Source organism: Aotus nancymaae, unplaced genomic scaffold, assembly GCF_030222135.1.
Source record: "Aotus nancymaae isolate 86718 unplaced genomic scaffold, 86718_ANA_hifiasm-v0.15.2.pri h1tg000155l, whole genome shotgun sequence".
Taxonomy (NCBI): Eukaryota; Metazoa; Chordata; class Mammalia; order Primates; family Aotidae; genus Aotus; species Aotus nancymaae.
In genome coordinates, this window is record NW_026988570.1 from 3306408 (window position 1) to 3591117 (window position 284710).

The following is a 284710-nucleotide window of genomic DNA, read 5'->3' on the forward strand; positions in this document are numbered from 1 at the left end:
CCCACCACAGCCCAGAGGAGAGTCTGGCACCTCACTCAGGGTGTGCCTTTCACATGGAAACCACAGGGCAATACCATGTGAGTATAACCAGCCTGTGGAGGATGGGGCAGCAGGCCTTCTTGCGTCTCCACTAGAAATGTGGTACACGTGGATGCACATTTAGCAAGAAGATATTTCTGGAAAAAAGGCAGCCCAGTCTAGTTTTGCCAATGCCAGTGTCTAAGACATGGGGGCTCACCAAATACCATGCCAGCCCTCCATTTCCCAGCCTGGTGCAGCTGGGCCAGGTCGCTGCATCCCCCATGGAAGTGAGGGAAGCACTGGTTACTGCAAGAGAGCCTCAGGACCAAGAGTGCAGAGAAGGGGCCCCTGCCTTGCATCAGGCTGGATATGAATGACAACTAAACATTTACTGTACACAGAGACATGGGGAAGTTAATTGATATTGGAGCAGGATTACGTCTATTCTGACAAATACACCCAGCAAGTCTAGCTTATGAGAACTGGAGGCCAAGCTTTGAAAGATCAGTTAAGTCCACTTAGAGCACGTAGGGGTGGCTGGGGACACAAACGAAGTGTCTCTAACCAGAAAGAGGTGGAAAGACACAAACTATCTGCTAGTATTGTGCACCACCAGTCTGGTTATTCACAGGTTGGCGTGTCTGCACATAAAAACAACGTCTTCCCTGGATATGAATGTGTTGGTGTGGTTCTGTTCAAAGCATTTCCATGCGAATTGTTTCATTACAGTGGCAAGTGTATATATCCATCCACATGCAAAAATCCATTTAGACTTGAGAACAAACTGCATGCTACCTCTAATGAAGACTTCATTAAGGTGGTGACAGGTATGTTGGTGACTCCACCCTTTCACTGCCTCCAGCTCACTTCATGGGGACCACCTTGGGAACTAATGAAATCCTACTGATGCTGAAAGCTAGAAAGTGACCCTCAATATCAGTCACATGGAAATCCTTCTGCAGTTAGGTTGGATCGATCCTGCCAAAGAAACATTCTGGACTTCTGAATTGGAGGCTCCTCTCTTGTAGCTGTAAGCAACATCGCCATAATAATACGCAGTTACATGCCTGGTATTACATGAGCATGCTCTCTAACTTGCAAGAACCCTCTGAGGTAGATGGCATTATCTTTATTTTATAGATGAGAAAACCAAGACTCAGAAACAGCAAGTAGTGATATAAACGGTGAGGTTCACTCATCTCCATGAGAGCAAGAGGGTGGTGGGAATGTGGTTGGAAGTCCCATTCGGACCCCTGAGCCCTGGGTGGCCATACTGCCCCCTTTCTCCTCTGTCCCCAGCAAAAGCCTTTCTTTACATAAGTTTCTGGAGAGATGGTCACCTCTTTCATCACTCAATGTCAGGATGCCAGAGCCCCCACCATACAGAAGCCCACTGAGCTGGGGACCTGAACAAGCCAGAGCAACAGGAGCTTCCCTGGAGAGCGAGGTAGGCCTTCCACAGCCCATTTTACCTCCATCTTCAGCTGGTGACTCAATGTGCACAGATAGCAGAGAAAATAATGCACCTGCCTTTTTTTTCACTTGTTAGTGTCCTGTACAAAAATGATAACATCTACTTCTGAAAGCTTTCTAAGGCAAATGCTGAGAAGATCAATGCAAAAGCCTACCAGGACGAAGTCTCCCTCACTAAGGTGTCTGAGGGATACATTAGTTTTAAAACAGTTTCCAAGTATCTCTTTAGAACTTTATGTTGCCCTAACGGTTATAGTTTTTTAAGACCATTTAAAAATAGCATGAAAGGAATTAGAAGACTTCTAAACAGATGATGAAAGTGAGTTAACTGAATGTGGTTCCTGTTCATTTAGACTCAAAGAGGAGAGAAAACTAACATTGATTTGTAGGGGGAAGGCCACCATGAACAAGAACTGTGCTGTTCATTCTATGCGCATGAGCTGATGAAACCATGCTGAGTGTTAGCCATTATCGCCCCCATGCTACAGACGGGAATCGAAGCCGCCTTACAGGTGGTGGAGCCGGTATTGGAATCCAAAGGCAGGCACTATGGTTTACCAAGAAGCAATTCAGCTGCAGCCCCTTTCACAGCAAAATGCCAGGAGGTGTCATGCAAGCCTGAGTTGTGACTGCCCTTCATGAGTGTATCTCAGACCAAGAGCAAAAGAGCCATGTGAGGAATCAAGGTCTTCCTGGCTCCCTGTGCTGCACGCGGGTTCAGAGGAGAGCGGGGCTGTGTCACTGTGATATTCAGGAGGCTGCTGCATGGGAACAAGTAGAGGCAACAGGCAGATGGACACCTTGTCCCCTCCGGAAGCCCAGGTGGAAGCCTGTGGGCAGGCAGGGGATCAGGGCGCCCTGAAGTGTTCTGGGCTCATTCTGAGGACAGGTGCTTTCTTCAAGAGGAAGATAACACACACAAGTGTTAGATGTGACATTTTCACATTTGCATTCTTGCTCAGGGCACATGCTAGCTGAGAGGAGCAGGAGCCCAGGACCCCCACGTTCTGTGGATGCCTTCTCTCCATTGCCAGGTCTGCTGCCATTGCCTTTTCTATGCCAGAGAAGTCTTTCCATGGCTCCTTGGAAAGCAAAATCTGAGCTGACCCGACGTGAGGCTATTTCTCATTTTCACTGACCCCACTGGAAGTGAACATGTACACATTTCCCTGAAGCATATTCCTGAGTTTGGGGATGGGTGCCAGCCCTCTGCCAGGGTGTCATGTAATATGCCACGTGAAGCTGCTACTCTTCCAGAACTGCGATGTTCTCGATTCTGAAAATGCTTAATGCTTTGGGTAAAAGCTTGTGAACCTGGATGGGAAAGAGGTACCTAAGGCCCCCATTTCACACCCCAGGAAACAACTTCCAGCAAGCTCTTTACTGAGGAAAATCAGGGTCCCTGGCTAGAAAGCTGGCTCTGGCTGGCTCCCTCTCAATGGTGCTGCATCCTCTGAACCTTAGTTTCTAACTTAGAGATGGGGACCTGGGCTCTGAGAAGGGTGGGAAGTTTGCTCAGTGTCTCCGGAGAGACTGCGGCAGAAGCAGCCCTAGAACCTGGGTCCTAGCTGGCAACCACGGCTCCTCCCAATCAGGTGGATTCCTTTCCATGTCTGGGGTTTTCTTTCAAGATGCTGAGATGTGAATTTGTCCTTGTCTTCACAAAATGCTGAGTTTGTGGCCTGAAGTCAGTCCTCTCCACTCCCTCTCAGGCATCCACCAGGAGCTTGGCAGATGTCCTATATTTTCAATTCCCTGGGTTGTCACACAGCCTTCGCCCTGCACAAAACGACATGCCCCAAACAAAGGAACAACCCCTCTAGTCTCTCTAGAGACCCCTGGGCAGGGCTCTAAAGAAAGTGAGCCCTAATAAAGGAGGATGTGGGACATTAAACTGGATTGTGAGGTGTCCCCATCAGGGCACAGGGCTGCAAGCAGGCTATACCTTCTCAGCCCAGTGGTTAGTGGGCAGTGTGCAGTGGGCAATTCGGAGGCCCCAGGTTCCTGTTTCTCATTTGTCTGGCCTTAGTGGGCACTGTAATTATTAACAAAGGTGGTAATTCCAGAATTGCTTTTAATGACAAGAGGAAATTTGAAACAACCCTAGTGACCTTCAAGAGGACACAGTGAAATGCATCATGAGACACCCATGAAATGGGAAATGAAGCAGCTATGAAAACAAACTGTGACATTAATTATACCTATGGCTTGTAGAGCAGTATGTATCAAATGAGTCCCCCAGGTCTGGAAGCGGGTGGGAGTCTTCCAGGCTTGCAGACCATTCTCCCTCTGTGCTCCCTAAAATCCTCCATCTTTGAAGCTGGAACCACTAGAATTCATGATTAGATCTCTTTGCAGCCATCGAATTCCTACCCTAAGGTCATTAGCTCCCTTTTCCTGTACATTTGAGCTCCTGGCCAACTCTATCCATGCTTGGAATCCTTCTACAATCTGGTCTTTCAGTTTTTGACCTTTCCTCCTGAATGTAAGTTCTCCTCCCCACCTCAGCTCATAGTCAATGATGACATTACCAAAAACTGCAATGCTATTTTGAGTCTTAATTTGGGGTGTTCCATTCTTCAGTGACCCCAGCTTATCTTTCCCATGCACTCCTCTCTTTCTCTGATTCCATTAACTTTTTAATCCCTTTCAAACGTATAACCCACGCACACCTTCCCCCATTTAGATATCCCTTCTAACCCATATTCCCACCATCTTTTCTCCTGCTCCTCAGCCTCACTTCTCTCTTCCCCGGTGCAGATGGGCCATGGTGCCAATCATTTTCCCTTTCTTTCGTTAGCCTCAATCCCTTTGTCTCTTTTTCACTTTGTCTCATTCAGCTAAATCCCAACCCTGCTTAAATCTGACCTCCCACCTCCTCTGTACCTGAGCTCACAAGGTTAAATTCACTGGTCTCTGCCTCTGCCTTGCCTTCCTGCAGTCTGTGGTCACCTGCAGGCACAGTGATCCTGTTAAAGCTGAAGTCAGATCATGTTGTTTCTCTGCTTTGTATTTCCCAGTGGTGCTCCATCTCTCTCAGAGTGAAATACAAGGCTCTTCAAACGCCTCCCCTTTCCTGCCACCCAACACCCTCTGACTCTCTCTTCCTGTTCCTTCCCCTCTGCCTTCTCTGCTCCAGGCACACCATCGTTAATGGTCCTTGAACTCACCAGATGTGTTTCTGCCCCAGGACATTTGCACCTATAGTTCCTGCTGCCTGGAATGATCTTTTCCCTGGGCATTTACCTGGTTTGTGCCTTCAGGCCATTGCTCAAATGTTACCTTCTTAGTGCTGCCTTTCATAATCATTCTATTCAAAACTAGTCTGCTCTCACTCTGCCTTTCCTTCTCCCTCTCCCTGCTTAATTTCCCCAGAACACTTAGTTCCTTCTAATAGCTTACATAATTTTTCATTTATTAGGCTCGTTGCTTTTCTCTCCATAAAAGTATGTAAGCTCCATAATGTCTGATTCTTTTGCGATTATATCCCCAGTGTAAGTAAATATCTGCTAAATGAATATTTCAGAATTATATAAACATATATGCATACACACACATAGAAAAAAAGGCTAGAATATTATACTCTCATGTAAGGATTTATACTTTATATATGTCAACAAACGTAATATTTCTATGGTCTAAAAAAATCAAGAAAATCAAAAACAAATATTTTCATGGGCTATGCCAGCTCCCTTGTTCCCTGCAGTGTGAGTAGGGGCTTCCCAAAAGAATGTGGACTCCCACAGGTTGTCTTAACAGAGACCTTCCTCCCCATACAGGCCTGGGACCTCTGGCCTGCCTAGATCCGCAGAGAAGCCCCTGGCTCCTTGTCTGAAGGGTTTGACCTGGAGAGGGAGGGGGCGGTTGAATCCAGGATGAGGTCTCCGGGCATGAACAAACCCCAGAAAGAACCCTCATGTTCCTCTCTGGAGAGCTGAATGAAGAACAGAACTTCTTCAGCACCCATGCCTTGGGAAGAGTTTTTTTTTTTTTTTTTTTTTCTTTTTTTTTTGAGACTGAGTCTCTGTCACCCAGGCTGGTGTGATGTGGGCTAACTGCAACTTCTTCCTCCCAGGTTCAGGTGATTCTCATGTCTCATGCCTCAGCCTCCCCAGTTGCTGAGACTACAGGCATACCCCACCACAACCTGCTATTTTTTTGTATTTTTAGGATAGACGGGGTTTCACCATGTCGGCCAGGCTGGTCTCAAACTCCTGAACTCAGGTGAACCTCCCACCTCGGCCTCCCAAAGTGCTGGGATTACAGACATGAGCCACCATGCCCAGCCAGGAAGACTCTTATGGTGCATGTTCCCACATAACACTTTGATACAGGACTAGCCAGTACTTTTGTACTCAAAAGTGAAAAGAACACACAGTGGTGCCACTATCAGGACGGCTCCCTCCAACAATAAGTTGATCCCAAATTAAATTCAGAAGCACAAATCAGACTGCAGAGTTGGGGGTGTGCTGCTGTAATGGTAGAAAATTAGGTATCTATCAAGGTAGGCCTCCCCGCCATGTAAAGTCCACAGAGAGCATTGTCCTCTGGCAATAAAGTGGAGACAATAGCTTACGGGTATATTTAAAAGGTGAATTGCTACATTAAAATTATGTGTATAGCATTCACAGGAGGAAGCTGCCCAGCCCCTTGATATTAACAGTGGATCTGTCTGAGACAAGCTCTGAGCAGACTCGAGGACCTGGTGGAGGCCTGCTTTGCGGGGCTTGACGGTAAGAGCAGGTGTCCGCAATTAGCATGATTGCCACCTGGCCCCTAAGGACCCCCACTTTCCCTGGTGTCTTTTCGTGTCACCGCCCATGCTGTACCAGTGATGGCATGTCACTTCTGAGTTTAGGTTACAGAACACACTCTGTTTCTGTCTTGCTCTCACTCTCCCCTGCTCCTTGGAATACCCTCTCTGAAGGACATCAGCTTCCATTTCATGCTTAGCCCTATAGAGAAGGCTGCGTGGCAAGGAAGTGAAGCCTCCTACCAGCAACCACATGGTCCCCAGCCCCAGCCAAGCACGCAGATGCTGCAGCCCCAGCTGATAGCTTGATTGCAATCTTACCAGAGACCCTGACCGGTACCACCCACCAGATTCCTGACTCAGAAACCTTGTAACAGAAACATTTGTTATCTCTAGCTGCTCTGTGTTGAGGTTACTCAGCAATACTAATCCTCATGTTGGTGTGTGGAAGTAGGGCACTTCTGCAACACATGTCTAAAACGTGAGTGTCTTTTGAACCAGGCAGTGGGCAGTAGTTGGGGGGGCCTTATGGAAAGCATTCATGAAAGTCTACATTGCTTGGGACAGGCTGTCGGTAGCATTTGAGGCTACTGGTGGCGGGGGCAGGGCATAAAGAAAAGTGAGGAAAATTTGATTACATGCGAGAAAAAATGGGATCTTTGTTATGCAGTGGTAGAAAGGTGAGCGACACTACTGCACGCAGTAATTCAAGAGTTAGGAGACGATTTAATAAACTAGGTGATCTAGCCAAGGACGTTGTTGAAGGCAGAGTTGAAGGTGCCGCCTGGTGTCTTCTTGTTGCTTATAGCAAAAATATGGGAGAAGAGAGAGATACACTGAAAGAAAAGGAGCCAAAATTTGCTGTTTTTGAAGATTCCCAGCCCCTTCAGATGGCAACTGATGCTAAAATTAAAAAACAGCTTCTGAGCAAAGATCAAACACAGGAAACTCTCAGAAGAGCGTAGTTCAGAGATGAAGCCAAGTGTGTGACTAAAAAATCCTTTGTTAAGACCTCAGAAAGATCAAAGATGGTGCCTCTGAATATCATTAAGCCAGACAAAAGGGCCTCTACATTTTTAAATGTATGTTTCCCAGATCCTCTTCACCACACAAGAGAGCTTTTACAATGTTTAAGGGGGCTGTTCCTCAGCAGAAATCCAAAATAGAGAAGGACTTACATTGAAGAGAACTGTGGGTGTCACTTTTGTCTAATGGAGTAAACCCCAGTGAGATTCACATGAGACCCACAATGTTAAGAGAATTGCATCAGCAGAAACACCTGTAGCTTGAACTGATACAGATAGTTCACAAAGAAGAGAGAACTTTGGACCCCTACTTTCTTGTTAAGAAGAAGCTGAGAAAACCATACATAGTACCTATCATGAAAAAAGTAGATGACTCAGAGGGGGATCCAAGAGCCCAGAAAATGGAATTAAGAGCTACGGAGCTATTTCTGGGCAGTGTAGGACTGAGTCCTGAGCACAGGACTCCCACCATTGCCTAGAGGGACTGCTATGGACCATGACTCCCTTGTGCTCCCATGTTCCTTCTTTCGAAACAAGAAAGTTTGTACAGTTATTCTCTGCCTGTTACACCAATGTCGGGCATGTGCAGGACAGATAGACATCTTGTCTCTTTATGTCACAGGTCTTCAGATTGAGAATTCTGTCTAAGGAACTACATCTGAGGAACTTCTTCCACACTTGGATCTGATTTTGAGAGTGAGATTCTGGACTTTGAGCTGATTCTGTGATGGGGATAAGATTTGCCTGGGGGAGGAAGGGGAAGATTTGAGGAGGGTTGGGTGTGTTTATCATGCAGGGGATCACGAATTGCTGGTGGCCAAGGCATGGGCTGTGGATGACCCCTCCCACATGTCAGGGTCAGTCTGTGTGACCAGGAGAAGACAACAGAAGTGATGGAATGTTACTTCTTCTTCTTCTTCTTTTTTTTTGAGGCTGAGTCTCGCTCTGTCACCCAGGCTGGAGTGCAGTGGCACGATCTCAGCTCATTGCAACCTCTGCCTCCTGAGTTCAAGCGATTCTCCTGCCTCAGCCTCCCAAGTAGCTGTGACTACAGGCATGCACCACCATGCCTGGCTAATTTTTATATTTTTGTAGAGATGGAATTTCACTATATTGGCCAGGCTGGTCTCAAACTTCTGACCTCAAGTGATCTGCCCACCTCAGCCTCCCAAAGTGGATAGCATGTTACTGAGAATAGGCTATGGTTTATAAAGATAGTGAGGCTTCTGACTGGATTGGGCCAGCCCTGCTCCCACAATCACTCATTCTGGGGGAAGCCAGCTGCTGTGCTGTGACAGCCATACAGAAATGTCCACAAAGTAAGAAACTGCTGTCCGTCTACAAGCCCCTCCCCAGTGGGTCCATCATTCCAGGATAAAGCTGTGTCCATCAGACAATTGGCCTGACTCCTCTGCCTCCTCCTGGAAGTCGCAAGTACTCTCCCCAACTTCTCTTAAACTCACTCACATCCCCGAAGTTGAAGAGTAAGCCTATATAAACCCAACATACCTTTTACTTTCATTAGGCATCTTTTTCCTAACACCACTATTTAACGCAGTCACCTCTACTACTTAAACCACACCTCAGAAAGTCTCTGTTTCTATTATTTTCTGTCTAACGGTGCTGAAATTCACTGTACTCATTGAGTTTTACAGGCCCTGTTTTTGTTTACACTGACAGTTTACACTTTTCCTTCAGGCAATTACATCCAATATTTCGTGGTTTTATCCCCAGGCTGCCACCCTCAACTTTCTTTTAGAGTAGTTAGATTGGTCCTCAGTGGCAAGGAACTTGCCAATTCTTCCACCCCAATGAAGTCCTGTTCTTTTCTTTTCTACTCACTCTTAATCTCGCTCTCGTTCTCTGCTCATACCCAATCTTGTTAATGAAAGTGAGTGGTTACTTAGAGATACCACACACTTCCTCATACATGATGAAAACAAAAGCTCTCCCTCCGCACAGTTTGGTAAAACCCCGCTGCAAACTTTAACCACCACAGCCCTTGCTGGTTCCCTTGGCATTTGGGTCCAAAGCCTCAACCCGCTCAGAATACTTTCTCACCTTTTCAGTTTACACTTCCAGTTCTGTCTAAGCCAAGGACTTTTTTCCTCTGTGGTTCCTCTTACATCTGCCTTCCTACCAACGGGACAGGCACTTGTACCCTAGTTTTCCTTTCTCCCAAAATTCAGTTTCCAATAGGGATGAAAGCCTCCCTGATCCCCTTGTGGTCCTGACATGACACAAGCAGGTCATTCCATTGATCCCTTTACTTGTAGGGTTAGGAATTACTACTGCACTCGGCACAGACATAGCAGCCCTTACCACTTCAATCATCACCTTCCATAGCCTCTCTAGTGATTTCTCTGCTAGCATTGCAGAATTAACTCAATCACTATTGCTTCTTCAAGCTCAAGTAAATTCCCTAGCTGCAGTTGTCCTCCAAAACTACAGAGGACTTGATTTACTGACTGTTGAAAAAGGAGGTCTTTGCCTATTCCTAAATGAAGAATGTTTTTATGTAAACCAATGCCATCAATAAATGAACAGAAAGGGCCCGAAATCTCGCTAATCAGGCAAATGGTTATTCTGGATTTGGCTGGACTGGCTCGACACTCTCTAACTGGGAGTAATGGCTTCTTCCAATCCTTAGTCCTCTGATACCTGTCTTTCTCTTATTTGGACCCTGTGTTATCTGACTAATCTCTCAATTCCTACAAAATCATATACAAGCGATGACCAATCAGTCAATAAGACAAATGCTCCTTCTAACAACCCCACAATATCACCCCTTGCCCTGAGATCTCCCAGCAGTCTAAATTCTTTCCCATTTTAGGTTTCCGTGCCACCCCCAATCGTGCTTGAAGAAACACCACCCCATCACCCCTCTGTGCCAGCCTTCCTAATATTCCACTGCCCTCCACTTTTCATTTATTTTTCTTTTATATTACTAACATAAAAAGACAGGAATATAAGGCTGACTGATGGCCCCATGGACACCATGTTAACCTCTATGACCTGCATGGACACTCCAGATGAGTTCCTGGAAAATCTAAAGTAACTGAGAGACCATGAAAAGAGGAAGAAATGATCAACCCCTGCAGCACCTACTTAACTTTAAGACATCTCTGTTGCTCCTTGTTCCCACCCCAATCAATAAGGCCATTGGACTTTGTAACCAACCTTGGTCAACCTCATGACTTCACACCTTATGGCAACCTCCCAGCTTGCAAACCTACTACCCCCTCTCAGTTTGCAAAAAACCACCCTAAACTGTAACTTCTGTAACTTTCCACTGCCCACTCCAAACCTATAAAACCAACTCCTATCCCACCGCCCTTTGCTGACTCCCTTTTTGGCCTCATCCCACCTGCACCTGAGTGAATTGCTCACACAAAGCGTGTTTGGGGGGTCTCTTTATTCAGAGCATGCATTTTAACAGATTCAAGGAATGACTTTATGGTAGGCACTCAGGTGCATGCATTGTTTTCCTGATTTATGCTCAGACTGGCGGCATCTGATCATTTTAGCTACCTCTCCACCCAGCTCTGCACCTTGCCCTTAACTAATTTCCAGTGTTTCAGGAAGATCTATTTTCTTTCTTCTTTCTCTCTCTCTCTCTCTTTCTTCCTTCCTTCCTTCTTTTCTTTCTTTCTTTCTCTTTCTTTCTTTTCTTTCTTTCCTTCTTTCCTTCTTTCTTTCTTCTTCTTTTTTTTAATTTAGAGGTATTATTCCTGGGGAAAACCTACCCACTAGCCTTATGAACTGAATTACAGGTCACACTTGGTGGCAATTTAAATTATGCCTGGCACTTGCTAGCTTTTCCTGTGTTTGCTGAATGAGAAGATGAATAAATAAATGGATCATGTAAACAAATGACTCAGTTTGCTTCAGATGGTTTGATTGGTTGCTTACTAACCCATATCTAGAAGTAATCACTCATCTGGCCAATTTCAGCATTTATTCAGGTTTCACTACTGAATTGGTGAGTAGTGAAGTAAGACCTAACAGTTGGGTATCTTGCTGTCTAAGGTAATTCTTCTTCTTGTATAATAAAGAATTTTATATTTGTCCTGGGTTTCTGGGAGGGAGTGTCTAAACCCTTAGAATTTCCCAGATGATAGGGTGTCTTTGTTATTCCTGGTAAGGCCCTGGGATCACAGCTAAGTTTATGCTAATGAGATGACCCAGGGTAGGGGCTGGTCATGCTAGAAGACCAAGTGTGTAGTTACAGGGTTAGGTTTTGTACCACGTGATAACAACCTGACCTGCAGGGAAGGGACAGGGGCTGGAGATGGAGTTCAGCCACATAACCAGTGAATCAGTCAATTATGTCTACTTAATAAAACCACAATAAAAACTCTGGACACTGAAGCCCTGTAGACCTTCCTGAACACATCAATGTGCCAGGAGGGTAGGATACCTTGAATTCACAGAAGGACATGGAAGCTTCATGTTTGGTATCCTCCCAGACCTCATCTTATTAGGTGGTCCTAATTTGTATCCTTTATATTAAATTACAATTAATCCTAAGTATAGTGCTTTCCTGAGTTCTGTGAGTTGTTCTAGTGAATCATCACACTTAAAGAGGTCAGGAGAACTTTCTGGAGTTGTGGCTAATTGATCAGAAGTATGGATGACCTGAGAACCACAGAACTTGTGGCTGGTGTCTAAAGTGAGGGAGTCTTTCTGGGAACTGTTTCGTTAGACGTGTGCAGTCTGTGCTAGCTGTGGTTGGTCAGTATCAGAATTGCATTACAGTATTGCATGTCTTCTAAAATCACCTGCCTCCATTGTACCTCTCTTGGGGCAGAGCATGTATATGCAATTTTTCAAATGCAATATTCAAAAGAAAAACATGCTAGCAGTGAATTTATCCGGTCAATCAAAGGTATCCCAATGCAGGGCTACAGAAATCCAGACAAAGTCACACTGTAGATAAAGATGTAGACAAGCTGACATCAATAACATGTGATTATAAAGTGCATACTGGTATATAGAAAATGCTAGCTAACTTAAAGTTCTGGTAAATTAATTTGTGCTTAATTAAAATTTTACAGTATTGGAATCCCTAAGCCAAATTATTTTTTTCCAGTTTATTTGCTGCTTACTTATTTGCTTATTATTTAAGTCATTTAAAATATTCAAGAAGTTATCAAGTTAAATAAGGTTTAAAAATCACAAACAAAAATCGTCAATCAGCCAGGTGCTGGTGGCTCATGCCTTTAACCCCAGTACTTTGGGAGGCCAAGGTGGGCAGGGATCACTTGAGGAGTCTGGCCAATATGGTGAAACTCCAACTCTAATAAAAATACAAAAATAAGCTGGGCATGGTGCCACATGCTTATAATCCCTAATACCTGGGAAGCTGAGGCATGAAAATCACTTGAACCTGAGAGGCAGAGGTTGCAGTGAGCCAAGATTGTGTCACTGCACTCCAGCCTGGGCAACAGAGTGAGACTCCATCTTAAAAAAAAAAAAAAAGTCAATCAGTCATCATCTGATAGTCTGTTATCCTTGGAGATTTGGAAAGTCTTCATCATTTACTATTAGTGCCCTAGTTTTTCAGGCATCAGTTTGATTTTCCCGGACTTGACTGAGCAGGGGAACTTCTGTGGAAAAGACTGGTCCAAGATCCAGGTATGCCCCCTTTAGTCAAGGGGAGCCCAGGTATTGGAGTGGCCTGGCCTTCTTGAGGGCCCATGCTTCCAGGTTGAGTGGCTCCTGCGCTCTCTCATAGGAAAGACATAGGAGAAATTCAGCCTCACAGTCTCCAGTTGTTTTGTGTGATTTATAGTGTTGCCAGGTGAAATCTCGACCCTGTAATTCATCCATACATGTTAGCCAAGAACAATTTTACACGGAAAGGGCCCAGATGACTGAATTAACAAACATCATGTGACCCACATGGTATACTGTAGAGTTATTTCTGCAGTTTGAGTTTGCTTTTGCTTTTTAGTAACACGGCAGGGAACAAAAGGAACCTCTTCAAAGGACCAGCAAAAAGCCTTTTTAGCTTTGTAAATAATTTGTCAATGGAACTACAGGTGGGAAAATATATTTTGCCTTGCTTAAGTGCCTTGCAAATTGAGAACTTGTGTGTGTGGAGGCTTTGAACTCTCCAGGAGATGGTGGGAGAGCAGCATTGTCTCATTTTCAAGGCCCTTTAGAGCAGAAAATGCAATTGCCCTGCTCCGTGCCCTCCATCTGTCAGGTGAGGAGATTTTCAATCCTGCCTTCCTGGAATCTATGGCTCAGCCTTCCCCAGTCTTTGACCTTACCCTCCGCACCCTGCCTGCCATCTTCCCATCACCGAGAATGACAGTTACAAGGGAAAAGGCGAGTTTTCCAGCCATGCTGAGGTTGTGGCAGGTCTTAGGCGTGCTCATGCATCCTGAGCCAAATGCTGGCTCGCTCCTGAGGGCATCTCCTTTCACCTTTCCCAGCCTGTCAGCTCACACATGTCGAACGCATTTCATTGTTCTGTTTTCCACCAGTTCCTTGCATATGCCTTAGATTTGGGCCAGCCATAAATTCCCACTGACTCTGAAACTCACGTCCATTCTTCTTTGGCCAATCAAGTATCATGAAGGTTAGCATGCTTCTTACACCCAGCGCACAACACCCCAGCTGTTCATGCCAAAGAAGTGTAGCTATAGCAAGGCCCTTGGAAAATAATACATATTTCCCCAAATGTAGTAGTGTATTTACTCAAAGCAATAAAGACTGATTTGCTACTGCATTTTTGTAAGTGTGATACAGTAAGATATTCAACTCCATTGTTCACAAACCATTTTTCTCATTATCACTTTTTAGGGTCTCTTCCATGCTGGGCACTGGGAAGGGAAAGGTGAATAACAAGAATACCAGGCCCTCGGGGTCTAATGCTGCCAGAGAGGAGTCTCTGAGGGAGCACACAGCAGGCAGGGTAGCTGAGGTCCTGAGTGAGAAGCCAGTGCAGTGGGCATGGGGGGTCCTCTGTCACAGTCTGAGGGAGGAATCAGGGATGAATTTCTGATACGGAGGTAGGAACAAGTTGGGAGAAAGGGTCAGGAATAGGGAAGGAACTTCAGGCAGAGCTCAAGGAACCTCTAGTAGTTTCAAGAGGTGATGGCTCAGAGTGACAAGGATGGTGGTGAGCTAGGGTTTGGTCCCTCAACCATAACCTTGGCTGCTGTGCTAGACAGCTTGGAAATGGCACGCTCTGACAAAGAAGGCATGTTTCAGGGGCCCTGGGCATCTCTGGGTGTATTTGGAGGTAGGTGCATCTTCTCCTTCCTTTCAGCATTCTCTTCTCCCTTTTTGTCTCATGTTTGCTCTCTCTATTGAAAGAAACCTGTGTCCTCAGACTGGCCACCCACCCTCGAATCCCACCCCAGCTACTCAAAACCAGCACCATCATGAGGCAGTGGGTCACACTCACCAGTGTCCTCACCACAAACTTGTGGGCCAGTGCCCTTGTATCTTCCTTCAGAACAAGTTCCCTTGAGCTGTGACATGAGCTGTCACAGCAGAAGACCAGTTAACTCATTCGTATGACAGTGATACAGTAGCTAAAAAGAAATTATTTAGGCTGTTAGTGAGGAACAAAAAGCACCCCCCAAATCATTTCTTTTCTAACAAAGAGCAGCCTATAAAATTGAGCTGCAGACATAGATAAGCAAGCTGGAAGCTTGCACGGGTGAATGGTGACAACTATTCCAACAGGAAAAGGCTACCTGGAAGCCAGATATGTTCAACATAGAGGCTCGATCTTCCCTCTTCTTTGTCACTACGTGTACAGTAAAAAAAAAAAAGCAGTCAACATGGCACCAGCCAGGTAAAGAACCCATCTGCATAATGAAAGATTAGCTTGGGGCGGCCAGCTTCTTCTACGCTATTTAAAGGGAACACTTGGTCTAATCAATCTTTTGGATCCTATGTAAATCAGACACCGCCTCTTCAAGCTCATCTGTAAAATCCCATGCATTTCACCATAGAACCGGAAGACCCATTCGGGAGCCCCTCTTTCTCTGCAGGAGAGAGAGCTTTTCTGTTTCTTTCTCTTATTCAAACCTCTGCTTTTTTTTTTTTAAATGTTTATTTTTTTAAAGAAAAATGGCAATAGCCAATTGGAAACCTACTTATTCTTCAACTCCAATTTTGTTTTCTTTAAATTTAGAAGTGACTTACTGATTTACTATTTTAAACAAACCCCACCTTTCCCCTTTAAATGTTTACCATCTACTCGTGCTGAATCCTTCCAAGGAGATTGCTCCAGCGTTTATCTCCAGGTCCTCGCTTTGTTCCTTTTACCAAAAAATGCAAAACACAATTCCATCGTGCATCTTAAGGGCTCCAATCATCAAAAATAGGAAAAAAAAATCTTTGGAATAGCCAATTAAGTTGAATAAAAAAATCCACACAAATGCGGTTTGGTTGGGGCAGGAATCCACTCCTATGTTCCTGGTAATCTGATCCCGCTCCACGAATCCTGGTAATTCACCCTCCCTATCCTATTCACATTATGACTTGAATCCAATGATCCAGCTCCAAGGATTGAGATCCAGTGAGCCCTCTCCAATCCAAACCTTTATAGCCAGCAAAACCAAAAAAGAGGAGGCAAAACGTTAGATACTCTAATCAAAAAAGGTTTCTGGGGAATGATGAGTTAAGTCAGTCATCAGTTTAACAGATGCGCATCAGTAACTATCAAATTCCCCAAAGCAAGTTTCTGAATGGTGTTCAGATAAATTTTAGGAACTTAATCATCATAGAGACTAATTGGAAGAAGCATCTTATATTTACAGTTCAACTGATAATGCCAACACTTGTTACTGTACAGCGTATTACAGGTTTCATGGTTGCAAGAAGTTATGTAATTTAAGTTTACTGGCATTGCTACCCACCTAAGTCTAAAACTAAATCCAATGCTCCCATTTGCAATTTAATTTGTAAATTAAAGTGTTTTAAACATATGAATCAATTATGAATATTAAAGGGGAAGGTGAGACCTAAGTATCCCCAACTAGATCATCTACACCAATACATTGGAACTCTATTATTTTGCTTTCATTTTGTCTTAAAAAAATGAAATAGCAACGCTCTTTCAGTCACACAGAGGACATGCAGATTTAGCAGTATTGATATTATACTCTATCTTGTTGGATTTAAAGACACCCTGTACCCACATGTACACCAACAGTAGGTCACACATTAACAGTTGTAACTAAGCACTGTGACAAATTAGCCAGTTCTTCCCACATTAGTCCCTATTACAATTTGGCCACAATTGCCAAGGTTTAAAGAGCAAAGCAATTGTAGCTAAAGATAACTGAATAAAACATTCAAGTCTTTTAAGGAAAATGTATATAATCATTTTTACCCCCTGCCTTTTAGTATAAGGTCAATACTGCCAATTTCATCTGTGACAATAGCACTTGGAGTCATACCATTACCTCCATTATTGATCTGATCCTCCTCAATCCTCCTTTTGACAATCCTAAAATGATTGAAATGTGCTCCACAATCCTTAATCCAAAGCATTCTTAATCCATCTTTTCAGAGATGTCTACAGAAAGACACATGAAAAGCAAGATAAACATAAGAACTTCCCCAGGTAAGATAACCACAAACACCCCCAACATCCCAGTTCACACGAATCAGGGCAGAATAGACATTTACACAATATCACAGTCTAAAGAGTATGGAGTTAACTAAATTTAAACAATCCTGTCTATGACATCACTTAAAATACAATTTATCAAAGACACGAGGGGAATGTAGATGTTAGGAGCAAAGGGATATTACAAGAATGCAATTCAACACTTTAGCCCATTCTGAACAAAACAGTTTGAATTAAAAAATGAAAAGATTGTACTAAATAAAGGAAAACTGTATACAACATGGGTTCTACAAAATGTGTCACCAATCATCTTATGTACGAGAGCGAGATCTGCTATGACGGGGAGAATAGCGTGGTGATCCTCTGCTTCTCCTTGGGGAGTAACTGCGACTCCTGCTGTTGCTTCTGCTATGGCTTCTGCTATGACTACGGCTTCGAGATTGAGATCTTCCATAACTTGGACTTCTGGGCCCATCAACTTTAACCCGGATGTAGGCAATTTCTCCCTCATGGGATACAAACTTAGTGTTATCCAGTTTTCAAACTGCATAGGTCATATCTTCTTTCCGTACAAACTCCACGACACCAGTGCCATCTCGGTAAACATCAGCATAACATACATCACCTGCTTCACGCATGTGATCCTTTAAATCCTGCCAACTTCCACTTGGAGGCAGTCCAGAGACAACCACTCTGTTTTCAGACCGCCTGAATGGGGGGCCATAGCGACCTCGGGGAGCTCCGCCACCTCCACCCCCGCCGCCTCCTCGGCCTGTTCCATGGCCGCTTCGAGGAAACTCCACCCGCAGACGCTATCCATCGTAATCGTAGCCGTCGCGACCATACACCGCGTCTTCTGCATCCCGCGGGTCCTCGAACTCAACGAAGGCGAAGGGCAGTCCCCCGCCCCCCGCGGCGATTCTTGAGGTTGATGTCGCGGATAGCACCGTATTTGTAGAACACGTCCTCGATGTCCTTGGTTCGGATGTCTGGAGGTAAGTTACCCACGTGGATGCGGCAATCGTTGTTCCCTGCAGGGCCATGAATCACACCGCCTCCCGACATGGCGGCGACGAAAAGCGCGGACTCAAACCTCAAACCTCTGCTTTTAACGTCACTCCTTGTGTGTCAGCATTCTTGTTTTCCTTGGTGTGAGACATCAAACCTCAGGTATTATCCCAGACAAAGGACACCACTTCAACAGTAGTAAAAACCATGTAACTTAATGTATTTACATTTTCACATTGGGAAAGTGTTGAACTGAAAAATAAGTCTCTAGAGGTGAACTTTCATAAGAATTTGGCAATCCGACCACTCCTCTACAATTAAACTCTGAACATAAGATCACTTCTGCCGGTCGGTCACAGTGGCTCACGCCTGTAATCCCAGCCAGCACTTTGGGAGGCCGAGGCGGGTGGATCACAAGGTCCAGAGATTAGTGAAACCCTGTCTCTATTAAAAATACAAGAAAAAAAAATAATAAAAAATAAAAATAAAAATAGGCAGGGTGCAGTGGCTCACGCCTGTAATCCCAGCACTTTGGGAGGCCGAGGCGGGTGGATCACAAGGTCAGGAAATCGGTGAAACCCTGTCTCTATTAAAAACACAAAAAAAAATTAGCTGGGCATGGTGGCATGCACTTGTAGTTTCAGCTACTCAGGAGGCTGAAGCAGGAAAATCACTTGAACCTGGGAGTCAGAGGTTGCAGTGAGCTGAGATTGCGCCACTGCACTCCAGGCTGGGTGACAAAGTGAGACTCCATCTGAAAAAAAAAAATCACTTCTGTCTGTAACTGACTGGATAGTTTTTTAAAAATCTTTAAAAAAAAAATTCCTGGCACTATTTTTTATTATAATCTGCTTTCTTTTACCAGCAATAGATGGCAGGAAAAAAAATTTATTTTGTTTTTGAAAGTCCCAGTTTGTGAGTCTCTGGCTAAGAGAGGTTAGCTGTACCAAACATCATACTGGCAATACACATCTTACAAGCAGTTCTGTGCCTGGGCTGCACAGAGACACCCTTCTCCAAGAAGCTTAGGAGAGATACATGTACAGGAGTTTTTATTGAAGCCTTGTCCTAGGCTCCTGGAGATAAGGTGGGGAGGCTAGCAGAGGTAATCATCTAGTTTTTAGGGGTTAACATTGGAACAGTGGCTGGTGGAGACAAGACTAATGGTTTGAACCCAGTTGTGGACACCAGTCTGTTGGGGCACTTGGTGCTGTGCTGTGTCTGTGGGCAGCTGTGCCTCCAATGTGGCCTGATGAGTTGAGGAGTAGGCTGGCACCAGCTTTAGCAATATATCATCAGCTTGCAGAGAAGAATAGGAACCTGCTACATGCTAATGGAAATTTATGGCCAATGAAATCTGGAAAATATATAAAACAACCCAGCATCATGAAGCCAAAATACTTCCTGTGGGATTAAATCTAATCCTCGACACCTGGTCAGAGAGGTCTAGTTTATTACAAGTTACCTCTGGTATGTGGCATCCTAGCACCAGAAACCCCAGTTAACTAGCAGTTCATACAGATAGGCTTAGAAGTCTGAAGGATTTTGAAGTGGCTCCAAAATCAGTGGACAGAAAGAGGCAGAATAGAGCACAAGACAAACGTGGAATTTGTTCTGTGTTATTTTTTAAATTCTCTGTTTTTAGGCTTTTCAATGGTGTACTAACATTTGAGTTGATGATATGTACTATGCACTGCTCTGTACTGTAAGGAAAAAGCTTGTTTTTATATCCCCACTGCCTAGCACCGTGTATGGACACACCAGAGGCTCAGTATTTAGACCCTCCAAGACCAAAAGAGTATAAAATCCATAGTACATCCATACATTCACTTTGGCTTTTCTTTTTAACAATTCAGTAAATTTTTATTATTTATTCATTTATTTTTTGAGACAGAGTCTCACTCTGTCACCCAGGCTGAAGTGTGGTGGTGTGATCTTGGCTCACTGCAACCTCCATATCCCGGGCTCAAGCAATTCTCCTGCCTCAGCCTCCCGAGTAGCTGGGATTACAGGTGCTCACCCCTACACCCAGGCAATTTTCATATCTTTAGTAGAGACGGGGTTTCACCATGTTTGCCAGGCTAGTCTTGAACTCCTGACCTCAGGTGATCTGCCCACCTAGGCCTCCCAAAGTGCTGGGATTACAGGTCTGAGACATTGCACCAGGCCAGACAAATTTTAATATATGTATAGAGTTGTGCAAATATAATCACAATCCATTTTAAAATATTTTCATCACCCCCCAAAGAATTTGCATAACATTAGTAATCACTCCCTGTCAGACATGGTGGCTCACGCCTGTAATCCCAGCACTTTGGGAGGCCAAGGCTGGTCCCAGCTACTCAAGAGGCTGAGGTGGGAAGATCACTTGAGCTTGGGAGGCAGAGGTTGCAAAGAGCCAAGATCATGCCATTGAACTCCAGCCTGGGTGACAGAGTGAGACCCCACCTCAAAAAAATTAAAAAATTTTGAGTAATCACTTTCCATTTCACCACAGTTTTTCCTGCCTCCCTCTGTTCTCACCCCCTATCCCATCGTTCCCCAGCCCTAGGCAACCACTAATCTGCTTTCAGTCTCTACGAATTTTTCTATGCTGAAATTCAATACAAATGAAAGAATACCCTGTGTGGTGTTTTGTAGTTGGCTTCTTTCACTCAGCATGATGTTTTCAAATTTCACTCATTGTAGCATGTGTCAGCAGCACAGGCTTCTTCTTATTGCTGAATAATATTCCATTGTGTAGATATGCCTCATTTTACTTAGCCATTCATTAGTTGATGAGCATTTGGGTTGTTTCCACTCTTTGTTATGATTAATGCTTCTAGAAATATTCATGTATGAGTTTCTGTGTGGACATATGTTTTCATTTCTTTCTTGTATATTTGGGGAGTGGGAAGACTTCAGATAGTGAACTTGCTGGGGTTCATGTGGTGACTCTATGTTTAACTACTAGACTGTTTTCCAAAGTGGCTGTACTGTTTTATATTCCTATCAGCAGTGTATGAGTGCTATGATTTCTCCACAGCCTTGCCAACACTGGTTAGATCTGTCCTTTCGACCATAGCCATTGCAGCATGTATGAAGTAGTATTTACGTGTGTTTAGATTTGTAGGTCCCTGAAGGCTAATGATGTTCAGCCTCTTTTCTTGTGTGTATCAGCCGTTTGTGTATCTTTTCTGGAGAAATGTCTATCTCAATTCTTTATCCTTTAAAAAAATAGTTATTTTTCTTTTACCAATTTTTTTGTTATATTTTCTATTTTTTCCCCTATTCTGTGTGTTGTCCTTTTACTTTCTCAATGGTATTCATTGAAGTACAAAAACTTTAAATTTTGAGAAAGGCCAATTTATCTAGTTTTTCTTTTGTCACTCATCTTTTTGGTATCATATCTAAGAAGGCTTTGCCTATCACAAGGTCATGAAGATTTGCTCTTATATTTTCTCCTAAGGGTTTTGTAGTTTTAACTTTTGCATTTAGATTAACAATCCATTTTGAGTCTTTTTTATGTGTGTATGAAGTGAAGAAGGGGACCAACTTCATTTGCTGGTATGTGGATATCCAGCTGTCCCTTTACCATTTGTTGAAAATATTATGCTTTCTTTATTGAACTGCCTTAGCATACTTGTTGCAAATCAATCAACCATAAACGTGCAGGTTTATTTCCAGATTCCACATTCTATTCCATTGATCTATGTTTCTGCTAGTACATATAAGATATTGATTATGACAGTTTTATAATAGGTTTTACAGATGTCATGAGTCCTCCAACATTTTTCTCCTTTTTCAAAATTCCGTTGGTTATACAGGGTCCCTGAATTTCCACATGAATTTTAGAACCAGCTTGCCAATTTCTGCAAATAAGACAACTGAGATTTTCTTCTTCTTTTTTTTTTTTGAGATGGAGTTTTGCTCTTGTTGCCCAGGCTGGAGTGCAATAGTACGATCTTGGCTCACTGCAACCTCCACCTCCCAGACTCAAGTGATTCTCTTGCCTCAGCCTCCAAGTAGCTGGGATTACAGGCACCTACCACCACACCTGGCTAAATTTTTTGTTTTATTTTTAGTAGAGACAGGTTTTCACCATGTTGGCCAGGCTTGTCTTGAACACCTGACCTCAGGTGATCCACCTGCCTTGGCCTCTTAAAGGGCTGGGATTACAGGAGAGAACCACTGCACCTGGCCAACAACTGAGCTTTTGATAGAGCTTGCATAGAATCTGTAGATTAATTTGGGGGAGTACTGCCATCTCAACAATAGTAAATCTTCCAGTCCATGAACATGAGGTGTAGTGTCCTTCCATTTATTTAGGTCTTCTTTAGTTTCTTTCAACACTGTTTCATAGTTTTCAGTGTGCAAGTGTTACCCTTTTTTCTTTACATTTATTCTTAAGTATTTTATTCTTTTTGATGTTGTTGTAAATAAAATTGCTTTCTTAATTTTATTTTGAAATTGTTAATTGTTAGTGCATAGAAATATTATTAATTTTTATAGACTGATCTATCCAGCAGTCTTGCTGAAGTTGCTTATTAGCTCTAATAATTTATCAGTCATTTCCTTAAAAATTTCTATATGCAAGATAAAGTCATCTGAAAATAGTGATAGTTTTACTTCTTCCTTTCCAATCTGGATACCCTTTATTTCTTTTTCTTGCTTAATTGTCTTGCCTTGAAATTTTTTTTTTTTTACTGTGAATATATTTTTTATTTGGTCATTCTGTTTACAATTGAAACTCCGCCTGTGAGTTTCTTATAGACACCAAAAAAAGTTTCAACCTTGTGTTCCACATTGTTCTGCTGTGCTTTGTTCAAATGAATCTTTATGAGCTGGCTGCTGTCCAGTTTGACATGGATTCTCTTGCCCACAATTTCTCTTGGGAAGACCAGGCCCTCAAGGATTGCATCGTGCACAGCTGTCGGTATACGGCTCCTGGGACGCTTTTGCTTTTTTTTTGTACGACATTTTCGAGTTGGCTTAGGCAGAATTCTCTTCTGAGCGATAAAGACAAAATGCTTCGCACTGAACTTTTTCTCCAATTTGGGTACTAGCCAGACTTGGATTTTCTGGAAAAATTTAGTTGAGGAAGAGGAACAAAGATTATGATAGCTTTCTGGCCACCACCAACTTCAGTTTCCTTGGCTGCCATAATATTCAGCTCCCTGAGCTGAGCCTTGAGGTCCGAGTTCATCTCCAGCTCCAGAAGAGCCTGGAAGATGCCAGACTTGAACTTATCTGGCTTCTCTCCATTGGGCTTCATGATCTTGGCGCTCGAACTGAACATGGCTTTTCCTTGGTGAGTGCTGACTTAGGAAAAGACCCAAATTTTGCCTTGAATTTTCAATGCAATGTTGAACAGAAGTAGTGGTGGACATTCTCGCCTTGTTCCCAATCTTAGGGATTAAGTCCTTCTTTCACTATGAAGTTTATTGTTAGCTGTGGCCTTTTGAAGATGCTCTTTATTAGGTTAAAGAGATTATTGGCTGGGCGCAGTGGCTCAGGCCTGTAATCCTAGCACTTTGGGAGGCTGACATGGGTGGATCATGAGGTCAGGAGATGAGGCCATGGTGGCCAACATGGTGAAACCCCATCTCTACTAAAAATACAAAAATTAGCTGGGTGTAGTGGCACATGCCTGTAGTCCCAGCTACTTGGGAGGCTGAATCAGGAGAATCACTTGAACCAGGGAGTCAGAGGTTGCAGTGAGCCGTGATGGCATCACTGCACTCCAGCCTGGCAACAGGAACAAAAAAAAAAAAAAGAGAGATTCTCTTCTACTGCTGGTTTGGTGGGAGTTTTTTTTTTTTTTTTTTTATCATGAATAAGTACTAAATTTTGTTAGAGGATTTTTCTACATCTATTTTGATCTTACATTTTCTTTTCTTTTTTCTATTAATGTGGTGCATTAATTAAGTGTTTTTCAAATGTTAAATAAATCTTGTATTTCTGGGATAAAATCCACTTAATTGCTTTATATAATCCTTTTACTATGCTGCTGGATTCAGTTTACTAAATTTTAAAAATAATTTTGCATCTATATCCATGAGGAACAGAATATGTAGTTGTCTTGCCTTGTTATATCTTTGTCTGGCTTAATACAGTCATCATAAAATGAAGCAGGAAATATTCCCTCCTTCTCTATTTCCTGAAAGAGTTTATGTAGGATTGATATTATTTCTTCCTTAAATGTTTAGTAGAATTTACCAGTGAAGCTATCTGGACTTGAGCTTTTTTTGTGGAAGATTTTAAATTTCTAACTCAAATCGTAGAAGAAATCTAATAATTTAAAAACTTTTTGTAAGTTTTCTGTCTTTCTAGGAATTTTTCTTTTTTATAAAAATGGTCTAATATGTAAACATCAAGTTATTCATACTCATCTCTTCTAATCTTTTTAATTACCATAAGGTCCGTAGTGATGTTTCCTCGATCATTCTTGATTTGGTCAGTTCATGTCTTTCTTTTTGTTGCTCAGGTTAGCTCGGGGTTAGCTAACTATGACCCATGAGCCTAATCTGGCTTGCAGCTTGGGAGTTAAAATTGTTTTAGATTTTTAAAGAGTTGTAAAAAACAAACAAGCAAACAAAAGGCACAAAGAAGAATATGTGATAGAGACCATTCATGGCCTGCAGAGCCAGTAGTATTTACTATTTGGCCCTTTAAAAAAAAAAAAAAAAAAAAAAAAAAAAAAAAAAAAAAAAAAAATCTGCCAACTCCTAGTTAATCCCATGTGCATTTGAGAAGAATTTGTATACTCTTCTGTTCAGTGGAGCAGTATAATGTGCCAGTTGGTCAGTTTGTTTTTCAGTGTTGTTATATACTTACTTATTTTTCTGTTTAAATGTTTTATCAATTATTGAGAGGGGAGTATTAGAATCTCCAATATAAGTGTTGAATTTATTCTTTCTTCAATTATTTAGATTTTGCTTAGTATAATTTCAGACTCTTTTGTTAAGTGCATACACATTGGTCATTGTTATATTCTTTTGATGCCTTGACTCTTTTATCATAATGAAATGTTCCTTTTTTCCTCTAAAAATATGCCTTTGCTTTAATTTGATTTTGTCTGATATTAATATAGCCATTTCAGCTCTCTAATGATGACTGTTTCCATGGGATACCTTTTTCTATCCTGTGTTTAAATATAAAATGTGCCTCTTGAAGAGAGCATATCATTGGATCTTCATTGTTTATTCATTCTGACAATCTTTGTCTTTTGATAAGAGTGCTTAGTCTATGCACAGTAAATATTTTAATGGTGAGATAGGATTTATCCTTATTATTTTATTTGTTCTCCATATAGCTCATGTCAGTTTTGCTTCTCTGCTTCCCCTCTGCTGAGGGATCTGTGTGTAGATTGAAGAATGCCTCATAATTTGTGTCCATATCTTAAGTGTTCCTAGGCTTTCACTTTTTGTCAAGCTTTCTGGAGTCTCTCTCCTCCATGCTGAATAGTTTTCCAGTTGCCCAGGGCCATGTAAAGGGGTTATCTTAGTTCTTCTGTGGCTGTCTTATTTCTAAGATTTTCTTGTTAAATTGCTAATTGGCTCATTGCTTGCTTTAATCAGGTTCCCAGTCTCAGGCTAGTGAAACTGCAGACTTTCCTTTGTAAAAGAAGCCAGAGCTGGACATTAACCCAAGCAGTAAAACAGATTTTATTCAGGAACTATTGCAACAGGGGACAAGAGACCTCAGTATAGAATATGCTCAATTCCAAATACAGCAAAGAGAATTGAGAATTTGTAGCCAAGGAGGGGGATGTTGTACAGATGTGGTTGATGAAAAATTGCTAAGAGGAGACATCAAGATAATGAAAATTCTTACTTGCTAAAGGTAGGTTATATGGTTTGGCTGTGTCCTCACCCAAATCTCATCTTGAATTGCAGCTCCCATAATTCCCACTTGTTGTGGGAGGAACCTGATGGGAGGAAATTGAATCATGGGAGTGAGTCTTTCCTGTGCTGTTCTCATGATACTGAATAAGTCTAATGAGATCTGATGGTTTTATAAAGGGCAGTTTCCCATGCACACACTCTCTTGCCTGTTGCCATAGTAAGATGTGCTTTTGCTCCTCCTTCGCTTCCACCATGATTGGGCGGCCTCCCCAGTCATGTGCAACTGTGAGTCAGTTAAACCTCTTTCCTAAATTACCCAGTCTCAGGTTTGTCTTTATTAGTAGTGTGAGAACAGATTAATACAGTAAATTGGTACCGGTACAGTGGGGTGCTGCTGTAAAGATACCCAAAAATGTGGAAGCGATTTTGGGACTGCAAAACAGACAGAGCTTGGAACAGTTTGGAAGGTTCAGGAAAAGATGGGAAGATGTGAGAAAATTTGGAACTTCCTAGAGACTTGTTGAATAGTTTTGCCCAAAATGCTAATAGCAATATGGACAATAAGATCTAGGCTGAGGTGGTCACAGATGGAGATGAAGAACTTGCTGAGAAATGAAGTAAAGGCCACACTTGCTGTGCTTCAGCAAAGAGACAGGAGGCATTTTGCCCTTTCCCTGTAGATCTGTGGAACTTTGAACGCGCGCGAGAGATGATTTAGGGTATCTTGTGGAAAAAAATTTCTAAGTAGTAAAGTGTTCAAGAGGAAGTAGAACATAAAAGTTTGGAAAATTTGCAGCCTGACAATGCAGTAGAAAAGAAAATCTCATTTTCTGGGGAGAAATTCAAGCCTGCTGCAGAATTTTCCATAAGTAACAAGAAACCGAATGTTAATCACTAAGACAATGGGGAAAGTGTCTCCAGGACATGTCAGATACATTTGTGCTGGGCCTCTCATCAAAGGTCTAGAGGCCTAGGAGGAAAAAATGGTTTTGTGGGCCAGACCTAGGCCCCCCAATGTGTGTCATCTAGGGACTTGATGCCCTGTGTCTCAGCTGTTCCAGCCATGACCAAAAGGGGCCAAGGTATAGCTCAGACTGTGGCTGGCTGCTTTGGCTCCACAAGCCCCAGGCCTTGGCAACTTCCACACAGTATTGATCCTGTGGGTGCACATAAGTCAAGAATTGAGGTTTTGGAACCTCTGCCTAGATTTCAGAGGATGCATAGAAACACCTGGATGTCCAGGCAGAAGTTTGCTGCAGGGGTGGGGACCTCATGGAGACCCTCTGCTAGGGCAGTGCAGAAGGGAAATGGGTTGAAGCCCCCACACAGAGTCCCTACTGGGGCACTGCCTAGTGGAGCTGTGAGAAGAGAGCCACCATCCTCCAGACCCAAGTATGGTAGATCCACCAACAGCTTCTACCATGCACTCAGAAAAGCCACAGAGACTCAATACCAGCTGGTGAAAGCAGCCTGGGGGAAGGATGTACCATGCAAAGCCAGAGGGGCAGAGCTCCCTGAGGCCAAGGGAGCCCATCTCTTGCATCAGCATGACCTGGGTGTGAGATATGGAATCAAAGGAGATCATTTCAAAGCTTTAAGATTTGGCTGCCCTGCTGGACTTCAAACTTGCATAGGGCCCTACATTTTGGCTACTTTATCCCATTTGGAATGGGTCTATTTACCCAATGCCTGTACCCTCACTGTATCTAGGAAGTAACCAACTTGCTTTTTGATTTTACAGGCTCATAGGTGGAAGGGACTTGCCTTGTCTTGGATGAGAATTTGGATTGTGAACTTTGGAGTTAATGCTGAAATGAGTTAAGACTTTGGGGGACTGTTGGGAAGGCATTATTGGTTTTGAAATGTGAGGACCTGAAATTTGGGAGGGGGCAGGGGCAGAATGATGGTTTGGCTGTGTCACCACCAAATCTCATCTTAAGTTGTAGCATTCATAATTCCCATGTGTTGTGAGAAGGACCCAGTGGGAGGTAATTGAATAATGAAAGCAGGTCTTTCCCATGTTGTTCTCATGAAAGTGAATAAATCTCACAAGATTTGATGGTTTCATAAAGGGGAGTTCTTCTGGAGATGCTCTTTTGCCTGCCACCATGTAAGATGTGCCGTTGCTCCTCATTTGCTCCCACCATGATTGTGAGACCTCCCCAGCCATGTGGAAATGTGAATCAGTTAAAGCTCTTTCCTTTATAAATTACTCAGTTTGGGGTATGTCTTTATTAAAAGTGTGAGAACAGACTAATACAGCAGGCCAGAGGGATCATACATCGAAATGACATAGGATTGTCACTGGTAGAGGGTTGTGACTGAAACTTGTCCAGGTTCTTGGCATTTTAACAAGGATTGTCACTGGTAGAGGGTTGTGACTGAAACTTGTCCAGGTTCTTGACATTTTTAACAAAGAATTGGAGAAAACACCCAGCAAATTAAGCAACAACAGAATGAAAGTAGCGATTTATTGAAAATGAAAATACACTCCACAGTGTGGGAGTAGACCCAAGCAGTGGCTGAAGGGCCCAGATACAGAATCTTCTTGGGTCCAAACATCCACTGGAAGTTTCCCATTGGCCACTTCTTGCTCACCTCATTTAAGTGAAGTGGTAGCCTGCAATCAGTCTGATCAGTTGCAAAAAGCAACCAGAGGCTAGGGTAAAGTTACAAAGTTGCAAAGAAAGACTCCATCTGCAATCAGTCTGATGTGTTATGGATGGTCAGTTTCCCATCTGCCCCACAGAAAAGGTCAAAGGGAGTAGCCTCTGGTCCTTTTGTTACTTAGGCATGGAAAGCTAGGGGGTTTCCTTTCAATTTAGTCCTTGGAAGTTGGCATGAAACAGCCTTAGGTTCCCCGCCTCCAGACTCTATTCTCCTGCCTCAGGTTGAGGAATTTGATCAGATATTAAGAGTGATCAGATACTGAGGTGGGGAATTCTTGCTAAACCAATTTAGTAGGCTTCTCACTAAAATGGAGTTGTGCAGGCAGGAGGAGAAGGAACAACGAGGGCTAGATGAGGCATAGAAGAGTTGACTAAAGTTTGGTGAGAGAGTCTTTGTCACCTTCTTTCTCAATCAAGTTTATCACTCTTTGCCAAAAAATCATAGGCAGTTTTCACCCCAACTCTAGCTCCCAGAAGGAATATTTATTCTGGCAACAAAGCTGCTAATTTTTGCAGCCACTTTTGCTAACAAAGCTATGGACAAGGGGCTGGGAAGCAGCCCCAGGCAACAAGGCTGTAAGGCTGGTTGCATCGCGGAGACCTCGGACACACCCCCTTCCCTCGCGGGGAGCTCGGACACACCCCCTTCCCTCGTGGGGAGCTCGGACACACCCCCTTCCCTCATGGGGAGCTCGGACGCACCCCCCTTCCTCGGGGGGAGCTCGGATGCTCCCCCTTCCCTGGTGGAGAGCTCGGACGCTCCCCCCCTCCCTCACGGAGAGCTTGGAGGCTCCTCCCTCTCTCGCAGAGAGCTCGGACACACCCCCTTCCCTCTCGGGAGCTCGGACGCTGCCCCCCCCTCACGGAGAGCTCGGGCACACCTCCTTCCCTTGCCTGGAGCTCGGACACACACCCCGCCCCCCCGGGGCCCCCCCCGGCCCCCCCGGATCCCCCCACTGGGAGCCTGGGAAAAAAGCCCTGCCAGGACCTACCTGATAGCATTTTGTCCCATCCAGGCCCCACTCCCCACCATTTTGTCCTATCTGGGCCCCACTCCCTGCCTACCATTTTGTCCTATCTGGGCCCCACTCCCTGCCTACCATTTTGTCCTATCTGGGCCCCACTCCCTGCCTACCATTTTGTCCTATCTGGGCCCCACTCCCTGCCATTTTGTTCCATCTGGGCCCCACTCTCTGCCATTTTGCCCCACTCACCTTGGGCACAACCAATCAAACTCCTTCACTCCCTATAAAACCCCACATCCTAAGAGGAGTCCGCAGGACTTCTCCGGCCCCTCCTGTCAGACCGCAAAACCTCACCCGGGAACCTGAATATATTACTTCGCATTGGATCTTTTCGTGGTGGCCTCAGTTTCTTCATCTTACACTCGGCGAGAACAGACCTTACAAAAGCCACAGACTCTCACACAAACTCTAGTGCTTTTATTAAGAATGTATCTTCAGGCTGGGCACAGTGGATCACACCTGTAATCCCAGCACTTTGGGAGAATGAGGCAGGTGGATCATTTGAGGTCAGGAGTTCGAGACCAACCTGGCCAACTTGGAGAAATCCCCTCTCTACTAAAATACAAACAATTAGCTGGGCGTGGGCATGCACCTGTAATCCCAACTATCCGGGAGACTGAGGCAGGAGAATTGCTTGAACCCAGAAGGCAGAGGTTGCAGCGGGCCAAGGCCATGCCACTGCCATCTAGCCTGGGTGGTAGAGTAAGACTCCGTCTCAAAAAAAGAATGAGTCTTCATTCCACCTTTGTTTCACTTTTAGTACCCTGAGGTTGTTATTTCAGACAATCCTGTGCAGTATTATATGCATTTTTCCAGACAGGGATTGCTGACCTCTTCATGCTGCCATGATTATTGGAAGACCCTCTAAAGGCTCTTAGACTCTTTTTCATATCAAAGCATGTTGTGAATAACCAAGTGGGCAACACAGAATTCAGTGTTTTTTAATTTAACCTCTTTGTCAGTGGAACTCTGCCCTTCCCCCTCTTTTTTTCCAGGAGCATCTGATTTATTTCTTAAAGTTTAATGCAGAAGACTTACAGGGAGAGGTTAGTAAATGTAGATTACTGAGCTCCTACACCAGAGGTTCAGGTTGTGTAGATCTGGGGTGCATACACATGACTTAGACAGGTTGTCTGAAGACCACACCTTGCCCTTTGTTCTGTAGAGTGCATCTGTTTATAAGGTCCCAGACTTCTCAATAAAAAGGCATTACTTCTTTTCACTTAGTATTTTAAAATGCTGATATAGAAAAGACAGTGCTATACGTTCACGAAGTCTGTTTTATATTCTTCCTTGATGGGAACATGTAAAACTACACTTATTCGTCCCTTGTAGCTGACTGGGACCACATGACTAGATCTGGCCAAAGATATGTGAATGAGACAGCCACGTGTAAAGGGGTTCCTGGAAAAATGTCAAGTGGCCTGCACACTGGGAGGAGTGTGCACTGGGGTGGAGCCACAGAAGTTCCACCATTTGCAGTGGAGAGGAGTCTGGCCCCTCCTCTTCCGGAGGGAACTTGGAATTCAATCTGCAAGGCAGAGAGCATGTACTAGCAGTACTCTTGCTCTGTTGAGAGTTTCTGTTTCCCTTTTTCACCTTTTTGCCCATTAAATCCCATTTTTCTCACCCTTCAAATTGTCCGAGAGTCTAATTTTTCATGGTCATTTGACAAGCACCTCGTCTTTAGCTGAACTAAGGAAAACTCTTACAACATGAGCAGGAGGAATAAGTGGATCACTTCCCAGCCATGGCAATGAGGAGCCCGTGTGCAGTTCTTCAAACTCTTGCTTTCTATTTGGTGTCAAGTGGCCTCATCATATAAAGATGGCAGAGCTACAGATTTGATGAAAGTCTAGATCCTGAAGACTCATATAGTCAACAGCTGCCTGTGGAGGATAAAGAGCTTTGGGGGAGCAAGAAATAAGCTTTTAGTGCTAAGCCATTGAGATTTGGAGTTGTGTGTTACCACATCATGAATCTAGCCTATTTTGAGTTAGAGGTTATAGAAAGGGCAACAGTGAAATTACCTTCTGAAGCAGCTCAAAGGGTTGAGGGAAGAAAATGTGATTAACAGGAAACCTAGGATCTCAAAAATGAAAGCTTGGCATATCCCAGCGTCATTTGATCCCGCTCCTTCCACGGGTGAGGTAATAGTCGCAATCCACAGGCTTTTCCTGCAGTTGTTAAGGTCTGAACTTTTAAGTGGAAAACAATGCCTTAGGCCTAATCTAAAGGACAGATGCAAAAAAATATTTCATTAACTCAGCCCATCTATCCAGAACCTGCATTTTTAAATGGTTTTATTTTCAAGATAAAGATAAAACAAGAGTCTTTCTTTCCATTTTAATCTTCAGTTAACCAGCATATTTTGTTAATTATAATCTATAGCCTCATATGCAATGATTTTAACAATAAATAAATGCCAAGGAGGGAGAAAATAAGTGGGGTACTTCATAATACAAAAAATAAATAAACAAAATTAGTAAAATTGCTTTCAGCAGGGAAACATTTTAAGCTCTCTTTCTGTCTAGGAAAAACATTAGTTCAATTAAATATAGCAGGCTGTATTTTGTGTTTAAACAGTGAATGTGAATCAAAGATTCATGGCTTCCTCAAGCTTGCTTCACACTACTTGCCCGTCCCCCACCCGCATCGAGCACCGGTCTGTCCTTGGCCCACCCAGCAGAAAAGAAGTGTGATGTGTGTGTGTTTCATCATGGAATTAATCAGCAGAGAGCATGTCCAGGTTAGGCTGGAGAAAATTAAAGGCACACTCGCAGCTCATAGAAAATACTGTGAACCCATTTGATGAGAGTAACAAACATGCTATGAAAGTCCAATGGCCAACCTTTCCTTCCTTTGCCTTTATTAACTTTGATATTTGCATGAAAATTGAATCCTGGTTTCCTGGGGGCTCATCTGCTCCTGCAGCTTCCCCTTACCTGAAGGTTTAATCTTCTGTTGGTGACATGATAATCAGTTCTCCAGTAAGCAATTCTGATGTCACAAAGAGGCAATTATCACTTCAGGTGGTAAAATAAACAGCCCACACAGATGGTGGCTTGAAATCTTTACGATCATCTTAATGTAATTTTTCTTTTAAAAGATTTCATATGAGAAAATGACTATAAGCCTAGATAAAGAACCCACAAGGCAATGGTAGAAGTGTTCGTTCTAGGCCCGAAGTCAAATGTTAGTACATGTTTCCCAAATCCTTACTGAACATTTCTAGGGTGGCTTCTCCCTTCCTCCACCCTGCTTGTCCCCTGCAAACTGTGGCCTGTGACTTCCATGGAGACCCATCTGTTGGTCCTCAATGCCCTTCCTCTTTCAAAGCAAAGTAAACAAAAGTTGACCTAACTGAAATAATATCATGGAATGCTATCGTTAATTAGGAGAGAAAAAGATTCCATTGCACAAAAGTTGGTGAATGTATACAAGTAAAAAGAAATAATTAAAAATTGTTTATAATTCTACAACCCAGAGAAAACCATAGTATCTTAGTTCCAGTCTTTTCTTTCTTCAGTGTGTTGGGGTGTGTGTGTGCATGTGGTTTGTTTCATAATAATTAAATCCCAAAGTACACCCTGTTTTGTCATCTGTTTTTTCATTTGACCATTTGTTGTGAACACCTTTGCATCATACTATTATGTTTTAAATAAAGGAAAACAGTAGTCTTAGGATAAGAAGCTTTCTAGGCAGGCCATTTCTTTTTCTTTTTAAAAAATTTATTATTTAATTAATTTTTTCAGCTTTACAGAGGTCATTGACGAGTAAAAATTGTCAATTATCTCCATAAAAATTGATGTAGGTATACATTGTGAAATGATTATCACAATCTAGCTAATTAGAATATGCATCATCTCACACAGTTACTTTTGTGCGTATGGTGAGAATGTCGGAAGTGTTTGAACCAGAGCAACTTCATCTTGAATAGAGGCTAGGTAAAATAAGGCTGAGACCTACTAGGCTGCATTCCCAGGAGGTTAGGCATTCTTAGTCACAGGATGAGACAGGAGGCTGGCACGAGATACAGTACACAAAGACCTAGCTGATAAAACAGCAAGCGGCAAGGGAGCCAGCCAAAACCCATCAAAACCAAGATGGTGATAAGAGTGACCTCTGGTTATCCTCACTGCTCATTCTACTCTAATTATAATGCATTTGTTATTAGAGTCCAATAGTACTGAATATTAATAAAGAGATCTTCTAAACAGGCTTTGTGTGAGCAACATGGCTGTTTATTAACCTGGGTGCAGGTGGGCTGAGGCTGAAAAGGGCATCAGCGAAGGGCGGTGGGATGGGGTTGGTTTTATAGGTTTGGGGTGGGTAGTAGAAAGTTACAGAGTAAGATCAGTTACAGTGGTGGGGGTAGGGGCAAGGAGTATACATTACCATAAGTTCCAGTACAATGGTGGGTGGAGTAAGGCGTAAGAGTAGTTAAGATGGTAGGGTGGAGCAGAGGGATATTCACAGAGCAAGAACAGTTAAGATGGCAGGGTAGGAAGAGAAGCTTTATGTCCTGGGGAAGCTCTGCTGGGCAATAAGGGATAATGGTGAACACAGGTGATGGGGGGGTGGGGGGAGTAGTGGTAGCGGGTAGGGGTCCATCAGCAGAGACAGGCAGGACTTCGGACTTTCTGGGTCCATTCTTGCACATGGAGGCCTGACAGCATTAGCATATTAAAAGACACTCCCACCAGTGCCACAACAGTTTACGAATGCCATGGCAATGTTATCCTATGTGGTATAAAAATGAAAGAAACTCTCAGTTCTGGGAAATCCCCACCCCTTTCCCAGAAAACTCATGAATAATCCACCCCTTGTTTAGCATATAATCAGGAAATAACTATAAGTATACTCAGGTGAGCAGCTCATGCTGCTGCCTGCCTATGGAGTAACCATTTTTTTGTTTTGTTTTGTTTTGTTTTTGAGACAGAGCATTGCTCTGCCACCCAAGCTGAAGTGCAGTGGTGCAATCTCGGCTCACTGCAGCCTCTGCCTCTTGGGTTGATGTGATTCTCCTGCCTCAGCCTCCCTAGTAGCTGGGATTACAGGCACCCGCACAACACCTGGCTAATTTTTGTATTTTTAGTAGTGATGGAGTTTTGCCATATTGTCCAGACTGGTCTCAAACCCCTGGCTTTATGTGATCCACCCATGTAGCCTCCCAAAGTGCTGGGATTACAGGCATGCACCACTGTGCCCAGCCAGATTAGCTATTCTTTTATTCCTTTACTTTCTTATAAACTTGCTGTCACTTTATGGACTTCTCCTGAATTCTTTCAGTGTGAGCCCCAAGAACCCTCTCTTGTGGTCTAGATAGGGACCCCTTTCTGGCAAGAAGAATACTTGAGATCTATTCTCTTAGCATATTTCTAGTATTCAATATGTTACTGTTAGCTATGGTTACCATGCTGTACATTAGGTCTCCAAAATCATTCATAACTGCACGTTTGCACCCTGTGACTGAAATCTCCCCATTTCCTCTCACTTCCTGGACCCTGGTAATACGCTTCTACTCTCTGCTTCTGTGCTTTCAGCTTTTATAGATTCCACATATGAGTGAGATCATACAGTGTTTTTCTTCTTGTGTTCTTGTGCCTGGCTTGTTTCACTTAGCATGAGGTCCTCCAGGTTCATTCATGTTGTCACAAATGGCAGGCTCTCCTTGGTACTCTGTTGTGTGTGTATATATATGGTGCATATGTATATATGTGTGGTATGATTATATATCTAATCAGAATTTCTTTACTAAAATACCTGTCAGTGGACTCTTAGGTCATCTCCATTCTTGACCACTGTGAATAATGCTGCAGTGAACATGGAAGCACGGATTAGCAAGGCCATTTTCAGTGTGGCTAAAGAGACAGTGTTATTTGGCTAATGACTGGCAATTGTGTCAAGGCAGAGGTATCCAATGGTGAATACCTATTAAGAAGGACAGAATTAGAGTAAACAGAGCCACTTAGGCCAATAGTGATAGTGCTGTGACTTTGACCATTGCAGTCCCAGCAGTAAGTTCTGTCACTCAGTTCTCATGAGCACAGGTTCCTGTCCTCCATGAGTGCTGTATTTTCTAATACACGATCATGATGTTTTCATTGTTAACGTTTTTTTTCCTTTTTTTGTTTTCTGAGATGAAGTCTTGCTCTGTTGCCCAGGTGGGAGTGCAGTGGCACGATCTCAGTTCACTGCAATCTCCGCCTCCCGGGTTGAAACAGTTCTCCTGCATCAGGCTCCCGAGCAACTGAGACTACAGTTGTGCCACCACACCCAGCTAATCTTCGTATTTTTAGTACAGACGGGGTCTCACCATATTGGCCAGGCTGGTCTCGAATCCTGACCTCATGATCCACCCACTTCGACTCCCCAAAGTGCTGGGATTACAGGCATGAGCCACCGCACCCGGCCTAATTGTTAACCTTAAAAAGGCTTCTATCCATGTTGTCTTCCCTTTAGAATATAAATACTGTAAAGAAAAGAGACTCCTCTGCAAAACTATCTACAGATTCTCAAGAGTTAGTGTAAAGAAGTAGAGACTCTTGCCTATAAGGGATTATCCTGTTGGCTCTTCCTGAGCTTTTTACCCTCCAAAGCTACCTGACACAGTGGAATTAGAGAAGAAGAAGTCTCAGTACCAACTATAGGCAGGACTATGAGACACAGAAGGAGGAGGAAAGAGAAGAGCCCACTAGGCCTGGTTTCTGAGAGAGCCAGTCATAGGACATTATGGTGAAATACTTAGGAAGTGAGAAACCATGGGGCAGCTTCAGGTATCCAGGGGGCAGGAAAACTGCAGAAGAAAGGAAATTTATAAAATTGCTGTAGTGCAGAATAAGTTGTGTCACTTAAAATTTTTTTTTTGAGGAAGCAAGGGAAAACTGAAATTACTTTTAATATATGCTAGGTCCAAAGTATTTCTTTAAATCTAATGCTCAGAGGAGACTGGGCCATGTGGGACCTTGGTTTATATCTAGGCTTCTTGAATAGAGAAACAAATGCCAAATTGCTAAAATGGGTCACTACATGCACATCATGGTTCTATACAGCATATTTCAAATTTTCTTATTTTCTCACAATTTTATTACTTCCACTCAACATTAACCTTTTCTAAAACAAGGCCTTTTTTGTTACTAATGAACCCCTCTTCCTTTCCCCATTAAGCACCTGTATTAATTAGGATAGTTCAGTTGGCTGGAATAAGGACTCCCCAAAATGCAGTGTGTTAAACAAGTTGGAAGTTTGTTTCGTTTTCACATATTTGTGAGGAGGAAGGCAGTCCAGGGATGGTTGGGTGGCCCTGCGATGCTCAAAATAGAGTTCTCTCTGGGTCCAAAGTAGTTATTTCGGCTCTTACCATCACATACATATCTGAGCCAGCAGGAAGAAGAAAAAGTTGTGTCCTTACTTTAAGGCACTCCACTTCCAGCATACGCTCCCTTACTCTAGCTAGCTCTATTTCACATGTAAGGTTTTCATCCCTAACTTCTGTGTTGTCATTGTATATCATAACTTGCTTTAAAGTCCCTAATATCATTTACTGTATCATTGTCTCTTTTGGTCTCTGTCAGTACCTAGCACCATGCTCAGTACCTAGCACCGTGCTCTGTACCCACGGCACACAAAAGGTACTTGCTGACTGAGATATTGGGCTATTTGCAGAATGTCTATACAACATAGAGTTCTTGGAAGAAACTGGTTGAATCACAAATGATCCTGGCTTAACAATGGTTCCAGTTTCCAATGGTGCAAAAGCAGTATGCATTCGGTAGAAACCATACTTCTTTTGGATTTTGAATTTTGATCTTGTCCTGGGCTAGTGATACGTGGCACAATACTCTTATATGAGATACCCAGCACTTTACTATAAAACAGTCTTTGTGTTAGATGAGTTTGCCCAGCTGTAGGCTAATGTATGTGTTCTGACGTGTTGAGGGTAGGCTAGGTTGAGCTATGATGTTCAGTAGGATAGGTGTATGAAGTGCTTTTTCAACTTAATGATATTTTCCACTTACAATAGGCTTATTGGGTGGGATGCAGCCCCATCATCATCAGGTGAGGAGCATCTGCCCACTCAGACATTTATGTTCTGTGTTTTTCCGTCTTCTCTGAGGTGGTGCCTTTTTGGCTCAGTTGAAGATGTGGCACTTTGGATTTAAGGCATGTGTTCTATGGTAATTGTTTTAGCTCTGGGAATGATATCTGGTGGTCAGACATTAAGAGACTAATCCAATTATGTTTCCGGATATGAAGATATGTACCTGCCCGTGTAATACTTGCCACAAGCATTAGCTACTTATTTTTCCTAATAGATAAACTCTGGGGCAGACCTTTCCAAATTTAGGTTTTGTATTATGGGGCCACAAGGAAATTATTTTTACATGTGTTTTATTCTTTAAAAGCAGAGAAGAAATACACCACTCTGATTTTTTCAGATCTCCTGCATAAGCCTGTTCTATATTTAGGGAGAGTTTCTGTTGAGTGGATGGTATCTCCTTTCCAATAATCCATTTGAAATGATAATGTTCTTTTCTTTCTTTCTTTTCTTTCTTTTTTCTTTCTTTTCTTCCTTCCTTCCTCCTTCCTTCCTTTCCCACCCTCCCTCCCTCCTTCCCTTCTTTCTTTCCTTCCTTCTTTTCTTTCCTTACTTTTTTTTTTTTTTGCTTTCATGACCAAAAAAAATATTTTTTTACTTTTTCCATGTTTTTTTTTTTTAAGTAATTACAGAGCAGGTAGTCGTTGACACAAACCTCCCTTCAGTATCAAAAATGTCTGTGGGGAGGGTGGGGCTGGGGTGGGTGGAGGCTGCCACCCCCACCCCGCCGATGACAGGGACTGCCGGCCAGGAGGGACAGGCCAGGGTGCAGGAGCTCTGGCGACACGTCCGTCTCTTCAGTTTCGAAGGGCGGAGGAGTGGGAGGGAGGGACGGGCGTCAAACTGCAAAAACTGAACCGTAAAAGGAGAGTGTCTGGGGCTGAGGGGAAAGGGCACTCCTGGAAAAACTCCTCTCTCCCTTGGAAGGCAGCGGACCGGGAACAGTTGGGAGAGCCAGGAGGAAGTGAGGAGAACTCGGGCCACTTCTGGATCCCATGTCCCCTCCTGTCACCAGATGGGGCTGGAAGCAACCTCTCCCCAATTCCCTGCGTGGTTCCAGAAGGTGGGCTGGGCTGTGGGAAGGAGGGGTCCCGGTGGGGCTGGGACCAGGGTGGGGGGCTCCGTGCCCCTTGCCCGTCCGGTCCCTCAGCCTCAGATCTGCATCTCTTGCACGTTCTCCTTGGAGCCGCTCTTGAAGAGCAGAGGTTCGTGGATGGAGTTGAGGCCGGGCGGGCCCTTTCCCCCGCAGCCCCCGCCACTGGGGTTGCTGCTGTAGTGCGCCTTGGAGGAGGCAGCCACATAGTGGTGGTGGTTGAGGTGGTCTCGCTCCAGGGCGGGCAGGGCCAGGTGGCTGTCCCCGCCCATGCCACCCCTACTGGCCACGGCGGCCTCGGCGGCCACAGACACAGCTGAGGCGGCAGGCAGCTCGTCCTCCACGTTGATGATGTCCACGGTGCACGTGGGCCCGTGGTGCTTGTGGAGCTGGTGCTGCTTGTGCAGCTTGTAGAAGGCCACGAGCATCACCGCAGCCATGAATGTGATGGCCACGAAGCAGCCGATGATGATCTTGGTGGTCTTCATGACGTCGTCCAGGTCCCTGAGGGCGTTCTCCGTCACATCCGTGATGGGCACCGTGAATGCCTTCTCCGTGGGCCGCGAGGAGTGCGGGGCCGGTGCCGTGGTGGACGACGAGGCCGGGCCCGCCGCGTCCCCGGGCCGGCTCCCGCCCCAGACACCATCCGTCGTGGGCCCCGGCGGTTCCTTCTCAGTCCCCTGCGGCTGCAGGGCCTCCTCTCCGGGCTGCATCTCCAGGGTCTCCACGGTCACTGTGGTGAAGTAGATGTAGCCGCCACTGCCTCCTCCGACACCACCACCGTCCCCAGGGCTGCCTCCGCCGGTGACCCCGGCTGCCACGGGGTCCACGGCCGAGACGTTGAGTGTGGCCGAGGCGGTGGTGTTGCCGGCCAAGTTCGTCACCATGCACGTGTACTGGCCCGTGTCCTGCACGGTGAAGTTGGTGAAGTTGAGCGTGCCATCACGCAGGACGGAGATGTGCACGTAGTAGGAGCCGTGGGTCGTGAGGGTGCCATTGGGCATCAGCCAGTTGACGGAGGTCATGGAGGTGCCCGTGCGGCATTTGAGCTCGGCGGCCATGCCCTCAGTGACGTTGAGGTCCGTGGGCGGCTCCACGATGACGGGCGCATAGCAGGTGAAGTGCGACTGGTCCATCTCCCCGATGTAGCAGCCCTTGAGGCCAGCGGGTGCGTGGCAGCGTGCACAGCACGTGGTGTTGCTGGGCACCGTCTCCTTGAGCCACCAACTCAGCCAGAGCACGTCGCAGTTGCAGTGCCAGGGGTTGTGGTTGAGGTGCACGCACTCGGGACGGTGCAGGGGCGTGAAGAGGTCGTGGGGCAGCGACATCAGATTGTTGTGGGACAGGTTGAGCTCCTCCAACGAGAGGTCGAAGGTGGCCCCGGGCCAGTGACTTCTCTCTCTCCTGAAAACTCCAGAGGAGTCCTGCCGGGCTCAGGGAGGGTTGTGAGGGTCAAAAGAAATGCTGGGCAGCAGGTTTTAGGTGAGATATTGTTAGAATCGAGAGGAGGCGGATCTGCCTGGTGCAAGGAGAAGGTACGAGTGTGAATCCTTTTATAACTCCTTGCAAAACAATTCTAAAAATAAGACGTAGATTCATTCCCAAACTGCACCAGGACTGCAGGCACATTCTAAATTATACCAGTTATACAGACAGGACTCTTGCAGTGCAAATTTGCAATTAAAGGGCATTTGCATGGAATGAGATCTTAGGGGTTTTTTTTTTTTTGGTCAGTGCTGTTCAAAGAGGATCCTTTAGTTGTATTCTTAATTTGTGCAGTCACTTTCCCCTTTAAGATGGTCTGTGCACTTCTCACATTTGAGAGGCACTGGCTGGAAGATACTGCAGCAGCCCAGACCTGATTTCAGCCGAAGTTTCTCAGGGCCTCCACACGGGGCATGGCTGGGAAATTGCCTTTTGGGATCTCTGCCGGGACCCCCGGGAAATGGGAGCAGTAATACTCCAGTGTAGATGTGGCTGTTCAGTGACCCAGGGTATCCGAAATAAGCAGAGAGAAAGAGCCCTCATTTCTCTTCCAAGTGAGGCCGTGTTGTTTGCACTCGGCTCTGTAATTAGGAGCTACTGGCGAGTTGCTTTTTGGAAGTGAGTGAGCCATTTCAATTTGGCCATTTGTGGTCCTGAATTACAGCTGACTGGAAATTAAAGCTGTAAGCGCAGCCTCAAACCACAGGGAATGGGGCTGAGGGCCTACCGGCCACCTGGCACAGTTCTGGAATGCTTACAGCGCTTGATAACGCTTGCTAGGGGCAAGACAAGGGCAATAAAATGTGAATTAGATGGAGATGAACATGCCATCGGGGGCAGGAAGAAATCCTCAAGCAGATGTGTGTGGAAATTAATGGTGTGGTGATAACAAATGTGGAAGCACTGCACAGTAACCATACTAGGGAATCAGCCCCCTGACAACAGTTTGTTTTACGAAGGGCGGGGCCTCCTGTGAATGGAAGGAAAATGTAGGAGGTAAAGGCTCTTGAATTTGGTGCACTTAATGCATATTAAGGAGATCTTTCAGTCTGTTTCAGGATTGCATTTCAATCTGTGCTGCCAAAATCTTTGTTAGCCAGGGTCAATATTCAGGTTTTTTTTAAAGGCTCATTCTCTTTCCCCTTTTTTCATTTGCTCCTTCTCCAGATGAAGAACGAGGGTAACTAATGCAGAGCATAAATAACCACCCTCAACCAGGAGGCCACGCTGCAGAAGGATCCATCTCTCTGCGTTGTCTCCTGACCTTAGGCTGGGTCTGGACGTTCAGAGCAGGGTTTTAGCAGGCATGCTTTGGAGCTCAAGAACAGGGGTCCCCAGTCCAGGCTGCAGATTGGTACCAAGCTGTGGCCTGTTAGGAACTGGGATGTGTAGCAAGAGGTGAGTGGCAGGCGAGTGAGTGGGCATTACTGCCTGAGCCCTGCCTCCTATCAGATCAGCCCAGCATTTGATTCTTAAAGGAGCGTGAACTCGATTGTGAACTGCACATGTGAGGGATCTAGGTTGCACACTCCTTAAGAGAATCTAATGCCTGATGATCTGAGCTGGAACAGTTTCATCCCAAAATCACCCTTCTGCATCCCCATACTCCCCCTAACCCACATCCGTGGAAAAATTGTCTTCCATGAAACTGGTCCCTGGTGCCAAAAAGGATGGGGAATGCTACTCAAGAACGTAAGAGAAGCTCAGACCCTAATCCTGGATGCTCGGGTAGGCTGGGGATGGGCTTTTCAAAAGCTTTATTTCTATTAAAGGAGAAGAAAATAAAATAAGAAAGCTACCACTTTGATGACTGCAACAAAATTCTAATGTTTAAAAGTGATACCAAAATACAGATTCTGTAAATTAGGGAGCAGATTTCATGGTGGGAAAAACAGGGCAGTGAAGTAGAAATAATCGCTGCATTTGACATCTGAAGACCTGGGTTTGGCTCCTAGCTGGGCTGGTTTTTGGTGGTCACCATGATCCTTGAGTAATACAAGGCTCACCTTACACTTTTCCTGTTCAACACCCAAATCAGCTGTTTACCAAGGAATCCTGGTTTCTTTTGATAGAGAGTGATACTCAGATTGGGGTGAAAGAAACCAGGATCTGGGGACTAGATGTGCTTATTGCTACGAGGGAATCAGTGTGTCTCCCTTTTAGTGGAAAGAGCTAAGGAGTATATTTTTGGAATCATGGATTTATACTAATACCTTCAATTCAAAGACAATTCAAAACAAATACACTGCCGAGTTCTTCCTCAGTATCCTCTAAACTGTATTTGTATCTCTCTTCTTCCTTACTCATCCCTTTATTCTAGGACAAAATTCAAACTATTCCAGAATCACGACATCAATACCAGTACTGACAGCAAAACTTCTAAGATCAAGATCTTTGTACCCTTAGAACAAGTCCCACCATATGTGTATGCTTGGAGCTCTGCTTTTAAGATACTTAATTCTTTTTTTCTATGTACTTAACGTTACCGGTTTGGTAGATGGTATGATCATTCCGTTGTGTTTATCCAAGTTTAGACTGTTTCTAAAAAACTTTTTGATTTAATTTCATTTTTGAAGATGTAAAACACATAATTCAAAAGTCAAAACTGGTCAGGCACAGTGGCTCGCGCCTGTAATCCCAGCATTTCGGGAGGCCATAGCAGGAAGATTGCTTGAGTTCAGTGTTTGAGACCAGCCTGAGAAACATGGCACAACCCCATCTCTACAAAAAACATAAAAATTAGACCAGTGTGGTGGCGCATGCCTATAGTCCTAGCTACTCAGGAGGCTGAGGTGTGAGGAAAAGATTGCTTGAGCCCAGGAGACTCAGGCTGCAGTGAGCTGTGAGCGGACCACTGTGCTTCAGCCTGGGCAACAGAGCAAGACCCTGTCTCAAAAGAAAAAAAAAAGTCAAATCTACATAAAAAGTGGTAGTCATTCCTGTCCTTTATCCCTTACATTCTGAGCCTATCTCACCCCCTAAATTTCACTGGTTTATGATTTAATCTTTCTGCATCAGTGGGCTAGAATCACGGTGTTAGCAGTAATGTCTTCCTTCCAGGGGATGATCCGTTTCCTCACCTCTTCCAGCTTCTAGAGGCCACCTGCATTCCTTAGCTCTGGCCCCTTCTTCCACCTTCAGAGCCAGGAAGGTCAGGCTGAATCCTCTTCATGATGCGTTTCCCTGGTTCTCTCTCTTCTGCTTCCCTCTTCCATGTATAAATACCCTTGCAACTATATTGGGCCCACCTGCATATCCAAGACAGTCAGCTGATTAGCTGTCTTAATTCCATCTGCAACCTTGATAGCCCTTTGACACGTAGCCTAATATATTCACAGGTTCTAGGGATTAGGATATGAACACCTTTGGGGACCGTTATTCCACCTGCCGTAGATTTCTGCCATCACATTGGCTAACTACTATTTTGCTTCTTGCAACTACACCAGTGGAGGCAGGAAACACTCCCAGAGAAAGTTTGAGTATTCTTCCTAGCCCCAGGAACTGGTATCAGGAAGGTTTTTGCTCACTCTTAGTATCTCTGATGAAGCCTGAAATCCTACAGGACTTAACTGGTCTTGGAAGAAAAATGGCCCCGTCGTCAGTGCTGGAAGACTCTTTGTGCCTGAGCCAGCATCTGAGCAGCTGCAAGCATCCTTGTTGCACACTATTCCCCTTGAAGAATGAGGACAAGGCAGCACCTGCAGGTGTCCTCATTCGAAGCTGGGTTATTCTTTTACCCAGCTCAACTCACTCAAGTTGCAAATCTGTGATTGCAAACTTGGAATCGTGATTTAAATTATGATTTTCAATGAACATGAGGTTGCTCTTTCCTTTCCAAAATTTAAAACCTGCCTGCATTCCTGGCTAGAATAAAACTTTAGACATTTTTCTGCAAGGTAAAATGTAGCTGTAAGAAGTGTGTGAGGAGATGTGTTCCCCCCTACCCTCCGCCTACACCAGCAGCTCAAGGAGTCCCCTGGGTTCGTTTGCCTCAATCCCTGCCCTGGGCTGTTCTGCACCTCAGGCAGGGTCTTGGGGTCTGTGAAATCAGAGGCCCTAGGAGCATCTAGCAGGTGGCCTGGCTGAGGGTGTGGAGTCAAGAGGGACTTGTTGGTGAAGGTTGGCTCATGGAACCCTAATTTAGCTCATAATGGTCCTTCACTAAGCTCTTCTGAGTTGACGGTCTATTTCTAGATGTATCCTTCCCTTTCTGTATTCTCTGTCTCTTTCTGGGACGTGGGCTGAGATGGGGGTATTAGTACAGACACTATGGCGGGAAAGATCTTTCTTACTTTTTTAATTATGTTCTCTGTCTGTCTCCCTCTCTCTCTGTCTCTTTCTCTCTCTGTCTCTCTTTCCTCTGTCTCTTTCTCCTTCTCTCTCGCCTTTCATGTCTTTATCTCTTTCTTCTCCTCTCTGTCTCTCTCTCCATTTGCTGTCCCTCTCTGCCTCTTTCTCAGTCTTTATCTCTCTCTGCTTCTCTCTCTCCTCTTTTCTTGTTTTCTTTCTTTCTCAACCTCTTCTGGCTACAAATGAGATCTCAGCCATTTTAAATCCTGCCTTTAACTTTGTGATAAACCACTATTCGCTGCTTTGAATTTCCAATAATTGGAAATACTGAGCATATGTCCCCCTAGGCACCAGGGAAAAGCATTTTCTTGTTCACAGAGGTGTCACCTCTTTTTCCTTGTAAAATTCTGCCCTGGAGCAGATCTCATGTGTGGGCCTGAACAGAAATGTGACTAGTAAGTAATAATGTGGTCGACTTTTTTTTCCCTAAGAAATGAGTGTGGGTTCCTTCGGAAAGGTGCTCTGAGAGCCTGAGCATTTATTTCAGTCCACTCCTTTTGGGACATTGAGTTTAGGTTCTGCCTCACATTTTGGGGGCCAAGTCCCAATATTCACAAATAATCGTCCTTGGGAATCTTGAATCTTTTTATTTTTGGAACCAAACAAAAGCTCTTTAGAGCCCTGATAAAGGTGGGTGATCCAGCAGGACTATGGCACATTTGGGTCAGAAAGATGAAGATGTGACTCTAGTGCTTCTCAGCGGAGGCCACACCCTGCAGGTGGAGGCAGGATGCGGAGGAGGATGTACCATATTCTAACTTTATATTTGAAAAAAATGCCTCTTGGAAATTTGGAATAGCATTAAAAGGAGGCATACAAATTTTAGGTATGTGAAAAGGGGAATATCAGTTTTAAATGTCTGAGAAACTGCTTTAAGACAATAAAGGAAATATTTCTGTGTAGCCAGAAAAAGAACTGTGGATGAGAGTTTCTGCAAGGGCTCAAGTGCATGGTAGCAGCAGGTGGTGGTGAAGCTGTCCCCACTCTGAAGCCTGGTATCAGACACATAGGGTCAGGCATGCTGGAAATACCAGGACTGCCCACATCCCATCACACGAGGTCTCATCAGGCCTGAGTCCCACCAGGAATTTTTTTTTTTTTTAAGACTAGTCAAGTGCAGTAGTGAGAATCGGGGAAAGAGTAGAACAAGGAGTTCGATCTGTAACTGACTGTGAACAATCAATTGAGATAACTCACTACCTTCTGACCAGCCTCCCACCAGGAATTTGAATGGAGCTCGTTAGCTAACCATAGATGCCCTGGAGGAGGCCAACCTGCAATGGAGAAGAATCTGGAAACCTTCTCATCTGTGGAAGAACCGAACACATTCACAATGTGTGTCTTCAGGATAGAAGGCCCATGGGATATTGGCCAGCTGCCTTCAAATATTTGACGGGCTGATGGGGAAAAAGAGCTTTGACTTCTTCTGTGTATCTTGTGGAGGCATTTTCTTTCTTTTTCTTTTCCTTTAACTTGTTTTATTTCAAAAAGTATCAACAGCAACTTACAAAGATTGATATGACCCAATAAGACAAAACAAAATCCCAGCATCTAGGTAATAAAATCAGGGTAAAGAGAAAAGAAAGGCTGGAAAAAGATATGAAAGAGAAAGGCAATTAAGACACAGAAGGATGTGGTTAAGTGGGTACAGGCGGGGCTCTAATGTTTTATGATGGCAGAACTAAGTCAACGACTTAAAGAGGGTTGGGCTTGGGGATAAAACTAGGAGAAATTTCCAAATTATTTTGTCTAGCCATGGGAGAGGTCACCCTAGGTGTGGAAAGGTCCTCAACATTGGAAGAGGACCTGACTGAGCCTCAAATTGTGACTATCAGCACATTGGGTGGGGAATCCCGCCCTGGAAGGAAGAGGCGATGGGCGACATGAACTCCCAAGTTCCACAAAAATCATTGGTTTAGGAATCGGTCTCATTGCTGTGTACATTGCGATGGGTTCACAGCCACAGTCAGCTTACCATACATGGGTCATTTGAGTGCTGTTGAGGCAGAAATGATGTTGTATTTCTCAGAGGACCTCTCCTCATTTCCTTTCTGAAACCCATAATCCCCAAAGCCAAGTACTTTAATTCCCTGAAGAGAGATAAGGATGAAATGCCAGACCTAGGGACTCACAACACATTTTTGAAAGTTACAATAAGTTGGAAGTAACTGACACTTTTACTTTCCGAAGAGCAGAGGCCATGGGAAATGGAAGAGGCACGTGGCTGCTGGGCATCAAAGGAAAATCCTTCAGAGGTGTTCCACTTTGAACTCCCATGCCACCAGGATACTTCTCGTACCTGATCATGGGGCCCCTGTTTTTATTTATTTATTGTTAGAAACAAGGTCTCACTATGTTGCCCAGGCTGGAGTGCAGTGGGTATTCACAGGTGTGATCCCACTACAGATCAGCACGGGAGTTTTGACCTGCTCTGCTTCCAACCTGGGCCGGTTCACCCCTTCTTAGGCAACCTGGTGGTCCCCCGCTCCCGGGAGGTCACCATATTGATGCTGAAGTTAGTGCAGACACCTGATCGGCATAGCACACTACAGCCCAAAACTCCTAGACTCAAGAGATCCTCCAGCCTCAGCCTCCCGAGTAGCTGGGACTACAGGCACATGTTACTGTGCCCAGCATGGGGACCCTGTTTTTATATGAGAAAACATATTTCCCACAGTATGGAGATTCCCCAAAGAACTAAAAATAGAACTACCATTCAATCCAGCAATCCCATTACTAGGTAACTGCCCAAAGGAAAAGATATTATACCAAAAAGACACCTGCAATCATACATTCATTGCAGTACTATTCACAACAACAAACCATGGAACCAACCTAAGCATCTGACAGTGGATGACCACATAAAGAAAATGTGGCATAGGCCAGGCACAGTGGTTCACGCCTGTAATCCCAGCACTTTGGGAGGTTGAGGTGGGCAGATCACCTGAGGTCAGGAGTTGGAGACCAGCCTGGCCAACATAGTGAAACCCCATCTCTACTAAAAATACAAAAAATAGCTGGGTGTGGTGGCACATGCGTGTAGTCCCAGTTACTCGGGAGGCTGAAGCAGGAATATCGCTTGAACCTAGGAGATGGAGGTGGCAATGAGCTGAGACCCCAACTTTGCACTCCAGCCTGGGCCACAGAGCAAGACTTTGTCTCAAAAAACAAAACAAAACCAAACAAATCAAAAAAAAAAAAAAAAAGAAAAAGAAAATTTGATATTTATACACCACAGAATACTATGTAACCATAAAAAGAATAAAATCTTGTCTTTTGCAGCAACATGAATGGAGCCAAAGCCCATTATCCTAAGTAAAATAACTCAGAGACAGAAAATCAAATTCTTCATGGTCTCACTTATAAGTGGGGGCTAAACAATGGTACACATGGATACACAGAATGGAATAAGAGGCACTGGAGACTCCAAAAGTGGGGAGGGTCAGTGGGGTGAGGGTTAAAAACCACCCACTGACTACAATGTTCACTATTTGGAGGATGGGTACACTAGAAGTTCAAACCTCAGCATCACATAATATATTCATAACAAAACTGCACTTGTACTCCCTGAATCTTGTTAAAATAAAAATAAATAAATAAATACACATTTTTTAAAAAGAAAATATGTTTTTAGTGTTTCAGAGACCAAAGTATATGCCCCATGGGTCACTGGATGTGACTAGCGTTTCTTTATTTAATGTACTACCCAGGAAGGCTAAACATGGCCACCTTCACCATCTGGATCTCTCCAACAACACAGTGCAAGGTTCCTTCCTTGTCTGTCCTGGTCTAAAGAGGAGGCATGGCTCTCCTTGAAGGTGTGGCTTGGACCTCGGCTCCCACCATTTTTTGTGACTCCATTGTTACATGGTCTCTAGGCTTGCCAGACAAGAGGACAGAAGGCATGAGACCCTGTGGCCACACGTCTGCTCGCACATCTGTGATCTATTTCCTGCCATAAAAGTTATTATCTCACTAGCTGGCTCCAGCCTTCTTGGAGAACCAACTCTCCTGGTTAACTGCTAAGGGAAGGTGAGGTACGGAGGGAGTGGGTGTTGGCAGGAGACAAGGCAGACACAGAGGTGGCCCCAGCGCTCTGGCTGGAGACAATGAGAGATTTTGCCTTGCTCTGAAAGAGAGGCAATGGAGAAAGGAACTGGCCTGATCTGGTGAGTCTGAGGAGGGTGCATAATGGAGGCAAAGTGCCTGGTGGAGCTTCCAAAGGGGTTTGAGGACACGGACATCTCAGGTTCGATGGAAACTTGCTTGTCTGCCTTGATGTGATATAAGCAATCCTGTTTCCTCCAAATCTTCATTAGGGTTTATTACACACAAAATTACCACCATCCTGCCAGGTTCCAAGTTGTAAGCAACAGAAACCTATTCTGGTTAGTTGAGGAGCAAATGCATTTGGTAAAGGATATTAGCTGGCTCAAATAACCCCTGGGGACCAGAGAACTGGGCTGGAGACCTTCTGGTAAAGGGTCATGCCCAGAGCACCCCAGAATAGGCCCACTGGGGCCAACACTATGATCATTTCTGGCATAGATGCCACAGTATGCACCACCATCTCCTCGGAAGTGGGCCTCCAAGGCCACCTCCATGGCTGCCTGGTCTCCCACCAACACCCATGTCCTCCATACCTCACCTTCCCTTAGCAGTTAACCAGGTGAGCTACTTCTCTAAGATGTCCAGAGCCAGCTGCTGAGATAACCTTTATGGCAGGAAATAGGCCACCTTGTCTAGGGACCTGCTACTGCTGTCTCTGAAACCTGCATGTAGCTGCCACCACCTTTGCCAGTGTCACTAACTCCAGTTCAGGGTCTCTGGTGAGTTCATCTCTCTGTTTCCCTGGGAGACTTGCCTGAGCCCTGGAGGCAAGAGAGGCTGGCACAGCAAACCAGCTCCACAGAGCCTCCCAGGTGTTGGAGGATTCAAATCTAGGAAGGCTGGATTAAAGTGCATGATAAATATTCACTCTGTGACTCCATGTGGAAATCAAGAAAGAAGCTGTTTTCTTTTTTCTTTTGGAACTGGAAAGAACAGACATTAGAGACCTTACAGTATGTGAAAAGGAGAAGGAGTAAATCCTGACACACCCCACCACTCCAGTTTTCTTAGCAAAAATCTTGGTCAGGATGTGGACATTCACAGATTGTAGAATTGGGTGTTTAGCATACTCTGACCTACATTGGATGGAATAGATGGGTCCAGGGGTTGTAATCTGATCAACCCCTTCCAATAAGAAAATGCCTTAAAACTTCCCTTGAATATAAGAAAACTACCTATATAGAAGAAATTGTCCCAGCCATAGGCAAATAGGCAGTATATTCTGTTGCCTCTTATCAGTGTCTGGCCCTAACTGGCTGTGTGTCTGCAGGCAAGCCATTTAGCCTCCCTGGCCTTCTGTTCAGTGGAGCGTTCTAGGGGATTTCTATCTGTTATTTTGTACTCAGTGTTCACAGTTTAGTTCATTCACTTCAGGGAAACTTTTTCCTCTACTTTTTTGAGATATAATTTATATGAAGTGCACAATGTAGTATACAGCTTGACTTTTAGGCACACATAACACATACACACACACAAACACACACAGACACCCCTCATGTAACCACAACCCTGATCAAGATATGAAACACGGCCGGGCACGGTGGCTCACGCCTGTAATCCCAGCACTTTGGGAGGCCGAGGAGAGGGTGGATCACAAGGTCAAGAGATCGAGACCATCCTGGTCAACATGGTGAAACCCCGTCTGGGCATGGTGGCACGTGCCTGTAATCCCAGCTACTCAGGAGGCTGAGGCAGGAGAATAGCCTGAACCCAGGAGGCAGAGGTTGCGGTGAGCTGAGATCGCGCCATTGCACTCCAGCCTGGGTAACGAGAGAAACTCCGTCTCAAAAAAAAAAAAAAAAAAAAAGATATGAAACATTTCCTACATCCAGAATGTGCCTTTGTGTTTCTTCCAGCCAATACCCCACACTCCAGGTTTAACCACTGTTCTGACTTCTATCACCATGGCTTAGTTTTGTCTGTTCTTGAACTTCATATAAAATAGAACCATACAGTGTACTTTTGAACATCTGATTTCTTTCGTATAACATGATACTGTGAGATCCATCCATGCCATTTTAGGTAGATTTTAAAAACTGGAATTGAAAATTCTGGAACAGAAAATTATTCCCGGCTTTTAAAAATAGACACACCATGTACAGGAGAGGACGGGGAGATTTTCTAGGTCAGTAGAGGGTGCAGCGGTGTCTCCTCCGAGACGAGAGATCTTGATTCAAGCTGCAGAATGTGATTCTGTGGCTGATCCAAAGATTTTATGAACAGTGAGTAAGGGAAGGAGGAAGGGGAGAGGGAAAAGAGTGGGAAGAAGAGGGTGGGCGAGGAAGAAGGCAGGGGTGCTGGAAAGCTGCGGGAGCTCACGCTTCCTTTTCTGGCATCTACCGTTCTCTCAGATGAAGTACAGTTGTGTAAACAGATCTGTGCCTGGAATGTAAGGAAGGAGGGAGGGGAGCCAAGTAAGTCAGGACTGCTGGAAAACAGGAAGAACTTGCGTGAAATAGACTAGCTCGTGCCTTCAGGATGGGACTCCTGGAGAAGCCATCAGGCCTGAGAATCAGGCACAGCACAGTGGAAGCAGTGCCTGGCACTGTGCTGTCCGGGCCTAGGGTGTCACTGTCCCTGTCCTGGCCTCCGTGCTAAATAGTTGAGTATTAACCAGCTGGTGGAGCAACTAGCCAAGCAGAGGCCCCCATAGCTTAGAGGCTTGTCCTTACTCAGCAAAGTCAGTGTGGGTTGGCGGGGGCCGTCCCTTCTGATCCCCACTGGTCTTCCCCTCCCACTGCACCCCCAGCCAGCTGCTCTCAGCATCAGGGCATTGAAAACTTGTATCACACTGCAGGGAGCGTTGTATTCATTAAATAGTTCATGAGAGATGGAGGGTAGACTTTTACCTTTGAATCTTTGTTCACAAACAAATGGTGCTGTACCTGTAAGGCTGGTTGCGTGCCGAGACCTCGGACACACCCCTTTCCCTCGCGGGGAGCTCAGACACACCCGCTTCCCTCTCCAGGGGCTCAGACGCTCCCTCCGCCTCACGGAGAGCTCGGACACACCCCCTTCCTTCTCAGGAGCTCAGACACTCCCCACTCCCTCGCGGAGGGCTCGGACACACCTCCTTCCCTTGCCGGGAGCTCAGACACGCAGCTTCTCCCCCCACCACTGGGAGCCCGGGAAAAAAGCCCCACCAGGACCTACCTGATAGCATTTTGTCCCATCCAGGGCCCACTCCCTGCCTACTATTTTGTCCTATCTGGGCCCCACTCCCTGCCTCCCATTTTGTCCTATCTGGGCCCCAGTCCCTGCCATTTTATTCCATCCGGGCCCCACTCCCTGCCATTTTGCCCCACTCACCTTGGGCACAGCCAATCAAACGACTCCACTCCCTATAAAACCCCATGTCTTAGAGGAGTCCGCGTGACTTCTCCGGCCCCTCCTGTCGGACCGCAAAGCCTCGTCAGGGAGCCTGAATAAATTCCTTTGCGTCAGATCTTCTTGTACTGGCCTCAGTTTCTTCTCTTTAAACTCGGTGAGAACAGACCTTACTGTACCCAGTGGAAATTCCACACCATCTCCCAACGCATCCCATCAGCAACAGGTTTTTGCCTCTTTATTTGAATTTCTCTCAACTGTGATTATCATTTTTTTGAGATAGAGTCTCACTCTGTCACCCAGGCTACAGTGCAATGGCATGATCTCGGCTCACTGTAGCCTCTCCCTCCCGGGCGCAAACGATACTCCTGCCTGAGCCTCCTAGGTAGCTGGAATGACAGGTATGTGCCAGCATGCCCCGCTAATTTTTGTATTTTTTGTAGAGACAGGGTTTCATCACGTCCAGGGTGGTCTGAAACTCCTGGGCTCAAACAATCCACTTGCCTCAGCCTCCCAAAGTGCTAGGATTACAGGCATGAGCCCCTGTGCTCAGCCTACTTATTTTAATGAAGTATTAAAAAATTATTTTTTGCTCTGACCAGAGCTGATCTTGTGTTCTCCGTTCACTTTATTATTTCCTTGCAGGCCATAGGCAAGCAGACACTCTGTTTACATACTAATAAAGTCCACAGGTTCAGGTACACTGAGGAATCGGTTGCTGCTGTTTCCATGAAGAATTTTGGCCTTGAAAAAATACCTTAAAAACTAATTTAGACTTTTATTTTAAATCGAGGGATATATGTACAGGTGGTTACATGGATGTACATGTGATCCCATCATCCAGGTACTGAGCATAGTACCCAATAGTTTTTCAGCCCTTGCTCCCTCACTTCCTGCCCCAGTTTCTATTGTTGCCGTCTTTATACCTATGACTACCCAAGGTTTAGCTCCCACTTAGAATTAAGAACGTGTGGTGTTTGACTTTCTGTTCCTGCGTTAATTCACTTAGGATAATGGCCTCCAGCTGCATCCATGTTGTTGCAAAGAACACGTAAAATCTTACCTTTAAAAAAACAATGTTGGCCAGGCATGCTGGTTCACTTCTGTAATCCCAGCACTTTGGGAGGCAGAGGCAGGTGGATCACCTGAGGTTAGGAGTTCGAGACTAGCCTGGCCAACATGGTGAAACCCCACCTCTACTAAAAATACAAAAAATTAGCCAGGCATTGTGGCGGACACCTGTAATCCCAGCTACTCGGGAGTCTGAGGCAAGAGAATTGCTTGAGCCCGGGAGGCAGAGGTTGCAGTGAGCTGAGATTACGTGCCACTGCACTCCAGCCTGGACGACAAGAGTGAAACTCCATCTCAAAAATAAATAAATAAATAAATAAATAAATAAATAAATAAATAACAACAACGTCAAATCCAGGACCAGTGTAAAATTATTTCCAAATTGGCCATGCTCCAATGTGGAGTTTTAAAAGTGGAATGAACAACAATGGGACACAAATATACACATATTAGAATGGCAAAAATCCAAAAAGCTGACAGTAGCAATTTCTGGTGAGGATGTGAGGCAACAGGAAGTCTCAGTCACTGCTGGTGGGAGAGCAAAATGGTACAGCCACTTTAGAAGACAGTCTGACAGTTTCTACAAAGCTAAGCATACTCTCACTATATAATGCAGCAATTGCACTCGAAGGTATTTACCCAACTGATGTGAAAACTTAGGTATACACAACAACTTGCACTCAAATGTTTATAGCAGCTTTATCGATAATTACCAAACCATGGAAGCAACTGAGAGGTCCTTTAATAGATGGATGAATAAACAATCTATGGTATATCCATACAATGGAATATTATTTAACAATTAAAAAGGAGTGGACCCTCAGTCCAAGCAACAACATGGATGAATCTTGAATGCATATTGCTAAGTGAAAGGAGGCAGCATGAAAAGACTGCATACTGTATGGTGTCATTTTATGATATTCTGGTGAACAAAGAATTATAAAGATAGAAAGCAGATTCATGTTCATCAGGGAATTGGGGAAGAAGAGAGGAGGAATAGGGAAAGCACACAGAATTGTTGTAGGGCCATGAAATTATTTTATAAGACACTGTAGTGGTGGAGACATGACACTATGGATTTGCCAGTTAGGAGACTGGTAATCCCAGGATGGAATCCAGCCTGTGGCAAAAGAATCTAACTGCATTACAAACACATGGCATAACCTCATTGAGGGAAGCAGGAGGAAAGGTGCCAACTTAAGTTACTTTGGAAATGAGTGGAGTCTGCAGGACTAAAGATAAAAGAAACCATACAGAAGTACTGTACTCCAGCTGATAAAGTTGTTTCTGATGTGCTGCAAGTTAACAATGTCGATACTTCTCTACATGTATATGTGGATTAAGATTATTAGTAAAAGATGATGGATGGTGGGAGGCAGGTTTCTCTCCATTGGAGTAAGTGGTTACAGAAAGCTGAGGGAATGCCTATAATGAACCATGTGGTGCTCTGTGAGAGGCAGTATGAGACATTAGTCTAGACTCATGTTTAGCTTAACATCGATGCAGATGAATAATTGTGGAAATAATTCTGGATATGTGTACACACACAGGTAGACGCACTCTCACATATTTCAGAACTCTGTCTGCTGAGAGGGCCTAGAATCAGTGAACCCTGGTAGCAACAAGCACACTCAGCACCCTGATTTTGGTTTCTAATGCCATTAAAGGAACAGAGCTCCTTGGAGAAATGGCTGAGTTTAAGGCTGAGGTGGGAAATACACCTGGAGAAGACCCTGGAACTTCTTATAATGCCAGAAGATAAGAAGGAACTCAGAAAACAAAAGCATGTGACCGGGTGCAGTGGCTCGGGCCTGTAATCCCAGCACTTTGAGAGGCCAAGGCAGGCAGATCACTTAAGGTCAAGAGTTCAAGACCAGCCTGACCAACCTTATGAAACCCCATCTCTACTAAATACAAAACAATTAGCCAGGTGTGGTGGCAGGTGCCTTAATCACAGCTACATGGGAGGCTGAGGTGGGAGAATCTCTTGAGCCTGAAAGGTGGAGGTTGCTGAGATGAGCTGAGATCGTGCCATTGCAAAAAGAAAAAAAAAAAAAACCAACAAAACAAAAAAAACACAAAAGCATGGGATTACATCATCAAAAGAACACAGGAGCCGACAGAAAGGGCTCCAAATGGCCAAACCCAGAACAATGTGAGCAACAAAGTAAATAATGTAATTTGGATTATATCCCAAAGTATAAAATAATAACCGTGTGTCTATAGTTAGATAAATCAGTGATTAAATAGCTAAATACACAGGGTAGAATAGACAAATCTTCTTTTCAGAATTTCAAATAATTTATGTAGATACTTGCTTCTCCAAGAGGTGGGACATAACTCCCCACAAGTAAGCGTAGGCTGTGCCGAGTGACTTCCTTCCAATGAGTACTGTGTGGAAAATGTTGGGGTGGGGACGGAGACTGCCTCCGCCAGGTTATGAAGGCCAGCATCAACAGTGATGTGATGGGGCAGGAATGACATGTTACTTCTGAGATCTTCCTCCCAAAATCCTAACCCCAGTCTACCTGTAAGAAACATGTCAGACAAAAGTAAATTGAAGGACCTTCTGCAAAATACCTGACCAGCACTCTTTAAAACTGGAGAGGTCACCAAATACAAGCAAAGCCTAAGAAACTGTCAGAGCCAAGAGGAGCTGAAGGAGACACAGCGACTTAATATAATATATCTTGGATGGGATCCTGGGACAGAAGACAGACATTACATAAAAATGAAGGGGGCTGGGTGCGGTGGCACACGCCTATAATCCCAGCACTTTGGGAGGCTGAAGTGGGCAGATCACTTGAGGTCAGGTGGCCAACATGGTGAAACTCTGTCTCTACTAAAAATACAAAAGTTAGCTGGGCGTGCTGTTAGGCACCTGTAATCCCAGCTATTTGGGAGGCTGAGGCAGGAGAACTGCTTGAACGCAGGAGGTGGAGGTTGCTGTGAGCTAAGATCATACCATTGCACTTCAGCCTGGGCAACAGAGCAAGACTGTCGAAAAAAATATATAAGAAGGGAATCTGAGTAAAGCCTGGACTTAATTAATAATAACTACACATCAGTGTTAGTTCATTAATTGTGATAAATGTGCCATAGGAATGTAAGATATTAACAACAGGAGAAACCAAGTGTGGGGCTATAAAAACTTTGTGTTTCCTTTGCAACTTCCTGTACATCTAAAATGATTCTAAAATATAAAGTTTATTCAAAGTGGAATGGATAAATACAGCTAACATTTATACCAAGGTAAAGAAAAATTTTGTTCACCAGAAATTCTCTGAATTGTATCAAAAATCTAACAATGAATTTAGAAGATGTGCTTTGATGAGTGCTTCTGGAATCCACGCTGAGCCTCCATGCTCCCTACTACAAAAGGCAAATCCTTAGACAGGAGATAAGAAGAGGGATGTGTTTTGTACAAGGATAAGTTTTGCTAGCAAGAGGAATGCAAATAAGAAGTGGGAGAGGGAAGGCCCAGGAAGTCAAGGGGAGAGTGGTAAGAAAATTGTGATGAGATGTAAGAAAGCTTTCTTCAGCAAAGCCTCCTTAATCAATCACATTCTTGGTGGGTGTGCATTTTTAAAATTTTAGTAGAAAACTGACGAAGAGGCTGAGTTTTGCATTGGGGTAAAGAAAGAGGAATCTAAGAAGTCAAAGCTTTTAAGCCATTTTATTTAATAAAGACCTACAAGGTTCGAAGTTCTTTGGGAATTAACAGGAATCCTCAGTAGGGCAACTCAATCCCAATCCTGGGATGGAGGATTTCAAGGCAATGGGACCTACCTGTCAAAGGGCGGAGAGGACCTCCAGATGACGTCTGGATAGATGATTTCAACTGTTGGCTCGAGCTGAAAATGATCTTAATAATGAAAAGTTGAATGCTGTCTTACAACACTGGAGGGTTATTCACTAAATCAACAGTATCATGCAGAATCACCGTTACTGCTTCTCTCCTTCTTCCCCTGTCCCCTGAAACCAGGGTCAGGCACTGGCAAAGTTGTCAAGCAGACTAGGGCCACTTCTAGTTTTCTTTCCCCAGCCCACCTATTTTCAACGTCCTTCTCCCTTCACTTCCCCCTCAAGCTCCAGCTCTACAAGGTTTCTTACATCTTTAAGTCATGAAAACCATAATATCAATAGCTAAGTTCCAATGGCATTTGCCCTAAAAAGCAAAACCAGGGGAAAGAAGCAAATCAAGTAATTTCTAAGGCTTTTAGGCTCTGTGGTTTTAACTTGGGCTGGGAAAGGTATTCCGAGTAGGCTGTTGATACTAAAATCATGCATGATGTTCTCACTCATAAGTGGGAGTTGAACAATGAGAACACATGGACATCACCACCGGGGCCTGTCAGGGAGTGGAGCTCTAGGGGAGGGATAGCATTAGGAGAAATACCTAACGTAGATGACGGGTTGATGGGTACAGTAAACCACCAAGGCATATGTATACCTATGTAACAAACCTGCACGTTCTGCACATGTACCCGAGAACTTAAAGTATAAAAAAAAAAAATCATGTATGAATGCGATGTCCCTCTAAGTGTGGCTTCTGGACCAAAAGCATCAGCATCACCCCGAAACGTGTTATAAATGCCAAGTCTCAGGCCCTACCCCAGACCAACTACATGAGTGACTCGGGGTGGGCCTCGGAATCTGTATCTGAAACTTTCCAGGTGATTCTGATGCTGGCCTAAGTTTAAGAAACACTGATTTAGTGAGTCCCAATTCTTCCCGACAAGGCCGAAGAGTGGGGTGGGGGTTGTGCACCGTGAGTGGTTCTGAAAGCTGATTGCAGCTAAGAATCACCTGGGAACTTTAAAAAAAAAAGCCTTTCCTTGCCTGGGCCCCATCCCCAGATGCTCTGATTCATGCACTACTTTTCAAAAGCGCCCACCACCAGTTGTTAGACTCTGCAGCCAGCACTGAGAACCTCTGCTCCAGAATCCAATCCCAAGCCTTATCTTTTCCTCTAGGGACCCTTGCTCAAACTTGAGCTACGAAGGGCCAGCATCAGAATCCCCTGAGGCCTTTTTAAACCACCTCTGAATCTCTGATCCAGGAGACTGGGTGGAGTCCAAAATTCTGCATTTCTAACAAGTTCCCAGGGAATGCCGAGGTTGTCAGTCCAGTGACTCCACTTTGGGAAGCATTGGTGTAAGGTTCAGACCTGAGAGTCTGGCTGTCAGCCCCACTGCTGTCTAGCCTGCCCCAACATATACACAGAGGGACTTTGAATGAGCATCAGTTGGATTTGCTTGGAAATATGAAAAAGCTGGAAGGGCCTCCGTGCACTTCCTTATGAACACAGGAGCCTGTCCCCTTCCAATCTCCACATTGGCTCCTCCCATCACTTCTCCCGTGTTGCAGTGCATGCATGGCAGGGTTGGCTAAATAATGGTCCCCAGAGGTGCATGTTCTAGTCCCTGGATCCTGTGAATGTGCCATTATATGGCAAAAGAGACTGCAGACGTGATTCAGGATCTTGAGATGGGGAGAGGATCTTGGATTATTTGGGGCCCCCTAAGTGCAATTACAAGGGTCCTTATAAGAGGGAGGCAGAGGGACATTTGACATAGAAGGTGACCATATCACCACTGACGCAGGATGCTCCACTGCTGGGTTAGAGGAGGGAGGCTGAGCCATGGGCTTCTTTGTCTAGAAGCTGGAAAAGACACAGAGCAGGCTCTCCCAGTCTCCTGAGGGAGCACAGCTGGGCCCACTCCTTGATTTCAGCTCAGGAAACTTATTCAGACTCCTGACCTTCAGAACTGTGTAAAGAGATGTTTTATGCTACTAAGTTTGTGGTAATTTGTTAGCAGACACAGGAAGCTCTCTCTCTTTCTCTCTCTCTCTCTCACACACACACACACACCCCTATCCATATACCCACACACACGCATACTCTCTCACGCACACAGCAAAAGAAGCCAGAGGCCATGGGAGAAATCAGAAATCATATGAGTTTGTCCAACATGTTTTCCTATATCTCACTTTCTCTCTACAATCCTGTTAAATAAGCAAGGAAGTAGTAGTAGTAGTAGACCCATTTTACAGATGAGGAAGCAGTTTTGGCCACTGTCCATTGCTAGCGGGTAGGCAATTTGGGACTCAAACCCAGAATCTGAGGTCCTGTCTCCTGTTTTCTCAAGCTCCGCCCCTCTGCTGTCTTAGCATATCCCAGAATCCATTTCCTTTGCTGAGAATAACAATTCACTCTCTGCTGCACACCTGTGAGGAATTACTCCAGTGCCTCCCTCGCTAACCTGTTGTTCATCACTCCATCAGTTGGCAGGAATTAAATCACTGCTACTCAGAAATTGCCAGGGCATCTGCTTACCATCACTGTCCGCAGGGAGACAGGCTCTCTGACATTGCAGCCACCTCTGTCTTTAGCCAGGGCCCTGGATTACCTTTGAAGACATTTAGAAAAGGAGTTGGAACAGAAGCATAATGCTAGATGAAACCGCCTTTCAGAAGACTTCGCCATTCAAGCCTGTTGAACCTAAGGGTTTCAAACACGTCTCCCCCACTCGCCAGTCATTGCTTGTCCTGATTCAGAGAGACTTGAGTCTATCCAAGGAGTTGGATAGAGAGCAACTTGTCGTGGGTCAGACATGGTCTTTTTTGCAGGCCAGGCACTGGGAGAGAAGCCCACAAGCAAACTGATCTCAAAGGTAAAGTAGTAACGTGGGTTTCCTAGGGGGATATGTGTCTCCAACACTGACAGAGTTGCCCACATTCTGCAAAGCAGAGGACAAAATCCATTTGCCACAACTGACTGTTAGAGGTGTTGGTTGAGTCACCTGGACTCACCCACCTTGCAGATGGAGGCTTTTAACCTGATTATGGGAACTTGGCCTGTTAAGAGTCTAACCAGATCTGGCCGGGCGTGGTGGTTCACGCCTGTAATCCTAGCACTTTGGGAGGCCAAGGCGGGTGGATCACAAGGTCAGGAGTTCGAGACAAGCCTGACCAACATGGTGAAACCTCATCTCTACTAAAAATACAAAAATTAGCTGGGCTTGGTGGCACATGCCTGTAATCCCAGCTACTCAGGAGGCTGAGGCAGGAGAATTGGCTGAACCTGGGAGGCGGAGGTTGCAGTGAGCCAGGATCGTGCCACTGCACTCCAGCCTGGGCGACAGAGTGAGACTCCATCTCAAAAAAAAAAAAGAGTCTAACAAGATCTAAGTGATTGGAGAACCATCTTAAGAGCAAGAAAGGCAAAAACAGCTTCTTGGGATGGGAGTGAGGGCAAGACTGCTTCACGGCACATCTTGGAGAATGTTTGCTTGTGGGTGGCCCTGTGCCCAGCTCTGGCTTCTTTCTGAGGAGCAGCAAGGGGAATAGCATTAGGAATTGTCTATTAGAAGGGAAATAGAAAAGTTCTTGCAGTTAAAGTTCATATTTAGGCAGCATTTCTGTTTAAATAATGTGGTACTTTATAGGCTCTATGCTATGCAGTCAACGTTTGAAACAGGTCCTAGAACGTCATGGCTCCTGCACCTGGGGAAGAGAAGTGTGAAAGAGAAGGATGTGTATCTATTCTAGTGCACTTTGGGATTGGATGAACACAGTTGTGCTGTGTGCACCAGCCTTGCTTTAATCATAGAAAACTCTGATCACAGGTCACCCTCACCAGCAGCAGACATAGATGTGAAATCAACATCACATCTGTCACTTCATGTGATCTCACAGCAACTCCATGAGGAAGGCCAATTTCCCTCATTTTGTGAAAGAAGAAACAGTTTTTAAGAAACTTGCCCAAGGCCAGCAGCTAGAAAATGGCAGAGCTGGGATTTGAACCCAAAGCCTTGGCCAGAGCTCCCATCTACTCTAACATACACATCCGTAACAAGCACAGGCTTCCCTCTCGCTCTCTTCTGATCTTTACTATCTCCATCTGAGAGTCAGGGAAGGAATCTACACTCTCTGCCCTCAGCCCCACCACTCACATTCCACTTTATTTTCATCAGAAGCCATTTGACCCTTAGAAAAAGTGAAAGAGATGAAGCAATGAAAAGTTGCAGAACTCACCCAACGCCATCCAACTACACAGACTCCAGTGGTTTGGCTCCAAGGCCCAGATTCAACTGTTATGCTAAATTAGGGATACAAATAGATCTACTATTTGGGTTATTTTTAACTTTTAATGAGGAAAATGTATTCCAGGTTTAACGCCTGCCACATAATAGGCTGTCAATAAACACTATCTATTATTATTGCTACCATTAAACATCAATGAACAGAAGATTGCCATGCTGACCACTATTGGGTTTTTCCTCTTTTCTATTTCTTTTATAACATGTCACTTTTTATTGCTTTCTCTGTGTTCATACATTTTAAGATTTTACTGTATTTTACACACAATTCAAAGGCCTCATAGAGGAGACATGTCTTGAGTTGTCTGCCGCAGGCCATGTTTGTACCTGGTAACCCAGTGTACTAGGACTAGGGGTTGACCCATGACTCAGTCACAAAGCAGGTTGAGCTAATCAGATTCTCTTTCTCAGGAGTTTGGAATCGAGAGTATGAGATACTGAGAGAAGATGGTTGCTTGACCTGAGGTCTTCTAGAACTGGGTAAATCAAAGCCATCTTTACACCAGAGCTACAGTGGAGCAGAGAACCCACCACTTTGCCAGGAGAGATGTAGAAGAATGAAGCAGATGTGGGCAGAGAAGAGAAGCCATGTGATTTCATTCAAGGTGAGGGAGTAGCTTCAATCTCAGAGTTCAGTTCCAGCCTACGGATGGCCTAGTTTTCATGTCCCTGTATTCTGAGAGCTTGCCTCGAGTAAACTTCGCCTAACTTCTATTTCGCTTGTGCTAGTTTGAGTTTGAGTGCATCCTTGCAATAAACTTGAGATTAGCTCTGCCTCTCCTGCAGAGTAAACTCCTGGAGCCCCATGAGGGCTCTTTGACAGGATCTTGGCACTTTAAGTTGGGAGGATATCTAGTGCAGTGGTCCTCACAGAAAGATCTACAGCCCCCCACAGAGATGCACAGACACTTGGAGAGCTGCAAAAACTGAGCTTATCTTATACTAATACTAAGCACGATGGTACCAAATCGTGAGTGGATAAAAGATCTATTCAAAGTGTGAGGGGGGTTTATGGATTTAATATGACATGTGAAAATCTATTGATACAATTTGAAATTTCTCATTCCAATTAACATTTAAGAAATTATCACTTTTAAGCTTTGGCGTAGTATTAGAAAATATCCACAATTATCTGGAAAGGAGTATCTAAAATACTTCTCCCAATACCAACTACATAGCTAGCGAGGATGGATCTTTTTCATGCACATCAGCTAAAACAACAGGTGGAATGCGGAAAAAGATGTGAGAATCCACTTGGCTTCTGTTGAACCAGATGTTCAAGATACTTTATTGCTTTAAATGAATTCACAAAAACTTTAATAATATCTCTGTTTTGGGCTGGGCATGGTGGCTCATGCCTATAATCCCAGCACTTTGGGAGGCCAAGGTGGGTGGGTCACATAAAGCCAGGAGTTCAAGACCAGTCTGGCCAAGATGGTGAAACCCTGTCTCTACTAAAAATACAAAAACTAGCTGGATGAGGTGGCACATGGCTATAATCCCAGCTACTCAGGAGGCTGAGGTATGATAATCACTTGAACCCAAGAGGCAGAGGTTCTAATGAGCCAAGATCACACTATTGCACTCCAGCCTGAGTGACAAAGAGCAAGACTCTTTCTCAAAAAAAAAAACAAAAAAAACCTCAGTTTTAATTTTGAATATGGTAAGTTTAGATAGATAAAAGGTTCTTTGGGTTTCTCGAAAATTAAGACACTAAAGAGGTCAGCAAACCAAAAATTTTAATAATGACTGATCGGTTCAGGAGAACCTTCTGCAGCATTCCAGAGAGTGGTCACCTAGTCTCAGTGCAATCTTTTTCTGGAATAGGAAGTTCATTATTTTTCCAGTGATTCCATTTTATACATTGACATGAAGTCTGCGTCCTTGTGACCGTCTCCTAGTAGTCCCACTTCTAGCCACAGAAATTGGGCATAGTGATGTCTTCCAGGCATCTTCACCTGTTGTAAGGCAGCCATCTGGCCTCCCCTTTTTAGAGAAAGCTGCCCAGCTCCTTTGGCCTCTCTCCTCTAACTTGGTTAGTGAATCCTTCATCATCCACTTGCCCATATTTGTACTAATTCCAGGTTTTCAGGTCCAAGCGCCTTTCTTTTTTATTTCTTCCAAGGTTAAGGGTATTTTTTAGATAGCGATGTTTTTATAAACCTGGCCTGAGAAGGGTTGAGAGCCTCCGCAGTAAATGTTAACCAGATTTAGCCATGCAGTTCTGGGTTTTGTTACTTCTTGGTATACCTCCATGCGCTTCTGTGAGCACCCTCCCGTTTCCTGCAATAATACACTTGTGACCTCCTGCTTTCCCCTCCCTTGCCTCTCCTGGGAAGGGGAAGACTTCTCCAGACCCACATGAGGCAGGCCTGTACTTGCCAATGAAGCCCATGACAGGTGAGTGAGGCCCCCCGCCAGGGTTTCAGGATTAGCAGCCCACTGGTTGCCCCCACCCCTCTTCTACAACTTTGCATTTCTCTGTAACGAGGATATTTTGATCTCCGTATGTCTGTTTCCTATGTCCATCTCCCGTGCCATCTCGTACCCAGACAAGGAAAGGGATGTTACTTATTGGTTTCTCTGAAATTCTGATTTTCTTTCTTAAATTATTTCTTAAATAATTTCCTTAAATTATAGGCTTAAAATACTAATCTGAATCTTGGAATTAGCAAACTTTGAATGATCATAAACTCACAAAGACATACTCTGGCATCAGCCTTGACCACTGATAGACTCCTTGGGACAGATGTTAGGGAGTTAGTTCTCGTGGAAATGAGAGCACTTTAAAAAGAAAATGCATTTGGTAAGATGAGAAGCAAGCTGTCCTGAGAGTCGGGGAGAGGGAGCTGGGGGCGGAGGACGAGAGCTCTCCCTGCTCGCTGAGAACAAGGCCTGTGACACATGTCCACATAGAGACAGCCATCTGGAGGCAGCTGAATATAAGCTCTCTATTACTTGACATTCAGTCCTGCCTTCTTTACGCTGAGAGACTGCCTTTTTACCTTCTAAAACTTCCATCCCCGATATGCTGCAAGGGTGATTTTATGATTCTTTTTTGTTGTCATTTTTTTTTTAACTTTTATGATTCCTGAGATTATAGCAGCCACTTGAATCTCCTATGCTGAGGCCGAGCCATCTAAGCTTGATCCAAGATACTGACCTGGAAACAGCCCGGACCTTGGATACAGAGACAGAGGGCAGATTCATGAATATCGGGCACTTTAAAAAGCATGAATATGTAAAATCACAGGTTGTCTCGCAAGACTGAAAAGGAAGAGTGAGAAGAGAGGGCAGTCAGGACAAACCCTATTGTACAAAAATCAAGTGAGGCGGAAACAAGGAGATGAAAGTCGATTGTGGCAACAATAACCGCAAATAAATAGGAAGGGAGAATATAAAGGGAATCCAGCCCATACCAGGAAATCTCTTATTCCCATTTATCATCTGAGGAGATTCCAGGGGCACTCAGTTAATGACGTTTTGCAATTTGTGCTCTATCTTGATTTAAACTGATTTTCTAGAAACCCTTGGTAGACTAGCATATCATTTGCTGTCAAATGAGTCTTCCAGAACAAACGCAGCTCCAGCCAGCGTTCTGTACAATCTACTAAAGATAGTTGTGTGACTCTTTGAGAGGCACACATGGCCCTCCAGCAGTCACGGGGGCTTTCCATGGAAAAACTGCAAAAATGATTTAGCACGGTGTTAGCAGTAGCTTGACATTTTCCTCACCAGCGATTGCAATGTGACCTTTTGGGAGGCTGTGCTTGCCTGAGGGAGGGAAGTCTCCTGGGAGTTCACATAGATTGCAATAGATTGATTATTGTTGGGGACAGTGATGCTCGCCTCATAATAAACTTATTAATCTCCCCCCATCTCCACTGTACTTCCCTGGTATAATTGCCTTCCAGGCTTCAGGAAGGTATTAAAAAGGTTTATTGTAATTCAGAGTAGGTTCAAAAGTATTTTAAAGTTCAAACGGAACTATTTGAAAGCAAAATTCCTTATGCAGCAGTGGAAAAATGCAGGTTTGGTGTTGGAAGGCCTGGTGGTCATTTATATGCATCCCCTACTGTGGGGCTCTGGGACAAAGGCCCTTCCTGGGTCAAACAGAAATAATCACGCCTGCTTCACATAATGACCATAGAAAGTAAACTAGAGAATATGGTTTTGCATGCCTGGGACAGGCTGGGCACTTAGAAGACCCTCAGTTCTTTTGTCCCCCTCTCTCATGCCTTCTCCCTCCCTCTGGCTCACTGATGATCCAACGAATTATGCAGCCAGAATAAGCTGATCCTTCATTTAATCAAACAAATGTTTGGCATCTCTGCTTTACACAAAGTATCGTAATAACAACAACTAATGTTTATATCCTGCCGTGTACTTTAGGATATGCCTTCAAATACATGATCTGTGACTGAGCATTTTGCCTACACTAAACAAGCTAAAGCTTAGTGCCATCGCACGTCACACCTCCTCTTAGAAACTCAGATATGTGTAATGAAGCCATCCCTAATTTTGCCAGCTCATCTTGTCAATGCGACTTAGCTGGTGTGAATGCCAAACATGCCAATAAAGGAGGAGTGTGGCTTATCTGGGAGTTAGCCCATTTGACAATGCGGTGTCTTCCTGGCACAGTGTTGAATTACGGTTGCTGACTCTGGCCGCAGGACAGCAAGATTGGAATCTGTCTCTGGGGTCCTCCTCACGCTACTCCTTCATGGAGCTCTCCATTTTAGTAATTACGGTGTTCATGCTTTTTCCTCTCAGGAAAACAGAGTGATAGACACTTTTATACTGAAGACTTAGAAACTTAATGATTCATCCTTCCCAGGACTCGAACCAAGCCCTCTTCAACTTCATCCCATTTCTAGGGTTCCATAAATGTCAATGTTTGTCTAGATTCTGTTCTAGACACAAGACTTGCCACCATCTCCCCGGGGAACATCCCCACATCTGGAGTCGGAGATCTCCTCAGATCACCTCTGGCCAACTCTTTGTCCCAGGCTTCAGGCCTACCAGGAGATATCCAACTGCCTGCAGCTCCTCTTGGGTGTCACTAGCCCTGCAAATTCATTGAGTCATCACATCTAGCTCCACTCCTGTCACTTTCTGCTGTATGAATGTGGCACCATCCACCCAGATGCTAAACCAGAAACCTAGACACCATCTCACTCCACCCTCTGTCCCATTTTCTACAGCCAGTCACCAAGTCTTGTCCATTCCACCTCCTGAGTGTCTTTTGAGCTCTGTTCACATCTCTCCATCCCTGCCAACACCCTACTCAAACTTCCATCTTCTCTCCCTGGAATATTACAGTGACTTCCAGTTAATCTCATTGCTTCCTGTCCAGGCAACTCAAAACAAAATTGGAGCGGGGCGTGGTGGCTCACACCTATAATCTCAGCATTTTGGCAGGGTGATGGTGGATCGCTTGAGCTCAGGAGTTCAAGACCAGCCTGAGCGAAATGGTGAAATCCCGTCTCTATAAAAAGTACAAAAATTAGCCAGGCTTAGTGGTGCATGCCTCTAGTCCCAGCTACTGGGGGTGCTGAGGTGAAAGGATTCCTTGAGGAGATCACAGCTGCAGTGAGCCCTGTTTGCACCACTGCACTCCAGTCTTGGGGACAGAATGAGACCCTGTCTCAAATAATAATCATCATCATAGTAATAATGATAATAACCACAGTGATTCCCCTTGCCCCATACCTTTTATCTCTTTACCCCTTTGTACTACATTTTGAGAAGCTTCCTTGGCCTGACTCTCTAGCACATGAATTTACTACTCAGCAGTTTATTTCCAATAAATCGAATTAGTTCTTATTTGAAACCTTCCTTTATTACTCTGAGGATATAAATTGTATTTATTTGAAAGCACTGTTCTATTTGTTCTATTAACTCAGTTTCCCTAGGTGTACGTTTTTTGTTAAGTTTGCTGTCTCTCATTGTGACAGTCCCTTTCAAATTGTTTATGATTCTTGGTTGTGGGCTCAACTTTACCCTTGGAAGTCCCTGCTAGATTGGGCACCCCTCTGTGCCCAGCAGGGAGGGGAGGCAGAGGAATCTGCTGGGGTTTATGCTACACACTGTTTTCAGGGAGAGCAGAAGAAAGCCAGGCCAGGTCATTGGGCTAGAGTGACTTATTCCTTGCAGTCTATTTCAGACACCGGGTACTGCCTCATCTCCCTGACCCAGGCAATGCTGGAGGTGGTAACAAACACTCTTTGCCAAAGCCTAGCTCATGTCAGGGTGTGTGATGTTGGAGTGGACCCATTTGGCAGTTCTGGCTGCGGAACCCCACAGACTCTCCCCGGGCCTCCTCCTGGCTTCTACCGGTCTAGACCACTGGTGTGGCTTCTGCATTCTGTGTTTATATTTTTCTGTGGCAGCCAGTGCTGTCTTAATGCAATATCCTTCACTCCTAATCTTGGAGCCTTTTTGATATCTTAATATCTTTTGAGGAATAGGCGTTTTTATTTCAATGGAATTCAGTATGTCATTATTTTTACTCTTATGGTTAATGCTTTTTGTCTCCCAAGAAATATTTTTCCTGCCCAGAAGTCCTGAAGATTTTCTCCTACTTTTATTTCTAAAAAATTTAAATTTTTTTCTTTTTAATTTAAGCTCTTATCCAATTCGAGATAACTTTTGTGCTGATTGTTTTCCCATCTGAATAACTAGTTTTTGTAAAACCGATGGTTGAAAAATGATTCTTTCCCCTACTAAATTATCTTGGCATCTTTGTTGAAATCTACATCTATGTATTGGTTTATTTCCAGACACTCATTCTGTTCCATTGATCAACATGTCTATTCTTACAGCAGTACCACACCATCTTGCTTATAGAGATTTGTAATGCATCCTGAACTCAGCTAGGAGTTCCAACTTCCTTCTTTGTTGCCCAGCTAGAGTGCAGTGGCACTATCTCGGCTCACTGCAACCTTCAGCTCCCAGGTTCAAGTGATTCTCGGGCCTCACCCTCCTAAGTAGCTGGGACTACAGGCACATGCCATCACAGCCAGCTAATTTTTGTATTTTTAGTGGAGAGATGGGGTTTTACCATGTTGGCCAGGCAGGTCTCAAACTCCTGACTTCAGGTGATCCACCCACCTCGGCCTCCCAAAGTGCTGGAATTACAGACACGAGCCACCACACCCAGACCATCTTCTTCTTTTTTGAATTTTATTGGTTATTCTGGATTAGTTGCATTATGTTATCAAGTTTAGAATTATGTTGTCAGTCTGTACATAAAACTTACAAACTTGCAGAGTTTTGATTGGGATGGTGCTGACTCTATTCACCACTTCACAAGGAGTATGAGACTCTTTCAACAATACACTTTCATTTCCCCTCTTACTGTTTGCACCATGGTTGTCAAACATTTTATTTCTACATGTAAGCCCTATGATATCGTTATTTTCCTATTAAACTGAACATTTTCCTGTGAGAAAGTTTTCTAAAGAGAAAAAAAGCACATCTACCATTTCTGCTGCTTTCCATTCCTTTTTAATAATCTGAGTTTCCAGCTGCAATCATTTTTTAATAACCCTGAAGAACTTATTTTAATATTGCTTATAGTATTCTTTCCTGCTGGCAAAGAATTATCTCAGTTTTTGTTGGCTGTGTTGTTGAATGTCTGGGTTTTGTTGTCTTCCTTTGAAGAGCATTGAGTTCTGTTTTGGCAAGCAGTTAAGTTACTTGCAGATCTGTTTGACAAAAGAATCCTCAAAACAAAGTCTTGTTTTTAAGGATTGTTACTGTGAGTCTAGAGTGGCCTTTATGCAAGTTTAGTTCTACTAACTGCCCTGACCAATCTGGGTCACTGTTGTATGTTCCTAATATTCAGTGATTTCTCCATTTTGACTGACCAGAGCAGATGTTTCTAAGCCTTGTGCAAAGTTTGGGTGTATCTCAGCTAATATCTCCCTGGTGGCTCTCTGCACAGCCCCATGGAGGCTCACCTTCCATGTGCATTCTCAGTTTTCAGCAACAGAGTCAAGGGGACTCCTATGCAGCATTCTTGAAATCTTTCATTCTGTAGCTTCCTCTTCTGCAGTCCTTGGTTCCGAAAACCCTAACTACTTCATCCTCCCCAAACTCCAAGCTCTGTCTTTTCATGTCAGTGAGACTGCTGCCCTCTTTTTGGGTTCCCTTCCCTGGTCCGCAGTCTGAAAAATGCCTCCAAGCAGCAGATGAGAGGGATGTGGGGCTCCCTCATTTGTTTCCTTTCTGTCAGGGGAGCAGTCCCACACTGATCATTGTCCAGTGTCTGGAAACAGTTGTCTTCCATGTTATGTCCAGTTTTCTAGTTCTTTATGACAGAAGAGCTTGTCTGGTACCAGTTACTTCGTCATGCCTGGAAGCAGAGGTACCTGTACTGTTACTATCTCACATAAGCGCCATAGCTTGAACAGTATCCGCAGCTCTATGATCTGATTCCTAAAGACAGGGAAATACTTGAGATCCTACCCCCTGCAAAGCACAATGCCATTCTCCATGGAGGCATTAAATATTGTGAATTAGTTGTAATGTATTAACACATAAATGTGCAAAATAATTTGGCTGTTATAATTTTATTAAAATCTTTAAGACATGATGGGATGTGATCATCTCTACGTTATAGTTAGAGCTACTTCCCAACACTATAGTTTTAATTTCCATCACATAAGCTTTTCTCATTAATGTTTTGTCATTGATTTGTATGTGTGTGTGTTTGCTTATAATAGAATTTTGATTGTGTGCCAGTGCAGTACACTTTCTACACAAAATCTGCACAATAATGGGTTGGGTGTGGTGGCTCACACCTGTAATACCAGCGCTTTGGGAGGCAGACGCAGGCAGATGACCTGACATCAGGAGTTTGAGACCAGCCTGGCCAACATGGGGAAAACTTGTCTCTACTAAAAATACAAAAATTAGCCAGGTGTGGTGGTGCACACCTGTAGTCCCAGCTACTTGGGAGGCTGAGGCAGGAAATTTGCTTGAACCTGGGAGGCAGAGGTTGTAGTGGCCTAAGATTGCGCCACTACACTCCAGCCTGGGTGACAGAGTGAGATTCTGTCTCAAAAAAAAAAAGAAGAAGAAATTCACACAATGAGATTCTGGCCGAGGTTGATTACCCGCCCTCACCATACTGGGACCTGTGCCCATGCAGGGGATGTCAGCGTGTTTACCATCCAGTTCTGGTTCTTTTCATAACTGAGAGTTGGATGACCTGCCTCTTGCCACCTCATGCTTATTTCTTATTTACTGATTAAATTTCTGTCCCACATTTTCCTTCCATTGGGCTTCTGCTTTGGTTTTTGGGGGTTTTGTTGTTTTTGTTTTTGGTTTTTTGCTTGTTTGGCTGGTTGGATTTTTTGGTTGTGCCTTTTGGCTCCCAATACTACCTGGTTCCATCACACTTTCTCTAGTTTAAAACTGATGAGGGTTGGGGTTGGCTGTATTTACTTACTTGTTTTTCAAAATATTAATTTATTTATTTTAGAGGGAGGATCTCTGTTGCTCAGGCTGGAGGGCAGTGGTGCAATTATAGCTCACTGCAGCCTTAGCCTCTTTAGTAGATGGGACTACAGGCATATGCCACCATGCCCAGCTAATTTTTTTAAAAAAATTTGTAGACACAGATCACTATGTTGCTCAGGCTGGTCTCAAGCAATCCTCCTGCCTCGGCTTCCTAAGGTGCTGGGATTGCAGGCATGAGGCATCGCACCTGGCTTGATGTTTATTTGTTTATTGATCTTCACCTGCATCTTCTTGTTCTTCAGCTGCATCTCACCAGGGCTGGTCCTGGAGAGAAGAAAAGAGCAGGTGGTGCCCTCCCCCACACTCATCTCAGCCTTCTTCCTCTGATAATCTTCTTTCGGTATTACCCTGTTGCCAGGATCCAGCTCCCCAGTTCTACACAGAGGGTCAGACCTCCCAACACGGCTTATAACAGCCTGGCAATGTCCTTTCTTTCCAACCTTTCTCATCTCCTCTTCAGCAAAACTGAGCTATTCTCTATGCCAGTTGTTCCCAGCTGCAGCCTCACCCTTAGAAAACTGGACTGATCTTAAGGATAATTGACTGATAGTGGGCCCCCAGCACACTTAGTTCCTTAGGGGAGGAGAAACCCAATGAAATGGCTTCCTGTCAGCATGTCAGGCACAGGAATGAAGAAGCTAAGAAAGTCATTCTGGGGACTGCCCTTCATGGGAGCTTCTCTGTTCCCATCTCCATCTCTGCCCCTTTCAGCTTGGTACCGAATTCAGAGAATAGAACCACTGAATTTACCACAGAGTTTACCGAAAGACACACACCCTCTATGAATGAAGGTGGCAACTCTAACAGTACATTTGAAGGCTCAAAATCATAGTCCTGGAAACGCTATAGATTTTGCCATTCCTGTTTGATATGGAAGTTGATTATATCAATAAACAAGCTTTAAATTCACTCTTTTCTAGAAGCACGGAGCTGGGGTAAGGGATTTGTCTATACAACATAGCCTGGATAGCTTTAATAACTGATGTTTAAATAATCTCCCAACTATTTGAATGTCTAGTGTCTGTGGGGAAATTGAAAGGCCTTGTTTTGTTGGCAGTAATAATAATTGAATGTGCAGCAACAGGGTATGAATGACTAAAGTCTACTCTGGACTCTGCATTTTTGCCATCATCAGGAATTTTGATGAAAAAACAAAAGCTGATCTGGAAAAACAATTTGTACCAAAGCTTTATATAAATGATTGATTTCACCCGAATTCATAGTCAGTGGTATTTAATCAGTCCTTTTCATCAAGATGTTTGACAATTAATCTTGGGCCAACTAAACATTCAATTGATTTAGATGTTAGACTTTCATGAAACTGAAGCCGATTCTTTCAAACAGAGCAAATTCTAGCCAATGTCTTCTTCTCTAAAATTGTCCCAAAGATATTTATTTTAAGTTTCTCTCAATACCAGAGGCAGGAGTGACTAATTGAGCTACTTGGGCTTGTAAAGAAGCGTTTATCCTCTGGGATTTTATTCTATTCTCATGGAGTATCTAAATGCTTATGGCTCTTTTTCATGCTGTGTAAAATATGACTTGCTCCATATAAAGCTCACATATGGAATCAAAATGCTTGGTGTAATCAACCGGAGCTGCTTAGATGTAAGCTCTTGAAGGATACAGCACTTCTTGTTGGATCCAAGTCTGATCTCGAGTTTGACAATGCAGGTCTGGGCGTGGTGAGGAGTGGGAGGATAGTTGGTGGAAGGAGAGCCCCTTGATGTGGACAAAGTGCCTTAATGTTAAGATTAGCCAGAGTCCCAGGCCATTTAATGAGGAGGCTTATTGCTTCTTCTTGATGGAAATGAGTGCTCTTACTTCTCCCAGTCATGTTCCAGCATTGCTGTCCATGTGCCATTTGAAGTATCTGAACCCTCCCAGATGCCAGTCTCTGTGGGTGTAAGACAGGAAATGTAAAATGGGTTTGGCCTAAGTACAAAAATGTGAACTGTAACAGAGAAAGCTCTGTGGGATGGCCCCTATTATTTTTATACTGTTTCAGGCTAAGTGTGGTATGGTGAGTAGCCCAGCTCTGGAAATTTTGGAGCGTCAGGCCACTTTGGGTCTTAAGTGACAAAGTCCTAATTTAAAGACTAAAATTGAACTAATTTGTGCAACTGATTTAAGCAAGCAACTAATTTAATTCATTGGGAAGATTATGGGATATCTCACACAAGATCATGAAAGGCACAAGCAGGGCCCAACAGGTCCCTAAGATGCCCACTCTCATCTCTCCGCTTCCTCTGTGACTTCATCCTTCTCCATTCCTGCAGACTGCGTTCTCCGCAATATACCACCAGCAGCCCCTGGACTTTCCTTGCACAGCTTCAGCTACATTGAGTGATGCTCTCACTGGCATGGGTCCGAGTGTCCCCAGGAAAGGACTTGGATAAGCTATGCACTCCTGGGTGGTTCCATGGAGGCTGGAGAGCGGGTCATCTGGGAGGGAGAAGCACAAGCTGGAAGAGAAGGGAGTCTCTGGTGGAAGCAGATAGGAAGGGGAGTAACAGTAGGCATGTGCAAGGCAGACAAAATAGCCCTCCAACACACAGGGCAAGATGGGCACTTATCTCACTCCAGGCCGTTAATCCAGTTGTGATTGGCCACAGGTTTTCTACGGTCTTTTAACCAATATCACTCTGACATGGTTGTCATTTAATGGTTTAAAACTAAAAAACAGCAAGCAATGTCCTAACCCACCTATAACTTTCCATAATACAACCATGGAAAGAGACAGAATTTGGTGGTTTGGTTATACGGTTGTGCATCATAGTGTAAAGCAAAGACATAGCAAAACACATAATTAAAATAGACTATACATTTGTTGAGGGCAGGGAGCATGTCTTATTCATCTTGGATTCTCTAACAGTGCTTCAAACACATAAACACTCTATAAACACATACGAAATTAAATTTTGAGGGGGAAATGCTCTAGCAATATTGAGGCAGGAAAGCAAAAGCAATGGCTATGGACACAGTGTTCTTATTAGAAATAGAAACAAGCAGTTCAATGCTAGAATAAAGCCAGATTAACCAAAGCACCCCCATAACATAACAACATGGAGTTCACCGTGCGGAAGGACCAGAGCGCCTCAGGCAGGGAGGAGCCTGATGGCATTTCTTTTAGGGGCTGATCATTGTGACTTTCCTAGGAGTCTGCAGCCACCAGCATGCCCAGATGACCAGGCCTCCTGTAGGAGGCCAGAATGTGTTTGAGGTTTGACGTACTGTGCGACTTCTGGAGTTTTATTGAGTTCCTTTGGTTTGAAATCCTCATGACACTACATCAAACTACACATCATCACAAAAAAAGTTTTAAAATACACTGAGATTACTATAAAGGTAAGATGTTACCCTTATGGCAAAATTTTCCCTATCCTGGAAGCTAAAAGTGCATGTTAACCTGTGTTGTCCAGTTTCACATATTGTAAAAATCCCGCCATCAGTACTGAAGCATGGATTGCTGCACTCTGCTGCAGGTCACAGCTGAGGCTTCCCCTAGTGTGGCCATTCTGCTCTTGGTGCATTCCTGTCCATATGGCCCACACAGGCCTGGGGCCTTAATTCATTCAGCAAACACTTTTCCCTCTTGCTGCTTTTCTTCCCCATCCCCCTGCTTAGTAGCCTCTTTTCTCTCCAGGGGTCTTCTCAGACTCATCCCTGCCCCCCTCCCTGGTCCTCCGTGTGTCTGCTTCCCAGGACTCTGCCTCACAGATCTCCTGAGCCCCCTGCCCCCAGGGCCCAGACACTGCTTAGCCCTATGGTGGTGCTCAGATTAGAAAAGACTGCTGCTGTTGGGTCACTTACTGCATAACGAACCACCCAAACCAGTGGCTTGACAACAACAACTCATTATTTCTCACAATTTCTGTGAGTTGGGCAGCTCAGCTGGAGGACTGTGCAGCTGGTCTCTCCTGGACTCAGTCAGAGCTAAGAAGGGGCTCTGAGGATCATGGGCTTGGTGGAGAAGGTTAGGCTTACTCCAGACAGCACTGTCAGCTGCGAGTGACATTAGCCCACTCTGGGGAAAAGCTTCCTTCCAGTAACAGAGCAGTGCCCTGGTGGGGATGGCTTCCTGTGGCGTGGTGAGTCTCTGACATCAGGAGCGCACACGCGGAGGAAGGATGACTCCTGCTCTGAGAAGCCTGAATGACGTGGGTTCTAAGAACCCATTCCGCTCACTCTCTGCCCCATCAGGAGTTGGCACTCTTTTCTGTGAAATGGGCTCCCTGCTAACTGTCAGCCCCTTGAAGGCAGACATGAATTGGCTTTGAGTTCCTCGTGCCTTACTTGGCACAAGTTGCTCAGTGCACACTCAGGCAATGAATTGGTGGTCTTGCACATTCTCATTATCTCGATGGAGGTTAAACAATGTAGATCCACACAAACTACCACACTGCTCGACTATCATCCTCCCACGGACCTACCAAAGAGACAAGAAAATGTACCCACACAAAGACATGGATACAAATGTTTATAGCAGCTTTATTTGCAATGCCCCCCCCACCAAGTGGAGACAGCACACATATACATAAATTGGTAAGTACATCAATAAATGGCCTATGATGGGACGGGATAGTTCCCTCGACGCCCTTCACGACAGGAAATAGAGTGGTTCATTTCAGTCAGCCCACAGAGGGCCACTCCTTGTGGGAGGGAGCATGGGGGCCAGTGAGTGCAGGAACCAGAGCAAATGAACTCTGCAAAGGGCCTGTTGCTCCTTTCCGGTGGGAGCAGGCTCTTTGCAGGCCCCACAACAGTGTCCAAGCATGTTACAACCCATGATTTTTCAGCTCTGCTATCTGGGGATGGCTAAGTGCCAACCAGCTCAGTGGAGGGTCAGCGTGGCAGCCCCTATCCTCTTGGCACCCAGGTTCTTGTCTGGCATCCAGGAAGAATCAGGTAACATGATCTCTTTGAAAGATGATGAATGTGGAAGACTTTATTGAGCCATGGGTGGCTATCAGCAGAAAGGGAGGCTGGAAAGGGAGGTGATCTTTCCCTGATACCAGAGCGGGCTCCTCTTGGAAGCCACATCAGATGAAGTTAGCTGTGTCTATCCGTAGTGTGGACGCCAAGTTGCTTCTCTGCTTGCGGCTCAGCAAGCCGTATCCTCAACGCTCAGTTGCTTGTGTTGCTCTCCCAGCTGAAGTCTTTTGTGGGCACAGGATAGGAGTGGGGCAGGCCAAAAAGGCAACATCTGGGCACTGTTTTCACTTAGGGCTGCGGTTCCAGGCTTAAGGGTGGAGTTTAGCCGGGAGCCCAGTCCTTCTGTATCAAACAATGAAACCATCAATAAAACTCATTAATAAAAGAAATACCCTTCTGATACACACAGCAATGTGAATTTAAAAACACTGCGCTAAGTGAAAGAAGCCAGATATAAAAAAGCTCATTCTTATGATTTCATCCATATGAAATTCTGGAAAAGTCAAAACTACAGTTGGTAGAGAAAGTAAGACAGTGGTTGCCAGAGCCTGAGGGGATGGAGAAGGGAATGACTACAAAGGGAAGGGAGGAACATTTTGAGGTGATGGAAGTGCCAGGTTTGTGTGGTAGTTATGCAACTGCAGACATTTGTTAAAACTTGTCGAATGACAGAATTTAAATATGAGCGATTTATTGTGCTTCAATTATACCTTAATCAAGTCACTAGAAATGTGATTAGACTCAGTTTTCAAGCTTGAGAAATTTGGGAAAAGTCATATTTAAGCACCTCGGCAGACTGCATGATGGGAAGTGGGGCCCCGATCAATTCTCTTTAGGGCTGGGGTCCCCAGACTGTGTTTCCAGGGACTGGTGCCCAGGGTCCATCAGATGGAGGGAAGAAGGATGACAGCACCCACCACAATGGCGGCCGGGGGATGGGATGTGGCTGTGCCTCGGCATCTGTCATTCCAGCCTCGAGGCAGGAGCTTCCTCACTCCTCAGACCCTTAAAGTGAGACAAGACTAATGGAAAGGCTCTGCAAGAGACACCTCTGTGACAAACCCCTCCACCACTGCTCCTGGCACCTCTCCAGCAACCAGGGCTACTCCACCCCTTCCTGCACCACCAGGCAACTCTCCAATGATGAAACACACCCGTCAGGTGGTAAACAATGACTCAGGACTGTATACCCAAAGCCAGAGGCTCTAACTAATGCAGTATGAAAAATGACTTAGAAATACCTGCCCCGCAACACACTCAGGGGGAACAGAGCAAAGACTAACTCTCACAAATGAAATACCCCAATTATTTCACACTAATATGCTACTATGATACAAATGGCATTATGACCACCAAACAGGAAAGAAATCCTGGAGCAGAATCTCAAGCCAAAGAGGCACGTTTAGGTGGAGGAATGACCTCATCCCAGAACTCTGAGTTTGAGATAATGAACTCTCTGTGTAAGGTATTTTGTAACCCGTCAATCACTTGTATGAATCTTTATCATTCTTGTTTCTGATAATACTAACCTTGATTGATTTTGGTCCTTAAAAATACCAGTTCTGCAATGAGAACACATGGACACAGGGAGGTGAACATCACACACTGGGGCCTGCCGGGGGGTGGGGGGTAAGGGAGGGATAGCATTAGGAGAAATACCTAATGTAGATGACGGGTTGATGGGTGCAGCAAACCATCCTGGCACGTGTATACCTATGTAGCAAACCTGCACGTTCTGCACATGTATCCCAGAACTTAAAGTATAAATGTATATGTATATATACTTTATATATATATATAATACCAGTTCTGAGACAGCTTTCAAACAGCTTGCAAAATCGAATTACAGTCACCGATGCTCATCATGTTAGTTTGTGTGCTGTCTGCCCAACTAAACAGACAGCTTCCTGAGGGCTGGGATTTGGCCTTACAACCTCCCAGGCACAGCACCCAGCACGGCTTGTCCTCTGGAAGCCCCAAAGATGCAGACTGGATGGCTGGAGTAGAGGTTAAGAGCCCAGAACTGAAAGTCAGAAAACTTAGACGTTGGTGCACACTGCTGACTGGCAATCGCATCTCCTGGACCTCGGGTTCTTTATCTGTAAATGGAGGCTCTATTCCTGCCCACTCTGCAGGACCCAGGCAGGTCAATCTGGAAATCATAAAATATCATTTATACCAGAGGCTTTAGATGAGCGGGTGGAGTCATCATATCTCATGGGTGCCTAGACAATTGTTGGATAAGATGCTTAATATAGATAAGGTTGCCTTTGCTGCTTTCTCCTTTTTGCAATGACTGGTGGCTGTTTTATTGTTACTACCTTATCAAGCTTTCATATAAACAAAGTGTCTTGGTGATATAATGTCTTAACAGAAGGACTGAATCTCTAATGCTGACGTGGGCTTGCAGGGAGCTGGCTGTAACTGCATGTTCACCGGAACACAGGATCACTATACATTCACACTTGCATTTAAAGTTGGATTTACATCGGCAGCCTAATCCTGTGCACAATAGGCATAAATATGTAAATAAACAACATAAACAAACTAAACATGTCACAAAACAATACCCAGAAAGAGAACATTTTTAAAAGGATGGAAAACAAACAAAATCTATCTGGGGGAGGCTCTGTGGCTTGTTGTGGGTGTAGTCTGCACTTAGTTGGAGAACTAGCTCTAATGACTTGGCCCTGCATAGAGCTGAAAAGGGCCCCAGAAATGATTCTCCAAGACCGTCAGGAGAAGTGCACCTCTTTCCTACTACTTGGGGATTCAAGAAGGGACTGGTTTGGTCATTCAATAGGCAAGAAATCACTTAGGTGGCCAGGCGCGGTGGCTAACGCCTGTAATCCCAGCACTTTGGGAGGCCGAGGCAGGTGGATCACAAGGTCAGGAGTTTGAGACCAGCCTGACCAACATGGTGAAACCCCATCTTGACTAAAAATACAAAATTATCCGGGCATGGTGGTGCGTGCCTATAATCCCAGGTACTCAGGAGGCTGAGGCAGGAGAATTGCTTGAACCCGAGAGGTGGAGGTTGCAGTGAGCCGAGATTGCACCACTGCACTCTAGCCTAGGTGACAGAGCAAGATTCCGTCTCAGAAAAAAAAAAATGAAAAAGAAAAAGAAATCACTTAGGTGACCCATATGGGGTCTTTTGCCCTCTGCCTGCTCCACTGGTGCCAGGTTGCAGGCTGATCTTGCCCAGCTCCTGGCTAACCAGACTGCAGGCTGGTGAATCATGGGACCCATCTTTGATATCTGGCTTTTGGTCTTGGTACCCAAAGGCTGATGCCCACCACTCATGGAGCTACAAGCTCCTGCTGTGAACCTATGATTTGTGTCCAATTGGTTGAATGATGCTCTGAGTTTTAGATGAAGGAGTCCACCATGGGCCTCTACCCCACGAGGCAAAGGAAATCAGGAAATGTATGTGGGGAGTCTCTTAATGAGGCAATCCATGCTACCGTTCAACCATGGCAGGCTGGATAATGTCTTCCTAGTCTCCTCAGATTTTCAGTAGCTTTTTGGTTAAAAGGCTGAAAATTAAAGTTTGAAAGAGACGGGAAACTGGCCTCATTCCATGTGTTAATCTGTTTGAATAATGTCGTCTCATTTGACCAGAGGTTCCTTACAGATGCAGTGGCCATCCATCTCACAACTTCTTTGGCGGTGTCCAGGTCCTCTGGCTGGTAATTTACGTTCATACTCACTCACAGGCCACGCCTCCCCATGAGGTCCCGGGCACAGTCACTCAGAGGCCACGTCTACCGGTGGGGTCCTGGGCATCTCTTTGCCAACCCTACTCACAGAACCCTTCTGTGAACTAGAGCCTTGCATAATAAGAACTTTGTGCTGCTCAATTTTTTTTTAAAACTGAAAGGAAACTTTCCCCTTTTCCCTGACTTTGGCTTCAGTTAGTTATTTCAAATGGCAAAAGTTATTAAAATTCCAACATGGAAACTTGCTTAATAAACAGGAAAGGAGTTTTGAGGACCCACCACTGAGCATGAATGTTAACCTTGTGGTTACCGGTCCGTAGTTTAGGCAGTTTTCAGGCTGGCCTTGGGCAGGGCTCTCCCTCCGTGGTAGGCCTTCCTTGCCACTGTTCCTGGCTGCTGCTGTGAGCTGTTGTTATATGTACTACACACTTTTCTAATATCAAACTTAAGAAAACAAGAGCAGGGTCATATGAAATGATCTCACTTATACATGATCTGTGTAATCATAGATCCATTTTTAGATGACATTTATTCTCTCATCAACTAAATACAGGGTGTTTGGTTCAATGAGGTAATTCAAAAAGAGAACAAACAAATTGAGGAGCCAAAACATTAAAATCCAAGGAAGAAAAGAGAAATAAGTCACCCAAACACATCTAAGGTAGAATAGGGAAACATTCAGGGGGAGCAGAAGGTTTCTGGGTCAGAGCCACACTTTCTTTTGGAAGAGGAAAGAAAAGAAAGAAAGAAAGAGAAAGAAAGAAAAAAGAGAGAGAAAGAAAGAGAGAAAGGAGAGAGAGAGAAAGAAGAAAGAGAAAGAAAAAGGAAAGAAGAAAGAAAGAGAAAATGTGAAAATGTGGTCTGGGCTCAAACGGAGAAGCAGGGAAAGCCCCTGAAGGAGTTAAGCATCAGAGCTTGGCCTTAGAAGGTGGGTAAATGTGGCAGATGAATGATGTGCATAAATCCTTTGATGTCCTCCTCTTGAGAAATAGGATCTATACCCCTCCTCCTGAATGCCTGTGGGTTTTGTGATTGCTTTGATCAATAGAATACAATGGCATTGATTTGTGTCAGTTACCAGGCCAAGACCTAAAGATACTGGCAGCTTCCTCTTCTTATCTTTTGGAATACCTGATCTTGGAATACTCTCTCTGGGATCCTAAGCCATCATGCTGGAGAGACCACATGGAGGCACTTCAGTTGACAATCTCAGCTGAGTCAAGCCTTCCAGCCATCCTGCCCAAGGTGCCACACAGGTGAGTGGAGCTGTCTGGGACTCCCCAGTCCAGCCCATTTGCCAGCTGAGTATCATTGATGATCTCCATCAATACCACATGGGGATGAAGAACCGCTCACTTGAACCCTTCTTAAATTCCTGATCTCCGGGATTGCGTGCATAATAGAATGGTGATTGTTCTTTAAGCCTCTAATCTGGGGTCAGTTTTGAAGCAGTGATTGGTAACTGGAATAGTTGGGTTTTGACTAGCAGCGATAAGGACCCAATGGCATCCCAGAGAATGTTGTAAGTAAAGCAATGATGCTGTAAAGATGCAGAGAATAAATACATGTGTTTTGAGTTTTGGGAGATTGGGAAAACTATAGGAAGCATAAGAAAAAAATCACTATTGCACATGTTTAAGGGTTAAATAGAGAGTCTGAAGGTCTCTGTGTACGTTATGTATTCCTACTTACGTATAGTTAATAAAGTGCCACTAAGATTCTATAGGGCTTTATTATGAAAATGTATAAACATATACAAACAGAGAATAGCACAATAGTCCCCTGTTGTTTCAGTCTGTTCGGGCTTCTATAACAAAATGCCATGATAAGGTGCCTTATAAACAACAGAAATGAATCTCCCACAATTGTGGAGACTGGAAGTCCAAGCTGGAGGCACCAGCAGAATCGGCGTCTGGTGGGGGCTCACTTCCTGGTTCATAGATGGCACCTTCTCGCTGTGTTCTCCCATGTTGGAAGGAATGAGGGAGCTCTCTAGGGGACCTTTTTAAAATGGCACTAATCCCATTCACGAAGCCTCTGCCCTCATGACCTTATCACTTCCCAAACACCCCACCTCTAACACCATCACCTTGGGGCTAGGATTTCAACATACGAATTTTGGGAGGACAGAAACTTTCAGACCATAGCTCCTGAACATATCATAATTGGGGGTCAAGGACTGCATAAGCAGTTTCCTGGCAAAAGAATGAGCTCTGTTTTCCACTTTGTTCTGAACTATTTTAAGTGAAATCCCATACCTTGTATCATTTTACCCATAAATACTTCAGTATATAGTTCTAACAGACAGGGCTTTAAAATTATAAGTACAATACCATTTTCACACCTAAAACATTTAGCAATGTTAAAATGAAGCCAACTCAAATGTCGAGTCTCTCTTACTGCTGGCTCCTTGGAGGCAGGGTCAAGCTGGACCTGACCCTGCTGTGGTTGGTCACTCTGAGGTCTCTCATAATCAGAGGCAGCTCTGTCTTAGACCCTGCCCTCTTCCCCAGTATGCATTCGGCTCATGGCACACTCGCAGGGTGATGGCACTTCCCATGATCCTCTATCCACTATTGCCAGATAACTGTGAACTAGAAGCCACTGAGGGAGGACCACTGAGGCCCCTGAGGCACATGGAAGGGGGAGGGAGGGGCTGTGTCTGGACTGTGTTTGAGAAGGTCAGTCTGACAATGTGTGACAATATGTGGAGTGGATTGGGATCATCCAAAATGAGAGCTCCAGGCCAGGGGAAGGGAGGAGCACAGAGGTGGAGAGAGGTGGAAGAGCACTGGGTAGGGAGCTCAGAGGCAGAGGGAATTTTGGTACTAACAATAATACATTTGCTGAGTGTTTACTGTACTCCAGGCTCTGTGCATATGATCTCTTAATCCAGTGTGATAGATAATTTTGCCCCCGTACTACCTCTGGTTTAGAGACAACAGGTGATTTACTTACACAGTTTGTGCACAGTGCAGAAAGAACTGGAACCCAAAGCCCGTGTCCTTAGCTACTGTGTCACATGGCAGAAACAAAGGCTCTGGGGTTCATTTGGATGGTATATCACGGAAGAGAAAATGTGCACTATTAAACTGAATGAGGCCAGATGGAGACTTTGGGAAGCAGCTGAGTTTTGGTGGAGAGCTGAATGAGCTGAGTTACTCAAAGTGCAGTCTGAGAACTAATATCAGCATCCTCTAGGAACCATTACAAACAAAATGGAGACACCTGGGCCCCGCCCAAGGCCTACAGAATTCCAGGGGATGTGACCCAGAAATCTGCACTAACAAGCCACTTGAGATTTTTCAGACTAAGTTTGAGAAACACTGGAATAAAAAATCAGACCAGCTTTAGCAGAGGGAGAAAGGAGGGTCTCGTACATAAGAGGGATGACAAATTTAAGTGACTAGGAAGAAAAGGACTTTTCATAGTGTCTCATGTAATTAGCATTTTATAAATGCTAAAAACCGAGTGTTTGTGTCTCCCATAAATTCATACAATAAATCCTAACTCCTAAAAGTGAGGAGTTAGGAGGTGGGGCCTTTGGGAGATGATCAGGTAATGAGGATGGATCCCTCATGAGTGGGATTAGTGACCTCATAAAAGAGGCCCCAGAGAGCTCCCTCACCCCTTCTACCATATCAGGACACAGCAGGAAGATGCAATCTAGGAACAAGGAAGCAGGGCCTTGTCAGACACCAAATCTGCTGGGGCCTTCATCTTGGACTTCCAGCCTCCTTAACTGTGGGAAAGCCATTTCTATTGTTTATAAGCTACCCAGTTTACAGTATTTTGTTTAGCAGCCCAAATAGACTAAGACAATAAGTAAATATTGTTGAACAAATAGACAAATGAAAAGGAACTTAGATATCAGCTCAAGAACTGACATAGTGTTTTCAGGCTGAACATAGGAGTTTAGCGGCCCCTCTGAAGGCAGAGTGAGAGGCTCCCTGCTACAGAACACTCTCTGATCATATCCCGATTAAGTGAAGATAATATATTTTTTTTTGAGATGGTGTCTTGCTTTGCAGAGATGGAGTTTCATCCTGTTGGCCAGGCTGGTCTCGAACACCTGAGCTCAAGTGATCTGCCCACCTCAGCCTCCCAAGGTACTGGGATTATAGGCATGAGCCACCGCACCCCACCTTAAGTGAAGAGAATTTAAATGTCATATTAGAACCAGATATTGGTAGCAATTTGGGGTAAGGAGGATGATCTCTGCAAGATAAATAAGAGAGTACAGCCATTATGTTTAATGCATGTTCTAAACCAATCCAAACAGAATATTGGCTTTTTATGTGCTTTGTTTTTTCTTTGTAACGATAAATTTCTTGTCCCGGCACATGCCTAGTTACTTTTAAAACTCCTATCCCCTATTCTACACTTTTCTCAAGGGTTTAGAAGCATTTCCCCAAGATAATCGATGTGTAACATTATCCGACATCCTGGGCAGTACTGTTATTTAACTCTCAGACCCACTTCGCACTTGTTTCTTTGGTCTGCCACCATCTGCCTTTGCTAACTCAATGTTAGAAGACTTCTTTCTCCTGCCTGCTGGAGAAATTCAACTGCATTGCATGGAGAGCTAATTATATGGAAGGATGGTAAGTGGTTACCACTGGAAAGTATAAAAAGAACCAGCTGGGCACAGTGGCTCACACCTGTAATCCCAACACTTTGGGAGGCTGAGGCGAGTGGATCACCTGAGGTCAGGAGTTCGAGACCAGCCTGGCCAACTTGGTGAAACTCCATCTCTACTAAAAATACAAAATTAGCTGGGCTCCATGGCACATGCCTGTAATCCCAGCTACTCAGGAGGCTGAGGCAGGAGAATCGCTTGAGCCTAGGAGACGGAGGTTGCAGTGACCCGAGATCACACCAATGCACTCCAGCCTAGGCGACAGAGTGAGACTAATCTAAAAGGAAAAAAAAGTGAGAACCTTGATGAAGGAAAGAGGTAATCAACTCAGTTCAGGGCAGATCTGAGATGGGAAGACAGGAAAGGTAATCTCACATCACCATCCTTTTGTAGCCCAGGCCTAGAGAGAGTAATAGGTGACCCACTCAGAGTCAGTTGGGATAAGGTAGTTCTAGTTTCTGTTCATCACCCCGCCTTTCACGTGTCCTCTACATTTGAACAGGCCGGTTACTGGGATGCAGTTCTGCGTTTCCCTTGGGCCTCAACTTATCGCTGAAGTGTGCCGGATTACACCGCTAGCAACAGGAAGCAGTGGTTTTGCTCACAGCTGTGGCCCATCAGGTTCCTGGTTTCTCAAAGCCTTTTCTATTGGAGAAGTTTGGGTGAGACGATTTCCTGGACTGCAGTTCTATACCCGGACTGTGGAGTCTTTCAAAATATTCCAAAACACAGCACCGCCTAAGGCGTCCTTAAGAACAGCTCTGAACTAAGGAAATTCCAAAGCCCACTTTATAAACCAGGCAGAAGCAAGGCCCCCAAGCAGGGAGGGAGGGAGATGGGGAAGGAAGGGGCGAGGTTTCAGGGGCGAGTAGGGGGAACAGAGGCGCAGCTGGAGTGTGCAGAGAAAGTGGGGGAACCAGGGAGAGACCCTGGCGCTGGGATCCGGCAAGTCCTCCCTCTGAGTGACCAGGGGCCCTCGTCCCTTCTCCGGATGCCTTCTCCCCTTCCCTGGGTCTCTGGAACCCAGCTTCTCCTCACCGCTTACCGCTTTCGCTGCGGGCAGCGCTGACCACGCGGCATCCCGCGGCCAGTGGTTCTCCGCGGCCGCGCCCCGCGAGCATCCCTGACCGTGGAGCCCGGGGGCCGCGTTCCTTGTGGGGCGGAGTCTGGAGAGGGGACCTCGGCAGTGCTCTCCCTGGCGCCGGGCGCAGCCGCTTGGCCCGCAGCCCTTTGGCGCGGCGCCGACCCGCCAGGTCCCGCCCAGGCAGCGACGCAGGAATAACCCGCAGCCGCGCTGGCCCGCTCGCACCCGTCTCCCGCGCCCAGTACTCCCGCGCAGCAGCTCCAAGTGCGCCCCTCGCCCTGCTGCTCGCGCGCCACCGCCATGGCCTTCTCCCCCGCGCGGCCCGCGGTCCTGGCCCTGACTGGGCTGGCGCTGCTCCTGCTCCTGTGCTGGGGCCCAGGTGAGCGGGACGATGCCAGGCTGATTGATAGCGGCACCAGGGATTCGTCCCGCGTGGCGCTTCCAGGGTGCCTGGGGAGAGCGATAGGTGATGGGGTGGCGGTGTAGGGACCCATCCTTAGCCCAGGCAGGGCCAAGGGGGTGGTAGGGGCACCGGGTCTAGTGTAAGGGTTCTTGGGTTCTTGCCAAGTTTAAAATGAAGAAACTGAGGCCAGCACAAGAAGATCCAATACGAATTTATTAGGCGCCCGGGCGAGGTTCTGAGGTCAGACAGGACGGGCCGAAGAAGTCGCCCGGACTTCGCTCAGACGTGGGATTTTATAGGGAGTGGAGGCGTTTGATTGGTTGTGCCCAAGGTGAGTGGAGCCCGGATGGGACAAAATGCTAGGCGGGGAGTGGGGCCCCGATAGGACAAAATGCTATCGGGTAGGTCCTGGCGGGGCTTCTTTTCCGAGCTCCCGGCGAGGGAGGGGGGTGTGTCCGAGCTCCAGGTGAGGGAGTGGGGTGTGTCCGAGCGCTCGGTGAGGCGACTGGCCTTACTTCTAGGGTTTTGCACTTGCACGAGTACGAGTGCGGGCGGAGAGAGTACCGGGGTCAAGGGCGGAGCGGAGGGGGCTTTCAGATCTGCGGGGCAACCTTGGGAAAGGAGGGCCAGGCTTCCGAAGGGTGGGCAGGTAGTGTTTCGGGCTTAACGTAAAGAGCAAAGGGGTTGCGGGGGGCTTTACGCAGCCCGTAACCCAGGGGAGGGAAATGGAACGATCAACGGGATTCTCTTCCAGGCAGTCGCTTGGCAACAAGAGTTGACTTGAGCTTCCCGGCTGGGTCAAGTTGCAGTTTGCAAAGCTGGGCACAGGCCTCACACCCCAGACAGGGGAAAGGCTCTTAAAGGAGTCATGCTTAATCTATTCTGTTTCGTGGGGCTCCCGACGAATCCGTTGAAAACTGAAAATTCCTCGCTGGCTCTCTGTAAAACGTCCATTCACACGCACACCCAGAATGATGGGTGCTCCAACACCTGAACGCTGGGGTCCACAGGCCCCACTTTAGGAACCATAATCTGAAACCGTGGTTTGTCCTGAGTTACCACCTTCAGTGGGTAAGAGGAGCCTTTATGGTTCACAAGTGGCCTCAAGGACACATGACTGCCTTTGAAGCTTACACCTTGTGGAGGCAGGGATTGTGGCCTCAGAGTTACTAGCGTGTGAAGTGGCTTGCCCAAGATCCTGAGCCTGGCGCTGTCCCGCTGCAAAGCAGCTGGGCACTGCCTAATGTAAAAGGAAGGCTCACTCGATTGCTTAGTTTCTGTATTTTGCTCATTCAGAACAGGTATGAAAACTGAACTCCAGGTGAGAAGAGGCAGGGGACATTCAATAGGAGCCCTGGGGTGGAGCCCCAGGGTTGCTAGAACAGCAAAGGAGGTGGCGAGGTCTGTCCAGGCAGGGAAGATTACTGTTATTTGAACCACCAGCGAAGCTAGTCAGTATTTCCCACTGTATAGTTTACCTGCCCCCAACTCTTCGTTCTTGGCATTTTAAGAAGCACATCTGGGCCAGGCACGGTGGCTTACCCCTGTAATCCTAGCACTTTGGGAAGGCGGATCACCTGAGGTCGGGAGTTCGAGACCAGCCTGATCAACATGGAGAAACCCCTATCTCTACTAAAAATTCAAAATTAGCTAGGCGTGGTGGCACATGCCTGTAATCTCAGCTACTCGGGAGGCTAGGGCAGGAGAATCCCTTGAACCCGGGAGGCGGAAGTTGCAATGAGCTGAGATGGTGCTATTGCATTCCAGCCTAGGCAACAAGAATGAAACTCCGTTTCAAAAAAAAAAAAAAAAAAAAAAAAATGGAGAAGAAGAAGCACATCTGAATAAGTCGAGTAAGCACTGGCTGGCATTTTATTTAGTTTTTATCAATAACTCAGTGATAGAAGTCAGTTAAAATCTCATCATTGACCTGGGATGTGAAAGTTATTATGCAAAGAAAATCTTGATGTAGAATCCCAAAGATGACTCTTTATGCTACCTATAAACTTTTTTTTTTTTTTTTTTTGAGACAGATTCTCACTCTATTGCCCAGGCAGGAGTGCAGTTGTGCTGTCATAGCTCACTGCAGCCTAGCCTTGATCTTCAGGGCTCAAGCAATCCTCCCACCTCAGCCTCCCAAGTAGCTAGGACTACAGGTGCATGCCACCACGCCTGACTACCTTTTTTTTTTCTTTTTAGTAGAAATGAGGTCTCACTATGTAGCCCAAGTTGGTCTCAAACTCCTGAGCTCAAGTGATCCTTATGCCTCGGCTTCCCAAAATCCTGGGATTATAGGCTTGAACCACCACTCCCTTTCTCACAAACATTTAATAAAGAAAATGACCGTGGCCCCTACTTGATCAATTTATTAATATTTAGCACCTCCAAAGGAACAACTTGCAGTTCTGAATTTGCTGGGAGAGCTAATACTAGGTAATTAGATTGGATAAATTCAGAAGTGATTATTACAGCAGCCTAGAATGAACAGCTGATGATTGTTAGGTGAAAAATCCATAATACAGAAAAAAAAATCACAGCCATTCTATTGTTCCTTATTCTTTTCTTCAAACAAATTTAATGTAGTGTCCAATTATATGTACTGATATGTAGTTCAGCGTGTAGTACCTGGCACAGTAGCAACATTCATAATTCATAATTTGGGACTTATTTGTGCTTTTCAGTCTATAGCTAAGGTTTGGTGAAGTTCTCGTTTCTGGAGTAATAGTGACATACATTTGCTGCAAGAAATTGCAGCCTCATTGCAAATGCCTATACTCAATGTCTATTTCAACATCAGACCACATTTCATTCATTAATTGTTAAGCACTTTTACAGAAGGCAAACAGATGGAGGGGCCATACTTGATTCTGTATGCACTACCCTGTGAGCTAGTAGAGACTGACAAATGTTAAGACATTAATGAATGCTATTATTAGTGCCAAGGAACATATCTGTCTGCCTTGGCAAATATTTTCATAGATTTCTTCATTGAACTTAAGTTTGGAAGGGAAGTAGAATGTTTAACAGTAGTCCCACCCACATCTAACTAGAAAATCCCCTCTACATTAGCCTGGTCAAGTGCTCACCTTTGTTTATGCTCAGACACCTCCAGCAACTCTTAATCTCAACTCCTCCATCCCCCAGGGCCATTTGTCCTATCTTGGGTGGCTGTCCGTCTGGGTGTTGGAAATTTTACTTCATGCCCTAACCCACGGCCCAGTGGTCCCTCAAAGCTGTTGTTTTCCTCCCACAAGCTTCTTTTTTTCCCTCCCTCCTTTCCTCCCTTCTTCCTTCCTTCTTTCTTTCTTTCTCTTCTTTTCTTTCTTTTTCTTTCTTTCTTCTTTCTTTCTTTCTCTTTCTCTCTTTCTTTCTTTCTCTTTCTCTCTTTCTTTTTCTTTCTCTCGCTCTATCACCCAGCATGGAGTGCAGTAATGCTATCTTGGCTCACTGTAACTTCTGCCTCCCGGGTTCAAGTGGTTCTCCTGCCTCAGCCTCCTGAGTAGCTGGGAGTACAAGAATGTGCTACCACATCAGCTAATTTTTTGCATTTTTAGTAGAGTCAGGGTTTCACAAAGTTGACCAGGCTGGTCTCGAACTCCTGACCTTAGGCGATCCACCCGCCTCAGCCTCCCAAAGTGCTGGGATTATAGGCTTGAGTCACTGCACCCAGCCCCAGAAGTTTTATTTCTCTAAGTTAAACACCTAAATTCGTTTAATTTCTTCTCATATAACACATGTTTAGGCCCTAGTCCTCCCTGGACACTCCTTTGACCACGACTCCAGATTTTCTATGATCTTCTTCAAGTCAGACGATGTGAACTGAACTAAATAGTAGAGAAGAGGTCTGCTCAGAGCTGTGATGGTACAGAGACAGGACAGTTACTTTCTTTTTTTAAGTATCCTTTACTAAACAGCCTAAGATTGCAATTCCTTTTTAAACAACGACGTCACCGTAGACCAACCTGAGCACAGGCAACAAAAACCACTGCAGCTCTCCCACGGGCTGCTGTGCACTATGCTGATATCTTAGCTTGCTGCCCGGCAGACTCCCAGCCCTCCTATGGAAGGTGCAAGGGCAACCACCTCTCTTTCCTGGCCCTTCAGGGTATCCCTAGAGATCTTACGAAGCCATTTCCATGCCATTAAACCTCGAAAAATTGGGTGGCCATGTAATTATTATTCAAGCTGAAACACTTTTGAGAGCAAAATTAATTTACAAAGACAGCAGTATGTACTGGGGCTCTCCCTGAACAGCTAGAAAGTGTGTCCACCATACCTGTGAATTACAAAGGAGGCACTTAGCAGGGAATAGACTTAGTAAGTTTTAGCAGGTTCCCTGTCCTGTCCCAGAAGACAGGCCAGCAGGCTCCCTGGATGGCCCAATGACTCTGCAGGCAGGTAGGTAGCACCTTAATTTAGATGCTACAGGAGGCTAGTAGGTTAGGTGGCTGCTTACGGACCATGGATGTGCTGAGTGACTTGGCTCAGAGGTCTTCAAATTCAAAATCTGTAAACATGGGGTATGCTAATAAAATGCATCCCACGTAGGGCAGCCAGTTTGTAATTCTTAGCTGTGGATATTTTTTCTCCCCAACTCCATAGTAAATTCTTCATGCAGAGGTTCTCTTTTAAAACATTTATTTCTTTTCTCCCAGCTTTATTGATGTAATTCACAAACAAAGCAGGGGTTTTTAATTTTATTGGGGTCACAGATACTTTTGAGAGAGAGTCTGGCAAAACTATGGTTCCTATTCCCAGAAAATTGTGCCTTTGCAGATGCAAACACAATTTTCCATACCATTCTAGACCCCCTGGAGCCTGTCCACGGAAGGAGAGGCTAAGAACCCTGCTGAGAAAGTGGTCACCATTACCTCCAATCTGGGGCCCAACTCCGGTTCCTTACACCTGAGGATGCTCTACTCACTACTTACGAAGTCAGCATGTCTGCATGCAACAGTTAAGGGTCAGAGGCTTCTATAGGTCTGCAAGCCAGTTCACTGGCTGGAGGGGTGTGTTCTATCAGGGCAGACAAGGTATTTTCTGTTAAAAATGATTGAACTGATCAGAAATACTTTTAAAATTGAATACAAATAACAGCAAGTGGTATAAATCATGCTTGGTTTTAGGGTGATGGGCAAGCTACAAAACTGAGCTGCACTTTTAGAGAGCGAAAGCAGGTTCTCCAGTATGTGGGAGCCCGACTCCCATTTCTGCCTGCCTCTGTCTTCACATGGGTGACCTCTCTGGATCCTCTCTTCTTATAAGAACACTAGCCTTTCGGCCGGAACCGCCATCTTCAGTAATTCGCCAAAATGACGAACACAAAGGGAAAGAGGAGAGGCACTCGATACATGTTCTCTAGGCCTTTTAGAAAACATGGAGTTGTTCCTTTGGCCACGTCTATGCGAATCTATAAGAAAGGTGATATTGTAGACATCAAGGGAATGGGTACTCTTCAAAAAGGAATGCCCCACAAATGTTATCATGGCAAAACTGGAAGAGTCTACAATGTTACCCAGCATGCTGTTGGCATTGTTGTAAACAAACAAGTTAAGGGCAAGATTCTTGCCAAGAGAATTAATGTGCGTATTGAGCACATCAAGCACTCTAAGAGCCGAGATAGCTTCCTAAACGTGTGAAGGAAAATGATCAGAAAAAGAAAGAGGCCAAAGAGAAAGGTACCTGGGTCCAACTGAAGCGCCAGCCTGCTCCACCCAGAGAAGCACACTTTGTGAGAACCAATGGGAAGGAGCCTGAGCTGCTGGAACCTATTCCCTATGAATTCATGGCATAATAGGTGTTAAAAAAAAAAAAAAAGACCTCTGGACTGTAAAAAAAAAAACAAAACAAACAAACAAACAAAAAGAACACTAGTCACTGGATTTCTGTTCGTCTAAATCCCGTATAACAACTTGAGACTCTCTCAGTGATGAGTCAGGCTGTTAAAAAAATTTTATTTTAAAGAAAAATCTTGAGATCCTTAAATGGATTATATCTGAAAAGACCTCATTTCCAAATAAGCTCACATTCAGGGGTTTCTGGTGGTTAGGAATTTTGGGAGAACACTATTCAATGTATTACACCATGAAGCGAAAGTTTGCAGGAAGATATGCATGACAGATGGTTGCCCCTCATAGTAAGACACAGGACTAAAAGAACAGCATCACTCTGACTAGCTCAAATCATAATGCCCTTGGTCAGCTGTGGTCATTATCACCAATATTAGCCATGGGCCCCCTGAATTGTTTGTCCTGCTGGACAGGGCAGGGAACACTACAAGCATTAAATACTGTGATATTACCCAGTTGCCAAATCAGGGTAGGGGCCTGCAGTTCTTTTTTTCCCACTCTGATTTCTGCATTTGATAAATTGAAGGGTACAGTGTAACTCTGATATGGATTTCAATTTTCATTCCTTTAGGTGGCATAAGTGGAAATAAACTCAAGCTGATGCTTCAAAAACGAGAAGGTAAATATTCCCCAAATGGATAAGGGATGGATTCTTAACTGGATGGAAATGAAATGGCAATATGGAATGTGCTCACTGGAGTCTTGTATTTGGAAAATCAAAAGTGTTTACTCCATAGAAGGTTAGCAGATATGAAGGGCTTATTCTGTGGATATGTGGTGTAGTCTTTTATTAGATAAATATTAGTGCCAGTAAATGTCTGAAGGTTGTTTTTCTGAAAGCTGTCAGTGTGGACTCAAAAATAAAAGAAACAGTGGTACAGTGTTAATTGCATGCTATTTATTTTAGAACCATGAAGCACTTTAGAGACTATCTTTGGAACACATAAGCCTCGGTTGGTGGGGCAGGCATGGAACGGCATTGTTACGGTAGTCCCTGTATCCAATGAGCTCTTGGGGAAAGGTTGCAAACAGGAAAGGCTTTCTTGTTGTTAGCCTCTGTTTTGAAAAATGTATTTAAGATAAATGTGACAGCAGCAAAATGTCATAGAAATTGGAGAGTCTGGGGGTCACAACACACAGGTTCTGGACCTGCTGTAATTAGATCAGGTGGATCAGTTGTGGGGTCTTGTGAATGTCATTTTTCCTCTCCCAGCTTTCATCTCCATCTGTAAAATTGAGAATCCTTTAGAAATGAAAAAGTGTTACCACATTTCTGATGTGACCATTTAGTCACTTATTGTTTCCTTCCTAGTTTACGGGGGATTCTAGCAGGCTGAACTTCCTCCCTGAAGTGGGGTCCTAGTCATTCTTCCCGTACTCTCTAGTTGCTGCTCAGGGACCCCCCAGCAAATGGCTAGAGAACAGGCGGACCCTCTTGAGGGCAAGGAGTTCCTTGGAGGTGGTCCCAGCATCTTTCCCTGGGTTTCCAGTCACCCGTGAAACCCTGGTCCATCCCCAGTCTCTGACGCAGCTCAGAGGGTCCCCCCCTGTGCTGTGGGGTTGCGGGAGCCTCTCGTCACGGATGCCCAGAGATGAACAACGTCCTCACAGAGCCAGCCTGTCATAGGTGAGCAAGCTGCTGAGACAGCCGCAACTCCTACATGTGCATCCCGCAGCCTTTACTCAGTTCAGACCAAGAAACACATATTGAGCACCTACTGTGTACAAAACAGTGTAACAGTCCCTGAAGGGATTGTAGAAAACAAACAAACAAACAAAAAAACCTGCTGCTACTTATCCATATGACCAACAAACACATCAGGCCTGCATTTCCATAATCCTGTGCATTTTTCCTAATGTCATCAAGAGGAACTGTCCATCTGCTTTTATAGATAAAGGGACAGAGGCTCAAAGGATAACAGCAGGGGCAGAACACCTAATGGCACAGTGGCTTCCTCGAGCACAACTGCAGAAGTGGTTCCATTTCAACAGTTGAGACTGTGATAGAAAAATGTTAGCAGCAGCAGTGTGAGGGTGCGGGTCAGTACCCTGCATCAATGGTCAGACTGTGAGGCACAGAGAGGCAATGACTTAAGGGGACTTTGTGTCCCAGGAGCCCGGTAAGAGAATCAGCTCTACTGTTGGGCAGGGACTGGTACCTGCTCACCCGGGGCTCATCATTCCAGTTCCTTTTTCTTACATAATCTCCTGAGCCAAGCACAACCCTCTTGTGTTTGCATATGCAATGGACATGCCCGTATACCTGTGTGGCACCAGATATCCAGTCTGTTTCCTGAATGCGTAGCCTGAGGGGTGGGCCACTTGCGCCTGGGAAAGGCCTGGGTCCCGGACATGAGAGGGCTGCAGGGGATGAGCTGAATTTCATTTCTACCCTGAGGACCTAGAGGCTGAAGTTTAGTTCATGCCCCTTATAGGGCTGTAACAAATAGAATTTACAGGAAGCGTGGTGACTGATGCTACCAGGTTGTGTCACATTGTCACATGCAAGTAAGAATGAAATTGAGAGTCAAAACCATGGTGGTGTGGAATGGGATGTATAACAGGATTCACTGCGAGTGAGGAAGGTAATAATCATTCTTTGTGTTTGGGGGATGGGGAATTGATGATTTCAGCACCTGTTCCAACTAAGACTAACGTGGCCGTTGATGAGAACAAAGCCAAAGAATTTCTCGGCAGCCCGAAGCGCCAGAAGCGGCAGCTGTGGGACCGGACTCGGCCCGAGGTGCAGCAGTGGTACCAGCAGTTTCTCTACATGGGCTTTGATGAAGCGGTGGGTGTTGCCTCTGTCTGCAGGCCTGGCTTCCACAGGGCAGAGTGGAGGGAGGAGGCCTGCTCAGGGAAGTAGGAAGCAGAAAATTCAGCTTTGCTGTTCATTCCTAAAATAAGAGCACTGATGCTGAGTGCTGTCAGGCACTGGATCACATTACCTATGGTGTAAGGGTGATGGCCGGAAGTTTCCACCAGGGCACGTTCAGGAGGCAGAACCCAGGTTAGTCATGGACCAAAATGGCTGACGTAGATTCATTGGGAATCTGAGTTTCCTGGGAACCCTTTTAACTTGTCTGAACAGTTTTGTCTGGGTATTCTTAAAATAACTCACAATCCCCCAAAACCTTTTCACTTTTACCTTGAAGACTGTCAGAAACAACAGGGATGACAGATCTATGATGATAAGAAAAAGAGATGAAAAAGAACTTGTAAAGAGAGGATGGGTCTTTGTAGATGTTTTGGGGAAAATTTGACAATGCGCTTATAGGAAAAGATGGTTTACAGTTCATGCACCTAGATGGCATTGGGATGTATGCATTGAAAGAAGTACAAAGAGTTTATAATCTCAGGCTCGCAGCTGGGGTGCATGCACAGGTGAGACGGCAGCCCGTGGAAGTCACAGATGCGGCCGCGTGGGCATCCATTCACAGTGACTGAGGAGGCTGAGCTCTTTGTGTGAGATGTAGAGGGAGGACCCATGGCCTGTGCAGCCCCACCAGGGAGCAAATAGGCTTTTCATGGGCAGCACCTCCAACTGGGCAGTTGGAAGTGTTTTTCAAAACGGGCACATGATTCATTTAGACGGTGTATACACAATACTGCAGGAGGCTAAAAAAAACTAAGCCCCTTAGACATATCATTTTTAATGGCTGCATAAAATGAAATCATGTGGCATTTCCAGCCATTGGACATATGACTTGTTCCCGAAGTGTCTTTTTGCTTTTTTTCCTTTTCTGTGCAAACAGCTAAACATGTACAGCCAAACTCTGAGCCAGGCATGATTCTAAGTATTCAGAGGTATGAACTTACTTCACATTCACAACAACCCAAAAGGCAGGTGCTGTTATTTGCATCTCTGTGGAGTTTGCCCTTTACTTAGACCACATTCTTCCCAGTGAGGTTCCTGGGGCAAGGGTGGAATCACGTTTAACCGTCTCCGAGTATTTGCAAATTGCACATTCCTGTGAGTCACATGTAAGAGCAACAGTTTCCTAGACTCTTCAGCAATATCTGGTGTTCTCATTGAAAATTAAAAATATATGTTTACTTATTTGAAGGATGAAAATGCTATATCCTCTTTTAGTAATTTGCATTTCTTTGATGACCATGATTAAAATGGGCATTAAGAGTTTAACATGCAGGGCCGGGCACAATGCTCATGCCTGTAATCCTATCACTTTGGGAGGCCAAAGCAAGCAGATCACCTGAGGTCAGGAGTTTGAGACTAGCCTGCTCAGCAGGGTGAAACCCCATCTCTACTAAAAATACAAAAAATTAGCCAGATGTGGTGGCTCATGCCTGTAGTCTCAGCTACTCAGGGGGATTACACAGGAGAATCTCTTGAATTCAGGAGGTGGAGGTTGCTGTGAGCTGAGATTGCGCCACTGCACTCCAGCCTGGATGACAGAGTGAGACTCCATCTCAAAAAAAAAAAAAAAATAGTTTAGCATGCAGAAACTGCTCAAATAATCTCTGGTGACAAAACCAGAATAAAGATTAGGATCCAATAAGATTACAATAAATCAACATGCATTAAAAAGACTACAATGAATACATCCAAGTCTCACTAGTGGTGGGTTCTGACAAAGGAACATGATCTTCTTTTTCTATGCTCTTCTCTTACATACCGATTTTAAAATCTGAGTCTACAATTATTTCTGTATTCATCAGACGTTTTTAAAATTTTTTGAAAATACATATTTAAGCTAAAACCTCAAATTTATAAAATGAGCGGCCGGGCATGGTGGCTCACACCTGTAATCCTAGCATTTTGGGAGGCCAAGGTGGGTGGATCACCTGAAGTCAAGAGTTAGAGACCAGCTTAGCTAACATGGTGAAACCCTGTCTCTACTAAAAACACAAAAAACATTAGCCAGGCATGGTGGCAGATGGCTACAACCCCAGCTATTTGGGAGGCTGAGGCAGGAGAATGGCTTGGACCTGGGTGGGGGCAAAGGTTGCAGTGAGCAAAATTGCACCACTTCTCCAGCCTGGGTGAAAGAGTAAAACTCCCTCTTAAAAAATAAAATAAAATGGGAAAACTCAAGAAGCAAGATTGTTTCACTGTGGCCAAAAATGTTGTATAATGGGAGAAGCAAAACCAGAGATGGAGCCAAAGAAGTCAGTGTCCTCCTTCCCAAGGCAGAGGCTGAGGTGTGCTCAGATGATTCAGACCCCAGGTGTAGAGAATGGCAGCGAGACATTGGAATCATGCTCTTTAGCCCAGCACTAGTTGGCCCACTAGCCACCAAGAGTGGATGACCACTCAGCCCCAGAGACCACAGTCATGGGCTAGGTTGGGGATTTCAGCCTCACAAAGTTCTCAAATATTAATTAATGTTCACTGGCAATCTTGTTAAAATAAAAACAGGTTGCAGAGACCCAGACATCAGAAAGTTCCATGCAGGAGGCATGGAGCAGCTGGTGCCTGACAACCTGCTTGTGTGATTTGGATGTAGGGGGTGCATGGGCCACGCATGGAGAAAAACTCCCCTGTACCCCAAACTGCATGACCCGTTCACCCAGCCCATCTGTCGTCTCCCTGCCTTTTTGCTCTCACACGAAATCTCTTGCCACGTCCTGAGCATCAACACATGTGAGTCCTAGTCTAAATTAATCTTGCACCTTCACCACCACCAAAGAAAATTTAGCCTCTCCTTTAAAAAAAAACTGTATGGGGCTGGGCGCGGTGGCTCACGCCTGTAATCTCAGCACTTTGGGAGGCCGAGGCGGGTGGATCACGAGGTCAAGAGATCGAGACCATCCTGGTCAACATGGTGAAACCCCGTCACTACTAAAAATACAAAAAATTAGCTGGGCATGGTGGTGCATGCGTGTAATCCCAGCTACTCAGGAGGCTGAGGCAGGAGAATTGCCTGAACCCAGGAGGCGGAGGTTGCGGTGAGCCGAGATCACGCCATTGCACTCCAGCCTGGGTAACAAAAGCGAAATTCCGTCTCAAAAAAAAAAAAAAAGAGACTGTATGAATAGCAAAGATCAGTTGCCCAAACCAAAAACCTGAACATCACTCTACACTTCTTACTCAGCTTTAGCTTCTCCATCCCTTTTATTAGCTGCAACTGTCTCTTCTCGTATCTGTCTCTCAGGAACAGTAGGCTTTTTGAAGGCAGAGACCCTGTTTTTGGCAATCCCCCCAGTGTCCAGCACAGGGCTGGGCCTGACACACGGTGCCCATCTCATAGTGTCTGTGGAATGAATAAGTACATCTGTGTACACTCTAACCAACAACATAGGTATAAGAGTCACCATCAAATACACTCCCAGTCCTCTGCCCTGGTACGATAATAGGCCAGTGCAGTGGTTGATCTAACTTGGGCAACATTTATTAAGCATCTACTACATGCAGTATAAAGACCCAGGCCCAGGAATGGGGTAGGAAGATAAAACAGTATTTGCCACAGTGAGATGTGGCCTGAGGGTCAGGCCAGGTTGTTACTGTATTTGGGCAGCTGTCCATTTGATTTACCAAGAAAGAAAAAAAAAGTCTGGAGTATATTTAGCAAATATTTTACAAAACGTTGCAAAGGTATGGGCCTGCACTCCTTTGGGAAAAGATAGCTTTTATCAGAGTGAATACTGCTGGCTGTGTTGGCCACTGAGCACAAGAATATGGTAATGGGGAGTTATTCTTTTTTTTTTTTTTTTTTTTTTTGAGACGGAGTTTCGCTCTTGTTGCCCAGGCTGGAGTGCAATGGCGCGATCTCGGCTCACCACAACCTCCGCCTCCTGGGTTCAGGCAATTCTCCTGCCTCAGCCTCCTGAGTAGCTGGGATTACAGGCACGCGCCACCATGCCCAGCTAATTTTTTGTATTTTTAGTAGTGACGGGGTTTCACCATGTTGACCAGGATGGTCTCCATCTCTTGACCTCGTGATCCACCCGCCTCGGCCTCCCAAAGTGCTGGGATTACAGGCGTGAGCCACCGCGCCCGGCCGAGTTATTCTTACTAAGGGTTGTTAATTATTGAAGAAAAACCATCATGGAGAAAAGCATAGGTAAGATTAGGTCTTAGGGGACTGTGTGTGCTTAAATCCATTCTCTATCATTCTCTCTCTTTTTCTCCAGAAATTTGAAGATGACATCACCTATTGGCTTAACAGAGATCGAAATGGACATGAGTACTATGGCGATTACTACCAGCGTCACTATGATGAAGACTCTGCAATTGGTCCCCGGAGCCCCTACAGTTTTAGGCATGGAGCCAGCGTCAACTATGACGACTACTAACCATGACCTGCCACACGCTGTACAAGAAGCCAATAGTGATTCTCTTCATGTATCTCCTAATGCCTTACACTACTTCGTTTCTGGTTTGTTCTATTTCAGTAGATCTTTTCTACCTACTTTGTGTGATCAAAAAAGAAGAGTTAAAACAACACATGTAAATGCCTTTTGATATTTCATGGAAATGCCTGACAATGTATCTCATTTAAAAATAGAAATAAAGCATTTTGTTAAAAAGAAAAGTCTCAGAATTCATTTGGGTGCAAATTAAGCTGGTGACATTTCTCGTTCCCTTGATGGTTTGAAGTTGCATTTGAGAGGCATCTCTCTGTTATCACCCTGAGATTCTTCACTGCCACCCAGGCAGACCACGGGCCTGGTGAGAGGTCTTAATTTGTTAAAATGCAGCCTATGTGAAATGCAAGACATACGATCAGCAAGAAAGGCTAGTTGAAAATGATTTGTGGTTACAGAACATGGTTTGGAGGATTCCAGTCATTTGTCAGAGAACCTTTCTGGTTCTGAGCTAGAGCTGGACCTGTTTAATATTACCATCCAGGAAATGAAAGGCAATAGAAAAAAACCCTGAAATTTGGTTGATTTCAGAGCCACGGTTATCTAAAAAATAAAAAATAAAACCTTGTTCCAGGAATTCAAGCATATTTAAGAATATTCTTTGCATTGTAAACAACCTGAGTGAATGAAAGAAAAGGTGGCATTTGGGTGAGAAGAGGGAGAAGAGGAAGTGGGGGGGTTGGGGGGTGGTTAAGTGAAGGATCTGAGCCTTTGCTGATAGGAGGGGGTCTGGTCTCAGCCTATGCAGAATTGCAGGGAATGAGATGGGGGAGGAGATAAACAGCATGAGAGGGGCCACTCAGAATGGGTCTTAGACTTTTGTGTGTCACAGACTCCTCTGACAGTCTGATGAATGCTTTATGCTCTTTTCCGCAGAAAAATTACACACAATTTTGCAGATAGCCTCTGAAACACCCTCCCATTCACAAACCCTGTGTAATCAATAATCCTGAGCCCAGTAGGAAGCACTGGATTGAGAGCAGCAGTGTTTACAGACAATCATAAACAAAGGCCATTCTTTTTTTCCTTGAGGATCCAAGCAAATTAAAATTGTAGTAAAATACACATAAAAGTTACCATTTTAAGCATTTTTAGGTGTACAATTCAGTGGCTAAGTATATTCACATTGTTGTGCAACAATCACCAGCGTCCATCTCTGGAACTTTTTTATCTTCCGAAACTGATACTGTATCTGTTAAACACTAACTGCTCATTCCTACCCCCAACCCCTAGCAACCCCCATTCTACTATCTGTCTCTCTAGGAGAGATGCTCTAGGAGAGACACTGAATGTCCACGCTAGGACTTCATATAAGTAGTGTAATACAGTATTTGTCTTTTTGTGTCTGGCTTATTTAACTTAGCATAATGACCTCAAGGTTCATCACCGTTGTAGCATGTGTCAGAATTTCCTTCCTTTTTAAGGCAGAATAATATTCCATTGTATGGACTGACCACTTTTGCTTGTCCATTCAACCACCAATGGATACCTGGGCTGCTTCTTGGCTACTGTGAATAATGCTGCTATGAATGAGGGTGTGCTGGTATCTTTTTGTGTCCCTGCTTTAAATTATCTTTGGGAATGCTGGATCATATATTAATTCTATGTTTAATTTTTGAGGAATCGGGCCAGGCACGGTGGCTTACGCTTGTAATCCCAGCACTTTGGAAGGCCAAGGTGGACTAAAATACAAAAATTGGCTGGGCGTGGTGGCTGGCACCTGTAATCCCAGCTGCCAGGGAGGTTGAGGCAGGAGAATCGCTTGAACCCAGGAAGTGGAGGCTGCAGTAAGCCAAGATCATGCCACTGCACTCCAGCCTGGGCAACAGAGTGAGACTTTCTGTCTCGGAAAAAAAAAAAAAAAAAAATTGAGGAACCCTCCATACTGTTTTCTACAGCAGTGTACCATTTTACATTTCCACCTTTAAAATTTTTGTTTCTTTCTTTTTTTTTTTTTTTGACTATACTGAGCTGGCTCAAATCCCAAATCAATCTTAAAGAGGAGTGAAGTGGATGATGGAGGACATCTTTGCTTCATTCCTTATCTTTTTTTTTTTTTGAGACGGAGTTTCGCTCTTGTTGCCCAGGCTGGAGTGCAATGGCGCGATCTCGGCTCACCGCAACCTCCGCCTCCTGGGTTCAGGCAATTCTCCTGCCTCAGCCTCCTGAGTAGCTGGGATTACAGGCACGCGCCACCGTGCCCAGCTAATTTTTTGCATTTTTGGTAGAGACGGGGTTTCATCATGTTGACCAGGATGGTTTCGATCTCTTGACCTCATGATCCACCCGCCTCGGCCTCCCACAGTGCTGGGATTACAAGTGTGAGCCACCGCGCCCGGCCTCATTCCTTATCTTAAAGGGACTGCTTTCTATGTTTCTCCTTAATTTCCTTAACTATGCTTGCTGGATTTTTTTTTTTTTTATTGTAGTTGTCCTTTTTCAAGTTAAAAGAATTTCCTTCTAAAAATATGCTAAAACTTTTAAAAATGTCATACAGTATATGGATATTTAATTCTATTTTTTTTCTTTATTGAGATGTTTTCCTTTTAAATCTGTTACTAAGGTCAATTTTATTGATAACAATTCCAATAGTAGTCAAGTCGCTGGAATAAACCTAACTCGATCATGATGTATCATCTCTTATTATTCATTGCTGGATCTGGGTTGGTAACTTTTGTTCAGAATTTTGCATCTTCATCTTCATAAAGATTGAATTGGCCTGTCCTCTTTCTGATTGTGTTCTTACAGTTTGGCTGTCAAGGTTATATTGGCCTCATAAATGAATTGAGAGTGTTTTGTTTTCTTTCTTTCTTTTTTTTTTTTTTTTTGAGACGGAGTTTCGCTCTTGTTAACCAGGCTGGAGTGCAACAGCGCGATCTCGGCTCACCGCAACCTCCACCTCCTGGGTTCAGGCAATTCTCCTGCCTCAGCCTCCTGAGTAGCTGGGATTACAGGCATGCGCCACCATGCCCAGCTAATTTTTTTTTGTATTTTTAGTAGAGATGGGGTTTCACCATGTTGACCAGGATGGTCTCGATCTCTTGACCTCGTGATCCACCCGCCTCGGCCTCCCAAAGTGCTGGGATTACAGGCGTGAGCCACCGTGCCCGGCCCCCCCCCTTTTTTTTTTTTTTTTAATGAATCATGCCTTTTCAAATACATAGTTGTCTTTTGTTTTGTTTTGTTGATCTCTTCTTTTGTGTTTATTTCACTAATTTCTGTCCTTTTAATTTCCTTCCTTCTACTTCTGTGGGTCTTTGATTCGATTAGATCTTAGCTCCATTTTGAGCTTTTTTTTCTTTTTCTTTTTTTTTTTTAAGGCAGACACTTAATGCTCTACATTTCCTTCCATGTATTGTATTCCACGTGGCTGATGTAAAAAACTAGATGGTGAAATCTTTTAATTTCAATTCTGATTTCTCCTTTGACCCATCCATTGATGTGTTATTAAATTTCCAAGTGAGTGAACTTTTCTAATTATCTTACATGCTTTGTTTCCCAACTTAATTGCATTGCAGTAAGAAATGTGGTCAGGAGTATTTCAATCCTTTGAAGTGTATTGGTCAAGCCTTATGATTAGGGTGTGTCAATCCCAGCAACGGTTCCATGTGTGCTTGAAAGAAGCATGTCTTTTCCAAATGTCAGAGGTAGTAAAAGCCCATTAATTCAAGCTCTGTAGTGTTACCGTTCACATTTTCTACTTTTTACTGATTTTTGGTCTGTTTGATCTACTAAAAACTGAGATGTGTGTTAAAATCTTCTATGATGATGGATTTAAAATTTTTCCTTTTAATTCTGTCAGTCTAGCCTTATGTATCATGAGGCTATACACACTTCATATATACGTACATTTAGAATCAAAACCTTTTCCTAGTAAGTGGAATTATCATTATGTAGGAAATTTCTTGTAATACTTTTTGCCTAAATTATCCTTTACTATTAATATGACTATACTTACCTGCTCTGGGTTAATATTTTCCTGGTTTATCTTTTCCATTGTTTGACTTTTAATCTTTCTGTACTTCAGGTGTTTCTGTTTAATAAGCACATAGCTGAATTTTGTTTTGTTTCTAAAATACAACAAAACCTTAACTGGAGAATTTAGTCCACTTATGCTTATTGTGATTAGTGATTTGGTTTTATTCATAACATCACATTTTGAACATTTGATTTGCTCTAGTTTACTTGTTTTTTTCCCTTCTCTTCCTTCATTTGGACTCTTTTATTTTCTTTTGCTTATTGACTCTTTTCTCTCTACTTCCACTGAAGGTATACACTGAATCTATCCTATTAGTGTTTGCCTTATTTCATTGCCTTATTAACATATTAAGAAGTTAATATTGGGCCTTCCATTCCCCCTTCAAACTTAAATGTGACTGCAACTTGGCATTTTACATCTAGCCTGCTTTATTTTCCCCCACAAATTATCTTTATTTCATAATCAATGGTTTATTTAGATTGTCACATAATTATCTTAGTTCACTGTTTCTCCTTAAAACTCAGACCATCACCTGTAATCCCAGCACTTTGGGAGGCTGAGGCGGGTGGATCACGAGGTCAAGAGATCGAGACCATCCTGGTCAACATGGTGAAACCCCATCTCTACTAAATAATACAAAAAATTAGCTGGGCACGGTGGCCCGTGCCTGTAATCCCAGCTACTCAGGAGGCTGAGGTAGGAGAATTGCCTGAACCCAGGAGGCGGAGGTTGCAGTGAGCCGAGATCGCGCCATTGCACTCCAGCCTGGGTAACAAGAGTGAAACTCCATCTCAAAAAAAAAAAAAAAAAAAAAAAAACTCAGACCATGCGTCTGAGATTATTTTCCTTTGGTCTGAATCATATCCTTCAGAATCCACTTAGTGAAGGCCATTTAGTGGTAAATTCTCAAGTTTGTTTGGCACTTCCCCTTGTTTTACTTGGCATAGAATTCTTCGTTATTTAATCAATACTTTGAATTTATTTTACTGTCTCTGGTTTCCATTGCTGATGTTAAGAATTTCATTATTGGCCGGGCGTGGTGGCTCACGCCTGTAATCCCAGCACTTTGGGAGGCCGAGGCGGGTGGATCACGAGGTCAAGAGATCGAGACCATCCTGGTCAACATAGTGAAACCCCGTCTCTACTAAAGATATAAAAAAAAAATTAGCTGGGCGTGGTGGTGCATGCCTGTAATCCCAGCTACTCAGGAGGCTGAGGCAGGAGAATTGCCTGAACCCAGGAGGCGGAGGTTGCAGTGAGCCGAGATCATGCCATTGCACTCCAGCCTGGGTAACGAGAGCGAAACTCTGTCTCAAAAAAAAAAAAAAAAAAAAAAAATTTCATTATTCATTTAATAGCCATTCTTCTGTAAGTGATACTGTCCTCTCCAATGGTTTTGATAGGTACTTTTTTCTTTGTTATCTATATCTACATCTATGTGTATAAATATTAGTATGTTTGAGGTTTGTTGGGCTTAATCTGAAGATTGGTGTCATTCAAACAATTTGGAAAATTCTCCATTTTTTCTTTGAATGGTGTCTCTTCCTCATTCTATGAATTCTTTCTGGAATATTTTATTCAAATATGTAAATTTCAATTATATTTTTCCTTTCTTATTCAAATATGCTTGATTCTATCTCTTGTTCCCTGTACAGATTCTCAAGTTTCTCTCTTTTTAAAAATGTATAAAATACTTTTATATTTTTGTCACTTCCAGGATCTGAGGTCTTTGTGAATCTCTTTCAGCCTACCATCCATTGTTTCTCTCTCGCAGTGATTGTCTCCTTGATTTTATGTAATTCCTAACGATGACTTGCTCATTCTCTTTGGAATGTTGTTAAGAAACACTTGAAGGCTGAATTAAGTTGAATTTCTCCTGACAGCAGTTGCATTTTCTTTTGCTAGTGGCTTGGGGTGCAATGGGTCTACCTAACTGGGACCACCTTAAATTCTGTGCTTGTGGATTTACAGACCACACCTTTTTTTACAGGACACCTTATACTTAGGGTTCTCAGTTCACTCCCACCAAACTGAAATGTGAAAGAAAGCATCCTCACTGCCCCCTTCTGTGGGATGGATTTATTTCTCATCGGCCCCTACACCAAGGTAGAGCCTTTTGGGAGGTCAGTGTGTTGTAGAGTAATCTGACCTAAACTTTATTTCCTGTGCTGAGCCCTCTGCAGCCTTCAAAGATTCGCAAGCTCTACATGATTCTGCAGACATTTTCAAGCAATAGCTGGTTTTCCCTTCCTTTTGGGACTCTGCAGATTCTTTATCATCTAAGGAAAGTGTATATAAAATCATATCCAGCATTTCATTTGCTCTCATTAGGGGATTTATTTACATTAATCTGTCATACTGCTGGAGATGAAACTCCTATTTGGTCATTTATTTCAAATCAAACATTCTTTACCTTTTTTGTCTCTGTTAAGAATAACATTTTTAAATGCATAAAATCAAGTACACAGGATTAGAAAGGAAATCAATTATACTGAAAAAGTTTCCAACCTTTTAAAAGACAAATGTATGAGATAGTAATAAATATGTTTCTTCATGCTGTAAGTAACAAGACTTACTGGTAGGTCTACAGCGATTGTGATTTCAAAATAAATGACATTTTGAGACATCTATAACAACTATAATGTGATGATATATCTGATTTCTATATGTGGCAGAATCACAGCTAAGAGCTGTTTCCATCACAGTTTGTTGCCTACATTTATAATTGAAGAAAAGGCTAAATTTGAGTTAGGGTTAGCAGAAACAAATAGGTCCATTTTTTCCCCCTATTTAAGTTCATGAGATCTCTTATTTAAAGGGATTTCCACTCCAGTTCCTGTAATATATCCAGAGTGAAAGTTTCCAGTTATTCTTAGGATTAAGATGAAAACCCTTCATGTGTTTTACGAGACCTGGCCCGCTCCCTACCTCTTAATATTCCTGTTTTCAATCTCCCTTGCTCTGCACTTAAGCCAACCCTGCTAGACTGTGAACCCCAGGAAAAGCTCACACCTGTTTTTGCTCACTATAAAACCTTCAGAGCCTAGCACAGAGCCTGTCAGAGTGAGTGCACTTTAATACATGTTGAATGGATCCTGACTACACAAAGGTAGGGAAAAATGGATCTCGTCTTATTTTTACATATGAAAAAGATGATGGCCAGAGAGGTTGAATGACAAACATCTCCTGGGATACAGGGTGAGTTAGGAACACAGCAGGGATCATGACTCAGCTGTGGAGGTCTTTCCCACACGACATCATTCCTCTCCCTTGTCCCCACCACCCATTAGCTTATTTATGCCCCATCACAGCAGGGTCTCAGCTCCTCCCTCCAAAGTATGCCTCTAGGACCTGGAGTTTCTTGAGCCTATACTAGGCTTGGCAACAGCAAATTAACATTCTCCCACTCAACCACTGCCCTTGCAGCTAGCTGCCTGAGAACAGGAGTAAGCTGTGACCGCAGGATAGATTTCAAGCCTGTCAGGTGTGAAGCTTGTTTTTGTTTCTTTTTGGTTTTTTTTTTTTTGACAGAGTGTCACTCTGTCACACAGGCTGAACAGACTGAAGTGCAGTGGTGCAATCATGGTTCACTGGAGGCTCAAACGCCTGGGCTCAAGCCATCCTCCCATCTCAGTCTCCTGAGCAGCTGAGACTACAGGTGTGTGCCACCATGCGCAGATAATTTATTTTTTGTAGAGACGGGATCTAGCTATGTTGATCAGCCTGGTCTTGGACTACTGGTCTCAAGTGATCCTCCTGCCTCAACCTCCAAAGTACTGGGATCACAGGTGTGAGCCATGGTGAACGGCAGTAGTTTAAGCTTGGCCAGAAACCCTTGGCCATCAGCTTTTCAAATTTTATCACCTGCTCCCCTAAGGGCCTATTTTTAACAAGCAGCACTATCTTATTCTGTGGATCAGAATTACTCTCCAGGAGTTTATAAACTAGACATTTTATATAAAGCTGATTCTTCAACAGAGGACAAAAACTCCTACTGTAATATACTGACCAAGAGCTACAGATTAAAGACAGAAGGATGGTGTGTGAACAGGCATTGCTATCCCTACCCCCATCTTTTTAAAGAGAAGACTGAGTCCCGGGGAACCCATGCTGGGGACGTCAAGACTAGAAGAGCAGAGTCCAAGGACTGGCCTGACTGCTCATCTTCAAACATCTGAAGGGCTGTCAAGAGGAAAGTCTTTGTGTCGTGCTTGGAGAGCCCCAAGGGCACAACCAGGCCCCATGAGTGGCTGCTCAGTGAAGCCAATTTTTGCTCAGAATTCCGAAAACGGAATGCGCGACTTCACAAAGCTAAGTGCTTCCAGCAGGGTGAGTGAACAGTTGTAAAAACTGTTTATAGAAATTCCTGCATTTGAAGATGAAAGTTTCTTAAAGTCTGAAGTCATGGGATACCCAACGGTGATTTTCAAGTACAACAGCAACTCACTTCTCCATCCCTGCTGAGCCTTTATGAAGAGATCTAACCCCCGATTCCTCTGAAACTTTCACTACAATAAAACTGGTAGTGTACAAACATAAGGAGTGGTGGCTATAAGGTCTGTTCTCGCCGAGTATAAGATGAAGAAACTGAGGCCGGCACGAACATAATCCAATGCAAGGGAATTTATTTAGGCTCCCGGATGAGGTTCTGCTGTCCAACACGAGGGGCTGGAGAAGTTGCGCGGACTCCTCTCAGGCACGGGGTTTTATAGGGAGTGGAGGCGTTTGATTGGCTGTGCCCAAGGTGAGACAAAATGGTGGGGAGTGGGGCCCGGATGGAACAAAATGGCAGGGAGTGGGGCCCAGATAGGACAAAATGGTAGGCAGGGAGTGGGGCCCAGATAGGACAAAATGGTAAGCAGGAAGACAAAGTGGCTGGCACGGAGTGGGGCCTGGATAGGACAAAATGCTATCAGGTAGGTCCTGACGGGGCTTTTTTCCCCCGGGCTCCCAGGGAGCAGGGCGGGGAGGTGTGTCCAAGCTCCCGGCAAGGGAAGGGGGCGTGTCCGAGGTCCCCGCGAGGGAGGGGGGTGTGTCTGAGGTCCCCGCGAGGGGAGGGCGTGTGTCCGAGCTCCCCGCGAGGGGAGGGGGTGTGTCTGAGCTCTCAGCCACGCAACCAGCCTTACAGTGGCAAGGCTAGATACAGGAAGATCCACCACCCCCCTCAGGTTACAGACAAGTAAACGAAAGCTCGGGGAAGGCAGCTGACTTGCCTGTAAACCAGGCCAACACTTTCCTAGCAGTTTCCTGATATGCCCTGCTTCTCCTGTCAGGTTACTGCGACAAACAGGGAAACAGGTACGTATAATTGGGAAATGGGATTTATAAAGAGTGTGTCTTTCCAATGAAGTGCATTTTTTTCTGCCTGTGCCTAACACACCTAAGATGACCTAGAGAGAGAAAAACACAATACTATGTCATTGCACCTCCATCAGGGTTAAAATGGAATAAGGCGAAGCAGATGTAGCATCTATGAAGGAAGTGTGGCGCAGACTCCACCGCAGATGACGTGTCATACCTTTGATGTGATTTGAGGCTTTGCTACTTACTGCTTCTGTTGTTTTTAAACTGAGTTCTCTCATTTTACTCTTCTCTTTTCAAGTTCCTTTTCTCTTCTTGCTGAGAAACAAATTTTGTGAAAATAAACTGGGACACGGTAAGCATCTGTTATTGAAGAAGCCCAAATGCAGACAGGAACACCATTGAGTGGGTCCTTCCTGCACAGACAACAGATGGATTTTACCTCTTGTCGTTGTGGGAATAAAGAGCTTGATTAACTGTCCAGGGTGGGTGACTTCTCCAGCTGCCAAGCATGCTCAGACACAGTTGTTCTGAGAAATAGTGAAGAAACATCAAATCATCATTTCTGCCCCACATTTGCATTTCACATCACTGCAACCTATCACCTTTCAAAGGGGGAAAGTCAGGTGTTCTCACCTTTACCCATATATATATTTGCATTTTCAATGACAAGCTTTTATTTCATTAACACTTAATGAACAAAATTCCATTTTTAATGATTACTGATTCCTTAGTCCTTTTCAATGCCTTTTTTTTTTGAGACGGAGTTTCGCTCTTGTTACCCAGGCTGGTTCAATGCCTTTTAAGTTTTCCTCCTTTTATTTAAACAAAATCTTTCAAATTCAAGCTTTGTCAGATAGACAACAGGTATAAAGCACAGACCGTGATATAGGTGAAATAGTTAACGTGATTTGATTTTTCAGCATCCTTTGCTATGATCATGAGTTTTTTTTCTTTAGCCTATTAAATGGTGGATTATACTGATAAATGTTTTCAAATATTAAGCTAGTCTTTGCATCCCTTGAATAGTCCCCACTTGGTAATAATATATAATTATTTTTACATATTGCTGTATTCAATTTGCTAACTTATTAAAACTTTTTGCATCTGTATGAATTTGGGATACTGGGTGGCTACAGTAGAGCCATCTCTGTTGCCCAGGCTGGAGTGCAGTGACCTGGTCTTGGCTCACTGCAACCTCCACCTCCCAGGTTCAAGTGATTCTCCTGCCTCAGGCTCCTGAGTAGCTTGGATTACAAGCACCTGCCAGCACGCTCAGCTAATTTTTGTATTTTTAGTAGAGACGGGGTTTCACCATGTTGGCCAGGCTAGTTTTGAACTCCTGACCTCGTGATTCGCCCGGCTTGGCCTCCCAAAGTGTTGGGATTATAGGTATGAGCCACCAAACCCGGCAAATTTTGACATGTTTATTCAGTACAATATATTTTCAACAATTATTATTCTTGAGACTCCCTCTTTGGCTCATGGCTTATTTAGAAGTGTGTTGCACTATTTCCAAGTGTTAGGAGATCTTCCTGTTATCTTTCTGTTACTGATTTCTAGTTTGACCCCATGGTGGCCCCTTAGTATTATTCCAGTTCTTTTAAATGTGTTGAAGTTTGTTTTATGGCCAGAATATAGTCTACCTTGGTATGTGTTCAGTGTGCACTTCGCAAAGGTATTCTGCTACTGTTCTGTGAGGTGTTTGTTCTATCAATGCAAATTAGATCTTGGTGGTGGATGTTGAGTTCCATGTCCTTGCTGATTTTCTGTCTACTTACCCTATACATTGTTGAAAATGGTGCTTAAGTCTCCAAATATAATTTTGGATTATCTATTTCTCTTCTAAGGTCTAACAGTTTTGCAGCTGTGTTACTTTCTGCATGCACCTTTATGATTGCTGGGTCTTTTTGGTGGACTGATCCTTTCATTATAATGTCATGTTCCTCTCTGACCTTCGCAATGTTTTTCTTTTTGCTTATTTATCTTTTTTAATATTAGTCACTCCTGCTTTCCTCTAATTTTTGCATAGTATATTTTTTTCTATCCTTTTACTTTCAACCTACATACATTGTTTTAATGAAGTTTCTCAGAGACAGCATATAGTTGGACCATTTAAAAAATATACTCTGCCAATCTCTCTCTCTCTTTTTTTTTTTTTGGAGACAGAGTTTTGCTCTTGTTGCCCAGCCTGGAGTAGTGCAATGGCACAATCTTGGCTCACTGTAACCTCCGCCTCCCGGGTTCAAGTAATTCTCCCACCTAAGCCTCTCGAGTAGCTGGGATTATAGGCATGCACCACCACGCTCGGCTAATTTTGTATTTTTAGTAGAGACAGGGTTTCTCCATGTTGGTCAGGGTGGTCTCGAACTCCCAACCTCAGGTGATCTGCCTGCCTCAGCCTCCTAAAGTGTTGGGATTACAGGCGTAAGACACTGCGCCTGGCCCTCTGCCAATCTCTTAATCAGTGCTGAGATCATTTACATTTAATGCAATTATTGTTAAGTTTAAATCTGCCATTTTACTTTGTTTTATATTTTTTTATTTCTTCTTCCCTGCCTTCCTGCAGGTTATACTTTTTTTTTTTAATCATTCTGTGCATTTGAATACACTTCTTTCTATAGCTTTTTGGTGGTTGCTCTAGGTATTACATTACATATAACTTATCAAAAATCTACTGTGTCAACTTTTGCCCATTTGGGTGAGGTGCAGAAATGTCACCTCCCTTTAACTTCTGGTACTTATAATATAGTTGACTATTTCCTCTACATAGTCACATGAGAATGTTACAATTTTTTGCTTCAACATCAAACATAATTTGGAAAACTTACAAGGAGAAGGAAAGCCTATTGCATTTGATATTTTCATTCCATGTTCTTTCCTCCTGCTTGATGCTACAAGATTCCTTTATTGTTTCCTATTTAGATAATTGTCATTATTTTAGAGGTCTGCTCATTTAAATTCTCATAATTTTCCTCCATCTGAGAATGCCTTGATTTCCTCTTCATTCTTGAAGGACATTTTTGCTGGATATAGAATTCTGAATTGAGAGTTTTCTTTTAGCACTTGTGTCACTTATTTCTGGTCTCTGTGGTTTCCACTGAGAAACCTGCTACCACTCTGATTGCTTTGCCTCTAGGGGTAAGGTGTCATTCTTCTCTGGCTGCCTTAGGTACCATGTCTTTGCCTTTAATTTTCAGTTTAACCATGATACATCTTGGTGTAGATTTCTTTGGGTTTATCTTATTTGGTGTTTACTCAGCACTTTGATTTCTTTCTTCTTCTTTTTTTTTTTTTTTTTGTCAAATTTGGGAGATTGTTAGCCCTTCTTCCTTAAATTTTCTTCAACTTCACCTTCTTTCTTCTTTCAAAGACCCCAATGAACAGGACAGTTGCTTTGCTTCACATATATCCAAGGCTCTGTTCATTTTCTTTGTCAATGTGTTTTCTATTTGTTAGACTGGGTAATTTTGATTGTTCTATTTTCTGTTCTGTCCACTCTGCTGTTGAACTCATCCAGAGCTTTATTTTTTCAGTTCTAAAGATTCCATTTAGTTCTTCATATGCTCTCTTTGCTGAAATTTTCTATTTTTTCATGTTTCAAACATGTTTATAATTGCAAATTGAAGTATTTTTACAATGGCTGCTTTAAAACTTAATTTGTCTGATAATTCTAATGTCTATGTGATCTTGGTGCTGGCATCTGTTGATTACCTTTTCTTATTTACCTTGAGATCTTCTTGGTTTCTGGTGTGATGCATAATTTTTTATTTAAACCTCATCAGTTTTGAGTGCTTTAAGACTCTGGGTCTGATTTAAATCTTGCATTTTAGCAGGCCTACTCTGACTGCTCCAGGGATTGAAGTGGGGAGCCTGCCTTCTTACTACTAGGTAGCAGGTGGAAGCCCAGGTTTCCCTCCAGGCCTCCACCGGTAACATTCAGGCTGTGGAGGGTGGGGAGCTTGTTACTGATCCCCATGTAGCCTCCGCTGAGGTTGCCTTATTATTGCTGATTATTTTAAGTGCTGAAAGCCCTGACTCTCCACTAGGCAGCTGATGCCATGGGGGTGGGGTCATTACTACCCAGTGGAGATGCAAATCTCAGCTCAGGCTTTCTAGTACCAGTTCCCTACAGGCCTTTGCTGACAGCACCAGAGCAAAGAGTGGGGCTTCGGGGCGGAGACCGAGGTATCTTGTTAAAGTTAGGTGAGGGTGGAGCTCCAGGCCTCACTTGGTCTTTGCTGGAAGAGGTGGGGTGAGGCTGTAGCATTTTTCATGTGGTGTTTGGCTAGAGCCATTTCTGTTTAAAAGAAGTTTTCCTTTTTACTAGGTTGCCCATTCCCTGGTATGCTGGCAACAGCGAATAGGTTTCTGTTGGGTTTTTGACTGACTGTTGGCACTCTTCGGTTAATGGCTTATTCAGCTCCAAGGCTGGTGTATAGAAGGCAAAAAGAAAACCCAGGGAACTCACTGTTTGTATTAGTTTTCTAGGAGTGCCGTGACAAAATACCAGAGAGTGGGTGGCTTAAACAACAGAAATTCCTTTTTCTCACAGTTCTGGAAGCTAGAAGTCCAAGATCAATAGGTGTCGACAGGTTTGGTTTCTCTGGCGGCCTCTCTTGTGGGCTAGGAGATGGCTGTTTTCTTGCTGTGTTCTCACATGGTCTCTCTGTGCATGCATACCTCTGGTGTCTTAATTTCCTCTTCTTATAAGGACACCAGTCAGACTGGATTAGGGCTTACCCTAAAAATCTTCTTTTAACATAGTCACCTTCAGAGGCCTAATCTCTACAGTTACATTCTGATGTCCTGTGGGTTAAGACGTCAACATAAATTTTAAGGCGACACGGTTCAGCCCGTATCAGCACTGCATTCTTCCTCAGGTCCTGAGGTCCCTGGCTGATCTATTTTTTTCTATCTACTTTTAGCATCTTATGCTTGTTTTATATATAACGTCCAGAATTTTTTATTGTACTTAATAGGAAGAAGAGGGAAAGTATGTCTATTCCATCTTCTAAAAATGGTAATCTCTTCCTTGCATTTTTCTTTATATTTATTGAAAAACTGACCTTCCCTCATTAGGACATGGTAGAGCCCCTATATTGACTCTTACATCTTGAAATTCTATACCACATCACATTAGTTTAACTTCAAGTAAAATGTATATAAGATACAGACAATACTGCTAGGATTTCTCTTTAAAATTCAGCAGCACCAAAATAACAAGACTTTTTAAAAACAGTGATGTTCTTGATAATAACATCTTTACTTTTCTCCTTCCCACAACACAGCTGTAGATAAAAATGACTCTTGTTCTCCAAAGTGGCCAAGGTACAAGCAGCACACAATCAGGCAAGGCTTTTTAATACAGAGAAAACATGTGGGTTAACCCTGGTGATTAGAACCAAGTGTTGCTGCTATCTCTGAAGCACAGTGCATTACAACCCAGATACTGTGGCATCAGTTCTCAGGGTAATACAGCCTTTTAATTTCCTATCAAAGGTAACAACCAACTGCTGAGAAAATCTGCATAAACAAATCACTTTAAACAGATGAACTGAAATGTTAAAACTCACAACTCTTCTGCCTTAGGAAACTGCTGAGGATGTTCTAGATTTCCCAGTCTTAAGATACCAAACTATAGCTTCACAGTTATCACCAGGTCAGCATTTCACTCAATACACCTTTTAGGTTGAAAACAAAGTCACATAACTAAGAACCATGAACCAGAACAGTGGCCCAGGCAGCACCAGAGCTGTCGTCAGAAACGCCGTCAGGGCTGGAGCAGAGGCAATGCCACAAGTCACAAGAGTCTACCTGGGCCAGTGGGCTGGGCTCAGTATCTAAGAGGGTGTAGTGGAAATCCAGTGTATTCACTCTCTAGTTTGCACCTTGCTTAAGCCCACTATGACTGTCACTGAAGTTCATGAAAGCAGTTGTACCAGTCTCAACCCTGCAAGCAATAGCAGTGACGCCTCAACCGGGAGCCAATCCTGAGATGCAGGAGCACCACTGTGTTAGTCCGTTCAGGCTACTGTAACAAAATACTTCAGATTGGGCAATTTATAAACAACAGATGTTTATTGCTGACAATTCTGGAAGCTGATAAGTCCAGGATGTAGGTACTGGCAGGTTTAGTGTCTGGTGAGGGCATGTTCCTCACAGATGGCACATTCTTGCTGTGTCCTTACATGGCAGAAAATGCAAAAAAGCTCCCTTGGGCCCCATTTGTAGGCATTAAAGGGCTCTGCCCTCATGGCCTAATCCTCTTAAACACCCCACCTCTTAATGCTATTGCATTGGGAATTAGGTTTTAACTCATGAATTATGGGAGGACACAAACATTCAGACCACAGTAACCATGCTCTGTCTACCCATTCATCCTTTCCAGGCCCCTCAACTCCACTTCCCTCTCTTCCCAGGACATTCATGGGAATTAACCTTACACTATATCCTTGACACATTACTTCTTTCTTTAGGGTGAATTAGATATAACTCCTCTTTCCCTTCCCCCTCCCTCCTCTGAAAATATTTTATGAAAATCACAGGGAAGAAAACCAAAAGAATGAATCCCATGGAAGAATTCCACATACTAACCAGCAAGTAACAAGGTAAGAGAATTCTGGACCCTGGAGGCTTTAGGTGCTCCCAAATTGCACTGCACAGCCTAGCCCCCCAAGATTCCCAGCTTTTCCAGTCTACACTCATTCTTTGACACCTTGGCCACCATTAGCAGTTCCCAAATAAGCTTCCCAGCTTTGTTCATCCTATCTCAGTAAATGGCATATCACTTACTTCTGGCCAAAATAATTAAAATTATAAATAAGAAACTATCTTTGATTTCTCTTTCTCTCTCACACCACATCCAATCTAGCACTGGCCCTAGTTCCAGAATCTTCTGGAGAATTTAGCATGACAAAGAAACAAAACCACATCATCTTCTGCCCTGCCCAAGACTGAGATTCCAAAAATATGTCTAAATAAGAAGAATCCCAAGGTGGGGATTCACAACTGTGAAGGACAAGCAAATCTAGCTTACACTGGTCAGGTATCTTAGGATCTCTCATTTGATACATAGAAACCTTTATCCTCTCAGTGCCTGCTCAGGTTTGCGCTGCTCTCAGGCAGAGCCAATCTACTTGGAAAACATGGAGCTTTAACTTACCGTATTGTCCTTCCGACTTATTAAGAAGAAAAACAAAATGCTAACACTAAACCTTGAAAGGGTTCTTATTGAAAACAAAAGCTCTCAAAAGTTTTCACTCAAGAAGCCTAGTTCACAAATCTCTCCAGAGAAGACAGTTTGCATCTCTTTTTCTCCATCTGGTCTATGTTGTCAAAGGACACAAAAATGATTCTAACCCTGGCTAAGATCTGAAAACTTCACATGGCAGTTTATACTGTATGCATACACTCAAGCCCAAGTAGCATAAAAATGTTTTCAATAGCCACATATCAAATTACATAGTGCACAAACCTGGATGTTTTCAGAATTTTCTTTTAAACAAAATTCCCCAATATTTTCCTCAGAAATCCAACAAGTCCTATGCAAAGCAGAAAGACAACCTTTAAAACTGAAAGTCCATGACTGGTGAGTTTCAATATTTTATTAAAATAGCATATTTAACCATGGTTAACCAAGAATATGTTAACTTTGTCCCCCCCCCACCTCCCCACCTGCCCCAAATACGCAGCACAACACAGTAGTGATTTCAAATATCCTTGATCATGATAACCAACAGAAATATTTCAAAGTCAAGTTTGCAACTAAAAAGTAGACCTTGGAAAAACTCTGAATTAAAAGAGAAACATAAAGCTCTCAAACAGAATTCTTTTATCTGCCCTAAAATCAATGCCGGTGCACCACCTACCTGACAATACTGCTGGGATTTCTCTTTATGCATAGTATAACGACTCATTTATTAAGTACCCACTTTTATAAATAAAATCACCATTTTTCGTCCCGTTTAATGTTCCTTTTCAGCTTCACAAAGAAACCAGTAGATAAAACTGTCAACGACAGTCACAACATATGCTCTCACAGCAAGATAAAAAACTTGAAAATACGCAGAGATGCATCTACGCTATTTTACATAAAAAGAGAGATTCAAAAAGTGCAAGGCAAAATCTGCAGTTTTTTGAGGGGAGCTTTTAGGCACATCCATTTCATTAAAGCAAGCTTCAGAATGAAATTCCAGTTTGTTCTTCATGACACCTGTTAAAAGTCTTTCTTTAAACAACAACAAAAAAAGCCAGAAATACATCCCATCAAGTGTACAATGGTAGTCTTGTGTCCTGAAAGTGAGGAGTTCAGTTGTGGCGAGTCCGTCCTTTCTTTATTCTGGCAGGCTTTGGTTTGGGGATGTACTGATTATTTGCCTGGTACTCGAGTTCTTTACGGAAGTAGTGAATTGCTTTGTTTAAACCTTCCTCCAGCGGGACCTGTTTAAAGGGAAGGCGAGAAAGAGACAAGGTCACACTGACAGAAGGGCATCGCAGGAAGGAAGTGCCAACTTGCAGCCAGTCAGGGGTCTCCTTCAGAGGAACACTCACAGAACCACGTTTTGGTTGTGACAGAATCCAGCATCACCACCCATCGAGAGAAGCCACAGAAGTCTTTTAGGGCTGCTTTCAGAATGTGCTGTGCGACTTAATCAAGGGTGACTCTAACTGACGTAAAGTGAGCTTCACCCCACAAAAGACCCCAACTATCTCGTGCTGGTACAATGTCTACTCTAGTTTGAATCGACTGACAAGATTGTTTTTCAGATAATGACCATGTGCCCCATTCTTTCAGAAGAAATCCACCTTGGAGTGGAGGGAAGATGCTTTGGGAAGGTGATCTGCATCTGATCAACAGGACTGATTCTCCCACGTGACATCAACCCTTTGCACTGCCCAGCGGATCATGGCCCACTTGCACCCCCACCATCCTAAGAGGCTGAGTCTGGGAGGGGACCCACCACAGCCCACACCACAGAAAGCAACCTTCATCTGAAGCTGCCTTGCAGCTAACAGGAAACAAGTCAGATCAACTGTTGATTAAGAGCAGACAGAGCAAAGGTGAAGGGAGGCACTGCCAAGGCATGCTGGGGAACGCTGGGGGAGAAGGTCTGTCTGTCAGCTTGACTGTGGCGATGGTTTCACAGGTGTCAAAACAGATGAAAGCTTATCAAACTGTATCTTCTAAATACGGGCAGTTTGCAGTATGCCAATTATATCTCAACAAGCTGTTAAACACACACACTTGGGACAATTAAGATGGATAATGCCTGTAAGTTTCTTTGGATCATATCTCTCAAAATGTATTATAAATTAAAACTACTACTAGAAGAGAAACCAGTGGTAGATGGCTCACATTCCAAGAATGTGAGAATATTGTAGGTCAAAATTCCAGAAAAATAAAGATACTGAGCATACACACACCTCACATAAAAAGCAATAGTTAATACACAGTGAATGCACATTTAACTCTTCAAAAAATATTTTGTTTAAAATACAGGTTCTCCTTACAAAGGGACCAACAGCCCCCTACAAAGCTTCAAAAAACAAGAAACTACCTATGCTGCTATAACTTGTTTTACACAGCTTGTGATTATTAGATTTTGTGAAGCCTGGGTCTAACTGTATTTTAACTTCATTCAACAAATTTCTGTGGCTTTTTAGCAGATCACTTAGACTTGTACATCATAGAATAAAGTAAGGATCAGGCGGGAACTCTCATGTTCTTTTAAAGTTCAATATTCGAGGATCCTACTCAGCTCTTACTATGCACATTTCTTAAAGATAACTGAGCTCTCCACTGCATCCCTGCCTCTCTGACTGCGCCACAACCCACAGGTCATGCCAAGATGCTCCTACATTTGTTGAGCACCCAGTGTGTGTCAGGCTTGACAGCCGCCGGGCTCCTGCTGTAAACAGGGACACACGTTGTGCCTGAGGGGAGCCTGAGTTTCAGCGGCACACATGAGGGTGGGAAAAGACGGAACGGCCAGGCAGAGCAGACAGTAAATGAGGTGGGCTTGCTTCTGTAGATGCAGCCGGCCCAGCCAACCTCCCTGCACAGGTGGTCTTTAAAGCACACAGATAGCCCTGGGAGTGAGTGTTCTCCAGCAGGGAGGAGCATACAGTCACCTGAGGCAGGAAGGGCGCAGCAGGCGCAGGTGGGGTTCAGGCTCAGCCCCAGGGACAGTGAGGCAGCCCCGCCCCTGCACAGGCCAGGCCAGAGTCTTAGTCTACCACAACAGGAAGGAAGGCATGCAGTTTCCCTTCCTCCACACCCTTCAGTCTCACACACTTCCAACCAGGGGCTCTACTGCAGGACTGATGTGAACCACTCGCCCCTGACTTGGCCCCACACACTCAAGAGGCAGGCAGCTGGGGCTACGCAGGGTTGTGAGCATGTGCTGCCAGTGCCCTCGGCACAGCGTTCACAGAGTCAGCTGTGTGTGTGTGTGTGTGTGTGTGTGTGTATGTGAGGAAGTGTATGTATATGGGAGCAGGAGTGTATGTGTGAATGTGTGGTGTGTGAGTTTGAGTGTACATGTTAGAGTGTGTATGTGAGAATGTGTATGATAGTGTGCATATGACTGTGTGAGTGTGAGAGACTGTGTGTGTATGAGTGTTTGTATGACAGTGTACGTGTATGAGAGAGTGTAAGAATGTGTGTGACACGAGATTTTACAAAACCAGAGCCCAGAGCAGGGGCTTCCAGCTGCTTCCCAGGTAACATTCTTTGAGCTTCCTGACACAGGAGAAGCTATTTACTGCTTGGAGAAACCCCTCTATTTGCCTGGATGCCAAGCCTGCCTTGCTTCCCTGAGAACTACCTGACAAGGGTCAGTGCCTACAGGACAGCAGACAAGGGACACGGGAGACCCTGCCCCACGAGGCAGCATTAACTCCCCACACTTACCACGGGCTCCCACCCCAGCATCAGCTTCGCTTTTTTGATGTCTGGTTTTCTTTTCTGTGGGTCATCCTGGGCTTCAGAGAGAAACTGAATTTCACTTCCGCTACCTGAGATGTTTAAAGAAAAAAAAGGTAGGAGAATCACAAAGCACAGGGAAGCATGGCCTTACCATCCACATCAAAGTCAAACCCATCTGCCATGTGAATAGTTTGCAGGCAGTGGAAAGGCAGCTCCCGAGAAGCCCCGGAGCTCCTGAGGGACTCTCCTGTGTGCAAGTACAGGAGCACTCCTGCAACTGCTTGGTGGGGGGTACGTTACTCTGTCTCAACAGGCCTGAGTTACCGCCCCAGGCAGTAACTGTACCTGACTACTGCTCCCAGGCAGCCCACCCACACCAGGTAACAAGTACAGACGTCCCCACCAAGCAAGATCCCAGTGTGAGACCACAAACATATTATGGGGCTGTCCCAGAGGTGGATGCCCCAAGTAGGCCACACCTGGGTGCACGGAGCCTAGAGAGCCCCGAGACCCAAGATGTGCAGCCACTCAGCTGGAGGGACCTCTCGGAGGACGGCAAAGCCTGGCCTGTTCTGCATCCTTGCTGGGCCCAGGCCCCACTGGCCAGCAAAATACAGCCTCACCTGCGAATGTGGGCCAGATTGGCAGAAGAAAGCCCTTGGAGGCTTTCCCTGCCTCCCTGTCACTGAGACCACATCACAGACTCTGCAGTGAATCACCACCATGGATGGCTCAGGATGCTGTGTCACAAAGCTAGACACAGAAGCACAGCATGGAAGCTGCGCCCCCGCTTAGGTTTCAAATGAGTTTCTCATGCGTCAGCATGCATAGATCACCTAAAGAGCCTGTCAACATGCAGCCCCTGATGTGGGGGACTGGTCTAGGGTGTGAGAGTATGAATTTCTAACACATGTCCTGATGATGCTGCCACGCTGGCCCACGCGCTTCACTCTGGGCAGTGAGGATGTAAGGAGTAGATCTCACAGAACTGTGATCTAAGCCTGCCCCTTCCTCACACGGGAGGAACACAGATTCAGGATGGGAAAGCTGGGAAGTGCATTGAAGTGGCTACGGGAGCCACAGATGCTGAAGGCTACATTTGAGGAAGACTACCGCCTCTACTGCCACAAGCAACGAGAGGATTCCAGCCATCAGTTATTAGACCAACGCCAGTAAATGGCAGCCTGATGCCAGGAATTAACCCAGCCAAGTGGGGTCTGAATGGTCACCTCAGGACACACCGTGGCAATGTTCCTCCCTGGCCTAGCCCTCCAGTCCAGTCAGGATGTGTCTTCACTCCAATTTCTGGATCAACCCCAGACAACAGACATCCTCCAAGAGCCTGACGCCTCAGAGTGCCAGGATGAGGCCAAGGGCTCACCCACTCTATGTCTGCAATCCAGGGCTGGTCTAGAAGACCTGACCTTCTCATGGCCTAAGAGTCCACCTTGATGGGGTGCTTCCAATGCTACACTGCCCCCAGTGGCTGGCAGCCAGGATGGCCAGAACTACAAACAGAATTTCAAACTTGCCTAAAGCACACAGCTGGTGGTGGTTGCTGCCTCTCGCTGTCTGAAATTCTATGCTTGACATGCATGACCAATTTGGAAATCCAATAGCTGTCACCTGTGTAGGATGATCTAACACAATCGTGCCTCAAATACTGGAACAAATCTCCTCCTCCCTCCCACTCCATGCAAACCTACAATGAAAACTGAACAAAACCAGTCTTGCCCTCCTTTATCTTTCCATTACTTAAAGAATTAGAAAACACTTAAGTGTTCCTGATAAAAAGTTCTGCTTTGATCCAATTCAATTAGCTTAGATTAATTACCCACTTTCTAGTTAAGGTATTATCAACAGATAGGACAGGCATAGCCGATTCCACTCAAGAAGTGATTTATACTACTTACCAACAAGGTTTTTAATTAATTGAGCAAATTCTAGGATTGTGTGTTCTTCTGGGTTCCCCTAAGGAAGAAATGGTTTCAGTTATAAGCGTCATGACAACAGCAGCGACCCGCCACGCAGACCACATGCCTGTCTGCAGAGACGTCTGCTGGCCAAGTCTCACCTCCCTGCACTGCTTCAGCAGAGCTCCGTGTGCCAGCAGGTACTCTACTTCCAAGATGCCAGTTACTCACCTGGAAGTGCTAAACTGCACCATCTATGCCTTCAGCTTCTAGGCTGCTGTGTACAAGGCTGGGCTTTGGCTAGGTCAAGAGTCTCGGATGAAGGCACACATTCACTCACTGAGTATCAGGCAATTTCCATATCTAACCTAACTTCAATGTCACTTTTATAAAAGCTTGGGTTTACAGAATTAGCTCTTGTAACACCATCTATTTCCCTCTGGGTGCGCTGTGTTAACCATGTCAACGATGAAGGACTTGCAATCTCACATCTGAAAGCTAAGGCAGAAATGAGTACGCTCACAGGCGAGTGTCCTGGGCAAGCCAGAGGACAAACTCGATGCATTTCATGAAGTGAGAATATGTGGGGGACTTTAAGGAAAACCACTTGCTCTTTTTCTCCCTTCCATCACACATCAGAGCGCCCGTTACTCTTAATCTGCCGCCACTGCCCCCAAACATAAGAGACCACCATAAAGTCTGATAATTCTATATCCTAAAGCCTCTTCATATCCAGGTCTGAAGTTAGATGGTAAATGTGAAGGGAGGGACCCTGGAACTCACTTGAGGACAGAAGGGACTGACTAGCAAAGTGGAGTGATGAGAATTTGGAAGAAAAGTGATTCTGCTTTTACTGGGGCTCCTGGCAGACACACGATTCCAATTTTAGGAACTGTCCCTGTGCAAAGGCCCTCCACAAAGATGGTATCTTCAGAGAAGAGCCTGGCTGCCCAGGGAAGTCACAGACAACACCCCTGCTAAAGGGCCTGCAGCAAAAACAGAGAGAAGGGGCGGCTCCCGCCTCTCCAGCTTACGCAGGAAAATGCTGCAGGCAAAGTGAGGCTTACAGTGCGAGGCACGTTCTGGTCTGTTTTAACTGAATGTTTTTTCAAAAGTGGCACACTGTATCTCTGAAGTAGCAACAGTCCCAGGATGGAGTCAGCACTCCAGGGCCCATTCTTTCCTATGTGATGAGACCTCCCTCTCACCCCAGGGAAAAATGCATGGTCTCCAGTGTACTTGAGATGGCTGGTTACAAAGACATTCATAAGCAAAAGTGACAAGGTTTGCAAGACATAGGTCACATGGCCAACATTTTAGAGTTCCTCGAACTTTAAAATGTTGTGTAGAAAGCAGGAGAGGTAGTTTGAGAGGAGCACCTGAAATGACCCCAAGGCTTCATCAAGGTGGGTTTATGGGAGCTCTCTAGTGAGCTAAGGGGTTCTTGTGTCCACTACCATTGACAGAAGCAGAACATCTTGAATGCTGGACAGTCTACATTGGACACCCTACATTTTAAATGAGATGGAACAAAACCGCTCACAAAATCACTCAGTGATAGAAAGGGTAAGAGATCCTAGCATAACCCAGCCAAGGAGGAGAAGGCTTTGGTGGGGGGTAGGACCATATCCTTCAAATCCTTGGAGAGTTACCACAAAGTAGAGGCATCACACTAGCCATGAATGGCCCCCAGGTGGAGAAGTGAGGTCAGTGGGTAGGCGTGCAGAAAGTGAGATTTTTGGTCCAATATAAGGAAGTGCTTTCTGCCAGCCAGAACTGTCCAAAGACAGAATGAACTGCTCTGAGCAAACGCAAGTTCACCAGCACTGAAACTGCTCAAGGCTGGATGATCCCTCCAACTGGGAGGTTCTGGGGCTGTGGGCAGGCATGCAGGGAAGGCAAGAAGCCATGAAGGTGGTCTGTCCAGCTAAATGGCAGACTTCATCAGCAACTAGAAAACTTTCTCTCTGAACAACCTCCATCTTCTAAAAACTCAATCAGGTCTTAAATGAGGACCTGCCCGTTAAATAGAGAACAAGATACATACACATGTCCACCTACTACCATAAAAAGACTTCACACATTTTTAGTCCTGGGCCCTTCAGAGGGTGGAGGGGCTGATCACATCACTCATCCATGCCTTGCAGATGCTTTACTTCTTTGTATACTTTTACTTTGTGTGTGTGCGGTTTTTCCTGAAGTATTTAGCAAGCAACAAACACGAATGCCTTAAGTGTGCTGATAGCAAATGAAGCAAAGCCTGGTGCTGCTCATGGTTTCACAAATGAACAAAAGTCTGAGCTGTCCTGCAGAGTGGAAGGAGAGGAACACTCACCAGGTTGACCGGGCTGCTGACGTTGCTGTTCATGAGAGCCACGAGGCCGTTCACCAGATCACTGGAAAAAAAGGGGAGGCAGGTGAGGCTCTGCCTGCTGGAACATGCCAGTGCCACGTGCCACACAGAAGCCCTCCCAGAAGAAAAATTACCACCCCCAGAAGAAAATAAAAACCCAAATGGAAAACTGAATGTCAAAATAAAATCCTACAAACTAAGATGGTGTTTATAATGTGAAAGTATTTATGGATGAAATGATATATTTGACGTCTGGGATTTGCTTTTTGTGGGTGTGGTGGAGATGATTAAATAGGATGGAAGCTGAGAGATGGGGTTGAGTTCGGCACGGTATTTCTGAAGTCCTTTAACAAGTAAAAACTAAGCATAAGTTAAAACAGGCACACACTCAAAAAAGATGGAGTTTACATAAGTTTCCAAAGAAAATTCATGTTTAATGTGAACCCAGTAGTTGACCTGTACGAAAGCACATGATTACTTTTAAAAACAAGATCCACAGAAATGAACGAACTCCAGTATGTGATCCCCATACTGGCAAATCACAGATAAAGCCAAACAATACTGAGGGTTAAAATAAACGGAAACGTCACTCCCTACTCCCCCAAGCTGGAATTCACCACCCCGAAAAACACCTCATATGAAACGGTCAGGGATATTTGGATGTTTCAAATGGATTGTGATCAGCTGGGCCATGAAGGTGAAGATAAGTAAGCAAACTTCCGCTTACCAAGGTTTGGTTCTTATTTTCAGAAGCTTTAAAGTGTGGCTCTGTTAAAAAAAAGTTACTTCGTAAAAATGACACCTCACTGCTAAGCACAAGCACTTTTTCTAAGCTGATTTTTCATGAGCTATAATTCTTAGAAGACTTTTAAAGCTCTGACCCTCCTCCTCCTCCTCTGTCAATACCAGTGAGAAGCAGGTCACTCTGGGTCAGGATAAACTTCCAAAAGAAAACCCCAGATAGGTTTTGCTTTCCTTTCAATTGAAAAAAACTGTTGGGGGTAGGGTATTTAGTTAATAAGATATTTCTGCGTTTTCCTTTACAACAAATGGATATTTCATATGAACATGCTTAAAATGTTCTATTCTTAAGGATCAAGCACAAATGCAAATCCCTGCTGACCTTGGATGATTTCTCTTTTATATAAACTGGCGAAAAGTCACTTCATCACTATGGCAGTATAGTTACAATTGTGCACTCATGACATACATCTGTGCATGTTTATAGAAAGACATTAAAAGCTGCCATTCCATTGCATCCGCAATAGGTTTTAATATTGAAACTGGGGGGTGGGGTCTATTTGAGTTGGAAAAAGGCTGACTCTCAAGCAGTCATCCTCAGTGGGGCAGGTAGGAGTGCCATGCGCCTTTTACATGACAAACTGGCAACTTTTAAGGTCAAAATTGCATAGATCACACTCATTTAACCTGAAGCTCTTTAAGAGTGTCATTTTGACAAAGTGACTTTTAAAGAAAATATAGCATGCCTTTGTTATGTAAATGAGGACAAAACCCAGCCATGAGAATATTAAACACAGTCATGCCAAAATGTCGATGCGGATGGCCACCTAGACCTCAGAATCTCTGCAATGTTGTTTTCAGGCAATCGTGGGTTTGGGGAGCAGTTAATTTGGTTCAGTAATGATGGACCCAGACATTGTGCATTACTAAAAGATGCTCAGTTCCTAAAAAATTGCTTCAGTAAAACATCAAATGAACGTCAATGAACTCAGCTGAGTCCCCAACAATGAAAATGTTTAAGTCGGGAAACCCTTGCCCAAGTGTGGCAAAGTCCCTGAAGCCTTGTCATCTGATTCCACTAACGTGAAACCAGAGAGGATCACCAGAATGGGGAGTAAATACTACAGAAGTGTTACAAAACAGGGTTTTCTAAAAGGGTTAACAACCATGCGCCTAGGGGAACTGCTCGAGTCCTCTTTCCAAGTAGTCAAGTGGCATGGGAGAGGATGATGCATGTGATGGCAGCTAGGCGCGTGAGCCACGATAAGCAAAGGAAGCATGGGACAGTGACCAGGGCATGGAGAGAGTGATGGGGCAGAGACCCTCGCCCATCAGAGCGGGCCAGGCACCCTGGGCACATTTTGTCCTGGGACAGCACATAGCACAGGTATCATCGAATGCTCAAAATATTTTAGTCCCTAGCAAAAAGAAAAGTCTCTGAGGCTATGTAAAATGAATTTTGCAAGCAATGCCCTTGAGATAATCACAGCAGGAAGAAGAGTGGGCTCTGCCTGGTTTCCTTTTCACCGCACAACATCTCATTGATATTCCATGTGGTGTGGGGCTGGAGAAGCCTGGGGGTCACTGGTGAGGCAGCGCAAGGCAGGCCCACATAACCCAGGACAGCAAGCCTTCCTTGGGAAAGGGCACAGCTGGGTGGGTGGAGGATGAAATGAGAGCGAGTCACTATGGAAAGATGGTACTCAATCCACGGGAGGCCCACAATTTGGTCCCCATACAGAAGTGTGCCATGACGGTTTCCCCCGGGACATGGTGCCTATGTTAAGTGCTTTGAAATGAACACAGTCCTGAAGTGGGGGCAGCTGCCATTTCCCTGTTAAATCGCTTTTTAGAATACGCATGCCTATTTGGGCAACAATGTTGGCTATAGTACACTTCTGGGCTTTTTGCCCCTTGTGGTTAAGATATTAATGGATGGGGAGGGAAAAAAAAACACCGACTGTATAAATGTTTACTCACAGCTTTCTTTTAGAGTAAATGAAAATTCACAAATACTTTCAGCAAAAATCTCTAGTGGTTGTTTTGGATTCTTTTTAAAATTTTATTTTACTACCAGTTCCATTTCTCCAAGGGACTCCAACTCTTACCTAAGGGTCCTGGGTAGACAGAAGTTGATGTGGTTGCTTTGGCTGAAGTGGGACTGCGGGTTTCCCTGACCTGCACCACAACAGCCACCATCTCACCCTAGTGCCCCTGGGATGGCCCCAAGACAGCAGGAACAGCACTTCCTGACTGACAGGCATACTGGGGTCTTTGCAATGAAGAGTGAAAATATATGGGTTCAAAATCGAGAACTGGAGGATACCAGAAACTTTCAGAAAATTTATAATAGCCACATACTGGTAGATAAACTTTGGCATATGCAACTGCTTCTATCCTAACTACTCTCAGAACCCATACTGCCTTCTAAAATTAGTCACTGATGGAATGGAACAACAGAACAGTGTATTTATAAGGATTGCCAAGAAAACAATAAATATCACCCCGTGAATCTATTAAAAAATATATTTTTAATCTGCATTTAGTTTCAGCATGAAATTCAACATGAGAATACTATCTACCTTGTGACCTTCACAAGGGCTATCTCCTCCACCCCATAAGCCATGCTTGCAATGGGTCAGATTCTGGCATTTGCAGGTTTGCTGGATGCATATGGCCATCTCAACTCAGCAGGTTTGCTGGATGCATATGGCCATCTCAACTCAGCCTGCACTGAAGTCACCCAAGTCACCCTCAGAGCTGGGCAACTTCACCCACACAACACTAGGTGGCAGTAAAAGATTAGCACATGAGTCACAACAGTCATGGAGATGAATGCAAATTTTAACTTTTAAACAGAGAACAGCAAGTTTTCCCATCATAAAATTAAAATTTTTTAATCAATATATAGTGTTCGTGTTGTGGAAATGGTTAACATATACAAGACACTGAACTGTCTGTCAAGTCTGCATGACCCTACTCCAAAGCACTACAAAGGTTGGGGCCAGGCAGGACAGTCTTACCTGACGTACTGGAATGCCCTTGTCTGAGATCCGGATCCGTACACCTGGAAGAAAACCAACAGTTAGGCCTCCTGAGAAAACCACACCAGAACTGGGTAGGTAGGTGTCCTTGAAATTACGGGGGACACAGACCAATCTTGAAACTGATCCCGGAGGCAGTGGCGCTGACTCAAAGCATCTAGTGCCACATCCCACACTCTATTTCGAGACCATGCCCTGACAGTGAGTCAGTGGCAGCAATACCTAAAGCGTGCACCTGGAATACATGTGTGAAGCTTTCCCTCAAAAGACAGTGCCTGAAGGAATTCATTTCTGCTAGAGTCGTATGATGTGTCAGGCATCATGTGAGGCTCTGGGGACTGTGACCTCAGAATCCAGCTGGGTGACTGATCTACACATAAACAGTGATGCATGTATTTAACTTGGGTTCCCCACTCTGACTGCCCAACAGCAGAGCTGGGAATGCAGCCCAGGCTGGTCCACAGACTCTTTGGGATGAGGCTGGTATTGTTACAGCTAGCTCCCCCAGGAGATTCTAATGTAAGGCCAAGGTTGAGAATCATGCAGGAGACTGAAAGTGACGCAGAGGTGGCAGGAGGGAGGGAGTGTCACGCTCCCCTTTCTGTCCACTGCGCATCTGCTCCACACTTTCATAGCTTGGCTTGTGTTCTTTGCTCTGCTGGCCAAGACCCTCTTGTCTACTTTCCACCTGGCAGAGGGCTACTCATCCTTTAGGAACAAGTTCTGACGCTGTCTCCTGAGGAAGCTTCGTCTGGCTCAGTCCCCAGAGAAAGCCCTTTGCCAACTCCTCCCAACTGTGAACCCCCCAGAAGGACTGGTGTCCAGCCCTCCGTGGCCCTGCTGGAGCCCATCACGATGCATGGTGCAATACTAGTGTAGGATGAGCATCTGCTGAACAACCTGCGGAGTGCCACGGATCATGCCACTCACCGAGGAGGAGATGGCAACAGAGGTGCTTGAGGAGATGCCCTTGGAGGTTTTGTTTGCTTGGGTGCCTCCCTGTGGTGGAAAGCAGGCAGCTGGGAGGAAGGGACTCCTTTTGGGAAGGAATAAGCCTGATTATAACAATCCTGGGGCCTCCTCCCACCTGACAGCAAAAAGAAGCCCCTGCCAGCAGCTCTGTGAACAGCCCCAACGGCCCCAGACACTCAGCATGGATTCCCTGAAGCTCTTCCCACCAGTTCTGAAAAGGAAAAGGGGAAGGAGCAGGTAGGGAAAAAAAACACATGCTTCAAACCCCCCAAATGCCTTTTTTTAAAGCAGGTTCAAAGGCTATCTCTGTTTTCTTAATAAGCATTTACATATGCCAATTTCACAGGTATATCAGTTCCAACTACGTAAGTTCTGTTCTTGGAGGGAAGGCCTTCCACTGTGAAAAGGCTGGGGATACTGAGGAATCGAAATTTTTGTCAACAAAGAAACTACAGCTGTAACAAATCTCAGTAAAGTAACATTAAGGAAAGATGGGAGTGGGCCTCTTGGAAGCACAGGGCAGTTCCTTGACAGTTTTGCCTGAACCAGATTCTCTGGCCTGGCTGATACTTCTGATACATGTGAGGAAGACAGGAAGCATTGGGCCTGATTTGGTAGGAAAGGAAGTCCACTCATGGCCAGCTCCGTCAGCCTGGAAACTCCCCTCCACTCTAGTGCTATAGGTACAACTCTGTTTTTTGTTTTTGTTTTCTTTAAACAACCTTATTTTGGAGATGAGGTGATAGGTCAAACCGCTGGAGTGACCTGCACCCAGCAGAGTGAAATTTATCTTGACTCCAAGTTCAGGATTCTTTTTCCCACCCTATTGTGTTCATAATTTCAGAACTGCATATAGTTTTTGCACCCCCAAACTGTGGCTCTCAGACTGGCACCAGACCATTCTCCAGTCTTGCTGTAGTGAGTACTGGATTTAGGCAAGTTCCGCATCACAGGCGCTCTTCCACAGGTGGGTTTGGGGCTGTGCTGCTGTCCTGCCTGTTGCCTCTGCCTGCATCCGGGGCTCTGCCCTCAAAGCTAAGCACACAGACGCACCTCTACTACTTGTTTTGCACCTTCCCACCGCACTCAGTCAGGGTCACTGTGATGGTGGGCTCACCGGTCTGCTGGTGCATTCCAGCCACATTCACAAAAATCCCACCACTGTGCAGAGTGGCAATGGCCTTCAACAAGCTGGCTGAAGCCAGTCTTCAGTGATCTAAAGCCCAGGCTTGCCCATCAGAGCTGTGATCTCTCAGAGAGGAGCCATGGAAACGTGCAGAGGCAGCTTTTGATTCCACCCAAACATGCTGACCCCAAGCCCTGGAGGGAACACAATCCAGGGCACTGCATGCTGGGTGAGTCCCCAGACCCGGACGGGTTAATCCAGGCTGCCAGCATCAGGATGTGAAGAACCACGCCAAGCACCCGCTCTACCAAACTACAAGGGACTTATTATGATGGAGACATTCAGCAGCTTGAATGTCACTTAAGCCCGAAGGGAACCTTAGGGCTGCAGTCTGGGAAGTCCAAAAAGGCTCCTGAAATAACCTGCAGTCTGCTGGGAACTTCCCACTGTTGCCTCATTCAAAGTGCACTGCAGGGAGAGAGTTACAACTGTGGATGTATTTCCCAGAGTGACTCGCCAGGGGCAGCTCCCCACCCAGCCAGCATCGACACAAGGTTCATCTGGAGGCACCATGGTGACCAGGTAAGCTCTACTCCCTGCAGGTCTGGTGACACAAGCCCCTCAGCAGCACCCACCCTGAGGTCCCATCTGATGTCCACAAAGCAATTGGGCCTCAAGGAAATAGTCCCCAGGACAGGAGGAGGTGCTTCTGCCTGGGCTGCAGTGGAAAGGTGTGGATGTCATGGGACGCCCACTGCACACCCCCACAGGCCTTCTGATACAATCTTGAAGGTGTGTATGCTCCATTGTGTGCATGAGGCTAAGCTGCAATGTGAGTGGAGCCTGGTACCTTCCTTCCTGGTATCTTTAACAGTCCTGCCGGATTTCAGTTTCTATGGCACATCACATCCATCATCTATACTTTGGTTTAAACTAGTCTCCTAGTACTTTGCAATATGGGGACTTGTACTTTATCACTACACAGTACTTTGCAATATGGGGACTTATAATTCACGTGTGTAATATTCACTGTGTGTGCTAATGTAAAAATGTAAAGTAAAAGAAAGGAGTGTGTGTGCAAGAGAGAAGACGCTACGTAATTATACCCCATCCAAAAACATCTGTCTTCCTTGGGCTCTAGAATGCACCCTGTGTACAGCCCTTACAGTGTGGTCTGAGGCCCTCCATCTCCCCTACTCCAAGATAAGGCCTGCAGGGACTTGTAACAAATTGGGTGTGCAGCAAAATCCAGGGCATGAGTATCACAGGGATCTGGTGTGGACAGCTGGCATCAGCAGAGCTCCCTCAGCCTCCTCATTGTTGTTCTCCTTACGGAAGACAGTGTGAGATTCGGTCCTTCCAGCTTCATTTCATCGAATAGGAGAGATGCAGGGAGATTCATGCAAGAGTGAAGGCTGCTACTGGGGGCCGGGGAACAAAGTGCTGTGTGCAGGTCAAAGCAGCGTGATGATCAAGGAGTCACCAACAGGGGAGAGGACCAGCCGAGGCTGAGGGGCAGCAAGGAGCTCTCTGATGATCCCTTGGCAATGTCCCCAACCACTGTGCTCTATGTGTTTAAGATGTAACAAAGATTCTTTGCTTGGCTGAACTTCATTCAGGCTCCTGTACCTTCTCCTAGGCCCACTTGTGCGCTTCCTTGTAAAACGTTCTTGTTCTTTTAACAAGAACCCTCAAGTCAGTTTAGCAAGAAACCCTTACCCTTGATATCTGTTCACCCTCAATAACTGACATTCCTTACCCCCCACATCACCCTGGCCTGTCTTCAGCAAGAATCCTGTTAGGTTGATTTAGCTAGAATCCTCCTGATCCCTGATGCTTCCCTTAATGAATTTCCACTCACTCACGTCCTCCCTGCTCCTTGGCTATAAATTCTGCTTGCCTGTGCTGTATTTGGAGTTGATCCCAGTCTCTCTCCCCCTGTGAAATCCCATTGCAGTGATCCGTATTCCTGTCACGATGGTCCTGGATAAAGTCTTCCCCACCATACTTTAACCAATACCACTGAATAACTGTTTAACAGATCCTGAGGCTTCCTGCCACAAACGAAGGCCCAATGTAAGGATCACTTAACACATCACAGTATCAGTAAAAGGGCTAAATATCATACTAGTTTTGAATTGGTCTTAGAAGTATAGTTTTTCCAAAATTTCCCTTTGGAAGAATAGCAAGGTTTTAAAAATGACATAGAACTGGATTCAAGCCCCAATTCTGCCACGTCTGAACTGTCCTGGGCAAATTCCTCTTGGTGAAGTTGTTTTCCCCTCTGTAACCTGGGATAAATCATATGGGATGGAAAGCAGAATGAACCCCTCCTGTGAATGCGCATGCTGTAACTGAACTGTGAGCCAAAGCCTCTTCAAAAATAAAACTTACGATACTAGCTCTACCTGAACTATATTCGTCTATTTTCTAAACTGAGACGCAAAATTTGCTGAACTTCTACATGATTCCACTTAAAATACAGCTTTGATATGTATGATGCACTTAACCTAGCGACATACTCCGTGAGTCCTCATCACAGGAATCTGGTACAGCAGCGAGTGAGATGCTAAGACACGCATAAGCAATCTGCTCAAAAACACAGCTGCAAGGTAAGCAATCACACCCACCCAGCCTGGAAAGGGAAGACAAGACACTGAGCTGTTCCCGGCTACCCTGGAAGAGGTCTTCATTTCGGAAGCGACTTCTTAGAAATGTAGCAGAAAAGGGTTGGACACATCTCCTTATTTCCCTTCCTCAGTAAGCCAAGTGTTTCTAAAGACAGGCTGGCGGAGGCAGGCCTGCGAGTCTCTCTCCAGACCACTCCACAGAGCCATCTGACAAGAGCAAAGGATGATATCTCAATTGGACAGAAAAGAATGAAGTTAGCGACTTTATCGAATTCTTGCTGGAAAATAGAATTCTGTGTGACAAAGGAAACAAAACACATTCTGAAAGGCCTCCCTTGGGACTTCTGCCTCCTTCCACCAGAAGGCGCCTACAGAGACTGAAGTCTGCCACGTTCTAGATTAACTGCAGTCGTGGATGGCTCCAGAGATCTTCTCCCTTCCATCTCTGGCACAAAAAGCTTGCTCAGTGTGAAGGCAACACATGAGTTATCACCTCTGCCAACAATGCATGCATTCTTGGGGAGGGTGGTAGGGGACAGCGGGGGCCCTGGCTGCTGCCAAGGAGGCACTAAATCAAGCTCCTTCTTGGAGGCTTTCACAGTTTATTCTGCAAACAAAGCAGCTCTCATCTCACAGCATGAGGGACTTTCTGAACACACTGGCTAAAAAGGCACCAGGCTGTCCCCAGATGTGGAATTCTCGACTGAGCAGTGGACTGAGCTTGTTTGCAGGGCATGGCACAAGCTCCTCGGAACTACAAGTAGCAGCAAGAGGGAACATGGGATGACAGTTTCACTACTTTCACTTACTGTAAAGGCAAGTGGCCACTACAAACCCAATCATTAGTCCACCTAGCATCTCTCTTCTGCCACCCATGTGCCTAGGGGTCTTCTTTCTGGGAGCCAGGGACACAACCATGAATGAAACAAAGTTCCAGGTTTTGAAGAGCATACACTGTACTAACAGGGATTGAGGGCTGGAAAATTTGTATTTCAGTTGGTTCCAAGGGCAGTGAAGACAATTAACATGGTATGGTAACCAGCCTGGTACCATGATGCAGAGAAGCGTCAAGAAGGTTCTTTTAATGTAGAGGAAGAATGAATGAGGAGAACGCCCGGAAGAAAAGCAAGACGCTCCTGGGACAGGCAGGAGCAAGGGAGTGAGGAAGCCTGGCCTGAGGGAGGGCATGGAGGCAAGAAGGCCGTGTCCCGTGCTCTGCTGGGGCTGCAGAGCCACTCGAGCTTCTGACCTCTCTTTACAAGGCTCCCTCCAGCTGCGGGGGTGAGAGTACACAGGACAGGGGGAATGAGAGTGGCTCCAAGGCTATGGTAACAAATAGTGGTGGGGTGGCAGCAGTGTAGACCAGGGACTAGAGAATGGACCTACCTAGGTAAGGCAAGACCATTAGGATGTGCTGGTAGATCTGTGCATGAAGGAAGGAGAACAGCCATGTGTGGCCACAGAGCTTCCATCCAAAGGCATCAACAAGACACCACTTAGTGACAGGGGGAGGCAGGAGAGCTGGCATGGGCTGTTGAGAGCCTAGAGCTGGGGTCTGAACTCACCTCTCCCCTGGAACGCGTTCAGCAAAACTCAGCTATACAGTGCAGCTGCCCCCGGGGATTCATCTCATTATGTAACAGGCTGAGCTTTTGGTTCTACATTGGTAGTGGAGCAGCTAACACAGACAAGGACACACACACCATGAAGAATGCTTATGAAGAGCGGGGGCTCTGGGTTCAAAATCAGGCTACCACTATGTGACCACCTAAGCCTGGGCAACTCATATAACCTCTGTGCTCCAGCATCCTCACTTGAAAAAGGAGGGGAATAATGTCACCTGCAGATCATAGGAGAAGAGTGAGCTAACATGATCAACTCATCAATGGCTAGGTGCATATGTACTACACAGATATACACATAGCCGTAACTTTTCCCCCGGTATATACTCAATTGATAATAAACCATCTTGTAGGATTTGCAGAGTAACAGGATGCTTATCGACTCCTGAGTCCCGCCAAACACCATGCTGGAAAGGGCTCTAGGAGGAGGCTACGGATCAGAAGAGCAAAGCAGCCTGGGCAGATGACCATGAAGAGGAGTGGTGAGAGACGAGCAGATGGGAGGGAGGATTAGCAAAACCAAAGATGCAGGCAGAGCCTCTCACCAGGCAGGCCTGGGGCGCTCCTCCTCAGGGAGGCCAGAGGGCTGTGAGGACAGGTATGGAAGGAGCAGCCCGCCCTGATCCGAGATGATATCTGAGGGTGCAAAGCAGTTAGCATCAGCACAGACATCCCTGCCACACACTTGGACCACTGACCAAAGGTCGCTGGGACCTCTGCTGGCTTCAGAAGTTTCCCTGGGTTGAGGGTGGCCAGTGGAGGACAGCACTGAGGGCCTGCCAGCATTGTCAAGGTGAGGGCCCAGCTTGAGCAGATGCGGCTCACCTCCCCACCCTACCTGTCCAGGCTTCTTGGCACCCCCAAAGACACTGAGTACAGGTACATCCCCGGCTACAGCCAGCAGGCCAAAAATATGTCAAGGAAGGTCTTCACAGGCCAGCTGGAACAGGCAGACAGACCAGGAGGCATGGGCAGGGACCCCAGTGGCCATGGAGGGCAAGGTGACTCGAGTTAGGTGCAGCAGCTACTCGTCTGGGTTCTGTCCTTGTGCCTGTCTTCCCCTTAGTGGAGGGCAGCAAGTATGTACACAAACACTACATGGCAGCTTCAGAAGTGGCACTCCCCAAGGCGAGATGCACTCATCCCTCATCCCTCGTGGGCGGACTCCAATTTGGTTTGCAAGGTGTTCCCTGCGCTGAGGCCAGCACCTACCGTGAGCGGCTCCCCCTGGAGCGCCTGCAGGATGAAGTTGCTGACCACCCGCCCATCATTCATGTGCATGCGTGGCCCAAAGGTGTTGAAGATTCTGGCCACTCGCACTTCCACGCCTTCCTGGAACAGAGAGAAGAGGAGGTCAGGCGTGCTCCCCGGCATGGTCCACGCGTCCACTTTGCATTTCCAGTGCCCTGCATGCAAAGCGTGTCAGGAAACGTTCTGCTTTCCATTCCAAAATGGAAATGGCTTTTTGTTCTGATTCCATAATAAACCGATCGGGAGACTACACAGAGCTATACCAAAGAGAGTCAAAGCTGTCCCAGATCTCACCACTGAAAGGCCACCAGCATTAATATTTTGGGAGAAAACCAGCTAGATTAATAGTGCAAGGAGAAAAAAAGTATGCTTATATAAATTTTTTCCCAGTTGAATATGTATTTTCCAAATGTGATTATGTTATGAATATGCTTTTCTAATCTTTTTCACATAATATATTGTGCAAATTTATCACTCAACAGAGATTTAAATGTCAATGAATATTTGATAGCTAGAGAGAAATACAAGAAAGATTTCTATTTTGGGAAAAGGAGACAGACACGTTCTTACTGAGTGACCCCGCACCTACACTCCCAATCTGTTTTACTGAAAAACATCTGTTTTAGTGAAAAACTAAATACAACTTAGTGCCCAGTTAATGGTTATTAGCTAATGGCCTGGAAAGAGAAACAGACTGACACTGTTTAAAACAGTCATTCCTCCTGTTCATTTTCATCTCTATGTTCAATTTCTTCTATGTATTTTTTAATGCTTCTATTTTTACTACAATAAACATGTATTACTTTTGTAATCCAGAAAAGCCTGTTTTCAAATATGCAATCAGGGAAGTGCATATTTGAATCACAAAAGCCTTCTCTAAATGATCTTGTTTAATTATTAATTTCACACACTGCTTTGCCATGGATGGAAAAGTTAAATGTTTTTATCAGAAACTCTGAATTAGTGGGCGTTTACAGTGTATATGTATCTAATGTTTGATCCATTACAGAACAAATGTGTACTTTCTGAGCATCTGAGGGCAGTGAGGACCCGGGGCTCTCACTTGTCACAGCGCCCATGTGTCTGCTGTTCCTGCCCCACCATTCATTGCCCAGGCCAGCCACTGGCTCGGCTGCAGTGAGACTGGGAAAGGAGAGCTACTTACCTGATCGCCTCAGTGTTCTAAAGACTGAAGCACAGGCCCAGTGGCTGTACTGAGTGCCAGTTACCACTATCAGCTGAAATAGTTCTTTTTTCAATTTCTACTAACACCTTAGGCTGCCCAGGGCTGGGAATGGGAATCCAATGAATCCTTAGCTAACAAGGCTTACTTAGCACAGAATTTCTCCACGAGTATAGTGAGTTAAAGGGGCATGAGCTGCGAGCTCCAGAGGCCCCATCAGCCCTCTCAGTAGCTGGAGTGACACAGCTGCCACCTCTGCCCACAGCAGCCTCGTCAATTTCCCCAGAGTGTTCCACAAACCCAGGCAGGTTTTTACGTGTGCTGTGATATGACAAGAGGTGGGAGGCATAGAAGCACACAGTTATCTTTTAGAAGCCAGAGTGCTTTATTTGTGCTAATTCTTCCCAGCAATACACTACAATGCTCTCACATGAGCCATTCAGACACTCACGACAAAGATATGCGCTAAGTCCAAGAATAAATCAACCCTTTTCTCTACTAAACTAATGAGTGTATTAAAAAGGGTGGGGGAACAGAGATGCTGTTCTCAACAGAAAATAACTCAGAAGTACCCACTTGCATTTAATTGATAAGAGGAGGAAAGAATCGAAGTGAATGGATGTGGCTTTATTCTAGGAAGAGACTGGAAAAACCTCAGCAAATTTACAATAATCAACCCAATGAGCCTGGTAGGGAAAAAGCTCAATGGGTTAGGCAAAGTTTGCAGCAAATCAAATGCTTTTATCTTGACCTTCCCTTTCCACAAAACAACATTCCAGAACATGGCCTCATTAGGATCAGCAGACATTAACTGGCCAACCCATCAACAGGCTTGCTTGCTGTGGCTTTTCTATTTGAGTCTGTAATGGTTCAGCAACAGAGGGGCAGCCCTTCTACACAGCTGCAACAGCTGTGAATGCAACAACACTTCCAAGAATGCGAGCTCTCAAGGCCAGTCTACACCAGTAAGACGAGCTACTCGTGAAGCCTAAACTTACATGACATAGAAACTCGAGACTCACTCCAGTTAAGACCTGCTCTCCTCTGGGATGATGGTGTCTTCTGGAGTTTGTATGCCCATCTATCCCTTTCTAGATAGCATCAGGAAACCCTTGGTCTTCACACAAAGGCGACCCCTAGTCAATATGTATAGTCCACTGGCTGCTGAATCCTTATCCCCACTGGTCCTCACGGTGAGACAACGTGGGCAGGAGGGAGGACAGTCAGTGGGTACGGACACCACTATTTATGGTGGCAGCTTAGTCACCACCCACATGGCATGGCTTACAGGAAGGTATAGTTATTCCTCAGAGGTCCAGGGTCTGACCCAAAGCCACCTTCCTAAGAAGGGAAGAGCCAGGCTGAAAACCCAGGAAGTGCACACCCAGCAACACTGTCTCATTTAAGGGAGAGACCACTTCTGAAGGACCAAGAAACAAACACATTAATGAACTCCTGACTCCCACGCAATATTCTGCCTGTGAGTGGTCAGGCCCTGCTGACACTGAGCTGGTGCCTTGGAGCATAGACAAGGCTGTCAGTCAGAACACTAACTGTTGACTCATCCTAGGCATGGCTGGGTTTCACTATATGCTCTGTGGTTCTGTCCCTTGTGGTGACCCATGAGTCATGGACAGTTCCAAGCATCAGGAAAATCAAGACAACTCTTACAAGCTGAGCTGCACCAGCATAGAACCAACAAAAACTTAGAGAGGATGGATGCTGAGGACCCTGCACAGGGTGGAGGCCGGAATACCTGGATGGCCTCACTATGTCAAGAAAGTCACTTCAGTTTCTAAGGCCTAAGATCCTAATCTTTGAGATGAGGACAGTAATATCCACTCTACCTACAACACAGGGATTAAAAGAAAACACTGAAACTGTTTTGAAAATTGCCATTATTATTATCTACCTCCAAGGAATGGTTCTCAACCCAGTAATTGCCCTTGACCACTGTCCTCAGTTTGCTGATGACACTAACTTACCTTGAAGTAACGGTGACCATGTTGGGAATAGTTCACACACACTGTCACCAGGACACTAAGATTGCAAGGCACAGGCTGAGGCTTCCAAAGGCCTTTGGAAACACCAACTAGGCTGGAACAGTGTGAGCTGGCATCAAATGCCTCCTTGCCCCATTTGTAGCAGCTGAGAGAGGGCTGAGGGCTTGAGTATGCAGGTCCTGAGACGTGGAGCCAACTCACAGCAGACCTGACAGGCAAGATGTGATCCAAGAGGAATAATGAAGGGACAGGGATTCCTCCCTCCCCAAATATCTCCCAAGGACAGAAACATTACCAGCAGGGATTACATGGTATACAGAGCACCTCTGACATCAGTGATTTTGTCTTAGAAAATGACTCCATATCACATTTCAAAAGGCATCAGCCAATACGGTCCAGAAGTTTGTGTAATCAAGAGAGACAATGCCCAACTAGATTAAGGGCAAAACCCTTACTGCTAGTCCTCACTAGAGGGCTCAAGGGCCATAATGAGGAAGACTTCTACAGCTCAAGATGGCCATCTTGACAGACCCTGTCTTGCTGTCACTCATGGTCAGCACCCAGCATCTGCCACCAAACACTGCCCAAATCAAGGGCTCTTCCATGCAAGATGTTGCTGTGTGTCCAGATCAGCCCAGGACCCTCTCCTTGTCCATATCACTGTCCTTGGACTGGTTCATTAACTCCTTTTCCTCTCCCCTTATCTCTCGATGTTAAATGTTACTCTGTTTGATGTGGAATGTTTAATCTAAACATTTACATATTAAGTATACTATTAGGTATGGTTTGCAGGGCTGACTGACCTGTGGAGTGGCTTGAGCCTACGTGCCCACAGTTCTGACTACCGAGTGAATGGGAAATCCTAAGAAATCCCTCCTTGGAAACTCCATGGAGCACATGGATTTTATGACTGAAATAGTATCAATAAAAGCCTGACCTTGTAGAAAGACACAAATGTTTACGGACCTGATTATGTCTGACTTTGTCCTACTCACAACACATGGGTTCTCCCTCAAAATTTCTTTAAAATGCGTTCATTCAGTGGAGAGTACAACAGGTCCCCCAAATAATATCATTTCATTATAACACTGATGAGATAAAAATCACTTCCTGGCTGGGGCTACCGTCTGCATGCAGGTGGCATGTTCTCCTCTCTCGTTTGTGTGGGTTTTCTCCGGGTATTCTGGTTTCCTCTCACATCCCAAAACTGTGCATGTCAGACCAGGCAAGTGGGCTGTGATCCCAGTGTGAGTGAGTGTGGGTGTGTGTGAGTGCGCCCCATGAGAGGGTGGCACCCTGTCCACGGTAGGCTCATGCCTGGAACCTGGAACTGCTGGGATAGGCTCTGGCCACCTGAGACCCCGTAAATAATTATCTTTTTCTTATTAATCTTCCTTAAGTGTACAGCTCACACGTGTTTCAAATGCTTAATACTAGAAGTGTTTTAATCTTTATTTAGAATTTTGGTGATGTTTTTGTGACCAGAAATATGCCTAAGAACTTAACTCTTGTTTATAGTAATTAGCCTATGGTACTGCTGATTTTGCTCTATGTCCGTCTGCTTAAAGTCGCAGTTTCCAAGAACAGACTGATGATGTTAAGAGATGACTTACTGTGCTACAGCAAGCCACTGAACACTGTGACATGATGACTATCTTCACTGATGGAAGGTACTATTGATACAAAGTGGAGGAATGGAGCCCTGCATAGTGGGAGCAGGTCCTGAAGTGCACCCAGGTACAGCAGCCCAGGCTCTGATGCTTCCCTCAGAAGTATGTGCACATCCCTAAGGCAACAGGGTCAAGCTGTGAGGGCAGAACCTTTTAACTCCCCTAGGGCCTCTCATGCATAAATCTCAATGGGTTCTGCTCCCTACCTGGGGATAAGACTAAAGCCACTGCAGAATGCAGAACTCACTGTGAGAGTTCTTGAAGCAAGATTCTTAAAGGTGCCAAAAGGTTCAAGTTCACTCTAGGGGCTGACCCAGGAAGGGGTTCCGGGAGGGGTGTGTCTGCATCTGCCTGGCCGTCTTCCTCAGCAGTCCTGCTTCGCATCAACAATCAGCTGACCTTCTGAAGGTTTGCTCTGCATCAGGCCAGGAGAGGCGGGTATCTGCCAGTGTCCAGGTGGGACAGATGGGATGTGGCCAGCAGGTATGCTGAGCAAGTCACAGGGCCAGGAAGCCAAGCTGCTATTGGGCAGGTTCAGAGGACAGGACAGGCCCCCTGGGGTGTGAGTCCTACCCATGGAACACTGCACCTGGTTTTGCTGCTTATTTAATTTTAATTTTTTCAACTCAGGTAGAATATACATACCAACTCTTTGACTTTTTCAAAAATACTTTGACGCCAGGAACTAAAAGAAAACCATACCTTCAGGGCCATTAGACTAGGTGATTTCTGAGTGTCCTTTTTTCCACTCTGCCATTTGCTGGTTTTATGAATGATGGCCTGTTTTGCAGATCCAGCCCAGCAGGTGAGCCGCAGACCTCAGAGTCAGACTCATGAGGGGGCGATGAACTCAAATGCACAGTAAGCACCGACCACAACCTACGGGGGAGGCCCCACATTTATCAAGTCATCGCGTCCAAATGCACATGGAAGCAGCAATTTAATTCCTCCCTAGCAAGTTCAAACTATTCGGGACAGGCTCTGTCCTTTGATCTCAACCTCCCTCGCATTCCATCCTACGAAAAAAAAATTCCAGGGAGCTTCTCTTTTTCTAAGGGAAGTGTGGTAGATTTTTCTGGAAAATAAAATTCTATTTTGAATACATTAGGACATTTCATTCATTAAAAGAAACTCAGAAGAGAATCCTTGGGAAAAGGGAAATTTTTCTATAAAAAATTATTCATACCTCTATCTTGTTTATATTTTCAATCTTTACATATTATTCAGAGTAAGATCCACATACTATATAGGATCTTGAGAATAAAATGACAATTCATACTTAAGAGGTGATATGTTATTATGTATAAGAAATTAATTAAAGTTGTTAAAATAATGAATTTTAAATATGCCAGATGTACTATTCCACCTGGTTCATCCTCGATTTTTTCGTTTGTTTCCAGATAGCAAAACTGTCTCAAAAGGTTGCACATGTAGAACTATAAACTGACAACATCACAGTGCAGCTCCTGTTGCTGAATCTCCCAGCTGAGAGGAGCAAGGGTGACACTGGCGCAAGGTGCGTGAACTACTGGTTCTGGGCACTGTCCCACGACTATGCGAGCTGCAAAGGAGCCTTGGCGCCCTTGGACTTGGAGCTGCATGGTCTCCTCTTGCTCACTCACACTTCCTTACCTGCTTCAGCCTGCAGGGACAGCCAGGGGATGTGGGGAGGAGCAGGCCCCACAGGTAGCCAGCTGAGGGTTCCAGGCCCACTTATGGTCTGCGGAGCTGGAAACCAGTTTTGGAGCCCATCCTCCCATCTGTGAGATGGGCTGACCACTCCCACCTCAGAGTGGGCTACAGGGAATTAACTGAGATTAAACGGACTGACCCCTAACAGAGGCTGAGCACACAGCAAGCACTCCAGCCCCTAGTTCCTGCTTTTTTGCAACACCCACAGCAAGCACACAGAGCATCCTCAAACAATATCACCTCCAGACAGCGGCACATTCAGAAAGGCACAACACAATACCCTGCAGGGCCACTGTGCTCAGAACACAGTCATGGTCCCAGAAAATAACAATCACTTTGGAGTTGGGGGCCCCAAAGAAGTCCAGTGATTTGCCCCAGACCAGTTCACGGGCAGAGGGCAGACCCAACGTGGCAGGAGGTGCTTACACCCACCCTTGGTGCCAGCTGTCACAAACTCCTGAGTTAAAGAATCATCTCAATGTCTTCATCTCAACATTTTATATCCCGTACAATCTTTACATAGTAGCATTTGTTTTATTTTATTTTTCCTCCTTATGTTTGTCTCTAGATGGGATTATGGATAGCAATTTTTCTTTCTTCTTGCTAAATCAGTGTTTTCTTATTTTTCTATACCAAAATATCCTGCCATAACAGGAACCCAAACCTGTTTCAGCTGTGAGGTGTCTGCTCCTATGGGCAGAGAGGAAAGGCACCATTTTCCTCCCTCCTCAGCACCCATTCAGACAAAAGTGGTAGTAAGTATTCAAGTACCAATCTTAGGTCCCAGAGGGGCTTGTGGCCGTGGACCCGTGGTTCTTCCTACAAGTGAGCACAATATTCACAACATGAATGACAGGATGGGAGTTGGAAAGAACACACTGAGCCTTCTTCAGAGGCCTCCTGGAACTCAGTCAAGACCATAGTGACCCTTGCAGGCCACGTCGTTCCTTCCTCATCAGAAAACTACAACCTCCACCTGTCTGCCTCTCAGCCACCAGAGCTGGACATGGCCCCAGTACCCCTAGGGTCACCACCAGAACTGGACAGGGCCCTAGCACCCCTAGGGTCAAGGGCACAGTCACTCTCTGACATAATGACCACACAGTGGGAACCGGCAGGGGCCATGGGGAAGGGTGGCAACATCACACCTGCTTACATGCCCCCTGCAATGTGCCACCAGAGATGGGCCTTCCTCAGTGCCATTTCTCACATGGGCAGATGCAAACCCTCAGCACATGTGCTAGAGGCCCCAAGTTCCACAGTCTCCTTCCCAGAAAGTGCAGCACTTGTCTTCCACGGGGCAATTCTCAAGCCTCCCAGTGTGACGGAAAGCAGCAAGCGTGGTTCCCACATGCAGAACCCATGGCACCCCTGTGTGAAGTACACTGTGAACTTGGCCACAGAAGTGACTCTTGCAGCCATTCTGCAACTGTCTGTTGAGGACTCCAGGGTCAGAGGCACATGCCTGGTGACTCCACAGAAGGCGCATCATGCCAAGTGAGTGACAGGGACACCCTCCCAGCAAGGTTCACGTCGGGGATGCTACCTTGGGCGGGAGGAACCAGCTGACCACATGGGGGCTTCATAGTTTTCAGGGCAACACTGCCCATGCCATTAAGCTCCTGAGACCTATGTGAGTGGGAATTTAAATGCTGATGTTCCAGAGTTACTAGGTGCTACCTTTCTGAACCCCCAGGCACAGAAGACAAGAACGGATTCAATGTTAGCATGTGTGCAAAATGCACACCAGGCCCCTAGAACTGTGCCTGGCATGCAGTCAATGTTCAAGAAATGCTGCCTCTATTATTATCAAATACCAGACCTATCATGAGCATATACTTAAGGTAATATGTATACTCACAAAGTTATCAACCACATTAGCCAAATAATCATTTAATTCAAACTAAAAGCTCAATCAAAATGTCCCATTTGCCCACCAATTTTACCTATATAAAAATTCACTAGGTAAGAAATACAAGCATAGGACTGAAAGCTAAAAAAAAAAAAAAAAGACTGTTGAGAATCATGTCATGCTGAAACATATTCTAGAATGAAAAGCAATTATGTGCTCCTGACACTCTAGTCAATACTCCTAAGTACCCATGCACACGGAGGTGGTCCTGTGTGTCTGGGAGATCATCTGAAACTTTTGAGTCAAGATATTCTGGGCCCCAAAATGAAGAAAGCATGTTCTTACTAAAACTGATCAGCATTTCTTAGAGTAAGTGAATAATAATATGCCAATAGACTAAAGTAGCTTAGAAGGCAATTAGTTCTGCTTCTGGCTGAGAAATAAAGCAGAAAAGTTTAAATATCTACAATAGCTAAGGTTAACTTATGGATCTTTAATGCTGGCATTTCATTAAGCACATGATAAGAAAAAGAGTCCTTGGCATTCTCTTCTACCCCTCAGAGAGCCTACGTGGCTTCACACTGCCCTGTCCTCTGTGGTACCATGGGGAGGGAAGGCAATTTAAGTCTCAACCAGAGGTCAGGAGCAGGCGACTTGGCCCTTGGCACATGTCTGACTGGGGGCTCTGCCGGGGCCTGAGGCAGATGGTCAGGAAGACTCCTGGACACGGGGCATGCTGACAATACTATCCCCTCCCAAAGAGCACATAGCCGACTGTTCCCTGAGCTCGTCTGCAGACTGGACCCTGGGCCTGAGAGTACTGCTCCCAGGGACAGAGACTGTATCTACCAACAGCCTATCCTGGACCAGTGTTCCACAGCCATGTCGATTTACTCGCATGTCCCACTATACCAGAGGGCATTTTCATGAGGATGCAGAAGTTCAGACTCAAGTCCAAGGACACACTCAGTGAGAACATGAATAGGATATCCTGCGCTCTGGCCTACACCCTTGGGGCCCCTCTCTGCACAGTTCATTGGCTCCTGCACTGCAGGGCATGCTACACGAACTCTGTGTCAGAGATAAGAACAGAGAGACTGACGGGTTATGTCTTGAAGTCACACGGCAGCATAGCCAGTGTGGCAACCTTGGCCTCTTGGTCTGTGAGCAATTTCTGCTACAACATGCGGGTGACCAAATCTGTGACATAAAATATCCTGGCAAAAGCACCTCAGCACAATGAATAATGAAGAAAGCATAATATAACAGTAAATAAATATCAATAATAATTCCTAAAGAGGTTCAAATTACAGCAATAACGAATCCATTTTTACACTTAATTGATAGAAAAGTAAAAAAAGAAGATCCATTGATTTGAGGGCTTCAGGAAAAGAGGCACTTCTTAGCTGCTGATGAGCAACTGGCAACAAAGAAGCATTCTGTTCACTGTCATAAAACAGTATTCCAAACCCAAGAATTCATCTCTAGGAAATCATTTTTTAAATAAAGAGATATGTGGAAAAAGCGGTTGATAATACCATTAACTTATAATACTGGGAAACTGGGCTTCCCAAACACCTATCCCCAGACAAAATCAGTCATGGCATTCATTCCTTTACAGCACTTTACATCTTAGGGCGGGGTCTCTGCATGTCTAAACCACAAGCCCAGCCCCTGGTGAAATACCTGCTTCATGTAGGCATAGCACATGGTCTCTGCGACACGTTTGCCTTCATCATAGCAGGCCCGAGGTCCTATTGGATTCACGTGGCCCCAGTAATCTTCACTTTGAGGGTGGACTTCAGGATCTATGATGGGAGAAAAGTGAGATTGTTTTCATCTTTCCTTTTTCCAGTTCACATCAACAATGCATATGTATGATGCAAAAGGGAACTTTGGAAAGACCCATTTAGAGATGGAGCGATGTATTCAAGAGGCAACCTCAGGTTTTCAGACCATTCTCTGAGTTCCAGTAGGACATGATGGTCTTACTTCTGATATTAAGCAATGACAACATTTTACTTACAGGAAAAAAAAAAGAAAAAGATCAAGCCTCCTAATTTTAAGTCTTCCCTCTCTTCCGTAAATTGTTCTTAACTTTTAGAGTGCTACACAAATTACAACGAAATAGAATCTATGTGAAGAGCTACATGGTTTTGTTTTATACTTATAAAATTGATAACTGGAGCAAAACATGTATTTATTGAAAAAATTAAAAACACAGCATCTCTGGAACACTATGACTTTGACATGCACCATCAGCTGAACAAATGTGGGACCCATGATGAGACAATGTGGAAGCTCTTGTAGGGCAGGTGGAGGGATGGGGTGTCCCCTGGCAAATGGCTGCCTGTTCTTCTAGCACACATTTTACACTCCCAATTCCTGTTCCTCCAGCTTGTAAATCAATCACATTTTAAGACGCACCAGGGGAACAGACTATTGGAAGAAAACACGTAACAAATTCTTTTTTTCACACAAGTATATTTCTGGAATGTGAATAAACACCTAATTTATTTAGTAACGAAGAATTTTATACATACTTGAGTACAACTATGATACAAAATGTTTTAAGTCTTTGCCATGAAATCTGGACCAAAAAAAAAGAAAGCATTGTTACAGATTCCCATCTTGTTTATCTTACCCCTGAGTTGTCTGACTTGGGACTCAGTGGGCCTGAGCAAGTGCAGGGAGGTAAACAGACAGGTATCCTGCCACATGTCTGCTCAGCCAATCCCTCCAGGTCAGCATAGGCTCTGTGGCAATGCAGAAGCGGGCTGCAAAGAAAGGGCTCTGTATCTGCTGCTGTAGTTTAAAATTCCCTTTAGAAGGGCAAACTTCTCACTGCTCAGTGAGAGAAAAGTTCTAAGGAAAATACTTTCTGAGAGAAGGGAACCATTGACTTAAATTCACAGAGAAGTATCAGATAATTGATCTCAGACCTTTTTCTGGGGATCTTTGACAAGAGCTGGGCAAGCTACACTCCAAAAGAGACAGTCATAAATTTGGCAAAGGACAAGAAAGAAAAGGCTGGGTACGCCCATCTGTCCCTGGACTGGCACCGTCTGGACTGAAATGCCCAGCATGCCAAGCTTCTAAATAAGCTCCCTCACTCATTGTGGAGAAAAAGCAGGGAAAACTTACATTGTTAATACAAAAATAATTTTCGATCATCTCCCCTTTCTAGCATTCTGTGAGGCTAAGACGTTAAGCAAATGCTCCACCAAAGTTTACTTTGGTTATTCAAGGTCAGAGGAGAGCACCTGTGACTTCCACAAATTACACTCTACAATTATTTAGGAAGCCTAAGGAACACAGGCTCCTGTCAGACATGCAGATAATAAATGAGACAAGTGGGGGAAGCAGTGTGGGAAATGTCACTGTGCCCCTCTCAACAGATACCACAGGTAGGGAGGGGCACACTCTGCTCTTTTATTAACAACTGCCCACGACTTCAAAAAAGTAGACTATGATATAAAATATATAATCTCTATGTAATCTTTTCACAGAGATTACAAAGAATATCACTGCATTTAGCAGAATTTTTGTTGCTATCTTTTATTCAGTTTTCTTACTTAAAATACATACATACACACACACACACACACACACACACACACACACACACCTCTTCCAATTTTACCCTCTTACTTCCTTCTCTTGTCTACAACAATAATGTAAAATAGAAAAATTACATCATGCCAGGACCTGGCTTCCACTGCATCAGCTAAGCAGTTCTACAAACCTTGCACACCCAACTGGTTTGGGGCTGAAGAGGAATCAGTACAAATTGAAAATAGAGCCCCTGGTACCCACTCCTCAACTCCTTTCCAGGCAGTGGGAGAGAGGAAGGCTGCATCGTGGTAAAACAAGCTCATGAGTTTTCTGACACTACCTGCTTAAGGTTCTTCCAGAACTCGTTATACAACAGGGAAGGGAGTCAGTGCATGTCTCGTCTCCCCGGAAGCTTTAAAGGTCAGCCTAAAGGCTGGCCCATGAGCTCTCAGGAGGCCAGGCAAACAGCATGCATGACTTACACAGAAGAATGACGTGCTAGCCAAACAGGTAAAAAGATCCATAGAGAGCATGATTTCTGGGGTGCTTTCAGAGCAGAGTGACAGAAACACTTCTGTGGAGTCATAAATGGTGGATCTTTATTGGCCAGGTGACAGGGTACAGTCCTCCAACAGCGTGTGATCAAACAAGAGAAGTCGTCCCACCCGGAGGAGGAGCTTGGCGACCCGGGAGGCTGACAGGCAGCCTCTTGTGCACAGAAGGAGCATGGGCAGGCTGGGCCTCCTCAGAAATGAACCTTGGACTCATCTGAGACAGGATGAGAACAGTCCAGGGCTGGAGTGAGCATCCCCTGAGAGAGCCCCCACTCACCTCCATACACCTCGGATGTGGAGGCCAGGAGCAGGCGGGCACCGACTCGTTTTGCCAGCCCTGTAGAAAACAAAGACAAGATAAAAGAGACTCAATTTACATGTGCAGGCATATTTTTTGCTGGCCAATTTAAGCAATGTTTTAGTATTAAAGACATTTAATTATCTATCCAATTATCTGCTCTTACTGCATCTGCTTTGGAACCAAAATAAAAAACAAATGCAGTAAGGAAAACACAAATGGATTCTCAGAAGGCCAGTATTTTGTTGAATACTTGTTGTAAGCGAGGCCAAATGCAGAATCTGTTAGTTTGATAAAGTGTGATTTGAGGAGTTTTGTAAAGACTCCTCTGCCATAAAATATTGGGAAACTTTACCTTGGCTGGCAGAGGCAAGGCCCTTCTCTCCTTAACTTCCACAATGGTCCACCTGCCACTTCCTGAACATGTCCTGGGCTCTTGCAACTGCCCATGCCACCCTGTCTGGGTAACTCTCCACCCATTCTCCTTCCTCCTTTGAGGTTTAGCTTAAGCAGCACCTTCTCCAAAGCAACTGCCACATTGCTGAATGCTGCTCTGAACCCCTTTCCTGGACTGACAACTCACATGTAACTGACCAGAACATCATTATCTATGGTGGTCAAGTAAGTACGGAAAGTCTTCCAAACTCATTCACAGAGTCCCAGCATGCAGTGGTTCATTAGAGGCTCCAAGAAGCCCCCTGACCTTCACTAACCCTGTACTTAAGACAGGGGACATACCCCTTCCCCAATTGCCACTACACTAGACGGGGCTCTGCTGGACACCCCTCAGCTCTGCCCCCTACACAAAGCAGGGGCCAACACATGCCCACAAAGCACTGCTAGGAGAGTGAGATGAGGCAGGCAGATGCAACCTATATGCACTTCTAGGTGAGGCTGGGTGGGGTGGAAGAATTCTAGCATGAGGGAACCAGGGTTAGTGTGTCTGACAACGTAGTAGCACCAAAATGAAGGATGCTGAAATCTTTTTTCCTGATTGAATCCTTTATTTTGAGATATTTGTACATTCAAATTCAATTGTACAAAGTAATACAGGGACCTCATGTATCTTTTATCCAGTTTCCCCCAATGCTAGAACTTGCAAAACTAGACTATGTCACAACCAGGACATTGACGTAGATCTGATCAGTGAATATTTCCACTGAAACGGACATTCCATTGATACAAGTGATAGAGCATTTTCATCTCCACCAGGATCCCTCACATAGCCCTTCTATAGCCTCTCCTCTCCGCCTCCCCGCCGTCGCTGACCCCTGGCAACCACTAATCCATTCTCCATGTCTATAATGTCATTTCAAGAATGATACATAATTGGAACAAGACCTCTTGGGACTGAATTTTTTCACTGGGCACATTCCTCTCAAAATCTATCCAAGCTGTAGTGTCTATCAACAGTTCCTTCCTAATCCATTGCTGTGTAAAATTCCACGGGATATATGCACTGCTATTAATCATTCACCTAATACAGGATGTTCTGGTTGTTACTAGTTTTTGACCACTACAAATAAAGCTGCTATGAACATTCATACGGGTTTCTGTGTGAACATAAATTTTCATTTCTCTGGGAGAAATGCCCAAAAATACAATTACTGAGTCATACAGTAAGTGCATAGTTTTTTTTAAGAAAGTGTTAAACTGTTTTCCAGAGTAACTGTACATTTTATATTCCTCTACCTGAGGTCTTCCTAGTTGTCTTCTCTGAACTTTGGTCAAATACACACATCACAAATGCAATGTATTGTATTTCAAACACAACTGAGTTTAAAGATTTTGAAACCAGGACTATTTCTCTATTATTTTCATAGAATGATTTAGGCAGGATCCACGGAGGCAACTGTCGGGAGTAAAGCCAAGGAAGCTATCCTGCTGCTGTAGTATCTGGGTGTTACGAAAAGCTTTCATCAGAGGAAGAAATCTAGCACAGGGTCTGCGAGGTGGGCAAGTTACATAGAGGAAAGAAGAAGCCAGGCAAAGTTCATGGCATCACAAGACGGTTAATGACAGCTCCTCTCAGTTCCGAATACAAAGTCCCATTTGGATTTCTTTCCAGCCTACCAATGGTCTCCCTTCACCTTTTGTCAACATCATTCGTGGAAGACTCTTTACCATTCCTGTGAGGCCTCCACATTCAATCTCAGTTATAGTTCAAGCCCTAGCTTGAGTCATGTTTGCCTTTAATAGCATTTTGCTGAGGCCTCTCTTTGGAAGTCTTTCCTACTAGGTATCACTGATGCTTGTGCCGATTCGGCAGTCCCTGCCTCCATGGGGCACCGAGTGCAGAAGAGCCTGAGTGTAACCCCATCTGAATTTGCCCCACAGTGACAAGACCCACGGGCACAGTGACTGCATCCCCTAAATCGGAAGAATAAATGGAATCTCTTTAAACACCAAGTGCGTGATGGGCTTTTCCTCTATGGTCTAGTTTTGGTATGATGGAGGGGGGCAGGGCAGAGAGAGTGTAGGGAGGGGTGGGCACTTGTGATGGCAAGAAGAGGGCACCACGCACACTTCTAAGCAGAAGCAGCAGCACCCTGTTCTGTCTAGTGACCAGATCAGGGGACAGTAACAAAAAAGATAAAGTTCTTTCCAGATTGGAAGAATGAATCACCTTACTCCAAACATTCTTGTGACCCTTGTGATGGTTCATTTTATGTGTCAACTGAGGCCATGGGATACCCAGATAGCTGGCTGAACATTATGTCTGGGGGCGTCTGTGAGGGTGTTTCCAGAAGAGATGAGCATTTAAATATGTAGACTGTGAAGAACAGATAGCCCTCCCGAATGTGGGTGGATCATCCAGTCCCTTAGAGGCTTGACTAGAACACAAAGATGGAGAAAGGCCAACTACTTATGTAGAATATCGATCTTCTGCCCTTGGCTCTCCACTTCTCAGGCCTTTGAACTACACCCCCAGCTTTCCAGGGTCTCCAGCTTGCAGAAGGAAGACAGTGGGACTTTTCGACCTCCATCTTCATGTGAGCCAATCCCTTGTAACAAATCTCTTTAAATCTCTACACATCCCATTGGTTCTGTTCTTCTGCGGAACCTTGATTAGTACAACACCCTAAAATATTTAGCCTAAGAGATAAACCAATCTCTGGCTGTCCTTTCACTCCCTTCACTCCATACTTTGTTCAAATTAAACTTTAGTGCTGTCTTTCCCAGGTCTATTTGTAGAACCTGTATTAAATGTTCCTATACTTAAATCCATCATTTACTTGCCATTTTAAAAAGTGGTTCCTTTCTTCTACTTTGCAAATAATCAGAGCCCCTAGTCTTATTTTTTTTATAAACTGTGCCAAATTTAAGCATGCCTCTAATTTTAAACATTAATATTGCATATTACCCACAGCTATAAATCTAAGGCATGTCATTTGTGAATATACACATATGGCCACCCTTAACAATGCTCTCTCTTCTATCTTTCATGAATGTGAAACCTGAGGTCCAATCTAGGGCAGGTATTCAGTCTTGGTAACACCCCATACAGACCCCATACAGACATCTCCACCCATTTCTTCAAGGAGCGCTACTGAATCACCCCTGTGTGTAAGGTCATGCCAACCCAACCTCGGGATCAGAGCCACCAGTGCCTCTTTCCAGCATGAGGCATGCCACTTATCCTCGGCATTCGTCAACTGGTTTCAGAGGCGAGGAGTGGGGAAGGATGAGTGGTTGGTCACGTGAAGAGCCTGTGGTCACTCCCAGGGGATCTACACCAGGGTGCTGCAGCCTGATTACTACAATGCATGAAAGTTAGACCATCTCCTTTATGGCATACTCTGCTGACAAATAAAGTCACACTGAAATAACACTGCAAAACTGCCAATACCACAGGCAGGGTGATAAGTGGGGGGGGCAACACCCAGATCAAACTCTAGTAGAACATTCAACGGCCTATGCTTGCAATCGTCTAAAATATCTCCAACAAGAGCCAGAAAACAAGAAAATGACAACTTACCCAACATGTTTAATGTCCCAATCGTATTGGTCTTTAATGTCTTGATAGGATTATACATGTAGTTTGGTGGGGAGGCTGGAGACGCCAGATGGTATATCTGGTCAACTAAAGGAGACAAAACAGAAGGCTATTACTTAAAAGAAAAAAGTGCTAAAAAGAATACTGACCTCCTAGGAATTATACTGTATAATAAAGTTATTAGTATATCTTTCACTGAAATCAAGTTATCTTATTCTTTATATAAACTAATTTACATTTGTAATTAGAAACATGTTAAACAAAAATAGTCTAATTATCTGGAAACAAAAACATGCGCTGGGTCAGTCATTTGAGTCTGTTCTCATGTAATCAGAGTCAATTCGATCACTGAGTTGATTGTTTTCTAAAATATTTGTCCCAGATAAGGCATTCAAATCAGAAGGAAGACTGTTTTTTTCAGACACAGAATTAAGCATGAATTTTTTTTTTTTTTTTTTAGTCTGTGAGGCAAATATGACTTAAAAGCAAAGACACAAAACTATGGGAGAAAGTAGCCTTTCCTTTTGTTTTTATGCATCCTGTATATATAAAACCAGACCCTTTGATGAATGCGGAGGTAAGGAAGGAGGTTTTTAAAGTCATGAATGGCAAAGCAATTCAGATTCCACACAAGCCCTAGCCCCTCCTGCACAGGCATTCACTTTAACGTCACTATCCACAGCCCTCCAGCACTGATCCAGATCAGGTTAACAGCTGCACACAGCAGAGAAGTCCTCAGGGACCAACCTCTCACTGTGGAATGGCAGCAACAGACAAACACACAGAAGGAATGCCATCCTTCCAGACAAAGTCCACATCATGCCATTCTACTTTAGCCACAGGTGAGGAAACAGAGCCACCATCCACAGGAGAGTAACGAACAGGGATCTGAAAGCTCTGCTGCCAAAATGAGTCCTCCCTTGCACATGGATGTGTAAGAAGACCTGCAGGATCCCCTCTGCTGGGCCTTCCGGGCTCCTCCTGACCAGCGGACTGCTGCTGTCCTTCCTTTCCCAGTCCTGGGAATGGAAGAGCTAAAGATCAAGCCCTTGAGCCACAGCAGATCAGTCTGGAGGTTCTCAATCAATCCTGACTGTGCAGTAGTCACCCAGTGAGGCAATACCTGGGTCCCCAACACCCTGAAGCAGGCTGGGAGACACTGGACCTTTATGTACATATAAAATATATATATATATATATAAACATTTGAAAGCCAAGTCTGAAAATTAGTGAGTTAATTTAAAAATAGAACCAATGCGTATGGAAAGAATAATCTTTTTGTAAAGAGAACTAAGAAAACACAAAATCTTTAAAATTATTGATGGTCTGTCAAGATTATTCAAGTTCACTGAAGGGATCTGTCCAAGTAAAAGGAAATCCTGTGACTGCTGTTCCTACCCCCACAAGTTATTCTGAGCTAATAAACAGCTAAAAATAAAAGACAAACTAATATTCTACTATATAAATTGTAATTTAACATGATACCTTTTAAAAATCAGTTCTCACAAAATCCCATAATTCTAAGGCCAAGCTATCTTTTGCAGCTTCCAGCTAGGACCAGCATAGACCAGGTCAGTTCCTGTATACCTGCTTCCAAGCTCAAGGGCTGCAGGTATAAGCAGCAGACCATTAACCCCAGAAACAGGCACTGTGCTGCCTCCTCTGAAGATGCCTCCTCACACCCACTGCCACTCTGGAGCAGGACCATGCTAAATTCAAAACCAAATGAGGGCCGGGTGCGGTGGGTCATGCCTGTACTTAGCACTTTGGGAGGCTTAGGCAGGTGGATCACTTGAGGTCAGGAGTTTGAAACCAGCCTGGCCAACATAGTGAGACCCTGTATCTACTAAAAATATAAAAAAATTGCTGGGCGTGGTGGCAGTTGCCTATAATCTCAGCTACTTGGAAGGCTGAGCCAGGAGAATCACTTGAATCTGGGAGGTGGAGGCTGCAGTGAGTCAAGACTGCGCCACTGCAGGGCAGCCTGAGCAACAAGAGCGAAACTCCATCTCAAACAAACAAAAAAACCAAAACAAATGAGCCTGGCCAGGCCTCTGGAATTGAGTATGACACCACAGAGTCCACTCAGGTGTGCTGGACCTGGAGCCTGCTGTCACCTGACTCACACAGACATTTCTGCTTACACAGACGGGGTCACCCTACGTTCCTCAGAGAGAGTGTAAACAACTCTGTATGGTTCTGATCTTACAAAACAAATTATTCATCACTATTTTTACTCTTGAGGTGACAAAGGATACAGGGAAAGACAGGAAACTGCATTAAAGGCTAGAAGGGAAAAAGTGTGCCTTGAGAGTACAGGATACCTCCCTGACATCAAACAGACAGCCACTACCATTAACCCTGCACTCTTCCATCCTCCTCACTTGCTCCAGTCCTGGCTTTCTTCTTCAAAGCTCAATGCAGAGGAGAGGGGAAGGCTGTCTGTGGTCAGAAATAATCCCTTGTCTGCACCGCTAGTCCACCACAGCTCAGCGCTGCCTTGTCCAGAGATTCACACATGCGTTTCTCACTAGACGATGACCTGGCTGAGCACAAGACGCAGGCCTTTCCCTTCCTAACGCTCGCCACACAGCGTGGACTCTACAGGGAGGGGAGGCCCCCTCTGTCACCTTGGGCACCCACAAATACAGACTTCTGAGCTCGCTGCAGGTCTCACGCTTCAGGATTTCCAGGAGGGCCTGGAAACCTTCCATTTATAACAAATATCCCTCCACGGTGCTCTGGCCCAGGCCAATTTGGGAACAGGGCTCCACAAAAGTTAGCTGAGAGAAGAGTAAACTGGGGTTTTTCCATCCTCATTGGACAGGTCAGCCCCACTGCTGCTCTGGAAGGCTAAGGGCTGCCCCATTAAACTGTCAAGATGTTCAGTTAAGTAGCGGCACTGCTGCATCCTCCCATTTGAAAGGAACCTGAAAACTCTATGAAAATCAGTTTCCCACCACCCTCTCCTCTGAGAATGTGTTCTTCCTGTAACATTAACAATAACTCCAGTTCCTATCCTAAAAAGGGCACTGCATGAGAGTCTTTTGGTTAAATAATCTGGCGAGAAATTCTGAAAGGCAGAGAAAAGGGGAAATTCAGAGCAGGGACAAATAACCAGCAATGAGAGGTGCTAGGTAAACACTAAGTAACATTAATAACAACCGGCTTTGGAATGTAAATAAAGCAGCAAAGTTAACCCTCACAGCCCAGGACAAAGGCCCTCTGAACATGTCAACTGTGCAGTTCAGAGTACACCAAGAATGAGCCTGACGTTCCAAAATCCAAGCTGAGGTGGGGAGAGGAAGTCAAAGGGGGACAGAAAGGCAGCCCATTAATGGATGCCCACACAGCCGCTCCATGCTGACCGCTAAGAGACCCTGCCACAACCTTTCACACATTTACAAGGCCATGTGCCGGGAGCTCAGCTAGAAAAACAGAAGTCTCAAGAAATGAGGCTAAAAGAGCTCCAATTAATGATGAGCAGCATTCCTACCAGAATTCTATGTTGGGAAGGGCCGGGTGAGGGGACAGCTGCGACTTACTTGGCCCTTCTGTGAATTCTGACTAGAGAAACCCAACCAGTCAAACCACAAATGAACTCCCTTATAGGGTCTTAGGTTGAATTTCACTGTGCTTGAAACCCACATAAATGACACATAAATAGGGAAGAAAAAAAATCACCATAGGACGAGAACAACTCAGGATAACCCAGAACCACTGTTCAGAAAGCATCGGAGAAATCAAGCATTTTCTTCTACCAAAGGGGACAAAGGGGAAATCCACATAAAAACGGACTGCAGCTTCCACTCCTTTGCTGACTTTCTTTTTTAATTTTGTCTTAAGTTTGTGACATAGTCTGTGTCAAGCCTCCTTCTGTACCGCACCCACGCTCTATGAAACTGCCAAGGGCCAGTTAAGGATTTACACCGTGAAACTGAAGACTACAGAAACACTAAAATGCAAAACAATGGGTTAGTTCTTTCTGTGAACTCACTTGGTTATTTAGCATATACTAAATACCCATCATAAAAGACACCTGCAGTAGAATTCTCTTTTGCTACACGCTGAGTCAGAGGCCTTGCAGAAATTCTTCCCAACAAGATGTCCCATTCTGCAATGTGAAGTCCCACAGCATGGCCCTAGCCTTTGTCTCCAGCAACAGTATTTAGGATGTAAAACCGGAATGAAGAAGATACAGAGCTTCTCTAAGTATAAAGACCAAATTTCTCTCAGCACAAAGAAGCAAAAGAGCAAGATTTTGCCTTGAGTTCATGTCAAATGTATTTACTTAGGACAAAGGCTGCACACGCTAGAGACTGGCTCAGCCCCCGGGAGCTGGGGTTGCCTGCCAGTGCTGCTGGCTTCTGACAGAGGGGCTCACCTTCCCTGTGAAGCCACCGCAGGGGAAGGCATTTCCAGCATCCTGGGCTGCTCCATAGGCAGCCGCCACAGGTCCAAATTAAACAGAGGGCGATCTCCAAGAGACACCACTGCCGTTTTATTTACATTTGCAATATAAACTGAAAGTTGAGAAAAAAAATTCTAAATGATACTTCAACAAAAATATTCTAATCAGAGCTGCATGCTTTAAATGTCTACATCAACACTGACTCAATCCCCTTGGCAAACACTGTTTCCACCCCACCTCTCTAGGGTGGGTGCCCAGGGTTGATGGCTCCGCTCTCCTGTCTTCCCTCTCCTGGTGCCCCCCGGGCCTCCATAGGAACTGAGCATCCAGGTAAAAGGCAGGTAATGGAAAGGGCTCCCTGCACCGGTTCCCTCACCTATAAAATGAGGAAAATAGCTGCCTATCTTGCACCAGTACTGACATAATTAAACTTGTGAACCATAAACAGGGATTAGAAGAGCACTTGGAATATAGTTAAGTGTTAGCTAAGGTCACTTTCTTTTATTTTCCTGGACCTCTTCAACAGAGATACCACGAGTTCCCAGTACTGGTCTTCCCACGACACAATGCATATTTCTGCCTTTTCCTGTTCCCCATGGAAATGCTGGTCTCAAGATCCCTGTTTACACAGATGGTAGAAAAGTAAATTGGGACAGCATTTCAGGAAAACACAGGTGCTCTGTAGCCCCTGGGAAAGCCAGTGTCCTATGAAAATGATGACAGAGACACAGATGTGTGGCTTTCTGAAGCATGGTTTACAATGACTCCAAACTGCAATGAACCTAGAGATCCAACAACACGGGACTAAGGAAATTACAATATATTCATAAGAAGGCAACTTGCTTACAAGTAATGCTAAGGGGGAAAAAAATCCGTGTCTTTGCAAAGAGGTCTAGCTACTATAGCGACAACAGAACACTAAGCAGCTGCCAAAAAAGCTCTCTGTAAGATATAGAAAGATCAGCAGGACACAGTAAGTGGGAGCAAATAAGATGAAGGACAATACACAATAAATTATATAAAAAGGGAGAACTATAAATACCTATTTGTATTAGCTGGGTCACATACAGACACTGCAGATGAATACAAAGAAAGGATCAACAGCTGTTTCCTCAGGAGAGCTGAGAATGGCAAGAGGGAGACTTTATAGTTTTATCTTTTCCATGTTTATGTTTATTATTTATATATTTATTTTTGAGACAAGGTCTTACTGTTGCCCAGGCTGGAGTGTGGTACAGTCATGGTTCAGGGCAGTCATGGTTCAGGGCAGTCATGGCTCACTGGGCTCAAGTGATCTTCCCACCTCAGCCCCCTGGGTAGCTGAGACTACAGGTGCACGCCACCATGCCTGGCTAATTTTTGTAGAGACAGAGTTTTGCCATGTTGTCCAAGCTGGTCTGGAACTCCTGGGCTGAAGCAATCTGCCTGCCTCAGCCTTCCAAGGTACTGGGATTACAGACATGAGCCACCATGCCTGGCCATCTCTTATTTATTTTTTCAAATAATGGAACCATATAACCATATTGTCTAGCAAGCATATTTTTAATTTGAAAAAAATCACATTTAGGATAACAACTGGATGTTAGCTTCAACAGTTTTTTGTTTTTCTTTTTTGAGATGAGGTCTTATTCTGTCACCCAGGCTGGAGTACAATGGCACTATCTTGGCTCACTACAACCTCCGCTTCCTGGGTTCAAGTAATTTTCATGCCTCAGCCTCCTGAATAGCTGGGACCACAGGTGTGCACAACCACACCCAGCTAACTTTTTGGAGTTTTGGCAAAGACAGGCTTTCACTGTGTTGCCCAGGCTGGACTCAAACTCCTGAGATCAAGTGATCCACCTGCCTCAGTCTCCCAAAGTGCTGGGACTATAGGTGTGAGCCACCGCACCCACCCAACTTCCTCAACAGTTTATAGAAAAATTAAAAATAATTTTCTATTTGCTTTGCAAAATAGTTTTCTATATTTTCTTTAACATGTATGTATTATTTTCTTCATCAGGAAAAAAGATTATTTTGAAAAGAGAAAAATATTTCAGATTCTCTTCCATCTCATTCTTTCTCAAATATATAAACAAGAAACCTAATTCTTTCATTTAGTTCAAAGTATTTTTAATTTCTCTTGAGATTTCTCCTTTGTCCCATATGGTACGTAGAAGTTTGTTGCTTTGTCACTAAATATTTTTGTAATTTTCCAGATATCTTTCTGTTACTAATTTCTAGTGTAAGTCCACTCTGGCCTGAGAGGATACTTTACAGGATTCTATTCTTTCAAGTTGGTTGAGATGTCTTTTATAGCGCAGAATGTGATCAGTCTTGGAGAATGTTCCATATGAGCTTAAAAGGAAGGTATCTTCTGGCATTGTTGGATGAAGTGGGCATTGTGGGGGCAGGAAGAGTGAAGAGATGGAGGGGGAGCAAGGGGGAAATTATCAAGCACACAGAAGACCTGATACTATGGTTGAGGACCCACTGAAGGAGAAAGGAAAAAACAGGCTTCAAACTATGGAGGCAGAGAAGCATCTCATGCTCTCCTAACATAAATGTCAACTGAGAGAACGCAATACTCTGAGCAAAGGACCAAGCATCAGTTATTTATTGTATGACCTCATTCAGTGTGTGGGCGTGTGTGTGGGAGTGCATGTTATTTGTATGTGTGTGTGCATGTTCTACACACAGTCACAGAATTGGTGGAAATGGCCTAGAGCAGCTTTGGTATCAAACCTTGAAGTTAAAGAAGATAATTTACTTATTAAAACACCATTTTTACTAAGTTCTGGCTTCTCAGTAGCACTGAAATTACATAAACAATAGTGTCATAAATTAAATGTTTCTTGCCATGTGCAAAAAAAGAGAAGAGAGTAATAATATTAAAAGGTAGCATTTGGAGAGCACTTAGTGAAATGAGCGCCCAGTACTGTGTTAAGCCCACACAGTAGTTTTCTATTGCTGCCTAATCAAATTTACAGGCTCAAAAAATAACCATTCACAATCTGACAGGTCTACAGGACCAGGCACAGTGTGGCTCAGCTGGTTTCAGCTGGTTCTCGGCTCTGCCTCCCCCCCAAGAAGAAATCAAGGTGCCAGCAGGGCTGTGTTCTTGTCTTCAGAGGATAATTCAGGATGATGGCAAAATTCAGTTCCCTGAGGCTGCAGGACTGAGGTCGCCTTATAGGCTTTCAGCAGGGAGCCCTTCTTAGCTTCCAGAGGCTGCCAACACTCTGGCTCATGGCTCCTTCAAAGCCAGCCAGGGTAGGTCAGGTAGCTCGCACATTCTCCAGCTTCCCTTCTGCCTGGTCTCCCCATGATATCTCTTCTATCCAATCTCTCTACCTGACTCTTCCATTCTCTGTTGCTGCCTTTGACGGCTCAAGTGACTATGTGGGGGCCCACCCAGATAATCGGGGATCATCTGCATTTTAAAGCCAGCTGGTTCATAACCATGATTCCATCAGCAAACTCCTGTCACAGCAAGCACTTAGCATCTTCGCTTGAACATCGGAAAGGGGCATCTTGGCAGGGCATTGTGAGAATCCCACCTGCCAGGCCCTGTCACATGCATGACTTCAGTTAACCCCACAGAGATCCCAGGAGGAAGTCCAAGAGGAGAGTGAGCCCACTGATCTATAATCTACATAGCTTGTTACACTTCAAAAATCACTGTACAAAAACTACAGCTTCACCCCAAAATGAATCCCAAATATATTACATATTGAATGTTTAAAAATGAGGCAAAAAACCAACCAACAAAAGAACACCATGGCTGTTTTCTAAATATTAAATTAAATATTTATCTAACCTAGGAATGGTTAGAGCATAAAGAGAACAGAAGAAATAGCAAAAGGGATATGAACAGATGATACTATGTTATACAATTTCAATCAAACAAAAAGGTAAAAACTAGATTGTGGGAAAAATGCTAAACACAAGCCCAATAGTTAACATTCCTATTACAAAGAACTCACACTAAAAGAATATTTTCAAAATGGATTAATAAAACCATTTGTGTTTCTTTGATGAATTAACATGTTAAAGTCTAACCATATTTAGTAACCAAAGAAATGTACATTGAACCACTGGTTTTCTATCAAATGAGCAAGATCAAGGTGGTGGCAGACGGGGTGCTGGTGAGAACCTGCTTCCTGGTTCATGTATGCATCTTCTCACCATGTCCTCACACAGTGGAAAGGGCAAGGGGGCTCTCCGAGGCCTCTTTTATAAAAACACTACTCCCATTTGTGAAGGCTCTGAACTAATCACCTCCAAAGGCCCCCACCTCCTAATACCATCACCATGGTCCTTGAGATGCCAACATATGAATTTGTGGGGACACCAAGAGTCAGACCACAGCAGATGTGTACTACGGGAAGGCACTTCAATAAGTCCACGAGGCTCAGGACCAAGGGTGCCATGTAGGAGAGAAGTCACTATTCACACTGTTATAACAACTTCTTATCACAGAGACTAGGACAGCACCTCATACACAGTGAGACATTTCAAAAACAAAATCCAACATAGCATTCAACGTGCTGAGTCAGACAGCTTACCCTTGGGGGTCCCGCAGCTCTGGCGAGGCCACCCGCAGAGCTCTGAATGATAATAAAAGCAGTTTTCACTCACCCTCGATGTAGAGGGGCTCCACCACGTCGTGGTTAATCAGCTCGAAGTTCTCATGTCCAATCCAGTGCTCCACATTTCTCTTCCTGCCCGTGAAGAAATTGTCTACCACCGTCACCTCGTGGCCATCCATCATGAGTTTGTCAGTTAGATGGGAGCCCACGAACCCTGCACCTCCGGTTATCTGCATCCGGACAGCAAGTGCAGAACATTCCCAGAAAAAGCACATGAGAACACAGTGAGGACCAGCTCCATGGAGAGACATCTCTGGTGCAGCCACCACTTAAAACTCAGGAGCAAGGTGGGGAAGGAAGACAGCAAAGGTTTTAAAGTAGCATCTTGACTCTTACTGCAGAACAAAGAGGCCACACTATCCGTAAACTCCTAAGCAGTCTTAAATTTCAAACTACCACTCTGGGAAGAAACAGAAAAATCGCAGTTACAAATTTCAAAATGTCTTCGTTGACAGAAAATTTCCCATTAGTCAAAGGTTCTTGTTTCAGAACAAATGGGATGCTGGACATAGCTTACATGGCTTTAATATTACTGCTGAGAACTTTAAAAATTACTTTATAGAAAAAACGATTAGCAAAATGCAGAGATTTGGTGAACTACCAAAAAAAAACCCCTTAATATTTAAGTTAGATTCAAAAACCTCATGAAAAATGAGTATCTTTTAAATTGTTTACAAGAAGGAATTAATAAGCAATATATGCTGTTTGTAGACTAAAGCCCTAAATGCCTAAGTCCATTGTGTGGTTAATTTCTGAGTGGTGATGTGAACAATGCGTGGTGTCCACTCCCACCCACAGAGTGTGGTGAGGCAGCTGTGAGGGGTCTTGACAGGAACTCAGTAATAACAAAACCTAGATCACTGCAAAGGTGAAAAGTCAACTGCGCTTGAAAAATACTTTTAAGTTGAACACAAGTATTTTATTCAAATGAAATGGTGTAACTAGAGGAGGATAAAAGGAAATTTCATCTGGGGGAAGGTTATGGGCAGTGGGAGTGAAAAGAATAGGCTCAGAAAACAGACTTGCCATGTGCAACTCAATTCTCTAGCCTGCTCTAGCCTTCTCTCCACTCTGCCTTCTCTTCACCAAAATTCTCGTTCATTTCGCCCTTCTGTTTCAAACTGAAAGAATTAATGGGAAAACAGCAATCCTTTCTACCTAAAATAAAAAGTACATGAACTCCCAGGTCTATGGTTTTAAAATATGTAATTCTCCATGAAACTCCTATTTAAAATAAATAAAATCTCACACATGATGAAATATTCATCACGGGTGAGAGCAAAGCCACTTGGATTTGGCCAGAATGGTAGCTCACACCTGTAATCCCAGCACTTTGCAGGGGTCCAAGACAGGTGGATCACTTGAGATCAGGAGTTCGAGATCAGGAGTTCAAGACCAGTCTGGCTGACATGGTGAAATCCTGTCTCTACTAAAAATACAAAAAATTAGTTGGACATGATGGCGCATTCCTGTAATCCCCACTACTTGGGAGGCTGAGACAGGAGAGTCACTTGAACCCAGGTGGTGGAGGTTGCAGTGAGCTGAGATCACGCCACTGCACTCCAGCCTGGGTGACAGAGTAAGGCTCCATCTCAAAAAAAAAACCACCTGGATGAAAAAGATCAGGGATAGCAGAGGAGAAGTAAGGGGAGTCTATAACTAAAAATAAAATCTGGGCTGGGTGCAATGGCTCACGCCTGTAATCCCAGCACTTTGGGAAGCCAAGGTGGGTGGGTCATTTGAGGCCAGGCATTTGAGATTAGCCTAGGTGACATGGTGAAACTCCGTCTCTACTAAAAATACAAAAATTAGCCAAGTGTGGTGGCACACACCTGTAATCCCAGCTACCAGGGTGGCTGAAACACAAGAATCACTTTAACCCAGGAGGTGGAGGTTACAGTGAGTTGAGATAGCACCACTGCACTCCAGTCTGGGCAACAGAACGAGACTCTATCTCATAAATATATAAATATCCTAAGTCCCCCTAACCGAGTAGACCCCCTCTTGGCGAAATGAGACCCCAGAGAAACCTGAAAGTTGAGTTCCCAGTCATGATGGGAAGGGAGATTGGACACACCTCACTACACTTTCTCTTCTGGAGTTCAGACACAACTGACCAATGTTAATGCTAGAACAGAGACCATAAGCAGGACTTAGGGTGGTGCCAGACGGGAGCAAAGTCACATTCCTCTCGGTTGCTCTGACCCAGTGTACTGGTGAACCAACTTCCTTGTCATAACTTAAACATTTCTTTCTGCTGACTCCAAAGTTTTAGGCAAAGATTAACTCCTTTAACCAATTACAAAGTAAAAAAAAATCTGACCCAGGGAAGTCGAGGCTGCAGTGAGCCGCAATTGTGCCATTGTGCCTGGGTGACAGGGAGAGAATTGTCTCAAAATAAATAAAACAATAAAATAAAATAAACAAATAATCTCTGAACCCACCTATACCTGTCAGCCCCACTTCAAAACAGCCTTCTTGGGCCAAAACAATGTAAAAGCCCCATATATTGCTTAATGCCTCCTTGTAACTTCTGCCTCCCTAAAATGTATAAAACTAAACTGTAATCTAACTGCTTCAGGCACACTTACTCAAGGCTTCTTGGTTTTGTGTTTCCCAGGGCCGCAGTCATACTGGCTCATAATAAACCTCTAAAATATTTTAGAGTTTTGTTTTTCGGTTAACAAAGCCAGCCTCAAGAATAAGCATCCCTCAACCACCACCTAAATATTCACATATGCTCTGAGGAAATGCAAATAAAATGGTTAAGACAGGATGGGTGAGAGCAGGCATCCTTATGCTTGATAGCTTTCATTTAGCTTTACCAACAGCACCATTTTCCAAATCCCCTTTGCCTTAGAGATAAGAAATGACACCCAGAGAAGTTATGTCTTTGACTAAAATCCTCAGAGATCACTAGCTGGGACAGACTAAAGCTGCAGTCTTTCTAATTATACGCTCTGTACCACTTGTCAAGTTGTCTAGTTGGTGTTTCATCTTAAGAGCTCCTACATTCTACCATTATACCTGAACAATGACTATGAAAAAGGATTTTCCAGAAAAATAATTGAAATTCAAAGTTGACTCACCACTAGAGCTTAACTCACAGGATGAGATTTCATTTTCTCTTCATGTTACTGCATTTTCCCAAGTTTTCCATGATTTTTACATTTTAAAAAAACTGCAACGGTGGCTCATGCCTGTAATCCCAGCACTTTGGGAGGCCAAGGCGGGTGGATCACGAGGTCAAGAGATCGAGACCATCCTGGTCAACATGGTGAAACCCTGTCTCTACTAAAAATACAAAAAATTAGATGGGCATGGTGGCGCGTGCCTGTAATCCCAGCTACTCAGGAGGCTGAGGCAGGAGAATTGCCTGAACCCAGGAGGCAGAGGTTGCGGTGAGCTGAGATTGCACCATTGCACTCCAGCCTGGGTAACAAGAGCGAAACTCCGTTTCAAAAAAAAAAAAAAAAAGAAATTTAGCCCCTTCGGGCTGGGCGCGGTGGCTCACACCTGTAATCCCAGCACTTTGGGAAGTCGAGGCTGGTGAATCATGAGGTCAAGAGATCAAGACCATCCTGTCCAACATGGTGAAACCCTGTCTCTATTAAAAATGCAAAAATTAGCTGGGCATGGTGGCACACGCTGGTAAACCCAGCTACTCAGGAGGCTGAGGCAGGAGAATCACTTGAACCTGGGAGGCAGAGGTTGTAGTGAGCTGAGATCATGCCACTGCACTCCAGAGCCTGGCAACAGAGTGAGACCCCGTCTTGGGCAGGGGGAGGGGGCACAGAATTAACCCCTGTTAATGTAACTGTTTATGTGCAAATATTTCTGCAAACAAACTGTTCAGTGGCATTCTAACATAATATCTGTGCTCAAAATACCTGGCAGACAATTCTGAGATAACAGAGGTGCAGCATATTAAATTATACACAATCACCTCCAACATCTCACTAGTCTTAGTACTAATGTAAAATTGTTAGAAGCACCTTGGCTTGACTAGAATGCATTGGAATTGTTTTTCCTGTAGTAATTTCCTTCTACCTAAAATACTTAAGATTTATATAACATAGCTAGCTGGTTGGTTATGCAATTTTTTTATCCTAATCAATGTTAGTCCATAAGGCAAGTGTTTCAAGTAGAAACAAATTTGGTGAAAGCTTAGCACTTACAAAGCTTCATCAGGAACATTAATCACCAAACCCAAGGATACTCTTTGAATAACAAAGAGCTAATATTCAAAAGAGAGTAGGGGAAAAGAAGTAAGACCTCTTACACTGAGATGAATTAGAACTTACACAGCTTTGCATGGCTTTCCAGAGTAGGGGTTTATCTGTGTGCTTTCTTGCTCACTCTTGTGGGTACCAATAGGCAGCTGAAGTGGTCTAGTTCAAGATCAGCATTCAAACTCATGATGCTTGGTAAATTAGCAAAAATGATGTATTTCAAAGCAAGCCTCCTCTTTCTCTTGAAGCTGTCCTAAGGCTTACCAATTACTGAAAAGGCTTTAAGTTATAGCAACAATATGTCAGACCTCACATGCCAAATGCCTCTGAAATGTTTAACCTATGAGATGACAGATGAGGGGAAAAAAACTGAGTCTGTTTGCTGTGGTGATGTGTAAAGCAAAATAAATTCTATAATCCTCAGCACTGACAGGAAGATCATTCCACGTGCACATAATAAAAATCATGGCAAGATTTTGCAGCATTCATGGATCAGTGCTGTTGTGCTTTTAATGTGCCTACCAAAAGCATGTTTTGGTAACTTAATCCCCAATGCAACAGTGTTAAAAGGGGTGATTAGGTCATGAGGTGAAGTAAACGGATTAATGCCATTATCAGAGGAGTGAGTTTGCTATTGTGGGAGTACATTCCACATAGAAGCACGAGTTCAGTCTCTTTGGTCTCTCTCTTGCCCTCTCTTTGCCCATCTACTATGTGATGACATAGACATAGCAAGAAGACCCTCACCAGACCATAACCCCTTGATCTTTGACTCCCCAGCCTCCAGAACCATGAGCCAATAAATTTGTTATAAATTACCCAGTCTTAGATACTCTGTCATAGCAGACAAAAGGGACTAGGACAGAAAAAGGGCACCAGAGAAATGGGTTGTTGCTTATACAAATATCTGAAAATGTGCAAAAAGCTTTGGAACTAGGTAACGAGTAGAGGTTGGAAAAAGCCTAGACTTCTGTGAATGGAGTGTTAAAGAGACAGTGGTGAGGGCTCAGAGAAGAGCTGTAGGGAAAGTCTTGAACTTCTTAGAGATTACTTGTAATATGATAGTGATCAGAAAAATTGTGGAAATATGGACAGTAAAGGCCATTCTGATGAGGTCTCAGATGGAAATGAGGAACACATCACTGGAAACTAGGGTAAAGGCTATCATTATTACAAAGTGGCAAAGAAACTTGGCTGAAATGTGTTTGTGTCCCCTGGCTTTATAAAGGCAAAATTTACAAGCCATGAGCTAAGACATCGGGTGGAAGAAATATCTAAGCAAAATATTAAAAGAATTGCATGGCTTCTTTTAACTACATAGAGTAAAATAAGAGAAGAGAAAAATGATTTAAAGGCAGACTGTATAACTAAAAGGGAAACAGAACAAAAAAAAATTTTTTTAATCCCCAGCCTTGCCATGTAAAGAATGAAAAAGTATACAAAAGTGCAGACAATTGATCCTTTGATACACAGATTAGCACAGATAGAAGAAAGTCAAGTTCTGTCATGGGAGAATCACCCTGAAGGCATTTCAGAAATCCTCCAGGCAAGTGGGGACCTTGAGGCCAAGGTTTCCAGAGACATGCTCGAGGTCAGCATTCATTGCCCCGTGCTGCTACAAGTCTCTGCTCCCCTTAGCACTCCTCAGTCACCACAGCTGTGGCCCTAGCCAGTCCAGGCACAGCTCAAGCTACCACTCCATAAGATATAGGCTGTAAACCTTGGTGGCGTGCACGTGGTGCTCTAATTCTGCAAGTGTGCAGAATGCAAGAGCCATGAGAACACGGCTTCTTCCACCTAGATTTCAAAGGATGTCACAAATAGCCCAGGAGTGGGTGGGAGGTGGCAGGGGGTAGGCAGACTCATTGCAGTGATACAGCTGCCACCAAGACTCCAGAACTGTAAAGTTACCAGCATGTAACACCAGCATGGGGAAGCTACAAGCACAGAACTCCAACTTGTGAGAGCTGCCAGGTGGACTGAGCCCAGCAAAGCCACAAGGTTGGGGTTCTCCAAGTCCTTGGAGGTCCAACCCCCACCCCAGTGTACCCAGGACTTGGGCCATGGAGTCAAGATTATCGAGAGCATTACAATTTGATCTTCTTTGCCCTGTTGAGTTTTGGGCTTACTTGGGACCAGTTACCCTGTTCTTTCCTATTTCTCTCTTTTGGAATGGGAATGTTTATCCTATGCCTGTTCCACCATTGTATTTTACAAGTAGATAATTTGTTTTGATTTCACAGGCTCAAAGCTGGAGGGAAATTTGCCTTAGGATGAACCATGCCTTGAATTTTACCCAAATGATGTTTAGATGAGATTTTGGACTTTCGTGCTGGTGCTGCAACAAGTTAAAATGCTGGGTTATTGAGATGAAGTAAATATATTTTCCATGTGAGAAGGACATAAATTCGAGAGACCAGAGCCAGAATGCTCTATGGGTTTGAATGTGTTCCCCAAAAAACCATGTGCTGGAAATTCCCAACAGCATTGGGAGGTGAGGCCTAATGAGAAGTTATTAGGCTATGAGGGCCCCACCCTCATGAATGAATTTATGTCATTATCGTGGCAGTGGGTTACATGTAAAAGGATGAGTTGGTTCCCTTTGTTTCTCTAATCCTCTCTCTGCCCTTCTGCCATGGGATGATGCAACAAGAAGGTCCCTTGATATTGGACCTGACAGCCTCCAAACCGTAAGCCAGTGGTAAATTTTTACAGCAGCACAAAACAAACCTAGAAAAGTAGACTATAAGATTTGTGATCAGTCTGACAACACGGCAACAAAAGATTAGAAAAATTAACTTTTCTATGCTACTTGTGATACTAATATATTTCCAAATTCATACTCAAATGCAAATACCTTTTTGATGCAATAGAAATAACCTCAAAAGAGGGACATAGAAGAATCAACAGACTTCAGAGTCTGCTCACAGCGAGAGTTATGTAAGCCATCTCAAAAAGGCAAGAGACTTCTATAACTTCCAGAAGAACAGAGAGATTATATGGGGCAACAGTCTAATATCACTTCAGGGCTGATGGTAACGTTTTAGGGATTCACAGTCCTACAGCCTAGGTGATGGGTAAAAGAACAAAGCAACCTGTGTACTAGTCATTTCAACATCAAGGTCATATGTAAAACATTTCTTGTTGAATTGCAGTGTAAAGTGTTCCACAGACCTGTTCCCCAAGGAAACAACCAGAAATGGTCCAAATTGTTTTTTTAAATAACCATTAAAAGTCTCTGGAAATTGTGCTAAGCATGTACAGCAAATGAAGTAGCATGTATTCAAGAAAATGTAAAATTCACTTTGGGAGGCCAAGGCAGGCAGATAACCTGAGGTCAGGAATTTGAAACCAGCCTGGCCAACATGGTGAAACCCCATCTCTACTAAAAATACAAAAATTAGCTGGGTGTGGTGGCACACGCCTGTAATCCCAGCTACTTGGGAGGTTGAAGCAAGACAATCACTTGAACCTGGGAGGTATAGATTGCAGTGACCCAAGATCATACCACTGAACTCCAGCCTGGGTGACAAAGCGAGACTCTTTCTCAAAAAAATAAAATAAAATACAAAATTGAGTAAGAACAGCAAGATTCTGCAACACTTAAGTCCATCCCCCACAGTTTAGAGTGGGGAATGTGCTGGGTGTGGCCAAGAAAATGAGAACCCCAGTCAAAAGATATGGTCTCTCACCAGAAGGGCCACTTGGCAGTACTTCCCTGACAGGGAAGGCTGAGAATAATAGGATTCCAGTCACTGTTGCCCCATCTTGCTTAGAGGGGAGAAGTTCCATGCCAAGAGAGGCAAGGAAAAAAAACCAGGAGCTACAGCACCCTGATTATAAAACAGGTGTTGCTCCTACCCCAGCTCCAGGGCAGTGGCTCAGAGGTTTTCCTGGGGGACAGAGGTACTGAAAACAGCGCATTCAAAAGCTCTTTCTAAAAGAGCTGACTTTATTTAAAAGAGAAAGTGGGGAAGTTCAAGCATAACGGTGCTCTCAAGAACAATGGAGATGTAGATGGTAAGCAATAAATAGAAGGCGGTAGATCTATGAGAATAAAAAGCCAAATCAGAGGCCAGCTTGTCTAACAGAGAGAACCAGGGAGAGGACACTTAAGAAACCTTCTGGCATCAGAACAAATCTCAAAGACCGGTCTCAAAATCTGCCTCTGCCAAGGGCACAGAGTTTAACTGCGTCAGGCTGAAGAGCAATTTAAAACCCACAATACTGATAAAAAATAAAGCAATTAGCCAGCAACCATTGCAGCCTAACAGCTAGGTGAGATACTGCACAGGCTTTACAGAGAAATCGGGGAAAGAGACTGTCAACACAAGCCTGTTAGAAGCACCATGATCCGAGGGGGCGTGGCCAAGGCTACATCCCTCCGAGAAACAACAGTTAAAGCTTCACGCTGGAGTGGCAGGGGAGGGAATAGGAAACACTTTACTAAAACAGACCAGACAAGTCACTAAATAAATAAATACGCAAATAAAAGAAAAACAGTTGGGGAAGGTGGGGGTTGGGATGAGGACACAATATCCAGAAGTGCTACAATATACTACCTAAAACGCCCAGTTTTCTACGATAAATTACAAGACATGCAAAGAAACAGAAATGTGTGACCCATAAACAGAAAACAAAAAACAAACAAACAAAAAAACAAGCAACAAAAACTGTCTATGTGAAGGCCCAGATGTTGGATATAGTAAAGACACCAAAGCAACCACTGTAAATAGTAGGTTCCGGCAAAAGTCATTGCAGTTTTTGCCATTAAAAATAATGGCAAGTGTTCAAAGAACCAAAGGAAACCATGCTTAAAGAAGTACATAGATAATAATGAGAGATTACAAAATAGAAACAAATTGAAATTATGGGGTTGAAAAATATCATAATTGAAAATTAAAAATTAAACAGAAGGATTCAACAGTCGATTGGAACTAGGCTAAAGGATCAGCAAACTTAGATTGAAAAGGGTTATGGAACCTAAAGATCAAAGAAAATACAGGAAACTAAACAGAGCCCCAGACAAATACAGGACACCAATAAGTGCATCAACATGCATGCTGCACTCGGTGTGTAAGAAAAGAGAAAGGAATACAAACTATATTCAAAGAAATAATGACTGAAAACTCCCCAGAACTGATGAACATTAATACACATATTCAAGAATTTCAATGAACCACAAGTAGGATGAGCACAAACAAAAATAGATGCACACAGATACATCATTCTAGAAATGCCACAAACCAAAGACAAGATAAAATTTTGAAAGCAGCTATGCTAGGTTGAATATTGTCCTACAAAACTTATGTCTGTCCCAGAGCTTCAGAATGTGACCTTATTTGAAAATAGAGCCTTTGTAGATGTATTTAGTTAAGATAAGGTTATACTAGCTGAGGGTAAAACCTTAATCCAATATAGAGTCATGCAAGGACTCATGTGCTGCTGGAGGCAGAGACCAGAGTGATGCCTCTACAAGCCAAAGAACATGAAGGCAATACAAGAAGCTGGAAGAAAAGCACAGAAAAAATTCCCCTCAGCCTCCAGAGGGGGATGGGTATAGCCTTGGTGACACCTTGATTTCAGACTTCTAGCTTCTAGAACTGTGAGGGATTAAATTTCTGTTGTTTTAAACCACTCAGATGGTGGTAACTGTTACACCAGTCCTAGGAAATTCATAAAGCAGAAAAAGAAAAATGACTTATCACATATAAGGGAACCTCAATATGATTAACAGCTGGCTCACTGCAACAAATAATGGAGAAAGCAGTGGATGGCATATGTATTAGTTCATTTTGCGCTGCCATAAAGGAATGCCTGAAGCAGGGTGATTTATAAAGCAAAGAGGTTTATTTGGCACACGGTCCTGCAGGCTGTACATGAAGCATGGCTCCAGCACCTGCTTCCAGTGAGGGCTTCAGAGAGCTTTCAATCATAGTAGAAGGCTAAGGGGGAGCAGGTATGTCACATGGCAAGAGAGGGAGGAGAAGAGGGTCTCATACTCTTTTTTAACAATCAGATCTCATGTGAACTCATCACAGTGGGGTGTACACCAAGCCATTCATAAGGATCTGTCCCCATTACCCAAATGATTCCCACTAGGCCCCACCTCCAACACTGGAGATCAAATTTCAGCATGGGATTAGGAGACTGGAACAAATATCCAAACTCTATCCACATATTTAAGGTGTAAAAATAAACTGGCAGTCAATATACAACTGACTTATATTCCACCAAAGACTCTTACATACAACCAAAAATAACTTTCAAAAATAAGGCATCCCTAGCTAAACAAAAAATGAGAGAGTTCATTGCTAGCAGACCTACTGCACAAGAAATACTAAAGGATGTTCTTCAGACTGAAAGTAGTAACTGGATTCCACAGGGAATAAGAATAGTAACTAGATTCCACAGGGAAAAAGAAGTGAAAGGTACCAAATACAAAATTAGTTAAGTACAAGGCATTTACTCAATGACTCACCTAGAGCAACTTCTAGTCTTGTAAGCTCCATTTGTAGTAAGTGGCCTATACAGATGAACACAAATACTTATCTTTGTTATAACTACCTACAGTATTCAGTATAGCAACATGCTGTACAGGTTTGTAGGTAAGAGCAATAGATCATACCATGTGGCCTAGGTGTGTAGCAGGCTGTACCATTTAGGTTTGTGTAGGTCCACTCTATGATGCTCACAGAACAACAAAATCACTTAACAATGCATTTCTCAGAATGTATCTCCAGTGTCAAGTAATGCTTGACTGTACATTTATGGTAAATTGATTTTCAACAAAATCAGGGTGCCAGGAAAATTCAATGGACAGTAATTAGTCTCTTCAACAAATTGTGCTGGACAACTGGACAGCCATATGCAAAAGAATGATGACCTAATACCCTATTCAAAAATTAGCTCAAAATAAATCACAGGCCTAAATTTAAGAACAAAATCTATAAAACTTTTAGGAAAAAAACATGCGCCCACTTCAGCCTCCTGAAGTGCTGGGACTATAGGAGTGAGCCACCGTGCCCAGCCTGCTCCTTTGTGTCCTCAGTTTAGGCAATGATTTAACAAATATGACACCCAAGTACAAGCAGCAAAAGAGAATAAAACAGACTTCATCAGTATCTAAAACTTTTGTGCTTCAAAGAACACCATCAAGAAAGTAAAAAGACAACCCACAGAATGAGAAAAAATATTTGCAAATAATATAACTGATAAGAAACTTGAATCAAGAATATATAAAGAACTCAATAATGAAAAGCAAAATAACCCAATTAAAGAACAGGTTAAGTAATAGAAATGACCAATAAGCACACAAAAACATGCTCAACACCATGAGCTACCAGAGAAATGCAACTCCAAACCACAAAAGATATCACTTCACACCTAGTAGAAAGGCTACAATAAAAAAGACGATAAGAAGTGGTGTTGAGGATGTGGAGAAACTGGAACCCTCATACACTGCTGGTGGAATGCACAATGGTGCAGCTGCTCTGGCAAACAGCAGTTCCTCAAAAGGTTAAACGGTGTCACCCTATGACACATATAACAAACGTACAGTTGTCCCTCAGTATCCATAAGGAATTACTTCCAGGACCACACCCCACCCCCCATATCTAAATGCAAGGATGCTATTTCCTCATATAAAATAGTGTAGTATTTGCATATAACCTATACACATCCTCCTCTGTACTTTAAATGATCTCTAGATAACTTATAATACCTAATACAATGTAAATGCTATGTAAAAATGTTATACTGTATTGTTTAGGGCATAGCAAGAAAAATGTCTGCACATGTTCAGTACAGACATAACTATTGTGGGCCTAACTACATTTTCAATTCGTGGTTAGTTGAATCCACAGATATGGAGGGCCTACTGTATAAGTAAAATGTGGTACATTCAAATAACAGATTATTTGGTAATAAAAATATATGAAATACTGATACAAGCTACAACATGAATGAAACCTAGAAACATGCTAAGTGAGAAAAGCTAGTCACAAAAGGACAAATACTGCATTATCCCATCTATAAAAATATCCAGAATTGGCAAATCTACATGGACAGAAAAGAGATTAATGGTTGCCTAGGGACTGGGGTATGGAAGGCCTTAGGGAAAATAGAGAGTGACTGCTAATGGGTACAGGCCTTCTTTGGGGGGTTCCAAAATTGGATGTGGTAATGGCTGCACAACTCTGTGAAAACATTAAAAAATAAAGAATTATAAATTTTAAGGGTGAATTGTACAGTATGTGAATTATATCTCAATAAAGTTGTTACTTTAAAAAAACACAACAAGCAATCTTTTTGGACATAATTTGTTACCTAATAGTTAAAAGGGTTTCTTTCATTGGTAAGTTTATACTGATGTTTAACAAGAGCACTAGGAGCCAAGGAAGCCCCCTGGGTATTTGTCAAAGTGGTCTAAAAGGTTAAAAACCATTGCTCTCAAGTTTCATACTTACTCAAAAAGTTAAACACAGGGTTTCCACACAATCCAGTAATCCCACCTCTAATCCCACCCCTAAGTATACCTAAAAGAACTGAAAATCCTATGTCCACACAAAAACTTACACACATGCATTCATAGCAACATTATTCACACAGCCTCAAGGTAGAAACAACTCCAAATACCGATCAATTGAGAAACAGGTAAACGGCATGTGGCACACCCATACAATGGACTATTGTCCAGCCATGAAAAGGAATGAAAAGTACTGACTCATGCTACAGCTGAGACTTGAAGACAGACCAAATATTGCATCATTTCATTCACATGAAATGTTCAAAAAAGGCAGATTCAAAGAGATAGAAAATAGTTTTAGTGGTTTCCCAGAGCTGGTGGGAGGGGGCTAGAAATGGGAAGTGACTGCTAATGGGTGCAGGACTTCTTTTTGGGGTGATGAAAATATTGTGGAATCAGAATGTGGTGCTAACTCTGTGGACATACTATAAGTCACTGAATTGTATCCTTGAGAAGTATGAATTTTATGATATGTGAATTATCTCTCAATGAAAAAGGAAAGTTTCTTCACATTACAAATACTAATCAGGTGTACAAACTTACCAAAATTCTTTTCCGATCCTTTTCTGATAAAAACTTTACTGGTGGGTATTTCTGGGTAAAGCTGTATGAGACAAAGAAATTCAAATGGAAAAAGTCAAATATTTCATTTGAATATTTTCTCCGTTTACTGTCAAGGCATATGCTAGGTTTTGGGACTGTTACTGTTTGCTCCTTCTCTCTACTCTTGAATGAGTGCTGGAGAAACCAAGGAGTCACAGGTTAATTTGAGGTCAAGTGCTATCTAACCTGCTCTTTTCTTTTTTTTTTTTTTTTTTTTGAGAGTCTCACACTGTCACCCAGGCTGTAGTGCAGTGGTGTGATCTTGGCTCACTGCAATCTCCGCCTCCTGGGTTCAAGCAATTCTTCTGCCTCAGCCTCCCGAGTAGCTGGGACTACAGGCGTGTGCCACCAGGCCCAGCTAACTTTTTTTGTATTTTTTAAATAGAGATGGGGTTTTACTATGTTGGCCAGGATGGTCTCAATCTCCTGACCTCGTGATCCGCCTGCCTCAGCCTCCCAAAGTGCTAGGATTACAGGCACGAGACACCACGCCCAGCCTGCTCTTTGTTTAGAATCAAGCTAAGGATATGACTTGAGATTCTGTCTCTGAGAAGGGAAAGCTTAAGAAGCTACAGACTTCCAGCAGCTGCTTAAGCAGGGCAGACACTACCTCTAGTAGTCCAGGTAAAACTACACCATGAGGAAGATGGCCATGAAACTGCCTTTGCAGAATTGTAAGTAATGAGAGAAACCTAATACAACTGGCTCCATCTTGCTTCTAACCTCACAGTCTAAATTTTTGTTTTTATTGTTTTTGCTTATTTTAGAGCAGAGGCCAAGATAACTAGGAGAGGAATTTATAGTTAAACGTTGAAGCAAGGAAAACTGACCCTCCTCGTTTCGAGATTGAAGCCACACTCCTAAGCCGAGGTTAGAGTTATGGTAGGGTCTCAACTTTGCTAAAGAATAAGCATAGTTGAACTATGACCTGCATCGCTTAGCTGAGCTTGCTTTTCTATCTGTTGCTTACTGCCCCAGAGTCACGCAAACAGAGGTCGCAAGACTTTTAACTTCTCCAACAACTTCTACAGGTGATATCACTATTGTGAATCCTAAAGAAATAGTCTTTTGAGATAACTTTCAGATTTAGCATTTGGCAGACAGACAAAGAGATGTCACCTGGTCACCTGGTCCTCAGACTCTGCTTCCAAGAACTGCGGGAGGAAAGTTTAGACATCCCTGTGATTTCACACCCAGCCAATTGTTTCAGCTCCCCAGCCCCTACTACCCACCAAACTACCCTTAAAAACTCTTGAGTTCTCAGGGAGGAAGATTTGAGAAATCTCTCCCATTCTCACACATGGCTGGCCCTGAGATTTAACTCTTTCTTGGCTGTTAACACTTCCTGTTCTCAATGCCTTGGTATTCTCAGGGCAGTGGGTAAGAAGAACCCATCGGGCTATAACCATGGCATTCTCTAGATGCTGTATGGGGGCCAGATGGAAGAGAGCAGTTTCGTGAAGTCACAGGCCCCAGGCAGGAGGACTACCCCAGAAGAGAAATGATATTAATGAAACTTTGTCTCCTGCTCCAGGAATTTTCACAATCACAGCATCCTCTTTCTGACCTGTGTCCCTGGTAAAACAATTGGGCATCAGCACCTTCTGTCTCGGTGGGTCAGTTCTGACCCTGTCTTAAGTCTCACTTATCTTTTGATGCCCTCTTGCCACCTTAAGGTGCCATGGGTCCCCAGTCCACACTGATGTCCCAGGAGCCAGGCAGTGTGATTAGAATATAAAATGTCCAGTGAGAGAAGTGATAAACACAGAACTGAAATATTCATTTTTAAAGTGATTCAGTTATGAACAAACGTGCTTTAAATAAAATCTGAGACATCAGCTTTATGGTCATTATACTAATTGGAGAGGTGTTGGGCCAGGTGGCACTGTCTCCATCCCTATCCTGTCCCCAGCACCGACACAGTGCTAGGATACCAAATGCACTTCCTTAATGGTCACTCAACTGAACAGAATATGACAGGTCATTAGACAGAAGCCCCTGAAATAGGGGTTTCTCATCTCCAGAAGGCCTGGAAGGGTGCTTAAATTGGTGTGAAAGGGCTTTCTATTACAATGCAGATGAATTCTCCTATTAAGAACTTCCAGAGTCTTAAAAGGTCAAGTTCCCCTTGCAGACTACAAAATCAGATGGGAGAGTCTGAGGGCATGGGTGGGAACCCTGGCATTCCCCCTTGTGAGCTCATGGACTGTTTTTAGCACTTGCCGCCCATAGGAAGTGCCTCGGGAATGGTATCCAAGCAGCTGCGGAGCAGGGGCAAGTTCTGCCTTCAGTTGGGAGCGATGCTGTTAGACTGGTAGGAACAGGACAGATGTCTTGTTTGCCAAGTAACACTTCTTGTCATTCTGTTTCTTCTCTCACCAATTCAGCTGGGAGACTGCACTGTAAATCTGAGTTATCTGTGGGCACCTCTGACACCACTCCAATTCTCTCCATTTCTCTGAACTCACAATATTCTGGTCTTCACCCTCAATCCCCGAGTGGCACACCCAGTGCTGTGGCACAGCTGAGACCCTTTTTCCTTCCTATGACTGCTCACAAACACTGTGGCTCCTCCGGACTGTCTGTCGTGAAAACGCAGGTGCCGTCTCTGATGCATCACTTCCCATCACTCACCTTCAGTGCTCTTTCTCTACCATGTATATGATTTTAGAGTTAGGACTGCTCGGGGATGGGAGTACAGTTACACACGGGAAAATGAGAGGCAGGGAGAGAAACCAATTCAGTGAGGAGCAGAGGCACAGGACTGTGGCATGTGCATCCAGGGCCACAGAAACAAATGTTAATCCAAGCTGTCAGCTTAGAATAGTCCCTGTCTGAAAGCTTAAAATGAAACGTGGTGTGCTACTTATACCAAGAGGAACAGGGCAAACTATTTTATTACAGGAAATGTTACTTCAAAGAAACTGAACTGAAGCAAAGGCATGGTTGCCTGACACACGCAGAGACGGGTGCAAGACGGACTAAAAAATACTTCAAATGCAGTGTGCTAAAACCCTTAATTTAAAAAACGAAAAATACTTTGAGTTTCTTGCTTTGTTTTTCTTCAATATGTAGCTGCCAAGTTTTAGCTTTCATATGTATACGCTCAAGTAATTAAACTTTTAAAAAACTATCTCATAGTCCTCACTTCTTCCTCTGAGGCAAAGCTGAAAGTAACAGGAAGGGGCGAGTTCCTGTGGGGTCCTCCTCAGTATGAATGTCGTCCTGTTTTCCTCCTTGCAGTCATGGGTGACAGAGCACAGTGACCGATAGAGTGTGGTGACCATGTGGATGCTGTTGGCTGGGCCACATGCTGAGCCAGCTGCCCAGTGCTCCCAAGCACCTGCTGGGCTGACCCAGGGCTGGGCAGGGGCACAGTCCTTTTTTTTTCTTTGAAACAAGGTCTCACACCCTTGTCGCCCCAGATGGAATGCAGTGGCATGATCACAGCTCACTGCAGCCCTGTATTTTTCATAGAGATGAGGTTTCATCATGTTGCCCAGGCTGGGCTCGAACTCCTGGGCTCAAGTGATCTGCCTGCCGAGGCTTCCCAAAGTGCTGGTATTACACCGTGCCCAGCCCACAAAGCTTCTTACAGACCTGTAGGAGGTGAAACACCTACCCAGTGTATGGGCTCATCCACTTATTTAGGAACTTTCCATTAAGCGCCTGTTCTACACTAGGCACTGGGGGTTAAGCAGCAAAATGCGGCAGAGGCATGAGGCCTGCGTTCATGAGTGAGAGAGAAACCAGCAAGCAGAGGCAAGATGAGGGATGAACTAGGTAACAAATCTTTTCTTACAGTCCCAAATTAATCCTTTACTAATTATTAATATTTTATGCCATTCCAGACTAACCTTACTATTTAGTAAGATAGCAGGTAAGTAGTATTCTTACTTAGAATTTAAATTATCATCATTTGCCATCTATTCAAAGAACATTTAAAGATACAGAACTAAAATTAAACAAATGGCAAATAATCAAAGTATTAAGAAATGAGAGTGTGGTAAAAAAAAGAGAAAAGGCTCACATACAATCCTGTTACTCAGGCTTCTAGAATGACACTGTCTTCTTTCTTTCCCTGTATAAACATAACCTGTAACTTCCAAAAATATCTTTAGTTCTTGGGGGACACTTTGCTCAAAGTGACAAGCACATCAAGTAAACCTATTTCCAGTTACATTCTTATCTTGTGTGTGTCAAGATGGTTGTTTGATCATCTTTATCACACAATTAGTCAGCAAAAGTGAAGCTAGACAGAATTCCATCAATTTCCACCATCACGCTTTTGTAGCCAGACCTGCACTTGACCTTCTGATATAGTAATGTGGGCATGTGGGTCATCTGACTTGCTGAAAAACCTGAAGGACGGAACCATCCCAGAATGAGTCACCTGTAAGCAGCCTAAGAGGCAAATGTCTGCCTTCTGCCGCTATTTTCAAGGTGGCCTCACAGGTTGACAAGAATAAATTATCCGTAAATTCTTAGGATTAAATTCTTATTTGCGCTTCTCTGTCCAGTTTAAAAGCACGTGCGCGTGCGCGTGCACACACACACACATATAAAATCACAAAAGTATCAAAGGGATTGCTTAACTCTCACATGTTGAGAGCTTGTTTGTAAGCTATTTATCGCCTTAGGGAAGTTATCTAATTGAGACATTTTTCTTTTCATAAGTGAATATCATTGTCTAAAGAAAATAATCACTAGTGGACAAGCTTTTTTGTTTGTTTTGACCAATATAGAAAACGTGTGGTAGGTTATTTCTTATAGTTCCAATTTTTCTAAAAATAAAAAATTTAAAAATTAAAAAAAAAAAAAGCTTCAATTAAAATCTTTCAATTCTGCTGTCTTATCCAAGGCAGATTTTCTGGCTTCCATCCAAGGAAATATTACAAGCTGTATAACTGAAACACAAAATCATGGCAAAAAAAATTTAAAGCACAAATAACAACCTTATATTACCAAGGGAATCTGTTAAAAATTACTGACAAGTTTTATTCTGATAAGTTTTGAAATTAACAGTTTGGTTGACTGCTCAGTTGAGGATAAGAAGAAAGTGAATGACACATTTTGTTTAATGACTCTTTTCCAATCTTATTTCCCTTTGATCATTTAATGAAAATCAAAGAAAAACTGCTCATTTCTTCATTTTTGTTCTGGACTTGATAAAAGCCTCATTCAATGCTGACACACATCATCCAAATTCATCCCAATAAAGGGGGGAAAACTCACATCAACTTTAACAAATGCTGTCATTTTTCTTTTTAAAATTTCTAAAGACTCAACTACTACTCTAGACCATGTTTTCTGCATACAGCATATGCAAGCAGAAAGTCCTGGAGCCTGAGGCTCAGCTGCCTCAGAAGTCCCAAAGGGTGAGGAGGGGTTCTCTCTGGAATCTGATTCAAATAACCATTTCTATTATACCACATAAATCTTCCCTCCCAGCTACTTCACCTGGACTAAATTCTGGAAACCTCCTCATGAACTTTGGTGACAAAAGCAGCTAAAGACTAAACATGACACACCACAGGCTCCACATCCTTAATTCGTGGTGTTTGTACATGATACTATGTTTTAGGCCCACCAGATTGTCCTCCTGTTTTGGAATTCTATACAACAAATCAATACATGCAGAAGTTAAATGAAAATGTGAGGCTTGGCCATAACTATGTAATAAATTTGCAGAAATTCAGATGTTCAGAGTTTGAACAAGGAAGATCTTAACATATCCAGATTGATTTCTTCTCTCAATGTTCTATGTGGGTATTACACTCAAAGGCTGGGGGGAATGCATATGTAGGCATGTATTTAGGTGGCAGAGTTTCGAGAAAGCAAACTGAGAATTAATTACTCACTTGAGACGAACTTATTTTAACTATTGACCTTACGACAAAAAGTACACCTACCTTTTTTCTAAATCTCTGATTTTCTCTCTTAGTGGTTCAACAATCTAGAATAATAACAAAAATCAGTTTTAAAGCAAAAACACAGTCTTCAACCCCTTTCACCCCATTCTGATGTTTCAGATAAGCATGACATAATGCAACATAGGTTTTAATTTCTTCTACAAATTAACTTTCAGTTTGAAATTAAGATAAACCACTTGAGTCACAATGCTAGAATTCAGCAGATAAACTGTCCAGTTGAACTCTTACTCCATAAAGGCCTCAGTTTCTGAGACAATTAACATTTTTGCTCACCCATCTTACTAGGAAGAATGTAAGGCTCATAAAAACAGATTAACACTATCTATCTCTTTTTAGGAAGAATCCCCAAAGTGTGAACCACAAAAGCTTAACATCTTGTTTCCATAATTATTGTGTATATTTATGTTATCAGCTGCAGCACATAAATTGCAGGCTGTTAAGTCAACCCACATCCACGTCTGTAGACACTGTGGGCTCAGGCAGGAAGAGAGCAACCCAAGGGCTTCCCAGGACTCCCTCATTTGGCTTCATATCCAAAGTAACCTTCCATCCCCTCCCCCACAGCCCATGTTACAATAGTCTGGCTGTATCTTTATGTATTTAAATAGGAGGTGTATAACCCAGCACAGGTGCTAGCCTTCAGTTGGGTGGCAGTGTGACGTCCCCATCTGTGCACATGGACGCTCTTTACATTTGTGGCCAAGCATCTGATCAGGGGCCATTTTTCTTTTGGGCATCTGTGCTAGTGAGAGGATGTTGGTACTCATTTCTATCTCCCAAAGATAATCATTTCCCTTTCTCTAAAAAAGGCTTACCTGAAAAGTCATGTAAAAATCTAAATCCATTTTGTCTTTAAGGTAGAACTTGTTTTATTCGGTCAAAAATGGACCAACAGTAACAGAGACTGCAAGTCCTCTTAAATAACAAGAGAGATGGTTTCAAATCACAGAACAGCATCAAGCTGCCACAATAAGGATGACAGCACAAGCAAAGGACGTGAAATTGACAAGTACACACACAAAATAGATACAAAAATGGAAAAGAGACTAACCTCTTCAATCTTGCTTTCAATTTTCAGTTCGCCGTTTTCCTGGATAGACCTGTTGAGTAGAAAACTATAAACTGAAATTAACTGAAAGGCTTTGTGACTTCAAGAATGTTTCTGAATCAAATACCCTAACACAACCTGAAGGTTACAGACCACCTCTACCTCCTCCTCAAGTATCAGTCACGTGTGCAGTTCCCTCCAGAAGGGATGCACCAGACTAAAAGAAGACAACAAAAGGAGCGAATCCCCTTAAATCCATCTATGAACATGCTCAGTATTACTGAATGAATTATTTCCACTAAACTAAAATAATCTCACTGCCATGCTACAGCCAACACAGGATTTTAAATTAGAAGCAGTAAGTGTGTCTATAGGAGTACATGTTTGCCTGCTGGGCTTTCCTGGGGATTTAATACAAAATGGAGTCTTTTAAGTAAAACCACAGAGCTCCTTTAAATGGGATCTGAGCACCCCCACCTAGTCACATAACAGCCTTTGTAAGTAGACACACACATGCCCTGGGGGTAGGAATCAGATTAACACCATCCCACCCACCTTGCAAAACACAACTCCACATGAAAAGCCTCCTGAGGGCATAGTAACCTTTTTACCCAAGGAGACATATGCAGCCTCATTACATTCCAATACCAACCTAATCCTCACAATAGCAATTCTCACAACGTAACAAAGTGGAGCAAATTTCCTTTAAATGGAAAACTATTAACAGTGCCAAATTTGTTTTTACAATAAATGCTTATTTCTTTTTGCTGATTTTTAAAGGCTATTTTTATAATTTGGTAAAGAGATAACACAAGGGTTTTATTTTTACAAGAGACCCTCCTGCCCTAGGAAGAAGCACATATGATGCATATAGGCCTAACCCTGGACTAAATAGGTGGTCTCAGCATCCAAATCCACTAGCTGGCCCCCCCTGGGGTCACGGGCCAGTCATGGCTGCCCTAAGACAGCTCCCTTCTCAAAAGGCTTTGCAAAAGCCCCTCAGTGTTCTTGCTCAAGTCACCCAGAAATGCAATGTACATAAGCTAAGGTCAACCCTCTATTATCTATACGAGGAGGGAAGGGAAGAGTGGCTGACCATTGCTTTACTTGTGGGCTTTACTTGGTAATTGTTAAAATCGGCTGCATCCCTTGAGAATACCCATAGGAGAAAAGAAATAGCCCAGATATGTGAATAGCAAGAACCAGGTTTTGTGTTTAAAATATTATTCAATTAACCCATGACATCCGTGGTATATATGTACCAACTGAAATATGTCTATAAAACCCAACCACAATACCCAAGTAATTAAAAATAATTACCTCATATTAACGAAGTTGCCCCAAACAGCTGTAAGAGAAGGGAAAAAAAAAGTCAATATTTAAGTCCATAACTTTCAGGGATTCCAGTGGACGGAATCTTAAATTTTAAGCAATATTTTAAAGTTTATGAAGAAAACTAACTCATGTCAGGAAGACAACAAAAGGCACACTTTATTTTGAAAACAATTAAGTCTTATTACATAGTAAGTAAAAACAGGATTGGCAGAATTTATTCATACCAAGTTTGAGAACTGCAACCCAGGAAGATTGACTCAAGTTGCCCTGAATATACGCTCCCATCATCAGCAGTGACAAGTGGACTTTTAAAGGAAGAGGCAGTTTCTAAGTTATCAGAATTTACATTAAAATGACATAAGCTGCTGACTGGCTATACATTGTTGTTTTTTTTTTTTTTTTTTTGTATCAAAAATTCCAGGAAAAAGATATTGGGTGAGGCAGCTGGGCAGAAACAAAATGCCTTTAAAGAACTGGCCCTGGGCATGGCAGGGCATGACTTTAGCCCCATGTTAATGACTCTCTGGGCCTGATAAATTCTGCATACCTCACATGACTCAGTCACATTGCTCTGAGCTATTTTTCTTTTCTATCTATCCCCATACCTTTGGAATACCTCTTTTGAGGTCTGGAGATCCCACTTGGAGAGTGCATGTGGAGCTTCTTTTTTTAACCAGGCTCGTCTCTAGCAATCCTCCCTCCTCAGCCTCCTGAGCAAGTGGGACTACAGGCATGTGCCACCACATCTAGCTAAGGATGCACGTGTTCTGATAAACAGTATGTTCTCAAACTTTTGCTAGCCACAAAAATCAATCACAAGTCTGCAAGATGTCATAAGGTTCCGTTTAACCTCACCCGTGTAATGATGACGAAAGCAATCCCAGAGAAGTTTAACAGCAGCCTGCAGTGCAGCTTAACTCCAATAGCAATGGCATCCTTTCTCAGCACTTAGCACATCTCCCTTCTATACTCTAGGCACCTGGTGGGCAGGCCCTAAATGTGTATAAATCAGCCCTGAATCAACAGCAGATGACTTTGAAACATAATACTAGACTATAAGCACTCATTTTAAGTTACTGAGCAGGAGATTCTTTCTAAAGAAGCCTTTTCTGTGAATGATGGGTCCTAATATTTTGTACACACTCCTATTTGGCCCTCATTTGGCCACTTAGCAGTACTGAAGGCCTCTTAAGTGCCAGGTGCATTTAGGTGCTTCCAGGTGCTGAGGAAGAACAGAGAGAGTAAATACAAACATACTCCCTGTCCAGGCCTGTTAATTTTGTGAGTTTGGGAAGGCCCTGAGGTTAGAATCTCATAATCCCAGGCATCTTCCCATTGCCATCCTCTTGTGTGTAATAGGAGTTTAATAGCTACTCATTAAACAGGATTCAGTATCCAAACCACACCCCACAAGAAATTCCCACTCTCAAGAAGGGGAATGTTGCTGATTCCATAAAAGCACATCTCTCTTCAAACAGAGGAGGAAACTTGATTAAAAAAAAAAAAAAAGACAGCAATATATGACCAAATAAATAAAAGTGGCAAGAAAGCAGGAAAATGGGAGAAATTAAAATAAATATTAACTAGATTCATTATTCATTTTAAAAAATTAAAACTTCGGCCAGGCATAGTGGCTCACACCTGTAATCCCAGCACTTTGGGAGGCTAAGGCAGGCAGACCACGAGGTCAAGAGATTGAGACCCTCTTGGTCAACATGGTGAAACCTGTCTCTACTAAAAAATACAAAAATTAGCTGGGCGTGGTGACATGCGCCTGTAGTCCCAGCTACTCAGGAGGCTGAGGAAGGAGAATTGCTTGAATCCAGGAGGCAGAGGGTGCAGTGAGCTGAGATCACGCCACTGCACTCCAGCCTGGCACCTGGCGACAGAGCGAGACTGTGTCTCAAAAACCAAACAAAAAAAAACTGCTTATGTCAGAGGCATTGGAACCAGATAAAGTAACTCCATCTTGAATAGGAGCTGGGTAAAATGAGGCTGAAACCTATTGTGCTGCATTCCCAGATGGTTAAGGCATTCTAAGTCACAGGATGAGATAGAAAGTCAGCACAGGATATAGGTAATGGGCTGGGCACGTGGCTCACACCTGTAATCCCAGCACTTTGGGAGGCCAAGGCAGGCAGATCATCTGAGGTTAAGAGTTCGAGACCAGCCTGACCAACATGATGAAACCCTCGTCTCTACTAAAAATACAAAATTAGCTGGGTGTGATGGCACGTGCCTGTAATCCCAGCTACTACTTGGGAGGCTGAAGCAGGAGAATCACTTGAGCCCTGCCTGGAGATGGAGGTTGCAGTGGGCCGAGAACAGGCCAATGCACTCCAGCCTGGGCACCAACAGAGAAGCTCTGTCTCAAAAAAAAAAAAAACCATACAGGTCATAAAGTCCTTGCTGTTGAAACAGTTTGCAGTAAAGAAGCCAACTAAAACCCACCAATACCAAGATGGCCACGAGAGTCACCTGTGGTCACCTTGCTGCTACACTCTCACAGCACCGTGACAGTTTACAAATGCCATGGCAACGTCAGGAAGTTACCCTATGTGGTCTAAAAAGAGGAGGCAAGAATAATCCACCTCTTGCTTAGCATACCATCAAGAAATAACCACAAAAATGGGCAACCAGCAGCCATCAGAACTGCCCTCTCTATGGAATAGCCATTCTTTTAATCCTTCACTTTCTTAATAAACTTGCTTTCACTTTAAGGATTTGCCCTGAATTCTTTCTTATGCAAGATCCAAGAACCCTCTCTTGGGGTCCGGATCAAGACCCCTTTCCTGTAACACTTATACCTTTGGACCACGTGATTTTGCTTTTATCTTATTCTCAGGAAATCGGTAAACATACAGGAAAAGTGCCCTCACAAATGTCATGGCCTTATTTATAATCACACACACACACACACACACACACACACACACACACACTAAGCCAAAATATCCCAGAATTAGAGAACTGCTGTATAAATAGTGATATAGCCATTTGATGAAATCAGAAAGCCATTAAATATAACTATGGAACTACACTATAACATGATGATGCAGTTATGACAGTACCAGATGAAAAAATATATACACAGTGTGACTTTCACTTCTAAAAAATGCTTTGGGAAAAAAAAGACTGTGAAATTTCCAAAACACTGAGTTTAAATGGTGACATGAGTAAAGTGTTTACTTACTTTTAAAAAAGGAGGGAAGAGATTTTAACCCTTACTAAACTCTATGTCCCTGTTGTCCTGTTCTTGCCTCTTTCTAGACACCTGGTGAACACCTGGGTCAGTCCTCAGCTCAGACACCAGGCACTGCTGCCACCAGAGTTCACAAAGAGCACCCGTGAGCCACCAGTTGCCAAAACCATGTGCATTTTTCTTTACTGTGCTATATCTCGAGTAAATTATACAGTCTCATTTTGGCTGCAGAATTAAGCTGCTGATCAAAGTAGATCCTTTCATAGAAAACAAGTATTCTATGCTATGGAAGCATCCATTCTCATATTGCCTATGGAAGCATCACTTATTGCCTTTTCTTATTGCCTTCTGGGTGGGTAGCACCTTTTGGCAGACTTTTCAAATCATTACATGGCTATTCGCTTTTTCAGTTTTTCTTTCTAACCTTTTTTCGAGTCAGTTTAAAATGATTTCAGGCTGGTGCGGTGGCTCACGCCTACAATCCTAGCGCTTTGGGAAGCCAAGGCAGGTGGATTGCTTGAGCTCAGAAGTTCGAGATCAGCCTGGGCAAATTGGTGAAAACCCAATCTCAACAAAAAATACAAACAAATTAGCCAGGCGTGGTGGCCCGTGCCTGTAGTCCCAGTTACATGGTGGGGCTGAAGCAGGAAAATCACTTGAGCCCAGGAGGTTGAGGCTGCAGTGAGCTGAGATTGCGCCACTACACTCTAGCCTGGGTGACAAAAGTGAGACCCTGTCTCAGAAAAAAAAAAGTTGATTTCACAGAAATCTCTCAATCCTTCTATCCTCAGTCCATTTCAGAGCAGCGAAGGCTGCCACTCGCCCCAGACACCTTCTGTTTCCTTGACTATAATGTCCTGAGCCCTTTACCCTTGCCCACTGGTCCTCCTTAATCATCTCTTCCTGGGGAAGCAGGTGATGCCCGTGCTTCCTGGGATCAGCCCTGGGGAGTGATGCCCTGGTGAGTGATGCCTAAGCTACAGCCACAGCTTTACCACCCTTCATAAATGGATAAGAATGGATGTAAGCAGATATGGACCAGATCCACTTCTGTGGGTTAGACCTCTTCCACTGCCCCTGGAGGCTAGAGATGCAACTGGAGACGTGCCCTCTCCTCCCCGACTGCACTTTCTGATTCACCTTGCAAAGAAGGGCTTCCTGAATCCCTTCCTTCCCCACTCAGACCTCCAGAGCAGCCCCCTACAAGCAGCCTCCTGCATGGGACTCTCCACTCTCCCTAAACCACTTGCTGTCCCCAACCCTCCAGCTCTGCCTACAGGTGGTATCCTGGGCACTTGCACCTCCAAGCCTCATTTGAGCATTTTATTCTCCAGAAAGCATCTTCAACCTTCCCTCCTGCTCCAGGAGACACTGGTGGCCCTGCTGTGTGGCCAAGGCCTGCTATATGTTTTGGTCTAGTTGGTACTTTACAGATAGGTTTCTCTGAAATACGAGGTGTTTTCATATTTACATTTGCTACACCAGGCATACATGGTCCAAGCACTAAAATTGGTTGAATGCAGGCCAAGGAATTTTTCCCTTTTCTTACCACGTTTATCCCTTGCTTACTACTTTTATCTTCAGATGCGCTATAACCAATTAATCTTTACAATGTTTTTATGTCAAGTGTTCTGGCCTTCTTTCAAATTATCAAAAGCTCTACCTGCTTTGTTCCAGAGAGAATTCAATATCCAGCCCAGACCAAAGAACAGACACACACAGCAAGCAGGACAAACCCCCACATTGCTTCACACATTCCAAACGGAAAGACACAAGCAATTTCCAACAATTAAGGAGCCGTAGTTTTGCGTAGTTCTGTGTAGAGTAGCCCAGGAGGTTGCAGGGCATAGGCCTTAAAAGTTAAACACTGCTTTAAAATTAATGTTGCTTTTAAGTTTTTGCAACCTGCTTTAGTTATTTTGACCCACCTTACAGTGCTTCAAATAGACAGCTGGGCATTACTAATAGATGTACTCTACAAATATCTGAACTGAATTAAACCCATTTATATAGTACCAGGAATCAGTATCAAGAAAAGTATTTTAAGAAAGATAATTATTCAGTTATTGACAAAGGGCTTAAAAACTGAATTCCCTTACACAGCTTTCAAGATATTTTAATTTATTCTAATTTTTAATGTAAATTTTAAAAATACTTTGCATGTAAACTGTGGCATATCAGCTTCATAGTTCTCATTATGTCGGTATCCAGATTTCGAGCTATGCAGGGAAACCCAGTTCAAGAAAATCTAACTCATACAAATTTTCATTTAGAGTGAAAAACTGGGTTTTTTAAAGGGTATGATTAAAATGAGTATCCTTTTCCAACAAAGAAAAAAATCAAAACACTAACCCAACATTTTCATAATCTCTATGAGTCTAACTCGGTTCCTTAAATAGTCATCAGCTATCATGAGATCAATCCTTTTAGAACACAGTCTCCCAATCTGAAGTCTGTGGGTCTCCATGGATCCCTGAATGGGTTTCAGGGAAACTAGAGGGAAAAAATACCTTGCAAGCACATGTGAAATTTTGTGTTCACAGGTCTGAAAAGTCCTCCAATGAATTCAAGACCCCAAACGAACAAAAAACCACCAGTTCAGAATCCATAAAGGCCCGGAATTTTAAGAGGCACATTTGTTTTAGAACAGGGATACAGCCTGAGTCCCCAAATGCCAAGCCACACAGAAAGTACAGATTCTTCACCAGGAATCCAGATCTGGGTAGCAATTTCAATGGCCCTTTTTCAAGTAATGTTATAAGGCTGGATCAGGCAAAATCACCATTTCCATTTTATACCTGTCCATTTTAAAAGGCTACAGTATGCTTTAGCACGTTTTTCTCAGCTATTCCAATCACTATTTTAAACTGTACTTACACTAAGTCACAGGAAGAAAGTGTGATTTAGGGAGCGACTGCTCTCCTACCCTATGCTACCTATGTAACACTGTACGTAAGGCACACCCTTCTTTACAGTATGACATATGCAAAGCAGCCTGCTGGATGCTCAGTGAAATCAGGCAGCCCCCGGCTGCGGGGACCTCAAGCAGGCTTTCCCCTCCTTTTCCAGTGTTTCCTAAAATCCTTCCTTGTTCATCCATCCGCCATTCATTCAACAAACTCGGTGCCTGTGGATGCACGAGTAAGACCCCACACACATTGCTTTACTGTTCAGTAGGCGATGTTGGGTCTGTGATGGAAATGCAGCATGTATAGGGAGGATACCCAGAGAGGGTGTGAAGAAGCTTTCCTAAAGGCCTGGCTGGCTGACAAACAGTGGCGGGGTCCACCTCAGACTATGGGAGACAGCGTGCACCCATTCCTGCAATACCACTGGCTAGATGCTGGAGAACTTACCCCCTTAATTGAGACCTAGGCCTTTAGACTGAACCATGCACTGAGAAAGAAAAGGCATGTCCCAAAATAACGGTAACAGAAGCCATCAGTCACAGGGCAAATGCAGGTCTCTTTTTAAAAATTTAAACATTTATTTGAGTACCTTCTAGGAGCCAAGCAATGCATGAGGTCCAGTAGCCAAGGTTCGTAATTCACAGTGCCTTTTAGCATTGAAAGGGCTCTGCAGGCCCCAACACTGACAGAGATGGGGCCGGGGGTGGAGCAGTGTGGATCTGATTCTCCAGTCTCAACCGATAAAATCCAGGACCTTCCAGGCCACAGGTCTGTGCGTCAGAACTGCTGAATCAGAATCTCTGCAGAGGCCTCCCAGCAGCTGTATTTTTTAAGTGCCCCAGGTTACTGTGATCCCTGGCGAGAGAGGAGGACCTCCACCCTAAGAGATCTGGGGACCTGCTACTACCACCTATTGCTCACCTCTCTGAATGTTCATAGTCCAGGCTCAGGGCATCTGTCTCCTCATTCCTCAGACTTGCCGCACCTGCCTGCCTCAGGGCCTTTGCACTTACTCTTCTCTCAAATGCCTCTTCACTTTTCTCCCTCCTTTCCCTCAGTTTATCCAGGTCTCAGCTCAAAAGTTACCTAATCAAAGAGATCTTCTGATCTTCTGACCAATCTATCTGTAAGAGCACCCCAACAACAGCCCACTTAGCCTTTCTTTTTCTTCACAGCACTTATCACCAGCTAATACACCTATTTATCTATATCTATGTTTATTGACTGTTTGCTCCCAATAAAAAAAAAAAATGTAAGCTCCACAATAGCAACAGTTTTGTTTTGTTCAGTGCTATTATCTAGGGTACTTATGACTATAATATGTGCTCACTAAATATTTGCTGAAAGAATGACTACAAAACTCCCCCAAATGACTGGGAATTGCTACTCTAGGGCAGAAGTCAGAAAACTACAGGCTGGGTGTGGGGGCTCACACCTGTAATCCCAGCACTATGCGAGTGTGGATTGCTTTAGCCCAGGAGTTTGAGACCAGCTTGAGCAACATGGTGAAATCCCATCTCTACAAAAAATACAAAAATTAGCTGGGTCTAGTGGCATTTACCTGTGGTCCCAGATACTCAGGAGGCTGAGGTGGGAGTATTGCTTGAGCCCAGGAGGTCGAGGCTGCAGTAAGCCATAATCGCACCACTGCATGCCAGCCTAGGCAACAATGTGAGACCTGTCTCAAAAAATAAAAAATAAAAACCCACAAAACTCTATTAAAAGAGCCAGAATAGTAAATACTGCAGGTTTTGTGGGACATCTCTGTCCTAGCTATTCAACTCTACCACTGGAGAGTGAGCACAGCCAAAGACAATCTGTAAAAGCATGGCTGTGCTCAACGGAAATTCGAATTTCATATAATTTTTAGGTGCTGTGAAGTAGTATTCCTTCTGACTTTTTTCAACCATTTAAAAATTGTTAAAACTTTCTAGCTCTTGGGTCTTACAAAAACTAGCAGTGGGCTGGATGTGGCCTGTGGGCCACAGTTTGCTAACCTCTGCTCTAAGGGATGTAAGAATCACTAGGGTGATTCCAGTCCAGGGAGTTCTTGTCCTTGAAGGAAAATGGCCAGCAGCCACCTATATATAATGCACACTGGAGAAGTAAAGGTTGCAGTCACCCAAGTCCTGGGGAGCAGCATGAAGATGCCTGTGGGCCACATACTCATAGGTGGGATGACTCCTGGATGGAGGAGGAGATTCTTATGGAGGAAGGAGATTCTGTTCATGAACCAAATGTGGTCACCACTGTGTTTCCTTTTATATTATTCCAAGAAAGCTGGGCTGCAGACAGCAGGCAATAAACAGCTGTTCAGAGCATGATGAGGCACAGTGAGGTGCTGTAGCCCAAGCAAACCTGGAAGCACGGGTGTGAGAGACAGATGGGTGAGAGAGGAGGTGGGCAGAGAGTAAATAATGCAGAAGGCAGAGCCCATAGGTCCTGGGGGTGAGGACAGTGATGTCACAAGACAAAAGCACCAGAGGCAGACAGCTGGGGCAGGGGAGGATAGGCTGAGACAAGCACATGCTCCGCTCAAGGCATCCTGTAATAACCCTCAGGAAGATGTCTAACAGGCAAACAGAACCTGGGCGTTTTATGCTGGTTCTAATCACAAAGTAATGGTATCACCACCATCCCACAGTGGAAGACAGACACCAAGAAGCGTCCTGTGACTTAATCAAGGCCATATAGCTAGTGTCCACCCACCCCAGGCCACCTTTCCAAAGGTGAGGCCTCAGTCCAAGGCCTGCGTGACCTGTCAAAGGCGCCAGAGTCCTTCCCATCTGCATGGAAGAAAGGCATCTTATTCATTTCCAAACATATCCTCTAAGGTAATCCTCCATCCTTGAGGCCACATGGCATGTGCTCAAACAAAAACTGAGTGACATCAACATCCATGAAGTCCTCAGGGGGGCAGCAAAGCCTCCTGGAATGTGAAAGATGCCCCCCATTTCAGGCGAATGAATAGCGATTTCCAACCTTCCAGTGCTCAGAGCAGGAACACTTTAATTTAGAGAGGTATTCAAAATGGAAACCTTGTGCAAACAGAGGGCTCCTTAAGCACACTGAAAGTATTACTGGCAGAGAAAGTTCCAGAATGATGCTGCTGCATGCACTCTGATTCTGGACTGTTTGCTGTTCCTCTCAAGCTTTTCTGAACATGTGAGCTGTACCGAAAAGCCTTATCTGAGCCATAACACAGTTTGTCTGCCAAGTGCTTGCAATAAAGCTATGAGGAGTCTTTGTGTATTATACACAAAGGGAGCCTCCAAAGTGACACTTTCAAAGCCTGTCCCAAAATTATTTGGCACACCTTGCATAGGGGGACAGGAAGAGTGTCTCTGTGATCTTCTTTTAAACCTGGGGGACTTGGGCTGCTTAGACCACAAGGAAGAGCAGAAAATACACTATATGAGTCTTTAGATGGTCACAGAGGGCCAGTGCTTCTGCCACATTTGCTGGGACACCTGGTCTCAGAGTCCTGAACCACCATGCATGAAGTCTGACCACCCGAGACCGGACAGCTTGCCTGTGGGCACTCCAACAGCCAAGCCTTGAGTCTGTCCTCAAGGACAAGACCTGCCAGTGAAGAAGTCGCCCCCAAGTGGATGCTCTAACCTGGGTGTGGTCTCAGGCATCACGAAATAGAGAAGAGCCATCCCCATCTCAAATTCCTGACCCACCAAATCCGTGGGTATAAATACAACAGTAACTGTTTTCTGTCACTAAGTGGTTGGTTAAGCAGTGAAACATAACCAGAACCAAAACAGAGCCAGACCTGTCACCACCTTTAATCTATTGATGCTCATATGCCCAGGTCACAGCCCTCAAATCAAGCCAAGTATAGGCTAAATCCCTCCCCACCCACAGCATGCCCTACCAAGTACATCTACGCCCTCCTCCAGTCAAAGACACAGCTGTCCGTTGGGACTGGCCTGCCTGGGTAGAAGTCAAGCGCCAAATCTGAAGTGCTCGGAAAATTCTGATACCCCCAACCCAAGCTGCTCTCCACCTGGTTGAAGTCCTCCCACCACCCCCACAATCTGAACAAATCATCAAGTGTACATAGGAAAGAAGCATCCTTAGTCACCTCCCAAGAACTCCAATCACCCTAGCACTCTGCAAAAGGGCAAATCTTTGACTTGCCTTGGATAAACCCTGAGGTGGCACAACTGAAATGTTGTCTTAAAGCAGGTAAGAATATGCATCATTCTTCTAAGAAGAAAAGCATTCAAAGTTTTGCTTAAGCTGACCAGAAAGTTCAAACTAGAAGATACTGTTCTGTGTTTAATTCTCAAATAAGAAAGGGGGATGTGTTCCTGGGGTGAGGGAGCTTCCCAGTTGCTAGTTCCCACCAAAAGAATGAGCTGCTCAAACATCAGGCATCATGATACGCCGGAGTATCATGGTTGCTGAATGGGGAACCATGCCTACTCCTGAATCTGAAGAAGCCTTAGCCCTAAACCCTGGAGCATGCCCAGCTTAGAGAAGCCTCTGCCGTTGCCCTCAGCCTTCCATGCCTGCGCATATCCTAAGCGGTTACACAGGATCAAAAGTGGCCCAAATAAAAAGGCAATTTGGGGTGCCTGTGCAGGCTCTAGCAACCAGCATGTTCCAAAACTAAAGCAGAGGGCACTTGCTTGTCAGACCTCCCTGTGGTCCTCGCCCTGCTCTCGGCCCTCCAGGAAGGCATAACTCCAATTTCTTGCCTTCAGAAGCAGGCAAGAGAGCAGCCCTCTGCAGCCCCAGCTGGCAGCCTCTGAAATCTGGCTATAAAACCCTTGTTTGTGACTCATACCTTCCCACAGACTTACCTAATAAAATCCTACCAATATTTCCAGGGGGAAAAATTTTGCCCCAAGATGTCACTTTTTTTAAAGTATAGGACACAGTAGGTTTTGCAGAATATCTGCACCTTTAAAAAGTCTTTACACAAAAAATGCCAATGCCAACGTTAAGTGAAAAGGACAACTTGGAGACTTAGAGGATAATACATAAAGCAGGGTCAACGTTTTTGCTTTTTAAAGCTACATGCATTTTTTTTTTTTTTTTTCCCAAAACAGAGTCTTGCTCTGTCACTCAGGCTGGAATGCAGTGGCACGGTCTTGCCTCACTACAACCTCTACCTCCTGGGTTCAAGCAATTCTCCTGTCTCAGCCTCCTTAGTAGCTGGGATTATAGGTACCTGCTACCACACCTGGCTAATTTTTGTATTTTTAGCAAAGACAGGGTTTCATCACGTTGCCCAGGCTGGTCTCGAACTCCAGACCTCAGGTGATCTACCTGCCTCAGCCTCCCAAAGTGCCAGGATTATAGGCATGAGCCACTGAGCCTGGCCTAGCTACATGCATTTTTAAATGTATGTATTTATTTGTTTATACATGCATGTATTTGTTTATTTTAGAAGTCTGGGGACATCAGGTAATATGACCTTCCTATATTTTTGTATTATTTTAATTTCTGCAACTCACAGGAAGAAACTTCTAAACATCTTTTCTAAGTCTGTAGAGGATGCTGAATTGTTCTGTGTAGTCCAGGTAGGGCAATATCATGGTTTTCAAAGTATACTGCAAAATCCCCCAAATTGTAAATTAAATGATAAATTAAAAGCCTATAAACTTGTAAGTCACAAGAGCCAGAAATTCAAATCCATTTACTTACGTACCTCAAGAAAATTTACTACTTTGTTTTAAAAATCTAGATAAAAGAAACTCACTTCCACAGGGAACCCTCTAATGGAGAATAGCACAAATGCTTGTTTAGACCAGAGCTATGCAGTGTCTTCTCAAACTGTACCAGCAGCTCATCTGTGAACTTGCTGGAAATACGGATTCTCAGGTCCCACCCACGGCTCTTGTTATGGTCTGAATATTTGTATCTCCTTAAAATTCACATGCTGAAATCCTAACCCCCAATGTACTGGCATTAGGAGGTGGGGACTGTGGGAGATGACTGGGTTGGGGCAGCAGAGCTCTCATGAATGGGGTCAGTGCCCTCATAAAGTGAGCCCTCACCAGACACTGAATCTACCTGTTGTTTATAAGCCACTCAGTTTGTGGTATTTTGTTATTACAGCTGTAGGGCAGCTCCCAAAGCAGAAACTCTGAGGTGTGTCTTGGCCATCTGGGCTTAGCAAAGCTCTAGGTGATGCTGATGTGGCCCAAATCTGAGACCCCCTGCTATGGGCACCCACCTGTGTTCTCAATTGCTCAGTTCCTCTTAAGACATTCCACATTTTAGAAGTCTGAGGACATCAGGTAATATGGCCTTCCTATACTTTCACATTATTTTAATACAAAAGTATAAATTAAGTTAAATTTAATTCCACATTTTAGTAAGACAAAAACAGAGTCAAACGCCAGAAGAACCACTCTGCACACACCTCCCACGTCACAGGCGCTACTAAATTCTAGCTGCCCCTTCCCCCTCTTCACTGCTCTTCCATAGTGGTTGGTAGATGCTGGCAATGTGTTCTTCCACGTGTCCCCCATTTCTCTGTGCCTGCCGCATGGGGGCCCTGGCCACTGCATCACCAGGTCACCTACTTCCGGGCCTTTCAGTCTACGCATCCCCATGTGGCACTTCTCCTTTCTTTAGATGGTTTGTCCAAAAAGTCTTTGTCTTTTTCCTGCTCAAGATTTCCGAGTTCGCCAGAACATTCTGATCACCTGCTTTCAATTATCAGTCTTGAGCATGCACCCCACATATATGTATATGTACCACTGTATTATGTTCATTATAACAACAGAAATAAACAACATAAAAGGATGAGGCAAAAAGTGTGTGTGTGTGGATCTATATGTAAATGTATGTGTGTATGTGTGTGCATATACATACAAGTGTGTGCACGTGTGTAGATATATACAAGTTACGTGTATGTATATATACAAGTATGTGTACATGTATGTGTATATATGTATGCATATGTGTGCATGTATGTGTGTATATATGTGTGTGTACATGTGTGTATATATAGCGGTTCCACAACCTCTTTCACAATACTCCATGTGGAGTAGGGCCCATGGAGCACACCCTACCGGATCCTAGTGGATGCCTGGCGCTGCTCCCCACTCCCAGTCCCCTTGCCCCTGGACCTATGTCCACTCCTCCATCACCTGCTGCAAGCTGGGCAGTGTAGTTCTCACCACACCCAGTGCTCCCCAGCTTTCCTGAACCGTAGAATGCCTTCCAGCTTCTTCCATCGCATTCGTACTTCCTTACTAGGAAATAATCAGCACCTGATAACTAATGGGCCTTTTCTCTAAAGGACAGCAGGGTAGTGCCAATTAAGCTCGCTCAGCACCAGGTCCCTGTGGACTGGACTGGGCACAGCTTGGGAGCAGGGCTTCACGTTACCTTTGCTCTATGCACCAAAGCCTGGCATGTTCACTGGTGTCCGGCTCTCTCCTCCTCCTGAGGAGCCCAGTCTCCCTCTGTGGCTCTGTGACTCATCAGGCACAAGTGGGGCACTCTCTCCAAGCCCAGGCCAATCCCAGGGCTCCCTGCCTATGTTCCTGGACAGGATGCCCAAGGGACCCTTTGTGATGAGACTTCCACAGTCTCCCCCACCCCACCCCTAAACCCCCACTCTTGCTCAGACTTCAAACCCTGGCCCTTCCCTGAGCCTCTGCACAAAGGCCCTGCCCTGCACTTCTCCTGGTCTGTGGCTCTGTCATCTTTCCTGACCCTATGTGGCCTCACTCCCTCTCAGATGCCCGCCCAGACCCTTTCTTTGTACCACTGCAGAGTCTTCTGCCTGCTCCTGTCTCCAACTTCACAATGAAGACAAGGTTTCTGTATGATTCATTCTCTACATTACTCTGCAAGTTCAGCATTACAGATTACAAGATTTCAATGAGAAGTTTAACATGACTGACCTTGAAATCCCAAGACAGGCTTGAAGGTAAAGCTTTAAAGTTCTAAATATTGCATTCTATCCTTAAGGGGTTTCACTCTTATTCAAGAAGGCTGTAAGAACAACAGTTTGAAGGAATAGGATTTTCCACTAGAAGCCCCCACTCATGCAAAGCCTCCTTTTTGCTTAAATGAGAACACACTACGGTATATAAATCTACCAATGAGTTCTGTGCAACCACAGATTTATGAGCTAGATCTCTGCACTGAAAAAGTTCCTTCATATCTAAAGTAAAAAAGCAAAGCACACACACACAAAAAATCAACACATAAAACCATTTACATTTTAAAAGCACCTAAGACATTCTACAAACATACGATGCAAAGGAAACAAGTAGTAACCCACGGGAAGGTGAACGGGATCAGCTGGAAGGGAGCAATGCTTTCCATAGGCTTCCAGACTGTTTGTTAAAATTATGAATTAAAACTAAGCCCCAGAAAGGTATGTAAAATATCAATGACCTTTGCATCTCACTATCCAAATTATAAACCACCTTAACCACCAAGTACTTTCCCAGGTTCTCCACCTCAACTTAGCACTTGGCCACAACAATACTACACAGAGAAAGCTAGCTGCAGTAACTACTTCAGAAACAGTTACGTGACTAATTCTTAGAGCTGGAAATAAGATACACTGTCTGCAAATCTCCACCTGGGAAAATCAGGTACTTGCAAACATGTTGCACTCACACATATCACTCAAGGCTCTAGTCCAGTGTCACTGTTTAACAAGTGCACATTCAAACATCTCTTCATCTGAAATACCAGAGGATAGCATCAAATTTGGGGAACAGAATAGGGAGAAAGAAATAGGAAGAAAAATTCCAGACCACTTCTGATCTCCAGAAAGCAAAAATGGACTTTGATCCTGTAAATTACTACAGACAAATATCAAATGATAAAGTGGACTCTCCTTCCTCCTCTCCTCTCAACTTCGAAAAATACCAACGAGGCCTGGTGTGGCACGGTAGAAAATGTTGCCTTGCTGTTTCTTTTGCCCTTTTCTACTTAAAGAGATGTAGGCTCCACCTAAGGAAATGTGACAATATTTTATCTCAAATAATAACAACAGAAAATGAAATATACTTCCCTAAGGTTATAAAATGAATAAATCTCCTTAGCTTGCTGATGGAGAGAACAGAGTTATTAAAGAAAAAGAGGGCAACCAGTAAGGGGAATCCCTCCTAGCTCATGGGGGCTCTCACAAGGTGGACTGCGGAGAGGTCACTAGAGTTTCATCCTTCCCATGCCCGTCACCAGTGAGGTATCAGGGCCCTCCTCCTTACGGGCACATCCAGCAGCAGCAGCCCTGTACTATTCCTCCCCTCTGCCAATCACATCCCTGGCTCCTGGCAGGGCTCTGGAACCTCACTGCCGAGTGCCGACACCTCTCTGAAAACTGCTGACAGGCCCCAGCTCCCTGCACACGCTCCCTTCTCAGCAGGCTCCAGTGAGCACCACCGATTAGATTTGAGAATAACCATTCATAATCTATTTTTTGAATGTCTAAGGCAAAGAAAGCTGGGGCAGTCAGGGTGCAGTGGCTCACACCTGTATTCCCAGCACTCGGTGAGGTCAAGGCGAGAGGAGTGCCTGAGCTCAGGAGTTCGAGACTTCCCTAGGCAACATGATGAAACCCTGCCTCTACTAAAATACAAAACACTAGCCAGGAGTGGTGGAATGCGCCTGTAGTCCCAGCTACTTGGGAGACTGAGGCACCAGAATCACTTGAGCCCAGGAGGCGGAGGTTGCAGTGAGCCGATATGGTACCACTGCACTCCAGCTTGGACAACAGAGTGAGATTCTGTCTGAAAAAAAAAAGGCCATAATAAGAAGAAAAAGTAAATTCAGACTTCTCACAACAACTTCTAGGAGGAAGTACTATGATCTAAGCAACCCTGGAGTGCTAATGCTAAGACCCAACATAACATGTAAAGCTCTATTATTTCTTTCAGAAAGTAAGGCACTTTCTCAAAGTTAAGAACAAGATGGGAAAAATGTATACAACTTAAGGATTAATGCAAAAGGCAAAGGAGAAAATTTTTTTTAAAGACAGATAATAACTTCAGGGCTCATTTTATTGCTTACTGTTAAAAACTTTTGTTAGTAATGTATTTGATACTTGATCTTGATGTAGAATGAATGCTAAAGAGAAACCTGATGGAAATACACTTCACAAAAGAAATTACAAAACTTTTCTGAGGGCCAAAAGAAAGGTCTGTCTAAATAGGGGTGTCCAATCTTTTGGCTTCCTTAGGCCACAGTGGAAAGATAATTGTCTTGGGCCACATGTAACATTCACAATAGCCAATGAGCAAAAAAAGAAAGAAAAAAAAAAAATAATGTTTTAAGAAAGTTTATGAATTTGTCTTGGGCTGCATTCAAAGCCGTTTTGGGCCGCATGCAGCCCTCGGGGTGCATTGAGCAAGCTTGGTAAAGAAAAGCTACGTGCTATTTCTGGATGGGAAGGCAATTTAATATGCAGATATGAGGATTCGGATTTTTCTCTTCTTTGCACTTCTCTCTCAGTTTTCTACATTGACCACCTTGTTTTCTTATTTCTCCTGTATTTTGTAATTTTCAAATGGGAGTTTTAAAAATCTTAATAATTGTTTTAACTGAGCCTTTTCATTTTGTATTTGAAAGGGGCAGAGCGGGAAAGAAAGTGAGGTAGGAGTCTAGGAGGACCACTTGCAAACCACAGGACCCACAGGCATGACCCTCAGTCACCGCAGCCGCACCTCAACCCAGAGGGTTGTCAGTGCTCTGGACTAATTCTTTGTGCCTCAGTTTCCCCATCTGTGAAATGGAGAGAACATCTCCCCTCTTCACACCTCGCCACAGGATAGTCGGATGCCACTTCTCTTCCCCAAAGTAAGGGCTGTATTTGAGCATCTGCACTGGTGGGTGGGGTGCGAACAGAGGCAAGGTGAAGCCTAAGGAAGGCAGAGAACGCCTCCTTCAGGGGAGTGGGGTCCTCTCATTGTATTAAGAACCCAGCATGGAAATTTTATCTTTTAAATAATTAGGATACATTGGGGTAAGGGAGCAGGGAATCAGAATTAAATTCTACAGAACAGCAAAAAAAAAAAAAAATGAGAAAAAAGAATAAGATCTTGATTTGGCAATATACAAGTTTTGCTGAGAAGCCCTGTTTATAAGGACACATTATTCACAACGAATGGCCATTTCCACCAGAGCCACCACTAGCCCCAGCCCCCTTGATGGATGTCAGAATAACTTGGTTCTTTCCCTTGGTTACAACTGAGCCATCCTATACCACCAATGTTCTGTTGCTGATAAACCCCAGCTGCCTGCTGGCATCTTAAAAAAAAAAAAAAGCAAGGTCACCCACAGTATATACGTTCAACCAAATTCTAACTTAGAACAGCATGCTTTGCTTTCAATTTCTAAAAATACTATAAAAATATTCAAAGATACTAAGAATAACATTCCAAAATCTCACCACCCTAACAAAATTGTTTTCCTTTTTTAGCACATCCAGACTCCTTCTGAAAAAGACTGCTTTGAAGTTCAAATGTTTTCTGCTGTTGCTCTACTTCAATTATTTATTTTGGTTACAGCAACTCTAAAAAGCTTAGCCAAAAAGGAACTGATGGATTATCTCCAAATTCACTCTTTGCTCTTCTAAATGCAGGGTGATGAGGAAACCCTCGGGCCCCTCGAGGAAAAGTTCCCACTTGCTGGTCGTCACTGCCCTGCTTGCCTGGAAAGAGTCCCTCCTTGTTACAGGTTGCTTTACAACACCTTTATTTCCCTTGGGGCTCATCAAGTGAAGCTATCATCTCTTTAGAGAAATCCCTTCAATTCCTCACAGTATTTAAAACAAATTATTTTTACCTACAAGGTAAAATAAAACAATATTTTCATTTTACAAGTGGAAAAAAAGAGAAACAGAAGGTTAGATAGCTTTCCCCAAGCAACAGGATAAGCTGAATCAGGGTAAGACCACTTCATTCAGAAAAGGGATGACCTGGCCAGGCACAGTGGCTCATGCCTGTAATCCCAGCACTTTGGGAGGCCCAGGCGGGTGGATCACCTGAGGTCAGGAGTTCGAGACCAGTCTGGCCAACATGGTGAAACTCTATCTCTACTAAAAATACAAAAATTCGCCTGGCATGGAGGAATACATTTGTAATCCCAGCTACTTGGGAGGCTGAGGCAGCAGAATCGCTTGAACCCGGAGGCAGAGGTTGCAGTGAGCCAAAATCATACCATTGCACTACAGCCTGGGCAACAAAGCGAGACTCCATCTCAGAAAAAATAAATAAAAAGGAAAAGAAATGGGCTGACCCTGAATCACTCCTCCCCACATTTACCCTTCAGTTAACTCCTAGGACCCATCACATTTGTAAGAAAAAAAGCAAGACAAGAAATTTGCAGTAGGTATTAATGTGGGTTCAGTATACATGGAGAATCTGGTAACTAGCCTCACTTATTCCACATCTATTTGTGAAAGCTCTCCAAACTTCACATCAGATACGTTCTTGACTTCTCAGCTGTCTTAGTCTGTGTTCAGGCTGCTATCACAAATATACTACACACTAGGTGGCTGATAAACAGGAATTTGTTTCTCACAGTTCTGAAGGCTGGTAAGTCCAAGATCAAGGCACTGGCGGTGAGGGATCACTTCCTGGTTCACAGACGGTGTCTTTTTGCTGTATACTCACATGGTGGAAGGGAGGAATGGACTCCCTCAGGCCTCTTTTACAAAGACACTAATCCCACACATGAGGGCTCCGTCCCCTGACCTAATTACCTCCCAAGTACCCCACCTCTTAATGCCATCACTTCAGGAATTAGGTTCCAACATACGAATTCCAGGGAACACAAACATTCAGATCACAGCACTGGCCTGTACATAAGTACCATACCTATCACATACCAGGACCAGAATCCAGCCACATAGCTACAAAAGGTAGGCAGCACAGGAGAGACGCATATCACAAAGCACATTTCAGACCACACTGCCAACCCCAAAATGCAAAACTGATTACACTTTGCCCTGCCCTAATATCTAAAGACTTCAGGCATGTTCATCAAAATCTCTCTCATGCTGCAAAAATTCTTGTGGAAGGCTTACTCATCTCATTAAATCAAGTTTATGTCAGGTCAGACTTCCATATTCTGCCTTTATAAGCCACAAAGATTCCTGCTCCTGGCACTGTGCCACTCCGGCCTCTGCTCATTCCATCACTTTCACCTTTAACTCTACTGCCCAAACTGTATCCCTCTGCTAAATGCCAACTCAATGCCCTGGGTCTTAAGGATATCCTGTTCTCTTCAAGTCCCAGGTCTCGTTTCTCTCATGGTACTCAGCACTTTACCTTGACCACTTTACCTTGTCCATTTTCTTAGGAACTATGGTGGAAAATGGGAAAACTGTTGAAAATAAAGATGCCCAAGTCCTAAACCCTGTTTCTACCCACAGAACACTTCTGATGCCACATGTGTGTGCTTTTCCCATATTACCAACCAATTCTCCCAATCCCTAGACACCAAGCAGGTGGTCAATGATTCCACTCAATTCTGGCTCCTTGGAGAGATGGCTGATTCCAAGTTTGGGGCAAGAAAAGAACAGGATGAGCCTGAAACAGCCTGATATCAAGGAAGTGCTCAAAGACGAAAAGAAGCTATGGGTCCACAGTGACCAAAAAAAAAAAAAAAAAAAAAAAAAAATCACCATAAGTTTAATGGTGTCCCCAAAAATATGTCCACATCCCAATTCTTAGATTTTGTGATTGTTATCTTACCTGGCAAAAAGGTCTTTGCAGATGTAATTAAAGATCTTAAGACAAGATTATCCAATTAGGCTCTAAATCTAGTGACAATGTTCTTATAAGAAACACCCAGGAGAGATTCACAAGGCAGAAGAGGAGGAGGTCATGCCACCACAAAGGCTGGAACAGTGCAGGCAAAAGACAAGAAACCCTGGAGCCACAAAGAGGCCTTCTGAGGCAGCTCAGCCATGCCAACACCTTGATTTCAGACTTCTAGCCACCAGACTGAAAAGTAAAAAAACTTCTCTTGTTTCAAAGCCACCTAATTTGGGGTAATTTGTTATAGCAGCCACAGGAAACTAATAGAGTAAGAGAAGAAAAAGGGAGGAAAAGTTCTTTTCAAAACAACACCAGTTAATAAATAGTAAAAGATTTACAAAATTAGAAAATCACTAATTGCAATCCCCAACATAAGAACTAGTCCAGGCAAGGATTGCCAATGGACATGAAATGCACTGGCTAGAATTAGCACAGGCTCTAAGAATCACTCCACAGATTGCATACTGCAAAAATGTACTTTTAAAATGAAGAAACATAGAGGTCATTCCTTCCAGGGGTCAAGTGGGACCAGCCCAGACACTACGTGTTCCTGAATTGTTATAAAAATGTTTAACTGGACTTGATCATAAGGAAACAATCAGGTAAACCCAGAATGTAGGACATTTACAGGACAACTTGGGCTTTTCTATGTATACATACATACATATATATATATATATATGTATATACATGTATACACATAAATATATATATACACGCATGCACACACACACATATATAGGTTAATGTCATGATCAACAATCAAACAAAAAAAAAAAATCAGGCTATTATGGCTCCAGAAATTTAGAGACATAAAACCAAATGCAACACGTAAATCTTAACTGGATCCTAGATTTTAAACTAAACCAAAAAAATGTTTTTAATTAGCTGGGCATGGTGGCACATACCTGTAGTCCCAGCTACTCAGGAGCCTGAGGCAGGAGGATCACTTGAGCCCAGGATTTCAAGGCTGCAGTGAGCTAAGATTATGCCACTGCATTCTAGCCTGGTCAACAGATTGAAACCCCATGTCAAAAAAACAGAAGCAAAAAAAAAAATCTCAGAAAGGCTATGAAAGTCATATATGGTAGAATGGGGGAAAATTTAAATACAGACTACATCTTAGATGATATTATTTTCTTCTTTAGGGCATTATAATGGTCATGAGATTATATAGATTAATACCTTTATTATATGGAGATATATCTAAAGTACTTGAAAATGAAGTACTGTTATGTCTGCACCTTTCAAATATTTCAACAAAAAAAGTATATATAAGATATATACAAAATGAGTGAGAGAAAGACAAATGTGGAAAAAATGTAGACAACTGGTAAATCTGGGCAGAGAGTATTTGGGTGTTCCTTAAATTATTCTTTTAGTAAAGACAGAAAATCCGCATAGATATTTTGAAAATGTTGAAAATTCACAATTTCCAGGTTGTGCCTTCAACCCCCAGGCTCCTATAGGCCTAGGAGGATCCCAGTAACTTGCATTTGACAAGCCCAAGTTTATCTCATGCTCAGGTCAGTCTGGGAACGCCACCAGTACTAGCTTGTTTGCCTTTAGCTGTCTGCTTCCCCCCAGGGCCCTCTGGCATCACAGTGATATCTAACTTGCTGCACATCCTCCAAGGCAGAGGCCAACAATTGGATTCCAAATGAATTTATGAGGGCAATTCCCAATCATGCAGGAGCTGATTACATTAAGGACAAAACTATACTATAACCAAAGAACCTCAGAGAAGTTTGAAGTCTGTTACCATAAACACAAAGCTAAGGCATAAAACACTCTTTTATATGGTTTTCAGGCTTTATCTCTTTTCTTTTTAAGTAACACTGACAGGAAAGAAAGGTACCACAACTAAAATGCCACTACAACAAAATCCTTGATACACCAAAATTACATAAATGTTACTAGATGTCACAACTCGAATTTCCTTTTTTTTTGAAAGGGAGTTTCACTTTTGTTGCCCAGGCTGAAGTACAATGGCACGATCTTGGCTCACTGCAACTTCTGCCTTTGTATTTCTAGTAGAGATGGGGTTTTACTATGTTGACCAGGCTGGGTCTTGAACTCCTGATCTCAGGTGATCCACCTGCCTTGGCCTCCCAAAATGCTGGGATTACAGGCGTGAGCCACCACACCCAGTCTTAACTCTGATTTTCAAAGTCTAAAGGTGAAAAGATAATGGTTCCTAAACCCCACTAAAATATCAGAAAATGTCTTTTGTCTTTTGATTTCTTTTCTTTTCTTGAATACAGGCAATCTATTTTCCTCCCTGCCTCTCCCTCCATGTCCCTCCTCCCTGATTTCTTTTTTGTTCTTGTTGTATAAGAAATCAATCCACATGGATAGGGAGAAGGGGAAGGGAGAACAAGCACCAAAATGCTGCTGGATGGGGGAAAGAAGATGGGTGAATGTGGGGGCATGGAGAAGGCACAGACACGGCGGGCAGTGGAACAGCCCACTTATACCTAGACAGGGTCAAGAACTGGCCAGGCCTGGCGAATCTGCAATGGGTGGGGAGGCAGCAGAAACAGGACGTCTGATTTCAAAGATGTCTAAGAAACAGGACAACTTCCAGCTTCTGTCCTGCCCTGCCAGAAGACAGGTGGCTCCATTCTCGGCAAAGAGTGGAATCAGGGTCTCTGAAAGGGGAGCCCACATCCCCCAGGACAATCAGGTTACTGATTAGGCTGCAGCTCTGCACCTCCCCATCACCGGGCTCCAAGATGCAGGTAGCCAAGCATTCCCTTCTTGCAGGGACCAGGGAGAGTCTTGTGACAGAGCCCAGGAGGACTGACCTGCAGCACTGAGGTCAGAAGACTCCAACAAGGAAAGGTTCAGCTCACAGCAGGCACCGTCCATCCCCACTGAGTCCCCCACTCTTAAACACGAGCAAGCCATCTGAGGAGAGCTTCACACAGAAATGAGAAGACAGCTTAGAGGAAAGAGATCATTCAGTGAGGAGAAAAGAAACAAAATTTGTGAAAATCAAGAGAATATACCATGAAATGAAGACCATGTTTTAGTTTTTAATAAAAGTTCACAGAACAAAAAAGAATTCTTGTACATGAAAAAGTATGGCAAAAATAAAGTGCAAAAAAAATCACTAGAAGAGTATAAATATGAAAATAAGGAGGTTTCCCAAAAGCAAAACAACTTTAAAATGGCAGAAAACAGGAAATAAGAGGATTGGTCCAGGCAATCCTATTAACAGAATAGTCGTAATTCCAGAAAGAGATAAAATAGAAAAAATGTGAGGGGAGAAAATCACCAAAGAACAATTCAAGAAAATTCCCAGAACTGAAGAATTAAGTGTTTCTGGATTGCCAGGGCACAAAAATGCCCAATATGCTGGATAAAATACACCAAGGCCCAGCACTGTGGCTCTCAGAACACCATGGATGTTGGATGTATCAGTCAGGGCAGGCACTGTTAAACTGCAGCAATGAGTAGCCCAAAAGCCCTCAGAGGCTTAAAACAACAAAGATTTATTCTTTAAGTTTATTTCAATCAAACAGGGTCATGGGGTGGGTGGAAAGAGGCTCTGCAAGCTGAGCGAATCATTGTCAAGCTGAATTCAGAACCAAACTAGAAGAAAGGAAACTCTGGTGGCAACTTAACACTCGCAGATAAGTGCAGGCCCAGAATTGGACGTAGCACTTCTGTTCAGCTCCCAAGCAGGCCACTGGCACAACAACCATGTCAGGCCATCAAGCTCAGGGAGTGAGGAAGAGAGGGCAGTCCTACGAAGAGCCTGGGGGTCAGAGGGCTGGACATGTGTGGTGAACACTGACTACCAGGGGCAAAAGAAAGACTCTACAATCTTCAGAAAGAGAAGGACTGGCTTGAAACTCTCCAACAATACTGGAAGCCAGAAAGGATTGGATCAATGCTTCAAAAATTCTCAAGGAACTTTTTCTCTATAATTCTACATTATCAATTTATCAGACATGAAGGTAGAAAATATACTTAAGGGTAAAGTCTCAAAATTCACCTTCTATCACACCCAAACCAGGGAGTGAAACAGGAGGGAGTCAGGAAGAGGAAGTCAGGAAACAGGAGCCCTGCAGTGGGCAGGTCCAGGATGACATGCGTGCAGGTGGTGAGGCTGGCAGCTGGTCGCCAGGTACACGCACCAGTTGCAGTAGAAGGCTCTGGGGCCCTTCTTCAGGAAAGGGTGCTGACAGAGGGCTATCCTGATGCTTGTGAACATGGTGGGGGACGACATGACAACTGGCGAAAAGTCTGGAGTTGGATCTGTCATACTACGTAGAAAGCAAGCAAATTGAAACACCAGCCAACCCGCTGGAGAAAACAAAAAGTAACATACAACATGACTCACTAGGAACAGCATTTACACAGTCATGCTTGTAAACAATGCATGTTGGTCTCTGTGAGATTATACCACATCTACATAAGGAGGGTGGAGAGCCTGTACGGGGGCAAAGAGAACAAGAAGTCATCTCCCAAAGAACAAAGTCACTAGGTAATATGTACAATTGAAAAATCAGGCCAGTGATTCAAAGACACAAAAATAAATACCAAAATAATCAGCTAGAAGAAGTGAAGTGCCTGCTTCTGGGGAGAGGGAAATGGTGGCAGGGGATACTGTTTGGCCCTGCAGAGGCTATTTAACTTTTAAAACTATATGCATGTTAAAAAATAGTAATACATTAAAGGTAATTCAAGCTAAGTCTGCCCAGGAGCTACCTAGTAGGTTGGCCTGATTTTTGATTCAGTACAAAGGGTAGTCACAGTTCTTTCAATGAGCCATTAAGACTGCTATAAGTGCTACAAGAGCTGAAACACATAACACAATCCCTGTCCTCAGAATCAGGATTTCATTGAGGAAAAAAACCCAACATATGAATGGAAACAAACTCAAGTATGATGCATGGAAAAGAATTCAAGTACAATGCAAGGTGGCAGATGGTCAACCCCAAGACATGGAGAAGAGTTATGTGGTAGTAAGAAAAAGACTCAGGGCCAGAGTAGGTAACAAAGACTGGGAAAGACGTAAGGGGTAGAAGGAGAAAGGCTAACAGAACTTGAGTTCTGTTCCTGGAACAGAGAGGGCATTTCTGCAACTAAGACTGGCTAACACTGAGGTGTGTATAATTGGGAAGTATGGACAGTTTTTTCAAACAGTGGTGAGATTTTACTTGTAACAGGGAGGGTAAGATTATGAATCAGGAAAAGCAGAGATTAGAAAATACAGGCATCACTGTCGAGGGACTACATTTTCAGCATCCTTGTGTGTTATCAATCACAAGTATCAGTCACAAGCCCTGTAACATTTTTCCCTGCAGAGTGGCTCAGACTTAGCATATCTGCTCCTTGTTCACACTGCCTCCACGCTGTCTTAAACCCCTCATAGCTAAAATCATCCAAGTCATGGGCTGCACCCCAGGTCTGCCTCCCTGCTCTGGCCCATCTATCTGGGCAGCCTCATGGTTGTACTTCTATTTTCACACTCCTACGACACTATCCTTCTTTGCCTTCCTAGAATACTCCCTGCTCTTGGCTGCCGCAGGACCTCTGCACTCACTGCTCCTCCTAGAACACACTCCCTCCTATGACTTCCCTGTTAACTCCTACATAAACCTTCGATTCTCAGCTCACTTTTTGATTCCTCAAGAAAACAAAAGTCCCTGATTGCTCTCACTCAGGAGTTCCTGCCACAGTTCCCAAACATTCCTTTCCCTCAGACCAGTCTGTAATTTAACCTTTATTTGGGTGATTATCCAATTCATGCCCACCTCACCATCTTGGCCAGTGGTTCTCAAAGTGGGGTCAGGCTACAGCAACAGCATACAGAAGAACCTATTAGCAATGCAGATTCTCAGGCCACATTCCAGACCGACTGAATCAGAAACTTGAGGTGGGAGACAAGCAGTCTGTGTTTTTAAAACCCCCCTTAAGTCATTCCAATGCATGCTCAAGTATGAAAACCAATGTGCCAGACTATGTGATCCATGGTCTGTATTATCACAGCACAGAACAGGTGTTTTTGTACCCCATGGTGTCCCCTGGTGCCATGTTCAGCAACAACAGTAAGGACTCGGTAAGATTTTCTTGTCGAATGACTGCTTAAAAAAAATCTTTGCGTGGCTCTATAAATCCCCTACTTTATTCATTGTAAACCCTTACGTCTAACTTTAGAATGCCCCAAAATAAACACTGAAACTGCAGACCAAAGACCTGGGTCAGCACCCATCCTAGCTCCTGCTCCCAGGTCTTTCAGGGTTCAAATTTTGGCCCTCCATCTCTTACTATCTGTGTGATCATCCATAAACTTCCTAATCTCTCTTGGCCTTAACTTTCTCACCTCTAAAATAGTAATCATTATAGCATCGATATCCCAGAGTTGCTGAATGATTGAGACAATGACACTAAGAATCATGACTGCACATACACAGTTAAGCACTCAACAAATGTAGGTATTATTATTGCCATAATAATAGTTATTCAACTTTAAATGCTCTTTCCTCTTGGGTCTCAGCTTTCTTACTCAAGATTGACCACACACACTTCAGACTAGTTCTTCCTCCCTTGCAAAAGTACTCACATCTAACACCCAATTGGGGCCTGAAACCTCCGCTAGCAACCGGGAGTCCTGCTGGGGCTTTCTGGCTCCACCTCCTGAACAGCTGGGCTGTAGCAGACAGGCTGGATCTACTCTTACTTGCTTTCCTAGAGTTCAACTGAAGTCACTCCAGCCAAGTGAAGTCCCCATTTACCTTGGGAACCAGATCTTGGTAACTCAACAGGTTATAGGTGGTTTCATTTCAGTGTGTGTCTGGGTGGTTAGCATTCAAACTCAGCTCACACTGGAAGCTATTTCTAGTCCAAATTTGGTACTTGGTAATGTGTTAATAGCAGCAATTAAAACGTATTCCCAACGAACAGATCTTAAAAACGACAGTTTCTGACTTCCCTAATATGCAGAGGGTCCACCACCTGCCTGCGAAGTGCCCCTTCTGCCCTGTCTCCAGGCAGCACGCTGTGAGTGATGACAAAAACGAGACCCGCACACAGCGAAGCCGCGGGCACGCCCCGCTCGGCCACTGAGCTGCCTGCCTGCTGGGCCCGGCAGCCCAGCCCCGGGGAAAACACCTGGAATGGGGGTGCCCCAGCGCCCAGACACCTGGGCACAGCCGCGGGCCGGGGGGCGCCCACACTTGGCTCCCCAAGAGTTAAACGCTGAGTAATTTTCCCGAGGAGCAAACAGTCGGAGCGGGGACTCTGCCAACCGCCACAGTATTTTTATCCGACTTAAGCAACGCCGCGGCGCGACCGCGGGTGCCCCCAAGGGTGTCCCCGCGCGGCACGCTCCGGTGTCGGCGACAGTGACCCTCGCCGGCTGCCAGCGCGACGTGGACAACAGTGCCGCCGCCGAGTCCCTCGCGCCCGAGCAGGAGGCAGGGACCGGGGGCCGCCCGAGGACGACTAGGGGCCCCTGAGCCCGAAGTCCGAGCTCGGGCCTAAGCGGTCGGGGGTGTGCGCCCAAGTTGGCCCACCGATTTGCTGCAAGAGTGGAAAGGGATGGGAGCAGAAAGCGCCGGTCCCACCAGGGCAGGGAGCAACGCGGGCTGCAGGGCCGCCCCAGGGCCCCGCACCGCCGCCACCCGGCCCACCAAGGCACCAGGGAATGAATGGGGCTCCCCAGTCGGCCGCGGGCGCGCACTCACAGGCGACGTAGGCGAGCAAGGCGATGCCCAGCAGCAGCTTCATCCTCCTGCGGTTGACGGCAGACACGAGGCGCAGTAGCGCCTTGCTCACCATCCCAGGGAGCCGCGCCGGTCCAGGGCCCTGCCGCGCGGGGCCCGCCTGCTGCACAATGCGCCGCGGCGGCGGCGGCGGCCCGGAGAGCCCCGCCCCCCGCCGCCGAGCGACCCCGCCTCCGCACGCCCGGCTTCCTGCCGGTGGGATCACCGCGCACGCGCACCTCCACCCCCTCCTCCGGCTCCGCCCCCGCCCAGCCGGCTTCTCTACCCGCAGGCGCAGTTGCAGCCTTTCACGCCTTGGTTTTCGAAGAATGTGGCGTGGAGGTCTGGTGGGCGGGCGCGGCGCGGCGCGGCGCATGCGCGTTCTGGTATGTTTCCCCCCGCCCCCCCGAACGAGGGCGCGCCTGCGCGGTTCCGGAGTTGCTGCGGGGTATGTTTCGCTGAGGTGCGTCCCCAACCCGAGGGTGCGACCGCAGTGGCCAGTTTCCGAGCCCCGCCCGGCAGGGGGCACGCGGTGGGCATTCCGGTGTTGCCATGAAACGAAACTTATTTGCTAAACTTGGTCGAGACTTTGAAGTTGTTGAATGCCTGCCTCAGAAAGTTGCCTCTTTCTCTGGGCTGTTTGGTTGGCTTTTTTTAGTTAGAATATCGGCAGCGAAAATGATGAATCCCCTAAACCTTGCCGAAGTAAAAACTGGCTGCATTTTTTTTCCCTCTGCTGTGATCAACTGGGGTGTCTTTCTTTTAAAAATAAAGGATCTTTTATTACTTTAAAAAGTAGTGCTAAGTATATTAATTTAGGATAGACTAGGAAAAGAAAAGATGAAATCGCGCTGTCTCTCCTTAGAGAAAAACCCTGAACATTTCATCGTGTGTGTTTCATTCAGTCTTTTTGTTGAGTGTATCTGTTCTGTGGGTGCTGTACTGATTGCATAGGAGGTACCTGTGTTTATTTATTTAAAAAGCATTTATTCAATGACTACAAGTAAGGAGGTGTATCAAAAGATTCATAGATAACCAGAAGCTTGTCGTTGGATCTGCAGAGAGCTGGTCCCACGAAGGAAAAAAGACAGGTACACACAGATGTATATGATGCCACGTCAAGAGAGATCCCGGATTTGGGAGCTGCAGGCTTCAAGAGCTCATCTTCAGCTATAGGGAGAAATTGAAGTCAGCAGCAGCTCTCCTACCTCTTGGAACCTCAGGCCATTTTGCGCTCAATAGAACATTCTCCTTTAGATTTATTAGAAATGTTCAAGAAAAAGAAATATGGCAGCTGGTAGTAAAGCAGCAGCTTTATGTTACATCTTTCAAACTATATAGTGCAGATGCTGTGATTCTGATAAAACCTCCCTCCATCCTACCTCTCACCTAAACCTACTGAGAATCTCAGACTAGGAGGAAACAGGCTGAGCGGTTTGCTAAGGGCGGAGCACCTCTGCTATCCATTCTGCCCATAGATGGAGTGGACTTCTTTAGAGAAGTCCAGCTCCCTGACTCTGACGTGTCCAAGGAGGCTGCCAAGTGACAAACACCTGGCATGGGAGCCTGAGCCCTGGGTTCCCAGAGGGGCCAGGCCCCCAGAGCACACCGGTTTGGAACAAATCGATTTTGTAAGTCTGCGTTTCCTCGTAGCTGACTTTTTGAGTTTGCCTTAGATCTATGGTTTTTTGAAAAGAGAAGTAACTAGAGCCAGTGGGGCTCTAGGCTTTTCCCATTCCATGACTCCGTGGTTTTTAGATTACAGATGAGGAGCAAAAATGAAAGAAAAAAAGAGTTCATTAACACATGACCTATGGGCAAAATGAAAGTGAAGCTTCTTGGCAGATCTCAAACACTTTAGGTTTTAGGTGGGGTTTAGCTGATAGATAACCTAGTAGATGAAAAAGGTCAGAAATTGTGGGGTATTTGCCATTTCTGTAGTAAACTCCTTAAGCCCAGCTTTCCTAGTTGAGCATTTTTTTTTCTGAGGCTGGATACTATTGCCAACTTCTGCCCTATGGGATTAAGTAAATGGAAATACCGTTAGCAGCTGCAGTTGAAATAGCTGCTGCTGTCATTATTGCCACCCAGAAGGCGGTTGGTGTCCCAGGACCCTGGTGTCCAGCTGAGCCACAGCCAGAATTAAAGAGTAAGCCCTAGTAAGTGTGCGCCCAGTGGAGGTAAGAAGGCCTGAGGGAGGGAAATGCCAGAGGAGCCCTCCAAGCTCTTCTGGGGACCTTGGACGTAGGCAGCACCATTTCTCTGTACTTCTTGCCTCCCTTGTCTCTTCCCAGCCCATCCCCACTTCCCCAAAAGGTTCTGGGCTCATCCTTCCCTGCCCTCTCCCTTGCTGTCAAGCCCCTCATATTTCTAGTGAATAGGTTAACAACAATATTTTTGAGCAGTTACATATTTTTGAACAATTACAAGATACAAGATAGTGTTTTTGACACTTAGGGTAATTAAAAAATGAATAATAATACGGCTTCTCTCCTAGAGTGTTCAAAGCCTAAGGAGAGGAGAAAATTAACATTTATTAAACTTCTACAGTGTGCCAGGGACTGTTATGCAATGCACTTTCATTGTTATCTCACTGTTATGGTTTCATTCTATATCCTCACCCAAATCTCATCTTCATTTGTAATCCCCACATGTCAAGGGAGGGACCTGGTGAGAGGTGACTGGATCATGGGGGCGGTTTTCCCCATGCTGTTCTCATGTTAGTAAAGGAGTTCTAACAAGAACCAGTGGTTTTTGTTTTTGTATTTGTTTTTGAGACAGTCTTGCTCTGTTGCCCAGGCTGGAGTGCAATGGCTCAATATCAGCTCACTACAACCTCCACTTCCTAGGTTTGAGTGACTCTCCTGCCTCAGCCTCCCTAGTAGCTGGATTACAGGTGCTGGCTACCACGCCTGGCTAATTTTTGTATTTTTAGCAGAGAATACAAAATGTTGGTCTGGCTGGTGTCAAACTTCTGTCCTCAGGTGATCCACCCGCCTCAACTTCCCCAAAGTCCCGGGATTACAGACATGAGCCACCACGCCTGGCCAGTTTTAAAAGTGTTTGGAAGCTCCCCTTTGCAGCCTTTCTCTCCTCTCCCCTGCCACCATATGAAGAAGGTCCTTGCTTCCCCTTCCCCTTTTGCCATGATTGTAAGTTTCTTGAGGACTCCCCAGCCATGCTGAACTGTGAGTCTATTAAATCTCTTTCCTTTATAAATTACCCAGTCTTTATAGCAGTGTGAAAACTGACAAGTACACTCATTTAATTCTTGTAACAGCCCTGTGGGGCACGGTTGGCATTGGCTGCTCTTTAAAATACAAACAACTTTTTAAAATTAATTTTTAAATAAAAAAATGTTGTATATTTATAATGTATCATATGTATATGTATAGATGGTGGAATAGCTAAAATTAGTAATTAACATATCCATTTATTCACATGCTTATTTTTTGTAAGAACATTTAAAATCTCTGCAGTTTTCAACTTTACAGTACGTAGTTATTAACTATAGTCACTATGTTGCACAGTGGATCTCTTTAACTAATTCCTTCTATCTAACTGGAATTTTGTATCTTTTAACCAACATTTCCTCAATCCCTTCTTGCCCTAGCTTCTCTCTGCAGCCTCCCTGGTAAGCACCAGTCTGCTCTCTCCTCTATGAGTTTGACTTTTTTAGATTCTACATATAAGTGAGATCATACAGTATTTGTCTTTCTGTGCCTAGCTTATTTCACTTAATATAATGTCCTCCAGGCTCATTCATATTGTCTCATATGACAGGATTTTCTTCTTTTTTGAAGACTAAATAATGTTCCATTGTATATGTTTACCACATTTTCTTTATCTGTTCATCCATTGATAGGCACCTGGGTTGCTTCCACTTTTTGGGTATTGTGAATAATGCTGCTGTGAACACAGGTGTAAAAATATCTCTTTAAGACCCCACTTTTAGTTCTTTTGGGTACACACCCAGAAGTGGTATTGCTGGATCCTAAGGTCGTTCTACATAATTTTTTTGAGGAACCTCTATACCGTCTTCCTTAATGGCTGTATTGATTTACGTTGCTCCTGTCTTTAAGAGATTAGGAAACTGAGGCTCTGAACATTTGAGGCTCCCAACACTTGGTAGGTGGCAGGGTTACCAGTTACTTGGCTTGGTAAGTAACAGGGTTACCAATCACAGAGCTGGGAGTGTACGGCTGGAATTCTAAGTCATGATTTTTCTCTACATGAGGATGCTTTTCTGGAGTTGAGTGCAGATGTGCAAAGAAATGACTGTCACTCACAGCAAAATGTCCTGAGTGCTTACTCTGGGACGAGGTCACATGAATGGCTGAGGAATTTCGCAAGAGGAATATATGCTTCCAGGTCATGAACTGTGGTTTGCCATGCAGGGACCGCTGACAGGCTCGCAAGAGCTGACAGTCTGCAGCTCTTCCTCTGGGATTATTTGCACCATGAAAATATGCAGTTGCTAAAAACCAGGGGTTCTTTAAAAAAAAAAAAAACAACAAAACTAGCATACATCTGCTTGCAGATGAGAACAGTGAGAGAGAGAAAGCTTTGCAGAGCAGGAGCTACATGAGCTGAATTTGAAAGGATGTAGTATAGGATTTGCACTCATATATCTTGGTCAGGGGCATCCCTCAGGAAACAGCAAAGGCAAGGATTCTGGGGAGGGAAAGGTTTCCGTAGGAAATAGTGGGGATCTTGGGCAGGAGGAGCAGAGAACAAGAAGCAAAGGTATATTGGCCGGAAGCAGTGGTTTCTGCCTGTAATCCCAGCACTTTGGGAGGCCAAGGTGAGTGGATCACTTGGGATCAGAAGTTTGAGACCAGCCTGGCCAACATGGTGAAACCCCATCTCTAATAAAAATACAAAAATTAGCAGGGCATGTGGTGGGCACCTGTAATCCCAGCTACCTGGGAGGCTAAGGCAGGAGAATCACTTGAACCCAGGAGGCAGAGGTTGCAGTGAGCTGACATCGTGCCACTGCACTCCAGCCTTGGTAATAGAGTGAGAGTTCATTGCCAAAAAAAAATAAGAGAAAGACGAAGCAAAGGTATAAATTACATTGGAAAGGAAGGCCTTGAGGGTTGGAACAAACTAGGCATCAATCACACCCTCATGAAGGGTTACTTTCTTTCTTGGCTACTCACTAGCAGTCTCAGCCTCTGAGACTGCACCTTTAGACTCTATTCTGCACCTTTGAACTCTATCCTGAATACTGCTGGACCTTGAGTGTGCAACTGCATCTTCTAGGCTTCCCATTAGGCTCTGCTAAGAGAGGGCCCTGGAGGAAGATCAATGGGCAGAGGAGAGATGCTTCTGTGTCAGCTCTACTAGCAAGGCCATTGCTAGTGGCTGCTGGCTCTTGCTGCAGCGAGGGTGGGATGGTTCTGGACTCAGCAGCCCCAAGGAGGCAGCATCTTTTCAGAAGTTTACCTCTGTAATCAAGGCCGCTCTTCTCAGCTGATCTGGAGCTGACAGCTTTTGATCTCTGGGCATCACTTCTTTCATTTTGGCTTCTTCAGAATCTCTCTTCTCCCTTTGGTGCTTCTTAACCCTGCCAACATCTTTGGAACCAAACCCCTATATTAAATTTCTTCCATTTGAAATGCTTACAACAGTTGTCCTGACTAGATCTCAACTGATACATCGTCCTCTACTGAGGTGAGAAAGAAGGCTTGGTCTCAGACCTCCTCCTCAGCTGCCTGCCATGAAGCTGTTCTTCCCCGCCATGCAGATGTGCCATGGCCACAGAAGTTTTCCTGTTGGTAGTGACCACCCAGCCTGGATTGGAGTCCCTTTCTAGAGCATATGTCTCCCTTTCCTAGGGTCTTAGGAGAAGGATAGATGTGAGGTAGGCTTTGCTGCCCTATTGTTTTATTTCCCATCATGCTGCCACCCCAGGATGAGTGAGTACACTAGATCTTCTTACTGGTTTAGGCAAACAGATGGGTTTAATATCACAGCATCATGAATAGCTTGAAATTACTTATCTAACTTTCCATTCTTGAGTCTTTTTAAAAAATATATTTTATTTTTTTAGAACAGCTTTAGATTAGGGAAAAATTGAGAAGATGGTACAGAGAATTCCCACATAGCCCACACCTTTTTCCGGCTATCGTTAATATCTTGCATTTGTATGGGATTTTTATAACTTCATAGATCAAGGGTTCACACTATCAACGTGATTTGTGACTGCTGATGTTGACCTTGATCAGGTCAAGGTCAACTGAGGTAGTATTTATCAAGTTTCTCCACTGGAAAGTTACTTTTTTTTTTTTTTACCCCTTTCCATACTGAACTCTTTGGAAGGAAGTCACTCTATGCAGCCCACACTCGGGGAGTGGGCCATTTTGCTTTCTTCCTTGAGGATGGAGAATCTATACAAATTCCTTGGAATTCTACTGCACAAGAGTTTGTCTCTTCTTTCCCTTTATTAATTTGCTTAATCATTTATTTATATCAGTATAGACTCATGGATATTTATTTTATACTTGGAGTTATAATACAGTACTACTTGATTAATTTTATCACTCAAATCCTGCCACCGTATGTTATAGGGAGCTCTTTTGGTTGCTTCTGTGCCCCTTTGATACACTTACATCATTGTGGAGTTTCTGGGTTTTTGTTTTAGCATTATTTTATTTCCTGGCACTGCAAGAAACTCTAAACTCATCTTGTACATTTCCTGCCCCAGTCCTAGGATCAGCCATTTCTCCAAGAATTCCTGTTTTCTTTTATTGGAGAATAGTACTAGAAACCAAGATCAGGGTACTAGGTGTGCTAGTATTACAGGAGTGTTGTTGCTTCTAGATGTTCTTAGCTCACAGAGCAAAGAAATATGTGTGTATGTGCACTAACCTTTGTATATACACATAGCAATAAATATTTCTATAGATAACAATTTGTATCTATAAACAGGAGTTCCTACTGCGGTCTCCAACTCTAATACATTGCCACATAGATCATTTTAGGATCATCTCCCTAAACCTGGTTCCCACCATCTGCCATCCATTTACTAAATCATTTGATTCCAGTACACATGTGTAGCAGTGTCACTTGTTTCTTTGACCTCTTTACCACTGGGATGGCATCTATGAGTATTTCTGTCCTTTCCCTTTACACACACACACACACACACACATACACACACACCCCTTTCCTCCCCTCTTCTCTCCCCACAACCTTGCATCCCACCCCAACTCTGGAATTTCTGTTCATCCCTGTGCTGTGCAGTTTGTCCTTTGTCTTCCCTCATTTTGTCCCTACCTGTGAAGGACTTACCTTCCTCATCTATACTTGCTAATAAAAGCGTTTTCTAAGAAAATCCAGTTCCCTTCCTAAGACACACTTGGTTGTCACCCTTAAAATATTTTCTTAAACCTGACCAGAATAAGAGTCTGGTCTTTTGTCTACAGACAGTGGGGTATGCCTGTCTCAAGCAGCAGCTCCTATTGTCCAGGCAGGTTTTCTGGCAGCATCAGCTGGAGTGGGAGCAGTCTCAGGAGAAGCTCATGCATAGAAGGCTGCTACAACAATTCAGGTGGACAGGAGTGAGAAAAGCTAGGAGTCGTGGTGGAAAGGGCATAGAAATAACTTTGAGGGTTATTTTGGAAGTTGAGCGACAGATGTTATGGTTGATTGTATAGATCAGTGGGGAGAAAGAGTCATTAAATGAGACTCTCATGTCATATGCTGGGGTGACAGGTCCTCCTGAGGTGTTAGTGAAGACTGAAGGTGTTTTTCCTTCCAGGTATTTGTATTTTAATGAGTCTCCTGGACTAGAATTCAATGCTGACAAATAGGGTTTTATATGCATGCCCACTCCAGTAGAAATTTGGGATTACCTGAACCCCTGGGTTAGGAAGGGCATCCAGACACAATGGGAAAGAGCTGTGATACTGGTAATGCCTGCATGGTTCAGACAGGGTGGGACAAGAACTCGGGGACCCATGACTCTTGGTTTTCATGGTTCTATTGGAAAGTTCACTCCAGTTCAGTAATTTTATTGTGAATTTTACATACTAAAACTGCCAATGAAGGAGATAGTTTTGAACAGAAGCCTCCATATTATATCATGTAGGCAATTCCTTCCTTGTCTAGTCTAAGGCTGGTCTTGTATTCTAGACTAAAATAACCAATTAGCTGGGTGAGAGCCCAGTCATAATAAGTTATTATTATTACTTATTATTATCATACAGTGGTTGAGCAAAGCCCTAGGTCAATTATTATTACTTATTATTATCATACAGTGGTTGAGCAAAGCCCTAGGGCTTTGCTTTCTTGTGCTCAACCACTGTATGTTAAGTCAATAGTGAATTAATCAGTTAATTGTGAATTAGGTATCGGCCACTACTAAGTCATGCTTTTCAGACCTTACGATATCTTAAGGTATACAAGCATGGGATCTTTAAAGGCAGAGCTGCTCCTAGGCTATTATGATATTTTGATTGGAAGCAGGAAAAGGCTCGCTTTCCTCAATGCACCTTCTTTATTTCTTTCTGGAAATTGTTATGATATAGATCTGTATATCTACCCATGCGTGTATGTGTGTGCAGATATATATATATATATATATTTCTGTGATATTGTGCCTTTGGCCAGTGCACAACCTGCACAACTATACATGGTATATATAGTCAGCAGTAAAGGTAGGATATAGTGATGCAATGAGAAGGTAGGGGAAAAGATAGAAAGAAATGGCTTCCTTGTATGCATCTGGGGTATGGAGTTACAGCAATTAGATTTGCTTTGACTAGGGTTTCTGGTGCACAACCAATTCTAACTTACAAAAGTACTTTGAATAGACAAGCAGCTAGTACATGAAAAAGACTGACATGAAATAGTCCTCTTCCTCATGTCCTCCACTTCCACTTCTCTGTCTGGTCCTACAGTCAAGGACAGGATCAGAGAAGGTGGGATGTGTCCAAATTGAGTCAAAAAGCAGAGGAGGTCATCAACCATGAAAGCACCCTGAGACCGTAAAGTAATAAAACTCATAAAATAGATGTGAAGACAGTTCCACTGACATTATAAGAAGTTGCTCATTCTGAAGGACAACATTCATTAGACATATGTGCAAAAGTCAGTTCCTTTACTGTCATACTTCATATGCAGCCTTATAATTGCTTTTAAATTACAAATATAAGGGAAAAGCAGAACTCTTGTGATGGTAGCAAATCTCCATCATAAAGTAATGTGTAGGTGTCAAGGCTGAGATGGGAAAAATTTTAAATGTTAATAGGACAAAACTAAAGAAAGCATTTTAGCAGGATAAAACTTATAGTGGGGAGAGAAAAAGGACAGAAGAATCAGTGTAAGTGGATGTTAGTTTGTTCATTTTAAAGGCAGGTAAGCCTACTTTAACATACAGGTTCAAGGGAACAAGAAACACTGATAAAATAGCAAATCAAAAGCCAAAGGCCTTTCCCCCTTCAAAAACCAGAAGAAGCTAGTCCCCAGTGCTGAATTTGCTAGAGCAAAATTTGCACTAGAAAAAAGAATTTCAAAAGAGATATCCCTAGGTGGATTTCTAAATAAAATTAAAATAAAGTAACATTACTCAAGTGTTCTTCAATGGTTGAATGGATAAACAAAATGTAGTATAAACATACAATGGAATATTATTTGGCCTTAAAATTCTGGCACATGAGTACAACATGGATGAGCCTTGGGGACGTTATACTAAGTGGAATAAGCCAGTCACCAAAGGAAAAATATTGTGTGATTCTACTTACATGACGTACCCAGAGTTGTCAAATTCATAGCAACAGAAAGTAGAATGGTGGCTGTGAGTGGGAAGAGGGGGAAATAGATAACTGTTGTTTAATGGGTGTGGCATTTCAATTTGGGAAGATGCAAAAGTTCTGGGCATGGATAGTGGTGATGGTTGCACAGTGTGAATGTACTTAATACCACTGAGTTGTTTACTCAAAAATGGTTAAAATGATACATTTCATGCTATATATAATTTACCACAATAAGAAAAAGGAGAATCACTCTAGCTTTCTATGCTCACTATAAAGTAATAGAAGGCTAAACTCCTGTAATAACAATGTTAATTTGATCTGGTATTCTCTCTTGCTGCACTGAATGTATTTTCACTATTAAAAATAAAGTAATACTAAAAATATCCACCTAAGCCTTTTCAAAGGTGTCTGTCAAAATCTCCAGGCTGGGCATGGTGGCTCATGCCTGTTATCCCAGCTACTTGGGAGACTGAGGCACAAGAATTGCTTGAATCACTGCAGAGGTTGCAGTGAGCCAAGATAGTGCCACTGCACATCAGCCTGGGCAACAGAGTAAAAGTCTGTCTCAAAATAAAACAAACCATACATACATACATACATACATGTATATATATACATACACACACACACACACACACACACACACACACTTGTATGTGTGTATTCTCCCCCAAAAGAAATTCCTCTGAATTAGTTTATCCAACAGAAGTGGTCATTTATTTTGTGATTTGCTAAAATGAAAGCAATGCCATAACATAAGGAAATAAGAGCCTTGTATAGTAGACTAACACTGTAGCATCCCACTTGCAATTTGAGCTGTTACTTAGAAGTTCAGTTTAATTGGCTTAGTAGCCTTTATGAAGCTTTATAGAATGTAAAGGTATGTATATCTGACTCAATTGATGAATTGTGGCTGCATTTATGAGAAGTTCAACATCGGTCACTTGGTTTAAGCATCCTTCTTTGGAAAAAGAGGCAGGACATATTATTGTGACTTATGCATGTTGTCCAAAATAAAACAAGTCATAGGTATGAAGCCTGACTGCACTGGGGACAGCCTGCACCACTCAAGGAATTTTCCGACCCCTACATTCTTGTGTCTTCTTCTGCTGAGAAGAGAGAGGTATATATTCATTAGCAGAAGAAAATAAGTTTAAGCCTTCTTTAGTAATTTAGATTAATATTTCAATAACAAAGACCTCTGCATTATTATACCAAAGGATGCCATACTGCTGGATGAGGAGCAAATGACTCCAGATTCCAGTTCTGGCCAACTGATATGACTGTGCACATATTATTTAGCCTCCTTGAACCTACATCTGTAAAATGGGTTAAATAACACATACCTTTCAGGGCTGCTGTGAGGATTAGAGATAATAGATACAAAACAGTGTAATCCCTGTCACGTAATGGACACTCAGTAAGCACTACTCATTATTACTGTTGTTAGTGTTATTGTTATTGGAATTTTTGCTAAGAACAGCTGACTCATGACAATAAATCTGTACTAGCCAAAGATGTGTTTTTTCAAAACTTTGAGATTAATACTGGATTGAAAGCAATGATAAGGCTAGCAATAGCATTGTTGGTTGATTTCAATAAAATCTTTCACATCTGGGTGATGTGAAAATTAATGAAATTCGTAATTCCATGTCTGGGAAGTATTATTGGAACATAACCATGATCATTCGCATGGCTGCTTTTGCTCTGTCAGGGCAGAGTCAAGTCAACGTAACAGAGACTGTATGTGGCTCTCTTGTCACTTTGCATTGTTGCCCCACACACTACAAATAGCAGTGACACAGTCTTAAATCTATGGCAATCAGTTATCACAGAAATCACTATACCATGACTTTGTTGTTGTTGTTGGTGGTGTTGAAACACAGTCTCGCTCTGTTGCCAGGCTGGAATGCAGTGGCACTATCTTGTCTCACTGCAACCTCCGCCTCCATGATTCAAGGGATTCTTCTGCCTCAGCCTCCCCGAGTAGTTGGGACTACAGGGGTGTGCCACCACGCCCAGCTAATTTTTGTATTTTTAGTAGAGATGGGGTTTTACCATGTTGGCCAGGTTGGTCTCGATTTCTTGACCTTGTGATCCACCCCCCTTGGCCTCCCAAAGTGCTGAGATTACAGGTGTGAGCCACCGTGCCCAGCCGACATTTCATTTCTTATTACATATGCATCCCCATTATATCAAAGAAAAGAGAAAAGTAGGCTTTGAGTGTCACACTTTTAAAGCACAGTAGAGTGTAGATTATTTTACTGGATTAGACGGCAAGCCATTATCTTTATTATGCAATGACACTACAGCTGTGCTAAATGTATACTACATGGAATGACACTACCGGACTAAGCACTCACAGCAATATCCCCAATTCACAGGAAAGTGAGTCAGAAAAAATTAGCACATTTAAAATAGAATGTTTCATCAAGCAGAATTTCTTCACAAAAATAAAAAATGAAAATGAGGCTGCAAAGTACATTTTAACATGACTCATTTGTTTGTTAAGCAAGGACAACCATTTATCAACAGTGAGTTAATAAAATCATATTTTATGGCAGCAGCCAAAGAAATACCTCCAGTGATAATAAGCTTGCTTAAAAACTATTAGTCTTTTGGTGAGAAACAGTTTCTTACAGAATTGGAGAAATTGGGAGCAACATTAATAGTCAATTTAAAAACAAGGCTAATGTGTTTTTTCTTGGCTCTTGATGAGTCAATAAATGTAACTGATACTGCTCAGCTGTTATTTATTTGAAAAGTTAGTGGTAAATTTAAAGAAACTGAAGAATTAATTTCTATATTTCATCTGTGTGGAAGAACTATGGGTGAGAATATTTTCAGAGAGGTTGGGAAAAGCACACATTCAGTACAACCTGAAGTGGCATCTAGTAAGATGTGTTTCATCTGACGGTGGTAAAAATATATGTAGAGTACAGAAACAGTTGGACAAATTTATAAAGCTTGTGAAAGTGCAAGGTACTTAAAACCTTTATTTATTATGTTACTCATCAGCAGGTTATTTGTAGAAAACATTTGAATATATCGTATTATTGAACTAATTGTTTCAACAGTGGGTTTGATGCACTCTACTGGGCATAGCCACTCTCAGTTCCATGAATTTTTGTCATAAACAGAAGCTGAATATCCAGACTTGCCCTCCCATACAGTAGTTCAATGACTTATCAGTGGTAAAGTTTTATTGCAATTTTTTTTTAGCTCTAGGGTGAAATTTGTTGGGAGAAGTAGCAAAGGAGAAAGGACTTACAGAGTGCCTACATAAATGGGTTATGATTGAATTTCCGAACAAAAATAACTACATTTAACTCCTCTTATTAAACATTAAATAGCTTTGGAAATTAGCTTCTGCTACAGACTCAAGAATGTTTCTTAATGAATTCATTCTAAAATTGCAAGGTAAAACAACTCTTTTATTTACTTGTTTGTTTTTAGGAGACAGGATCTTGCTATGTTTCCCAGGCTAGTCTCAAACTCCTGGCCTCTAGTTATCCTCCAGCCTCAGCCTCCGAAGTAGCTGAAATTATAGGCATAAGCCACCATGCACAGCAAGTAATACAACCCTTATATGCAAAACTTAAACTGTGGTAAAGTCATTCAACAACAACTAATGTTTAAATCACAGTAATGTCAAACTGCTTTCTATGTATACATCTCATGCTGTCATGCTTAAAATAAGAAATAATGTTAATATCTCCGTTCCCACACAAATTTGTAGCAGATATACTTTTTGATTCCAAACTATGGTTCTAGCAGTGTTTATCAGACCATAATGCAAATGCAAAGGAAATTTCCATATTTTAAAATATTTTTAACTGTGCAGTTGGGGAGCTTCCATCTAACCTTCAATTAGAAGTAAGTAATCTGAAATGTAATATTATGCTAAATAGCAAATATCAAGAGAAGAATCTAGCAGAATTCTACAAATGCCTCCCAAGCATTAAATATTCTTAGTAAAATCATATGCTAATGGGTTTATGTCAGTATCTGGCAACATATAGATATTGTGTGAAAATATATTTTCACTGATGAAATATGTAACATTTCTTTGCAGATCAACCTTAACAGATGAATATTTGCAATTGATTTTGATAATAAGAACACTGTCTTTGACCACCAAAGCAGCAAAATGTTATCCCACAAAAAACAATTCTATTGTTCTCATTAATAAACCTATTCGACTAAGAAAGTGCTCAGCTATTACTATATTTTGAATTTTGTCCATAAAATTATTCTAGAAATGTGTTTTATCTCTTGTTTTATAAATACCTACATCATATCTTCAATTTTGCCTCTTGGCCTGCAAAGTCTTAAATATTTACTGTTTTGAACCAACCTTGCTTTCTTCCCTCCCTCCCTCCCTCCTTCCCTCCTTCCCTCCCTTCCTTCCTTCCTCCTTCCCTCCCTCCCTCCCTCCTTCCCTTCGTTCCTTTCTTTATTCCTTCCCTGTCCCTTCCTTCCTTTTTGTCATTCTTTTCGAGACATGGTCTCACTTTGTCACTCAGGTTGGAGTGCAGTGACATGATCACAGTTCACTGCAGCCTTGACCTCCTGGGCTCTGGTGATCCTCCACCTCAGCCTCCCAAGTAGCTAGAACTACAGGCATGTGCCCCCATGCCTGGCTGATTTTTGTATTTTTTGTAAAGACAGGGTTTTTCTGTTTCCCATACTAGTTTTGAGATCCTGGGATCAAGCAATCTGCCCACCTCAGCCTCCCAAAGTGCTGGCATTACAAGTGTGAGCCACTGTGTCTGGCTCTTTGGTTCTTTAAAGAAAAAGTTTGTCAACCCATTTCCAGGAAGAAAGGGAGCTTTTACAACTTACTCCACTTAGAAAAGTAGTGAAGAATTAGCTTCGCTTTAGTCATGAGCTCACCTGTGAACCAATTACTGTGGCCAATGGGAGCAGGAGCTGTGATTGCATTGGCCTGGGCCACATGCCAATCCCTGCAACCAAGGGGACTTGATACTGATGGAACAGCCCCAAATCTTTGAATAAAATAGGAAGAGAGACATTCTCCAAAAGAATTAAGGAAGATTGTTGCTGGGAAGTCTGAAATGGAGTACATTAGTTTAAAAAGCATAGAGAAGTAGCTTAGGACCTCATTAAAAGTGATGTCAATGCCATGACAACACCCTTCCCAACATAGAAATTTTAGAAATAAAAAAATATTTAGGCATTGTATCATTGCATTTTGAGTTGATGAGAACTGGAGTTGAGAATATAAAAAATGTTATAAGAAAACACAGAGGTGTGGAAAATACAAAATGAAAGGTAAAACACAAGGAATAAATAATGAGAAAATCCAACATATTACTAAAAGAGTTCCAGAAAGAGGAAATAGAGAGAAATGAGTAGAAGCAAAGTTTGAAAAAAATCATGTCTCAGTTTTTCAGAATGGAAAAAAATTATAGGTCTCAGATATAAACAAATACAAAAAAATAAAAATTCATAGCAGAGAAATTGCAAAACATCAAACTTAAACTCCTAGAATTGACCCAAAGGAAATGACAGATTAACTTAAAGGAATAACAATTAGGTTGAGAGTTGAGAACCACTGAGAACCTAGACTTTTTTTTTTTTTTTTTTTTTAATAGAAGAAACAAACTACATGGTCTCATGAGTTGTCTAGCCTTTACAGGTAAGAGAAATGGAGTCTGGTGTCTCCTTAGGTTCAGATCGGGACAGATTACCTAGTTTCTTAGTTTCCTCTTATTTTAAATAGGGTCAGTAATGGTATCTAACAACACATAAGGTTGTTATATGGATTAAATGAGTTAACGCATGTTAAACACTGAGAAAAGTGTCTGGCCCATTATAAATGCTCAATAATATTAGATATTATTCCAATTCTTGGGTCTTAAGATAGTATAAAGTCTCTAATTACTGCTAGGAACCTCCTGGCTATCTGTATCTAACAAGCCTGAAAGAACCTTAAAGAATGCCAGGTTTGTGCTTATAGAAGTCACCTAAGAAATAATTCATTAGACCAAGCATGGTGGCTCATGCTTGTAATCCCAGCACTTTGGGAGGCCAAGGCGGGCAGATCACGAGATCAGGAGATCGAGACCATCCTGGCCAACATGGTGAAACCCCATCTCTACTAAAATATAAAGTTAGCCAGGCATGGTGGTACACACCTGTAATCCCAGCTACTTGGGAGGCTGAGGCAGGGGAATTGCTTGAACCCAGGAGGTGGAGGTTGCCCTGAGCCGAGATTGCACCACTGCACTCCAGCCTGGAGACAGAGTAAGACTCCATCTCAAAAAAAAAAAAAAAAAAAAAAGAAAGAAAAGAAAAGAATCCATTAAAAGAGGTCAGGCGTGGTGGCTCACACTTATAATCTGAGCACTTTGGGAGGCCAAGGTGGGCGGATCACTTGAGGTCAGGAGTTTAAAACCGGCCTGGCCAACATGATAAACCCTTGTCTCTACTAAAAATACAAAAAATTAGCTGGGTGTGGTAGCATGTGCCTGTAATCGCAGCTACTCAGGAGGCTGAGACAGGAGAATCACTTGAACCCAGGAGGCGGAGGCTGCAGTGAGCTGAGATAGCGCCACTGCACTCCAACCTGGGTGGCAGAGTGAGACTCTGTCTCAAAAAAAAAAAAAAAAAGAAAAAGAGGAAGACATTTGACGAAGGTTTAATAATTAGTATGCAGCTGTCAAATGTCATTACACAGATTATTTTTAAGATCAACTAAGAAAAGAATAGAGTAATCAAATTATGCAGGTCATCTACAGGATGCATAAACGCAATCAACTATTCTAGTTAATTATAAAAATGGAATAGTTGTCATTTGGGCACAATTTTCCATTGGAAACATAATATATTGATTCAAAAATTATATATCTCAATTTAGTCAAAAACTAAAAGTAAAGTGCTCTAGAAAATTGTGTTACAGACTCAAAATTGACTCTAGTAATGATAAAGCCACATGTCAAATATTCACATGAAGAGTTAAAACAGGAAATAAAAGAGTACAAAAATTAATATTTCTAAGTGCATATATTATTGCATGTGTTTTACAACATTGCAGCTAAATTAATAAATTAAATATTGCAACTAGGCCTTTGATCAAATTTACATTTACATCCCAAAAATTTCCTTTCTCAAGTTGTCTACAAAAAGAAAAGATACGGGATAAATATTAAAAGTATTGAGCACAGGGCTTGATTCTTAGCAAGTGGCAATAAATGTTTTCTTGACTTTGGACAGAAATCTTGCTTCATCAGCCCTGCATACCTCCTGGCCTTTGAAAAGAGAGAAAAATTGGACACCTGCTTCCTGCCTTTCCAGGTCTGCTGTCTCTGGCTGCCTCTTGTGTCTGTGAGTAGTGATTAGTTACTGTTCACAGAGGGGCTGGGAGGTGGTCAGGTTTGTAAAATAAACATATAAGTTAAACACCTGTGTGATATACTGCCACCATATGGCCTCCCAGCCTATGTCTGCAGGAAGAACGTGAGGAAAAAACAAAAAGCAAAGAAAGAAGGTGTTTTTTTTTAACTTCTCCAATTCTGCCCTCTTTTTCCCAGGGCAGCTTCCCTCTAAGCAGAGGGCTGGTCTGGGTCTAAGGGTAGAGGTTGAAGGTCAGGGGCAAGAGGAGAAAGGGGGCTTGGGGAACACTATTTGACTCTGCGCTCCTTCCTGTCTGACCACATGTGTATCAGGCTGATTGGCCTTGGTGTTCATGGGTCTTCCTCTAGCATCTTCTCACTATATCCTTAATAGCTGGCATGGGAAAGAGTTAACAATCAGTATATTATTTTTTGAAAATTGTTGAAGAGGTGACAATATTGAGGAATATTCTCAGGGTGCAGTTGTACCCCAACTCCCCAAGGATGCCCACAAGTCCCTTACTGTGGGAACATGGAGTAGGGGTTGAGGATGGGCTTCCATGGAACTAGCATTAGTTGAGAAGGAGTCTGTTTTGCTCAAGACAATGGAGAAACACTGGATAACTGAAGGACTGAGTGGGGCTGAGACCCCAAAGCCCAGACAAAAAAGTCCAGGGGTTGGTTCTTATCAAAGGGGATAAATGGGGAAGCTGCTGACAGAGCCAGGGATCCTGGGTTAGAGAAGGCCAAGCCTGTGCATGTGTGTTGAGGATATAAGACAGTTCGTCCTAGGGTGGTCGCCTCTGTTTTCTGCTAGTGTTTGGGTTTATCGTTATGGACAAGCTGAGTCACTGGAGAGTAGGGCCAAGGACCTTCAAGGTGATTGCCATGTAGCTTTTCTAATCAATACCTCCCTGGCCCTCCTTGCTGTCCTTCTCAGGAACATTAGAACAGGGGATTTTTCTGCAATAGACAAAAACCAAGTTTAGGAGGAGGTCACTCCTATGTTACTAGTTACTTGTTAAAATGCTTCATTCCAAACTTCTGTAGAATTTGTAAAATTTACAAGAAGATCGTACAAAGATCTGTGTGCTAAACTACTTGTTAGTGAGGAGCAAAGTAGTAACATCCTGAGTTTATTCCTCTAGGTTTTCCCTCTTGTGTTCTTTTGCACCATGAAAAGTGTGAATGATGATTTGTATATCTGACTGCTAAAACTGGCGCTCCATTAGGGGAAGGTTTCTGATGAGATTTCTGATTTTGGTAAATCCTGGTCTTCAATGTGCATGCCAACTGTAGTTGTGGATGCTCAATGACTATTGACCATTTGACTCCAAGGAAGTGCATTTTATAGGTAACTTTTTTCCCCCAATTTGTTATTTTGTGAAGTTTGCTTTAGCCACTAAAGAGCATGATTTCTCTTGGGGTGCATTAAATAATTAACTTCATGTCAGTGAAGAAAAAAGCAGCTGTCAGATGTACAACAGTATGATTTACAGACTCTGCTTTTGAAAATAGTTATTGTCATCAAGTTTAGAGGCAGATTCCTTGCCTTTTATGTAGTCACCTTTATCTACTATAAATCTGTTCGTTATTAGAAGTCCAATTAATTTTTAAGTACTCTAATTACATGATTATGTAGTGATACTGACAATTTTAAGAGTGAAAACTCATAAGACTTGCAGAAAAGTGTTAATAGACCATCTTTGGTATTCTTTTCCTTCTTTCTCTTCTCTTTTTTTTTGAGATGGAGTCTCAGTCTGTCACCCAGGCAGGAGTGCAATGGCACCATCTTCACTCACTGCAACCTCCACCTCCTGGGTTCAAGCGACTCCCCTGCCCCAGCCTCCCAAGTAGCTGAGGTTATAGGTATCTGCCACCACACCCGGCTGATTTTTTGTGTTTTTACTAGAGACAGCGTTTCACCATGTTGGCCAGGCTGGTCTTGAGTTCCTGATCTCAGGTGATCCACCTGCCTCGGCCTCCTAAAGTGCTGGGATTACAGGTGTGAGCCATTGCACTGGCCACATACTCTCTCCCTTCTTTCCTGGGAGGAGAGGTGAAACCTATTCAAGATGGAAAGGAAGGCTTCATAGCTGTTTGGAAAAGATGGTCCATTACCTAGCCACTTTAATGAGTGCCTAAATTGCAAATTGGCATTATATATTTCCCTTTGCGTGGGAGGACAGTCTTGTAAAATATGCTTGTTCCATCAGGTTTGCGTAATATCCTGTGCTCTGCTTTCCTTTAGCCAAAGTACCAATTATGTTCTGAGTGGGTTCCTGAAAATGTGCTTCAGAACTTAACTTTGGCACACCTAGAAACCATACTACTTTTTAAATTAAAAACAGTGAAGGCTGTGCATGGTGGCTCATGCCTGTAATCCCAGCACTTTGGGAGACTGAGGCAGGTGGATCCTCTGAGATCAAGAATTTGAGACCAGCCTGGCCAACATGGTGAAACCCTGCCTCTACTACAAATACAAAAAAAAATAGCTGAGTATAGTGGCATGCACCTGTAATCCCAGCTACCTCCTGAGGTAGGAGAATTGCTAGAACCCTGGGGGTGGAGGTTGCAGTGAGCTGAGATTGAGCCACTGCACACCAGCCTGGGCAATAACACTTCATCTCAAAAAAAAAAAAAAAAAGGGAAAGCTGTGTTACAAAAAAGAAAAGTGTTAGGAAGTTTACTGTGCATAGTACAAAACTGTCCTCAGGATCAGTTTGAAGGAACACCTGGGTTGTCTTGAATGATCGTCTCATCATTTTAAAGAAATGTGTAGCCCGTTGATGGGCAACCGGAAATCATACAGGTGCTGGCATCAGAACTGCCTTTTCAGTTGTGTCTTCTAATATGTCCTAGACACAGCGAAGCAGTCCCAGAGAAAGCAAACTTCTCTCCAGGAATGTCACATATTTTTGGACAGGTTCAACTGGAAAAATCACAAAATCTCAACAAGGGGAAATGAACTAAGTGGAAGTGAGGCATTTGAGAACTAGAAAGGAAGGCATGCTGAGTCATCCTGGAGAAGTGATTAACCTAGAAAGGTCAGGCCTACCAGGCTTCCCTTGGGAGATGAGTTTTCAGTTGAAATTAAAAAAAATTAGAGGAGATTATCTGGCTGGAAGAATAAGGGGAAGAAGGTGGAGGTAGATTAGAAGGGGATGTTAAGTTGTGCAGCTCTGGAGTGTATATTGGCATTAATTTTCCTAGGATCTTTACATAAGAACAACCACCTTGCATTCTAATGTATAAGGACAAAGGCAAATGATTTTAGACATTTTAATAAACAACAATTTAATTAAAAAAAATTATGGTCCAGAAATCTTCAACTCCCAGGAAAAATCCAGTCTGCATACCCAGTGGGCTTCCCTCTGTGTTCTCTTAGATGGGGGCTGACAGTCACAAGTGTGTTTTGTGGCTGTTGGTGGTTTGTTCCTACCCACTTTTCCTTTGGGCTCAGAAGGATACTTTGTACCTTGATTTGTTGTCAGTGTTTTCCATGGGTTTCTTTCTTTTGATATCTAGTTGCTATGCCTTTATGTGGAGATTTGGGAAGACCCAAAACTATCTGCTATTGCCACCACCATCTTCCTAGGTTTGTACCAAATGTGTGTGCATGCATATGTACATGTGTGTGTGTTGCAATGATTTTTAAAAGACAACTTGGCCTGGCCAGGTGTGGTGACTCATGCCTGTAATCCCAGCACTTTGGGAGGCTGAGGTGGGCGGATTAACTGAGGCCGTGTGTTCGTGACCAGCCTGACCAACATGGAGAAACCCTGTCTCTACTAAAAATACAAAAAATTAGCTGGGCATGGTGGCACATGCCTGTAATCCCAGCTACTCGGGAGGCTGAGGCAGAAAAATTGCTTGAATCCCAACCTTTGGGAGGCGGAGGTTGCGGTGAGCCGAGATCGTGCCATTGCATTCTAGCCTGGGTAACAAAAGTGAAACTCTGTCTAAAAAAATAAATAAATAAAATAAGAATAAAAAATTAAAAAAACTTTATTGAATTATACTTCGTATACCATACAGTTCACATATTTAAAGTACATTATACAATTCAGTGGTTTTTGTATGTTCACAGATGCATGACCATTACCACAGTCAGTTTTAAAACATTTTTATCACCCTCAATATGTAAAACATGTTTGTACCCTATTGTAAATGGAAAATAAACCCTTACCTTTTAGGTCCCCTTACCCTATAAATACATTCTCCCCTGAGTCCTAGGCAACCACAAATCTCCTTTCTGTCTCTGTAGATTTCCCTGTTCTGGGCATTTCATACAAACAGAAGAATATAACATGGTCTTTCATGACTGACTTCTTTCACTTAGCTCAATGTTTTCAAGGTTCATCTATGTTGTAGCATGTGTCGGAACTTCATTTCTTGTTATGGTCAAATAATCCTGCATTATATGACCAAACCATATTTTGTGTATCTGTGCTTCAGTTGATAGATATTTGGGTACTTTCCATCTTTGGACTATTACGAACATCACTATAGCACTATAAACATTTGTGTACAGGACTTTGTGTGGACATAGGTTTTCATTTCTCTTGGGTATATACCTAGGAATGAAATTGCTGGGTTAAATTGCAACTCTGTTTAATAGGATGGTCTTGGCACCCTTGTTGAAATCAGTTGAACTTAAATGTATGGGTTCATTTCTGGATTCCCAAGTTTATTAAATTGGTCTGTGTGTCTATTCTTGTGCCCCAACCACACTATCTTGATTACTATTGCTCTGTAGTAAGTTTTAAGATCAGAAAGTGTGAGTCCTTCAACTTTGTTCCTCCTTATCAAGATTGTTTTGGCTATTCTATCCCTCACAGCTCCATATGAATTTTAGAATCAGTTTGACAATTTCTACAATGAAGTCTGCTGGGTTTCTGATTAAGAATTGCATTTAATCTGTACATCAGTTTGTGGAATATTGTCATCTTAACAATGTTAAATCTTTTGATCCATGGAAAAGGGATATTTTTCCAATTTTCTTAGATCTTTTTTTTAATTGTTGTCAGTCTAAGTTTTGTACTTCTTTTAAAAAATTTATTCCTAAATATTTTATTCTATTTGATGCTGTTGCAAATGGAATTATTTTCTTAATTTCATTTTTGGATTGTCCCAAATTTATCAAAAGTGCTTTTTATTGTTGAAAAAATTCAAACACATGCAAAACTTCCTCATTAGCTTCAGCGATTATCTACTCACAGCCAATCTTCTTTCACTATTTTTTATTTTTATTTTTTTTGAGACGGATTCTCGCTTTGTCCCCAGGCTGGAGTGCAGTGGTGCAATCTTGGCTCACTGTAACCTCTGCCTTCTGGGCTAAAGCAATTCTCCTGCCTCAGCCTCCCAAGTAACTGGGACTACAGATGCACGCCACCACACCCAGCTAATTTTTGTATTTTTAGTAGAGACGAGGTTTCACCATGTTGGCCAGGAGGGTCTCAATCTCTTGACCTCATGATCTGCCTGTCTCAGCCTCCCAAAGTGCTGGGATTACAGGCGTAAGCCACCATGCCCGGCCTCTTGTTTCATTTTTATCCCACCAATTCTATCAATTCCAAATTATTTTAAAGCAAATTTCAGACCTGGTATTATTTTATTTATGAATATTTGAGAATATGTCTTTAAAAGACAAAGAACTTCAAAGATCACTGTAATACTATTATCATGCTTAAGACACTAATATTAATCTTTTAATATCATCATATATCCAAGTAGTTATTACTCTCTCCCTGAGAGTACTCACCACCTTCATCCTGATATGTAAATTTTTTGTTTCATTTACACATTTAATTGAAAGCTGATGAAGGTGAGATATTATACTACATTAATCTTTGTGAATAAATGTCTGTTTAAAGAATGCATGATGTTTCGTAGAGTTTTCATTCATTTCTGAAAGTTTGCTTAGAATTACCAACTAATCAACCAACCAACCTACATATCCTATGTATAGAGAAAGAAAATAATTACAGAACTAAACTTTTATTTCAATTTGATATACTTTGTATTAGAAACTTCATCAGACTAACTGCTCAAAATATATAGGAAAGTTCTCAGGCTGTTTACAGAGGGGTGTGTATTTACAGGATTTTGAAAAATAATTTTTTTCTAAATCATTCTATAAGGTGATTTATCCCAGATGAAAATATAGTTGTATCTTGGTACATGTCTTTGTCCATTTGTGTTGCTCTAGAGGAATACTTGAGGCTGGGTAATTTATAAAGAAAAAAGGTGTATTTGGCTCACAGTTCTATAGGCTTTACAAGCAGCATGGCACCAGCATCTGTATCTTGTGAGAGATTCAGGCTGCTTCACTCATGGCAGAAGAGGAAGGGGAGCCAGTGTGTAGAGATCACATGGGAGAGAGGATGAGAGGGAAAGAGAGGAGGGAGGTGCCAGACTTTTTAAAACAACTAACTCTCAGAGGAACTAATAGAGTAAGAACTCATTACCACAAGGAAGTCACCAAGCCAGTCACCAAGCCATTCATCAGAGCTCTGCCCCCATGATACAAACACTTTCCACTAGACCCTGCCTCCAACATTGGTGATTAAATTTTTTTTCTTTTTTCTTTTTTTTTTTTGAGAGTGTCTCCCCCTGTCACCCAGGCTGGAGTGCAGTTGTATGATCTTGGCTCACTGCAACCTCCGCCTCCCAAGGTTCAAGCAATTTTCCTGCCTCAGCCTCCCCAGTAGCTGGAACTACAGGTGCGCACCACCACGACCGGTTAATTTTTGTATTTTTAGTAGAGATGAGGTTTGCCATGTTGGCCAGGCTGGTCTTGAACTATCTACCTGAGGTGATCCGCCCACCTCGGCCTTCCAAGCTGTTGGGATTACAGGCAGGAGCTACCATCCCCGACCAGGGATTAAATTTCAACATGAGATTTTAAGGGGACAAATCCCCAAACCATAGCAGTATAGTTTCTATAGATTTAAATAGATTCTTATTACTTACTAGGGCCTGTGAAGTCTAGGACTTTAACTTGTGACCTCCCTTTGTTTATTTTGACAGTGAATCAGGGTCTGAGTTCCAAAAGCTTGTTTGTAGGTTTTCATTTCTTCCCCTTTCCTGTCTTGTTCCTGCATCAGACACAGTCAAATTATATCTAGACAGACTTCAGCATTTAACTTGGCTTCCTGTGGCCCCTGCCCTATCTAAGGTACATGTACATTGTCACGACAAGATTGCATTAAAAATTATGTGGATTGAACATCCCTAATCCCCAAATCTAAAATTCAAAATGCTCCAAAATCCAAATTTTTTGAGCAATGACACAAGTGGAAAATACCACACCAACCCTCCTGTGACAGGTCACAATCAAAATGCAGGCACACAGCACACTTTATTCAGCATCTTCCAGGGAAAAAAGACCTTCTCAGCTCCCTTTAGCTGCAACATATATTTTCCGTGCATACCAGATATGTAGGTCATATTTTTTACTGTTAAGTCTACTTACATGTGAATATGTGTAATAAAATAACTGCTTATCAGTAGTATGTAATTTCAGAGTCTGGAATGATGATAATGCCAAACAACCACAGATTGCCCATATGGGTGGCTGAGTAGTGACACCTTTGCTTTCTGATGGTTCAGTATACACAAACTTTGTTTCACATACAAAATTATAAAACTGTTGTATAAAATTACCTTTGGTTTATGTGTATAAGATGTATATGAAATGTAACTGAATTTCATGTTTAGGCTTGGGTCTCACCCCAAAGATATTAATATTTCATTATGCATCTGCAAATATTTCAAAATCTAAAAAAAGTCTGACAACCAGAACACTTCAGCTCCCAAGCATTATGATAGGGAATACTCAACCTGTGTAAACACCTACTTAGATGTGTAGAGCACCCCTTTTCTAAGCATTTGCCATGAGAGCATAGGAACTATAGAAATGTTTTGCTGGTAGGGAGAAATGTTTTGCTCTGGGGAGCCACACTGCTGAGGCTACTGATTAGATACTAACAGAGCTGTAGTTTTACCTCATGCTGTGAACGTTTCTTAGAACCAAAGATATATTTTTCAAGTATGAGAAAATAAATCAAATTCAGCATTCCTACTGGTAGTTGAAATTTGTGGTGATCTTATATAGAAAATATAAGAAAAATGGAAAAGATATTGTATAGAAAAATGCATAGAAAAATGGAAAAGATAATTTCAGTCTGAGGTGAGGGAGATATAGTTAACTGGGTGAGAGTTATGTCTTTATTAAATTTTTTTTTTATCTGGCATGCAAGGCAGATACTCATTCAATAACTGCTAAAGGGACACAGCTGTAAAACCAGCTATTGGATGCAAAGTGACCACCTAGCAGTGCTACCAGTTTTGGAGGGCAAACCCTTGACCTATTCTGTGCCAGCCATGGCACACCCATGACAGTGGCATTTGTCAAGCCTCTCCCTCTGCCCCTAGGTATAATAGCAGCCATGCTTCCCTATGTCTTTCTTTGGGATAGATCCACACCACTGTTTGTGAAGCTCCTACTCTGAATGTCCAGGACTCACAGAACAGAGAATAAGACAAAATTTACCAATTCCATGTTTCCTTCTAGTCTCTGATTATTTGAATTTGTTTGTTGATTTATTTATTGCATCTCCCCAACTCATTGGTACTGCCCTAACTTATGCTGGCCTTATATTATAGCAACTGTGAAGGTCTATGTAACAAAACCCCAAATTGCCGCTAAACCATGAGCAGAGTTTCTAAAAGGAAACATCCAGTTGACACATCTGTACATGACCCTGAGTCCTACAACCTTGGTTCTTTCTATCCCTGGAGTCCTTTCTTCTGATAATACTGTGGCTCTAAGGAGTGCCAAACTTTGACACAGAAGACCTGGGTTCAAATCCTGACATTGCCATTTTGAGTGGTCTGGCTTTGGCCAATTTATTACATGTTTCTGAGCTTTAACTCTGGTTCTCTGAGGGTTGTTGAGAAGATTAAGGGGCATATGCATCTGAAGATGGACAGTGCCCTGGGCATGGTACACAGGAAGCACTCAGGCAAGGATGAACAGCAGGAAGTCTTCACTCCATATCCTGACTCACTTATTTCTGGTGCAGCAGACACACTAGATTATACCCCTGCAACCCTTGGGTTGCCTGGTTCATGCCTGGCATGCAAGGCAGATACTCATTCAATAACTGCTAAAGGGACACAGCTGTAAAACCAGCTATTGGATGCAAAGTGACCACCTAGCAGTGCTACCAGTTTTGGAGGGCAAACCCTTGACCTATTCTGTGCCAGCCATGGCACACCCATGACAGTGGCATTTGTCAAGCCTCTCCCTCTGCCCCTAGGTATAATAGCAGCCATGCTTCCCATTTGTAAATAATGTGCAAAGCATTTTTGTGGATTGTGTTATGGGCTGAATTGTATTCCACCAAATTCCTATGTTGAAGCCCTAATCCCCAGTACCTTAGAATGTGACTATATTTAGAGATAGAACCTTTAAAGAGGTAATTTAAATTAAAATGAACCCATTAGGGTAGGGACCTAACAGAATCTGGCTGGTATCCTTATAAAAAGAGGAAATTTGGGCACACAAAGAGAAAACCAGGGATGTGCCCACACAGAGAAAAAAACTATGTGAGGACACAGTGAGAAGGTGGTCATCTACAAGCCAAGGAGAAAGGCCAGAAAAGAAGCCAAGTGGGCTCACATCTTGACCTTGGACTTCAGCCTCCAGAACTGTGGGAGACTAAATGGCTGTGGTTTAAGTCACCCAGTCTGTGGTACTTTTTAAATGAAAGTACTAGCGAACTAATACAGGTATTATTTTATTTGATCCTTACAACAATCCTTTGAGGCAAGTATTGTGATCCCAGATTTACAAATAGAGAAACCAAGGTGTAGAGAGGCTGTAAGAGCAGCTTAACATCACAGAGTTGAGCAGAACTTGGACTTTCTGGCTCCAAATCCAGTGCTTTTCCTGCTGCATCTAAGCTGTCTCTTCTGTTAGGGCTTGTTCTTTCCTCTGCTCATCCTATCCTCTCCTGGAGAAGGTTCAGGCCAGTCCACAGAGGGAGAATCTACTCAAGGCATGTTTGATTTTTAAGCAGTCCTATATCTACTTAAAGCAATGCCATTACTGTAGTATGCCTCTTACAGATATCTCATTTTTGCTGCCAGTTTTTTTTCTTTGAAAATCTAAAAAAATAAGACATTAAGTTTTTGATTGTCAAGAAGTTGGACAATGTTTGGATCTCTAGAATATGAACAGAAATAAACAAAATGACACACCCAGACTAAAATCTCTGGAGACCCTTGAGTCTCACATTGAGTGCTATTGAACTGTTTGATAGACCAATAGATTTTAGAACTGGAGGCTGGGCACAGTGGCTCATGTCTGTGGTCCCAGCACTTTGGGAGGCTGAGGTGGGCAGATCACTTGAGGCCAGGAGTTCGAGACCAGCTTGGCCAACATAGCGAAACCTTATCTCTACTAAAAATACAAAAAATTAGTTGGGTCTGTTGGCACATACCTATAATCCCAGCTACTTGGAAGGCTGAGGCAGGAGAATCGCTTAAACCCTGGAGGTGGAAGTTGCAGTAAGCAGAGATTGCACCACTGTACTCTAGCCTATATAACAGATCGAGAGTCTGTCTCAAAAAAGGTGAACACATATTTTAGAGCTGGAAACTTAAAGATTTTCTGAACAAACAGGGAACTGAGGCTGAGAAAAGTTGAATGCACTGATCAATGTCAGAATGTAGTTGTAAGAGTTGAAGGGTTCTATGTCTCAGCTCATAGACAATTAGGAATAGGAAATTATAGGAAGAGGTAGGGATGACCAGGCCAAGCACATTGACAGCCATGAGAAGTCACAGCTTCACAGCAAAGGAAGAAACAGGGGAACTGAATACCACACCCAGCACTCGCCATGCCTTGCATACTGGGGTGGTTTTATGCAAAGACCAACAATTCCATGGTCCCTCGTCACTCTCAAGACATCCTTGTACTCACAGCTCCATTAAATAATTAATGTTTATGATAACCTTTGGCCATCAACAGAAGTTAAAGTGTATTATATTAACTCTGATTTCTAAGGCAGGGACATACATAATACATTTTATTAACAACAAAAATAATGCTTATTGAGTGCTATGTGCCAGGGTCTATAGGGATTATCTCATTTTGAAAATACTTCCATCCAAAATGGGTTTAACTAAAACTATTTTGATATTTGAAACTGCAGTTGGCTGAAAAATCCATTTATATGGAAAAACTCATTCACTAAGATGGATTTGGTTAAATGGTGACTTTTATGTACTCTGTCTTCTTCCTCTCTCTGTAACTGTGTGTGTGTGTACATATATATGTATGTGAAGAAAAGCTTATATATAAATGTTCTATATATATGATACAAATATGTTCTCTATATGTGTTCTTTTGTATGTAATTGACCTTTGAACAACTTGTGGGTTAAGAGTGGCAACTGCCACTCTGCCCCACCCCTTGCACAGTTGAAAATTCACATATAATTTTTGAATCCCTAAAAACTTAACTACTACTAACCTACTGTTGACCGGAAGCCTTGATAATATAAACAATTGATTAACGCATATTTTTATTGTTGTTGTTTTGAGACAGAGTCTTGCTCTGTGGCCCAGGATGGAGTGCAATGGTGCAATCTCGGCTCACTGCAACCTCTGCCTCCCAGGTTCAAGTGATTCTCCTGTCTCAGCCTCCTGAGTAGCTGGAACTACAGATGCCTGCCACCACGCCTGGCTAATTTTTGTGTTTTTAGTAGAGACAAGGTTTCACCATGTTGGCCAGGCTGGTGTCCAACTCCCGACCTCAAGTGATCTGCCTCCCTTAGCCTTCCAGAGTACTGGGATTACAGGCATGAGCCACTATGTCTGGGCTGAATAACACATATTTTGTATGTTGTGTGTATTATATACTATGTTCTTTAGTAGAATACAGCATATAATACACACAACATACAAAATATGGTAATAAGAGAAAATGATATTAAGAAAATCATAAGGAAGAGAAAGTATATTTTTACTATTCATTAAATGGAAGTGGATCTTAATAAAGGTCTCCATCCTCATCGTCTTCATGTTGAGTAGGTTGAGTAGGAGGAGGAAGGGAAGGGTTGGTCTTGCTGTATCAGGAATGGCAGAGGTGGAAGAAAATCTGTGTATCACACACACACGCACACACACACACGCAGCTGGACGTGGTGGCTCACGTCTGTAATCCCAGCACTTTGGGAGGCCGAGGCAGCTGGATCACGAGGTCAGGAGATCGAGACCATCCTGGCCAATATGGTGAAACCCTGTCTCTACTAAAAATACAAAAATTAGCTGGGTGTAGTGGCACGTGCCTGTAATCCCAGCTACTCGGGGAGGCTGAGGCAGGAGAATCGCTTGAACGCAGGAGGCAGAGGTTGCAGTGAGCTGAGATTGCACCACTGCACTCCAGCCTGGCAACAGAGCAAGACTCTGCCTAAAAAAAAAAAACCACGAAACAAATAAAACTACACAACAAAACAAAAGACACAGAAGCTAGACACCTGAGGCTAATTCCTCTTCTGAAAGTTTCTGTCAATTCCCCATTCTTCTTCTTTTTTTTTTTTACACACATTTCTATTTATTATGGAAAAGGTGGAAATGCCACCTTCTCCACAACAGCAACCAGTAAAATTTATCCCCAAAATAACTCGGTACAAAACAGGTCTGTTTCAGAAAAAAAAAAGAAAAGAAAAAAAAGCCTTTACATGAGTTTTTAAATCCTATTTTAAAACATAAAAGAAACAAAACCATTATTGGCTGCACAGCCCCAGCCAGCGCTCCCCAACCAGGGAGCAAGAGGAGACGCCTGGGTCCTGTCCAGGTGTCCGTTCTCGCATTATATGCGTTCAGCTGGGCGTCCAGCTCCTCTGCCGAAGGCTGCTGCTTTGAATTCCTGCCGGCGCCTCTGCCTCTTCCCAGGCGGCCTCCACGGGTGCCTCTCCGGGTGCCTCCGCCACCACCAAAGCCTCCAGCGCCACGGTTTCTAGTCATGCCGCCTTTGTTTACGCTCTGTGCAGGTCTCCGCTGTGTATCGATCTGTGATGTGACACGCTGAATGTTCATGGGGCGGCCATCCAGAGGGACACCGTTATACTGCTTCATGGCTCTCAGGGCGTCTGCCTTCCGCTCAAAGTGTACATCTGCTGTTCCTAAGCTGCGGCCAGAGCGGTCGTAGTGCACAGCTGCCTTCTTCAGTGTTCCAAATTCAGCAAAGAGTTCCTGAATAGCGGCGTCTGACACTCCAAAATCCAGATTGGACACCAGCAGTTTCCCACCCGTCTCCACGCCAGCACCACCCCCGAAAGCCACTGTCGAAAAGATAAGATCGTGCTGCCGCTTGTCGGGAAGCTGTTTTGGCCTACTGTAGGGCGCCGGTCGGTTCCTGCCGCCTCCGCCGGCCGCGCTGCGGGCGATGGCCGACCGGTTCCGGATGGGCCCGCCGCCTCGATTCACTCGCGCGGCGGCCGCCCTTGGAGCCGACCCGGCCGCGGCCCCGGCCCCCGCCGCGGCCTCCTCGCTGGCTCCGGTTCAGTTTAATGATGTCGTCCAGAGACATGTCCATTTTGTCGGCCATAGCGGGCGCGGAATCGGGCATCGGCTCCTTTTTTTTTTTTTTTTTTTTTTTTTTAAGACGGAGTCTTGCTCCGTCGCCCAGGCTGGAGTGCAATGGCAGGATCTCTGTGCACTGCAACCTCTGCCTCCCAGGTTCAAGTGATTCTCCTGCCTCAGCCTCCTGAGTAGCTGGGACTACAGGTGTGGGCCACCACGCCCAGCCAAATTTTTTTTTTTTTTTTTTTTTTTTTGTATTTTTAGGAGAGACGGAGTTTCACTACGTTGGCCAGGATAGTCTCAATCTCTTGACCTTGTGATCTGCCCACCTCAGCCTCCCAAAGTGCTGGGATGACAGGTGTAAGGCACCACACTCGGCCTCCCTTCCCCATTCTGTTTAGTCTTGCGGTTGATTTATGTCTTGTATATTCTTCAAGGGCCACTGGAGCTCAGCCTCCTTGGGCTCATCTTTCTCAACTTCCCTGGTTCCTAGGCTTCCCCTTCTCTGAGCTCCTGGAGTTCTCGATTCCTGCCCAGTTCATTCAGTACACATCAGTGCAACCTAGTTTTGCCACTCATTTCATTTGTATAGAGGAAGCTGCTGATGCCAGTGCCAAATCCTTTGAACGATCAGCACTTAGTGCTCCGAATCCCTCCCAGCTCCAGGGATGCTTGCTACTGTTAAAGATAATTACTCATGTCGCCATATGTCATTCATTCTTCCATCCTCTGAGAGCTGCAGTTTTCTCATCACAGCAGAGATGATATCGCCTACTTCATGGGTGGTGTTTTAGCCATTAACAAGAATAACTTGTGAAAAAAGTTTTTTTTAACTTCAGCGTTATATCAATGTTATTTATTTGTGGTGCATTTTAAACAGGACTCAATGTATCCAAATGTGGTTTGCACACAACTTTTCAGAAACATACCTCCACTGGACGGTTAGGAGGGAATCTGCCCAGCTTGGGGCCCCACCTGCTGCCGCTGGACTTGAACTAGAACTAACTCTCAAGACAGCTCGCTCCTTCCTTCCTTTGTATCTTCCCAAAATACATATGTTGAAACCAAATCCCCAGTGTGATAGTATTAGGAGGTGGGACATTTGGGAGAAGATTAGGTCATGACGGTAGAGCCCTTATGAATGAGATTAGTATCTTTACAAAAGAGACCCTAGACAGCTCCCTTGTCCTGGGTGTCATGAAGACACTGTGAGAAGATGGTTATCTATCTATGAGGAAGTGGCTGTCTATGAACCTCACAGGACTTCTGATCAGCTGGCACCTGAATTTTGGACTTCCAGTCTCCAGAGCCATGAGAAATACATTTCTGTTGTTTCTGAGCCACCCAGTCTGTGGTATTCTGGTATAGCAGCCTGAATGGACTAAGAGATTCTCTATTAGGTGTTTGAAGTGGAAAGCAATATAAACTTCAAGCCATCTTTGGACAGATCTATACTGAAGTAGATAGAAGCTTTGAGAGAGTGAGAGTGAGGTGGATGTTAAATGAACAGCTGGGAGAAGAACCCTCCATGACCCTGTAGGGATGGAGATAATATCCTTAGTCTCAACTTTCTGTTTCTAGTTCTTACATAGGAAGAACCCCAGCTGTTCATCCTGCTACTAGATTCTAGCAGATGCTGCTCTATGTATTACCAAAATTTTGCCTAAGCTATTTTGCATATTTTATGTATATATTATATATATTTTATATATATACATAAATACACAATATAGCTTATATATATTTTATATATAATGTATATATTATATACATAAAATACACAAAATAGCTTATATATTATATATATATATTAACCAAAAGAGCCTCAATGAAGGCAACCAATAATGTTAGGTGCACCTGACTTGTATTTTATGATCAAGCCAGTTATTCTAAACTTGAAAGCAATAATAAATTTCAGAGCAGAAATGTGAGACTATTTAATGAGACAAATGCCTTTTTATTACCAAAATGCCTTGAAGGATCAAAAAAACTGTCACAATATGTTTTCCCAGAAATTTCTTTTTTGAGTTTGAAATGTCAAAGGAGTGTGTTTTGTTTTTCAAAATATACTTCTGCATTTTAAAAGCATTAGTAATTAGTGCTTATAAAATATAGCAATGCAAGCCTCTTCTAAGAAGTAGGTGGGGCCTGGGGCAAGTCACACTCTGCTTTTCCACGTCCAAGTCCAAAATCTGCTTTTAGTTTTCATGCTCTTGACCTTTCTGTAATCCTTCCCACTATCTATTAATTGCTTTCATTCATTCATTCATTCATTCATTCATATGGGCTCCTCTCACATGAAAATCTTTTCATTCAAACAGAAGGTCTTTTTTTTCCATTTCCAGACTTTTTTCTTTCTTTTTGTATTGACCCATAATAGTTATACATATTTATGGGCACATGTGATATTTTGATACATGCATATAATATGTAATGATACATGCATGTAATATGTAATGTGTAATGACCAAATCAGAATCTGAATCACCTCAATCATTTTTCAAGTGTATTGTGAACATTTCAAATTTTCTCTTCTAGCTATTTTGAAATATACAATAAATTATTGTTAACTATAGTCAAAGTGATTATAGTTACAGTAAATTAGTCCTATTATTCTACCAAACAATATAACTTATTTTTTCTATCTAACTGTGTGTTTGTATCTTTTAACCAACCTGCCTTTGTCCCCATTCCCCCACTTCCCCACCTTTCCAGCCTCTGGTGACCACTATTCCACTGTCTACCTCCATGAGACCTGCTGTTTTAGTGCCCACATATGAGTGAAAACATGTGATATTTGTCTTTCTGTGCCTGGCTTATTTCACTTAACCATAGTGCCAAACAGTCTTTACCTCAATGAATTCTCCTTTGCTCAATTCTTAAATGTAGGTTTTCTTTCTTTTTTATTCTCTTTTTCTCCCAGGTCCTCTCCTAGCCTACAAATAGAGATCTAAACTGTTTACCATGGAAGTCAAGGCCCCTCAAGGTCTCAGCATGGGGTTTTTCCACTCTCCAACCACATTTTCTACTCCACACACACTCTGCCCTTCCATGCTGGGTTGCATGCCTGCCTGGAGCCTGCCCCTGTTGTCATGTCACATCTTCTCTTGTCCTCTCTTCTCTTCCTGGATTGACTTTCCCCTTCTCTTTGGCCATTATAATACTCTGGGAAGCCTGGTGCTCTCTGTTGGGTTTTAATGGTACTCCTTGTTGGCTTCCCCAGTTCTATTCTTGCACTACAAACTTGGTTTTTGTTTCTTTCTGCTTCATATTGGAGCTGCTTGTCACTGCTACCTTTCTTGTTAGGTTATTAGTTCTTACTTGGAAAAGGGGTACCTCTTATTTTTATCTTCCCCTCATCTGAGCATTGTTTTGTAAGTAACAAGTGTTCAATACACAGTTGCTGAATGTTGAGGATGTTGAATGTAGTAGTTTAAAGAACTAGGCCCTGAAATCAGACTACAGAGGATTGGAAGCCAGCTCTATTATGTACTCAGTGTGTGACCTCAAAGGCTATGCATCTGTGAGATAAGAATAATAATAATTCGGGCCGGGCGCGGTGGCTCACACCTGTAATCCTAGCACTTTGGGAGGCCAAGGTGGGTGGATCACCTGAGGTCAGGAGTTCAAGACCAGCCTGGCCATCATGGTGAAACCCCATCTTATATATAAAAAAAGAAGAATAATAATAATTCTCTGTGAGATGAGTTATTACTAGTCTCATCCTAGGACTGCTGTCCTAGGCTGTTGGGGTATTAAATGAGATAATAGAAGATGTAGTACAGAGCCTGACATGTAAACAATGTTCTGTGTTTGTCTTATTATAAATTAACCTAAGTGCTTAGGACATCATTGAAAACTAAATCCCAAAGTATTTGACCCCAGGGGAGTTTACATAGAAGGGAAGGGTATTTTTTTTATTTCTTTTACCTCGGAGAGGACTTGGGTGCTTATAGACTGATTTCCAGCTGTCATATTTGCAGTTTTGTTTTTTCAGGATCAGTCTATACCAGCTATTTCTGTCCTGCTCATTTCCTCCTTGAGTCAGCACCCATCCATTATTAATTACAGAGGTTCTTAAACTTGAATGAGCAGCAGGATTCCTTGAGGGGGCGGGGGCTGCTAAAGCACAGATGGCTGGGTCCTACCCCAGAGTTTCTGACTCCATAGGTCTGGGCTGGCACTTGAGAATCTGCATTTTGAACAGGTTCCCAGTGATACTGGTGCTGCTGATCCAGGGACCTCACTTTGAGAACAACTGCACTCTCAGGACTCAGCTCCCCAACCCAACAGCCTTTTTTGTAGTATTTTAGGGTAGGGTACTCAAGAAAACATGCTTTATGATTTCATGTAGAGGAAAGATCAGCAGATTCTTTAATCTTCAGACTTGACTGAATGATTCTGTTAATAATTTAAAAGTTATTAACTTGCCAGTCTCTAAACTTCCTAAATTATTCAAGTTGACATCTCAGGTGGAAATATTTCAGTGTCACATTAGACAGGTGCTGAGTTGAGGATTCTCAGGTTACCATCCTCATTAGCTTGATGCTGTGATGTTGCCTCTGTTGGCCAGGTTAGCATAACCAAAGTTGTGTCCTCCTGGTGTAGATGTTGGCTGCCCCTACTAGAGTGTGGTCCTTGCAAATAATCTTAAATCAATTGACTTAAAGCAAGGGACACTGAGTGTCAAAAGTCCCTGGATGTCCAGAGAAAGGGGCTCTGTGATTTGGTCAGGTGCCAGGTTCCTATGTCTTCTCCCTGTGCACCCTTTAGGTTGGGCTTTGTCCCAAGGTTGCTTCCCAAACAGGATTCAAGATGACAACAAGTGATAACAGACATTGCATCCAGACATGACAAGGTCTAGTTGGGAAGAGGCGCTGATTTCCCCTGTGGCCCTTTCTGTGAGCAGGGAAAAACCTTTCCAAGAAGTTCTGCAGACCCTCAAGGCTCAGTTGGCCACTCCTAAACTGTTTCCTGATAAGGGCTTCCCAGGTTTGGCTTAGATCAATTTACCTGAGTCTCAGAGCAAAACTGGGCTCTGCCAACATGAAAGGGGCAAGAGGCTGTTGCAGGCAATAAATGTGTCTGCCTGAGTGCTATAAAATGTAGGCTGCCCCACTTCTGCACTGCAAAAGAAACAGTCAATAGAGTGAATCGGCAACCAACAGAATGGGAAAAAATCTTTGCAGCCTACCCGTCTGACAAAGGGCTGATATCTAGAATTTACAACGAGCTAAAAAAGATTTACAAGAAAAAAACAAACAAGCCCATTCAAAAATGGGCGAAGGATATGAACAGACACTTTACAAAAGAAGACATACATGAGGCCAACAAACATATGAAAAAATGCTCATCATCACTGGTCATTAGAGAAATGCAAATCAAAACTACATTGAGATACCATCTCACGCCAGTCAGAATGGCGATCATTAAAAAATCTGGAGAAAACAGATGCTGGAGAGGATGTGGAGAAATAGGAACACTTTTACACTGTTGGTGGGAGTGTAAATTAGTTCAACCACTGTGGAAGACAGTGTGGTGATTCCTCAAGGACCTAGAAATAGAAATTCCATTTGACCCAGCAATCCCATTACTGGGCATATATCCAAAGGATTATAAATTGTTCTACTATAAGGACACATGCACACGAATGTTCATTGCCGCACAGTTTACAATAGCAAAGACCTGGAACCAACCCAAATGCCCATCGATGTTAGACTGGACAGGAAAAATGTGGCACATATACACCATGGAATATTATGCAGCCATTAAAAACGAGGAGTTCACGTCCTTTGTAGGGACATGGATGAACCTGGAAACCATCATTCTCAGCAAACTGACACAAGAACACAAAATCAAACACCACATGTTCTCACTCATAGGCGGGTGTTGAACAAGGAGAACACATGGACACAGGGAGGGGAGCATATACACGGGGGTCTGTTGGGGGGGAGGGGGGACAGTGGGGGGGGTGGGGAGTTGGGCAGGGATAGCATGGGGAGAAATGCCAGATATAGGTGAAGGGGAGGGAGGCAGCAAATCACACTGCCACGTATGCACCTATGCAACAACCTTGCATGTTTTTCACATGTACCCCAAAACCTAAAATGCAATTGAAAAAAAAAAAAAGTAGGCTGCCCCAAAGAAATATAATGCAAAATGGCATGTGCAGTAAATGGGCCTGAGGGTAAGCCCTTTGTGCATTTCTTACTTTGAATGAAAATAGCAAATGAAGTCTATTGCCTTTCTTTGTCTTGTAAATCACTATGATAGGCATATACAATCTTCTGCATATAGCTGACATTGGCTTTCACTGATCCATTTGAATAGATGCCCACCAATTTGCCGGAATTCATTTCTGTTCAAATGAAAATTTAAAAGATGTTAATTAACAGCATCTGCAGTCATATTTTTAGTAATTGTATCAAAAGCTATTTCTCCCAGGTGGATTTTCAATGTGGGATTGTATGAACTCTGGGAATTCTGTATATGATAATATTATTCAGTAGAAGGTGCAATGTCCCCACATTCAAACCATGACAATATCTATATGGTAAAAAATTAAGAAAAGCACTAGTCTGTGGCTGCATTGCTTATTGTTAATGTGGCATCATCATCCCCATCCCATCTGAGTTTAAGGATCATTTCCTTACTTGGGTTAGAATTGGCCAATGAGAAAACTCATGAGATTTGGAAGGTAAAGTCCATCAGAGGCCATCACCCTTGAGAAGTGGAAAAGGTCAAGCATGTAGGTTCCAGGACCCCTGGGGATACCAAAATCCACTGATCCTCAAGTCTCTTATATAAATGGCATAGTAGTTGCATATAACCTATGCATATCTTTCCATATACTTTAAATTATCTCTGGATTATTATAATGAATACAAGCTAAATGCTGTGTAAATAGTTGTTATACTGTATTTTTTGAATCATTTTTATTGTTATTTTTTATTTTTTATCGGTTTAAATATTTTCCATTTGTAGTTAGTTGAATCCAGGGCTGACTGTATTATTCTAAGGTCTTTATATTACAAGCAAAGTAACATCATATGTATTCAAAGATAGACTCTGATTACTTAAAGACATACACTGTAAAAACTAGGGCAACTACCAAAATTTTTGAAAAACAGTTATGTTCTTTCATCTTGGGCACATGTTTCCATAAATATGTATAACTATTATGGGTCAATACAAAAAGAAAGAAAAAAGTCTGGAAATGGAAAAAAAGACCTTCTGTTTGAATGAAAAGATTTTCATGTGAGAGGAGCCCATATGAATGAATGAATGAATAAATAAATGAATGATACAAATATTTTGGGGCTTCATTAATAAGAAGACACAGCTAAGTACAGTAGATCATACATGACCCCGCAAGGAAACATGAGACCTCAGGCAACATTTATCTTGTATTTTAAAATAGGATTAAAGAAGAACTACAGGAGGCTGGGAGTTGAAGCCACAAGCCTTAAAAGGAAGTCTGCAGTAGGGAAAATATCATTGAGAGGCCATTACCAGGGAGAAATTAGGAATTACATCCCTTAGTTCTATTCTCAGACATTTCAATTTGGTTAATATTCTGATTTTATACCACCTAAAGCCGTGTCAGGTGATTAAAATAGCACTGAATGTAGAGTAATTTTAAAAATGGGGTGAGGTGGGGTGGGAGGCTGGAGATCAATATTGCCCTCTGGGAGCTTTATGTGTTTCATGAGTTACCTGGAGGCCCCTCACAGACTGAGAACTGTAATTCAGTAAACAGATAATAAAGCAATACCATATCTAGGTGGGGCTCCACTGCCCATGTGACTTTGCAATCATTATTCTATTCCATCTTTTTTTTTTTTTTTTTTTTGACACAGAGTCTCACTCTGCCCCTCAGGCTGGAGTGCAGTGGCGAGATCTTGGCTCACTGCAACCTCCGCCTCCCGGGTTCAAGCGATTCTTCTGCCTCAACCTCTGGAGTAGCTGGGACTACAGGCACGCCACAGCGCCTGGCTAATTTTTGTATTTTTAAATGAGATGGGGTTTCACCATATTGGCCAGGCTGATTTCGAACTCCTGCCCTCGCTATCTGCCCGCCTCGGCCTCTCAAAGTGCTGGAATTACAGGTGTGAGCCACCACGCCCAGACTGAGGAAGATTTGAAATCTTTGGGGCCACAGGAGTCTCTTGCTGCAACAACAAACACTGAAATTACCTGAGAGGCCAATATCCTACTGGCCATTTCCACAAATATCAATTCAATTCAAAATTCAATTCAATGAGTAAATTCAGTTTATCTATTCATGATAAAAATAAAACTCTGCAAAAGCTAAGAATAGAAGATAATTTCCTTAACCTGAGAAAGGGTAGCTATGAAGCACAAACATACAGCGAACACTGTGCTAAACAGTGAAAGGTTGAATGATGTATTTCTCCCCCTCCCAGAACTTGATCACAATCTGTCATTATTTAAATGTATGATAGTTTGTTTATCCATTTATAGATTGAAAGACATCTGGATTGCTTTTAGTTATTGGTAATTATGAATAAAACTGTTATGACTATTCATGTATTGTAGGTTTTTGTGTAAACATACATTTTTGTTTTTCCTCGGTAAATACCTAGAAATGAGATTTCTAGGTCACGTGATAGATATGTATTTGATCTCATAAAAAACTGATAATATATTTTCTACAATAATTTAACTATTTTGTATTATATCGGCAAGATATGAGAGCACCAGTTTCAGTTCCTATATCTTTGCCAACTCTTGAGATTGTTGTTGTATTAGATAGATATGTTTCTAGATATGTTTCTAGGTATGTTTCTAGATATGTTTCTATCTAGGAGACGTGTCTGGTATCTTAGTGTGGTTTAAATTTGCACTCTACCAATGACTAATACTGTTGAGGATTTTTTCATATGCTTATATGTCACCTGAATGTCTTCTTTGTTAAGAGTCTATTTACATTTTTTGCCTGTTTTTAAAAACCGAATTATTTTATTTCTTACTGCTAAATTTTAGAAACTCTTTATATAGTCTTGGTGGATGAAAGTCCTCTGTCAGAAATGTGATTTGATAATATTTTCTTTTAGTTTGTGTCTTGTTTCATTCTCTAAATTGTATTTTCGCAGAACAAAAGTTTCACATTTTAATAAAGTCTAATTAGTTTTTTCTTTTATGAGTCATAGTTTGAAGTTGCATATAAAAACTCTTCACCTAAATCAAAGTCATGAAAATTTTCTACTATGCTTTTTTATAGAAGGTTTATAGTTTTACCTTTTTTTTTTTTTTTTCGGTTTTGAGGTGATTTATGCATAAGGTGTGAAGAATGGATTGAGGTTCATGTTTTTGCATAGGATTGTTCAATTGTTCCAGTGTTACTTATTGAAAAGACTGTCATTTCTCCATGGAGTTACATTTTTCATTCTTGTCACAAATCATTTGTCTAGTTTTGTGTGTACCTCTGTTGTGTTCCATCGATTTGTCTGTCCTTTCACCAATGCCACACTGTCTTGACTGCTGAAGCTTTAGCGCAAACTTGTTCAACCCACAGCCAGCAGGCTACATGCAGCCCAGGATGGTTTTGAATGCAGACCAATACAAATCCATAAACTTTCTTAAAATATTATAAAGATTTATGCATGGACTTTTTTTCTTTTCTTTTCTTTTTCTTTCTTTCTTTTTTTTTTTTTTTAAGCTCAGCAGTTAGTGTTAGTGTAGTTTATTTGTAGCCCAAGACAATTCTTCTTCCAATATGGCCTAGGGAAGCCAAAAGATTGGATACCCCTGCTTTAGAGTAAATCTTGAAATTGTGTAGGGTGAGTCCTCTGATCATTTTTTTGTTTTCAAAAAATTGTTTCTGGCTATTTTATTTGCCTTATGTGTATTTTAGAATCAGGTTATCTATATCTATAAAACAGCCTGCTAGGAGATTGACTGGGACTGTGTTGAATCTATAGACCAATTTGGGAAGAATTGACATTTTAATAATATTGAATCTTCCAATCCACGAACACAATATATTTCTTTTTGTACAGTATTAGTAGCCTCTGTAACATCTGTTGGCTAAAACATAGGTGAGGGATATAGCTTTCTCCTTTTTAACCTCTCTGCCCTGTTTATGCTACAATGTCATCAAGTTTCAGAACAAATGTTACTACATGAACAATAATTATCAAGTAGTTCTAATACACTAACACGGTTTCAGAGTCTACTCTGGTAGGCTCTCTAGTTAGTATATATTACAACTTTCTCTGCTGGTTTGAGATGAAGATAATTGGAGCCTCCTGGTAGCCTCCAGGGTGAATGCTTTGATTCGAGTCTTTCAGCTGCTAATTAACCATCCCTTTTGAAGCATGTAGGCCAGATTAGGGTGCTGATCCACATACAACATCTTCCAGCATACATGGATGATTGTTTAGATGGCAGAGTTGTAGAACAGAGGTGTGGGACTGTTGAGAATGCTTCTGGCTGAGGATGAACTCCACGGAGCACACCTGACCAAGGGCCCGGCTGCTGTATTTGAAACCCATAAGTGTTCTTCCTTTGAGGCTACACCTGCCTCGGGCTGCTTAGCGCTCAAGGACTTCCCCACACGAGAGCTCCCTGTGCAGCAGCCTAAGGCGCTGGCACCCAGTCTTCCATCCCTTTCTCTTTTAGGCTAGGTCACACTTGCACTGTGCTGAAATGGCTCTCCGCTTCCCCGCTCCCCACTTCCCACTTCTTTTCCACCCAAGCACTTTACATAATGACATTCGTGCTCATTTAACCCCATTTTGACGCCTGCTTTTTAGAATACGCCCACTAACACAGAGTCACAGGTGGAACTTTTTTTTTTTTTTTTAGGCAGAGTCTTGCTGTTGCCCAGGCTGGAGTGCAGTGCGACGATCTCGGTCCACTGCAACCTCCGCCTCCTGGGTTCAAGTGATTATCATGCCTCAGCCTCTCAAATAGCTAGGATTACAGGCGCACGCCACCACGCCCCGCTACGTTTTTGTATTTTTAGTAGAGACTGGGTTTCACCATGTTGGCCAGGCTGATCTCAAACCCCTGACCTAAAGTGATCTGCCCACCTCGGCCTCCTGAAGTGCTGAGATTACAGACGTGAGCCACCGCGCCTGGCCAAAACTATTTTGTAAAGGCGGAGTATGGGCCTTGTGATGATTTCAAAGGGGTACGTGCAAAGATTTTCACAAAGGTTTTTATTTTTATTTTTAAGAGACCATCCTTCCAATCACAACCCTGATTCAGTAAAATGGTCAGACAACCACAGAGGTGTGAATGGAGGTTCTCTAGGCGACCCAAACTCGCCCTGTGTGCCACGCTTTCAGGTCCTGCCACGACAGAATTTCGCAGTCAGCCCCAAGACCTGGGGGTGTTTGGAAGCCAATGGCCGTAAAGGGGAAGGAGTGACTCCATTTGGGAAGAAGAAGAGTCTCAAAAACGCCCTGGAGATGTTTCTAGGAGGCAGGGGCGGTCCTGGCAGGGTGGTTGATGTGGCCTGCGCAGCCTGCAGCGCCCCCAACCGTTCCCCCCGTCCCCGATTTTTTCTTTCACTTATCGGTGGGTGTGGCCAACCCAACGCGGGGTCCTGCGTGAGCGCCAAGAATGTCCGGGAGTTTGTTTCCCTTCCTCCCTGCTCCTGGCTTGGCTCGCGCGGTCCTGCTGCTTTTCCTAGCTCAAGGCGCTGGCCTCTCCCAAGCAAGGCACGGAGGAGAGCTTTGTCCACACTGCAGTATCGCATTCTTGCGTCTTTCAGGCCTGGCAGGGTCGCCACTTCCTACAGTTCCTAGCCCCTTGGTGCTTTCTGTTTAGGTCCCTCCCTCTGCCCAGCTCCCACATCTGCCAGTAGCCCCTTTAGTAAACTCCCTTCAACTACACTCCTTGAAGGTTATTAAAATGGACTTGGCCGGGCGTGGTGGCTCACACCTGTAATTCCAGCACTTTGAGAGGCCAAGGCGGGCAGATAGCGAGGGCAGGAGTTCGAAATCAGCCTGGCCAATATGGTGAAACCCCATCTCATTTAAAAATACAAAAATTAGCCAGGTGTTGTGGCGTGCCTGTAGTCCCAGCTACTCCGGAGGTTGAGGCAGAAGAATCGCTTGAACCCGGGAGGCGGAGGTTGCAGTGAGCCAAGATCTCGCCACTGCACTCCAGCCTGGGGGGCAGAATGAGACTCTGTGTCAAAAAAAAAAAAAAAAAAAAAAGATGGAATAGAATAATGATTGCAAAGTCACATGGGCAGTGGAGCCCCACCTAGATATGGTATTGCTTTATTATCTGTTTACTGAATTACAGTTCTCAGTCTGTGAGGGGCCTCCAGGTAACTCATGAAACACATAAAGCTCCCAGAGGGCAATATTGATCTCCAGCCTCCCACCCCACCTCACCCCATTTTTAAAATTACTCTACATTCAGTGCTATTTTAATCACCTGACACGGCTTTAGGTGGTATAAAATCAGAATATTAACCAAATTGAAATGTCTGAGAATAGAACTAAGGGATGTAATTCCTAATTTCTCCCTGGTAATGGCCTCTCAATGATATTTTCCCTACTGCAGACTTCCTTTTAAGGCTCATGGCTTCAACTCCCAGCCTCCTGTAGTTCTTCTTTAATCCTATTTTAAAATACAAGATAAATGTTGCCTGAGGTCTTATGTTTCCTTGCAGGGTCATGTATGATCTACTGTACTTAGCTGTGTCTTCTTACTAATGAAGCCCCAAAATATTTGTATCAGCAGGGTCCTGCCAGGTGACTTTTCTTAGAAAATGCTGCCTTTGTTATTTTTGCTAAAGTGATTGGCCTGTCTGCACCTACCGAATTCACTGGTGCTGTGCTTTTTCTACAGCTAACCATTTCAAAGAAAAAGAAATGATAGATTAATACTTGTAACAGTTAAGTTAAGGCTAGCAGTATTGCTCGTGAACCAAATAAGTCACTTTAAAAGAGCACTTCATGATGGATTACTTATTTATTTAAATAACTTCCACCAATCAAAAACATTAAAATGCAAAGAAATTTGAGTTTACTCTTTAACTGGAACTCTATAATTTAGTCATCAACAGGTAATTGTTAATAATGGTAACATGATTATAATGTGTGTCAATTTTTTTAATCACTAAGCCATCCTATAATCCTAATGCATTTTTAAAGGCAAAGCAATTCATCTTAAAATTGATTACTAGTTAATGACATCTATAATTAGGGGTTGGGGGGAATAAACATTCTTATTCTCGAAAGCCTTGGGTAGTAAAACAAGAGCCGTAGCTTGAAAGGTCTTTAGTTTTCTGGGGAAAAGGTATTCCAAGCTGCTGCTGCTTTGAATGGGTATGCAGTTTTCTGCTATTGAACTCATGAGTCTTTTTAATGTGCGGGCCTCTTGAGTTTCTTTTGATTCTGGTTCATTCCATATGGAACGATGACATTCTTGGTAACATTTGGCAATAAGCAACTCTTGGGAGAAATTTAGTTTTAAAAACCCTTCAGAGTGTGTTTTTACAGGACTGTGGCTCTCTACCAGGGACAATTTTGCCCCACCCCAGGTGATATTTGGCAAAGTCTAGACATGTTTTTGATCACCAGGATGCAAAAGGGGGTACTCCTGGCATCTCATTGGTAAACACTAGGGATGCCGCTCAACATTCTACAATGCACAGTACACTCCTTACAACAAAGAACGATTTGGTCCAAAATGTCAATAGTGCTGCCACGGAGAAACTCTGATAGAGGATGCTGAGAATGACAAGGGTCTCTGTGCTTTCCTCAAAGATGGTATGGGCCTCGTGAATCAACTCTGTTGTAGAAACAGGATTACAAATGAACAACAGCTGATGTGTGGGAGCATCAGATCAAATTGGCCTCTCAGAGGGTACACTCAGAGATGCTTACTGACTGGATTCCCGTTTTATTAAAACTCAATTGTTTAGGCCTTTTCTTTTTCTTTTAACTTGTTTGAAAAGGTCAACATATATATATATATTATATTATATATATAATTTATATATATATTATATTATATATAATTTATATATATTATATTATATATATAATTTATATATATTATATATATAATTTATATATATTATATATATATTATATATATAATTTATATATATTATATATATAATTTATATATATTATATATATAAATTATATATATTATATTATATATAATTTATATATATTATATTATATATATAATTTATATATATTATATTATATATATAATTTATATATATTATATATTTACTTTGTTTAACTTTTTGGAATCTCTACAAATTTTCCTTTCTTCCCTCTTTTTAAAAAAAATTCCTCATGGAGCATCAATGTTTACCATGTTCGATTGTGTTATAGATACAAAGAAAGCAGGCTGATGCAGGAAACTTTTCCAAACGCAATCACAATAGCCCTCCAAAGAAAAATGTCTCTTCAGCCATTTAAAATGTTTTTGAGAACTGAACAAAGTGAACTACGCTGTATGATGAATTTGAGCTTCTATTGGCCAACCCTCTGTTTAGGAGAGAGAAGTGAAGAGCTAAGTCATGCCCAGGGTGGAGCCAAGCTTGAGTTAAGCAAAGGGAGGTTTGATTTTTTGTTTGTTGTAATTTTCTGTGCTATCTTTTTTTCCGTTTCTTTGTTTTGTTTTGCTTTGAGATGGAGTCTCACCCTGTCACCCAGGCTAGAGTGCAGTAGCATGATCTCAACTCACTGCAACCTCTGCCCTCCAGGTTTAAGCGATTCTTCAGCTTCAGCCTCCCAAGTAGCTGGGATTACAGGCACCTGCCAACATGCCTGGCTAATTTTTGTATTTTTAGTAGAGATGAGGTTTCACCATGTTGGCCAGGCTGTTCTTGAATTCCTGACCTCATGATCCACCTGCCTCGGCCTCCCAAAGTGCTGCGATTACAGGCAAGAGCCACCATGCCCAGCTGGTTAAGCAAAGAAAGGTTTGATTTTGAATCATTTTGGTTGCACCACTTCCCTCTGGGACCTTCAAAACACTGCATCAAAGGGATGAAAATTGATAAGAAAACATTTGTATAGCACTTTTGGTTTTTTGAAGGAAGTGTCATGGAGATGGAAGCTGTATCATTATTCACATTAGACTCTGTGCAGTCATAAAACAGAGAGGAACATGCTGAGCAGAGTGCTTTGTGATGACTTCATCTTTTTCTGAGCTAATAGCTGTTAATAGCTAGCATAGGTCCATATGGAGAACCTGCTACATAGCTCATATTACCAGCCTGATGATTTTGTTGGATTCCTTTTTTTTATCATTGTCAGTATTCAATATAACTTCTTTTCAAAAGTCTAACCAAAAATACAGGCAAATGAATTTTTAAAATGTATACAATGAGCCTTCAATAAAAGCCTGGTAACTTGTCACTTTGATTTTCAGGACTTGTTTCACTGGTAATATCTTAAAACAAGTTACTGGCTACTGGCATGTAAAAATGTTTGAGAGTGCAAAGGTAGATGTAAACTCAAAATAGTGGAATACTCTATGAAATCTTTTAACATCTCATCTTATTTAGCCCTTAACATAGTAATTATTGAGCATTTATTAAACACTGTGTTTTATATGGAAGTGATCAAAACAGATCAAAACACTGTATTTTATATGGAAGTGATCAAAAAACAAATCAGATTGAAACATAGTTGAAACTTAACAAAGGTAAGAAAAGTATATATTGATCAGAGATAAGAGAAGATAGAGAAATATTTATAACGAGAAATTTTATAGCAAGTGATATATCTATCTGGAATACAGCAATTGCATTGGTGGAATTCTCCTCTGAATAAAAAGATTTCAATGTGAACAGATTGCCTCCAAAGGGCACTGGGGCTTTAGTAAAAAATAACAACTACACAACAGAGCAGCAAAGTAAAAACCGCATGTTCTACCAGGCAGGAGGTGGGGGCTGTACATTAGGTCACAGGTGACGTCAGGCCAAAGCTGATGATGTTCTCTCCTGGCTCCTACTAAGGTCAGAGTCATACAGGTGCATCGGCACGGCCACTTAGGAAGCAGGTCTTTGTGCAAGCCATAGGAGCCAAGAACAAAGTCAGGCGAAGGCAACATTTTCCTTAAGAAACTGCGGATATTCATCATGGTGTTCAAGAAACGGGTATGAACAAGTTTGTAAATGCATCAGCACAGACTCTTGTGATCCTAGCAAAGGTCAGGGTGAAATTTCTTTGGAGACTAGAAGGTTAGATATTAGGGATGTCTATCATTCTTTGATATAATTCTTTCTTTTTTTTGTCCTGTTAAGGGACCTATTGTATCAGGTCTCTGATCTTCCCTCACTGAATTAAGCATTGCTTACTTCTACATACATATTGACTTGAAAGTTAATATAAGTTGAACTCTGCAGTCCCTCAACAGGGAGCTGCAGGGTCAAAGCACAGGCTTCCCGAACAGGGAGGATTGCGTCTGGATTCTGAATTTGCCACTTGATCGCTGTGTGTCCTTTGGCAAATTACTTGCCATTCCCAAGCCTTACTAATTTTCTCATTTTCCTTACAATATTGTTAGGATTGGAGGACATGGATTTTTAACATGACGAACAGGGTGCCTGGAATATAGAAGGAACTTACAAGATGTTAGCGCTAATTAATTTGGAACACATGGTTACCTATCAGGTTGAAAGAATCAAACACATTTTGGAATGTCTAACCCACCCAGGACTCCAAGAATGACTTAGCACCAGGGATGACACTTAGCAGCGAAAGCAACAGAATGTTTTAAGAAACTTCACCATCAAGCTTCCAGGCACCCCAGTGTTTGCTGAATTGATTCCAAATGCTTATTTAGGGGAGGTAGCCAAGAGAATTCTAGAGTTTTGGCTGGTCCGAGTGCAGTGGTGTTTACAACTAATTGATCACAACCAGTTACAGATTTCTTTGTTCCTTCTCCACTCCCACTGCTTCACTTGACTAGCCTTTGGAAAAAAAAAAAGAATTCTAGAGTTTTAAACAAACACAGGCAGCATTATAAACATCATTCATGCTTCAGATCATAAATATCAGTTTCTCAAATTCATTTTTTTTTTTTTTTTTGGTGGAGACAGAGTGTCCCTCTATCCCCCAGGCTGGAGTGCAGTGGCGCTATCTTGGTTCACTGCAACCTCCTCCTCCCAGGTTCAAGCGATTCTCCTGCCACAGCCTCCCAAGTAGCTGGGATTACAGGCACCTGCCATCATGTCTGGCTAATTTTTTGTATATTTAGTAGAGACAGGGTTTTGCCATGTTGGTCAGGCTGGTCTCCAACTCCTGACCTCAGGTAATCTAATTATAGGCAAGAGACACTGCGCCCGGCCCTCGACTTTATTTTATATGCAAGAAGAAGCACCAGGAGCAGAGGCCTAATTCTCCCCCAGGGCAGTTTGTTTTGATCTCATTTCCTCTCAGGACATTTAGTTAAACTAGACATCACAGTCTTACTTTATAGAGGGGGGACTTGTCACAGGAATAATAGGGCCCACCTTCTAGGATACAGGGAAGGGCAGTGGTCAGATGGTCTCTACGAATAAGAACTCTCTTGTTCATTAATTATTTAGCAGATAAAGAGCTTTGTTAGAATCAGAAAGTGTCCCCTATGGTCTGATTGTTTTTCCTACCCAGGAGACTTGATGTTAAGTTATCCCACTTTTTTATTTGCACATACTTCAGAATATCCCTCTAATAGATGAGGACTTATTTAAAAATGCAATCCCAATGCCAGGATCATACCTTAAAACAATCCCTTCCTACTGTCCAGTCAGAGCCCAGATTTCCCCAAGTGTCTCACAAATATTATTTTACTGTTAGGCTTTTTTGAATCAAGAAGACACAGAGAAAAACCACACCCTACCTTTGGTCGACATATTCCTTCTTATTCCTTCCTTGTCATTTTTGTTGTTGTTGAAGAAATTGAGCCAGTTATCTCATTTGTTAGATGTGGCTGCACAATGGCAGGTATGAAATGGGTACTTTTATGGCTTTGAATCAGTTTCTGAATATGCTGCTTAATTAATGATGTTTTTTCTTATCTCTTATTGCAAAGCCTCTCACACCCTGCTGCTTGCCTCTGGCTCTGTCTCCTGCCTGGTGTTTGAGCGTCATGCTGGGTCCTGCTGTTCTCACTGCTTCCTCTCTCTCACTCATCACCTGTGTCATCTCCTAGGTCTCAACTCCAGGAGTGCAGCCTGTCACCACAGTAGCCCTCTTCAGCTCCCTTGACTAGGTAAAGCCCCCTAGTATGTACACCTCATTGTGTCATGTGCCTTCACTTTGTATCATTTTTCAGGGTCATCGTCTTACTTTTATTTGTGTGAGTCATTGTTTGATGTCTATTTTTCCTTCTACTCTACTCATGTCCCATGGTATTTTGACAGCATCTTTTCATCATTGTATTCTCAGTATTTAGCACCATGCTTGCCTTATGGTAAATGCTCAAGGAATATTTGTGGAATGAAGACATACACTGTCTATAGGCTTTAAAAGGTATCTACACAATCCTGCATATATAAGATACAGAAATAATTTTATATTCCACCCTCTGCCTCTGTGACTTCCTCCACATTTAAATGTCTGCATTTATATAACTCTCACAATGGCCTTGGATGACATGTCCATGTTGAACCATGATTACTGCTGTTTTGTAATTTTCAGTCTATCTAAGTGGGTTTGGTGCTCACCATCCGTCCTCTCATGGTAATGGTAGTCATCTCTTAGTTGCTGGCTTTAGTCCCTAAGATGTTTCTTCAAGGAGAGCTGATGAGTGCAGTGGTCCACAACACATTTAAAAATACCTGAATGTTGTGATAGTGTTCAGGAAAATGCTACTGCAAAACATGACACTTTGGCACTTGAGAAATGGCAGAAGCAGAAAGGTTACCCTCAATTCCCTGCCCCCTTCTCCCCTGAAGCAGATTATAAAACCTAGGAAGGATTTTCTGGCCTTTGCCTGAAGCAGGGAGGTGCTCTCTCTATACTGGAAACAAAGGAAAATCCTTATCTCTGAGGAGGACAAAGGGACACAGAGAAAAATCTGAAGGAGCAGGCCTTGCTAAGTTTCTCCTAGTTTACTGCCATTAGATCACACTCCTTTGTCTATTTATATTTCTCCTTGATGGTTCACTCCTCAAATGTTGCATAAAAATACACAAGTTTAACAGTTTTTGTGAGCCTGCATTTCCTTGTGAAGGCTCCCAAGTCCTGGAAAGCTTTTATTAAATACACTTTTCTCTTGTTAGTCTTTTGTTATAGGGACTTCAGCCATGAACCCAGCTATGGGTGAGGAGAAGATATTTTTCTTCCCCTGTCTTTATACTTGAATGATAGCTTGGTTGGGAAGAAAATGATTGAGCTATGTGTGTCAGACAATTAGGAAGAATATCAAGATTTCACAGTTTTGTGTGTGTGTGTGTGTGTGTGTGTGTGTGTGACAGAGAAACACAGTCTATTTCAATGACCTTCTAGTAGGCTTTATCAAAATATTTCTAGTCTCAGTGCTTTACATGGAGATAAAATGGAGTCTTTCACTGCAGTCTTTGTAATGAATTAAATCAATGATTGAATTGAAATATAAAAACTTACTGTTTATCTCTGTTCTGTACTATCATTTTTGTTGTTAATATGTATGTTAGAGTAGGCTGATAACTAGACATGAGCAGGAGCGGGAGGACGCCTCACACCTGAGGGACCACCCAAAACCTGCATGCTAATAACATTTCTAATGCTGGAGTTGGCCAGCAATTAGATGTGGGGAGAAAGAAGGGGAGATACCTACACAGAAAGGAATGCCCCAAAACACCCTGTAATCGTTCACTCTGCAGTTACCCTGTCGGAATGTAGCTAGCCGCATGCTGATAAAAGGGAAAAAAGGACAAAGGGAAAATTCCTAAGAGACACCCCAGGGCAATAAGTACAGGTCTGACCTCCGTAGACCTTCCCGGGGTGGTGGCCATGAGCAAGGCCGCCCTTAGGAAGGATTCCTAACCAACACCAGCTCTTCCATGCATGCGCATCGACTGATGAAAAGGGGGAATCCACAGTCCCTGGGCGGGGAACTAGGCAGGAGGAAAAGGCGGAGACGTAAGACAGAAGCAGGAACTGAAGTTTTAAACAGTCCCGCATGATAAAAACTGCTCGGTGGCTCATGCTTATAATTCCAGCACTTTGGGAGGCCGAGGCGGTCGGATTTCCTGAGCTCAGGAGTTCGAGACCAGCCTGGGCAACAAGGTGAAACCTTGACTCTACTAAAACACAAAAAATTAACCGGGCATGGCAGCGAGCACCTGTAGTTCCAGCTACTTGGAAGGCTGAGGCAGGAGAATTGCTTGAATCCGGGAGGCAGAGGTTGCTATCAGCGCAGATCGCGCCACTGTACTCCAGCCTGAGCGACAGAGCAAGACTCTTGTCTCAAAACAAAACTAAACAAAGACCACAACGCAGGGCTCTTGCGGCTGTTCCCAGCCTGGTCAGCCTGCTCCTCTCTTACAGTGTTCTTTTATTTCCTTAGTAAACCTTTTGCTTACTTCACTAATTGGTCTCTTGGCCAAATTCTTTCCTCCAAGAAGACTAAGAACTGAGGGCCCCACACTTCTTGATAACATATAGCTTAAATCAAAAGAATTATTATAAGGGGAGGATTGAAACATTATGTTGTTATTTATCCCAGAAATTCCAATCCTAGTTTTGTACCCTAGAGAAATGTTCACACATATGCTAAAAGAACTATATCAAAGAAGGTTTATTTCAACATTGTTTACAAGCGCTTAAAATGGGGAAACAAGCTAAATATCTCAGCAGGATGATTAATTACTGTTTATTCATGTAATGTAATATTACAAATCAGTGAAAATAATGAGCCAAAGCCAGATATTGAAAATATAGATAAATTTCACTTATGTGTTGAATTTAAAAGAGAAAATTGCACAGGAATATTATACATTATATATGAATATGGCGAAATGTACCAAGGACAGACAATGACAAATACCAAATTCTAATGAGCTGGGAGTGAGAGCCTTGGAGAAGGGCTGAGGGAGGAGGGAATGCAGTTGAGCAAAGGCAGGTATGTGGGGCTTTCCATGTATTTGTATCATTTTATGCATCTTTTAGTGTTAAATCATTTAATAGTACTAAAGAAAGCTATGTTGTTGAGTAAAAGTTAACCTCTGGTAATTAAAGCCTATCTCATGATTTTTTACTAAAGCACACAGTGGCCCAACACTTCATAAAACTTGCCCACCCATGTTGTATTCTTATCTCTTTTCCACTTTTCTCTGATTCATTTCATAACTCTTCCTTCCTTTCCTCTGGTTGATGCATCTAAAAATTAGATGTATGTTCTATCTATCTATTGATTGATCTATCTCTTCTCTCTGTATCCATCAATTCATATATCTATGTCTATCTAATTTATGTGTCTGTTCATCCATCCATTCTACTCACCCATCCATCCATCCACCCACCCATCTCTCTCTCTCTCTCTCTCTCTCAATGTCTCTCTATTCATCCACTCAGCAATCTATCTGGCATGTATCTATCTACATGTATATCTCTATTGAGAACTGCTGATTTACTCTACTGTTGCCAGATTTGACATAAATCCCTCTCTCTGGCAGAACCAGTTCTGAAATGCTTTGAACTTGAGAAAAGCTTCCTCAAAAAAGAGGGGGAGGGGAAGCATAATCCCAATAGCTTTGTAAGAGACCAGCACTAGTTAACACTGAGTTTCTCAGCTCTGCTGAGCCTTCGAGTTCTGTTCTGAGCAAGAAAAGCTGCCAGAGATCCCTATGATTTACTTTCAGTTGCCAGAGGCAAGCCACTGATGGTTATCTTTTATACTGTTATTTATTGCTTGCTGATCTCTCTTGGAAGACTGTCACTTTAATGTTTTCATTTCAGGCCTCATGCACAGCTTCCACGCTGTGACTGCTGAGAAGCTGTTCATTCCTCAGACATCTCACCTTATGCTACAAGTGAGATTGATGTTGGGTCTGGAGGAAAAGTGGGAGAAAATGAATCCTACACAATGTGTGATTTTTTTTTTTGGCCCAGAGTTCCCTAGAGAGTAGCAGCTAAATGGTTTCACTTGCTGTCTCTTTGAGGCATTATTAAAGGTGATTATCTGGGGGGAATGGATTGTTACTCTATCATTATTTTGAGAAGAGTGAACACAATGTTTAGTTTTCCCCTACATTTGAACATGTGACACATCAGGGTGATACGGTGACTCAGCTGCCTGGGACACCCTGCACAGGCAGCACACATCGGCACAGGATGGGGAGATGAAACAAGCAGTCTAGGATACCACTTTTGCCTGACCCAAAGCAAGAAATGTCAAGTAGCGGGCTTTATTCTGCAAACTTTGAATATGTTTTTACTTGGTGCAGTTGAATACATGTAATAGAAATCTATACGGAGATGATCTGTAGGGTCTCAGAAAATAACACCCCTAAAACGAGGGCTTCATAAGCAGCTGTCTCTCTGGCCTTTGCCTTCCCTTGTGTCTCTCACCCTTCATTCTCCCCAGATTGAACCGTGGAAACTAGAACCTCTCTTCCTCAAGGAGGGTCACAGAAGCCAGAACCCCTTTTCTCCAAAGCCAGACATAACCTAAAAATAGTACCCTAACTTCCCATCTGCCTTTCTGTGTAAAAACTGGCCATGAAGAAATGATATGACCATCTTGTTTGATTGTAGGTCACAGGACCCTCATTCCAGAGAAGGTCCTGCCCCAAACCCAGAAAGTGTCAATTAAAGAAAACAAACAAACACACAAACAAAACCAAACAAATAAGCTTTTAAAGAATTGGGCCGAGCACAGTGACTCATGCCTGTAATCCCAGCACTTTGGGAGGCTGAATGAAAGGATCACTGGAGCCCAGGAGTTTGAGACCAGCCTGGCCAACATAGTGGGGCCCTGTCTCTGCAAAAAATACAAAAATCAGCCAGGCATGGTGGTGCACACCTGAAGTCCCAGCTACTCAGGAGCCTGAGGTAAGAGGATTGCTTGAGTCCAGAAGATTGTGGCTGCAGTGAGCCGTGATGGTACCATGGTACTCCAACCTGGGTGGCAGAGTGAGACCCTGTCTCAAAAAATAAGAAAAATAATTAAAGTTGGTTCTATTCAGGAGCCTTACTGAGGACTGTAGGCAGAGGCCTATAGCCGGGGAGCAGTTTTGTGAGACGGCTTTGGCCATGTTTTAGCCACTGCTTATACACAGGAATGGGGTTCATGTGGGCAAAATTACATCACTCTTGCTCAGAAGTTATGCTAAAGCACAATCACATCAAAGTTTGGGTGTAAGAATCTATCTGGTTATATATTTGGTTATAGATTATAGAAGCATAATCACTAATCCTGCCAGACTTTTTCTTATTTGTAGGAAAAGGCAAGGACTAGGATCTTTTTTTTTTTTTTTCTGAGACGAAGTCTTGCTCTGTCGCCCAGGCTGGAGTGCAGCGGTGCAATCTCAGCTCACTGCAACCTCTACCTACCAGATTCCTGCGATTCTACTGCCTCAGCCTCCCAAGTAGCTGGGACTACCGGTGCATACCACCACATCCGGCTAATATTTTCTATTTTCAGTAGAGATGGGGTTTCTCCATGTCAGCCAGGATGGTCTCGATCTCCTAACTTTGTGATCCACCCGCCTCAGCCTCCCAAAGTGCTGGGATTACAAGTGTGAGCCCCTGTGTCCAGCCAGATCGTTTATCTTTTAAGAAATATAGTGACTCAAGGGACATGGGGTCCATGTGCTTTATTCTCTTTTGTCTTCAAAGCATCTTTCCAGGAGCTGCACAGGGTCCTCACAGAGTCAGGGGCTTTGGGAAATTATGCTCGCAACCCTTCTTCTACTTGTTACTTCATCTTACAGAAGGAATCCTGCTCAGATGCCAAGAAGAATCTAGACAGACAGGCCTCTCTGGGTTCCCCACTCAACCTATTAGTATTAGACCCTACCTTTTTTGTCCAATCCTGTTTCTACAAGACTGTCCATACTTTGTTGAATTTAAGCATAAACATGGGCATTTTCCCTTGTATCTTTCGTTCTTCATTCTGAAGGCTCCCGTGTCCATTAAAACTGTGGTCACATAAATCTGTGTGCCTTTGGTCTTATTAATCTGCCCCTTGGCAGTGATTTTCAGCAAACCTTCAGAAGACAAAGGGGAAATTTTCCCTCTGTCTCTACAAATCTTTATCTAGACTAAGGGATCTGGGACTGACCTGAGATTTCTCTAAGCCAAGGACCCTGCCTACCCTCCAGCCCCACCAATACCGTCATCTCTTCAACTAGGGTCCACTGAGAGCCTCTGATCTGCAGTCTGGGTGGTATTGAGCTGCGGATTAGAGAAACTGGGGTTTATAGGGCAGCAGCCTCTTTCTTATCTTCACAAGGGAATGGAAGTGTCTGAACTTCTTTTGTGTCTCTTTGAAAACCGAGACAATGTGTTCAGTTAATATTGATTAAAGGATGAGGCCTACCTCTTTCAGTCTCTAAATCGTAACACTGTATCATGAAGTCACAATGATTAAAACAGTGACCTGCTGATAAAGAATAGACAAATTACTGGAATAGTGTAGAGTCCTGAGGTAGCCCCAAATAGTTAAGAAAATTCAATACATGATCATTTCAAAGCAGTGGGGGAGGAGATGGGTTACTTAACAAATGGTTGAGACAACTGAAGAAAAAGATGATAACTCTCTTGATACCAAATCCATTCCAAATGACTTAAAAATTTAAATGTAAAAACTGACTGTCAGCATGGAAGAATTTTAAAAGAATATTAAGAGAATAGTAAGAGCTGAGAAGATCCTTTCCAACAATACTCAAAACCAAGATACCATGAAAAGTATCAATCATACATGTGACTACATTAAAAAAATTTCTGCAAAGCAGAAAATGCAAAAAGTAAAGTTAAAAAAAAAGTTAGATAGACAAATGGGACCTAATCAAACTCCACAGCTTTTGCACGGCAAAAGAAACAGTCAATAGAGTGAATCGGCAACCAACACAATGGGAAAAAATCTTTGCAGCCTACCCGTCTGACAAAGGGCTGATATCCAGAATTTACAATGAGCTAAAAAAGATTTACAAGAAAAATACAAACAAGCCCATTCAAAAATGGGCGAAGGATATGAACAGACACTTTACAAAAGAAGACATACATGAGGCCAACAAACATATGAAAAAATGCTCATCATCACTGGTCATTAGAGAAATGCAAATCAAAACTACATTGAGATACCATCTCACGCCAGTTAGAATGGCGATCATTAAAAAATCTGGAGAAAACAGATGCTGGAGAGGATGTGGAGAAATAGGAACACTTTTACACTGTTGGTGGGAGTGTAAATTAGTTCAACCACTGTGGAAAACAGTGTGGCGATTCCTCAAGGACCTAGAAATAGAAATTCCATTTGACCCAGCAATCCCATTACTGGGCATATATCCAAAGGATTATAAATCGTTCTACTATAAGGACACATGCACACGAATGTTCATTGCAGCACAGTTTACAATAGCAAAGACCTGGAACCAGCCCAAATGCCCATCGATGATAGACTGGACAGGAAAAATGTGGCACATATACACCATGGAATATTATGCAGCCATTAAAAACGAGGAGTTCACGTCCTTTGTAGGGACATGGATGAACCTGGAAACCATCATTCTCAGCAAACTGACACAAGAACACAAAATCAAACACCACATGTTCTCACTCATAGGCGGATGTTGAACAAGGAGAGCACATGGACACAGGGAGGGGAGCACTATACACGGGGGTCTGTTGGGGGGAAGGGGGGATAGCGAGGGGGTGGGGAGTTGGGGAGGGATAGCATGGGGAGAAATGCCAGATATAGGTGAAGGGGAGGGAGGCAGCAAATCATACTGCCACGTATGCACCTATGCAACAACCTTGCATGTTTTTCACATGTACCCCAAAACCTAAAATGCAATTAAAAAAAAAAAGTTAGAATTCAAACCACAAACTGGGCAAAGAAATACTTGGAATGAAAGGACTTGATTGTTCAATGTAAGATCATTAGCTCACCAATAAGAAACAGATCTTAGAAAATGTGTAAAGGATATGAATAAGCAAGGTATTAAGAAAGAAATCTAAGTGGCTCAACCATCTAAAAGGATGCTTGTTCTCACTGAAAATTAAAGAAATAGAAATTAAAATAATGAGATATCACTTTGTACCTATCAGATAAATCAGATGACTCATCAGGGTCAGTAAATTCAGTAATACACAGGGAGTGGGGCAATGGCATTTCCAGCATTCCCATACATTGCTGGTGGGAGGGTAAGTTTATCTTTAGAGGACAGTTAGACAATGTCCTTCAAAAATGCATATACTTTTAAATTTAGTAGTTTAACTTTTAGAAATTGATTCTACTGATGTTCATAGAGGTGCACAATGAAACATAAATATTTATTGTGCCACTTTTTGTAGGAGCCTAACTCTAGACAAAACCTAAATGTTTACCAAACAAGAGGACTGGTTAAATAAATTGTGAAATGGTATTATCTGATAATGACATTATTAACATTGCTGTTATAAATCAAATAGATCTAGGCATGCAAAGATAAAATAACCTTCTAGATATACTGTTTTAGGTAAAAAATGCACAGGTGCTGGGTGCAGTCGCTCATGCCTGTAATCCTATCACTTTGGGAGACCGAGGAGGGCAGATTGCTTGAGCTCAAGAGTTTAAGACTAGCCTGGACAACATGGTGAAACCCTGTTTCTACTAAAAATACAAAAAAATAGCCAGGTGTGGTAGAGGATACCTGAAGTCCCAGCTACTTGGGATGCTGAGGTGGGAGGAGCACTTGAGCCTAGGGAGGTCAAGGCTGCAGTGAGCTGTGATTGCACTACTGCACTTCAACCTGGGTGACAAAGTGAGACCCCATTACAAAAAGATGTGGTCGGGTGCAGTGGCTCCCAGCACTTCTGGAGGCCAAGGCAGGCGGATCACCTGAGGTCAGGAGTTTGTGACCAACCTGACCAAGATGGAGAAACTCTATCTCCATTAAAAACACAAAATTAGCCAGGTGCGGTGGCACATGCCTTGAATCTCAGCTATTCAGGAGGTTGAGGCAGGAGAATTGCTTGAACCAGGGAGGCAGAGGTTGCGGTGAGCTGAGACCGTGCCATTGCACTCCAACCTAGGCAACAAGAGCAAAACTCCATCTCAAAAAAGAAAAAAAAAATGCACAAGATAGTACAGGATAGTGTATTCCTTTTCGTGGCATTTCAAGTAAATGAGCAAATAATGAAATATTCTAAAAATAAAACTGGGCAATTGGCTATCACAATACATGCAAAATATAATTTAGTTTCAGGAACAGGAAAGAACACAAGATATGATAATAATACAGGTTGGGCACCCATAATCCAACAATCCAAAATGCTCTAAATCCAAAACTCTTTGAGCTCTGACATGCTCAAAGGAAATGCTCATTGGAGCATTTTGCATTTCAGATTTTTGGATTAGGAATGCTCAACTCGTTTGTATTCTACAAGTATTCCCAAGTTTGAAAAAATCTGAAATCTGAAACATGTCTGCTCCCAAGAATTCTGGATAAGGACTCTTCAACTTATAATAATAATAACAATACCGATAACGTAGAAAATAAATTTTTTTTATAAACTTTTTTTTTTGAGAAGAAGTCTCGCTCTGTCACCAGGCTGGAGTGTGGTGGCACAATCTCGGCTCACTGCAATCTCCGCCTCCCGGGTTCAAGCGATTCTCCTGCCTCAGCTTCCTGAGTAGCTGGGATTACAGGCACACGCCACCAAGTCCAATAAATTTTTTGCATTTTTAGTGGAGACAGAGGTTTCACTGTGTTGGTCAGGCTGGTCTGGATCTCCTGGCCTTGTGATCCACCTGCCTCGGCCTCCCAGAGTGCTGGGATGACAGGCATTTTTAAATAAACTTTGATTAAGGGAAACTCTAAGCAACTGCAAAAAAGTCATAAAGTTAAATAAGCTGACAGATTCCGCTACAGGAAGATTTTTAAGCTTCTGAAAATCAAAGGGCAACATAACCAGTTTTCAGAAAGGGAACTAATGGAAGAAAATAGTTAATGTATACAAGAGATGCATGAATAAGTCTGCATGTGCAAAGAGCTACTAAAAAAATCTACTAAAAACAAAAGGTAAATAACGTAATAGAACAGGAGTTGTAAAATCAAGTGCCTGCAGAGGTGAGGCAGGTCACAGAAGAAGGGCAGTGGCCTGTTCCAAGAGTAGAGGGACGTGAGGTCCATGGGTGCCCCGGCCCACTAGAAAAAGAGCCTTTCTTCTGCTTCAGCCATTTGTTGCCCGTGGGGGCCCAGTGTTGTCAGAGCCTCCACATTTTCTAGAGAAGCTGCAAATACAAATTTAAAAAATATTAACTAACTCAATTTCTAACTGTTGGCAACTGGTTTAATTTGAAAACAACTATAAAACACTGTGTGGAATGAGCCTTGTTATAGAAAAATGAACAACGGCTGTAAACAGGCCATTCACAAGACAAAAGTCATGGCTGACATTTCTTCATTGGAAAAAGGCCACAAGATGCACTCTTTACCTGTCATATTTGCCTGGAATGAAGAAAAACAAATAATACCATATAAGACTTTAAGGAGATGGGTAATTGTATAGTCCATTTTTAGCAACTTAAATATTGATATCCTCTTACTGAAGGGCATTTTGACAACATCAAAATAAATATTTTAAAGGCATGTCCTTTGGTTCAATTATTCTATTTCTAAATATGTATTCTACAAAAATATTTTTACCTTTGCAAAAATATGCATTTAGTATTCTTTGTAATATTGAAGAAGGGAATTAAATAATAGCAATAATAGTAAAAACAAAACCTTATAATTTGTAGTTATAATTTGTAAAGTAAATTTTGCTGTCTTAACCCCCAGCTCTGCTTGAAATTAACTAACTCCTTGTAAAACCTACCTTATCTATTCTCCCCACATTCTTAACAAAGTTTCCAGGCATCTCAAGACTCCTGTTTTTCTTGCTGACCAGCTGCAAGGTCACAGGGCAAGATAACACCCAAAGAATATATAATGTGTTTCTCAAAATGCAATTTTTCAAATGTAACGGACATCACAAGACATGTTGCAAATTAATTAACTGTTCTTTGTTCTGACTTCTGTAAACCTGTTAGCTGCTACATCATCCTGAATGTATAAAAGTACCCCATTATCTTTCTCTGGGGCTCAGACTTGGGATGCTAATCCTCTGAGTCAGTGGCCACCTTAATAAAATCCTCCTGTTTCACCCATTGGTCTCTATGTCCTCCTGAATATTCCGTAATGATAGTACTTATAAATACAAAACACCAGAAAACTCATTCCCTTGAAATGATAGTTAAGTAAATTATGGTTGAATCTGCACTGTGTAACGCTCTGTGGCCACTGAAAAGGATGAATTAGCTCTTTATGGTATTCAAAGGGCTCCAAGGTATGGATGCTTAAAAAAAGCAAGTTATGGAACTGTATGTATTATATGATCTCACTTATGTGGAAAATGACTTGTATGTATACATCTGTGTTTATAAATGTACATAGAACAGCCTGAAAGTCTGTATTCCAACTGTGAGCAGTGTCAGCTCTGGGAAAAAAGTATGATTGATGGTGGTGGTAGTGTTGTTGTATGGGGAGACTTTACTTTTTTATTTAGATCCAGGTCAGCAAACTTTATCTGTTAAGAACCAGATTGGGAGAGGAGCCAGGACACCGAGGGAAGAAGCCAGAGGGAGATCACGGAGGGGAGGGGGAGGGAGGTGGGTGGGGATCTCGAGTCGCCGGCGATCTTGAGTCTGGAAGGACCTGGAGCTGCACCAGGCGACCCGCCTCGCCACAACTTGCCCAGACGAGACACGTTTCATCCTGCGCCCTGCAAGAAGGAGCCGGTCCGCCTCTCTCCGCTCTGCTGCTCCTCGGCCTCCGCGGCCCTGTCCGAGTAGTAGGGATATATCCGTGAGCAAGAGAGACCACAGTCCTTGTTCTCGCTGATCCTGCAGCCCAGTGGATGGAGCCCAGAGTCTACAGGCCTGTCAGGAAAGAAAAAAAATTCCTGATGTTTGGTCCAAGCAGGAATTCCCAGGTGGATCGGGGACTGTCTGGCTTTTCCTCAGCTTATTGATCTCTGTGGTAACCACTGGAGGCCCCCAGAAGACCCACAGAAATGAGAGGCCTGAGGTCTACAAGTTGCTGCTAGAAATATTTTAGCCTCTCCAAAACCCAGAATGCGGCCCCGACCCAAGTTTGCAAGGGTCCTGGGCGCATGCTGACCGCGAGTGGTCCAGGTCCGGACCTGGGCGCTGCCATAGCAACGTCCTGGACGCCCAGACCTTAGGCAGCCTCCGCGGAAGCAGGGGACCCGGCCTTCTCCCGTTCCTGAGGGCTGTGGCGGCGGCGGCCCGGGATGCGGCCCGAGCTGGGTAGAGGAGACCGCCCGCTCCCCTTAAGCAAGCAGAGGCGGCGGATTGGCTTGCAAGCATGCCCTTCCAGAAACACGTCTACTACTCGCTCTCCAGCGGCCCGGAGGGGCCCGACGTCGCTGTGGCCGCCGCCGCCGGCGCGGCCTCCATGGCTTGTGCGCCCCTCAGTTCGGCTTTGGGGCCCCTGCCCTTCTTCCAGTTTAGGCCGCGGCTGGAGAGTGTGGACTGGCGGCCGCTGAGTGCCATCGACGTGGACAAGGTGGCCGGGGCCATGGACGTGATGACGCTGCAGGAGAACATCATGAACATCACCTTCTGCAAGCTGGAGGACGAGAAGTGCCCGCACTGCCAGTCGGGGGTGGATCCGGTGCTGCTGAAGCTCATCCATCTGGCTCAGTTCACCATCGAGTACCTGCTGCACTCTCAGGAGTTCCTCACCTCGCAGCTGCACACCCCGGAGGAGCGGCTGCGCCTGAGCCACTGCAACGGCAAGCAGAGCAAGAAGCTGCTCTCCAAGCTGGCAGGGGAGATCAAGATGCTCAAGGAAGAGTGCAAACGCAGGAAGAAGATGATCTCCTCCCAGCAGCTGATGATCGAGGCCAGAGCCAACTATTACCAGTGCCATTTTTATGACAAGGCCTTTATGAACAAAGCTTTTCTGCAAAGTCACATTCAACGCCTCTACACTGAAGAAAATTCTCATTTTGAGTATCAGAAAAATGCACAAATTGAGAAGCTCCGGAGTGAGATTGTCGTATTGAAGGAAGAGCTGCAGCTCACCAGGTCTGAGCTAGAGGCTGCACACCATACCAGTGCGGTTAGATTCTCCAAGGAATATGAAATGCAGAAAACAAAAGAGGAAGACTTTTGGAAGTTATTTGATAGGTGGAAAGAAGAAGAAAAGGAGAAACTAGTTGATGAAATGGAGAAAGTCAAGATGTTTATGAAGCAATTTAAAGAATTAACTTCAAAGAATTCAACATTAGAATATCAACTGTCGGAAATCCAGAAGTCCAATATGCATGCAGATCAAGTCCAACATAGGCACATTAAAAGATGCACACGAGTTTAAAGAAGACCGTTCTCCATATCCCCAGGATTTCCAGAATGTCACGCAGCTTCTTGATAGTCAGGAAAGAAAGTGGACGGCATGAGTTCAAGATATTCATCAAGAACACAAGAAAGAGAAGGGTTGGCTCATGTCACATATAGAGAAACTTTGAACCTCAAAGATAGATAATCTAAATGCAAGCAATGTTTTCTACAAGAAAAGGATAGAAGAGCTAGGGCAGAGAATCCAGGAGCAGAACGAACTGATTCTAACTCAGAGACAGCAGATTAAAGAGTGTACCTGTAGTCCATTTAACAGTGTCAGTGACCCCAAAGGAACTCCTTTAGCCCGGCAGGCTTTTGAATCTCAGCCACCTGCTCCAGCTGTGCCTATGAATGCCCCAGCCCTGCACACTTTGGAAACTAAATCAAGTCTGCCAGTGGTGCATGGAAGAGAAAATGAACAGAAATTAAATAACAAAATGCATTTAAGGAAAGCTTTATAGAGTAACTCCTCCCTCACTAAGGAACTAAGAACAATGGTGGAGCAGAACTTGATGGAGAAACTGGAAACCTTGGGGATTGATGCAGATATACACGGTATTTCAAGTGATCAATTGCATAGAGTACTAAAAAGTGTGGAATCAGAAAGACATAAGCAAGAAAGAGAAATACCTAACTTTCATCAAATTCGAGAGTTCCTTGAACATCAAGTCAGCTATAAAATTGAGGAGAAAGCACTGCTGTCTTCAGATAAGTACAATGTTTCTCAAATGGATACCCTTTCGACTGGAGAAGTACCCAATATGATACAACTTCCTCCCAAAAACAGACAACTGGTTAGACAAAGAACTGTTTCTACTGATAGGACATCTGTTTCAAAAATTAAGAAAAATATCATGGAAGATCATTTTCCCAGAAAGTCTTCAACTATTACGACCCCTCCCTTTAGTTCAGAGGAGGAGCAGGAGGACGACGACCTCATCTGGGCATACGCATCCCCAGGCCCACTTCCTGTGCTGCCATCACAAAGCAAGGGCAGCTGCGGGAAGAACGCAGTCAAAAGTGACGCCGACGGGACCGAGGGAAGAGAAATCGAGGACACTGATGATTCTCTCAAGCCCGCAGGAGCCTCCATTAAAACACCAACTGAAAAAGCTGAAAAGATATTTTCACATCGCAAAAATGTGAATAAACCAGTTGGTGGAATTAATGTTCCTGAGATGTTTATCAAAAAAGAAGAATTACAAGAACTAAAGTGTGCAGATGTGGAGGATGAAGACTGGGACATATCATCCCTAGAGGAGGAGACATCTTTGGGGAAAAAATCTGGGAAAGAACAGAAGGAATTTCCACCTGTGAAAAATGAACCACATTTTCCTCATGTGCTAAATGCCTGGGGAACATTTAATGCTAAGGGGCCAAAGGGAGAAGGACTTCAAGATAATGAATCCAGCACATTAAAAAGCAGCTTAGTAAGCATGACTGATTGGAGTGACACTTCAGATGTCTAATTCTGCATGTCAGAAGATTCTTCCAGAAGCCAGCAGTATTTCAGTATGACCGTGTTTCAGTAACTTGCCTCCATGACTCCAACGCTTCTGCCCTGCCGTGTCCCTCACAGCAACACAGGATCTGATGCAAAGAATGATGGTCTCTTTAATGTCACCTGATACAGTATTGAAAATCAGATCCTCAACAGTGTTTTGAAGCGCATACAGGTGTTTAAGACTTCTGCTGCTTAAAAATAACATGTCATTGAAGTCATAAAAAGTTTTTTCTTCAGAACGGTACTCTAGCGTTAAGTGTATTTTTTTCCGACTATTTTTTTCAGTGATTTTTTTTTAAGCTTACAGCAGGTTTTAGTTTGAATTACTAAAACTTTAAAAAATATTTTTCTTATGTATGCTGTCACATTGCAGGTGTTTATATTATAAAATTCTGTTAGTAGTCTTAAAATTGATTTAGTGGAACCACTAATCACTAAAAGTTAGTCTGGTTATTTTTCATATAGAAGTAAGCTTAATCTGGGTGTGATGGCGTTCACCTTTATCCCAGCAACTGGGGAGGCTGAGGTGAGAGGATCGCTTGAGCCCAGGAGTTCAAGACCAACGTGGGCAATATAGCAAAACTCCACCCTCCCACCCCCCAAAAAAGTAAGTTTAGAATTAGAATATAGCTAGGCCCATATTAAATACACTTTCCTGAAGTACATTTATCACATTCAGCTTTGAGCTACTGTAAGCATGTTACTGTTAAATGGTTGGTTATTTTATATAGCATATTCTTTATCTTGGATATTTTCTGAATAAAGTGTAGTTATTTTAAGTGCCAATTTATCAGACTAAATAGAAAATATTTGAGTCATTACTGAACTCATATATGTATTTTTTTTTCACTTTTTAAAATACCCAACATGTATTATAAAATACCTGAAAAGTAATTTAGTTATATTCTTAAGCAGTGACATTGTCAAAAGTCAGAAAGTTCATATAAACTGTTTTTTGCATTTCTATAACTTGGTGGTACTATATTCTCTTTCCAAGAAAAAGTAACCTTTTAACAAAAAGATCTGTTGGGTTTTAGAGCTCTTTTCGTTTGCCAACCTTTTCAGTAAAGCCCTCCATTACATAAAAAAAAAAAAAAAAAAAGAAACAGATTGCAAATATTTTATGTTTTGTGGTGTATTAGTTATGGTTCTCCAGAGAATCACAGGAGATTTATTGTGGGAATTGGCTCACACGATTATGGAGGCTGAGAAGTCCCACAATCTGCTGTCTGTGAACTGGAGACCCAGGAAAGCCAGTGGTGTAATTTAGTCTGAATCTGAAGGTCTGAGAACTAGGAGCTCCTATGTCCTGGGGAAGCAGAAGGTGGATGTCCCAGCTCAAGAAGAGATGGAGAGAATTTGCTCTTCCTTCATCCTTTTACGGTGTCTGGGCCTGTAGCAGATTGGATGAGGCCCACCCACTTTGGTGTGGGCAGATCTTCTTTACTCATTGTACTAATTTAAATGCTAATCTCTTCTGGAAACACACTCCCAGACATACCAAGAAACAATATTTTACCAGCCATCTGGGTATCCTTTACTTCAGTCAAGTAGCCATGTAAAGGTAACCATCACTGTGAGCTAATTAATACAAGTAAAGGGCTCAGAGCAGTGCCTGGCATAAAGTAGACACAGATGAGAGTTTGCTGCTGCTATTATTTAATGTATTCCATGGTAACAACACTTACCAGTGTTTTCAACCAGTGTGTCGCTCTCCTTGGCTGGAGTCTTGTTTTAGGCAAACTTAGGAGAGCTTACTTTATTATGTGGAGTTTCCTAAGTAACTTCCTTTGTCCTACAAAAAAAAAAAAAAAAACAAAGGAAGGAGTATGGATTTCCTTAGGAGGACCACAGGAATCCTCCCTCAGGAAAGGACACACTGGTACATCTTCACCTAAAAAATACCCTGCCCCCGGGGAAGATCCAAGATTGCCAGTTAGGAGCAGCTCAGGATTGCAGCTCCCAGTGAAAGTGCAGAGGGTGAGTGGACACCACATTTCCAGACAGATTTTTATTGCCCACAGACTAGGAGATTCCCAGGTGGAGAAGCCCCACGGGTCACCAGCGTGGCTGTTTTGGCCAGCTCGGCTGTTTTGCTGGTGCCCCAGCGTGGCAGTTCCCGGTGCAGAGTAAACGGGACTGGGCCCCCTGTTAGCCAGCAAGGGGAGCTCCAGGAAGCTCCAGGAAGACAGAGTCACTCATTCATCTGATTGAAAAAGAGGGGACTGAAACAGGGAGCCAGGCCAGGAGATTCCTGGGCAAAAAAGAACCACGAATCTCAGTGCCACTGTTTCAGCCAGTGCAGTGGGCCACCACATGGGAAATCACACAGATCCCGGTGCCTTTTCAACAGGTGACTATAACACCTGGGAGAGAGCCAACCATTCAACTAAAAAAAAAAAAAAAAGGCTCTGAGGCAGGGAGCCAGGTGATCAGGCTCGTCTGGTCCCACCCCCACAAAAAAAAACAACACCACAAAAAAAACCCCAGCAATTGGAAACGTTCTGGGTTGAGAGTTTCACAGCAAGCACAGCTGAACCTGGGATGGTCCAGCTCTGTGGGGGAGGGGCGTCCGCCATTACTGAGGCACTCCACCACTACAGAGGCAGTCCGCCATTGCTGAGGCAGCCTGCCATTGCCGAGGCAACCCGCCATTTCAGAGAGAGTCCATCATTACAGAGGCAGGCCACCATTGCCGAGGCAGTTCTAACTACACCCATATAAACAGGACTGCAGGGAAGTTCACATGGCAGCTGGGCAGAGCGCACAGCAGCTCAGTGAAGCCTCTGCAGGCAGAGAGTGACTAAGCTGCCTCCTCACTGGGCAGGGCAGCCCTGAAAAAAAAAGGCAGCAGCACAGTGGAAACTCATAAATAAAGCCCTAACTCCCTGGGACAGAACACCTGGAAAAATAAGGGGTTTATGAGTTCTGCTGCATCAGACTTAAATATACCTGCCCAGCAGCTCTGAATGAACAACAGAGCTCACAGCTCAGCACTTGAGCTCCTATAAAAGACAGACTGTCTCCTCAAGCAGCTCCCTGACCCCCGTATATCCAAAGAGTCACCTCATAAAGGAGAGCTCAGACTGACATTTGGTGGGTATCCTTCTGGGACAAAGCAGAAGAAGAAACTGGTAGCAACCCTTACTGTTCTGCAGTTGCTGCAGGTGATCCCCAGGCAAGAAGGGCCTGGAGTGTACCTCAGCAGTCTTACAGCAGAGGGACCAGACTGTTAGAAGGAAAACTAAGAAACAGAAATAACTTCATCATCAATAAACAGGATGTCCACTCAGAGACCCAATCAGAAAGTCAGCAACTACAAAGACGACAGGTGGATAAATCCACAAAGATGGGAAAAAAACAGTGCAAAAAGGATGAAAACACCTGAAACTAGAACACCTCTCCTCCTACAAGGGATCACAACTCCTCACCAGCAAGGGAACAAGACTAGACGGAGAATGAGTGTGATGAAATGACAGAATCAGGCTTCAGAGGTGGGTAATAAGAAACTTCCATGAGCTGGATGTGAGGGCAATCTGGATGCAACATCTGTCACCCCATTGATCGCCAGTGTTGATTCGGCTGATCTGGCTGGCTAGGCGGGTGTCCCCTTCCTCCCTCACTGCTCCATGTGTGTCCCTCCCGAAGCTGCGTGCTTGGTCAAAGAGGACGACCATCCCCGATAGAGGAGGACCGGTCTTCGGTCAAGGGTATATGAGTAGCTGCACTCCCCTGCTAGAACCTCCAAACAAGCTCTCAAGAAACGTCTGTGAGCTAAAACAACATGTTCTAACCCAATGCAAAGAAACTAAGAACCTTGAAAAAAGATTTGATGAAATACTAACAAGAATGGACAACTTAGAGAGGAATATAAGTGAATTGATGGAGCTGAAAAACACAACATGAGAACTTCGAAAAGCATGCACAAGTTTCAACAGCCGAATTGACCAGCAGAAGAAAGGATATCAGAGGTTGAAGATCACCTCAATGCAATAAAATGAGAAGGCAAGATTAGAGAAAAAAGGGTAAAAAGGAATGAACAAAGTCAACAAGAAATGTGGGACTATGTGAAAAGACCTAATCTACATTTGATAGGTGTAACTGAATGTGACAAAGAGAATGAATCCAAGCTGGAAAATAATCTTCAGGATATTATCCAGGAAAACTTCCCCAACCTAGCAAGGCAGGCCAATATTCAAGTCCAGGAAATACAGAGAACACCACAAAGATATTCCTCAAGGAGAGCAACCCCAAGGCACATAATCGTCAGATTCACCAGGGTTGAAATGAAGGAGAAAATGCTAAGGGCAACCAGAGAGAAAGGTCGGGTTACCCACAAAGGGAAGCCCATCAGACTCACAGCAGATCTCTCAGCAGAAACCCTATAAGCCAGAAGAGAGTGGGGGTCAATATTCAACATCCTTAAAGAAAAGAACTTTCAACCTAGAATTTCATATCCAGCCAAACTAAGCTTCATAAGTGAAGGAAAAATAAAATCCTTTGCGAACAAGCAAATACTCAGAGATTTCATCACCACCAGGCCTGCTTTACAAGAGGTACTGAAAGAGGCACTACACATAGAAAAGAACAACCAGTACCAGTTACCCCAAAAACATACCAAATGGTAAAGAGCATCAACACAATGAAGAATCTGCATCAACTAACAGGCAAAACAGCCAGCTAGCATCAAAATGGCAGAATCAAATTCACACATAACAATATTAACCCTAAACATAAATGGACTAAATGCCCCAATCAAAAGACACAGACTGGCAAATTGGATAAAAAGCCAAAACCCGTTGGTGTGCTGTATCCAGGAAATGCATCTCACATGCAAGGATACACAGAGGCTCAAAGAGGAGCTGGTACCATTCCTTCTGAAACTATTTCAAATAATCCAAAAAGAGGGAATCCTTCCCAAATCATTTTATGAGACCAACATCATCCTGATACCAAAACCCGGCAGAGACTAAACAAGAAAAGAAAACTACAGGCCAATATCCATGATGAACATAGATGCAAAAATCTTCAATAAAATACTGGCAAGCCGATCGCAACAGCACATCAAAAAGCTTATCCACCATGATCAAGCAGGATTCATCCCAGGGATGCAAGGCTGGTTCAAGAATACTTTTAAATATAATACAGCTGGATAAGAAATGTTAAAAGCTAGAAAGGCTGCGCAAAAACAATAAGACAAATAGAAAGTTGTTTAAGAAATTAGTGATGCCAATGTGATGTTTTACAATGCCCCTGGATCTCTTACTTATCTGAATAAACTTAGAACCTAGCCTGAGTCCGATTTTCTTCTTGAGATCAACACAGCATCTTTCTAACCTAAAAGCAAATAGCTTTAGAAGTGCTCAGGAAATGACTGCTAAATGGGTTAAGTGTAACTCTTAGTTACACATCTGTTCCTCTGAGCTTAGAGTTCCTTGTACTTGAAAAAACAAAGATTCTCCCTCCCGGACCAACCTACCTTATAGCTAAGCTCTTAATGTAATTTGCATTTGTCAAACTTTTCAAAATAACTTCTAAATCTTCCTTTGTCTGCCCTGAGGACTCCATCTGTAGTGTGACTGCCAGTTTCTGGTCTCCTGAATTGGTTTTCATACCTTGTCCCACCACCCTACATGCTCAAGGGGATCCCAGAGAGTCAAGGTAGAGAAACCCAACTCTGTTACCCATGCCACCTCAAATCTTTAATTGACTGGGGCAAGGAGTGTGTGTCTACTTGCAAAGTAAATCCCTATGACCCCAGGCAGATGCCAGGATTTTATTTTTCTTGCTAATTAGAAAGTTGGATATTCAGAGTTGAGGGGCTCAATTACAGGATACCTTTCTTGGAAGTTCAGCTACCAAAAAATGGAAAGGGAGGTTTCATTCGAATATTCACTTCCAGATGTAATCATGCACATGCTGCTTGTAAGTGTTCTGTTCAGACACACAACTCAGCACACACACTCATACATATGCCACACTCACACTCCTACCCACCACACACACACACACACACACTCAAACCACCATCCACCACAAACACATCCATACACACTCACCCGTACCCAACATACATCCACATAAACACAGCCCTACCAAACACACAAACATCCACACACTCACACCTTTACCCAATACACATACATCCATACACACACCCCTACTCAACACACATCCACATAAACACAACCCTACCCAACACACACACAAACACACACACTCAAACCCCTACCCACCACATACACATCCATACACACATACTGAAGGACTGTGTTAAAAAAAAACTTATCTTCCCAGGCCCGCTAGGGGAGGGGTTTCAAATGCAGGAATTTCCCAGCTCCCCACCTCAGGTGGCTGGAGCTCTTTGAGCACCTCCTCCACACGGGCCAGGTAAAATTCTTTGTCTGATCTTTCTGTGCGTGCAAAAGCCAGGTAGGGCTCTTTTGTCCCAAATTCCCACTGAAAGCTCTGGGAGGAGGGTGTTCTATAACTCAGGGTTATAAAACAAGTAGCCAATCCAGTATCAGAGTCAAAGATCAATCAATCCAAAGAAAGTTTAAAAGAACTCCTCTCATTGGACGAGAACATGAATGGAGAGGGAATAACTCAAATGTTAAAACTTCAGCTGGTCCTACCTGAACAGATTTCCCTCTCTGAGTTTCCCTCCCACAACAGCGTAGAAGCTGTCTTCTCTCTATCTCTCTGTCTAATAAATCACTCTTCCACAAAACTCTTTGAGTCCACAATTTTATTTGGACAGTAAATTCACCGCACCTCTGGGAGCCCTTTCCCCATTCTTTGGGGTTAAGGAGGCCAAGAACCTACAAGCTGGGTACTCCCCCGGTAACAATACCCCTACCCAACACACATCCACATAAACAATAAGCACAGCCCTACCCAACACACAAACATCCACACCCTAACACCCCTACCCAACACGCATTCATACATACACACCCCTACCCAATACACATCCACATAAGCACAGCTCTATCAACACACAAACACATCCATACAGAGCCCTACCTAACACACACACATCCACACATACCCCTACCTGACACACATACATCTACACAGAGCCCTACTCAACACACACACATCCATACACTCACACCCCTCTTCACACATACACTCCTATCCAACACACACACATATTCATACACACACCCCTACCCAACACACACACTCACACCTCTACTCAACACAAACACACATCCATATACACACCCCTATCCAACACACGCACTCACACTCCTACCCTACACACAAATACACATACACATATACAAACACACCTCTACCCAACACATACACACTAACCCATAAACACACTCTTACACACTTACATGACACACACACCTCTACTCACATAGTCCTTCTCATACATACACACGCACACACGCCTTTCTGCTCACAGGCCTGCCTCATTGTCCCATTAACTCAGCTCTTTTTCTTATTGAGTCACACTTATGAATAAGATCTGCCCAGACTTCTTCAAGTCCTGGTGACCCAACTAACTAGTAGCTTAGCTGAGAGGTCACTCCCCAGTTTCCTGATTCTCAGATCCTAGGAGCAAGTGTCCCCTTTGCCAATATTGGGATTATCTTCCTGTGATCCCACAGAAGCTCTATGTCATCTTACAGTCTCTTCCTTATTCCCTGATCAGTCACCACATTCTGCTCCTGCTTCCTTTGCAAGCACTTCTGAAGTCATCTGGTGTTTCCCTGGTTAACACCCCAACCTGAGTCCAGCTTCTTATTTAAATGGACTCTTAGTGGGTCTCCCTGCCTCTAGCTTCTGTTCACTGAAATCTACCCTGCACTGTGCTGCCAGATGGGGTTTCTTATGTTGTCACTTTTGTTGTTACCCCTCACCCAGCTATGGATGGTTCCCACTTACCTGTAGTTGACGAGTAATTTTGTGGGTTCATCTAGCACTCAAGGGCTCCACAAAGCAGCCCGTGTCTCCGCAGAGGCACTGTGCCAAGTGAAATGAGGCCGAACTTTCCAGATCAAGCTGAGCCGGGGATTTTCCCAGTTTTGCCACTCACAGATGGGTAACTTGAGGTCAGTTACCCAACCCTCTGAGCCTCAGATGTCTCATTTATAAAATAAAAACAACTACTATTTATTGAGTGCCTCCTGTCTGCTGGACTCTGGGCCAAGCCCCTGTGAAGAACTGACCCAGCTGATTTGCCCATTCAGAGTGTGTTTCAATACCTGCCATTGTTTCAGTGGACACAGGGAGTCTCTAGTGATTAGAGGCAGCCAGGGGGCTTACAGGTCATCCCAAGGTTGTGGCAACAGCAGATATCAGGCTGACTTCCGAAATGGTTTTCATTCTTAAGCAGGCCCAAAAAAGTTGAAATAGTTTGGATATTTGTCCCTGCCCAAAGTTCATACTGAACTGTAATCCCCAGGGCTGGATGTGGGGACTGGTGGGAGGTGTTTGGATCATGAGGATGGAGCCCTCGTGGCATGGTGCTGTCTTAGTTACAGTGTTTTCTCATGATATGTGTTCACTTTAAAGTGTGTAGCACCCCACTGCACTCTCTTTCGCTTGCTCCTGCTTTCATCATGTGACATCCCTGAACCCTCTTTGCCTTCCACCATGGTTGTATGTTTCCTGAGGCCTCCCCAGAAGCAGAGAAGATGCCAGCATCATGCTTCCTGTTCAGCCTGCAGAACCGTGAGCCAGTTAAACCTCTTTTCTTTATAAATTACCCCATCTCAGGGATTTATAGCAATGCAAGAACCACTTAATACAGGAGTCCTATAAGCTCTTTGTGTAAGTTCAGGGAAATCCAGGCTCCCTGTCCCATGAAGAGTTTCCTGAGGGCAGATGTGGCAGGGTCCCTGAGTGACTACATGGGTCAACGCTCTCCATCAACCCACATCAGACGTATGGCAAGTATAGAGGCAAACTTAGGTTGTGTTAAGTCTTTCATAAATCTGAAAACGGCTTAATTTTTACCAGATAGATTATCATCTTATATGGTTTGGATATTTGTGTCCTCCAGATTTTATGTTGAAATGTGATCCCCAGTGTTGGAGGAAGGGCCTATTGGGAAGTGTTTGAGTCATGGGGCCCGATCCCTTATGAATGGCTTGGTGTCTCCCTTGAGGTAATAAGTGACTTCCTGGTCTATGAGTCCACCTGAGCTCTGTTGTTTAACAGTTTGTGGCATTTCCACTTCTCTCTCTTGCTCCCGCTCTTGCCATGTGACGCACAGGCACCCCCTTTGCCTTCTGCCATGATTGAAGGCTTCCTGAGGCCCTGACTAGAAGCAGTGCCATGCTTGTACAGCCTGCAGAACTGTGAGCCAATTAAACCTCTTTCATTATAAATTACCTAGCCTCAGGTGTTCCTATTAGCAATGCAAGTGGACAAATACGTCAGAAAACCTAGAGTTTTTTCTAGACAGTCTAGCTTCCCTGACAAGCTAGACTGTAAGCTCCTTGAGGGCAGGTATCTTCTTTGCCATATTGTCTAGAAAACAAAAGTTTCTAGAGGCTGGTAACTTTTCTTGTCTAGAAAACCTAGAGTTGACTGAGAGGAAAGAAGACAATTGCAGTTAAAGGGAAGAGGACCAGTATCTTCAGGAACATTTAAATACAGTCATGTGTTGCTTAGCAACAGGGATGTATTCTGAAAAATGTGTCATTAGCTGATGTCATCGTTGTGCAAACATTGTAGGGTGCACTCGCACAAATGCAGATGTATGACCTACTGCACACCTGTATGGGGCACTTACTATGAATGGTGCTTGCAGGACTGGAAATTGCTCTGGGTGAGACAGTGAGTGAGTGGTGAGTGAATATGAAGGCCTAGAACATTACTGTACACTGCTGTAGACTTTATAAATACTGTCCACTTGGCCTATAAAATTTATTAAACATTTATTTTAAAATACTTTTTTCTTCAATAGTAAATTAACCTTAGCTTACTATAAATTTTTACTTTATAAACTTTTTAATTTAACATCTTGACTCCTTTATAATAACACTTACCTGAAAACACAAACACATTGTACGGCTACACAAATATATTCTTTATGTCTTAGTCTATCAGCTTTTTTCTATTTCTAATTTTTTTTTAATGTTTTAAACTTTTTTGTCAAAAACTAAGACACAAACCCACACATTAGCCTAGGCCTACACAGGGGCAGGGTCATCAATATCACTGTCTTCCACCTCCAATCTTGTCCCACTGGAAGGTCTTGAGGGGCAATAACATGCATGGAGCTGTCATCTCCTATGATAGCAATGCCTTGTCTTGGAATCCTCCTGAAGAAGCTGCCTGAGGCCATTTTAAAAATAACTGTCTTGGATTAAGTAGACGGAGTACACCCTCAAATAATGATGAAAATATAGTATAGTAAATACATGAACCAGTCACATAGTTATTTAGTATCATTATCAAGTATTATGTACCATACATAATTGTATGTGCTAGACTTTTATACAACTGGCAGGGCAGTAGTTGTGTTTACAGCAGCATCACCATAATTACAAGAGTAGTGTCTTGTGCTACCATGTTCCAGCAGCCGGACATCACTAGGTGACAGAAATTTTTCAGCTCCATTATAATCTTAGGAGACCATCGTTGCTTATGGGGTCTGTTGTTGACTGAAATGTTGTATGTAGCCCATGACTGCACAAACACAGAAAGGCTGAGTCTACATTCCTGCGCTTCTGTATTTTAAGGTTGCTTGTGACACAGATTAGTCAACATCTGTCTTTTGCCAACAATGCATTTTGTGGAATGGAGAAGTCTATAGTCCACCAGAGTGAATCAGCAAAGTTAACACCAATAAGTTTTTTCTTTCTAGCCATTTCTAGACCAATGGGTCTCTGTTCTTATTTCTGTTTTCACAATATCACTACTAACCTCCATCACTTTTTTGTTTTTTACATAAACTCTGCCTTTCAGGTGCAGCTTCTCAAGTCACCTTCTGATTGATCAAAGTCATCGAGACCTTTATGGAGGAGGATCTTCAGGGAAACGTACCCAAGTATGAGTCACTCAGAAATGGACCAGTGATGCTAGGGGTTCCCTGTTTTCCCTCTCTTCCCTGTCCCTAACACTTCCCACTGTTACAGGAACCCAACGATGAGTAGACCTAGAAAGTCCAGGGCCCACTTCTGGCCTGCCTGTTATAACCAGTGGTCTCCAACCTTTTTAGCACCAGGGACCGGTTTCATGGAAGACAAATTTTCCACAGACGGGGGAGGAGGATGGAGCGTACAACCTAGATCCCACGCATGCGCAGTTCACAATAGGGTTTCTGCACCTGTGAGAATCTAATATTGCTGCTGACCTGACAGGAGGCAGAGCTTAGGTCCCCTACCAGTCCATGGCCTGGGGGTTGAGGACCCCTGCTATAGGCCACTTAGATCATCTGCCCAGAAAGCGGCCTCAGAGACACTTCCAACATGTTCA

General features: G+C 43.5%; 4 protein-coding genes, 1 long non-coding RNA gene and 3 pseudogenes across 6 annotated transcripts; 2 read left to right on the top strand and 6 right to left on the bottom strand.

Moving 5' to 3' along the window:
• Positions 1-16636: 16636 nt before the first annotated feature.
• On the bottom strand, positions 16637-17938 carry LOC105705719 (serine/arginine-rich splicing factor 1-like; annotated as a pseudogene).
• Positions 17939-22581: 4643 nt separating this feature from the next.
• On the bottom strand, positions 22582-23159 carry LOC105705711 (small ribosomal subunit protein eS7-like; annotated as a pseudogene).
• Positions 23160-38654: 15495 nt separating this feature from the next.
• LOC135272928 (leucine-rich repeat-containing protein 4B-like) lies at positions 38655-85253 on the bottom strand. The gene is made up of 4 exons (XM_064371649.1): positions 84913-85253; positions 70759-70835; positions 70176-70186; positions 38655-40019 (listed from the first exon to the last, which is right to left on the bottom strand). Exons 1-4 carry the CDS (start codon positions 85251-85253, stop codon positions 38655-38657), a joined length of 1794 nt encoding a protein of 597 aa, XP_064227719.1.
• On the top strand, positions 85175-98699 carry ECRG4 (ECRG4 augurin precursor). The gene is made up of 4 exons (XM_012435653.2): positions 85175-85330; positions 91775-91822; positions 93837-93994; positions 98299-98699. The coding sequence occupies exons 1-4, from the start codon at positions 85252-85254 to the stop codon at positions 98458-98460; spliced, it is 447 nt and encodes a 148-aa protein (XP_012291076.2). The 5' UTR covers positions 85175-85251; the 3' UTR covers positions 98461-98699.
• Positions 98700-115404: 16705 nt separating this feature from the next.
• On the bottom strand, positions 115405-209639 carry UXS1 (UDP-glucuronate decarboxylase 1). 2 transcript variants are annotated; one of them, XM_012435652.3, is made up of 15 exons: positions 209487-209639; positions 181904-181931; positions 180587-180635; positions 179515-179558; positions 173543-173603; positions 160230-160410; positions 151181-151285; positions 147181-147240; positions 144481-144602; positions 134356-134475; positions 126773-126816; positions 122991-123051; positions 120656-120713; positions 118728-118831; positions 115405-116254 (listed from the first exon to the last, which is right to left on the bottom strand). In XM_012435652.3, exons 1-15 carry the CDS (start codon positions 209578-209580, stop codon positions 116123-116125), a joined length of 1263 nt encoding a protein of 420 aa, XP_012291075.1. In that variant the 5' UTR covers positions 209581-209639; the 3' UTR covers positions 115405-116122. The 2 variants fall into 2 exon arrangements, with proteins under 2 accessions (XP_012291075.1, XP_012291074.1); XM_012435651.3 differs by having other exon boundaries at positions 180587-180650.
• Positions 209640-210501: 862 nt separating this feature from the next.
• LOC105718760 (THO complex subunit 4-like) lies at positions 210502-240268 on the bottom strand (annotated as a pseudogene).
• A 29616-nt stretch (positions 240269-269884) lies between these two features.
• Positions 269885-281259, bottom strand: LOC135272926 (uncharacterized). The gene is made up of 3 exons (XR_010340843.1): positions 281168-281259; positions 274954-275060; positions 269885-270276 (listed from the first exon to the last, which is right to left on the bottom strand). It is a non-coding gene; the product is annotated as an uncharacterized LOC135272926 (long non-coding RNA).
• Positions 270701-273331, top strand: LOC105705728 (cilium assembly protein DZIP1-like). Its single transcript, XM_064371624.1, is given in 2 exon segments — positions 270701-271684; positions 271686-273331. Coding segments are annotated over 2 exon segments (2505 nt in total). The 5' UTR covers positions 270701-270724; the 3' UTR covers positions 273231-273331.
• Positions 281260-284710: the final 3451 nt, after the last annotated feature.

Bases quoted from the DNA above. Each gene is read 5' to 3' on its own strand.
- LOC135272928 (XM_064371649.1), bottom strand. From the start codon at position 85,253: ATGGCGGTGGCGCGCGAGCAGCAGGGCGAGGGGCGCACTTGGAGCTGC. The intron at 70,836-84,912 runs GTAAGCGGTGAG...TCTTCTCTCCAG, and splicing joins CGCTGCCCGCAGCGAAAGCG to GACCAGCCCTGGTGAGATGC.
- UXS1 (XM_012435651.3), bottom strand. From the start codon at position 209,580: ATGGTGAGCAAGGCGCTACTGCGCCTCGTGTCTGCCGTCAACCGCAGG. The intron at 126,817-134,355 runs GTAGGTGCTGGC...GTTTTCTTCCAG, and splicing joins TCCAGGGGGAGCCGCTCACG to GTGTACGGATCCGGATCTCA. The intron at 120,714-122,990 runs GTGAGTGTTCCT...TTTCTTCCTTAG, and splicing joins TCAGCAGCCCGGTCAACCTG to GGGAACCCAGAAGAACACAC.
- ECRG4 (XM_012435653.2), top strand. From the start codon at position 85,252: ATGGCCTTCTCCCCCGCGCGGCCCGCGGTCCTGGCCCTGACTGGGCTG. The intron at 91,823-93,836 runs GTAAATATTCCC...TGATGATTTCAG, and splicing joins GATGCTTCAAAAACGAGAAG to CACCTGTTCCAACTAAGACT. The intron at 93,995-98,298 runs GTGGGTGTTGCC...CTTTTTCTCCAG, and splicing joins ACATGGGCTTTGATGAAGCG to AAATTTGAAGATGACATCAC.